Genomic DNA, 263,928 nt, shown 5'->3' on the forward strand with positions numbered 1-263,928 from the left:
AAGTGTCCGAATAAGTTCAGTAATGTATGCACGCATATCTCTTATAAAATAGCAACTACTGTGCGTACTTCTGAACACTACCCCAGAATGCCCCTAGCCTGCTCCTTTTTTCCACCGGCATAATGTACGCATGAAACCGAAAATATGCACATATTCTCACCGTTTATAAAATAGCATATCTGTGAGTCCATGCTATTTGTACGCATAAATGCTACGTTTGCACATGAAACCCCTTTGAAAATTTGCTCTACAGTGTGCATGCACTTAGTTTTACGCAAGTATCAATTGCTCTATTTTCTAATAGGTGATTTCTGTGGGTAAAGCATTACTTTGCTCACAGAAGACCCTTTGAAAATTACCCTCCCTATATCTGAAAAGGAAAAATGAGCCCCATACATGCTTTAATGGGGAAAATAAATGATTCCGCCCCATGGAGAAGAATCTAATTATACCATCATTATTAGCCTTTACTCCTCTACTCAGGTTCCTGAGGAACTGCTCTTCAAACTCTGGATAGCAAATAAGACAGTCACCTTGATGGCCTCGAAATGAGGGAATAAATCCCTGAAAGCCCAATTCAAATCTCTCAGGCTGGTTCATGTCCCTCACACACACTAGAGACTTGTACGCTAGAAAAGGTCAAATCGGTCAGTCGGAAGAAAGGTTATAATCAGGCTGTCAAAGGTTAAAAACCTGAGGAAGTGATTAATAAGTGGGTCAAGTATTCTTTATTTTTCATGCTTGTCATATTGGGAGCACTAATTTAATCTAATTCAATAAAGAACCATGAGATGAGTGCTGGTCTGATACCCACAGGAGTTGGTTCACTTTAGGAAAATTGATTCATGGAATCCCTGCAGGTTGCTTAACCTTTTTCACAGTAATAAACAGGACTTGCAAGAACCGTGTGCCATGGCGTTGTAAAATGGAACAGTATTTACTTTCTGAAACCGATCAGCACTAAATCTCACATCGATCTAAGTTCGGTAAGAATTCATTAAAGCTGCACTGTACGTATAGGGTTCTTTTGCTAAGTAGGCTATGGATATGTTTAAATCAGAGTACAACCAGCAGAACTCCATTTATAAATGCATTCACATTTTTAGAAAAACAAAAGGGAAAAGTGAGCAATAGGATAGACCTCAGAGAATTCATACTTTTGAAGGAAACCCTATGTGTATATATCAAATCCTTGTTTAGCAATGATGAAAGACAGAAAATACCCGTGAGCTGAATAGTATCCTGTGTTGGTCCTCCTAGTGGCCTTCCTTGCCCACTGTGCTCCTGTCTCCCCGTGGTTTTCCTTGCCCGCGTATTCCCAGCTGTGCCTTGTCCTGTCCTGGCCAGCCAGTGCTCCCCTTGTCTGAGTGTTTCCCTTGTGCCATCTGTTGTTGTTTCTGCATTGTCTAGTTCTTGTTTGTCTGTTGTCCTGTGTTGCCCTGCGCTTACTTGTTTGCCCCTGTCTTGTCAGTGCACACCCTGTTTGTGTTCAATGTGGCCAGGGCACCGTTTTGTCACTTGATTCATCAAATCAGCCAGTGCCGCCATGACAGTTGCTCGGGTAACTTTAGCAAAGACAGTCCTCATGAATAGGAGGCTGATATTCAGCAGGCTGGTAAGCGAGAAACTTAACCAGATGATTTAACTTGGTAACGTTTCATGGATATTCATTGGAATTTAGCCAGATAAATGATCTGCTGAAAATATTTGGTTAAAGTTCAGTTGAATTTTCAGCTGAAAACTTAGGTCTCTAAATTTAGAAGCTCAGCTTTTTTGAAAATTGGCATCATAGACATCAATATTTAGTGGCTTTGTCCAGCTAAGTTCCAGACTTAGCCAAAGAAACCCAAGGTTTTGAATTTCCCGTCTCTGATAGCAGGTAAGTTTTTAGCAAGGGTAAGCCATTACCCAGCTCAGACCTGCCAGGATAAAAAAACAGAGGCAGCACTGAGGCAATAGGAGGCAATAGCCGAGTAAGTCTTGTCGTGCTGGAGAGCAGGTCCAAAGTTATCCAGGCATATTCAGGGGAACCAGCTGTTCACCAAGCCACTGAATATGGACCTCAGTTTTCAGCTGAGAATTCACCTAAATTTAGGGACCTAAAACTTAAATCCCTTTTTGAGGTCTGCTATGCATTTGCCTAGATTTGAGATCCTAAGTTAGGTGCCTGATGCTCAAAATCAGTGCTAAGCACCAAACTTATTTTACCCTCCCTAACTGCCCCTGCTCTCACTCACTTTTTCGGGCACTATATTTAAGAGCCCAGTGAAACTAGGAGCCTAAATGTAGGCCCTTGGCCCTAGTACATTTTCAAAAGGAGCCTAACTCCCAAAGTTAGGAGTCTAAACCCTTTGCCCATTGATTTCTATGTCAGAGCCCGTCATTTCCTGTGGCAGATTTTTCAAGATTCTGCAGCAGGAGTTAGAAACTTCTGTGGCAATTATATGGCAAATTTGCATAATTTTGCAAGAAGATTCACACCTCTTTGCAAAAAAAGTCTATGTTATTGAAAACTATTCATATTGTTTATTTTTAAGCAATATTTATTCCATATACGAATAAAAAAATGTACCAAGTACAAAAATCAACAATTTATCAAGTTAAGTGAAATGTCACTTTTGTTTTAAATTGAAATAGTGTAACCAACCTTTTTAGATTTTCTTAAAGTCCTTGTCGCCTTTCCAAGTATATGAGTGTATGTATGTTAAAAATGCCCTCAGCATCAGCAGTTTGTCAGGCTGTTAATTACACAGAAAGAAATTTGCACATATATTGTACACATGGTAACAGATACAAAAAGGGATTGAATTAGCACAAGTTGAAACTTGCCAGCAGTAATGTCAGTCATTAAGACTTCTATGAATTGAAATCAATGCATTCTCTGCAGACTTCTAAAACACATTCAGATCTTTGTAAATGGTGTATGATTGGCCACATGTATGCAGGTGCAAGAACCTTTGTATAAAGATGAAATTCTTCTATAGGGACATCACTCCATCCTGGAATTATATCAAAATCAGCTTTGGTTTGATAAGGATTAAAGAGATCTTTGAGGGATCAAACACTCTGTCTGCTTGCTCTGTCCACTTCAACTTCATCTCACCACCACACCCTTTTCACTTCAGGACAGGAGGAATAGGGGCGAGGAGGGGGAACGATAGAAGAAGGTTCCCTGCAGGCTATTTGTGAGGGAGGGGGCTGAAGCAGGAGCAGAGACGGTATTGAGACTGAAGGCTGGCAAGTACCCTGCAGCTTTTTTCGGAATATTGAAGTAAGAGGGATGAAAGCTTTCAGGGTTGTTGATTCTGTGCCAGATTAGAAAATATGCAGCGACAAGCTAATTATGTGGTTTCTCCAGCAGCAGCAGCAGCAGCAGCACACACAATCTGTGGAGGACTGGGGCACTGCTGCATGTTACTAATTGAAAAGCCTTGCCTTGTCCCATAATACCTATTCCCTTGCATGGGAATGTAAATCTACTGTCCTAAATTCTCTTCTGGATCCCTTTGATCTGATCAGGGATAGCTCAAGGCAATTTGCTGCCTGAGGCAAGGGATGAGATGGCACCTGCCCCTCCCCCCCCCCAGGCATAGCACAGGTCAAATCATCAAGCTGGGCGGGGGGAGGGTCTCTTTTTAGTCTGGCCCATTCAGCGATTTCAAATACTGTGGACAGGGGAAAACAGGAGTCATAGATCCCAAAAGAGTGGCAGATACTGTACATAATAATAGTACATGCTACTGAGTCTAAGTGTTCTTGTGTCCCTGGCCCTAAGCATGTACTATTATTATGTACAATACAGCATCAGCAATAATGTTTATAGGAAGCTGGCAGCCCTATTCACACTTCCAGGAACCCCAAGACCTTTACCTCAGCATTTTCCCCGTGGGGAGATTTGTGAGGCACACTCTCTCTCGGCCAGTACAAGGGCATTAGGCAGCCTAGGCAAACTTTACAGCTGTGCTCACGCCCCCTGCCCTCACCACACACAATTAAAACGTCTGCATTTATAATAATCAATTTACATGAAAAGTGACTTTGAAAGTACAGTCTTCTGAAGTAAAAAAAAAAATCACAAATTATCACAGCCCTGCAAAAAAGCCTCACTTGGAATTACATGGTATCAGGCATCTCGTAATGCATGTTGGGTGTGGGGTTTGCCCTCAAAAAGCCCAGAGTAAACTAAATTACAAGTATAATATAGTAAATCTCCCATATTAAAAGAGCACTAACTGTCAGCACTCAAACAGTAAAAACCCTAATTATGAAAAAGCAACACTGCAAATATCACACCAGGCCTAAACTCCCATACATCTCCTGTTAGGAAAACAGACCAAGCCCGCCTGCTATAGATCCCTACACAGAAACTACACACTAGCAGAATACCTCACCTCGGTCACACATGCAGAGCACAGCAAATAATAAAGAGACCGCAAAGTATAAACAGAAACATGTAGACACAAACTGAACTAGAAACTGCAACAAGCCAGACTATATGCAGTGCAGCAAAGGAAAAACAGAATTCTCATTCCCCAAAATAATAAAATCAAGGAATATAAAAAATCACTCACAACAATAAAAACATACTAATAAAAAAGAATAAATATTTCAAGACAGCTGATGAATAGAATAACAGCCAATAATTAAAAACTCATAAAACCTATTTAAAAAATTCCCAAACATCAATAAAGAATTTCAAAACAGCAGGCATATCAAACACCCAATAATTAAAACTAAAAAAGACTTTTAAAATCCCCAATTTTCATATCTGGGAGCTTTTGATTTCCTGTCACACTGAGATTGCCATAGGGTTAGTGTAGGGGGAAGGAAGGGGAAACTTTCTCCTCTCATACACACACATGCTCATTCTCTCACACATACACGGATGCTCTCACACATATATTCACATATGCCCCTTTCACACAAAGATGCTCACACATGCTCTCATACATGCTTTCACGCACACAGATGTACTCATACATGCTCTCATACACATGTTCTCACATGTGCTCTTGTACATACATTCATATATGCTCTTAACACACACTCTCTCATACATGCACATGCTCTTTCATCCATACACTCATGCACATGCTCTCTGATAAACAAACATATCTCACTCACACTTGCTGTCAATCAGGCTGTCTCTCCCTTTTTATTTTGGCTGTGAGCAGGATGAGCTCAGCAGGCAGCCTGCGCCTCTCACTTTCTTTTGCAACCTCGTGTCCTCTCTTTTCTTTGGTCACCAGTGGGATCCCCCCTCTCTTCTTTGGCCGCTGGCGGGTTAGATTCTGCCAGCAGCAGCTGGGCTTCTTCTTGTCTTGAGCCCACACGTGCATCATTTCACTGTGCTGCTGCAGGGCAGAAGAGGGGTGAAACCCCCTCACGGGCGTGTTGGTAAAAATGCCTTTGGCAGCAAGGGGAGGTGACTGCCGGAGGAGAATTTTGGGATCACTTTTTAACGCTCCAAAATTTTGCTGCCTGAAGCAAATGTCTCACCCTGCCTTATTACAGAACCGCCCCGGATCTGATATTGAAGTCAGCATGCAGTGTTTTCTTCCTGTCTGTACTTACAGAACTCCAGAGCCCATTAAAGGGACTTGCAATATAGACAGGGACAGCTGCTGTGTTCTGTTAATTACTGCTGGAAACGCCTCAGGAGATCAGCTCAGGCTTCCCGCAAGACGGGTTCATGTGGGCAGCCGTTGAATAGGCCCAACATCCAAGTGAAAAAAAAAGGGCAAGGCAAGAAAAAATGCAGCTTTAATCAAAACCAAAAAAGGTCTCGTACAAAGCAGTGTGGCGGGAAACTTTAGCTGGGATATTCAGCGGGACTTGACTTACCTGGGTGAGTCTGCCACCAAACACACCTGCCTAAAAGTTACTCAAAGTTACCTGGGTAACTTTAAACCAGTGATTTTCCCAACCAGACTAAATTTATCTGGATACTGCTGAGTATTGGCGTTCCCTGGATATAATGTGGGACACGCCTCTATAATGCCTCCTGCCCACCCCTTTTATCCAGCTAAATTTTATCCAGGTAAAAAAGTTACCCAGGTAAAATTTCAGCAGAGTGGGAAATTCCAATCTGGTGGGGATTTATCCGCGTAAACTTAAAAGTTACCTGGACAAACCATTTTGAGTATCAGCCTCAAAGTTCTTAGCATACAGAATTGTTGCTTCACTTTTAAGGCTGCCCTATGCATCTAGCCGGGCCGCAGTTCCCGCTAGCAGGCCAAAAAGGATCACAAATACGCAGCAAACTCTTCTGGGAAGCATTTTCTTCTTTCCTACCATTGAAATGATTTAGATATGTAATGCGGCCTTGTCTTTTTTTTTTTTTCAACTCAAAAAATATTTTCCTGCCAACATGCAGGAGAGGCACACCTGCAAGCTATTCTACTGAGGCTTAGAAGTTTAGATCTTAGATTTAATAACTCACTTTTTCCAAATTTGAGCTCAAGACAAGTTGCATTTAGGTACTGTAGTTATTTTCCTACCCTACCTAAGAGGGCTTATAGTCTACGTAGTTGTATTTGAGGCAGTAAAGTGACTTGCAGAATTTGAACCCTGGCTTGCCTGGCTCTTAGCCTGCTGCTCTAACATCTAGGCTACTCCTCTACTCGTTCAGGCCAGTACAGTATGGACGCGCCGCTCTTGCAATGCCTGCACAGCCCCCTCTCCTGGGCACGCGATACAGCATGCAAACGAGGGGGCACGCTAGAAGGAGGCCTCCTTCGCCCAGGAGAGGTGGCTGTCAGCGGGTTAGGAAAACGGACGCTCAATTTTACGAGCATCCATTTTCCTAATCCGTGCCTGTGCACAGGTTAGGATAACGGACGCTGGTAAAATTGAGCATCCATTTTTCTAACCTGACCCGCCAGCACACTTTTTTTTTTTTTAACCTTTGGATTCTCCAACTTAATATTGCCACAGTATTAAGTTGGAGGATGTACAAAAAAGCAGAATTTTCTGCTTTTCTGTACGTTTTTCCAGACTGCTCAGGCATTAATTTCTGAGCGTAAAATGAGTGGATTGGGCACACTTTTTTTTTTCAGTATCTAGGGTGAATGCATTTGCATGTGATGAGCGCTATTAGTTTCGGGGGGGGGGGGGGGAACGCACAATATGGACCCACTAAACCCCTTATTGTACAAGGGGTCATGGACATGTGTGCAAAACATTCATCCAATCCGGGTTAAACAGTGCACTCAGCTGCGCGCACTTACAGTACCGGCCTGATTATTTGTACCTTACTGTTAAAGCCAATTATAATCAGCAAAGTATAAACTCAACTTATGTAGAGAAAAAAGCAACACATTCCAGCTATAGGAATTATTTGCGATCTGACTTTTTCTAGGAAACCAGTTAATTCATTAAAATAATTTCATTTAAATGCCAGCAAACTCTTTCCATTTCCCCTATTGTATTCAGAGATGAGCAGAAGATTTCTATTTGATATCCAGCGTAGCTCCTTTTGAACTACAAAAAGCCTTTATCACCTTTTTGCATTTCATGGCACACACAGGTCTGGCGATACCAATACTAATATATTTTGCATTAGCTCCCCACCTTGAGAAGTGCTGATTTCCGATGTCAAAGAGTTAAATACTTCACAGCATAAATTGCCAATAAAAGCCAATAATGGGATTGTGCCACTAAAGACCCCACAAACAAAATTAAACATAAAAATCCCATTGGTGGTGCCCTCAACAATACAAGGTGACATTCCAGAAAGGAGGAAAATGTAGATGTTGAGGTAGCAGGTCAGCTCAGCGTACATTCTGAGCAGCCAGTGACAAGCTAGTTTTGAACTTGATCTGTGAAATAAAATCTCTATGGCAACCATGTTCTGAAAAGTCTGCAATTTTCTGATACTAGCACAGGTGAAGAGAATTCACAAAGAAGGGCTCGATTTAACCAGTGCATTATAAGCACCAGTTTCAGAGGATGCAAACGTGTGCTTCAAAACTCACACACACAATTTAGAATCTTTTTTTAGGCTTGGATTAAACAGAGCTGTGCAAGTTCCTCCTGTGCTGTTAGGAATAAGACCAGGCAAAAAGGCAGCCTAGCCCGAGTCCAAGCCACAGTTGCAAAACAATATTAAGACAAGGCAAAGTCAAATCCTTAGAAGCAAAAAAAAAAGAAAAAGCAGGTCTGGGCAAAGGTTGGAAAGAAGATGCAGCATAAGGCAAGCACTAGGACCAAGCAAGAGGAAGGGAAGAAGGAAGCAGAAACAGGAGCTACCAGAGCAAAATGTTGTACAGTAGAGAATCAATGCTGACTTAAATGTCCCTTCAATCAGGACTAGCGACCAGAGGACCAGTGGCATGGCAGCACGTGGCAGACCTAAGACAGGTTCATGCATGTTACTGAATGTGCTGGAAACCTCCAGCACCAGGTGGTCTGGGTAGCTCAAAAAAACAGGCCCTATGTTCCTTTCAGTGACTGTAGATATTTGCAGAAAGACGCTATTTGTCAGATGGGTGCCCAAATCTTGGTGGGTGGATTAACCCCATGTCAGCAGATATTACAGCTTTAGCAAAGTAGAACATGTTCTCTGTAGACCAAGTTCATGCTAAAGATGCCGGTGACTCAGAGCTGAAATTTATGCAGTTGTCATAGGAACCGTAAAGAAAAGTGTCAAAAGTTCCCTGTGCTTCAATTTCAAAAGGTTTACTTACATGATTTCTAAATAATCCTCCCAAAGATTCTTAAAAATGCATTACTTTCCAGAAGCCCTATCTGCCTGCATTGCTGGGAATGTGATATTTAAAATGCTTGAGTGATTTCTGCTCCTCGAGGCTGTATGATATGGTCTGTCTGTGGCATTCACGTTAATCCCAGAAAGAGACAGCACCGTGCACATTTTATAATCTCAGCACTATCGTTTCAGGTGTCATGTATACATATGCTGAATGATTTCTTCATTTAAAGAATGTATAAAATAAATTCTTCTTTCATGAAACGCAGGCCTTTATTGCTGTGATAAGCTTCCACTAAACATTTTTCTCAAGAGTAGTCAGGGTTAGTTTTATTGCATTGCAACCCTTCCAGCTGCACTACTGCTGCTACTTAATCACTTCTGTAGTGCTACTCAATGTGGGCAGCGCTATGAGAGACAGTCCCTGCTCAGTAGAGCTTACAGTCTAATCAAGGCAAACACACAGGGTAAGAGACGTGGGGAATTTCTTTCATTAAGAGAATCGTTAAATATTAAAGAGGCTGTAAGGGGGATAATCAGGGTTTAAAATGAAAAATTAAAAAGCAGCCTCTAAAGATGGGTTTTTAGACGGGATTTAAATAAGGCACGAGCGGGAGCAGGACGCTCCAGCCCAAGAAGTCTATTGCAAGCATATGGTTCAGTGAGATGCAAAGCACGGAATTAGGATTTGGCAGTAGATGTGAAGGATAGGGATTAAGTAGAGGCCTTTGGTTTTAGCCATAAACAGGTCATTTGAGCTGTGGCAAGCAAGGGCTGTTTCTGTGAAACGCAGAGGGCGAAAACCAGACTGGAGTGGATAGAGAATGGCTTGAGATGAATGTCAAAACAGTGGCGGCGAGCAGCACGTTGAAGTAGTTTGGAAGCAAAAGGGAGGGGGGAGATGGGGGCAATAGTTAGCAGGGCAGGAAGGGTCTAGTGAGGAATGATGATCACAGCATGTTTGAAGGCAGCAGGAACAGCAGCAATGGAACACGATACACAGAGAATGTGACGCACGGAAGAGGTGACTGCAGGGGGAAAGAAGCTTGTGGAAGGAGGGTCAGAGGAACACATACTGAGTCTGGAGGAGGGGAAGTGGGGCAGATCCTCCACTGCGATTTCAGAAAAGGAAGAAAAAGGTAGTGGGGACCAGGGGAAGGGTAGAGGAAAGAGGTGGGAAAGAGCAGGTTAGGGATTACCTGGTTGATGAACTCAAGACAAATTTTGATAACCTTGCTATGGAAGTAGTCAGCCATAGTCTGGGCAGATAGTGAAGGGGGGGGGGGGATGGAAGGCAAAGAAAGCTTGAGGCAGGAACTGAGCGTGGCAAAGAGAGTTGGATGCAAGCGAGTTTGTCAGATGGACGTAGTCGTCTTGCTTGGCAAGTGCAATAGCAGACTGGAAGGAGGTCAGCTTAAATCTGAAATGCATGACGTCGGCATGAACATGGGATATTTAGCCAGAGACATTATGAAGAGAAGGCATAGGAATGTAGGAAGCAAATTCTAGAAGTGAGCCAAGTCCTAGCCATTGGTGCACCTTAGAGGATGGATAAGAGGAGGGGGCAAGAGTGTGTAACGCGGAGGACAATACAGTGTTGTAAGAGGAAACTGCCTCATTGACTGAGACTGGCAGAGTAGTGGAGGAGAAGAGAGATGAGACGGTAGTAGAGAGGAGACAGGGATCGAAAGCCTGGAGATTCCTGAAGGTGTTAGCGGTGACGGCTGAGGCTGTGGGGGAGGGTGGTTTAGTGTGACAGTTATGTACCCAAAAAGGCCCCCAAATTGTATATAAAACCCAAGGACTATTATGTTAGCCAATATTTATTTTTTAGATATTAATTGAGGCTCAATATGATCAGCTGGATAGTGTTATACAATAATACATTTGTGGCAATGAGAATTTCATATACGGTTAATCCTTTCACAACACAACTGTGATGAGTGCCCCAGAATAATCATGAGTATCATTGCATTGCCTCTGCAATAAATTGTTTTTCATAATTTGTTATATGCAATTTAAAATATTTATCCAAGAAACGCTATGCTCTTCTTTTGATGGTGCACCATGGTCACAGTCACAACTAAAAGTTCGTATCGACCCCCTGTGTTTTAAAACCACTGTTCCGGCCTCAGAGGTGCATCGCCATCTTGGAGTCATTATTTTTCAGTGAACGTGGTGCATCATCAAAAGAACATTTCTTGGATACGTTTTTTAAATTGCATACAAAACATTTTGAAAAAATATTTATTAGACAGATAATGCAGTGAGACTCGTGATTACGTTGGGGCACTCGTCCCAGTTGTGCTGTGAAACTATTATCCATATATGATATTCAGACTGCCAAAAAAGTATTATTGGTTTTGCATTTATTTCACAGAGTGATTTTTTTTTTTGTTCTTATTATATGCTTCACTTTGCTTGATTTCCAGTTTGTTAGTATTACAGTGAAACATGGATTGCCGCGTAGGCATCGATCTTAAACATTGTTTTCTGTTGGCCTGAGCGTCCTTGATAAAGCCATATAGACAAAACATGGCTCGTTGAAGATGGCTGTACATCTTTGGGCACACATCTGTCTAAACTTTAACTGGATATGTAGCTGAATAACGTAGGGGCATTCCAGGGGCATTGCTGGGAGGAGTTAGGTTAGCCACATGAATTATCCAGCTAACTGTTATTCAGAGATACCCGGCTAGAATTTGGTTAGGAACATAAGAACATGCCATATTGTCTCAGACCAAGGGTTCATCAAGCCCAGCCTCCTGTTTCCAATAGTGGCCAATCCAGGTCATAAGAACCTGGCAAGTACCCAAAAACTAAGTCTATTCCATGCTACTGTTGCTAGTAATAGCAGTGGCTATTTTCTAAGTCAACTTAATTAATAGCAGGTAATGGACTTCTCCTTCAAGAACTTATCCAATCCTTTTTTAAATACAGCTACACTAACTGCACTGGTTGGATAAGGGCTAACTATAGCTGGATAAGTCATGTAGACGGAAAACTATTTATTTCATTATCTGTCTAAATGGCTTGAATATGGCCCTCATTATGTACTGCCTTTCCCATTATTTGAGATGGGGGCTATTTACTAATAATGCACATTAATGAGTGTCACAATTTGTAAAACAGACCCCCTTAGCAAGATCACGTGACTGCAACCGTATTGTTTTGCTTCTTTTTCTCCATGCACAGACTTTTATTACCCCAGCTATCTTCTGCATTCCATGGGCTGATTCGTTATGTTTTGATTTCTGAAAACCTGTGCACGTAATTTACGGTAGCTTTGGTTATCTCTAATAGCAAACGGAGATGGCAAGTGAGGCTCACTCACTCAGGCACATGGCCCTCCTGTGAGGCTGTTTCCCTAGAATCCTCCTCACTAGCCATGGGTGCTGGAAAGAGAGAATTAATGAGTACAACATCTGCATACAACCATAAACTATCAGAGAGCTTTATGATTTATGTTTTTATATTGCTAACATTTGGTAGTGTAACTATGGCATTTTAGCTAGGAACAGCCGAGGATGAAACATGAGCTCCAGGCCACAGGAAAAAAAAAAAGAGAGAAGATATTACAAAGTAAATAGAATCTTTCTAAAACTGAATCAACAAAAAGACCACAAGTTGAAAATATGAAAACAATAATTTAATTCCTTTATTATAAAATAAGTAATTGCAATGTGATATTAGCACCTCTGACTTTTGTGATTTTCTCTAACTTGTTTCCATGACAAGTGTGCATTTTGGAAGCTTTAAAAGGCATTTACCATGGGGAAATAAGAATTTACCCAGGTAAAAGGCCTCTCTGAAGACTGCCCTCCTCAAATACCCCTGGGGGTATGTCAAGCACAAACAGAGACTGTAAGGATCCATTGATGAGTGCTCTCTAGCCTGCAAGTGGCGCAGTTAGCCATTCAGATTGTCTGTGTAGTCTTCCCAATTCTGTGCTCCTCACTTTCCCCTGGCAGCCATCTTGTTTCCTGTATAGGCCTGTACTTATACTGAGACAGTCTTGGCAGTCAGGCGCCAGAGCTTGGACCTACCTTCTAGTTCTCACACTCTAGATCCACTTCTGTTTCCAGAAGACTGCAATTTTGACAGCTTCCACATTCAGCTTCTTATTCTGGTGCTCCTTCCTGGCCTCCTGGATTTCTGGTTAGCTCCTGCTCTTTACCCTATGTCAGGCCTTGTTCGTGTTGGGGACGCCCCCCCTTTCTCATGCCTCACTGGCTACCTGCACCGGAGGCCTCAAGCTGAAGGGAAGATAACTGGCTTAGGCGGACTCCCCTGGGACTAGGCCACTCACTTCTGATGCAACCCGCCGACTACAACTGTCACAGTGGATACACAGGAGCCATGATCGCCGGATCAATTTTCCCTCTAAGTGTATGGGGAAGGGAGGGAAGAGGCAAAGGATTGGATGCTGGAGACTGGGGTGGTGGGGAGAAAAGCCAGGGCAGAACATACTGGAGAATGGAGATGAGGTGGCAGCAGGGCAGATCAGGGGAGTAGCCACAAATGAATCTGGGGGGGGGAGGCAAAGTTAACAAGGGCGGGCACTGTACTAGCCCCATCACACACACACACAGCCCCATCCCTTAACCCACCCTATGTGAGTCTTCATAGCAGTGATTACAAAAAAAAATGTCGTTTCTGGCAACTCTTTCCTTGTCCTAGCTGTCTCAATTGTTTTTCACTCTCCTTCTGTAGTTAATGTAGCTACTACTGTGTTAATCACTCAGGTTGCTGTGGAGCAATTATGTAAATTGGCTTTCAGTCAGGACAGGCATACCTGAACATTTAAGGTTCTAATAAGAGAGGGATAATTACCTTCGTACAGTAAACAGAAATACTTTCATGGTCTCAAATCTTTATAGGATGAGCCCAGGAGTGGTGCTGCTTCCCTGTTCAAGTTAGCTTTTTTACACTGTCATGGACTGGCAGTGATTCCATTACCTCCAGGCCCTCTAACTGCTGCATCTTTAAGGGTTAACTCAGATGTGATATGATCCTGCTTTTAGAGGAGGGGGCCTGAGCCAAATATGAGGGGGCACAGGCCCCAGAGGAAGCAGGGAAGAGCTTGCTAGGGAAGGGGGAAGGAGGCAAAAGAGCAGTTGCTGGGGATAGAAAGAGGCAGATGCTAACGAAGGGGAATAATAGGCAGAGGAGAAGCAGGGAATAGGGAGAAGCAATAGGGGAGAGAAAGTTGGAGAAAGGAATTAAAGAGACAGGAGCCAGATACTGAGGATGGACTGAGAGGCAGCAGGGGCGGATTGGCCTATCGGCGGATCGGGCATCCCCCGGTGGGCCGGTCGCGCCAGTCACATGGTCTGCCGTGCGCGGCCGTGACAGAGCTGCGCTCGGCAGACCACGTGATGTGTCCTGGGCCGGCCTGGGGGCGAATACCCAGACCGGTCGTCCTTGGGAATCCGCCGCTGAGAGGCAGGGAAGAAAACGGTGGGATAGGTGGGGAGCAAGAAAGAAGGGGGCAGATGCCGTGGAAGGAAGAAGCAAGGAGGCAGGAGACAGGTGGGCAAGAATGGGAAAGGCAGCAATATATGGATGAGGGATGATGTAGGGATGAAGGAAATAGGGAAGGAGATGGAAGAGTTGAGAAAAGGATTGGAAGGCTTAGGAGAGTGAGGGAAATGAAGAAACAGATGAAAGAGCTGAAAGATGTGACGAATGCTGGAGAGGAGTGAAAAGAAATGGTAATGAAGAGAAATGAGATGGGAGCTGAGAGAAGGATGGTAGGGATGTGCAGAGCAAAATTTTATGTTCATATTTTTTATGTCCGAAAGGGGGTCCCACTTGCGGCCAATATGGACATAAAAAAAATCCAATGAGTTGGGTATATGTACATATGTGCAAAAAAAAATTTAAACCCCCTCACCCTCCTTAATCCCCCCCCCAGACTTACCACAACTCCCTGGTGATCGAGCGAGGAGTGAGGACGTCATTTCTGCAATCCTTGGCGAGAAGCATGTGACGTCGGTGGCACGTCGAGTGACGCGGCGTCACGTGATTCCCGGCGAGTTCGCGCCGGACGGCTCGTTCGGCCCAAAAAGAACTTTTGGCCAGCTTGGGGGGGCCTCCTGACCCCCTCAAGCTGGCCAAAAGTTCTTTTTGGGCCGAACGAGCCGTCCGGCGCGAACTTGCCGGGAATCACGTGATGTCGCGTCTGAGTGACGCGGCGCCACGTGATTCCCGGCTCGTTCGCGCCGGACGGCTCGTTCGGCCCAAAAAGAACTTTTGGCCAGCTTGAGGGGGTCAGGAGGCCCCCCCAAGCTGGCCAAAAGTTCTTTTTGGGCCGAACGAGCCGTCCGGCGCGAACGAGCCGGGAATCACGTGACGCCGGCGTCACTCGTCGTGCCGCCGACGTCACATGCTTCTCGCCAAGGATTGCAGAAATGACGTCCTCACTCCTCGCTCGATCACCAGGGAGTTGTGGTAAGTCGGGGGGGGATTAAGGAGGGTGAGGGGGTTTATATTTTTATTTTGGCTCAACAATCGCGATTTCCCACATATCGAACATATCTATGTTCGATATGTGGGAAATCCGATCGTTTATGTCGAATCAATTTTTTAAGTAAAAAAAAAATATGAGTTGCGTTTTACTAATGCGGTCAATCCGAATGCACACCCCTAAAGGATGGTGAGAGGCATAGCAATGGTACATGACAGCAGGGGACAGGAAGGGAGAAGGCATAATTATTAACTTTTTCAGAAGTTAGGGTGTACTTGCTGCTTGAAAGGTTGAGAAACATTGCCATGACACACATACTTTGAACCGTGGGATAAAGAGACACTCCCGTGGGTGGGTTTAGGTCAGGGGAGGAAAGAGAGTACGTACACATTCAGTTTTCAAATGTACGTGTGATATTTTGCAGCCCACCTACCCCACTCCCCTTACCATTCACACAAATAGCAAGTGCACAGTAGGCAGATGCTAATAGGGCACACACTGTCCATGTGCTAATTTTGAAAGAGATACAATGCAGACAGCTTTTCTTTGAAAATGTCCATTAAATACATAAGTTAAAAGGGACCTCATATTTTTCTATGACATAGGCTTTTTGGAAATTACCCTTATTTGTAGATCCTATAAAAAAAAAAAAAGTCAGTTATTCCTATAGATTTGTTAACACAGTGTGAGCAGTCTTTGGCTCCGACTATTGTTCTACAGAGTTTTATTTACAAGCAAGTTTATTTATTTATTTTTATTTTGTTAAGTTTTTATATTCTGAAGTATTGGTGTTGGCCTTCACTCCAGTTTAAATTTATAACAATGATATACATTAAAAATCAGAGGAGCAGCTATAACAGTGATTAACATTAGAACTTCGGGATAACAATAGAGAAACTGTTAATATAGAAGTTAACAAAACAGAAGCTGCTTACCTCAGCAGTGCAGCAGGTCCCAGATAAGCAGTTTTAGATAACTCTTGCTTTCTTCTACTTTCATCTGGGACCCATTCTCCTCTCTGCCTTCTTATCCCTCTGCCCAGGTGCAATACCCTGCAACCAGGATTCCCTTGTCAGCTGACTTAAGGAGGACCAAGCTAAATGCCTGGTCCTGGACTTTTAAGGATGGTCTAACATACAATTCTTTATAAGACTGTGTAACTGGATCACTAACTAGATAATGGCCTCTGTATTAAGAACACCTGTATCTCTAAAATGTTGATTTCTTGAACTGTTTGAGCAAAACTTGACCATTTCCCCAATCTGAACATTATTTAAACTATTCCCGTATTGTCCAGAATGCACAAGGTACACCATGCATAGAAGAAACGTGAAATAAATGATAGAATAATGCACTGAACTGAAGCTATAAAAATGTGAATGAATATACGTTCCAATTAATAGTAAAGAATAGCATTAAGATATACAATTTCATTTTTTGTTTTGACTGGCAACCTTTCTTATCTGTAGCTCTTGAAGGAACACCTTTCCCATTACTCTTCACCTGCGCATCCAGATAAGTTTCAGGTATTCCCAAGTCACAGTGAAGTCCATATTCAGCTGCCTGTTAGCCAGATACATTTTATATATAGATTAAGATATAAGATTATCCAGCTAACTTTAGGGCAGATCTATGGGATGGCCAAAATTAGCTGGAAAACTTATCTGGCTACCTCAGCTCTTCTCAGTTACGCCCCTGACTTATCCAACCAAATTTTAGTTGGATAAAAAGCTCTCTGACTAGAATCTAGCCAGAGAAGTGCCCAAATATTCATTTAGTCAGATAACTTCTGAGTTATACGGCTAAACACTTCTGAATATGGACTTCAGCAAGTAAAAAACGTTGCCAAATTCTTTTTCATAGATAACAAGTCCCAAATGCAGACAAATGTTTTATTGATCCTTATAGCTAGGACATGTTTTATGAAAAAGGTTTGGTCTTCTATTAGTGCCCTGGTTAAATAATGTAAATTAAACCAAAAGGCCAATATTCAGGCAAGTTATCCAGCTACACCTATCAGCAGCAGTGCTGGAGCTGCCTGAGTGGGTGATGTATTGTGGCACCGGGCAGGGATGCATTGTGGCAGTCGGGGGGGGGGGGGGGGGGGATAGGCAGGCTGGGGGTCAGCCCTTTTTCTTGTGTCCCAGCAGGGGCTAGGGGACTTTTAATATTGAAACCAGGGAAAGGTTTCCGGGGTGGGGGGGGAGAGATGGAGCATATGTGCTGGGCTTGACAGGAAAGTTTATAAGGCGGGGAAGGCTCGCATTTGGACTGTAGGCACTTTATGTTTTGTTTTGGGGGTTTTTTTTGCTTACACTGACAGCACTACTTAACCAGATATCTCTGACAATAACCATTTAAGTAGAAAGTTATCCGGCCACACAAGGCCGGGTAACTTTAGGACAGCCCTTCAGCGTGCTCAGAGTTAGCGGCACAGAGTTATCTGATTTAACTTGTGCAATTAACTCCGTTCCTCCCCAGAATGCCTCCTGCCCTCCCTGACTTATCCCGCTAAATTCTAGCTGGATAATTAGTTACCCCGTTAGAATTTAGACAGATAAGTGGTGAATTTGGCCAGATATGCCATTTAGATGGATAACTATTATGTTATCCATCTAACTATCGATTTCCCAATGATCTAATTGTTAGCATGGGGTGAGTATATGATGCGTGTGACAGGAAGGATGGATCTGCACTGAAAGAGGAGTTGTTTCTGAGTGAAGTGAGAGAGAGGAGCCTCAGGTGGATGCATCAGGGATGCTGAATTTAGAAACCTCTCCTGGGCCAGAAGCAAGGGGAAGTAATAAGCAGAGCCTGCGCCTGCTTCCACAAACCTGCGGGAAGGTTAATTTTAACTCCAAAAGAACAGCAGCGATTCTAATAATACCTTGCCAAAAGTGCAAAGTTTGATTCCTATGTGAGTCTTGTTTATTTATAATCCCTTCCTGTGGCTGGACGGGAGATAGCGGTGGCTGGAGGCAGCCAGTTCAATTCTCCCGTTCTTTGCTGAGCAGGAACACAGCCCGGCGTGGAAGAAAGCCCCGTTACCAAGGCTTGTTATATTGGTTTAGGCTCTTAAAACTCCCTAAAGAAAGGGAGCACAGGTTTGTTACAGCTTTGCACTGCAACTCATACCCCAGTAAGGAAGGCAGAGTAATTTTCAAACTGCCTGTATTGGGACAAAGCCCGTGGATACTTTTTACCTGCAGACTGCTTTTGCTTTGAAACTTGCTGCAAGAAACCTACTGACATTATTGCTTCTGCTTTCTCTGCTGGCTCATCTTTCTTAGAAAATAGCCCTCTATATTCATTATTTTCCTCCCCCGATCAGCAAGCCCTTTTCTAAGGGAGACTAAAAAGCATGGATGCTGGGGAACAAGGCGCAGACTTTTATCCACGCAGAGGGAGGGCAGTTTTACGACAGCCAATCACTATTTAGATACAAACAAACAAGCGTTGAAAATTGCCCTTCGGGGGGAGTGTTATAATTTTCAGACAGCCCATGCAACTGTAAAGTACGTGGCAGTAAAAGTGGAAACTTTTACTGCCACGTACTTTGCGACTCATTTTCATAGTGAAGCCACCCAATTGGTTTCCTCTTGGGAAATGAGGTAGCACAGAGTGTGGGTAGTCTTTCTCCTGTGTGAGCGGCAAAGAACAGGGGAGGGGTAAAAATAGCACATGTGCATTTGAAAATCCCAGGTACATGCATCGTTTTCTTCCCTGACCTAAACACACTTCTTATGCTGGCTAAAAGCACACATGCTCTGGAAGCTCTCATTCCCTCTTCTTTTTTTTTTTTTTTTTTTGAAGGGGAAGGACCATTTTTTCATGTTACAGACAACCTGATGGGGGAGGGATTCCCCTCTGATGAAATGCCGGGTCAGCCGGTCCTCTTTCACACCGGAGCAGCTTCTCTCACCACTGTAGTGAAAGTGGAGGTGATGGTGTGGCACCCCCTCCCCCCCCCCCCTCACAATATGTGCCCCAGTCAAGCACCCATCTTGCCTACCCCTTTTGATGGCACCGTCTTCCCGATGGGCACCATACTACAGAGGTCACACCACCATTCATGCTTCCTTCAGGATCTATGGTCACATCTGAAGAAAAGACCAATGTCTCAAAAGTTTATGTGCTACATGTTTCTTCTTGGACCTAATAAAGGTATAACACCCTACAAAGATTCCAGTCACGGGGGGGGGGGGAGGGTGATCAGATTACTTTTCTACTTTCGTCTATTATTATTCCATATTTCTTTCTTTTAAAAAGTGATCCCCACTGCAATGTATTACTAGCATTCAGGCTGAATGTCAATTGTCATTACAGTGGCTTGCTTTAAAAGCAAATCATGCACTTTGTGTACTGTGCACTATTTCAAAACTACACTTAGCAATGAAAGTTAAACTTTTACCATTATTTTGAAAGATTGTAAGCTGTTCCACTGTAGCTCCTTGGGAGCAGCGAGGTGTAGAATATTCCCCAGTTAGAGTGCATCGCACACATAGCCACATCCCGGCACTTCATTGATTCGGATAAAGCTATGCAATCGTAGCTGTGACGTTACACTCAGTACGAACGGACTGGAACCCAGACTGACTTACTTTGTGCCTCTGTCAGTAACGTGACTCTTTCCAGGGTTGCAAGGGGGATCACCGGAGAGCAGTTAAAAGGATTTCAATAGTCTTGCTTTCATTTACACTGGGTGAATCCTGTTGCGTATCTTGTGCACTCTAGAAATACAGCACGGGAAACAAAGGGCATGTTTAGCTTGCTGACTGAATCTGGTGCTGATTCAGCGTGACGCTCCAGGAGCCCTAATGGTGCTGGCGAAAGGTCTTAGTGTCCACGGAGGCTCACTTTCAATCTCCCCCATTTAGATGCCTATGGGTATCTTTCACCCCATGAACCTTGTGCCTAATATTGAAAGGGAACGCGCGCACTGATTTTCCCTCTAAAAGTTGTCCGTGGTACAAAGTGCCCACCCGTGGATTTTATACATGTTTAATGTGCAAGTGAGATTTCAATTTAAAAAAAAAAAAAATGAACATGCGTAGATTGCATTTTCAGACTCAAGGCTGCATGTTATTTTCTTACCCCCAGCCTCTGGGGATGCTCCCGCTTCATCTGCCTAAAAGCGAGCACAAGATGGAAGAGCGCACGGACCTTCAGCCGGATCGAGTGAGGGCCGTTTCAGAAAATCAGTTTCCCTGGTAAATCGCTATTTACCAGGCTACATGGCTTTGAAAATTGCCCTCTGTAGGACCTAGAAAAAAAAAAAAGAGGCTGTACAAGCTCAGGTACTCACAACATCTTTTTAGCTGGTGCTTTAAAAGGTATATCAAAAGAAACCCTGAAAACTGACTCAGCAAGAAAGTTACACTAATTCAAAAAAAATAAAATAAATCGCCCACTGCCAAATTCTCAAAAATGTATTTATAGTGACAGGAAGGGAAAAAAAAAACCTCTGAGCTCCATGGACATAGTATTGACAAAGTTTGGTCATTTTCTATCATAGGTTAGAAAAGACCCTGTTTCACATTGTATGTGCCCTGTCCGGGTGGATACAAGTAGCTTCCGTATTTTGATACCGTAAGAACTTAACATTTATTTTTGAAGACTCTAACACTGTTTTTCAATACCGTTGAGTTTAGAGAGTATAAACTGAGAATCTGTTTAATATGCAACACTGTAAAAAAAAAAAATAAAAAAATTTTTGGAAGGGTTTTTTAATTCATGACAGAAAGTGACCAGGCTTTACCAGTACCAAGTCTGTGGGAGCTGGTGATGTAGGTGTCAGCACTTCAGGCTCTTATTCTCACTCACTCCCCTGCAGTTGCTAGAAAGAGAGAGTTTTAAAAAGCTCCCATAAGTCAGACCTGTCTCTTCTGTGTTAACCAAGCTAATTTATTTTTCCTAAGGGTAATCAATATCCCACTCTTTGAGGAGAATAAACCTCTGCCAGCATGACTAGGATCAAGAAAATCACTGCAAGCCTGTGACTTGAAAGCCTTAACAGGGTCTTGATGTACTCACAGCTGCAAGTCTTGGACATGTGCACTTAGTGGTTACTGCGGTGTATCCAGCTACTTGCTATCACAAATCGGAATTGTAAAGTTATTTTTCTCACTGCAGTTAATACTAAATCCCTGTAGAAACTAAGGTAAGCAAGGAAATAGGCTGCCGGGGAAAGCTGAGGAGCCGGCTGCTTCTGCTGGGAGCAAAAAACCATCATCGGAGGCCAGCACCGGGGCCAGCGTGGGATGCAGCCTCTCCCCCCCCCCCCCCCCACCCCCCTCCCGGAAGGAGGAGGTGAGCCAGCAGTGCCGGCTCGACCGCCCTGCCCCCCCTTAGCCCCCCCTCTGCCCGCCCACCAACACCTCCATAACCCTGGCAGCAACGCTGAAGGTGCTTGCGCCGTCAGGCGCGCCCTTGGCGCACGCACAAAGGATCACAACAAAGAAGCATGCCCCTTTGTGTGCCCCTTCGTGCGCGCTGAAGTAAAGCCTGAAGAGCCTATTCTACCTTCCTCTGACAACAGGAGAAGAAATGGAGCAGACTCACCACATCGTACCCTCAATAGGACAAGGCCTACAGGGAAACCTGAGAAGATCCATAAAGACCAAACAATGAATGACCACTAACCTGGTCTATCCCATGAGAAACCTCAACTCCCCCATTGCCCACTCCCCCCTATTGCTCATACTGCTTCTACTAAATGTGCAGTCTTTATCAAAAAAATTCCACTAATAAATGATTTACTAAAAGAATTAAATCCTCCCATCTTCTGCATCTCTAAAACCTGGCTAAACAACAATGTGTTACGATTCTGCTTGTGGGAACAAGCCCACAAGCAGCCTCTCACCTCTCTTCCATTGCCGCCGCCATCTTGCCTCACGGCCTGGAAGCCGCCCATGCCTTCCTCTTTGCACAGCGGGCCGTGCCGTCGTTGTTCTGTAGCAGCTCAGCCGCCGCTGCTGCCTCCTTCCTTGCGGCCAGGAGGCCGCCAATGTTCCCTCTCCTTCGCGGCTGGAGCCGCCGATGTCAGCGCCATCCCCCGCATCCTGGAGACCGCATTCACCGCCATCTTCAAGGCCCGGAACCACTGCTACCGCTTGTGTGGCCTGGAGGCCACCATCTCTGGATCCTCTTCATGGCCTGATGCCGCCTCTGCTTCTTCGCGGCTAGGCCGCAGCCACTGCCATCTCTTCATGGCCAGGAGGCCGCCTTGAAGCTTCTCACCATACGACCAGGAGGCCACCATCACCGGGCCCTCTTCACGGCCTGGAGGCCGCTGCCAACACCCTCTTCCGCTGCCCGGAAGCTGCCCTGAAGTTCCTCTTCATGCAGCCTGGAGGCCACCATCATCTTCCTGCTTCGCGGCAGGGAGCCAACGTCGTCAAGGCCTTGCGGCTCCTTTACTGCAAGAAGCCACTCTCTAAGGTCCTGCCTCCTTAGGTGCGGGGCCCTGCCTCTTCAGTCTATTTAAAGGGACAGTCCTTCTGGCTCCTCCTTGTAATGACATCGAGACGTTTCCTATTCAGCCCTACAAAAGGGCTCAGCCTTCAGTCAGCCTTCGCCTTTGCAAGGAGTTGGTCATGAAGTCGGACTTCTCCTGGATCTTCAGTTCCAGCTCGTCATTCCAGGAGTCCTCTGTGATCCTTCTTCACTTCTTCAAGGCACTCTGTTCCTCGTTGGTCCCCCTTGTCTTCGTCCATGGTGCTTGAACCTCCATTCTTGTCTTCATTCCATGTTCTGGTCTCTCGTCGGATCCCATCCTCTTGTCTTCAGATGTCCTGAAGTCTCCGTTTCTTCAGATGTCGCAATGTCTCCGTGTCTCCGTGTCTCCGTGTCCAGACGTCTCCCTATCTCCTGATGTCCTGACGTCCCCTTGTCTTCGGATGTCCAGACGTCTCAGCCTCCTGATGTCTTCGTCCGTCCTGTTCCAGTCGTCCTTGTGGTCCTACTCCCTAGAGATCTCTGATGTCCAGATGCCATAGACGTTCTGACGCCTAGATCTCCTGATGTCCTGCGGTACCAGTGTCCTTCGTATCCGATGTCCTACATTCCAACCCTGATGTTCCAAGTCTTGCTCCTGATGTCCTTGTCCGGTCCTGATCCTGAAGTACTGTCAGTCCTCAAGTTCTGGGTTCAGCTCATTCACTCCAGACCTCGCTTTCAGCTGACCTTCCTGGGAGTAAATCTGTTTCTATCCAGTGTCTGAGTTTGGTGGCTGGAGCTCTCTTCCGGCAGGATCTCTCTTCAAGCACTGCCTGGATTCCTCCTAGTTCCTAAGCCTCTGTCTTCGTCTGAATATCCTGAGTCCTTATTCTCGTATGAGTTTTCCCCAGTTCTAAATCCTCATCGGAGTATCCGTAATCCTCGCCTGACTCTCTAGAATCCACTTCTGGTCTCCACCTACGTCTGAGCATCTTGCGTCTGAGTTCCAAGCTACCTCACATTCTCGTCTCGTCTGAGTCTTCAAGTGTCATCATCTCGTCTGAGTCCCAACCTCCATGTGTCCTCATTTCATCTGAGCCTCCGAGCTTCCTCACCTTCTTCAAGCTGTCAACCTAGTCTAAGGCCGAGGTCTCGTCTTGTTCCAGGTTCCAGTACCATCGCCTTTCCTTGACCTCTGTCCATCCTGCCGCACCTGCCGCTACCCAGTGGCAGGTCCAAAAGGGCTATCGAGTGGTCAGAGAGTCTCTACCAGTGCATGCAGGTTCGGCAAAGGTTAGGGCAGTGCTCAGCCTACTCCTCCCATGCTAGGACACATCTTGCCTGCCACGGTGCTTCCACGGAGCTCCTAACTGCTGTCACGTCATGGTCCATGGGCACACATACCCCTGGAATCGGAAGCGCTCCCTAGCTCTCCCTCCCGGAGATTCCAACACAATGATAATGTACTCATAAATCACATTGAAAATTCCAAATAAAGGTCTGTGGAAGTGAAAGCCATCAAATGTAAAGATGGAGGATTACTAATAATTAGTAAAAAAGATCTAAAACTTATTTCATACAAGTTAGAAATTAATCCTCCCTTCGACGTGGCAATACTTAAATCACCTCAAATAAACATTGGTATGGTATATTGCCCCCCAGGAACACTTCAAAAAGATTGCTCCCCAGCTGCAAAGGTTAAAAGTGTTCAACAGGCATGGACATTGTTTAAAAATACAATCCTAGAGGTGCAGTCCAGATGTATTCCATGCATTAAGAAAGGTGGAAGGAAAGCAAAACGATTACTGTCATGGTTAAAAGGTGAGTTGAAAGAGGCTATTTTAGCCAAAAAAAACTTCCTTCAAAAATTGGAAGAAGGATCCATCTGAAGAAAATAGGATAAAACATAAGCATTGTCAATTTAAGTGTAAAACATTGATAAGACAGGTGAAGAGAGAATTTGAAAGAAGTTGGCCATAGAGGCAAAAACTCATGATAAAAACCTTTTTAAATATATCCGAAGCAAGAAACCTGTGAGGGAATTGGTTGGACCATTAGATCACCAAGGTGTTAAAGGGGCTCTTAGGGAAGATATGGCCATTGCAGAAAGACTAAATGAATTCTTTGCTTCTGTGTTTACTAATGAGGATGTTGGGGAGATACCAGATCCGGAGATGGTTTTCAAGGGTGATGAGTCAGACGAACTGAACCATATCACTGTGTACCTGGAAGATGTAGTAGGCCAGATTGACAAACTAAAGAGTAGCAAATCACCTGGACTAGATGGTATGCATCCTAGGGTACTGAAGGAAATAAAAAATGAAATTTCTGATCTATTAATTAAAATTTGTAACCTATCATTAAAATCATCCATTGTACCTGAAGACTGGAGAGTAGCCAATGTAATCCCAATATTTAAAAAGGGCTCCAGGGGCGATCAGGTTAACTATAGATCAGTAAGCCTGACTTCAGTGCCGGGAAAAATAGTGGAAACTATTCTAAAGATCAAAATCGTAGAGCATATAGAAAGACATGGTTTAATGGAACACAATCGACTTGGATTTACCTAAGGGAAGTCTTGCCTAACAAATCTGCTTCATTTTTTTTGAAGGGGTTAATAAACATGTAGATAAAGGTGAACCGGTAGATGTGGTGTATTTGGATTTTCAGAAGGCATTTGACAAAGACCCTCATGAGAGGCTTCTAAGAAAACTAAAAAGTCATGGTATAAGAGGCGATGTCCTTTTGTGGAATACAAACTGGTTAAAAGACAGGAAACAGAGAGTAGGATTAAATGGTCAATTTTCTCAGTGGAAAAGAGTAAACAGTGGAGTGCCTCAGGGATCTGTACTTGGACCGGTGCTTTTCAATATATATATAAATGATCTGGAAAGGAATTTGACGAGTGATGTTTTCAAATTTGCAGATGATACAAAATTATTCAAAGTAGTTAAATCACAAGCGGATTGTGATACATTACAGGAGGACCTTGCAAGACTGGAAGATTGGGCATCCAAATGGCAGATGAAATTTAATGTGGACAAGTGCAAGGTCTTGCATATAGGGAATAATAAACCCTTGCTGTAATTACATGATGTTAGGTTCCATATTAGGAGCTACTGCCCAGGAAAAAGATCTAGGCATCATAGTGGATAATACTTTGAAATCGTCGGCTCAGTGAGCTGCAGCAGTCAAAAAAGCAAACAGAATGTTAGGAATTATTAGGAAGGGAATGGTTAATAAAACGGAAATGTCATAATGCCTCTGTATCGCTCCATGGTGAGACCGCACCTTGAATACTGTGTACAATTCTGGTCACCGCATTTCAAAAAAGATATAATTGCGATGGAGAAGGTACAGAGAAGGGCAACCAAAATGATAAAGGGGATGGAACAGCTCCCCTATGAGGAAAGGCTGAAGAGGTTAGGGCTGTTCAGCTTGGAGAAGAGATGGCTGAGGGGGGGATATGATAGAGGTCTTTAAGATCATGAGAGGTCTTGAACGAGTAGATGTGAATCGGTTATTTACACTTTTGGATAATAGAAGGACTAGGGGGCATTCCAAGAAGTTATAAAATCAGGCGTACATGTGTGCGCACCGGGTAGTGCACAGTGTACCAGCTTGGTTATGTTAAATTATTAAAGCCTGAAATTCTTTGTAATTTGAATGTAAGTACCTTACACAAGTATCAACCACTAGATCACTACTGGCAGTATCAGCCCTTAGACCACTATTGGCAGCCCCCAGTCCAGTTGGTACATGGTGGCATGTGAAGCTCTCTCAGCTGGCAAGCCATTTGCTAAAACATGCCAGTACCAGAAACATTTTCAAACCTCATGGGCCGGCTCTGCTGATCTCATGATGCACAAGACTAGTAGAGATGTCCCCCGATTTTTAAAAGTGCTTGCAATGTCAGCATTTTGCAGTGAACAGTGCAGGGCTGGGATGTGGCAGAAGCAGAATAATTGTATTGAGAGCAACCCTCTCCCGCCTCAAAGCAGGATTTTAGAAAGAAGGTAACCCACCTCTGAAAATGGCAGAATTTTGGAGGGCCTTCCCCAATAGGATTTTATTGAGGACCCCCCTTCCCCTGTACCTAGAGTGGCACAGCGACAGTGCTAATGCTGATTTTTTTCACAGCAGACTCAAAAGGTTTGCCGACCCCTGCACTAGTCTACTATCTTTGTAAGACAGAGCAGCACCATATTGGCATGCTAAAATAAAACGTGTTAAAAGAAAAACAGCAAAGTGGTGGGGTAGTGATGATACTTAATTTGGCTGACATAAGATGTACATTTTTTTTTTTTTTTTAGATTACTTGGATCCCTTACCTCTTAAAATACAAGACAGCCTTGTTAGATTTCTTTAAACAAATTTAACAATATTTGGAAGCGCTGGTGTGTATTTAGAAAGAACTGGCTTAAATAAGAATTGAAAAGACCACCATGGATTAGTAAATACTAGTTGGCCCTGTTGCTTGGCTGCAGCACTATTATGCGAGAGACCAGTGCTTCTCTTGTTCAGCAGATTGCAGGTGCATCACTGAGGCAATGCTTGCGGGCCGCAGTTACTGCTGCAAAAGGTTATATTCTCTTAGCAATAAAGTGATGCGAACTGAGCAAGGGTCATCAGAAACTTCCCTTCCAGCAAGGAGAACTAAGACTGCTTGGGATAAGTATCCTGGGAAATAAAATGGGAGGAAACACGTTCCCCCCCCCCCCCCCCCAAATAAAAGGTAATGCCTATTAACTCATATCCAGGGGGCTCTCAGAATCAAATCCACAAAACCAGAGAGCTGTAGGTAGAAGAATCTGGTGCTGAAATCAAAGAAGCCCGATGAAAGAGCAGAACCGTGACCAGCAGTCTAAGAACTAAGCAATAAAACAGCCAAAGAAGCGGTGATGGTGTTGGCATAGCCAAAATAATTCTCTGCAGAGTTGCTACAACAGGTTGGTTACATTGCTCAAGATGCTGGTGAAACAGCACAATGAGTTCTGCACACTGCCTTGTTCTGTGCCGTGTTTTCAGTTGGTTTTCAAAACTGAAACCACCACCACGCCGCCAGAAGCCTACCCGCGTGAAATGACATTCAGGGGACTACCTTACACAGCGCCGTCACTAGAGCAGCAGAGGTCTTAGCATAATACGGGTTGGGAAGAATATTGTGAATTTCAGATAAGTTCTCAATAAATCCTTTGGGCCCAGTATTCAGCACCACTTAAGCTAGATTTGAAGCTTGGTTTATGCTGATTCTCAGCCTGCTGCTCTAACCACCAGGCTACTCCTCCTCTCCAGAACTGTAAAACTGTAACCTGGCATTTAAAAACTCGAGATATAGGCACAACTTCCTTGGAATTCAGAGGACTAAATCTGGCTTAGGTAAATGTAATAATTTAGTTGTTTCTAATTCAGTAATCTGAGGACACCTGTTTAATAAATGTTTTCTATGTTGCAGTGAAGGGAGCAATATTAAAATGGATGAAGGTCCCTGGGGCAGCTGTATGCTACAAGTGACGTTTTCACCATCTCATCTCTTCTAGCATGTCATTATTACACAAAGGGGCGGATTTTAAAAAGCATTTACATGCGTAAATCTGGGTTTTACGCATGTAAATGCACTTTACTCGAGTAAGTGGGCTTTTGAAAATTGCTACAATATATGCCATTGAATCGTCCATAGGATTTATTCGCATAAGTGCACTTTACGTGAGTAAATGGCTTTTGAAAATTGCTACAATAGTAGTTACATTTATGCGCGTAACTCCTTTGAAAATTACCCCCAAAGTGAGTCAATGCTACAATGAGAGCAGTCATACGACGATAACTGTAATATATAGGAGTATTCAGAAAAATAAGATATGAAAGGCATAAGGGAAACAAATATCAATAAACAAATATCAATAAACAAAACAATAGGTCATCTCCTGTCAAAATGACCATACTCTTATCATCATTATCAAGTTACTATGCACTCATTCCATCTGTGCTGAAGCAGGTGTGTTAACATTTTTTTGTGATTTACCACACCGAACACCAATAATTAGTGTTATAGTTGCATGAATCTACTGGATATTTCTAATCATGCCACACCTGTGAAATCTTGAGACTTTGACTCAAAAGTCAAGTGCGACAGGAACAGCCCCGCCAGCAGGTGCAGCTGAGCGCCTGCGGCCTGTTCATTTTGTGCATAACTAAAGGAAGCAGAGTCAATCCCTAAAGCAGAATGAGTGAGCATAGTAAGAGGCATTCTGGAGAGAACCCGTTACCTTGATACCGACTTAGCCGGGAAGAGCCTTGAGAGTCCAGATGAAAGGGGAATAGCAAAGCAGCTGCTTCACTAGTGTTATAAATGAAGCATAGCGTTATCAGGTTTATCAGGCCTACAGCAGTCATGGAACAGAAAGCAGCTGGACTACCAGTGCTCACAGAGCGGAACGCTGGGAGGCAGCTGCCTCGCTTCTGTTAGAATGTTTGTCTAGTCCCAAACAATTCGCAGGATTATACACAGCAGGGTGATATGGAAGGACACTAAGTCAGTCCAAATAGTTCAGAGATGAAGGAGAACATTAAACAAGGAAGTAGAAGTGTTCGTTATTTATTTTAGATTTTTATATTCTGCTTTTCGGCACTTCAAAGCGGATTACATTCAGGCACTGTAAGTATTTCCCTATCCCCATTAAGGTGGTTGGGGATATATCCACAGACTCTTTGGGTCTATATAAGGCAAACAGGATTAATTTGTCAGAAGTAGACTTGGATATTTATTTTAACGATGCCAGCAGCCACTAAAATGACCTCTTTATCGCTACATGGCGTGACTGCACCTACAGTACAATGTGCATTTCTAGTTACTAGATCTGAAAAAAGATATAGCAGAACTAGAAAAGGTAAAGAGAAGGGCAACCAAAATGATAAAGGGAATGGAATGGTTCCCCTATGATAAGGATGGCCAACTCCGGTCCTCAAGAGCCACAAACTGACGGTTGTCATCCATGAGTTGCCCCAGAAACGAGCAGCCTTGCATCAGGTGAATCAAATTCTGACCACAAGTGATAGAGGGTCTTCTGCCTAGGCCAGCCACCTACCCTTTGGGTTGAGTTCTCCGGTGCTAGTGGCCAGCAAGGCATAAGAAGCAGGGTTGGTCCCTGGCACGAATAGGGGGTGAGAGGCTTGGAACAGGGCAAAGAATGGGAATAAACCAGAAATCCAGGAACCAAGGAGGGAGAGCAAGCAGGAGTGCTGAATTTAGAATTTGAAAGTGAAGTAGTCTACCAGATGCGGGAACCAAGCCAGAGTACAAGGACCAGAAAGTAGGACCAAGCTCTGGCAACTGACAGATTAACCTCTCAGTAAAAACAAGAAACAAGATGGCCACTAGGGGGAAGCTAGGGGTGCTGGGTTGGAAGTACTGGCTAGATAGTCTGCAACAGCTCACAGAGAATCCAGCAACAGATCCTTACACAAACAGGCCTGGTTTTCAGGATATCCACAATGAATACGCATTAAATAGATTTGCATGCACTGCTTCCATTGTATGCAAATCTAAAGCTCAGGCTTTCTCGAGTTTTTTTTTTTATAGCTTGAGTTTCCCAATCCTTAGAATTTTTACTAAATTCCTTTAGAATTTTTACTAAAATGATGATGTTTTACATCTAATTCTTTTAATTCACCTTGTTTGTAGTTTTAGTTTATTTATTATATAGTACTGTTTTAATCTGTTTTGTGTTATTTTTTAATATTTAGATTTTTCTTTCTTCTTTGCTAGTGCTGTTTGTTATGTTACTTTGTTGAGAAATATTTTTATCATATTATTTATTATACATGGTTTTGATTTTTATTTTAAGAAAGGTGAATAAGAAAGTAATAAACTAAACTAAAATAAATCTGTCTCATGCATATTCAATTTGGATATCCTGAAAACTTGGACTTTTTGTGGTTCTAGAGGATCAGAGTTAGCCACCCCTGTCCTATGAAGAAAGACTAAAAAGGTTAGGTCTCTTCAACTTGGAGAAGAAACGGCTGAGGGGAGATATTATAAAGGTCTATAACAATACAAATGGAGTAGATCAGATAAATGTGAATCGGTGGTTTACTCTTTCAAAAAATAAAAAAGACTAAGGGGATACTCCATGAAGTTACTAAGCAGCACATTTAAAACAAATCATAGAAAATATTTTTTCACTCAATGCACAATTAAGCTCTGGAATTCATTGCCAGAGGATGTGGTAAAGGCAGTTAACATAGCTGAGATTAAAAAAGGTTTTGACAAGTTCCTGGAAGAAAAGTCCATAAACAGTTATTAAGCAGGTAGACTTTGGCAAAGCCACCACTTATCCCTGGGCATAAGCCTCATGCAGTCTATCTACTATCTGGGATTCTGCCAGGTACTTGTGACCTGGATAGGCCACTGTTGGAAACAGGATATTGGGCTTGAAGAACCTTGGACTGACCCGGCATGGCAATTTTTATGTTCTCATGTTACTAGTGTTTATGATGATATTCGTGAATGTTGGAATAAGCAGAAAACAAATACAAATCTTTTAGAAAGGAGATATGTCTCACATGGTTTGGTCTTACATATTTCCAGTAAAAAAAAAAAAGATTTCAGCAGGAGAACAAGTTGCAATATTCTGAGATCAATTTTCAAAATGTATGTATTTATTTAATCTACCCACTTAAAGTATTTTTGTTCTGGGTAAATTACAATAAACTGACACAAGATAAAAACAACGATGTCAATAAAGCCATTTACCCACTAAACTGGCTATCAGAAAATTGCCCACCCTGCAGGGTGGGATCGGAAATGGGGTTAGGGCAGGGGAGGCTTTGCCTTTTCAAAGCCAGTGCATCGTTATTCAAGGGGAAAGTATCCACAGATAAAGCAAGAGCAGATCTCTGTGGGTATTCCCCCCCCCCCCCCCCCCCCAGGGAAACCACAAGTAACCTTTCCCTCTGAGAACTGGGACAAAGACCATGGGTAGGAGATCCTGCATCATTTGCAATCATCTGCATCAGTCTGAAAACTGAGCCCTCGCTACAGAAAGTCATTCTGTTGTAAGAAGAGAAATACCCGAATAAATAAACGCATCTTCTATAAAAGAAAGATAGCTGTAGCTAGCCCTATTCCTTTTTACCTTCAGTCTTCTCTTACACTTATTATATGAAGGCCAAAATGATAAAGGGGATGGAACAGATCCCCTATAAGGAAAGACTAAAGAGGTTAGGACTTTTCAGCTTGGAGAAGAGACGGCTGAGGGGGGATATGATAGAGGTGTTTAAAATCATGAGAAGTCTAGAACGGGTAGATGTGAATTGGTTATTTACTCTTTCGGATGATAGAAAGACTAGGGGGCACTCCATGAAGTTAGCATGAGGCACATTTAAGACTAATCGGAGAAAGTTCTTTTTCACTCAACGCACAATTAAACTCTGTAATTTGTTGCCAGAGGATGTGGTTAGTGCAGTTAGTGTAGCTGTGTTTAAAAAAGGATTGGATAAGTTCTTGGAGGAGAAGTCCATTACCTGCTATTAATCAAGTTGACTTAGAAAATAGCCACTGCTATTACTAGCAACGGTAACATAAGAACATAAGAAATTACCATGCTGTGTCAGACCAAGGGTCCATCAAGCCCAGCATCCTGTTTCCAACAGAGGCCAAACCAGGCCACAAGAACCTGACAATTATCCAAACACTAAGAAGATCCCATGCTATTGATGCAATTAATAGCAGAGGCTATTCCCTAAGTAAACTTGATTAATAGCTGTTAATGGACTTCTCCTCCAAGAACTTATCCAAACCTTTTTTGAACCCAGCTACACTAACTGCACTAACCACATCCTCTGGCAACAAATTCCAGAGCTTTATTGTGCGCTGAGTGAAAAAGAATTTTCTCCGATTAGTCTTAAATGTGCTACTTGCTAACTTCATGGAATGCCCCCTAGTCCTTCTATTATTCGAAAGTGTAAATAACCGAGTCACATCTACTCGTTCAAGACCTCTCATGATCTTAAAGACCTCTATCATATCCCCCCTCAGCCATCTCTTCTCCAAGCTGAACAGCCCTGACCTCTTCAGCCTTTCCTCATAGGGGAGCTGTTCCATCCCCTTTATCATTTTGGTTGCCCTTCTCTGTACCTTCTCCATTGCAACTATATCTTTTTTGAGATGCGGCAACCAGCATTGTACACAGTATTCAAGGTGGGATAGACTTAGTCAAGGTGGGATAGACTAAGTCAAGGTGGGATAGACTTAGTTTTTGGGTACTTGCCAGGTTCTTATGGCCTGGATTGGCCACTGTTAGAAACAGGATGCTGGGCTTGATGGACCCTTGGTCTGACCCAGCATGGCATGTTCTTATGTACTTAAGGCTATAGAGAAGCAATGACATGACCCAGGAATGCACTGTCTGCCCCAATTGTTGCAGCTTTATCAGTGGTGTAACCAGACCTTCATTGTATCTAAGTGGTGAGAAAACAAATAATTAAATATGCCTCACTATCAGCATTTGTCACACCTGAATAAAGTAAGCTAAAGAGGACCCCAAAGTTTAAACAGACTTTATAAAGCATGAAAGTCCAAAAATGGAAGGAAAATGTTCACTTTTTTCCTTAATTAAATTTCCCATCTTGCCCTGGCTCTCACTTAGGTATCCATAGTAACAATGAATCTGGGCTGCATGTCTCAGCTAATTGATTTTCAGAAGCAACTGCTTTAATAAAGTAAATCAGAGAAGATCTCTTTATAGCCCCATGGCATAGTGTAACCTTTTCCATCTCGTTTTCTTTTGTAAAGTACATTCATCTTTTCTCTGTACAGCAGATCTGAAAGGTGGCATGACATACAATTAGGATGATTGTTCTTACTGAATTAAGGAGAATGGAGTGCCTAAAAGACCATGGAGCAATTGCAGAATTTTATGCAGTTTCCGATTCATAAAACATTTTTAATAACGCCCGGATCTTTGGCACCCTCTTCAGTAATGACGCTTCCAGACACCTTCCTGGGTGAATTTAGTGCTGGCACTACTGCGCGCCAAAACCTGATCCATTCCACAGCCTTACAAACCTGACAATCAGTATTTCTTTCAGACTGCATCATTTAAAAAAATTTATTAGAGGTCAGCATTATATTTAATGTGTCAAAAGCAACATGTCTGTTTTTAAAAGCCACTGAATCAGGTCTCATGTATGCGATTGCAGGAAACAGCCCATGCTGACTTATTGCCAAAAGATAATATTCTGATGATGGCCTGAAAGAGCCAAACTACCGATAAATCATATTCCTTGTGCTTAACTTGGTTAAACGTTGGGTGAAGTGTTCGTCTAGGGGATTTTGAAATGTCTTAAGGCCTTGTTACTGAAAGTAAATAGGCAGACAGGAAATTCTACAGCCAGTGGGACGGGGAGGCTACTGGATCCAAAGCCCAACCAACCTTTTGCCTCACGCGGCATCAGCATCTGTCATGACCGTCGGTCGCAGACGGCTGCGACCGCTATTACTCACTTCGTGCCTCGCTGCCCTCTCTCCTCTGGGAAGACTCGAGGCTGTGGCCAGCCGCTTCCGACCCTCATGACTCCGTCCCAGGACTCCCCAGGGCGGCGAGGACGCCGCCGGCCGCCATGTCTCTCCTGGGCTTTCCTAGGCGCACGCTCCATGGCCCTCCTTTAAGGACGCCAGGGCAGGAACCTCAGGGGCGTCTCCCCTTGATGACATCGCTAGCCCTGGACTCTTAAGCCCCATCGGGGCCTGGCTCTGATCGACTTGGCAACAAGTTCCCTCCTTGCTGAATCCTGCTGATCTCTCTACGGATGCTGGTTCCTGCTCCTCCTGGCGTGAGACACTCTCGGGTACCCGCTCCTCGGGGGCCCTGCTCCTGTCTCTGGCTATCCGCTCCTCGGAGGGCCCTGCGCCTCGGACGCTGTCTGCCATCTCCCCCGCTCCTCAGGGTTGCTTCAGGAACTACTCTACCCATGAGACTCTACATCGATGTACCCCGCTCTGTGGACCATTGCCGTTCTACTCTGCTTCGTGGAGACTCAGCATGGTGTGCCCCGCTCTGCGGACCATTGCCTCACTACTTTTGTTTGTGGAGACCAACGTAGGTGTACACTACCCTGCGGGCCATTGCCTTCGCTTGTGACTGCCGCGCCCCCGCTCCTCGGGGCAGCGCCTTGTATTTTACTGTTACTACATTCTGCTCCCCACTCCTGGGGGTAGCATTCTGCCTATCTCTGAGACTGTCCCGCACTTCCCCGCTCGGGGAGTGTCCTCTTGCACAGCCTGAGACCCCTGGGCTTCCCTGCTTCTCGGGTAAGCCTACGTCATACCTCCCGTGCTGACTCTCTCTGTGGCTCCACCCCCTGGGTTCACCCTCGCAAGCCCTCCTCCTTACCCTGCCTGCAATCCCCGCTCCTCGCGGTCTGCTCAGCACTCCACCACTAGGGGGACCTATTTTGGCTACCACACCCACACCCACACCCCAGTCTCCTGCTCTCCCTATACTCGCTGGGTTATGTCACCTATTGTTTAGACCTCGCCTCCCGACGGTGAGGCTCAGTGGCGCTCCTCCCCATGGGCGGTACCATCTCTCACCTCGAGCCAAGGGCCCACTAACCAACAAATCCTATCAGCATCTAGGGACCTTAAGGACCAGGGGCAAAGGTTGGTTAGTTTGTGCCCTACTAACACCACCACCACCATCAGCAGCAAAACATTATTCCACTGCCCCTGGGAAGTTCAGTGCTTACAATGACATTCTGACTGATACAGCAGTGAGGAACCTCTGGACTTCAAGGGCTGAAAACCAGACTGGTTTTCAGGATCTCTCTAATGAAGATGCATGAGATCGGTTTGTACTGAGGCAGTGTGCATGCAAATTTCTCATGCATCATTAGGGATGTCCTGAAATCCCAACTGGTTTGTGGTTATCAAGGACCACAGGCTCCCTACCACTGGTCTAATATATAGGTACTCTCTGTACTATTCTGCATGTATTTTTTTATGTATAACTGATTTTAGGACACCTATAATGGTACAAGGCATTGCCACAGATTTTTTTTTTGTTTTTGTTAGACCTTTCAACAAGGTTTTACATGTATGGTTCATTGTGGGGTGATGTTTTCTCAAAAGCAATAATCATTTTATAACACAATCTAATCTTTTTTTCTCCAAGATTCATTTCCCTAGGATTCTCTAAGATTAATCACCTTTAAAAATACTGCATTGTTTTTGCTAAAAATAATTCATGGTGGGCAGCTGCTGAGTTGTACGCCTTGTAGTTGCATTTTATCTAGAGCTCTGTGTTGCTCTGAATCTGTTCTTTCCCCTGCAGATTACCAGCTGAGTTGGGTAGGATTAGGGTGAATGCTAGAATGCCAGAGAGTGGTGAGCACCTGCGATTATCTGAGGGCATGGAAACATGGTGTCTATATTTAAACTGCATTGAACAAATTTTGTCATGGAAACAAAAAGATATGGTTGCATAGTCCCCACAGTATTTCTTAGTAGAACAAGAAAAAAAAAAATCCTCTTGAAATACAACCTCCTAGCTAGAACAAATTCTGTCTAATGAATTCAGGGTGTAAACACTGCCACCATTTCCCCTGAGCTCTGATATCACGTGCATGATTAAAGGGAATACCAAGCACTTGAAGAGCATTATCAAAGTTGTTGTATCATGATGGAAACCCCCAGTGTAATCCGATAACGCTAAGTCCCAGAACAGACATGCAATCTTTTGCTGTACTTGTGGAGAGCGGTTTTCACAGGGACATTTTTTTTGAGGAAAGTAGTAATTTACCGACCGAAATGGCCCTTTAGAAAATCAAAATTCTGCGCCTGATAAGCACGTAAAATTACACACATGCAAACTGCGTGCACATACTTTGACACACATAGGGCAGGCGTTCCAGGAGATGGAGGCTGGGTGGCGTGGGGACTTACATGCATACTTTCTGATATTAAAAAGTATGCACATTAATTCCCTTGGTAAAACTACACGCACCAAACAGCAGGCTGTTGGGTGTCCATGTGTCCATGAAGTTTTCCCGGAATAATTTTCAAAGCAAAAGAGTGTGCATACTTTTGCTCTGAAAATTAGAGTAAAGTCTGCTTTACACCAGTTGAAAATTACTCACTGGTTTCCCCTTCTTTACACTTCGTGAGCTTTGCAGATTGATGATCCATGTGAAATCTATTCCCTGTTATTTCTTCAGTTACTGTGTAAGTTATAGCAAGTGTTCCCTAGATACTGAGATTACTGCTAGTTTTCTGACGGTTAAATGGAAAATGAGTTTGGATCCACAAGCAGCATCACAATATGTCAGGTGTCTTAGCAGTTTCTTGTAAATCACATTTTTTTTTTAAATTTTCATTTTTCCTATAAGCAGCAAGAGCAAAAACTTCTGTTTATGGGAAGAGTTTTCAAAGGGATGTCAATGGGAAAATGAGTGATTACTTACGGAAAAACCCTTTTGAATATTGCTCAGTCTATGCAAGGAAAAAGAGCGGTAGGTTATGGCAGACCCCCTTAAGTACATACAGGGATTTCCTTCCTGTTTTGTACCTGCAAAGTGTCCCTATGGCACCAAACTGCTATAGGATTTTCAAAAGGAAACTCTGCAGGAAGTTTCCCATTAAAAATTGGCTTGCAAACCCACTGGGAGTAGGAAAATTGCCCTCTAAATGTATTATTGTCAACTCAGAAATAATGAGGTCCATATTCAAAACCATTTAGCCTGCTAACTCAGAAGTTAGCCAGCTAAATGAATGTTTGGGCACATATCCTGCTAAATTCTAGCTGTTTGTTAAGTTAGGTGGATAAAATGTAGCTGGCTAAATTAGGGGTGTTCTGTAGCGATGTGAATCGTTTTTTGACGATTTAAAATATCGTCCGATATATTATAAATCGTCAAAAATCGTTAGAGGCGATATATAATAGGAATTCCCCCGATTTATCGTCAAAAATCGTAAATCGGGGGAAGGGGGAGGGCGGAAAAACCGGCACACTAAAACAACCCTAAAACCCACCCCGACCCTTTAAAATAAATCCCCCACCCTCCCGAACCCCCCCAAAATGCTTTAAATTACCTGGGGTCCAGTGGGGAGATCCCGGTGTGATCTTCCACTCTCGGGCCACGTCTGCGTTAATGGCGCCGGCGCTATTTCGGTTCCTGTCCCCCGACGTCAAGAGCGCAGAAGATCACTCCCGGACCCCCGCTGGACCCCCAGGGACTTTTGGCCAGCTTGGGGGGGGCCTCCTGACCCCCACAAGACTTGCCAAAAGTCCAGCGGGGGTCCGGAATGACCTCCTGCAGTCGAATCATGTTGCCGTACGGCCGGCGCTATTTTGCCGTACGGCCGGCGCCATTTTGCACAAAATGGCGCCGGCCGTACGGCAACACGATTCGACTGCAGGAGGTCCCGGACCCCTGCTGGACTTTTGGCAAGTCTTGTGGGGGTCAGGAGGCCCCCCAAGCTGGCCAAAAGTCCCTGGGGGTCCAGCGGGGGTCCGGGAACGACCTCCTGCAGTCGAATCGTGTTTCCGTACGGCCGGCGCCATTTTGTGCAAAATGGCGCCGGCCGTACGGCAACACGATTCGACTGCAAGAGGTCGTTCCGGACCCCCGCTGGACTTTTGGCAAGTCTTGTGGGGTCAGGAGGCCCCCCCAAGCTGGCCAAAAGTCCCTGGGGGTCCAGCGGGGGTCCGGAACGACCTCCTGCAGTCGAATCGTGTTGCCGTACGGCCGGCGCAATTTTGTGCCAAATGGCGCCGGCCGTACGGCAACACGATTCGACTGCAGGAGGTCGTTCCGGACCCCCGCTGGACTTTTGGCAAGTCTTGTGGGGGTCAGGAGGCCCCCCCAAGCTGGCCAAAAGTCCCTGGGGGTCCAGCGGGGGTCCGGAACGACCTCCTGCAGTCGAATCGTGTTGCCGTACGGCCGGCGCAATTTTGTGCCAAATGGCGCCGGCCGTACGGCAACACGATTCGACTGCAGAAGGTCGTTCCGGACCCCCGCTGGACTTTTGGCAAGTCTTGTGGGGGTCAGGAGGCCCCCCCCAAGCTGGCCAAAAGTCCCTGGGGGTCCAGCGGGGGTCCGGGAGCGATCTCCTACGCTCCTGACGTCGGGGGACAAAAAACAAAATGGCGCCGGCGCTACTTCTACAACGCACCGGAGGCCCGAGAGTAAAAGATCACACTGGGCCCCCCCCCCCCTCTGGACCCCAGGTAATTTAAGGCATTTTGGGGGGGTTCGGGAGGGTGGGGGATTTATTTTAAAGGGTCGGGGTGGGTTTTAGGGTTGTTTTAGTGTGCCGGTTTTCCCGGCACACTAAAACACGATTTAAACGATATTTACAAACCTAAAACCGCAACAATCCGATTCCCTCCCCCCCCCCAGCCAAAATCGATCGTTAAGACGATCGATGACACGATTCACATCTCTAGTGTTCTGAGGGCATAACTGGGCAGAGTTCAGTTAGCTGGCTAGGTTAACCAGCTAACTCCAATATTTAGAGATAGCCGGATGTTTTAGCCAGCTAAGGGGGTCATTTTCAAAAGCAATCACACGCGAAAAGGGACTTTTCGCATGCGATCACTAAATGGGGGCGGAGTCGGCCCAGGAAGAGGAGGAGTCGGGGCGGCACCGGGGCAACGCTGCGGATACATCGCTGGCAGTGAAATGTAAGGACCCTTATCGCTACTAGTTTTGTGCAGAATACAATGCAAAAGCCTTTTTTTTTCAGTCCCCATGCTCACCTGCTGTTGATACTATCAGCAGAGGATTTAGATGAAATTCCTTTGCCTACAGCTTGCACGGCGTTTTTGAAATCCATATCAGCTCTTGGATGGGCACAACTAGTGCAGCACCCACTCATAAAAAAACAATACATAACTCGGATTTCATTTTTTCTAACCCAGTTTATTGTGATCATAGCATAATACAGCTGAACGTTTCCCTGGTCTGACCATTATTCACTAACATCTAACTGGGTCATTCATCAAAATGCGTTATGGCGTTAACGCATGCGATAACTTGAACGCATACATTAACATATCAAACAAAGGAATCTCATGTATTATATATGTTAAAACCTCATTTTTAATAATCTAATCAAACATTAAAAAATGTATTAAATAACCATACATTTTTACAATTGCAGGCGATACTATACGTTACAAAATATGTTTGAAAACTGTCCCTATAAGATACAATATGAAACGCATTTGCTGTAAATTTCAGAAAGATGTTATAATCGTACAATTGTTATATAAAGTTTGTTTAGCGCAAATGGCCACCTAATCACATCAACCTATACATTATGCTGTCACATTATGAAGTCTTCCAAGTCTCCCGACAAAGAAGAATCTTCTCCATTTCACCTACAAGAGGCTTCTTCAGGGGATATATCACAACCCATTTTTCTGAATAGATAACTGATGTAACGATTATTATCACAAACGATCCAACTGGGAAAATACCCTTCTCAGATCAAAAGCAAATGCAGTCTAAATAAATATAGAAATATGTGTGAGTAACTATCAGTAAATGTATATCATATTCCAAATCGTCAAAAAGAATGTAAAGATTACCAAATAATAAGTAGCAGGCTGTCTCTTACAAGATGTTTAGTGCAAACAATTCAATGCTTTCTGAAATATATAAACAATAATATTAATGTCACCTTATGTTGTGTAAATTAATAAACTTGTAATCAAAAAATATAAATGTATTTAAATGCATTTACCTGCCATTTCTATTGAAAAAGAACAATGTCTATTCAGCAACAATTAATTAGATCCGTCAACATCCCAAAGCGTGAGGGGTATTCCTACTGCCGTCTCGAATACACATATCACACCGCTAAGTATCCTCCAAAGACCGCACAACATTTCTTTCAATACCTGGCTCTACAACAGATATAATACATTGTTATAAATAAGCTGTAAATAAACTTCAAACTTATCAATATAGTTCCATCGTTAATGTTGCACTTGCCGAACCACCATCCTGATGCTGCTACTGCCATTTCAGGATGGTGGTTGCCCCACGTTATTTTGCCACAAGACAAGACAACGCTGCAATCTTTTTTTGGGGGGGGGAGGGGCCCATTATTGTGGCAACATTCCCCCACGCTAGTGGGACCCCCTCCTGCAAAAAAAAAACACATTGTGGCTTAGTGCCTCAGTTTGTACCTGAATGAGGGGGGAAGTGACTTGCCAGTTTTAGCACTGCTATCGCAACCCTGGAATCCACACTGCCTTGCAAAGATAGTGTCCCATCAGATGCACGTAGTCATCCAAGGCAGAGTGAGAGTAGTGCCGCACCTCCAGATAAGGAACAACCAAGACGCCAGGCTGTGCTTGCTAAGGGAATGGTAATCTTTCTCTGCTATGCACCTTGTGTATTCTCTTTCATAAATCGCCAAGCTAGGGAAATGCACAGAAATGATCAACTAGCTTCAAAGTCAGTTTCTTTCCTATACTCTTTCTTGTAGTTCGTCAACAATTAATTTCCTAGGGAAGAGGAGGTCTAAGAAGATAGTCTATTCTGAGATTGATACGTCCACATTAGCAAGCATACGGGAAGGACATTTACATAAGAACATAAGAACATAAGAAATTGCCATGCTGGGTCAGACCAAGGGCCCATCAAGCCCAGCATCCTGTTTCCAACAGAGGCCAAAACCAGGCCACAAGAACCTGGCAATTACCCAAACACTAAGAAGAACCCATGCTACTGATGCAATTAATAGCAGTGGCTATTCCCTAAGTTTAATTGATTAATAGCCATTAATGGACTTCTCCTCCAAGAACTTATCCAAACCTTTTTTGAACCCAGCTACACTAACTGCACTAACCACCTCCTCTGGCAACAAATTCCAGAGCTTTATTGTGCGTTGAGTGAAAAAGAATTTTCTCCGATTAGTCTTAAATGTGTTACTTGCTAACTTCATGGAATGCCCCCTAGTCCTTCTATTATTCGAAAGTGTAAATAACCGAGTCACATCTACTCGTTCAAGACCTCTCATGATCTTAAAGACCTCTATCATATCCCCCCTCAGCCGTCTCTTCTCCAAGCTGAACAGCCCTAACCTCTTCAGCCTTTCCTCATAGGGGAGTTGTTCCATCCCCTTTATCATTTTGGTTGCCCTTCTCTGTACCTTCTCCATCGCAACTATATCTTTTTTGAGATGCGGCAACCAGAATTGTTCACAGTATTCAAGGTGCGGTCTCACCATGGAGCGATACAGAGGCATTATGACATTTTCCGTTCTATTAACCATTCCCTTCCTAATAATTCCTAACATTCTATTTGCTTTTTTGACTGCTGCAGCACACTGAGCCGACGATTTTAAAGTATTATCAACTATGATGCCTAGATCTTTTCCTGGGTGGTAGCTCCTAATATGGAACCTAACATTGTGTAACTACAGCAAGGGTTATTTTTCCCTATATGCAACACCTTGCACTTGTCCACATTAAATTTAATCTGCCATTTACACAAAAGCTTGCTGTCTTATTTCATTTATGGCATTGTCTGTAGAAAAGTTAATTATGTACCGGTAATTTGGAAGCTACGGTATTACTATTTTTAAAGACCTTTATAATTTGGCATTTTCTAATATTTCTATCTTTTAAAAGCTATTACCCACGACCGTTCTTTATCTTGTATCTGTCTAAAAATGGGCACATTCATATATAGGAAGTTGAGACAAGTCATCTATAAAGAGGACCTGCTTTTTATTGCTGAACTGAACATTCAGAATTACATTTAGTTAAGAGCAGCCCAATGCTCAAGACATGACCTTTTCCATAGTCTACGGCTTATACAGCCTCTTTCAGTACTAACTTGGGGATGCTAACATATATTATTGTCTGATCTGCAAAAATGGAAGCAGGGAAAAGTCCTCTGAAGTGTAATAAAAGATCAGAGAAGTCTTTTTGCAAAGGAGACAATTTTCTTGTGTTACAGCTTTGAGGATTGCTAGATAGAATTCTGAGTTAACAACAAGGAGCAACACTATAAAGCAATTTTGCATAGTAAGTTAAGTCCTTTTTTAATCTGCACATAAAAATTTCACCGTGTTGCACACATTTTAATGCATATTCCCCACAGAGGTCCCTGTGCTTATAAATGTTGCCTAGCTAAAGTCGAAGTTCTGAAAGTCCTCTCTGAAGATTTTTTATATGGAACAGAATGGTAGAAAATCATTAGGCTGGCATCTGAAATAAAGACTAATTAATAGCAAATTCTTAACATAAAACAAGAACCGGGGCTAATTAGGAAGATGAAAGAAACACACAGCAAATGTAAGGTTGGTTACGTAAAAGAAACAATTGTTATGAAGAAAATTAGAAAGCAAGATATGATTTACTGCCTCATATATATATATCCTATGTAATATTATACAGTAAAACACAGAGCACACATTTTCAGTTAGATAGGGCCCTGTGGGAGGATGAAGGAAACAACACAAGCTGCTATCTTGAGAGACAACTCTGTCTACAAAAAATAAAAATGGATTGTGAACATAAGGACATAAGAAATGCCATACTGGGTCAGACCAATGGTCCTTCAAGCCCAGTATCCTGTTTCCAACAGTGGCCAACCCAAGTCACAAGTACCTGGCAAGTTCTCAAATATTAGATAAATCACAAGCTACTATTGCTTATTAGTTACCGTAATAGCAGTTTATGGAATTTTCCTCTAGGACTTATCCAAACCTTTTTTAAACCTAGTTACTATTGCAACCGCGGCCTCAAGGCCTTCGGATCCTGTTGTGACTGAGGGCTTCAGATCCTAATGCAGGCGAGGCCTACAGCTGCTGGTGAGGACACGGAGGCGCAGTCGCTAGCTCATGGGAGAGAATGAGCCCCTGAACCACAGTACGACTCAAGGAGGAGCCCCAAGGCACACCATGGGAGGCGAGAGCATGCAAGCTTGGGAGGAGCAGGAACAAGCAGGACTGAAACTGAGGCAAGGAAATCGGAACAGGAACCAAGTAGGATCAGCCCTCCACTGGACCTACACGCACCAGTGAGACCCAGCAATGCAATGCTGGTCTCAGATGTAGCCCTCCGGCCACTCGAAAGCCCTTTTGGACCCACCACTTGGGAATGATGAGTGCATGTGGCCAGACAGAGGCAGGAACAGAGGCCAGACAGAAGCCAGACAGAGGCAGGAACAAGACGAAGTCTTGGAACTTGGAAGGACTCAGACGAGGACTTGGAACTTGAAAGGTACAGGTGGGCACTGTCCCTCAGGGCACCCTTCATAGCCTGCTGTGGGCTGGTCAGGACCACCCTGTCCGCTTGCGTGCCCTACACAACCTAGGAAGGCTGGTCACAGACCACGTGGGAGAGAGACAAGCGCCAGAAGGGGATCCAACCAAATGAGGCTCCAATGACCGGAAACAGGAACCGGATCCATAGGATTTACCCTCAGCATGGCCATCTGGAGGACTCAAAGAGCTGGCAGACTCAGAACTTGGAACACTCAGAACTTGGAAGACTCTGAACACGGAACACTCGGAACTTGGAACACTCAGAAGACACGGAACTTGGAACACTTGGAACACTCGGAACTTGGAACACTTGAAACACAGGATCATCAGGACTTTAGAACGACAGGACATCTGGAGCATCAGGACAAGGCAACGAAGGACATCTGGAATGAGACCAGGAACATGAAGACATGGAGCAAAGAACCATCTCGAACACTTGAAGACCACGGAGGTCCTGGACCGGCAAGGAAGAACATGGACAACATGATGTCCGATCCAAAGGCCATGAGGAACTAGAAGTGAGCCCTTAAATAGGGCTGAAGCAGGATGTAGACTGAAGAGGACTTCCGGTGGGGCCATGTGCTTTTCCCGCCTTTGGCCCTTTAAATACAAAGAAGAGGTGCACGCCGGCACCTAGAGGAGGGCCCAGGGAGGAGCAGGACCACAGACAGTGGCGTCCCTGCTGCTCAGATGGAAGAGCAGGCCCGATGGCGGCACTAGGCCACGAAGAGAGGTGGACCCAGAGGTGGCTTCCTGCCGCATGATGAAAAAGTCCTGGCAGCGGCTCAGGGCCGCAATGAATGAGGTAGCACCGGCGGGGGTTTTCGGCCACTAGGGGAATCCCAGTGGCGATTTCCCCACTGCAGAGGCAGGGCTCCGGCAGCAGCACAGGGCCGCGAAAAGAAAGGTCAGCGGCAGCTCCATGCCACAAAGGAGCAGCGACTCGGTGGCAGCACTAGGCCGCAAAGACAGACAGCAGAGGCAGCCTGTGGTAAGTGAAGGCCTGCTCTTGGGATGGGCTCTGCAAGCAGGATCGTAACAGTTACACTAACTGCTGTAACCAAATCCTCTGGTAATGAATTCTAGAGCATAACTATGCGCTGAGTGAAAAAGAATTTTCTTTGATTTGTTTTAAATGAGCTACTTACTAACTTCATGGAGTGCCCCTTGGTCCTTCTATTATCTGAGAGAGTAAATAACCAATTTACATTAACTTGTTCATGTCCTTTCATGATTTTGTAGACTTCTATCAAATCTCCCCTCAGTCATCTCTTCTCCAAAGTGAACAGCCCTAACTTCTTTAGCCTTTCCTCATAAGGCAGCCATTCCATGCCACTTAACATTTTGGTCGCCCTTCTCTGCACTTTCTTCTGTGCAGCTATATTTTTTTTGAGATGTGGTGACCAGAATTGCACACAATATTCAAGGTGCGGTCTCACCATGGAGCGATACAGAGGAATTATGACAACCTCCGTTTTATTTTCCATTCCCTTCATAATAATTCCCGTTTGCTTTTTTGATCACCACAGCACACTGGGCCGACGATTCTAATGTTTTATTCACTATGACACCTAGATCTCTTTCCTGGGTGGTAACTCCTAAGATAGAACCTAACATTGTGTAACTACAGCAAGGATTATTTTTCCCTGTACGCATCACTTTGCACTTATCCTCGTTAAACTTCATCTGCCATTCGGAAGTTCGATCTTCCAGTCTTGCAAGGTCCTCCTGCAATTCATCACAATCCGCTTGAGATTTAACTACTCTGCATAATTTTGTGTCATCCACAAATGTAATCGCCTCACTTCTCGTACCCCTTTCCAGATCATTTATAAATATATTAAAAAGCACCAGTCCAAGTACAGATTCCTGAGGCACTCCACTGTTTACCTTTTTCTACTATGAAAACAGACCACTTAATCCTACTCTCTTTCCTGTCTTTTAACCAACTTGCAATCCACAAAAGGATATCGCCTCCTATCCCATGATTTTTTAGTTTTCTTAGAAGCCTCTCATGTGAGACTTTGTCAAATGCCTTCTGAAAATCCAAATACACCACATACTACCGGTTCATATTTGTCCACATGTTTATTCACCCCTTCAAAAAAATGTAGGAGATTTCTGAGGCAAGACTTCCCTTGGGTAAATCCATGTTGGCTGTGTCCCATCAAACCATGTCTATCTAAATGTTTTGTGATTTTATTCTTTATAACAGTTTCCACGATTTTTCCCAGCACTGAAGTCAGGCTCACCGGTCTTTAGTTTCTTGGATCACCCTGGATCCTTTTATAAATATCTTCCAATCTTCAGGTACATAGGATGATTTTAATGATAGGTTAGAAATTTTTACTAATAGTTCTAAAATTTGATTTTTTTAGTTCTTTCAGAACTCTAGGATATATACCATCCAGTCCAGGTGATTACTACTCTTCAGTTTGTCAATCATGCCTACCACATCTTCCAGGTTCACCATGATTTGGTTCAGTTGATCTGAATCATCACCCATGTAAACCTTCTTTGGAATGGGTATCTCTCCAACATCCTCTTCAGTAAACACTGAAGCAAAGAAATTGTTTAATCTTTCCGCGATGGCCTTATCTTTAATCCCTTGATCATCCAATAGTCCAACCAACTCCTTTCTGGCAAAACTTGTGAAAAAAATGAAAAAGCAGAGTTGCTTACCTGTAACAGGTATTCTCCGAGGACAGCCGGATGTTAGTCCTCACACATGAGTGACATCATCAGATGGAGCCCCAGGTCTATCACCGAAAACCGGACATGGGCATGCCGGATGAAACAAAAGGGGCAAAACCCGAAAATGATGGCGGTGGGGCATTGATGGCTGGTGGACACTAGAGATGTGAATCGTTTTCCATATCGTCTTAACGATAGAAATCGTGTGGCAGGGCAAGAAAATCGTGTTAGGCACGATTTTTTAGTTAAAAAATCGTTAAAAATCGTTTTTTCCGATTAGTGCGCACTAACTCAAGATAGTGCGCACTAACGGGAGTTAGTGCGCACTAACTGGGAGTTAGTGCGCACTAACTGAAAATGATACAATTTGACACTTTTCAGGTCAGTTAAGGTCAGTTTAGGAATGAATATGTATTCCTATTGGCTGCCCTCTTATTTATTCATGTTACCAAGCTTCCCACTGACAGTATATGGGGGATGGGAAATGGAAACAGTTGGTAGCTTGACAAAACAAGTAATGTGATCAGTCAATGTGACTAGAACTTGTGCCCTAACCCTGATACCAGGGGTATTGTGATCTTCCTGCACACAGTGCCCTATCCCTATTAATACCAGGAGTGTTGTGATCTTCCTGCACACAGTGCCCTAACCCTGGCACCAGGGGTGTTGTGATCTTCCTGCACACAGTGCCCTATCCCTATTAATACCAGGAGTGTTGTGATCTTCCTGCACACAGTGCCCTATCCCTATTAATACCAGGAGTGTTGTGATCTTCCTGCACACAGTGCCCTAACCCTGGCACCAGGGGTGTTGTGATCTTCCTGCACACAGTGCCCTATCCCTATTAATACCAGGAGTGTTGTGATCTTCCTGCACACAGTGCCCTAACCCTGGCACCAGGGGTGTTGTGATCTTCCTGCACACAGTGCCCTATCCCTATTAATACCAGGAGTGTTGTGATCTTCCTGCACACAGTGCCCTATCCCTATTAATACTAGGAGTGTTGTGATCTTCCTGCACACAGTGCCCTAACCCTATTAATACCAGGAGTGTTGTGATCTTCCTGCACACAGTGCCCTAACCCTGGCACCAGGGGTGTTGTGATCTTCCTGCACACAGTGCCCTATCCCTATTAATACCAGGAGTGTTGTGATCTTCCTGCACACAGTGCCCTAACCCTGGCACCAGGGGTGTTGTGATCTTCCTGCACACAGTGCCCTATCCCTATTAATACCAGGAGTGTTGTGATCTTCCTGCACACAGTGCCCTATCCCTATTAATACCAGGAGTGTTGTGATCTTCCTGCACACAGTGCCCTATCCCTAATACCAGGGGTGTTGTGATCTTCCTGCACACAGTGCCCTATTCCTGATACCGGGGGTGTTGGGATCTTCTTGCACACATCCCGGTATCAGGGATAGGGCACTGCATGCAGGAAGATCACAACACTCCTGGTATCAGGAATAGGGCACTTGTGCAGGAAGATCACAACACCCCTGGTATTAGGGATAGGGCACTGCGTGCAGGAAGATCACAACACTCCTGGTATTAATAGGGATAGGGCACTGCATGCAGGAAGATCACAACACCCCTGGTATCAGGGATAGGGCACTGTGTGCAGGAAGATCACAATACCCCGGAGGAGTGAGGGTCAGGCAGCTCCCCCCTGTCTGTGAAGCCAGCCTCTCACTAGTAATGCAGGGAGGGAGCTGTCTCAGACTTCACCATCCTCCCCCCCCCCCCCCTCACCCACACACCATTAGAGATGTGAATCGTGTCCTCGATCGTCTTAACGATCGATTTCGGCTGGGAGGGGGAGGGAATCGTATTGTTGCCGTTTGGGGGGGTAAAATATCGTGAAAAATCGTGAAAAATCGTAAAAAATCGAAAAAACGTAAAATCGCAAAACCGGCACATTAAAACCCCCTAAAACCCACCCCCGACCCTTTAAATTAAATCCCCCACCCTCCCGAACCCCCCCCCCCAAGTGACTTAAATAACCTGCGGGTCCAGCGGTGGTCCGGAACGGCAGCGGTCCGGAACGGGCTCCTGCTACTGAATCTTGTTGTCTTCGGCCGGCGCCATTTTCCAAAATGGCGCCGAAAAATGGCGGCGGCCATAGACGAACATGATTGGACGGCAGGAGGTCCTTCCGGACCCCCGCTGGACTTTTGGCAAGTCTTGTGGGGGTCAGGAGGCCCCCCCCAAGCTGGCCAAAAGTTCCTGGAGGTCCAGCGGGGGTCAGGGAGCGATTTCCCGCCGCGAATCGTTTTCGTACGGAAAATGGCGCCGGCAGGAGATCGACTGCAGGAGGTCGTTCAGCGAGGCGCCGGAACCCTCGCTGAACGACCTCCTGCAGTCGATCTCCTGCCGGTGCCATTTTCCGTACGAAAACGATTCGCGGCGGGAAATCGCTCCCTGACCCCCGCTGGACCTCCAGGAACTTTTGGCCAGCTTGGGGGGGGCCTCCTGACCCCCACAAGACTTGCCAAAAGTCCAGTGGGGGTCCGGAAGGACCTCCTGCCGTCCAATCGTGTTCGTCTATGGCCGCCGCCATTTTTCGGCGCCATTTTGGAAAATGGCGCCGGCCGAAGACAACAAGATTCAGTAGCAGGAGCCCGTTCCGGACCGCTGCCGATCCGGACCGCCGCTGGACCCGCAGGTTATTTAAGTCATTTGCGGGGGGGTTCGGGAGGGTGGGGGATTTAATTTAAAGGGTCGGGGGTGGGTTTTAGGGGGTTTTAGTGTGCCAGCTCACGATTCTAACGATTTATAACGATAAATCGTTAGAATCTCTATTGTATTGTGTTCCATAACGGTTTAAGACGATATTAAAATTATCGGACGATAATTTTAATCGTCCTAAAATGATTCACATCCCTACACACCATTCACTAGCTGGGACATGGGGGAAGTCAGGAGTGAGGGTCAGGCAGCTCCCCCCTGTCTGTGAAGCCAGCCTCTCACTAGTAATGCAGGGAGGGAGCTGTCTCAGACTTCACCATCCTCCCCCCCCCCCCCACCCACACACCATTCACTAGCTGGGACATGGGGAAGTCAGGAGTGAGGGTCAGGCAGCTCCCCCCTGTCTGTGAAGCCAGCCTCTCACTAGTAATGCAGGGAGGGAGCTGTCTCAGACTTCACCATCCTCCCCCCCCCCTCGCCCACACACCATTCACTAGCTGGGACATGGGGGAAGTCAGGAGTGAGGGTCAGGCAGCCCCCCCCTGTCTGTGAAGCCAGCCTCTCACTAGTAATGCAGGGAGGGAGCTGTCTCAGACTTCACCATCCTCCCCCCCCCCCTCACCCACACACCATTCACTAGCTGGGACATGGGGGAAGTCAGGAGTGAGGGTCAGGCAGCTCCCCCCTGTCTGTGAAGCCAGCCTCTCACTAGTAATGCAGGGAGGGAGCTGTCTCAGACTTCACCATCCTCCCCCCCCCCCTCACCCACACACCATTCACTAGCTGGGACATGGGGGAAGTCAGGAGTGAGGGTCAGGCAGCTCCCCCCTGTCTGTGAAGCCAGCCTCTCACTAGTAATGCAGGGAGGGAGCTGTCTCAGACTTCACCATCCTCCCCCCCCCTCACCCACACACCATTCACTAGCTGGGACATGGGGGAAGTCAGGAGTGAGGGTCAGGCAGCTCCCCCCTGTCTGTGAAGCCAGCCTCTCACTAGTAATGCAGGGAGGGAGCTGTCTCAGACTTCACCATCCTCCCCCCCCCCCTCACCCACACACCATTCACTAGCTGGGACATGGGGGAAGTCAGGAGTGAGGGTCAGGCAGCTCCCCCCTGTCTGTGAAGCCAGCCTCTCACTAGTAATGCAGGGAGGGAGCTGTCTCAGACTTCACCATCCTCCCCCCCCCCCCCCCCCCATCACCCACACACCATTCACTAGCTGGGACATGGGGGAAGTCAGGAGTGAGGGTCAGGCAGCTCCCCCCCTGTCTGTGAAGCCAGCCTCTCACTAGTAATGCAGGGTGGGAGCTGTCTCAGACTTCACCATCCTCCCCCCCCCCCCCCTCACCCACACACCATTCACTAGCTGGGACATGGGGGAAGTCAGGAGTGAGGGTCAGGCAGCTCCCCCCTGTCTGTGAAGCCAGCCTCTCACTAGTAATGCAGGGAGGGAGCTGTCTCAGACTGGTATCAGGGATAGGGCACTGAGTGCAGGAAGATCACAACACCCCTGGTATCAGGAATAGGGCACAGGTTCTAGTCATATTGACTGATCACATTACTTTTTTTGTCAACTACCAACAGTTTTCATTTCCCATCCCCCCAACCATCACCTCAGTTGGAACCTTGGTAACATCAATATAAGAGGGCAGCCAGCCAATAGGAATACATATTCATTCCTAACTGACCTTTACTGACCTGGATAGTGTCAATAATTTGTATCATTTTCTGTTAGTGTTCCTGAGTTTCCATTTGCATTTCCCATCCCCCCAACCATCACCTCAGTGGGAACCTGGTTAACATCAATAGATAAGAGGGTAGCCAGCCAATTGGAACACATATTCATTCCTAACTGACCTTTACTGACCTGGAAAGTGTCAATTTGTATCATTTTCAGTTAGTGCGCACTAACTCGGAGTTAGTGCGCACTAACTCCCGTTAGTGCGCACTAACACGATTTAACGATTTTTAACGATAAATCGTTAGAATTTCTATAGTATCGTGTTCTATAACGATTTAAGACGATATTAAAATTATCCCTAGTGGACACCAATACACTGCTGGCATGGGGAATCAACTACAAAATTAATAATTTAAGTTACTATGGGTAATGATGCTTACATCTGGGCTGAAAACCTGACAGTATACCTCAGATGTAAGAAAATGTAAAATGGTAGGTAGGAGGGCACTGCTGTTCAGTTCTGGATTTCATGACTTGTCTTTCCAAACTTGTACTCAAGGCAAGTTACAATTTAAAGGGTTTACAATCTAAGCTGCTACCTAAAGCAATGAAAGATAACGTGTCTTGTCCAAGGTCACATGGAGCATCAGTGGGGGACGTGAGGTTTCAAATCCAGCTTCCCTAGTTCGAAGAACCACTTCTGTAATCACAAGGGCCTCTCCTCTATTCCTAGGCAAAAACGATGAAGTAAGAGCAAAATAGGGAAACTATCTTTTTTTTTTTTTTTTAAACAAATGTTTTATCATAGATGCAGAATGGGGAAAAAAGCCATTAAAAAATACAGAGCCTTAGGAGTTACTCGTTCAACAATTTTTTTGCATGATTTTCAACATTGATGTTGCTGACATCTTTCACACACGTAGAGAAATATTTTTTATTTTAATTAGATTTTTTCCACCAGGCAAAGGACACTAGGGAACAATTTTGGATTTTATTCTAAAACATGAAGAAATAAAACCCATAGATCCACAATAATATGATTTGAATAATTTAAATGGAATGGGTTACAACACAAAACTGTTATCTGTGCACATTTTTGGAAACCTATATTGAATAAATACTTGAATAAATGAGCCACTAGACATAGCTAATGTTATTAACTTTGCAACGCAATGAAGGCCTGAACTTAAAAGTGCACCATCCAGATTTGTACAAGGGGAAAGGGAGTTTTATTTTTTAAGAAAAAATCTTGAAATTTGCAATCTTTTTATATCATTGTAATAATACAATGCATTTATTTCTTTACTGTTTAAATCACTGATTTTGATACAAATTTGAAGGTTTTAAAGCCACAGCATGCCATACTGCTAAGGATGCCTTTTTTCTTTAGTTTTAAGGCCACATTTAAGGGTGGGCAAAAAAAAAAAAGAGGTGCAAACAGCTGTAAGTCAGTTTGCTTGCACAAATTTGAAATCAATTGTCCTTTGCCTAGAAGGGCTACATATAAGCACTGGGCAGAACTTCCAGAATGCTTTATAGACAATGGTTGTTTTTTTTGTTTGCATAAATTGTTCATTGTTTCAATACAATGTTTTCCCTTCCAAAACCTACAGAAACCTAACGCCCGAATTTTCAAATGTGCAAGTAAAATCCGGCAGATACACGGGTGGCCAGGCTGAGCGTGCACCGAGGAGAAGAGAGGGGAAAAGGTAGGAAGGGTAGTTAGGGGGATAGGGAACTGGCGTAGGCCTATTCACAACGCCACGCGTTGGTTTTTAAAATTCCCCCCCTCCCCCACGCGCGGATTGACTCTACCTGCAGGGAGGAGCCATGCAGGTTACTAGCATCGGCAGGCAGCCCCAGGCAAAGCAGAGGCCAGTCAGGAAATTCACCTATACCAGCTTACATTCCTCAGGTTGAGCCTTTGTGTGCTGGGACTTAGGTGTGGTCTCTGCTGATGGCAGATGAGGTGGTCTGTGGTAGCTAGGGTCGTAGGTAGGCGGTAGTCAGGCATATCTGAGGTCCAGGCAATGGTCAGAGGCAGGCCGTGGTCAGGCATATCTGAGGTCCAGGCAATGGTCACAGGCAGGCAGTGGTCAGGCATATCCAAAGTGGTATCCGAGATCCAGGGTGATGTCAAACCAGGTATCTGTCCGAGGGAGGAGAAGAGGGACAAAAAGAAGGCAAGGACAAGAACAAGCGGGTAATGTGAATGGAGTGAAGACAGAAGACAAACTAAAGACAGCTAAATGAGGACTGAAGACAAGGCTGGAAGCAACACACTCTACTCAGAGGTAGCTGAACCTGTTGTTGAGGCAGTGAGGGAGAGACAGCAAGGACCCTTTGAAGGCCTGAGTGTGTGATGTCATAAGGAGGCACCACAGAGCTTTTCCCGCATTGGGTCCTTTAAATGTAGAGACATAAGACACACGTGCACCTATAGAGGAGCATGGTTCATGGCGGTGTCCTGCCACAGGGAGCACTTGCCGCATCAGAGCAAGGTATCCTGCCACGAAGAAGCCTGGAGGCGTTTGGCTGCATCAGCAACCTGCGGGGGCGGCCCGGCCGGGAAGGTGAGTGCACGGTTTGCGGGGGCAGCCCGCGGACCACCAAGCATAACAATTTGATATTCCGCCTTTTCCTAAAGCTAGGCCCAAGGCGGATTACATGAAGTTACAAGGCATTGGGGTAGATTTTAAGAGGTATGCGTGGGCGAACATGGGCGTGCGCTACCAGGTGTGCACACATGTATGCCCGATTTAATAACATGCGCGCGCGCGCACAAGGGGGTGCAGAATTGTGCACCTTGCGCGTGCCAAGCCGCACTGCCTTCCCCCGTTCCCTTTTTTTCTTGTTGTAAAACTTACTTCAGCCCTGGGGCTGAAGTTGCCCGGCGCCTGATCCCCCGGCACAGTGATAAATGGCCGCTGTGCCGGGACCCTCTGACCCCGCCCCACCCCCGGACCGCTCGCCCCGTCCCCTCCCCACCCCTTTTTGCAAGCCCCGGGACTTACATGCGTCTCGGGGCTTTACGCGCATCGCTGGGCCTTTTGAAAATAGGCCCAGCGTGCATAACCTTTTGAAAATCCAGCCCATTGAGTACCTAAGTAATGGATACATACAAATTATTCTGCAAGTAAATAGATAAGAAGTAGGATATTTTAGGTAGGATTAAGGAAGTGAGTACAATGGGGATAAACTACATATATAAAGTTAAGAAGTAAGTTAAAAGCAAGTTTCCTTAGATAACAGGATGAATTAACTGTGCTTTCTGGGTGACATCCTTCAAGCGGCACAGGGCGGAGCTTCTCTCAAAGAATACCGAGCTTTGCTCTGAGCACCTGTGTGGCTGTTCACACGCCATTGAACGTTCATCTCAGGTGATGAGATAGTTAGCAAAGTGCAGCCAAGATCCAGACTGTCCAGGGAGGAGGGCGGGATCACATGGCTAATTCATCCTGCTATCTACGGATTGATAAGAGGTCTGAGAGAGATTGGTAGGGATAGGATGAGATTGAGAGAGAGACTGATGATGACTCTGGGAAAGGGTGGGAGGACTGAGGCAGAGAGAAAAGCTTGGGGGATAGGGTAGAGGATTAAGAGAAACTGGTGGGAGCGGGGGAAGGATTGAGAGAGAGGAGAGACGTAGGGACAGGGTGAATAGTGGGAAAATTGAAACTGGTGGATACAAGGCGGGAAGATTGAGAGACATTGGTTGATAAAGGCTGAGGGAAGTGAGAGACTGGTGGGCACTGGGTGTGGGGACAGAGAGAGCAAGCGTGGAGAGAGATTGCTGGGGAAAGGGTGGGAGGATTGCAGGAGAGATAGGTGGGAACAGGATGGGGGAATCAAGAAACCGGTGGGCAGGGTGTAAGATTGTGAGATACTGCTAGGCAAAGGGTGGGGGAATTGAGAGAAAGAAAGGGAGTCCAGTGGGAGAACAGTAGGGATGTGCAGAGCAAAATTTTATGTTCATATTTTTTATGTCCGAAAGGGGGTCCCACTTGCGGCCAATATGGACATAAAAAAAATCCAATGAGTTGGGTATATGTACATATGTGCAAAAAAAAGATTTAAACCCCCTCACCCTCCTTAATCCCCCCCCCAGACTTACCACAACTCCCTGGTGATCGAGCGAGGAGTGAGGACGTCATTTCTGCAATCCTTGGCGAGAAGCATGTGACGTCGGTGGCACGTCGAGTGACGCGGCGTCACGTGATTCCCGGCTCGTTCGCGCCGGATGGCTCGTTCGGCCCAAAAAGAACTTTTGGCCAGCTTGGGGGGGCCTCCTGACCCCCCCAAGCTGGCCAAAAGTTCTTTTTGGGCCGAACGAGCCGTCCGGCGCGAACGAGCCGGGAATCACGTGACGCCGACGTCACGTGATTCCCGGCAAGTTCGCGCCGGACGGCTCGTTCGGCCCAAAAAGAACTTTTGGCCAGCTTGGGGGGGCCTCCTGACCCCCTCAAGCTGGCCAAAAGTTCTTTTTGGGCCGAACGAGCCGTCCGGCGCGAACGAGCCGGGAATCACGTGACGCCGGCGTCACTCGACGTGCCGCCGATGTCACATGCTTCTCGCCAAGGATTGCAGAAATGGCGTCCTCACTCCTCGCTCCATCACCAGGGAGTTGTGGTAAGTCGGGGGGGGGGGGGGGATTAAGGAGGGTGAGGGGGTTTATATTTTTATTTTGGCTCAACAATCGCGATTTCCAACATATCGAACATATCTATGTTCGATATGTGGGAAATCCGATCGTTTATGTCGAATCAATTTTTTAAGTAAAAAAAAAATATGAGTTGCGTTTTACTAATGCGGTCAATCCGAATGCACACCCCTAGAGAACAGAGAGACTGGTTGATACAGGTGGAGGGATTGAGAGAGAGTTAGAGACTGCTGGAGCCAGGGCGGGGGACTGAGCAAGAGAGACTGCTGAGAACAGGGTGGGGGAATTGAGAGAAAGACTGGTGGGGACAGAGTGGGGGGGACTGAGAGAATCTGATCAGAACAGGTGAGGGAACTGGGAGATATTGGTGGGGACAGGGTAGGAGCACTGGTAAAGATGAGGGAGGGAAAGGGTCCTTGCTGGAACCATCTCACCCCTCTGCTCTCTTGAAAACGGGAGGCTCTTTGGTACTGTGAATTCTAGTTTCATGGCTCTTGGGTCATGAAAGGTTGGCCATCCCCTGACTAAGACTTTTCTCCCATTCTGTGTTTATGAGAGGAAAAAAAAAAAAGGTTAGCGAATTGGGCTCTGTATATCATTATCCTTTGGGAAATTCAGTCAGGTTATTAAAAAGCTTGTCATTCATATTTTTTCCAGCATCACGGCTTTTTTGTGTTTATATTTATGAATGTTTACATTGTAATCTGCTCTGAACAGTGCTAGGGAAGATGCAGAATATAAGATTGAATAAATAAATAAAAACAAATGGTTTTTGTTGTTCAAAAACAGGATGTGCAATAAATAAACATTTGAAAGGCAAATCAATATAACATAACCTTGTTACTGAAGACTTGCTGTGATAGCTCAAGACATGAACCTTCCTAGTGCGTACCAATGCAAAATGGGGCATGAGCAATGTCGTGTTTCAAGAAAAAAAATCACAGACTAAGAAATGATGACATTCAGCGCATAAGAAAGATTCCTCCTTTTTATTTGGTGCTTCTAATATGAACAGACACACAGTTTTAAAAAAATGTTTTATGATTCCATCATCTAATTGAGACAATTCTTGTTATTTATTTTTATTAAATTTAAATTTCTACAGCTAAGCCAAGATGAGGAAAAATGGAAACCTAACTACAGCAAAGAAAAATAACTGAGAAAAAAATTATCTTTATTTGATAATTGTGCCCAGTGCTCTGAAAACAGTCTTTGCATCTCTCAAACACTAATCAATAACAACATTGCAAAGAGACAATCAATAGCTTGCAGTATCCATGTGAACAACTTCTATTTAGGCTGTATTTTGAAATCAAAGGTATATTATCCAAGCACTGATACCTTTGTTGACTTACTGCAATGCTGACTACATATATAAAAGCTACCTGTTCATACCCCACACACCTTGATCTACTGTAGAAAAAAGGCAAGTGGACACATTATCCAGCTAAAGTTAGCCAGATAGCTGCTGAATATACTCACCTAAAGTTATATGGGTATATGAACCCGGATATCTTAAACCTAACCAGCTATACTAAAACACAGCCAGTTAAAATAGAGGAAACCCAAAAATATAACAAAATCCTTGTGGGCCTGCAGGCCCAATCCTCCACCTTGTACCCTGAAACTTATGTCGGGCATAGCACCCAACCCCCCAGCCCATCTCCCCCAAACCTCACAAACAAAAAATTGCAGGCCTATCAGCCCAAGAATCCTTCCCACCCTACCCCCAAATTCTGAAATTATATCTGGCCTACAAGCACTCTCCTAATCCCCACACACATACAAAGGGTGATAGCCTAAAACTTCTTTTCCTTCAGAAAGAAGGCTACAGATGATATAAAATATATATTTTAGTGAAATACATATTTTTTATGACCTTGCTATACAAAAAGAGAGGCTATAAGATAATACAATAATATGCAATTTAAAATACATTTATTTAATATAGACGCATGTGAAATGCAACGACTTAAATGGCATTTTGAGCTTGAATTTCAAAGCAACTTTCATGCATAAATCCTTCATTTATGTGTGTAAGCGGCATTTTGAAAATCAATCAGGGGCTAGAGGCTTTAAAATTTGCGCATAACCTGGTTTCACATGTCCCAATTTCAGAACCTCGTTTCGACTATACGATGTTACCATTCGAACAAAGAATTGCCTTCAAGTCTCTCTGCACACAGGGGTAGATTTTAAAAATTTGCGCGATCGCGTACTTAGCTGCGCATATCTTATAAAATCCGGGATCGGTGCACGCAAGGGGGTGCACATTTGTGCAACCTGCGCGCGCCGAGCCCAGCACGCGCTGCCTGTTCCCTCCGAGGCCGCTCCGATTTCGGAGCGGCCTCGGAGGGCACTTTCCTTCGCCCTCCCCCCACTTTCCCCTCCCTTCCCCTATCTAACCCTTTTACAGGACCATAAGCACTTTTTTCCCCTACAGCCAGCAAGAGTTCCTCACCATCGCATTCCCCAGGTTCTATACTACTACTCAACTCTGTATCCAATCTCTTGCTGCAGGACTCATGTGACATTTACTGTTTTGCTTTTATGTTTTTTGTTTTTGTTTTTACTATTCAATTGAGATTTGTTAGCCAATATGTTTACATTACAATGTTAATTTTGATCTAGTTTACCCTGTTCCAAGTTCCATAACCTTGTTCTATGTAATGCCTCTAGGTAAAAATTTATGTTCTGTTTCAATGTAAACCGATGTGATCTGTATTTCATACAGGAACACCGGTATAAAAAAAAAATCTAAAAATAAATAAATAAATAAAGCAGATGTAAATCTGCGAGCGCCAGCAGGCTGCTGGCGCACCATCACCCGACCCAGGGGCTGGTCCGGAGGCCTCGACCATGCCCCCGGGCTGGCGCCATGCCCCTGGGCCCGTCCCCGAAACGCCGTGACACGCCCACGAAACGCCACGTCATTTCGGGAACGCCCCCGACATGCCTCCTCCCCACCCCTTTTACGAAGCCCCGGGACTTACACGCGTCCCGGGGCTCTGCGCGCGCCGGTGGCCTATGCAAAATAGGCGCGCCGGCGCACGAGGGCCCTGCGCGCGTAAATCCAGCCGGATTTACACGCGCAGGGCATTTAAAATCCACCCCATAATTTTTAAAGTATATCAGGTATATCTTAAGTATTTAGCCAGTCTTCTTGTAGATTGTTCCATCAAGGCAACTTCGTTCTTCACAGCAGTCTTTACTAATTGTGCCAAGGTTAACTCAAGCTAAGCTATCACTCAGCAAAGGGCATTCAGTTATTATGGAATTCTATGCCAATGGATCTGCAAGTGGAAATGAATTATTTGTCCTTTTGATAAAACTGAAAGCATGGCTTTTTTGTGGAATATTTTGGCATCGTTAGGGAGTAATGCTGCAAGGGTATAATTTGGAGTATTCAGTTTTAAAATTAGATGTGAGATGATAGATAATTTAGTGTAGGCAGTAGGAGTGGGGTTTGAGGTTTGACCAGGGGTGAGTTGGAGATAGGATGGATGCTGGGCCGGTGGAAGGGGATTGGGCGCCCTAAGCACCTTCAGCTTTGTGCCGCCCCCCTGTCGTGCCATCCCCAGCCCCGCCCCCAGTCGCAGCCCTGATTCCTTCCCCCCAAAAGAAAACTTACAAAATACCTGGTGGTCCAATTGGTCCAGGTGGGGGCCTGGGAGTGATCTGCTGCTCCTGGGGCCTCGGCTGCCACTAACCAAAATGGCGCCGGTGGCCTTCAGCCCCTACCATGTGACAGGGGCTACCAGTGGCATTGGTTGGCCCCTGTCACATGGTAGGGGCTAAAGGCCCCCGGCGCCATTTTGCTTATTGGCAGCCGAAGCCCCGGGAGTGGCAGATAGCTCCCGGGCCCTCCGCTGGACCACAAGTGGGGCGTCGGGAGGGTGGCACGGTGAGGCAGAGGCTGGCAGAATTTTGAAAGGGCACTTTTTGCCCTTTCAAATTCTGCCGCCTGCTGCGGCACCCCCTAAATCGTGGTGCCCTAGGCACAGGCCTAGCTCGCCCAGTGGTACCTCTGGCCCTGGATGGATGGAGAAGCTGGGTTAATTGGAAGAGATCTGGGTGAACTGGTAGATAGAGAAAGTATGCATATTCCTGCATTGTAAATATGCATTTATACTGAAAAATGCACATACTTTTGGGGCAGAAATAAATGCTATTTCAACGCACAATTAAACTCTGGAATTTGTTGCCAGAGGATGTGGTTAGTGCAGTTAGTATAGCTGTGTTTAAAAAAGGATTGGATACGTTCTTGGAGGAGAAGTCCATTACCTGCTATTAATTAAGTTAACTTAGAAAACAGCCACTGCTATCACTAGCAACGATATCATGAAATAGACTTAGTTTTTGGGTACTTGCCAGGTTCTTATGGCCTGGATTGGCCACTGTTGGAAACAGGATGCTGGGCTTGATGGACCCTTGGTCTGACCCAGTATGGCATGTTCTTATGTTCTTATAAGGGGGCACTTAGAGATGATAAGGCCATCACGGAAAGATTAAACGATTTCTTTGCTTCGCTGTCCACTGAAGAGGATGTTGGAGAGATACCCATTAGAGAAAAGGTTTTTATGGGTGATGATTCAGATCAACTGAACCAAATCATGGTGAACCTAAAGATGTATACACCCCAGGGTTCTGAAAGAGCTAAAAAATTAAATTTCTGACCTATTTCAATTAATTTGTAACCTATCATTAAAATCATCCAATGTACCTGAAGATTGGAAGATGGCCAATGTAACCCCTATATTTAAAAGGGATCCAGGGATGATCCAGGAAACTATAGACCTGTGAGCCTAACTTCAGTGCCGGGAAAAATCGTGGAAACTGTTATAAAGAATAAAATCACAAAACATTTAGATAGACATGGTTGATGGGACTCAGCCAACATGGATTTACCCAAGGGAAGTCTTGCCTCACAAATCTCCTACATTTTTTTGAAGGGGTGAATAAATATATGGACATAGGTGAACCGGTAGATGTGGTGTATTTGGATTTTCAGAAAGCATTCGACAAAGTCCCGCATGAGAGGCTTCTAAGAAAACTAAAAAGTCATGGGATAGGAGATGATGTTCTTTTGTGGATTGCAAACTAGTTAAAAGACAGGAAACAGATTAAGCCTAATCGGAGAAAATTCTTTTTCACTCAACGCACAATAAAGCTCTGGAATTTGTTGCCAGAGGAGGTGGTTAGTGCAGTTAGTGTAGCTGGGTTCAAAAAAGGTTTGGATAAGTTCTTGGAGGAGAAGTCCATTAATGGCTATTAATCAATTATACTTAGGGAATAGCCACTGCTATTAATTGCATCAGTAGCATGGGATCTTCTTAGTGTTTGGGTAATTGCCAGGTTCTTGTGGCCTGGTTTTGGCCTCTGTTGGAAACAGGATGCTGGGCTTGATGGACCCTTGGTCTGACCCAGCATGGCAATTTCTTATGTTCTTAGAGAGTAGGATGAAATGGTCAATTTTCACAGTAGAAAAAGGTAAAGAGTGGAGTGCCTCAGGGATCTGTACTTGGATCAGTGCTTTTTAATATATTTATAAATGATCTAGAAAGGGGTATGCTGATGAGGTGATTTGGAGATGACACAAAATTATGTAGAGTAGTTAAATCTCAAGCAGATTGTGATGAATTGCAGGAGGACCTTGCGAGACTGGAAGATTGGGCTTCCAAATGGCAGATGAAATTTAACTTGGACAAATGCAAAGTGATGCATATAGGGAAAAATAACCCTTGCTTTAGTTCCTCAATGTTAGGTTCTAAGGAGTTACCACCCAGGAAAGAGATCTAGATTTTCTGTTAATTGTGAACCGATGTGAGGTTACTAAACAAATGTAGGTATATAAAAACTGCAAATAAATAAATAATAAATAAAATAAATAAATAAATAGACATCATAGTGGATAATACATTGAAATTGTCAGCCCAGTGTAATGTGGCAGTCAAAAAAGTAAACAGAATGTTAGAAATTATTAGGAAGGCAATGGCAAATAAAATGGAGGATATCATAATGCCTCTGTATCACTGTTGCGTTCATGCCTCTTCACGCCCCTCGCCCCTTGCTCCACCCTCTGTACCTGGGATGCGACTCCCTTTGGTTCTGACGGACAGTGCAGCTGCGTCTTCTCTCCTCCTCTTGGCCCCGGTTCCCCCGGGCTGGCCTGACGCTACGGATCCGCCATGTTCCCGATGATGTAAGGGTGCGCGCGCGCACTCCAGACTTTGTACCAGCAAGGGCGCGAACCTCGGGGGCATCCCCCCATAGTGATGTCATCCATCTGCACTTTAAAAGGTCTTTGTTTGCTAACCTCTAACGAGTTAGCAAGGAACTCCAACGGGACTTGCTTCGGCAGTCCACGATACTTGCAACAACGATCCGCGTCACACTGGGAACCAGTCCCCACTGCTCGGCCTTTTCAAACTTACCAGGAGTACCCGCTCCATGGGGACTCCACTCTCTCTTCTTGATTTCAGATTGCCAGAACACTCAGAAGACTCCTCATTTCCTGGAAGCAATCGCAGACGTGAGCACAGTGAGTTCTATTACATAGGAATTGGTACTCACTCCACGAGGGCCTTCATTCCTATTTCTCTGAAGACTCTCTTCCATCCAAGATGTTATCGCAGGTACAGAGATCAAGAGTTACATTGGCAAGATTATAGATAGGAACTGGTACTCGCTCCATGAGGGCCCATGTTCCTAGAATCTTATACAGACTCTCTTCTACTCTAGAAGCCATTTCATATACAGCAATTGTGAGTTCTTATTACAGACTGTTTGTGGAAACCAGTGCTTGCCTTCTGCTCCTGTTCTTGAATGTACTGAAGACTCTCTGTGGCATAGAGACCATTGCAGACATCTACTATTGTGAGTGTACCATCTTGTATCCAGTATACCCTGTCTACTCACTACTTCTAGTCTCTCTCTACAGCTCAGCGACCCAGAGATTATATTCCAGTATCAGAAGGACTTCAGCCTTGCCGGATACAGCGACTCATTACTGCCACCCCTGGTGGTCCAGCTTCCAGTCTAATAAAGAACTATTGTGTTTATCTCATATTCTAGCCTAGCCGGTGGTTCCTCTCAGGATCTCCTCCTGGGGGCACTGTTATCTGCCATCGGCCCAGGGATTCACCATTTCCTCCAAGTGATCATTCCTTTCACTATTATCACCTTCTGGCTTCTGGCAGGGCCGCAAGCACTTCCTGTCGCTGGCCCTTTAAATAGGTAGAAGAGACGCGCGCTGGCGCCTAAGGGAGGGCCTGGAGAAGAAACAGCACTGTGGACAGTGGCAACCTGCCGCACAGGAAGAAAACAAAGAAGCAGGCCTCTGCACAGGCCCCGACGGGAGGAGGTGGCTTCCCTGCCGCACGAAGAGGATCCGGGGCAGCTCCATGCCGCGAGGGACAGATCGGCGGTGGCACTAGGCCGAGAAGAGGAGTGAGGTGTGCGGCCTCCCCGCCATGAGGCAGGGGATCCCGGTGGCTGCTCCGGCTGCGAAGGACGACTCCCGGTGGGTTCAGCCCTGCCGAGCAGGGCAGGAAACTGCCACAGCTTCTGAGCCACAGGAGACGGCGGCAGCAGCAGACTGCCGCGAAGAAAAGCAAGTGAGTAGAGGGGCTGCCTGCGACTCACCGCGGGTAGAACCGTAACATCAACAGGAGATGGATTCCAAGGTGCTCAGTCCTCAGCCAGTGGTACAGGAATTGACTCGGCTGGACAAGTGGGCCTGGACCCCAAGGCTACCCCCGCTGCCAGGGGAGCTTCTTCCTCTGAGGAATTGGGGATGACCACCAGACTGGTCAGCGGCAGTCTCAATGCCCTGACAGACGTCAATGCTCTCCTGGGCTCTGACATCGGTGAAGGTGTCGGTAGTACTCTAATAAGCGCGTGCAGAGATTCAAACAGTGGCTCAAAGACAGACGATGCGGCTTTAGTGCAAATGGTGTCCCAATGCTGAGATCTCGTAGCGCTTTTTCCAGGGCCAGCTGGACTCACTTCTCAAGCTCCGCCTCAAAGATTGTTGATGCCAGGATAGACTGGGCTACAATAGGCATAGCCAGATCCTCTTCAGAACCGAGAGGAGGACTGGTGGCGGACATCAGGACCAGTGGAGGCCATGACAAATCCTTGATAACTGTAAAGGACAGGTGCTCCACACCATGGGGTTACTTCGGGGGCATTGCATCTGAGGCTGATGCGTACTCATACCGGGGATGGGGACCAATTAGCTTTCCTGGATGCTTGGATCGGTCCATTCCCAGTGCCAAGGCTGAAGACGATGAACCCAATGTCTTTGGCCTGGGGGAGCTGAGCGATTGCGCATCTCCAGAGCCCCTGCATGACATTGACGCCAACGAAGCACACTGCCCCACCGAAACTGATGGCTTGATGACCATTGGTGCGGCTCCAAGGACCCTCTATGTTGATGCTTCTGATGCTAATGATCAGTCTTCCGGTGCCTGAACAGCTGGTCTATTTTCGCCACCAGGCCAGGCATCTTTTTGGGGTCATCTGTGCGCACTTACTGCTACATGAGGGTCCATGATATACATAGTCCTCATGTAACGATGGCATTGCTTAAACCCCATTGATGACATGTCATCGCAAAAGAAAAGGGACACTGTCAAAATTGATGGCGGTGGCTGTCGATGGCCATCAGGCACCAAGAGCACTACTGTCCCAGGGGATTAACTATGAAAGAAAATGTACCATAAATTCCAAAAAACCTGTCTAAGATTCTAGAGTGGATAACCAGGGGGACCTCACGTCAACCGCGCAATCCTGACACTGAAAAAATGAGCCAAAAACATCTGAAAAACTCCAGGAGAACAGAGACAGAAAGACAAACTTCATTGCGAGACTACGGGCTATGCGGAAAAGAAGAGCCTGTGGGGATCCCGCATGGATGCATGGAATAATGCATGCTGAAGCATGCTCAGAGAGGCTTGGTCAAAATACTAGCAACTTTGCCATAGGTTTTCCATGCCGGGATCCATCGACAGTTCTTAAGGATCATGTGAAAGTACAGTTCATTAGACACCTTTGAATTGTTTTTTGAAATTTGTATTAGGTCTTTTCTGTTCCAACTAATTATCATAATTATGTGTTGTCAATCCTGAGCAGTTTGTGGTTCATTTTAAAATATTGTCTAATGCATATGCTAGTAAATTCTAATCAGTTAGTCTCAAGCATGATTTTTTTTTATAAAACTTTGTCAGATCATACTTAATTATAATTTTTAATTTATTGTATGAAAAAAGAACACTGCCCTGCAAGGAGAAAGGGGCGGTCTTTTCAGAATGTGTTTTATGCTTCACTGCGAATGACCTACTGCTGAAGTAAATAAGACAAAGAAATGATGTCATGTTTCATTTAGCATTGACCTGGATTTTCTTTCAGTGTAGCATCTCTTTGGAAAACGGCTTCATGAAAATAAATCTCTAAAATTACTGTGCCTCGTAGAACAGCTAAAGAACCTACATTTTTATCTAATGCAACTTCCCCCTTCCGTCCCCAATCTATATGAAGTTGTAATGGCATGTTAATCATTTACTTTTTTTCAGAGTATTATAAATTATCTGTGTGTTCTGAAACAAGACAGCACTTAAACACCCAGCGACATTTGAAGTTGTAACCAAATGGTGTTAATTGGTGATTTTATGTAGAAACCTTTTCTTTCTAAATGAAAACCAGCAAGTGATGTGCCATCGCCTGTGCCATGTCATTGCGTCATTTATTTATTTTATTTCAGGCTTTTCTTTACCGACATTCGTCAGGGAACATCATGCCGGTTTACATGGAACAAGGGAGAGCAACATAAAGAAATCAGTTGGGTCAGACGTGCAATTTATAGTTTCACAAACAAATCGTGCTTTTAACAGACTAGAAGCATGAATCCAGAAATCAAACTGTTAGGTGCAATTGTCAGCATTGTGCCATCACTGAACTACTCCTACTTATCATTTCCAAAGTGCTACTTTACAGATACATGTTAACAGACAGTTCCTGCTCCATAGAACGTATAGTCTAATCCACTCAGGGTATGCAGACAAGACAAAATTAACAAGGTTATGATCAGGGAGAGCTAAGATATAGTATTTTAAAAGCCTTGGAAGAAAGTAGAAGAAAGGCAGTAAAAAGTAATGAAAGATTAAATGAATTTTCTTTGACATACTGGGGTCTTTAGATGATTTCATTTGATGGAGTGGTTTGGTTTTTTTTTTAATCAGATAAGATGCTTCTTTATGATCATATCAAGTGCTGAAAGGAATAAAGATAATTTTGCTAAACTAGACTGGTTGACAGTTTTTAAGTGGGAAAGATACTCATCAATTTTAATGATTTCTTATCCTCTCATTAGCAAAATACATCTGTATTTTTGGCTAAACTCTAGTGCTTAGTAAGAGATTTGAATCCATGCACCCAACTTTTGCCCATGCTTAGGCAGAATATTCTACTTCACGTGTTCCATCTATTTGCACGTGAGCTGGAGCTCAGACTAAATGAGAACGTATTCTTGAAGGAAGAGACTATTACAAATTCTGCCTAGTGAATCTGGATCTATGGGCAGCACATCGGGCAGTTCTGGGTTTCCTTAGAGAGGCGCGGCAGCGTGAACTTCATGTGGATTCTGGCCTAGACGTTCATGTGCTCTTTCTGCTTTTAAAAATAATGAGAGGAAAGCTTTTTATCTCTAGATCACTGGTCCAAATCTAGCGCCGGATGATAGGGACTTAAAACAGTGACCTATGTTAAATGAGCTGATGGTCTTGGACCAGTTCCCAGTGGACTGGGTCCATAATCGCCAACTTCACCTTTACAAATGGGTACTAACTGGCGTCTTTGTTGCCAGTCTTAATGGACAGGCTAAAGGCTGAACAGGCATTGGAAACTGAATCTATAGAAGTTAAACAGGGTTCAGGCAGTGTGGGGAAACTTGTATCGCTGCTGCCCACACAGTACCCATTCTGTGGTTAAATGGAAGAACTGGGTTTCTGGTGGTGTGAAACTGGTACCTTTCATAAGCACAAAATGTAATCATTTAATTGATTAATGGCATTAAAGATAAAGCAAATATGAGCAGTTATGGTCAAGCCCAGTTTTTAGACCAGCTTCTACACTTGCTCGAACTGTTCCTGCAAGGTGCTCTTCTCTTACTTGTATTCTTATGTACTCTTGCTGTACTGAGAGTATAATAGCACTGGGGCTTATCAAAGAAAGTTTCAAGGTATCCTATAAAATTTGTTGTGTTGCAAATAGAAAATAGCATTACTTGGTAGGATTAGGCATGTCCAGAGTTTCTATCAAGCTTTCAAGGTTTTTGCTAGATGCCAGCTATATAAAAGGCCAAAACTAATCTTTTCTATGATAAATGTGGATAAATTCAGCACAAACATTCAGGGGCGGATTTTAAAAGAGTTACGCGCCTAAGTTATGCGCGTAACCCTTAAAAACCCCCTGTGCGCGCCGTGCCTATTTTGCATAGGCGCGGCGGCGCGTGCAAGCCCCGGGACGTGCGTATGTCCCAGGCCTTGCAAAAATGGCCGGGGCATGGGCGGGGCCGGGGGCAGGGCCACGGTCTGGGGGCATGGCGGCAGTCTGGGGGCATGGCCGAGTGCCCCGACACAGCGGCCTTTGTCGTGGCCTGCCGCGCCGGCAGACAGCCAGCGTGCGTAACTCAACAAAATAAGGTAGGGGGGATTACGTAGGGCTGGGGGGTGGGTTAGATAGGGGAAGGGAGGGAAAGTGGGGGGGGGGGGAAACGGGGAAAGCCATCGGGCCTCCCCTAGGCTCGACGCGTGCAAGGTGCACATGTGTGGACCCACTTGCGCATGCCGACCCCGGGTCGGGTGTACATTTGTGCGCATCGGGTAGCGCGCACAAATGTACCCCCCGCGCGTAATTTTGAAAATCTGCCCCTAAGAGTATTATCTCACCACTTAAGACATTGCCCATCATAGAACATTTTCTGTAATGCATTGGGATCTGCTCTGTCTCAGTAAATCCTCGTTATTTAAGCAGGGGGAAATGCAAAGAGTTTTTTGCAAATAAATGTGGGCCTCTCTCATCTTTACCTACCTTCCTGAACTGTACAGCAGTGAGCTCCTCAAATAATTTTGGTAGAAGATTAACAGGCATGGGTCTCAATTCGTTTTCATGTTCTGTAACTACAGAGAAACACGATGCTGTTATAAGAAAGCAATGACATTCAAAAAAAATACATTCAAATCATATATGAACAGGGCAGGGTATAAGGTAAATTTATGGGGCTCCTGTGAATCACATTGCTGGAGTTAAAGAGGCTATTTGATAAGTGCGATATTGTGCTGGCTGATCCAGTGCATGTGTCACCGAGTCAAATCCCTCAAATGATGAAATATCATAAATATTATAAATACGCATTAGGGATGCTGGCTAGCACCATGTGATCCAGTCCTGGTTTTATCCCATTGTATGCAAGGACTTATAGTTCTGGTTTCTTTAAAGTAAGTAGGACTACAAATCCATGTACACATAGGGATGTCAAATGGCTCCAGATTTTCAGGAAGGCTGTTCCAGTCCTGGTTTTACCCAACTGCACGCAGGGCCTCATAGTCTTGCTTTTCTAAGGGAATGCAATAGGGAAGTCAGAACTACAAGTCCCTGCATGCAGTGGGGTAAACAAATGAGGACCACATCTACCTGTCCTGAAAGTCCAGAGCCAGCTGGGGACCCTGTGTCTACAGCGAAGTAAAACCATTTAAAAAAAAAAAGGAACTCTTTTTAACAACCCCAACCTGTATCCTAACATTTCCCACTGAATTGCTTCAGCTTCACTTGGAAAGCTAAACCACAAATTTGTAGGAATAGGACACATCCTTCCATATCCTCATTCCCTCACTCTTCTCTCTTTGTATCTGGAAATAAAGAAATAAAAATAAATCAGCCATATTAGAACTCGCAACTGCGGTGCTGCTGTGCTACTCTCTCAGTTCTAGAGCCCTGAAGCACAAATAGTTACCTTAAATCTTACTTTACTTTATAAACAGTTACTAAAAATAAAACTTTAGATTACATTCTTACTACATGACAAAGGTGTGGGGGTTTTTCTGGCATATTTATGTTATCTTGCTTTCTCCTTCTAACGAAATCTTGCGGTGAGTTTGTGTAATATGCACAGTACTGCACAGAGTCGCTCTCAAATTACTGTTGAACCTCAGTAATATTTCCGTAGGGCAATGGAGCCCAAATATTACCATCGCCTTCAATCTACAGAGCTGTAATATTCAATGATAGTGCTGCTGTCTCTCTGTATCGTGAGGGGCAAATTGCTCCTTTTCAGAACAGTTCATCCAGCTCCCAGGGTTCAGTGAGGTACACTAAGACACACTAAAACTATACCGAAAGCAATTTCTTACCGAAAAATATGCTATTTGGTCAAAATTGTTTCCTCAGCAGGAGACCAGCGCACAGACTCAGCTTAGAATACAGGTGGGCATTTTTTTTTTTTTTTTTTGAAAAGCTGGATTTATGTGGATACGAAGCATTGTACCTATGAAAATTGCCTTCCTCATGAAAAAAAAAAGTTCACATTGGGTGATGATTTCTTTCCTCTGCTCAGGCTCAGATGGGTCCTAATTAAGGACCAACAATCAGCCATTTTTTTGAAAGTTACTAAGCAGCGCAATGTTTGGTTAGCATTCACATCGAATCCCGATGCAAGGCGTGGGTACAGTGCCAAAACATTGCCCGTCTTGAGTGGCTAATGGAGCAGGAGCATTATGGCAGATTCTCCACAACATTGATTTGTGCTGGAAAACAGTTAGTAGTGAAGTATATATTTTTTGCTGGAATTCTGAAAGTTTTTAACATTAAGAACTTTTGTAAGTGAAGAATGTTTTTTGAATGGTAATTAAATAAAAACAAATTATGTAGTAATAGATTGGTAGCTTGGAACTGGTAGATGATGTAATTAAGAGTGCTTCCACATGAGACAGTTTGTAGCCAATAGCGGATAGGAGACTGCGGATTAAGTTAACGAACAATTTCATTACCTGATACCAAGTGCTATGACATACTAAATTATATAACACCTTTGTGGCATGTGCCATATTTTTCCCTTTAATAGTTATAAGGTATTTTTGCTCCAATTGTTTTATTCAAGTCTAATTAAGGTCCCACATCCTGCTGTCCCCAAGCAGCAACAGTAGCACAGTTCTGAGGCATATTGAAAATGGGCAACAGAGCGCAATACCATACATGCATTATTTGAACGTGTTTTGCTTTTCTCTGTCATTGTTAAAATGTTATGGAATCTGCCCAGTACTTGCAACCTGGATTAGCCACTGTCGAAGACAGGATCTGGGCTCGATGGACCTTCCTCCGACCCAGCATGGCATTCCTTATGTTCCACAAACATATAAGCTATGAAAACAAAAAGTAACACGGGTGCTATCTTTTTGTGAAATGTAGCCTAGTACATAGTAATGTCGAAGACCCCAAGATCCCAAATGAAGGTCATTATCCAGGTGGCCTGTCCAGTTATGGCTTGTCACCATATAAAAGTTTCACTAGCTCACATACTTCCCAAATATACTGAGAAACATGCAGCACTAGCTCTCCACTCTAGCAAGAAATACAAATGACACATTCTCATTTATTGCATTGGCAGCCCTGATGTGTTCCATTATCTCAGTAACACAGAATGAATCAATTCCTTTTAACCACATAAAGGTCAAACCCACACACACACGCTCCATAGAGGCTAGGGGAGGGGGGGTGGTTTCTCAGTAAAGGGTAACAGTTTAAAAAAAAAAAAAAAACCTTCACCCTCACCTCTTTGACTTACAATCTTCACCTGAAATATAGCTTTGATTACCAAGCTGACCCGAGATTCCAAAGATCAAATATTTACTCATTAGTGACTGCACTCTCTTCCAGACTCAATGGTAGGACATGACATTGCATTTCTACACTTGGAAGAATTCAACATAATCAGGGAATGCCATTCAGCTCTTATTTTATTGTTACTTAGCATTCACCTGATCTCCATGATAAACAAAAATGATTTATTAGGCAGATATTCTTGCAGACCCTAACCCCTATGGGTGGAACTTAAAAATATTCAGGATATAAGTATTAATTGGCAGTTTCTATTTAACTAAACACTTTGTTAGAACCAAGATATTATAACCTATAATAAGTGTTGAGCTCCACAAACGTATGCTTGTAGGGAATTAATATTTTATAGCTTTGAGGTCCTGTGTGGGCTGGCTGTTCTACTGGAATGCTTGAGCACCATGGAAACACTGGTAGATATTTTCTGTTAATTGCATGAATGCTTGACAGATAACAGTACAGTACCATGGAATTAAACTCCTATTGCTGATGAATTCTGATGAGCCTGTACACTTTTCTTCTTATTGGTATTTTTATTTTAAAATACTTCAACTTTCTTATCCATCATGATCATCAAGGGCTCTGGAATGTGAATAGCAGGACATGTTCAGATTTTGTAAAAGGACGCATTCAGTACAATAAAATATGTTCTGTCATGGTTTGAAAAAAAACCAAAAACCACACACACATTCAGAATGTACAGAAGGAATTGTCTCGTAAATGTTCCATTTATGCCCACCATTCACCCCATCGATCTGCCCAGAAAAATATTCACCTTTAATTTACCTCCCACTCCCCTAAGAAAAAAAAACACAAGCTTCCATTATTTTAAGCACTGATTACATTTTGAAAACTTAGCAATAAACTTCAAAGTGCGTAGAAGGGGTAGGAGCTTAACTAAGCACTTCAGCAATTCATTTTTATTATCTGAGACTGTTCCAGGACCTCATGCAATTGGGCTTGCCTAATTTTGCCCTTAAATGTCAGTGCCATCCCCAGGTACCCATAGCTCCACCTCCCTGATGTTATCAGCTTGGGCTTCATTTTATCTTGTTTGATTTGTAATATTTTATTTTTTAGTTTAGTTTAGTTGATTTTAATTTTATTGCTCTTATTGCATTTGCTTTAGAAATGTTTGAAATGTTACATTACTTTTTTAATCTTTTATTTTTATTGTATTTACTTATTCTTTGAAATGTATTGTTTATGTTTTCTTTTTATTCTTAACCATTATGATAGTTTATAAACTGAATGTCGGTCAATCAAATCAAATAAATAATAAATAATAATCATTACTATATGCTGCTGCTGTTCAGTAGCTTGCCCAAGGTAATTTATTTATTTGTTTATTTATTTATTTATTTATTTATTTAAAATCTTATATCCCGCAACTTCCAGGCAAACTGTTTTCAGTGAGGGGTACAGGCAACACATCCATAAAATCAATACATTATAAAAATAACATAAGATACAAACATGAAATTAAAGCACAAAATAATTGACAAATTAGTTGACCATCATCCAAATACCCCTTGGCAAGCCCCTTTGCGAATACCCTTGGAAATATCTTAATAGTATTAGGAGGAATACGATTTGGAGTTACCATAAAAGGTACTAATAATAACTTCTTTATTTAAGAGCAAGTTGGTTTACGGTTTTTTGTTCACAATGTGTTGGAGAAAGTAGCCATGGGCTCATGGTCAGTATGGAGAAGGATCATCACAATCTGGTATGAAGCCATCAAGGTCTCAGGTTCTTGTGAATCTTGTTAGGTTACTGTGAAACTCATGTACTGAGACTGTGAAGAGGGACAATATTATTTATTTATTTATTTATTTATTTAAAAACTTTTATATACCGGTATTAGTATGCATACATCATACCGGTTTACAATGTAACTTTAAAGGTAGAAATTACAATGAACAGGGAGGGCGAACAGGAGGAGTATACAAAGAGCAGGAGGTGGAGGAATTAAAGCAATAAATAAAAACTGCAACGGACTATTTACAGGAATATACAAGGCGTAGGCAAGATACTTCCAGAAGTCGGTGTACTTAATCAGGGTAGGCTTGTCGGAAGAGCCATGTTTTAAGTTTTTTTCTGAACTTGGCGTAACATGGCTCTAGCCTGAGAGTGGTAGGGAGGGCGTTCCATTGTTTAGGGCCTGCAATGGATAGTGCACGGTCCCTAGTAGAGGAGAGGTGGGCTTTTTTCAAAGGGGGAATGGAGAGGGTGCCTTTGTTGACAGTGCGAGTGGGTCGTTCAGTGCGTATAGGACGAAAGGGTTCATCCAACCAATTGGAATTGTGCGAGTGGATGGACTTGTGCACTATGGTTAGAATTTTGAAGAGAATTCGGGATGCGATGGGGAGCCAGTGGAGTTCTTTGAGTATTGGGGTAATGTGATCAGCTTTCCTTGAGTTGGTGATGACCCTGGCGATGGCATTCTGGAGCATTTGTAAGGGCTTGGTGGTGGAGGAGGGTAGGCCAAGGAAGAGGGCATTACAGTAGTCCAGCTTTGAGGAAAGGGTGGCTTGGATGACGGTGCGGAAGTCATGATAGTGGAGGAGGGGTCTGAGTTTCTTCAGGATGTGAAGCTTGAAGAAACCTTCTTTGAGGATGGAGTTGATCTGTTTTTTGAGATTGAGTTGTTGATCTATGATAACCCCAAGGTCTCTTACTGTGGGTTGGGGTGTTATGACGTTGAAAGCTGGATCGTTGGAGATCGGTGGTTTGGGAGGGAGGTGAGGAGAGATAAGGAGCAGCTCTGTTTTGGAGGAGTTTAGAGCGAGGTGGATGTTGGTGAGGAAGTCATTGATGTTGGCAAGACATGTGTTCCAGAAGGCAAGGGCATCTTTATGATGGGACTGACTGATTAATGCTCAATCAATTAAAAACAAAATACCTATTTTTTTTAGCTGTTAGCTTAATGGAATTTAGACTTACTTTGTGTGAGTGAATTATGGTTACAGTATTCTGATGTGGTCCTTATCAATGCTTTTAAATTAGATTGTGAAGAAAGTTGACAGTAGCTCAGAAGTACATGATTCAGAGTAGAGTCTTTAACAAAGGATACAGACTGTAAGGGTAATTCTGAGTGTCCTGACAGTGAAAATGTAGAAAATGCTGATTCCAAATTACCTGATTCAACTGATAGTAGCCAAGTTATGAAAAAGAATAAAAAAGAAGTGTCTGTATGCAAATGGAAGAAGTCTGAAAACCAAGATGGAAGAGTTAGAAACAAGGAACAAGATGAAGATATTTATATAACACATATCTCAGAGACCTGGTGAAAAAAAGAGCACCCAATGGAACACTGATATAGGGTATAATAAAATATATCAAAATGACACAGCAGATAGAATAGGTGGTGGCATGGCACTTTATGTTAAGGATCCCATAGAGTTGAGTAGCATACAGATTCTACAAGAAATAAATTGTTTCTTGGAATCTCTTTAGAATCTCTTTAGATAGAATATGTGCTCTGAAGGAGCATGCCTTTTGCAGATTCCTTCAGTTAGCAATTATAGGCTTATGCAAACACGGTCAAGAGCACTTTCATTTGCAGCAGTGTCGATATGGAAGAATTTGCCTGTGGTGTTGAGGGAGCAGCAGGAATTAAAGCCTTTTAGAAAGCATATTAAAGCATTCCATTTAAAGAGATGTTGTGAGGTAATGATTAGTACAGCTCAGTTTTAAGAAGAATGTTTTAATTTTTATTATAATATATTTTATGTAATGTCAGTATAATTTAATGATTGTTATTCTGTAATCCATACTGGACAATTATCTGGAAGAAGTGGACTATAAAAGATTTTAAATAAATACAAATATATGACAGGGAGGAGTATAACAGTGGGGGATTTACTACCATCCACTTGTCCAGGATGGTAAAACAGATTGTGAAGTGCTGACAGACTTTAGACAGGCTACAAATGTTGAAACATAATAATAATGAGAGATTTAAATTACTTTAATATGAATTGGATGAATGCCTCACAACAGGGCATGTCAGGAATTGTAAGTTCCTAGTTGACATAAATGTCTGTTTCATGGAGCAATTGGTCCTAGACCAAATGAAAGGGGGCACAACTTTAAATCTAGTTGTCAGTGGAATTCAAGATTTGATGCAAAAGCTAACTCTTTAAATGTGTGAACAGCATGCAGACAAAGATGAGCCAATTGACAGAAGGGATGTGCATTCGTTGGGCCATTCATTTCATGGGTACACATGTACCTCACGAATGTATGGTACATGCATATTTCCACATACCATCCATTCTTACGCATGTACCATACATTTGTGAGGTACCTGCATACCCATGAAATGTATGACTCAACAAATGCACATGCCTAGTTGATAGTGTATTTTAATTTTCAGAAGACATTTGATAACATCCCTCATAAGAGATTCCTCAGGAAACTAAAATGTCATGGAATAGGAAGCAAAGTATTATTGTAAATAGAAATAAGAAACAAAGAGTAGTTTTAAGCAGTTTCCCAGTGGAAAGAGGTAAATAACGGAGTTCCTCAGGGATCTATACTGGGACTGGTGTTGTTTAACTTAATTCATTAATGATGGGAAAAGAAGCAATGTCTGAGGTGATTAGTTACTACCCTTAACCTAACGCACTAGTGTAACCTGCAAGAAGTGGCAGTTACTGTTCTTAATGGAAGGTATGGGAATAACTTGCACAGAGTATCAATTACAGCCCATAACAGATAATCTGGGGGTAACCTGCACAGAGAGACAGTTACTACGATGAGCAACTTGTTGGGTAGTAAGGATGAACCACTTGGTTTTTATCTGCCCAGCAAATATCCTTTTTTATGTTACTATGTAAATCTGCACATGACACAAAAAGATGAGAAGTAGTTAAAACACAAGCAGACTGTGAAGAACTACGGAATGACTTTACTAGACTCAGCATCTAAATGGCAGATGACATTTAATGTGGACAAATGCAAAATGATGCAATAGGGAAAAATAATCCTAACCATAGATACACAATGGAATATTCTATATTAGGATTCATCACCCAGGAAAAGGATCTTAAGGGCCAATATTCAGCGACTATCCAGCTGCAGAAGTTAGCCAGATAAACTTATCTGGCTAACTTGGCTGAGATATTCAGGAGCGTGGCTGCATGACTGAATATACTCTGCTATCTTATAGTTAGCCAGCTTCGGCAAAAACTTATAGAAATCTACTTTGCATGATAGGCCTCTCATACAACTTCCCCTTCCATGCGAGAACTGGGTCTTCCATGTGTTGCTGATTAAAGTGAGTATATTCCTTCCACTTGTCTCTGATATAAATTTTAAAGCCCTCATCATAATAGAGTTTGGCGGGGAACCGCAAAAGTCGGTGGCCGCCTGAGTCAGTCAGGCCCGAGATGTAATGGCCTGATTTCAGAACCGGTAACTTTGGAAAAATAATTGTGACTTACCAAAAGATAGTCTAACCAGGATTGGGACCCATGGGCTTGAGATATATGAGTGTAATTGTAGGACCCTCCAGGTTTCAATCAAATCCAAGTGTTTGCATAGAAAAGGTAGGCCTCTTGAGGATTCCAATCGAGAGGTTGGTTTAGGTGGTTGCCTATCTTGTGTTGGGTCTAGCACCGCATTAAAGTCCCCCCCAACTCCAATGTCTGACATACCCTCAAAGAGGCACATGCAGGAAGTGAGTATTTATACTGGGGAAAAATAACACACGCCGCAATGATGCAATGCGCAGCACGATGACACAACGTGGCGCGCGATAAAATTGCTCTGCAATGTGGCAATTTATTGCACTGCGTGGTATCATCCAAATTACCCTAGCACCACCCCTTTTTCTATTGTGGGTGTTATTTTTGCTTTATTTATAGCAATCTGAATAATCTAGGCCTTAGCGGGATAACGCTGAATATCGGCACTTATCCAAGTAATTTAAGGCCTGATTGTCTAAACTGTTTTTCACATAGTTATAGAATGGTAAAAATGTCTTAATGAATCAGGCCCTTAGTCAGATAAGGTCCCCTCCCTGTCCCATTCCTCACTTTGGGCCTGATTTTAATATCCAACTGTCTCTAATTTCTCCATAGTCTTATAGTAAAATGTTTTATGCTTCATTTTTTTTTTATTTCAGTTTATTAACTATATTTTATGATTAAGAGACTCTTAGTATGTATCACCTTTTATATCTTTTAATAACTTTATTTTAGACTACGATTTCTTATTTTTATGTATACTTTTATTTTATTTATGGATGTCTTTTATAAAATATTGTAAATCATTTTGATGGCATGTCTAAACGATGGTACAGAAAACGTGACAAATAAATAAAATGTTAAAAGCATTTGCACACTTAAAATTGGGTTTTACATGTGTAAATCCACTTTACCCGTGTAAGTGAGTTTTTGAAAATTTCTATAATATATGTCATTGAATTGTCCATAGGATATTCACATGTAAGTGCACTTACGCGTATAAATGGCTTTTAAAAATTTCTACAATAGTATCTTACATTTACATGTGTAACTCCTTTTAAAATGACCTCCTTAGCCTGCAAACATTTTACCTGGATAAAAAATTACCCAGGTAAGTAGCAGCCGCTGTGTCTGGATATTCAAACAGCACCACTTAGCCAGCCAAGTCCAAACTTAACCAGCTAAGTGGTTCTGAATATTGGGCTCTTAATGTCATTGTAAACAATGCATTCAACTGCTCATTTCAGTGTGTGGTGGTGGTGGTTAAAAAAGCAAATAGAATGCTAGGAATTACATGACAATAAATGGAGAATAAAACAGCAAAAATTATAATGCCCCTGTATAGATATATGATGAGATCGCAGTTTGAGTATTGTATTCAGTTCTGGTCGCCCCATCTCATAAAAGTCACAGTGTGCTGCAGAATTAGAAAAGGTACACAGAGGAGTCGCTGGAGAGGTCTCAAGAAGAAGCTGTACTCAACTCTCTCCCTGGCTCATTATCTTAGACCCCAGAAGATCGGATTGTACCCTCGAATCCTACCCAGTCATTGATGCTGGATGAGCAATGACACCCAGCGCTGGCTCATGACACGGCAATCGCCGAGTCGAGTCCTGGGACCGCAAGCCTAGCTGAAGCTGCTCTGGAGCCACCCTACACTTGCGGCATCAACGGGCGATTGACTGGGAGAGAAACAACGCGGCATAGAGGAGAGAAGATCAATGATTTAGAGAAGAAAATAACTTTACAACCCTTACCTTTGGTAAAGCCTGCTACATTTTCTCTTGAAATGATTTGGGAGGCCATTAAGACTCTGAATAATAACATATCTGTTCAAATAAATCCTGTTGTTCATCGTTAAAATGAACTGGATACCCGAGTATGGATTTTGGAATCAGACAGTAAATCTTTAAAAGAAATAAATGCTTTCCTTAAACTTGAAGTGGCTAGTCATACTGCTCTGCAGCAAAATATACTTAAAGAAAACCAATATCTTTCATCTCGACTGGAACAGCTTGAAAACCAAGTTAGAGGGAAAAACCTTTGGTTTATTAATTTTCCTAAGGACCCTGGACTATCTCCTAAAGATAGGATGAGAAAATACTTTTCAGAGGTTTTAAAAATACCTGAACAAACTTTGCCTATTACTTCGAGGGTTTATTATTTACCTCCCTATAAAAAAAAAAACAGTTTGCCAATTGACAAGAATATGCAGGCCCTGCTCCGATTAGACCACTGGACGTGAACTTGACTACAGTCCTTGAATCTTCTGCGTCCGATACGGTTATACCAGCTTCTTTAATTGCTGTTTTTCATTTAGAATCAGATCGAGACTGGGTTCTAAAACGTTTCTTTCGCCACCATACGGAATTGTTTTTAAATCTTAAAGTTCGAGTTTGCTCTGACATTTCCAGACAAACTCAGAAGAAGAGGAGGAAATTTTTGTTGCTAAGACCTCAAGTCTTGGAATTAGGCGCTTTTTTTTGTTCTCAAGTTCCCTTGTAAATGCCTCATAAAATACCAGAGTATTTCACATGGTTTTTTTTTTTCATTCTTCACAGTTAGTTTCTTTTTTGAGTGATAAATTTCCTCAATCAGTGGATACTCCCCCTTTGCTAGCTGAGAATGCCTCAGAATACCAGTCATGATCCATATTAGCTATTTAATTTTCCCCTGTTGCTAGTCTTTCTTTATATATTAGGATTGGAAAATGTATTCCTTTCTTTCCTACAGTTACGTTAGGATCCTCCTTATTAAGGATGTAGAAGGTAATGAGCCACGAGAAATGTTTTTCTTATATTTTCTTTATATTGATGTTACTTTCACTGTGTTTTTTCACAGTCTCGTTGTTTACTGATTCAAGTTTAACCTTGATGTATATTTGAAAATGAATAAATAAGGAATTAAAAAAAAAAAAGAAAAGAAAAGGTACACAGAAAGATGACAAGATTAAACAGGTTAGGAATCTACAGTTTAAAGAAGAGACAACTGAGAGGGGATATGATAAAGGTTTATAAAATCATGAGTGGGATAGAACAGATAAATAGAGAATGGTAATTTACTCTTTCAGATAGTACAAGAATTAGGGGACCCTCCATGAAACAAATTGGAGAAAGTATTTTTTAAATCAGTGCACAATTACACTATGGAATATGTTGCTGGAGGATTTCGTCAAGATGTCTAGCATAGCTGAGTTGAAAAGGGGTTTGGACACAATCCTGGAAATAAAATCCTTAAACAATTATTAGCCAGATAGACTTTGGGAAAGCTGTAGCTTACCCCTAGGAGTAAGCAACAAGAAATGGATCTGCTCTTTTGGATCTGCCGGGTACTTCACTGATATCCAGATTAGCCCCTGTCAGATGTATTTGAAGCAATGGAGGGAGCTGTAGTCTACAGATGATTGAGTTAGGCTGTTTCTGGATCATGAAAGGTCCCATGAGCCTCTGATCCAGTTTGGCTGATGACCTCTGAGTCTTCATCTGTCAAGTGGACACCCAAACTCTATTCACTGTTTTAAATTGTGTGGCTCTCCTCTTCCAGTTGTCTGCCTGGATCATTCGAGAGTATTTTGCTTTGTCTAAGACCCCTCTTATCTCTTCTTGCATTTCTTGCATATTTTTCACCCACTCCTGGGTAGCTGTAACTCTAGAAAGAGGCAACTGTCCATCATGTGTCCAGGGATTAAGCCTATAATTTGCCCAGAAAATGGTCTTCTGCATCAAAGCATGCTTTGTGTTATTTTGGGAAAACTCTATTGATAGCGACGTCAGCCACGGTCATCTTGGAAATTTCAATAGCATCTCAGATATTGTTCAAGGTCTGGTTGACTCATTCAGTCTGATCATTTGACTGTGGGTGCTAGGGATGTGCATTCGTTTTTAACAAATGCAAAGATGCAACGAATTAACCCATTTTAGGTTTATTCTGAATGGCATGAACTAAAAATAGCCTCCAATGAAAGTACTTGAAAAGTTTCGGATATTTTCATATTTGGTGCATTTAAAAAAAATGTCTCTGTCAGGATGTGACCTTGGCTCCAGGCATGGAATTGAGGCCTAGGCCCAGGCCAGGGCTAGTGTTGAGGCTTGGTTCTGGTGCCAAGGCCTAGATTCTGCACCAAGGCTCAGTTATAAAGCATGGTCCTTTCACCAAGTTCTAGGACCAGTGCCAAGGCTTAGCCCTGATACATAAGAACATGCCATACTGGGTCAGACCAAGGGTCCATCAAGCCCAGCATCCTGTTTCCAACAGTGGCCAATACAGGCCATAAGAACCTGGCAAGTACCCAAAAACTAAGTCTATCCCATGCTACTGATGCTTATAATAGCGTACTTTCTAAGTCAACTTAATTAATAGCAGGTAATGGACATCTCCTCCAAGAACTTATCTAATCCTTTTTTAAACCCAGCTATACTAACTGCACTAACCACATCCCCTGGCAACAAATTCCAAAGTTTAATTGTACGTTGAGTGAAAAAGAACTTTCTCTGATTAGTTTTAAATGTGCCACATACTAACTTCATGGCATGCCCCCTAATCTTTCTATTATCCGAAAGAGTAAATAACCAATTCAAATTTATCCATTCTAGACCTCTTATGATTTTAAACACCTCTATCATATCCCCCCTCAGCCTTCTCTTCTCCAAGCTGAAAAGTCCTAACCTCTTTAGTCTTTCCTCATAGGGGAGCCGTTCCATTCCCCTTATCATTTTGGTAGCCCTTCTCTGTATCTTCTCCATTGCAACTACCGGTATATCTTTTTTGAGATGCGGCAACCAGAATTGTACACAGTATCCAAGGTGTGGTCTCACCATGGAGCGATACAGAGGCATTATGACATTTTCCGTTTTATTCACCATTCCTTTTCTAATAATTCCCAACATTCTGTTTGCTTTTTTGATTGCCGCAGCACACTTAGCCGACGATTTCAATGTGTTATCCACTATGACACCTAGATCTCTTTCTTGGGTGGTAGCTCCTAATTTGGAACCTAACATTGTGTAACTATAGCATGGGTTATTTTTCCCTATATGCATCACCTTGCACTTATCCACATTAAATTTCATCTGCCATTTGGTTGCCTAATTTTCCAGTCTCACAAGGTCTTCCTGCAATTTATCACAATCTGCTTGTGATTTAATTACTCTGAATAATTTTGTATCATCTGCAAATTTGATTACCTCACTTGTCATATTCCTTTCCAGATCATTTATAAATAGATTGAAAAGCACGGGTCCCAGTACAGATCCCTGAAGCACTCCACTGCCCACTCTCCTCCCCTCTCTGTTTCCTGTCTTTTAGCCAGTTTATAATCCACGAAAGGACATCACCACCTATCCCATGATTTTTTACTTTTCCTAGAAGCCTCTCATGAGTTTTATCGATTATTATGATGAAATTTGTCACATGCCTTCTGAAAATCCAAATACACTACATTTACCGGTTCACCTTTATCCACATGTTTATTAACTCCTTCAAAAAAGTGAAGCAGATTTGTGTGGCAAGACTTGCCTTGGGTAAAGCCATGCTGACTTTGTTCCATTAAACCATGTCTTTCTATATGTTCTGTGATTTTGATACTTAGAACACTTTCCACTATTTTTCCTGGCACTGAAGTCAGGCTAACTGGTCTGTAGTTTCCCGGATCACCCCTGGAGCCCTTTTTAAATATTTGGGTTATATTAGCTATCCTCCAGTCTTCAGCTTCTGGCGTGATGCATAGGCCTGGTCCTGGCACCTAGGCTTAGTCCCGTTGCTGCAGCCTGAAAGCTGGGTCCTGGCACCAAGGCCTAGTCCTGGTGTCAGAGCCCAGCCCTGAGGCTTGGTCTCAATGCCACAGCCTAGGCCCAGCAGTGGGGCATGGCCTTGAAGCTTGGTCCCATTACAAAGGCCTAGGCCTGGTTCTGGCATAGGCTTCAAGGCCAGGCCTCGGTGTCGGGAACAGACCTCTGTGCTGAGCCCCTGCGCCTGGACCGGGCCTCCATACTGGGCCTTGGTACCGGCACTAGGCCCAGGTCATTTTTTAGCCCAAATTCTTTTTTTCTCTTAGCAGTTTGGTGTTTTTGTTTTTGTTTCAGGGATTTTTATATTTTCACTTTTTTTTTTTTGGTTTGACTAATGAACTAAACCAAAGAAAATTTTAAATGAATTGAATTAAAAAAAACCAACAACCCTGAAATGAAAAAATGAACCGAACTGAAAAACTGGGGGCTGCATATCCCTAGTCAGTGGTATGCTGATGATCCTGAGCAATCTTGTCAATTCTTGCCAGAAGCTGGAATTGGGTTCCCCAATCTGAGACTATATGCGCCGGTAAGCTATGTAGTCTTACCATGTCCTTTACAAAGAGCTGAGTTGTTTTCACAAGTGAAGGGAGACTCTGAACTGAAATAAAGTATATCATCTTTGTTAAGTAATCCACTGCTGCCAGTATAGTTCAACCGAGCCAGTCAAACCTCAGGGATTTAAATTTCCTGCTAGCCTGAATGTCCCCAAGTTATCTAGCTAAATGATTAGTCAGATAAAATGTATTCAAATAACTTAGGGGCACTCCAGGAGCATTAAAGGGTGGGACAAACTTTATCAGAATAACCTAGCTGGATAACACCTATATTTGGTGTAATCCAAATAAATTTAGGACTGTCTCAGAGCAGGGGAAACGTACTCACATCGACTGTTGGGAGGTGGAGGTTTACTCCACCACTCTTGGCATATGAACCACCTGTGGGCTGGTGGAAGTATTGGGAATAAAAACCCTGAAGCTGCTGATGTCCAGGCACAATTTGAATTGCCCACTGGACTTCCTGTTGGAGAAGGATTGTCTTTCTTCTTTCCCTTCAAAGGTAGAGTAAGGTTGGGTAATGTCAGAACCGTTCGAAAGTTCAGGGGGTAACCATTTTGCACATTTTTTATCGAGGTGAAGCGAGATAGTCAGAGATGAGAGTTAAAAATCGATGCGGTGAGGGAGAGAAAAACCCTCGCCCGGTAGCTGTGCAGGAAAAGCGAAAACTGAGGCGATGCAGGCAGTCGCGCGGGAAGGAACCGCGCAGGAGCACAGCTCTGAATGTTCTAAGAGAAGTTCCCACCTCGGGCCGCCAGGGAGGGCGCTCCCAGACAGCATGGCTAATTCAGCCTGCTTATCTGCAGGAACACAGCAGAGATCCTTCCAGAACACTGCTGGAATACCAAGAATTCTCGGATTGAGCACAAACAATGGACTCAGCAACAGTGCTATGTGCTGCTGTGTGGCAGTCGGGATTCGTTTCCTAAACCTGGCTGGGGATTCTGCAGAGGGAGCATTCACAGCTCCTGAGATGTAGGGAATCGCATTCATTTCTCAAAAGCAACACCTGCAGGTTGGCTGAAAAGCACATTTGTGTCAGGTTCCTGAGGACAGCTAGAGGACTGTTGCTGTTTTGGCGGGGTAGATGGTAGGGGGTTGAAAATGGGTACAAAGCCCCAAGTAGCTGAGTGTGAAAGCTCATAGTATTGGGGCCTTTGAAAGGGACAGTTCCTATTGAGCTGGAAGTTCATAGGAGCAAGAAGTAAATGCCTACACAAAAGTTTTAAAAAAATCTTTGACTATGCTTGAGAGACAACTAAAGAAGTATTAAAATGCACAAGAGACGTTTAAGAATACAATATCACCTAATACAACATCTTGGCATGTACCCTTCCCCTGGCTCTTTTCCTGACCTCCCCGTTCAACTCTGCTGAAGTCCTCTCACTTCTAGACAGTAGAGTCCCAATGTTAATCAGTCTATAATGAAACATTAACTATGTGTAGTCATCAAAAGAACATTTTATCTTTTTTTGACATTTCTCTAAAGGTAATTTCATTTGCTTTCAAGTAGAGGCAGGGAAACAAAGAAAATTACTGTAAAGAGGCAGCAGGTTACAATAATAATTATTATTATCAAATATAAATTCTTTCCATCTTTATTTGTACTAACATTAATCATGATGAACTCATTTGCTGTTTCTGTGGATGAAATAAAAAGTACAGCACAATGCACTGGTGCTATAATCAACGAAACAATGTAGATCTTTTGTTATAATCTTTATGCTCTCAACCTCTGTATAAATATCACTATATCATGCTGTCAAGAAAGCTTTTTGACACAACAGAGAGGCTCTATTATAAAAAAAAAAAAGTTTTAAAAAGTGAAAGAAATTTTAATTTTGAACCATAGTATTCTCCTCATACTGGAGAAAAGAACTACAGAGAGGTAAGAATAGGAAAGTGACATTTTTGTTCTACTGGGTGGTAAGAGATTGTTCTACTATGCGGTAGGTGGATCAACAAATCAGACATCCAGTGTTTAAAGGCTGGCAACCACAGTGCCTACACGCACGCTCACAGAGTTGTATTTTCCATTTCTATTAAAGCAGCCTTTCAACATAACCAGCTAAAGAAATCACCAGCCTACCATTTTCTCCACTTAATCCAAGCCCATGAATATATACGTACCAACTCAAGACACTTTGGCATCATTTCTGGCCTCTGTCATATTACCTTTTTCATGGAAAGATGGTAGACCTGGGCTCGCAATCTGGCCAGAGCTGTAAGCAGGATCTAGAGGACTCACTAGAGAAGGGGGGGGGGGGTCAATTCTTGAGTGCTGCAGTTTTATTTTCATGTGGCTATGAATACCTTCAAAATCAATCTCTATAAAAAGTTCAGGAATCTTACTGCCGTTATAGCAGCATGTCTCTTACTGCAGAAGAGCACAAAAGCAGCTCAAAATTTAAAATTCTATGACAGTTCTGTTACATTTGCAGTGTAAAATAAGTCTACCTATTGTTATTAATTAATGAAAATTGTATATGGAAAGGAATTGTTTCTTTACTAATTAAATATTGAAAACTATATTATTACAGCTTCTTAATTATTTATACATAATTCATTGGATCTTGTTTAAATAAAGCCTTCCCGGACCCCTCAGACACACATTAGACGACGAACCGGCTCATGAGCAATGGAACCCAGATCCTCTCTAAATACTACACAAGCATCAGCACTTTCATAATAGCTCAACTAGCACTAGCATGGACTTTTAGGTCTTAGTTTCTTAACTTACTACCCTTTTAAGCCTTCTTTCCAGCTGTTTAAGCTTCCAAGTTTTGCAGTCCTTGTTAAATGTAACTTTGTTTCTCCTGATTATAATAAGTTGTTTATGTTTACTGTTTATGTCCCTGTTCGATGTAAACTGACCTGATAAGGTATTTAACTTTGAAGGTCGGTATAGAAAAATGCTAAATAAATAAATAAATAAATATCCCTGATATGATGATGGTAAGGCAAGTTTGTTTAACATCTATTGAAATACAAATCCCCAAGAAGAGCAAATTGTTTTGATCCATATACATTTGTTCATTGTTAAATGTTTAGGATTTGTATGCACATAGGGGCGGATTTTCAGACTCCGCGAATAGGCCTACTTTTGTTTGCGCTCCAGGCGCAAACAAAAGTACGCTGGATTTTAGTAGATACGCGCGGAGCCGCGCGTATCTGCTAAAAACCTGGATTGGCGCGCGCAAGGCTATCGATTTTGTATAGCCGGTGCACGCCGAGCCACGCAGCCTACCCCCGTTCCCTCCAAGGCCGCTCCGAAATCGGAGCGGCCTTGGAGGGAATCCTCTAACGCCCTCCCCTCACCTTCCCCTCCCTTCCTCTACCTAACCCACCCGCCCGGCCCTGTCTACACCCCCCCTTACCTTTCTCCGGGGATTTACGCCTCCCGGAGGGAGAAGTAAATCCCCGCGCGTGAGCGGGCCTCCTGCGCGCCGGGCCGCGACCTGGGGGCGGGTACGGAGGGCGCGGCCACGCCCCCGGACCGCCCCGGGCCGTAGCCACGCCCCCGTACCCGCCCCCAAAACACTGCCGACACGCCCCCGAAACGCCGCGACGACCGGGCCCGCCCCCCGACACGCCCCTCTCGGAGAACCCCGGGACTTACGCGAGTCCCGGGGCTCTGCGCGTGCCGGTAGGCCTATGTAAAATAGGCTCACCGGCGCGCAGGGCCCTGCTCGCCTAAATCCGCCCGGTTTTGGGCGGATTTAGGCGAGCAGGGCTCTTAAAATCCGCCCCATAATAAACAATGCTTAATTTTAGTCATATACTTCCTTCATCTACTTTCTTCCAGGTACTTAGGTACACTAAAGCTCTCATCATGTAGTTCTTTTAGAAGACAAAAAGTTTTCCTACCTTGTTAAGTTGATCATTATATAAGCTTTTCCCTGCCTGGCTAGGTTAAATTAAATTGCAAAGAAGATCGCCCCTGGCCACTTTCTTTTGAACTCAGGAAATGCTCAATGGTAGGACAACAAATGTTTCTTTTGAAAGCTAATAGAAAGGCCATTAACATTTCCTTGTGATGGTTATTACCTTCTTTTTGATGTACCAGTAAAAATCCTATGTCATAGCAGGGGGCTCCTTTGGCTGTGAGCTAGTGCTGCATTATTTTCTAGACTACTCTGACACCAATTGAACATTACTAAAAACGGGGGTGGGGGTTGGAGGGATACTAGAATTTATAATAATTAACTTTTCTTGATCCGCGGTAGAAGGAGGATTTGCCACTGTTGGAAACAGGACACTGGGCTTGATGGACCCTTGGTCTGACCCAGTATGGCATGTTCTTATGTTCTTATGTTCTTATGTTCTTATGTCTAGTACTTTTCAAGTACTACAAGTTTCTTTGCTTGTACTATTTTTGAAAATTGAATAGATAATTAAAAAAAAAAAAAAGAAACATCACACAAGCTGAAGTGCTAATTGTAAGATAAATATCACAACACATATGTCAGCAAAAAAAATTATTTTTGTTTCTCTTTTCTTCTTTCGTGTATTTTATTGAAGAAACATTCCACATGATCCATTTTTAGGACTTTTGTGTATCAGACAATACTATAAAGCCATACATTTTTCACACTGTACATTACAATATTATGAGCAAGTCATATTGGGAGTCAAAGGAAACAAGCTTTTCATAAGCTCTTTGTTCATGTAATGAGGCTTTTCCAGTCACCAAAAATGCTCCAATGTAATGTTTTCCATCATAGGGTAGTAGGAAGGGTTTTTAAGGTTTTTGAGTCCTCCCATGACCAGAACCCCATGCCTTTGGGGGAAAGGCTTCTAGGGGTATAAAATCCCTTGGAGCATGCTTATTGTTCAGAAGCTTAAGAACATAAGAATATGCCATACTGGGTCAGACCAAGGGTCCATCAAGCCCAGCATCCTATTTCCAACAGTGGCCAATCCAGGCCATAAGAACCTGGCAAGTACCCAAAAACTAAGTCTAGTCCATGTTACCAGAAGGTGTGAGTAGATTGCAGATACTAGGGATTCCTCCAGGATCTCAAGAAGGTGTCTGTGGAGAAAGGAGTTTTTTTGAGCTGCCTGTAGGATCCTTTTCCCTCACTCCTAGAGGTTTGGATCTACAGTTGGGGCTTTTGGATTTTTGGAAGAGTAAATAAGATTGTTACTGCAGACTGGTTCAGCCTGGATGGAAGGGCACCCCCCCAGGATTTTCAAGGACTGAACTCAGAAAGATCTTTTCTGCCTGAGCCAAAGAAGAAGAAGCAAGGGTGAAAAGAAGTGTTTTTGGCCTCTTGTACTAGAGACATATGAGAAGAAAGGTTGGACTCTTATATTAGAGACAGCTGTAGATTTTTTCATTTGGATTACAGTTTAAGAGTTTTGACCAAAGGGAGAAATTACTATTTACCCAAATGTCACTAAACCTCAACCATAACAAAACCGAAATATACACATTAACAACAAGACAATAAGACATTATCACCTCTTAAAGACAACATCTCAACACCTACAACCGACTATTACAATGCCCTACTCCTGGGCCTCCCAGCCAACACTCTCAGACCACTTCAACTACTCCAAAATGCTGCCGCAAGATCACTTTCAAACACCAAAAAATCCGAACACATCACACCAATCCTCAAAATCCTACACTGGCTACCCATCCCTCAAAGAATCCAATACAAAGTCCTAACACTCATACACAAAGCATTATACACTGAAAAATTCGACTGGCAGAATACTGCCATTCATTTCCAAATTTCACAGAGAACTCTCCGATCCACCAACACTGGACTCATTCCTATCCCAACACCAAAAATCGCCCACTTGACCTCAACAAGGGAACGAGCCCTTTCAGTAGCAGGCCCAACTCTATGGAACAGCCTACCACCCCAACTCAGACTCAACCCCACAACCCAATCGTTCAAAAAGAACCTAAAAACATGGCTCTTCCAAAAAGCATACCCGACAACCACCCAACCTAAGAACACAAGCACTCCCCCACACACCCCACACACCCCACCCTCCTCATTCAACACCCACATCAAATCCACATAATCCGCAAAATCCCAACACAATTTGATGTAAAGCCCCACTACAGAATGTCATAAAGCCACTACATAATGTCATAAAGCCCAATACAACATCTCATAATACAACAGGTCACAATATTAAATCTAAAATGTACAATGTTCAATTTAAAATGTGCCATGCATAATGTTCCATGTAAAATGTTCCAGGCAAAATGTTCCATGTAAAATATTCAATGTAAAAATACAATGCAAAATGTTCAATGTAAAATGGCTCAAAATTCAATGTAAAAATGTTAAAAAATGTAAAATGTTAAAAATGTTTAATCATATATGACGCAACGCTCCACTGAAAACAAGAAGTCCACTATAACAGACTCCTCTGTTTCCAATGTAAACCAGTGTGATATGTCCGATGAACATCGGCATAGAAAAAACAAACAAATAAATATATAAATAAATTTTCTTTTGTACAGACAAGTGAATCCAAAACCAGTGGGTTATGCACTTCTACCAGCAGATGGAGACAAAGCAAAGCTGAGATCACGGTATATATACCCCTGTAGTGACATCAGCCCATCAGTATTCTCTGAAAAAGTCAACTGTGGACAAACTAACAAAACTTGATTATTAACAAATAATCAATCCAGCACTCACCCAACAGGAAAACACTGAGCTCAGACAAAGAATGTAATAACACTAGTCTAAGGACTGGATTGACACTTACCAGTACTTGCTGGAATACACAGCCATGCAGGAGGACCATAACACAACCACTCGGCAGCCAAGGGTGGGAAGTTAGATTCACCTGTCTATAGTAAAGAAAAAGAAATTATCAGGTAAGTAGTAATTTCTCCTTTCTTAGCGTTCAGATAGGTGAAACCAAAACCAGTGGGATATACCAAAGCTACTCCCGAACAGGGCAGAAGGCTGCCCACGGTCCGGTCAAAATCCAACATGCGAAGGCTGCATTCTCCCGGGCCTGCACATCCAGGCGATAATGCCTGAAAAGGTGTGAAAATAGGACCATGTTGCAGCTCTACAAATGTCAATGGGAGACAACAATCTAACCTCCACCCATGACACTGCCTGAGCCCTAGTGGAATGAGCCCTAAGCTGACTAGACAACAGCTGCTCAGCATCCACATTACCTCCTTAATCCAACGGGCTATTGTAGCCCATGATGCCAGTTCACCCTGTTTACTCCCACCATGGAGTATAAATAGTCAGTCCATCTTCCTGAGAGGTTCAGAAACCTCTAAATACCTCAAGATATTCCTTTTCACATCCAAAGGCTGTAACAGGCAATATTCCTCCTCATCTCTTGCCCTGTCCAGAGAAGGCAGAAAAATAAACTGATTCAAGTGGAAATCTGAGACCACTTTTGGCAAAAAGGAAAGGACAGTATACAGCTGAATCACCCCTGGAGTCACTCATAGAAACAGCTCCCGGCAAGACAAGGCCTATAGTTGAACAAATTGCGCAGAACAAATTGCCACAAGAAACACTCAGGCCTATCCTGTAAAGTGCGACCTCCTTTACCCTGCTCCTAAGCCACTTTTTACTCACGTTCCGGCCGCGTTAGCCCTTCCTGCGATCCCGAATCCCCTTTAACCTACTCCTACCGCGTCCTAAATTCCCCGGGCAACCCCTTCCGCCCGCGGCATGTATATTGCATGCAAACGAGCAAATTAGCTATTCCCTAGCATCCCGTAACCTGCGCCCCGACTATCGCTAGTTTTCCCTGCCGTTTTGTCACGCGTTTAACCTGCAAACTTACCGCCTACCCTGACCCCTGCGGTAGAGGCAGGGGTAAGGGTAGATGGCAAGCTTTCCCCCAGCCCCCGCTCACCTGCCCCGGCCGCGATCATGGGTGCCGGTCTCCGGGGCAGCCCCAGTCCTCTCCCCTGCTCCCGAAGCCAAAAAAAAAAGCGAAAAAAACGTTGCAGCCCCCCTCCGATGTCCGGACTGGGGCTGCCACGGAGACTGCAACGGCAAAGCGACTTTTCGGTTTTTTTTTTGCTTCGCCGCTGTCAGTGTGCCCCCTCCTCTCGGAGCAGGGCGCGAAAAGCAGCCTTGCTCCGGGAGGAGGGGGCACACTGACAGCGGCGAAGCAACAGCGAAGACAGCGGCGAAGCAAAAAAAAACCAAAAGCAATTTTGTTTTTTTTTTCAAAAGCGACAATTTTTTTTTTTTTTCCAAAAGCGACTTACTTTTGGGATCTGTCAAGATCCCAAAGTAAGTCGCTTTTGGACGCCTGCCAACTTACTTTTCTGAAGCCATCATCAGGAACACATGCGATCGTAGCTCCTCCCGACGAAGACAAAGATGGCCGCCTGCACAGGGAAAGCGTGCAATTGGCCGCTCAAGACGTGGTTTATTATATAAGTTGATTGTTATACTCTTACCACTGTTTAGTTCCAGTTATTTATAAATTTAGTACCCACAGGACCAGGCATGTGGGATTTCACCACCTGCAAACCTAACTTGTTAAGATTGGCCGGGGCCGGGGATTGCACCTGAAGCAAAGACTGAAGTCCTTGAAAAACTTCTACCCAACAAAAGGCAAAGGGATCCATGCCAAAACCAGGGGAAGCCAGCCCTGTGCCCACTGAACTATCTTCCGCCACTGATGAACCAGTTAGGGGAGCTCCAAAGTCAGGAGACCCTTCTGGGAGCTCTTTCTCCATACCCGCACCAGGCTGGGAAGATTCAGACTTAGTAAAATCAGCTGGAGGCAATTCTTCTTGAGCCTGCAAACAGCAGTTACACAAGTTAGAGGGAATGCCAGGCTGAGATGTCCGAATATGATAATCAACACTTAGGGCAAGGCACTTAGGCGTCTTTGCTATGGGTGCCATTACCTGTTAATACGCCCTAACAGGCGTCTGACAATAGTGCACCCAAAATTTTAGGCTATTAAAAATGAGGCGCTTAACACTGTGCCTTGATAGGTGCACAACTGAGCTCCCCCAGGATGCTCAGAGAGTGCACGCAAAAAAGCGCATGCATGTAGTTGCGCACACATTTGGGTGCCCTGGTAGGCGCTCCTATGCGCCTAACTAGGCACCCAACCAGACGCCCAACTAGGCACACAACTAAGTGCACAAAGGGCTGCACAGCCGGCCACACAAGCAGGGCCCAATGGAAACTGAAGAGGGCAGTCTTTGGGCTGTCCTGGCTGAGTACAAGGTCGGTCTCCAGCTGTGGGGGGAGAGGGCATATACCTTCACCGTCATACTTGGCTTCCTACAGCCGCTTGCATTTCAGCTGATTTTTTTTGTTTGTTTTGGGTTTTGGGTTTTTTTTACAGCTAAGCCCACGCCAGTTGAAAAACCAGCTACAGCACTAAGGCACTCATCTGAAGGACCATGGAAATCACCTCAGGAATTCTCAACTGAGGAAAGGACCATAAGGTATCACCACAGGAGAGCAGGGTGAATAATCCTTCTCTTCTCCTTTTTTTTTTTTAAGCAATCCCCAGTAGGGAGATGCACATCCACCATCTGCAGGAGACGGAGAGTACTGGCGGGCTGATGTCACTGCAGGGGTATATATACCGTGATGTCAGCTTTGCTCCATCTCCATCTGCTGGTAGAGGTACATAACCCACTGGTTTTGGATTCACCTGTCTGAAAGCTAAGAAATTTGGGATTTTGGTATTTTATCTATAGTTGGGCTTGAGGATACTTTTTTCCAATCTGACCAGCCTTTGATGGAGCTACAATCTAGTTATCCTACCCTACGTGGGGCGGGTATTTTGGCTATGGATGAAGGTGCAAGGGAAAGGAGGGTATTGAGAAACTCTAAGATGGGCAAGGAAACCATTGTTTTCAATGTAGTAATATTTTTATGCTATTTTTGATTTTTACAATCTTGGTTTGTATACTGTTATTTAAGTTACAGTAAACTGATTATTTTGAACATCACATTGGACTCAGGTTTGTTTGTTTTTTTCAATTACCAGTGCACTGACTAAATGGTCACTGGTGTGAATATTCCCTTAGGGGTCGATTTTCAAAATAGCGTGCATGTGTCCACGTGCGCACAGTTCCCGGCATGCGCACATGGAAGCAGCGGCGCATGCATGTTTTAAAATACGATTCCCGCGCGCACATGCGTGCCAGATTGTAATATCCACGCGCACATGTGCGGGCAGGTGTCATCTCCTTGTACGCAAGGAGAGTATTTTACAAAAATATGAGTGGCATCGCAAGTAGGCTTTTCCCAGTTCCCTTCCAATCTGCCCCAATTAAGGAGCAGATTGGGAGGGAACTTTCCTATCCCCCTAACTACCCTTCCTACCTTTTCTCCTCTCCAACCCCTACCCCCTACCCAGCTAGTTAATTTTTTTTTCTTTTAATAATTACTGGTCCTTCGGAACAGAAGTAACTTCTGTGCACTGGCCTAATGGCCGCTGTCCCGGTTGGCCCCCGCCCAGACCCCATCCCCAGCAGCCCCTTTTGCATGGCCCGGCACTTTTGTGCGTACCGGGAGGTATGCGCGTTGCCGGGCCCTTTCTAAAATGCGCTCGGCGTGCACAGGGCCCAGCCATGCAAGTATCCCCCGGAATCTGCATGCGCCAGGCTTCGAAAAAGTGGGCTTTATTCTTTTGGCTTCCTGGCTTTTCTAGTGGACACTCTTGCATCTGGTGGAGATTGTCTGGGGTGGGAGCCTCTTATAGAAATCATGACTGACATGGCCAAGAGCCCCGAAAGAATATCTTTATCCCCATCTGGACTTGGACCTGGACCCGGACCCATAGCTGCCCTGGATGAGCCTAAACCACCCAAACGGAGGTCCAGCTACGTTCACCGATAGCATCCATTCTTCACACGATAGATATATGCTAAACACCACTGCAGATCTCACTTCACAATCATTCCTATAACACATTCAGTTAAGCCTTCATTATCCCTTTTTATCATCTATGGTTTGTAGGCAGTGTAGAATTCCTTATCATTAATTATACCTGCTACCCTTCCATCTCTTCCATGGACTCCATATCCTGAATTGCATATGACCCACATTACAGATCTATTATCTATGAGATGGCTATTACCAAAATACTTCAGCTCACTGCAGTGTATCCATGTACATATATGAACGTATTTATAACCCAATCATTATAACTATGGTGGAACTTGAACTTCGGCCTCTGCCTGGCAACTGTCAGTAAACAAACACTGACCAATTGATTTATCTTAAACATGAACATTTTCTACTGGTTCTCCTGGAATCTAGTAGCGTTTCCCCCTTAAGAAGAAAAGCAACATTGCCATCAAGTGGTAGACAGCTAAAATAAGATAGAATTCTTCAGATAATTTCACAGCAAATTCTGTCAAGAGACAGGAAAAAAAAACCAGATTCTACTAAAACATGCTTTTAGAAAGAAATTCCATAACTGAATTGAATGCTATTATATAGTACATAAAAATCTTGTTTCTAAATTTTTTTTTCAAAAAGACGATAAATTAGACAAGAAACTATTGCTGCTTTCTACTGCTCATCAGCGCTTTGGCCTCGTTTCACCCACTATCTTCTGAAGGGCAAGCAGCAAGAATCATTTGAATTTTGCCAAAAAGCAACTGTGGTGAAAAAAAAAAAAGATTTTCACAAGATATCATTATTAGTTTCGGGATGGGGACTGTCACGAATCTGGCTGCTAGACAGCCCCCCTCCAGCAGGGGTCCTCACTGAGCCACACTCGGACCCGTTCTAGCTGCTACCTTAAAGGCTGCATGACACAGCAAGTCCAGCACTATAAGAACCTCCCTCACGGTCTACTCCCCGCCTCAGAATGGAGTCTCCTCTCTCCCTCTGGCCACTTGTTCTTGTGCTCTTGGACCTTTTACTGTTTAACCTTGCCCTTGTTCTGTGTATAGCTCCTGCCCTATTTAGGTCTTCTTGCCTGTTTGCCCTGCCTTGTCTTCTCTTGTCTGCACTCCTTGCCTTGTCCTTGTCTTGTCTGGGGTATCCTATCTGCCTGTATTCTGTGTTATGTCCTGTGTGTCTAAGCCAGGGCTTCCCAAATCTGTCCTGGGGACCCCACAGCCAGTCGGGTTTTCAGGATATCCACAATGAATATGCATGAGATACATTTGCATATATGCATATATGTGGGCTTTCTAGTGGTCTAAGCCATCCAGTACCCTCCCTTGTCTGTGGGTTTCCTAGTGGCCCTTTTGCTTCTTATGGGCCTCCCGATGGCCCTTATGCTCCCAGTGGGCTTTCTAGTGACCCTTCTGCACCCTGTGGGTCTTCCAGTGGCTCTTCTGTTTCCTGTAGGCCTCCCTGTGCCCTTGCCTTGTGTCTTGTCCAGGCCTTTCAGTGGCCTAGTTCTTCTGTATGTTTTTTGCCCTGCACTCAGTTTCGGTCTTGCTCTGTCTTGTGTCTACTTGCCTTCCCTGTCTTGCCAGTGCACTCCCTCTTCCATTGGGTACCTTGTTCCTGACCCAGTGCACCGCCTTCAGAAGACCTGTCCAAGAAGTCCTACCAGCCACCAGAATCTGCGGGCTCAACCCATGATCAGGCAGAACATTCACACCGGTCCTGCCTGCTCCTGAATCCTGCAGAAGACTGCACGCTTGACCTGCCTGCTCCTGACCCCTATTCCCTCCTGCTTGGGGGCATCCCAAAATCGGTCAGCCTGGCTATGACAGAGACTGTTTCAGGCTGATGAATGGTTCTGTTACATGAAGCAAATGAACATCCCTTGTCCCATCCCCTGCCATTCCTGTGCTAGACTGCTTTATGTAGTGTTGTACTGGTCTATTAGGGTATGCTGTGCTAGGAGTTGAGTGAAGAATAAAACATTCAAATAGGAAAAAACAGATGTGTGCTGTTTGGGAAGGGATTTTTCCTCCTTGATACTGCATGCAGTGTTGCTGTTATGGCAATGAAGGCAAGACAGATTTTGCAAAGAGTATGGGACATTTTATTTTTGTATTTATACATATCTGAGCCTTCCTTAACTTCCGTGTAACATTGTCTGTAGTCCCTTCTAATTATGGCAGTATTTCTTTTACCAAAACATCAGTTTAAAACCCATCTAATGTCTACCAAACTATCTCAATATTTCCGCAGGAAAAATACAGTCAACCTACACATCTCACTATTTGTATATTTATAATAAGTGCAAAATCCAGTTCATATATCATTCTACCCCATGGAGAATAAGCAAGTCTCAGGTCCCTACACGGAGGGACACCCCCACAGAGGCATAGAGACCTTAAATCTGTACTCCCAGACAACAGTAAACCCAGGATGTAACTGGACATCATTTTCTTTATGCATTTTAATTATTTAGCAATATATCACAGTAAACTTTTATTTGAACCCTCATCCAGTAAGTCCAGCCTGTTTCGTCAGTGCACCTTCCCTGTAACACACATGGAAGGGATTTCATCTATGCCCTGGGCCTTAAAGGATATCACTCCCCACCAAAAAATGAAGAACCCACACTCCAGGGCAAAAGGAACAGTAATTTAACTATTAGGACTTAAGCCCTTGGATTTTTATGGCCCCATGGAGATTCAGCCCATCCACCACTTTAAGAAATGTGTAGTAAAATAGACAAATAGCTGCATATTATATTAGCCAAATATGCCAAATCCTGGCTGAGAGTTTTGAATTAGAAAAACTGATTTGTTGTACTTCAGTAATTCAGTTTTGTAGACGCATAATTTAATATGACAACAACAAGATTACTTTAAAAAAAATTTGTAATGGACTAGCCCTGTGGTTCAGGCTGCAGCACTGTACACTGCAGTCTGGGGGGGATCCCGACTTTGATTGTGGATGTGCAGTCAATATTTTTGTTTTTAGTGCGCACCAACTCGATTTAATGAGCACTAAAATAAAAACAAACTGAATAATAAAAATAACACAAATAAAACTTAATATTGTATGGCTTCAGATCCCTAGTTTTGATTCCCAGTATTTCAGAGTTCATCAGGCATGCTAGAATTCATAAAGTCACGGTGGCATGCCACCCAGGGAGGAAGGTAAGGGGAGGGAGCTGGAAGCCAAGAAAAATAGGACAAGAAAAATAAACACCATTTTATCTGTGAGACAGGAACTGGAGAGTGATTATAGCCTAGCTCTCCCTTTAATGCTGTGTTGTAGGACTTAAAGTTTTTTATTTGAATATTAATTATAAATTAGAATGGAGGTCAACCAACCATTATTGGGTCTCTTCATGTGAATTCCACTCCTTCCCTCGAGAGTAAAAGTGAAAAAAGATGCCTTGCCTGTATATAAGGAACAAGTTTCCATGGGAACTAGAAAAGGAACAGCTTGTCCTCATCGAAACAAAACTCAAATTAAAGGAGCTTTTTTATTTTCCAGCTAAATTCTTAAGTATGTTAAATACATGCAATTAATTTAAACGACTTTGGCTTGATTTTGCCCATTATAATTACTTAGGGCAGATCACTGGCTGCTTAATTCAGATGTCGTTGGCTTATCCTGATGACTGGATATAGATGACATCTAACTACTAACACATTTTCTATGTCTGGAACATTGTCTGCTTCTCCTAAAAGTAATCCATATCAAGGATCTGCTTAGAAACAAATAGAGATTTCCCAGGTCTGAGTTGCACATGGAATTATAGATAGGGAATCTCGAGTACACATACTGGGCTCCATTAATATTTTCTAGAGAAAAACATAGAGGCTATAGGCAGGGCTGGTGCTTGCTTTTCTGCTGTCCTATGTGTACAAATACTGTGCTGCCTCTTCCTCATTTTGTTTTGCTTTTAATTCTTAATTTGCAAAGTTTTTCCAATCAGGGCCAGTGCAAGGGTTATTAGGTGTCCTAAGTGAACCTTACAGTTTTGGGCCCAAGGACTTCTCCACACATAATTAAAAATTATGCATTTATAAAAAAGATATTACATGAAAACGGACATTCAAAGTACAGGTTTTTGAGGTAAAAATATTACAACAGCATGTATATTATATTTACATGCACTGCTGTGGTGCCAACCAGAAAACCCTACAAATCACTTGAAACCCATATGATATTAGGCCTATTGTAAACATGTTAATTGGCCCTCAGAAAGCCACGTGTAAACTGACTTATAATTACAATATAGTAAGCCTCCCATACTAAAACAACACTAACTGCCAGCATTTATGAAAAATCAATGCTGCAAATATTACACCAGGCCCTAAAACACCAAAACACCTCCTGCAAAACAGAACAAGCCCAGGGTGTTATAGATTCCTTCACAGAAACTACTTGCTAACAGAATACCTCTTTTCGGTCACAAATGTAGAACACACACAGACTTTCACTAAATATAGAATAAAGAGAACATAAAGTATAAATAGAAATGTGCAGACAAAAACTGAACTGGAAACAGCAAGAAGCCAGGCTCTGTATGCAGTGCAACAATAGAAAAACAGAAATATTATTATTTGTCCTAAAACATACAAAATAAAACCAAGAAATATAAAACATCAATCATAATAGTAAAATCATACTAATAAAAATATTTCAAAACACCTGACGAATAGCACATCTAATCATTAAAAACTCACATAAAAATTTTTAAAAAATTCCCAAACACCAATAAAATATTTCAAAACAGCAAACACATCAAATAATACCAAAAATGGAAAAGAATAAGAAGTTTTATAATTCCCCTGTTCTCCATATCTGAGATTGTCATAGATTATTGAAGCGCACATAAACATTCTCCTCTCTCTCAGATACACACACTCTCTAATACACACTTCATTAATCTCTCATACATACTCTTTCACGCACACCACCCCTCTCTTTCTCATATGCACAACATGCTCTCTCTCTCACACACACACACTCCCTCTCTCACACATAGAATCTCTCACTCACTCACACATACTCTTACACAGACACACACACAAACATAAAAAGCAAATAAATGCCGATCAGCTGATAGCAGGCTGCTCTGAGATCTGACAAAAGCGATAAATATTTGTATATCAAACCCTTGTGAACAAAATGATTACCTAATCAGTCTAGTTCCTGTGAAAAAATACCTCCCTGGTAACAATCTTCTGGTTCAGTTTTAGACACTTGAGGGCCCATGTCCTAAACTGTATTAATGGTAATGCAAGTCTGTTAACTAGCATTAAATACCTACATCATCTATCACAAGCTGTTAATGCACCATTAACAGCAATGGTAATGCATTTAAACTTTGCTTGTGTTAGCGTTAATCAGGGCTGGTGCTTTCATTAGACAAACTAGGCGGTTGCCTAGAGCACCAAAATTTGGGGGTGGGGGAAAGAAGCAAAATCCCACCCAGTACAAGGCACAGAGGGGTGCTGTGCCAGAGCCAATACTGCCAAAAAAAGTGTGCTGTGCGGTAACCACTGTTGCCAGTAGAAGGGAGCACTGTGCTAGAACTGCCATCAATAGGTAAGTTGGGGGGTTGCATCACCGAACATTTGCCCCGCGCATCAAATGCTCTTGAACTGGCTCTGGCATCAATGCAGAATCTATTCTAGGGCTGTCAAACTCATTTTAATAATGGGTTAGATTTGATGTAAATGTGCTTGAAGCAGGCCTAAATGGGCAGGCCACTCTATCATACAGTGTCCCCCTCAGAGCTGCGATGGAGGAGTGGGTGAGATGAGGTCCCCTCAGTCAAGGAGCGGGGGTGGGGGGGAGATATCTCCCTTGGTACAATGCAGCTCTTGTCCTTGTAGCAGCTGCGGCAGTGTGGAAGGGCACTGCCTGTTGGTGCTTTGGGTGGGAAGCAGTAGCGGCAGAGTGAGGCTCAGCAGACGGAATGAACTTGGCAGGCAGGAAATGTTCCACGAGCCGTATGTATGACACCCTAGCTCTATGCTGAAATAATGAGATATAAAAGTGTGCAAAACAGCTCCTTCTAAAACCTAAATCTATTTTCTGGAGACCAATGCGCAAATAACAGGGAATAGCTGAAAACAAGAACACGTTGACAATCGTCCAAAAGGAAGATGGAATAGTATTTGTAGCTCCCACAGTCTCACTGCAACTTTTCTCCGTTTCTCCCAGCAAAGCTCTATCCCGAGGGGCCAGTTCCATGGATCTTGTGGGTGTACGGCCACCCACCAATATCAGACAGCTCTCTGATCTGTATCCCTTAGCACCTCTTCAATCTTTCTTCGCCTCTTAGCTGCTGAAAGGTCCGGGAGACTGAAGAGATGATGGCCGAGGCGGATCAATTCAGCTGTACTTATTTATTTACAATTATTTATTACCCACACTATCTACAAATTTCTAGGCAAGGTAGCATAAAAACACCCTTAAAAAGATGATATTGGGGTGCTCAGGCACCCACAGATCTGTTGCCTATATCTACTGTGTTTTCCCCTCACTTTTATCTAACAAATGTGCTTTCAAGCTTCTTCCAAGCATACTTTTGTAACCGAGAGCCAGTTTGGTTACAGTAAGCCCTGGGACATGCCACGAGTGCAGTTAGTGAGAGATAATTAGGGGAGGGTCCGTGCAATACAGCCCCTCCCATTGAGGGTGCAGGAATGGAAATTCCACCCCCCACCCCCCCTTGTGAGGTTATATAGCAGCTTTCTACAGAGCTTGGGGGGGGGGGGGGGGCAGAATAGTTTTCTGTTTTGGAGGATGGTTGGAGAGTCTTTCCCTCTGTTGATTTTTGGACTACCTGGAAGCCTGGGAACCACCCTGCCTGGGTCCCTTTGCGGCAGGGCGAGGTCTCCACTGCCGTAACCCTCTCCAAGGTGGAGAGTGGCTGCCCTGAGACTAATTTGGGGAATTTTGGACTTTTACTTGGTAGGAGCCTTGTGTTTGGGATGCCCAGGGATAAGAAACAGCTGCCCCACTGCAAGGAACAGCTCCCATGATAGTATTTTTCAGGGGTCAAGAAAAGCTTTGTTAGCTGTCCAGGAGGAAGAGTTTTGCCCTCCTTCCTGCCTGAAATGAGAAACAGCCCAAGCTGCTGTTTGGACAGCGGATTCCATCCATCCTGATCCCCATAGGAAAAAGAACAAGGGAAAGATCAAGAGTAAAGATTCTTAAGATCTGCTAACTCTGAGGAAGAACCTATTTACATCACTGAGGAAACTCATCCGGCGTCTTTACCTTGGGGTGAGAGAGGTTTGGATTCCCTAGGTAAAGACAGGATTTTAACTTAGCCCCCTGTCCATGGGGACCTCCATTCCGACTAAACCAGGAGGGTGGAAGTATCCTATGCCTGAAAGCAAGACTCCTGCAAGATAAAGGTAGAGACTGTAGACCAAGAGAGAAATACTATGATGATGGGATTTATTTAATTGTGCCGTATCATTCGACTATTCAATTTAGTAAAGTTTTAATTTTGGACACTGTCCAAGTGGCTCCAGTGTGGTTTTTGGTCACACAGCACACACGGGCCGATACAGTAAAATTTGCGGGAGAGCCGGTGCTCCGAGGCGAGCACCCGCTCTCCCAACGCACGCCCAGGCCACTCTCCTGGGCGCGCGATCCAGTATGTAAATGAGGGCCCACGGTAAAAGGAGGCGCTAGGGATGTGCTAGTTCTTGTTTTCAGCTATTCCTTTTTGACAGGAGCGGTGGCTGTCAGCGGGTTTGACAGCCGATGCTCAATTTTATCGGCGCCGGTTCTCGAACCCGCTGACAGAAAACGAACGCCGGCTAAATTGAGCATCCGTCTTTCAACCCACGCGGGCCGCTGGCCGATTTAAAAAAAAAATTTTTTTTAATTTTGGGGCCTCCGACTTAATATTGCTATGATATTAAGTCGGATGGTGTACAGAAAAGCAGTTTTTTCTGCTTTTCTGTACACTTGCCCGATGTCGGCCAAAATTAACTCTTGCCTTTGGGCAGGCATTAATTTCTGAAAGTAAAATGTGCGGCTTGGCTGCAAATTTTACTTTCTGTATCGTGCAGGAATAACTAATAGGGCCATCAACATGCATTTCCATGTTGCGGGCGCTATTAGTTTTGGGGGGGGTTGGCCGCTCGTTACTGTATAAGGGGTAAAAATAGCGCGTCGAAAACGCGCGGCCACAGTGAGGAAAAATGCCCCTCTCCCAGGGGAACACAAAGGGAAGAAGTCACCACTAGCACTTGGGCCCTGAAAGTTAATTCCTTCCCCTCTTAAAAGGATCCACATCCTGGGGAAGGAGTCAGTGAGAAGAGCTAGTCAGGAGTCCCCGCCCCGAAGAACTATAACTAAGTTTAAGGCCCCATCAAAATGCAGTCCGCCTCCCGGGGTGGGGTTACATTCTGAGTCAGACCAAAGGTCCAGCGAGTCCAGCATCCTGTCTCTGACAATGGCCACTCCCAGTCACAAGTACTGGCAGATTCTAAAAAGAGTAGATCCAAGTGATGCCTTTCCCCAAATCTCCCTGGCTAATAACGGTTTATGGAATTTTTCCTCCAGGATCTTATCCAAACCCTTTTTAAACCCCACCATATTAGATGCTTTGGCTGCATCCTCCAGCAACAAATTCCACGGCTTGATTTGTGCATTAAATGAAAAAAAAAATAATAATTTCACTGATTTGTTTTAAATTTACCATATGTTTGTTTCATGGAGTGTTCCCTAGTCTTAGTATTATTTGAAAGGGTAAATAATTGTCCCCTATTTACCTGTTTCACTGCACTCGTGATTTTATAAACCTCTCTCCTGTCCCCTCAGTCGCCTCTTTTCCAAACTGAAGAGCCCTAACCTGGTTAACCTTTCCTCATAAGGGAGGTGATTCATCCCCTGGGCCTGCCACGGTGGAAGCGACTCCTATCCTGGGCCTGCTGAAAGATGCGTGTCTACACCGTGGCACGATTACGATGTCGTTACTATGCTCCTTCCATCCTAAGCTTGAAGTGCTTTTTTTCTTCCTTCAGCAATTTTTTTCTTCCTTCAGCAGCCATCTGGTGCGCCCCCTTCAGGATCATTCAAGCCCTTCCAACTGCACACTTCTAATCTAAGGGCATCACAAGCCTGGTATTGCTTGATCTCATGTGGCTAAATGCCAGCCGCTGGAGGTCAGGCTAGCAAGGAGGAGATGGGTTTGTTATTGGAATTAACTACATAAATCATTCTGCTAACTAGGAACGGCCACCCAAATATGTTTACCCTGTAAATGAAATGTGGTGATCCACGAGCAGCTCCCTCCCTGGCCTGTGTCCCTTATACACACACGCTCCCTTGAAATGGTGGCAGGACGTCACGATTCCGTGACAACGGAGTCATATGGCAGAAGGCAGATCTGTTTTGATGAATTTTAATGCTCATGACTAATCCTGGTCTGAACCAAGCACAGCACGGACAGATGCCACACAAATCTCTCCACACAATTCTGTCAATGCATTTCATTCCTGTTCTGCACTAACTGAAACTATTCCAGGTCTGGGACTCTCCAAAGTAAAGTCTGACATTTGCACTAGTTATGTCTCTCTCACAATGCTGGCTGCAGCAGCACCAGATGAAAAATCTTCCAGATGGACAGATGTCAAGTCACAGTGCAGAAATCATGCAATTAACACAAGTACAGAAAAAAGCCTCCTTTACTTCAGGTTTATGTACCATAGCAGGTACTGTGGGTTCACAGCTTCATCACATTCAGTATGCATGTTGATTCCAGTAACCAAATAACATGCGCAGGTTTACCTGAAATGCAAGACACACAAGCAGCAGCATGCGTCATCATGCAGTGAAAACTCCCAGCTGCTGGCTTCAGAAAGACTTACCAGTAGATGTCCCACTAATTTCAGCTTGTACAGTGTAGAAAGCAGAGTTTACTGTGCCTCCTTAAAAGAGGTACACACCTGGAAATAAAGCACATTAATTACATGACTCTCTCTCAAAGGCCTCATGGTACGCCTGCTGAGCCAAGCTTCGTAACCTATAACGAGTAATACTAATAACATTAATTTAAGTTTGGAAAACAGCTGTCATCTAATATGGTTTACATTTTAGTACTTTAGGAATGTGTGCATCCACCTTTGACGCAGATGGCTAAACAATAGTGCCCATGCCCTAATTGCATGGAAGTTTCCAAATGGATGAGGGGAGAAGGTACTATAGTATTATTAATGTTACCCAACTAATGCACAGGGAGAGAAAATGACAACCGGGGTCAGATAATCTGTGCTTTTCCGCCTTGAATTAATTAATATTTACATTTGTTGCACTTCTGAAAATACTTTTCCAAAGCTTTTTTTCATGTAAACAGACAGCGTTCTTTCACCAGTTGTCCGACCTCCTCTGCGAGCTGGACCCCAACGAGGAGGTGGCGCTCGGTGGGGACTTCAATGTCACCCTCGGCCCCACTCGATCACAAGGGCCAGGAGCAGAAAGCAGCGCAGGCCAAGTTCCTGAAGGAAGTTGTCCTGAGGTTTGCGTTGGTGGACTTCTGGCGTGAGCAATACCCCGACGCCCGCTCTGGCTTCACCTTCATAAGATTGGAGGGGGAGCAAGTGCGCCGGTCCCGCATCGACTGGTGGTATCTTTCCCGTTGGTTGATGCATTGGGCCACGGAGTGCACAGTGGATCCAGCTGCCCTCTCAAACCACAATCTCATGGTCCTGAGGGTCGTGCTCAGCCCCACGCAGCCCAGGTGGATCCACTGGCACTTCAACAACTCGCTTCTCATGGACGAGGGCGTCGGTGGCGGTAGTGTGGGAGTTTTGAGTGAACTGGCGCCGCTAAGAGGCGGACTTTCCTTCCCTCGCTCAGACGTGGGACATGAGAAAGTCCACCTCCGGGTTCTCTGTCAAAAGCACACCAGGGGCCTTAACACCGAGCAGCGCCTGATATTCCAGTGTCTCTCGGGGGAGATGCTGGAGTTGGAGGAGTGCCTCGGCGATGTGCAGGACCGGGGAGGAGACTCCACTGTGCTCCTAGAATATGAGGAGAAGAAGCAGGCCCTGCGACTCAACGAAGAGCAGCGAGAGCGCAGGGCCTACATGCGGTCACGGATCCAGTTCCTGGAGGAGATGACTCACCCTTCTTCTAGGGGCTGGAGAAGTGGAGGGGGAACAAGAAGCAAATACAATGCCTGTTGTCTGCCGACTGAACTGGGGAGGATCTGGGCAGAGGTCTGAGATTTCTAAGCGGCTCTGTTCTCGGCAGACCTGGTGGACCCAAATGCCTGCAAAGCCCTGTGGAAGGAGCTTCCAGTGGCGAGCGAGGCCAGGCGGGCTTGGCTGGACCTACCCCCTTGGCCTGTGAGACCTTATCAAGGCTCTCGGGTGAATGCCAAGAGGGAAGTCTCTGGGCATTGACCGGCTCACCAACGAGTTTGTCTCTTTCTTTTTTGACATTCTAGGACCCGACCTTCTGCGGGTCCTAAATGAAACCCTCAAGACCAGGCACCTTCCCCTCTCCTGCAGGTACGAGGTGCTCACCTTCCTGCCTAAGGGGGATGAACCGCGCAGCCTCAGGAACTGGCGCCTGGTCTCCCTGCTGTGCATGGACTATAAGATCCTGGCCAAGGCTCTCTCCCTGCGGCTGGCATCCATGCTGCAAAGGTGATCCACCTGGACCAGACCTACATGATCCCCGAACGCACCATTTTTGATAACATCTTTTTGGTCCAGGATCTGATACACCTGGCTAGTGGGTCTGGCCTGTCGGCAGCCTTTTTGTCCCTCGATCAGGAGAAGGCCTTCAACAGGGTGGATCATGGATATCTCATGTGCACCATGCAAGTGTTTGGCTTTGGACCTGGGTTCGTGAGGCACCTCTGCCTCTTTACTCGAGTTTAGAGTGCCACGTCAAAGTCAACCTGTCCCTAGTGGTGCCTCTGGCATTTAGGCATGGAGTGCATCAGGGGTGTCCCCTGACGGGCCAGCTGTATGCGCTAACCGTTGAGCCATTCCTGTGTCTTCTGCACAGGTGTTGCATCCGTCGCTGTCCGACATCTCTGCTCCGCCCACCTTACCTCGTTGGCGACTCCCTTCGGGGTCGATGGAAGGCTAGCTGCTGCGGCGTCTCCTGGCCGTCCTTCTCCGGTGTTCCCGGACCGGCTCGACGCTGAAAGCCGTCATGTTCACCAGATGCCTAAGGGTGCGTGCGCGCGGCCTGACTGATGTACCAGTGTTGGCACGAAGCTCAGGGGCGTCCCCCTGAGATGACGTCACCAGCTCCAGATATTTAAGGTCTCAATTTTTGCTAACAAGACGACTTAGAAAGGGATTGGTTTACCTAGCTTTCTCCTGGTCGCTGCGGATGGGATTCGCTCTCCGCAACCCTAGCTACTCTGCCTCCTTGGACTTCACTAGAGGTACCCGCTCCTTGGGGGCCTCGCTCTCTCTTTTTCTTTTCAGGTCGCAGTCCGGAACTGGTACTCACTCCTTGAGGGCCCATGTCCCGGACTTGCTCCTGGATACCACTTCTGCTAAGAAGTCAACGCTGCTTACAACATCAGTGAGTTTCCATCTATCTCTCAGAGCTTTCCCTGGGATCAGGTACTTGCTCATCGAGGGCCTAATGCATACCATCTCCTGGGCTGCCTCAAGAGACTATTGTGTGAGTGTTACCCTCAAAGACTTGTTCCAGAACTCTGCATATACTGCCTAATCACTTTCTTAGTTTCTCTACAGCTCAGCCACCTGAGTATCGCTGTTCCAGTACCTGAAGGACTGCAGCCCAGTCGGGTGCTTCCAGCTCACTACTGCCACCTCTGATGGTTTACTATATTGTATAATATAATAACTAGTTTGTGTCTGTCTCCTACACTAAGCCTGACCAGTGGTCCCTCTCTGGATTTCCCCCAAGGGCGTGGTCGCCTGCCACTGGTCCATGGATCCACCTACAACTATTCTAAATAACTACAGATTGTTAAATACCAGCTTTAACAACAGAGCTTTCTGACAGATTGCTAACTCCCAGCTTTCACTACAGAACTTTGTTAACAGGTTGACAATAGATTGCTAACTCCTCACGGAGAACACATCAACAGGCGGCTCACTGGGCTAGTACTACGAGAGCACGACGTGCAGGTCACCCTCTCAGCCTATGCTGACAACGTGCTCCTCATGGTTCAGAACCCAGTTGACTTGGAGAGGGTGCTATATTGCCAGCAGATGTATTCAGCGGCATCCTCGGACAAGATCAACTGGGCCAAGAGTTCTGGCCTTCTAGTAGGTCCGCAGAGGGTGGACGCTCTCCCTGAATGTCATGGGGCAAGGAGACCCTTAGGTACCTGGAAGTCTACTTTTCCGTTGTGGAAACCACGGCCCCCGTCAACTGGGGCAAGCTTGGAGAGAAGGTGGAAGCTCATCTTGGGGTGTGGAGGGGTTTGCTGCGACCTGTGTCATTTCGCGGTCACGTCTTGGTGGTGAATCAGCTGGAAAGCAGCATGCTGAGGCACCCCCTCACCCCCTCACCGCCTTGAGCCTGACCCAGGAGTTCCTCGCCCGTACCCAGAAGAAGCTGCTGGATTTCTTGGCAGGCAGGGAACACTAGATCTCCACGGGTGTCCTGTCTCTCCCTCTGGGAGAGGGTGGACAGGGGATTGTGTGCCTGAGAAGTTAGGTGCACACTTTATTTTTCAGGCCCTGCAGAAATCCCTGTATGCAAATCCCGCTCCGCGATGGCACCTGTTGGTGACGCATTTTTTCTCCTAGGACAAGCAGGATGGCAGTCCTCACACATGGGTGACATCATCAGATGGAGCCTGGCATGGAAAACTTTTGACAAAGTTTCAGTCTCTCTTTTTCTGCGAAACTTTCGTATCATAATTGTGGAGCTTGTGCTCTTTTTGTGGAAAACTTATTTTGTTCTTTTTTTTTGGTCACACTGGGTCCCTCTTCTGCCTGGAGTTAGTTACTAGGTGTGGCGGTAAGTTTTTCTTTGTTGTTCGTGTTCAATTTCCAATGGTGCCACTTCCCAGTGGCCGCCGGTCTTTGACCACACGCCGTGTCCTTTTTCCCATGGCATCGTCTGGTTTTCGTCAATGCCCCCAGTGCCCCAGGACTATATCCATCACAGACCCACATGAGGTCTGTATTATGTGCCTAGAGGCATCACATGATGTTCGGGGGTGCGCACTGTGTGCCCAGATGACCCCCAAGGGCCACTGCATGTGTCTCGACAAAATGTGTAAGCTGTTTGGTGCCAAAATTTGGACCCCTGACTTCGGCGTCGGAAGAGTCGATGCCCCGGGGACGTGAGGTCTCAGCGACTCCGGCTCCAGTCTTAACTTTCCCTCCACCAGATTCTCAGGTGGAATTGGGCATGGGGGATCGTCTGATTTCAGTATCCTCTCGTTCCAGTTACAGATCTTCGCCATCTCCCTCGGTTCCGGGGAAGGACCAGGCTGAGCATAGGGAAAAGTCAAGAAAGCACTGCCATTGTTCATCATCTTCTCATGGCTCTAAACTTGGGAAGATGCAGGCATTGATCAAGCTGCCCTCAAAGCGGTCCCGGGCCAAGGGGGTATCGCCCTCCATCGAGGCTGAGGGCCTGTGGAGATTCCCACTGGTTTCGGTGATGGGCATCGATCCCCCTCTGGATTCTGCCAGGGATCTGGTTTTGCCTCTTCCTCCTCAAGCTGTCCTCTCTTTGTCTGCATTCGAAGAGAAGTTGGAGCACTGTGTGCGGTTGGCAGTCAGCCAAGCCCTACAAGGCATCAAGCCACCAGTCCCATCAGAGCTGCCACCAGAGCCTGCTCCATCGGTGCTTGCACCTTTGCTGGTGTGACTAGATTTACTCCTCAGCGTACTGTCAACTCAGCCTCTTCTGGTGCCCCGAATGCTCTCGATGCCACAGGGGGCACCGGAGTGGCCTCCTCCGAAAACTATTCCAGTGGCCGATTCCTCCAATGAGGAAAGGCTTTTGGGGTCGATAGCCCCGCTTCTGCGGAAGACCCCCTCGATCAGCGGTGACCCCCTTGGGTCCTTTGGGCTCGGTGCCTTTGGGCCCCCCGATTTCCTCACTGCTTCCGGTACCTGCAGTGCCTTCAGTGCCAATGCACCCTTTGATGTCCGCAGACCCAGTGGTGCTGGTACCCATGCACTTGCAGCTCCCGGTGCCTTCAGGGTCTAAGCCTTGGGGAGCCATACGGGCTAGTATCCCCAGATGTTCTGAGTGAGGAAGAGGGCCCCTATGACCCTTGGGAGGACAAGACCTCACCATCTTCTTTGGAGGACTCCGAGGATTTGTTCTCCGAGCTGTTGCCTCCGGAAGAATGGTGTAAATCTCCACTGGAGGACTTGACATTCGCCAGTTTTGTACTATGGCAGAGTCGGTGCCATGCCAACTCTTGACGGAGCAGGGCTTCAGACATAAAATGCTGGAGGTCCTCCAATTTGTGGATGCCCCCAAGGAGATGGTAGCCTTGCCAGTGCATGATATATTTAAGGATCTGTTTGTCCGGTTGTGGGAGCACACCATTTTGGGTCCCCCATTTAACCGAAAGACCGATGCAGTTTATTTGGTGCAACCCACCACGGGGTTTGAGTGCTATCAACTTCCACATCAGTCGGTAGTGGTGGAATCCGCCCTGAAGAAGGCAAAAAACACACGGACCCATGATTCCGCTCCACCAGGCCATGATCACAGGGCCCTGGATGCCCTAGGATGGAAAGTCTTCCAGGGATCCATGTTGGCAGCCCGGATTGCATATTACCAGCTATATATGAGCCAAAACTCCAGAAACCTCTGGAAACAGGTTCAGGATCTGGTGGAACGCCTAACACAACAGCTTCAGGAGGACTTCCTGAAGGTGATCCAGCAGGGTTCTGAGTATGACAAGCATGAGATCCGGTCCACTTATGATAACTTTGAAATGGTGGTGAGGGTGGCCGTTGCAGGCATAGGAGCTCGGCGCATGGCCCGGCTTCAAGCCTCGGACTTCCGGCCTGAAATGCAGGAGCATTCCCTGCACTTGTGATAATCTCTTTAGAGATAAAATCAAGGAGGTAGTGGCACAGCTGAAGGATTATCAAGAACCCCTCCAGCACCTGTCCACCAGTACCTCAGACCCTGTCTTCTGGCAAGAAGTCATCCAGGCAGGGCGAGACATCCCTTTTACCACCTGAGGAAATATAACCCTCTGATGGGTAAGGCAAGATATCAGCATGCTGCACCCAGGGCACACATGCGGCAACCACGTGCTCCTCAACAGCAACCAGCCCCGCAGCAAAGTCCTGCCATAGGATTTTGACTGGTTAAGAGGGGGTTTAAGTCAGCGACCTGTGCCTGCGATGAATGACTCCTCAGTCCGAGGCCGCCTGCAGTTTTTTGCAAACCATTGCCTGACTGTTACCTCAGACCAATGGGTCCTATCTGTTGTTCATTGGGGGGTACAGACTGAATTTCTGAAGGGTCCCCCTGAAATCCCCTCCGTGCCTGTCAGGGGGTTTTCGGTGAATCAGCAAATGCTTCAAGTGGAGCTCTCCGCCCTTATAACGGCTCAAGCCCTCGAACCCGTTCCATCAGACCAATGGGCTGGTGGGTTTTACTCCAGGTATTTCCTAATCTCCAAGAAAACAGGAGGCCTCCATCCTATCCTGGACCTGAGTGCTTTCAACAGGTTCCTTATAAGGGAAAAATTCTAAATGTTTTTGCTGGGGGTCCTATTCCCTCTTCTAAAGAGAGGGGACTGGCTTTGCTCCCTCGATCTGAAGGATGCCTAAGCCCACATTGCAATCTGTCACAGCCATCGGAAGTACCTCCGATTTGTGATGGGAGACGGCCATTTTCAGTATCACGTGCTACCCTTCAGCCTAGCATCCGCATGCTGCTTTTTCACAAAGTGCCTAGCTGTAGTGGCTGCTTCTCTTCAGAAGCAGCGGGTGCAGGTATTCCCATATCTGGACGATTGGCTAATCAAAAGCGCCACTGGTACAGTTGCTTCAGTCCTCCATCAGGATCTTGGAGGGCCTGGGTTTTCTAATCAATTACACAAAATCCCACCTGGTCCCATCTCTACAGCTGGACTTCATCAGAGCCTGTTTTGACACAGGTCAAGCCAGAGCATTTTTGGCCCAGGACAGAGAACTGACCCTGATGTCCCTGGTGGGGGCGATCTCTCAGAAGCACCAGGCTTCTACCCATGAGATGCTTTGGCTGCTGGGCCACATGGCAGCAGCAGTCCATGTTGTTCGGCTACACATGCACACAGCACAGTGGACTCTGCGATCCCAGTGGTGTCAGGCAACCCAGGACCTTTGGGCGCACATCACGGTCATCCCGCCACTACGAGAGTCCCTATCGTGGTGACAGACCCTGTCCAACTTGGATGTTGGAGTACTGTTTCAGGTTTCTCCACCACAAGTCATCCTCACTACGGATTCCTCTCACCTGGGATGGAGAGCCAATATTGCAGATCTCGCACCTGGGGTCGGTGGTGCTTGCAGGAGGAGTGATGTCAGATAAATGTCTTGGAGCTCTGTGCGATCTGGTACATGTTATGGGTGTTCCGGGACTATCTAACCAACAAGGTGGTCTTGGTTCGGATTGACAACAAGGTGGTGATGTGGTACCTGAACAAACAGGGAAGCATGGGGTCATTTCTCTTCTGTCAGGAAGTGAGCCAGATTTGGTCCTGGGCTCTGTCCCAGGGCATCCTCCTTCGCGCCATGTACCTGCCAAGAACCAAGAAATGATGGCGGATGTTCTGAGACGCTTGTTCCACCTCCACGAGTGGTCCCTAAAGCAGGAGGTAGTGGATCGGCTCTTCCATCTCTGAGGGATCATGGATCTCGATCTCTTTGCTTCCCCTTGCAACCGGAAGGTGGAGCAATTTTGCTTACTGGTCAGGGAGGACGGCAGGCCGACCTCGGATGCCTTTGCTTGACATTGGGGCTCTGGCCTCCTATATGCATACCCTCCACTTCCACTGGTGACAAAGGCTCTCCTGAAACTCCAATAGGACCAGGGAACCATGATCCTAATTGTGCCCTATTGGCCGAGACAGATCTGGTTCCCATTTCTACAAGACCTTTCCTTCCAGGCGCCGACCAGTCTGGGGTCCTCTCTGGCCCTGATCACTCAGGATCAGGGCAGGTTGCATTATCCCAATCTCCGAGCCTTATCTCTCACGGCATGGATGTTGAAAGGATGATCGTGCAGGCCCTGGGCCTTTCAGATGAGGTGTCTTGGGTCTTGCTGGAGTCCAGGAAGCCTTCCACTAGGAGTTCTTACAATCTCAAGTGGAAGAGGTCCTCGACCTGGTGTGAAGGGCATGGGTTGTACCTGCTCTCCTGCTCCACCTCAAAGCTTCTGGACTACCTGCTGCACCTCTCTGAGGCTGAAGACCATCTCCATGAGGGTCCACCTCAGTGCTATTGGAACTTACCACCAAGGAGTGGATTGTTCGCCCATTTCTGTACAACCTCTCGTGGGCTGCTTCATGCGAGGCTTACTTCAACTCAAGCCTCCGATTCAGCCCCCGGCGGTATCCTGGGACCTCATGAGAGCCCCTTTTGAGCCCCTGCAGTTGTGTGACCTGAGGTATCTGTCTTGGAAAGTCATCTTCCTGGTTGCAGTCACCTCAGCGCACACAGTCAGTGAACTTTAGGCTTTGGTGTCATACCCACCTTATACAAAGTTTTTTCATAAGGTGTTTTTTCAACGCACCCTAAGTTCCTGCCGAAGGTGGTGGTGGAATTTCATCTCAATCAATTGATCGTCCTGCCTATCTTTTTTCCAGAACCGCATTTGCACCAGGGTGAGTGTCTCTGCACACCTTGGATTGGAAAAGAGCCCTAGCCTTTTACCTAGAGTGTATGGCAGGCCATAGACAGTCCACACAACTCTTTGTCTCTTTTGACAAAAACAGATTGGAGGTGGCAGTATCTAAGCAAACCTTATCTAACTGGCTAGCAGATTGTATTTCCTTCTGTTACACATAGGCGGGATTGTGGCTTGCTGGCCACGTAAAGGCTCAGACTGTAAAAGCCATGATGGCTTCGGTAGCCCACTACGTGCGGTGCCAGTGGCTGAGATCTGCAGGGCTGCAACCTGGAGATCCTTCCACACTTTTGCTTCATATTACTGTCTGGACAAGGACGGCCGACGTGACAGCAATTTTGGCCAATCAGTCCTCCCCAATCTCTTTCGGCTCTGAAACACAACCCTCCCTGCCTCGGGTCCTTTTTTCTGGTTCAGGCTGTCTCCCGTGTTATAGCAGGTTGTTGTGTATGTTGGCACCTGTTAAGTGCTGGCTATCTTATGGTTGGGAGCAGCCTGGAGTTACATATTCACTCATGTGTGAGGACTACCATCCTGCTTGTCCTAGAAGAAATCAGAGTTGCTTACCTGTTACAGGTGTTCTCCTAGGACAGCAGGATGTTAGTCCTCATGAAATCCACCCACCACCCCGCAGAGCTGGGTTTCACCTATGTTTGTTATTTTATTTTTCGTGTATTCTATGTTATAAGACTGAAGGGGGACCCCGGGCGGATGCATGAATAGCGGCATGCTGGGCATATTCAGTGTGCCAGCCAAAGTTTTTAAAAAACTTTGATAAAGGTTTTCTGTGCTGGGCTCCATCTGATCAAGTCATCCATGTGTGAGGACTAACATCCTGCTGTCCTAGGAGAACACCTGTTACAGGTAAGCAACTCTGCTTTCCACCAAATGGGCAATCTGTGGTACGACTGGCAGCTGTTTGCCCCTCAGCCCCTCTCGCAGCTACCAGAATTCTACAAAGAAGTTCTGAAGGCCTGGAAACTTCTGGGCATGGCCAGAGGAATGGCTACCAGAAGCCGGGACTTCCTAGGCGAATCCCTTCTGCATAACCCCGTTCTGGGTTTGAAGAGGATGGAGGACCCAGGCCTGAGACGCCATCTGGTCGAGGCTCAGGTGACCACAGTTGGGGACCTGCTAGAAGCCCCAATTGCCACCGTCGAGCAGCTCTACAAGAAGGTGCCTGGATTAGCATTTAAATTAAGTATCAAAAAGATTTCATTAATGGTCTGTACATCTTTTGTAGTTGCTTTGCATCACTGATACACAGTTATTTGTTTCTTGATGATTCCACACCATTGTATTTCATTCGAGACTCTTGATTGTCTAAGGTAAAGAAAATTTTACATATTGGTCTTTATATAGTGATTGAAGATATATTTTTTGCTGTATAATGAACGGAACGAGAGTTGTCTTTATGTTGATTTTTATTTTGTTTGATTAAATTTAGATGTCACCATTTTATAACATTTCAATTTTAATTGTCTCACTAAGTTATTTGTATGTTATTATAAGCATTAGGTTTATTAATTGTATTTATTATGTGGTTTATTTGTAGCCCCTGAGGCAGCGGCTGTTGAGCTGCGAAACTCGGCCTGAGTCGGGCAATTTTATAAAGTCTTCTCTACTTTAATAAAAATTTGAAAAAGATCAAGGCATCTATCTCTCTTTGTTTACTTATCGGAAGGACCCGAGCCTGCAGGTGACCCAAGCAGTGCACCACCTCGTCCTCATCTCCCATCCCGACATCCCCCTGGCGGGATGTGTTTGGACCTGGCCAGGGAGACGGGGGGGGAGGGGTCCCCGCTGGGAATCATTCTACTTTGGGATGACTCCCAGCCAAGAAGGGGACCGGCAGGTTCAGGAAGGACGTGTTCCGGGTAGACCCCCTCCTCTTCTTTCTGCGGATGGCAGGAGGATTTATTCCACCTGGGACACGTGTCCCAGGTTAACCCCGTTCCTGTCCTTCCTTAGGGTATTATTTTTGGGTTTTTGGTTAAATTTCACCCCGCACCTCCTGATCTACAGGCGTGCGAGCAGGAGGGGGCCTCTGCGCCAGAGGGACGTCCTGGTCAACTTCGTCTTGTCCGCCACCAATTAGTCTGGCGGCCGAGGCAGAGGAGGTTGGCCGGAGGCAGTTCCCTTGACTGCGAGGACCCCTTCCGAAGCATAGTGCGAGCTCAGATCAAAGCGGAGCACTTCTGTGCCGCGTCTGCCAGCCGGGTGGAGGAATTCGCCCGCCGTTGGGCAGTGGACAGGGTGCTCTGCTTCCCTCCCTCCCTCCCCAGTTTGAGTTAATCCTGAATATTTAAGTTCTTTTCTTTTCATATTAAATTTACTTTGCGCACTTTTGAGCGCCCCTTATCCCCTCCCACCACTACCCTCCACTTAATAGTGGAGTGGTAGGGGTCCCTTTCCCTCCTTCTTCCCTCCCTAATTTCTCCTTCTAATATATGGTCGGCAATCACCCTTGCCCGCCCCCCCCCCCCCCCCCCGCCATAAGGCAGATTTGGGCCTCCCCAGTTGTCGCCCCCGCCCCCCAACTCCCCTTTGTTGACAGGAATACGCAGTGGCTGGGGAACAGAGGGCAGGCAGCTGAACAGGATGACAGCAGAGGCGAGGTGAGCTTGGGACTGGGCTGCAGGGCTGTTGGAGATCTGCTCCCCAGAGGGGAGGAGTTAGCAATCTGATGTAGATCTGCTCCTCCAGAGGGGAGGAGTTGGCAATCTGATGTAGATCTGCTCCTCCAGAGGGGAGGAGTTGGCAATCTGATGTAGATCTGCTCCTCCAGAGGGGAGGAGTTGGCAATCTGATGTAGATCTGCTCCTCCAGAGGGGAGGAGTTGGCAATCTGATGTAGATCTGCTCCTCCAGAGGGGAGGAGTTGGCAATCTGATGTAGATCTGCTCCTCCAGAGGGGAGGAGTTGGCAATCTGTTATAATTCTGCTGCTCGGAGTTAGCAGTCTGTTATGGATCTCCTCCTGGAGAGGGAGGAGTCAACAATCTGTTATCAATCCCTGCTACTAAGAGTGGCAATCTGCTATAAATCCGCCAGAGGGTTAGAAATCTGTTATGGATCACCCTGCCAAGGGGAAGAGCTAACAATTGTAATACTCCGCAGGCGGAGTTAATGATCTGTGGTGGATTGGCTTCCCACAGAGTGGCAGTTGTATAATACCGCTCTAGTAGTGTAAGGGATGACACTGAGGTGAATTGTGAATCCTCCTGAGAGGGACCACCGGCTAGGCTGGAGTATGGCAACAAACACAGATAGTTCTTTATTAGACAGGAAGTAGAACCACCAGAGGTGGCAGTAGTGAGCTGATATGCCCAGCAGGGCTGCAGTCCCTTCGATACTGGAATTGCGGTCTCTGGGTTGCTGAGCTGTAGAGAGAGACTATGAGTAGTGAGTAGACAGTCTAGGGTATGCTGGATATATAACCAGTAGTAGATGATACACTCACAATTGTAGATATCTGTAATGGCTTCTATGCAACAGAGTCTTCAGTATATTCAGGAACAGGAGCCGTAGACGAGTGCTGGTTCCTATATGTGTCTGAAATGAGAACTCACATTATCTGTGTAGGAGATGGCTTGTAGAATAGAAGAGAGTCTTTGGAGAGTTTTAGGAACATAGGCCCTCGTGGAGCGAGTACCAGTTCCTATCTGCAATCTATAATAGTAATGCACCAGATAAAGGTATATAATAGCTTCTAATATAGAAGTGAGTTTGAGAAGGGATTTAGGAACTTGGGCCCTCGTGGAGCAAGTACCGGTTCCTATCTGCAATTTACAATAATGACTCACAATTTCCGTACCTGCAATAACGTCTTAGACAGAAGGGAGTCTTCGGAGATTAGGTACATAGGCCCTCGTGGAGCGAGTACCGGTTCCTATCTGTAATAGAACTCACTGTGTTCACGTCTGCGATCGCTTCCAGGTAGTAAGGAGTCTTCTGAGCATTCAGGGACATAGGCCCTTGTGGAGCGGGTACCGGATCCCGTCTTAGCAGTCTGAAATCAAGAAGAGAGAGCGGGGCCCCCGAGGAGCGGGTACTCCTGGATAAGGTGGTGGAGAAAGAGCAGCGGAGAAAGAATTCCCCTTGCTAACTCGATTCGAAGTAGCAAGCAAAGACCTTTTAAGGTGGAAGCAGATGATGTCACTATGGGGGGGACGCCCCCAAGGTTTGCACCCTTGCCAGTACAAACTCTGGAGCGCGCGCGCCCTTATGTCATCAGGAACATGGCGGATCCACAGCGTCAGGCCAGCCCAGGGATTCCAGGAAGTACGGCGAGGAGAAGCTGCGGCAGCATCTGTCCGTCAGACCTGAAGGGAGTCGCCACTTAAGGTAGAGAGGGTGGAGCGAGAGCGAGAACAGGCATGAACGCAACAAGGGCAAACTGCAGCTTTTTAGTTATGGGCTCCCCCCTTTCCTTTTCCTTTAATTATTAGTCTCTGTGTCCCCACTAGGGGGCACCGGAGAACAGAATGTTCCTTTACCTTTAAGGGGCAGGGCAGCATTTGGCTGCCCCATCCCAGTCTATACCCAGAAATAGATCCAGGCTATCTTCTCTCAGCTCTGCCAACTGTCATTCTCTCTTTTGGGAAGAAGATAGTTACAGTTTGGTTTGGATCCTTCCACTCATGCTGACATTAGCTCAAGTAGTCCTCTAAGGACTTTTGGAATCCTTTTTATGAACACCCCACCCCCCACCCCTTTTGTATTAATTTTTAGGCAAGAAAATTTAGAAATTTTAGAGCTATTTTTTTTACATTGAAAAAGTAAACAGATTTCTCTACCAGTGAAACTTGTGTGTGTGAGTCCGCCAATCCCTTCGCCGCATCACTTTCCAGCACAGGCTCGCAAAATGGTGTCATTAGCTCATTTACATAGCCACAGAAACCCTGTCTCAGAATTCCAGTCATGAAATGGAGTCTATTGAAGGCCAAATCAGAACCAGGTTAGTTAAGAGGTGCCCCTGATATAGCCACAATGTTTATTTTGTCACAATGTTAACTTTAATTAGAGTTCTGGAACCCCTTAAACTGAGTCAGGTGAAAATTAATCGGGACTTTGAAACTTATGGGGAGGCTCAGCCAGAGTCCCCTTTCCCAGAATCGCTAATTTTTAATTTAATTCACTGCTTAAATTTCATAAAAATAAAAAAATAAACTCTATTTTTAACTTAAAAGTCATCCCCAAGCCAACGTGAACCCGGAAGCGCCTTCCCGGGTTACTTCCAATTCATGGCGCACATACTTTCCGCTTAGGAGACCTTCCCAGGGGTCCTCATCAAATTCTGCCTTATTAGAGTAGCAGCAGATTCCTCCAGGCTGTCACTGCTAAATAAAAACTAACACCGTCCTGCACCCGAGGATCTCCCTCACAGCTTTCCTCCGATTGCAGCCCCGCCCTCTTGTCAATCAATTCTTTGCCTGACCGACTCCAGCGATCTCATCATCTCGGGCAGTTCAATTCTCCTCACTCTCCGGTCAACTTTTTACCGCCTCTGACTCAGTGATGCCCTGCATGTCTGCCCTCACTCCAGAGACCTCAAACAGCTGACTGCCACAATGATCACAGCTCTGCATAAGAAATCACAGCATTTTATCACCTCCTCTCTTCTGCTGCACCCTGCTGTCAGACTATGCCCCCCCCCTCCCCCCCAGGCAGATAAACAAAAAACAATGCTACTGTATTTTTTTTATTTTTTTTTTTGTACTTGAGCCATGACAGCTTCAGTCGCACAGCACAGCAATCTTCCTTTCAGGAAGATCATGTCAGTTTTTTAAGTTCTTTAAATTTTGTTGCCAGCTCCCTCTGTGTTCTTTCATTTAAAAAAAAAATAAAAATAAAACATACTCCCCTACTTTAATTTTTTCCCCAGGGGTTACAGGAGGTAGATCTTTTTCACTAGATCAAGGGGACCTCTCCTGGCTCATCTTAACTATTCTGATTTGGCCTTCAATGGACTCCATTTCATGATTGGAATTCTGAGACAGGGTTTCTGTGTCTATGTAAATGAGCTCATGACACCATTTTCACCTGGGACTCAAGAGTCCCAGGCTAACCCCCTTCCTAGCCTTCCTTAGGACATTATTTTCGAGCTTTTGGTTAAATTTCACCCCACACCTCCTGATTTATGGGCAAGCGAGGAGGAGGAGGTTTCTGTACCAGAGGGATGCCCTGGTCAACTTTCTCCTGTCCGCTGCCAGGCAATCAGTCTGGCGGTTGAGGCAGAGGAGGTTGGCTGGGGACAGTCCCCTGGGACTGCGAGGCTCTCTTCTGAAGCATGATAGCGCCGGGATCAAAGCGGAGCACTTTTGCGCTGTCTGCTTGCCAGGTGGAGGAATTCGCCTGCCAGTGGACAGGGTGCTCTACTCCCCTCCCCTGTCTCCCCAGTTTCAGTTAATCCTGAATGTTTGAGTTCTTTTACTTTTGTATTAATTTATTTTGTGCACTTTTGGGTGCCCCCTACCCTCCACTAAATAGTGGAGTGGTGGTCGTCCCTTCCCTAACCCCTCCATCCAACTCCCTGAAGAAGGACCCCCCTTCCCCAATTTCTCCCCTGTAAGAAATGGTCCGCACCCACCAAAATGTGGATAAGGGCCACCCCCCAGGTTGTGGGTGAGGGGAACAAGCGGTGGCTGGGGAAATCAAGAGGCAGGCGGGAGGCAGAGAACAGAGAGGCATGGCCGTGCTGCTCCTGAGCCGCAGGGCAACCTGCAGCTTTTGGTTTCAAGGCTCCCCCTCCCTTCTTTCCACCTCTATATTAGTCCCCAGGAAGGGGGGCACCAGAGCATAACTCTTCTCCTTTAAAGGGCGCCCCACCCCCGCCCAGCCTTGAAAATAGGCTCCTCTGGGGGAAGGGAACGCCTGCTTTCCAATCACGTGCAGGCTCTCTCTGCCAATCAATTCCTCCTCAGCCCTCGAGCTCTCCTTTCAAACCAGGCAGGAAGCCGGCGGAGCCCAGACGGTTAGGAGCACGGTTTCTGCCTGTGCACTGGCGTATGGCTCCTGCGGTGGTGGTGGTTCCCTCTGCCCCAGGGTTCTCTCTCTTCGACGAGGATGGAAAGTCGCTCGATTACCCCGGGGCCCTACCGAGCTACAAGGCTGGTAAGAGACGGTTTTTGTCCCGCGCCCCTCGTCCCGGCTGCGGTTTTAGACGAGCCGCGGTGGACAGGAGGAGACCCAAGCTGTCAGGTCAGTCCGCGAGAATGGCGTTGGCTGGTCCCGGGGTGGGAGGGCTCCGCCGGCCCAACTCCCTCTTTCTGTCAGGACTTTGAAAATTCTTGTCTTAATTAAAAATAATACAAATATGAAAAGAGGAGGAGGGTTTTTAATGGCTTTCATAAAATTTGAGGGCTCCCAAGGCAAATTGTAAATGGAGCCTTGTTCTGGCTCTTGCACAGAGCTCCAGATGCAAAAAGCAGTTGTGTGGCTGGTTATCTGACCTCTGGCAGGTCAGTTTAGTGAGGCAGTGTGGGATTTCCGGTGGGTAGCTGGAGTCAGAATAGAAAAAAAGGATCGTAGGAGTGTTGCAAAATAAATATTTGCTGTGACTACAACAGGCTGGTGTGTTGGTACTTAAGCGTGTTTTCCTTAGGTGATATGACTAAAGAGGCTGAATTTCTGTTTGGGGACTCGTTTCTCTTTAGAAATTTAGGAGGAGGTGGGGGCATGGCATACATTTTGAAGGTGTAGGTGGGTATAGCTTGACAAACATTCTATAGCTGGCATAGCAAGTTTGTTTGCTGGTAGGCAGCAGGATGAATCGGCCATAATGTGTGGGGTAATGACATCTGATGGTGTCATAGCCGTTCAGCCATTCTTCCTGTGCATGCTATGCAGGCACTAACAAGATCTCGACTTGTGGGAGGGCCTATGCCGATGTATTGTGGCTCAGGACCTGGCTGACTTGAGCAGGATGCGGGACTGCCAATACTTGAATGTAATCCACTTTGAAGCATTTGAAAGGTAGAATATAAATAAAATATTTAACAATAAGTCTACTCCTCAGCATCCTCTACTGAGATTCTCAGGTTGGTGGAATATAAATTGGTTTAAATAAATAACCGGGCCAAATGCTCACGCCTTTTGGTTGGACTGCAGTGGGTGGATGCTCTCCCTCTCCGCTTGAGAATTTCTTGTGATACAGGGATACCCTGAAATACATAGGTGGATTCACTATCTGTCACAGAAGCCCACAGCCTATATCAACTGGCTTGAGCTTGAGAGATGGTCGAAGCTCACCTGAGGTCACAGGGGTTTGCTGCAACTGGTATCTTACTATGGAAGGGTCTTAGTGGTGAATCAGCTGGTGAGCAGCATGGTGTGGCACAGTCTCTCCACTTTGAGCCTGATGATGGAATTTCTCACCTGTATCCAGAAAAAGCTGCTAGTGTTTTTTCTGAGCAAACCAGAAACACCAGGTATCTGCTGGAGTTCAGAATCTCTCAAGAGAAGGTGGCTAAAGGTTAATGTGTCTGCAGAGACAGGTACACATCTTCTGGTTCCAAGACCTGCAGAGTTTTCTGCATGCAGACTCCACTCTACAATGGCACCTGCTGGCCACCCACTTTTCCCACGATCTGGGTGATCTGGTATTATTTGTCATTAAAGCGAGAGGATACGCCCACTGCCTCTCCCCCTTCTGCACTCTCAGCTGTGCACTCCAATCATGATATTTTGAAATCGTTCAAAGACTTTTATGCACATCTTGTATACTTCTGATGGATATAATAGTGTTAAATGTCAGGAATTTCTAAAAAAAAACCCAAAACAAACAAACAAACTTGGGGCTGAAAACCTTTTGAGGAGAAACATCTTCAAAGGTTGAATAGGTCTATCAGCACTGGAGAAATTTTAATGGGAATCCAGAAGGCTAAATTCTTGAAGATCCCTGGGCCTGATGGGTTTAATGCAGAGTTCTATAAAATATTAGCAGACCAACTTGTTCCCTTGCTAAGAATGTTTGCTATTGTAGTACTGAGCATCTTCACGTAGATAAGCAGCTGAATTAGCCATGCTGTCTGGGTATGTCTTCCATGCCACTAGGTGGCGGAGCTCTCTACAGCAAAGTCTTTCAGCCGGGTGCTCCCTCTTATATTCTCTCTGATTCACCTCGAGCTAGGCAGTTGGCACGCGGAGCTCTGCTCTCCTGTGAGAAACTTTCTTCAGTAAAAAAAAAAAAAGAAAAACAAAAGAAACCAGTGGGAAAAAACAGCAGCACTTCTTGAATTCAATAACAGAATGCCACGTCCTGGTTTCAAATTTTGTTCTTGTGGCAAAATTGTGGGCCACAAATTCTGTTACTTGTGTCTGGGTCCTTCCCATGACCAAGTAAATTGAGGACTGCAGACGTATGTCCCCGCGAGCCCACAGTCAGCAGGCAGCCAGGATACAGGATCTTCAAGTCAGGACTTTGGGTTCCTTTATAGGAGAGTGAGATGAAGGGATCATGGAAAAGAAATTGGAGAGTTCTGGGGGGGGGCGGGGGGGAATGTAATCATTATGCTCCAAAGGATTAATAAGGGGGTGATCCCAAAGATTTTCCTTTAAAGGCTGGGAGTTGGTCCCATTATGCCTCATACATAATATACATTTGAGGAAAAGGTGCTAGACTGACTTAGTCCCATAAATTCTGATGTATTTAGTATTTTACAATTTATTGTAACCTTTGGTGTACATAAAATGATGGAAATAACCTTAACAGGGAAATCTTTATCTTCCCCAAATTTATTTAGTGGGTTCTTAGATTAGGTCATGTAGCTGGGGAAGTGGACCTTTATAAAGACAGCAGGTATGGAAAATAACTACTCTTTTCTCTCTGATTGGAAAGAGGCATCCATTATACCTCCATGAACTCCGGCTCTAAGTTGCCTCCTAGTGCTGGGTAAAATAAAGCATAGCAGATATCACTTAATTTCAACTCTTTAACTTTCTATCTGGGTTCTCCAGTCAGCAATTATGTACATAGATCTGCATAGGGTAAAATTATGTAAATGTAGGTGTGTATTTTCCAGCTAATTAGCAGTTCTGTGGGAGTACCAAAAAGCAGGGTTTTTCGGTACCTTTTTCAGTTGAATGATTATAGATGCATTTGTGTAGTTTGAGTCATTCGTGTGGAAAAGGCTTTCGTCCATTCCACAGGATTCTGCTACCCATTCATCTCGTCGGCCTCCAAGAAAGGAATCTAGACGACCCTTCTATCGACAGAGGCGTTATTACCCTCCAGTATCAAGGGGCAGATCTTCTAGGCCGCAGCAAAGAGCTCAGCCCAGACAGCCTAGGGCAGCTAGGCCTCAACCCCCGCCGCAGACGGGACCGGCTGCAGGCTTTTGAGGCCTTTCCCAGGGACCAAAGCCAACTCTTCAATCCTCATCCAGGGCTTCCGGTAGGAGGTAGAGTATCCTCCTTTTACCACCATTGGAAACAAATAACAGACCAATGGGTACTTACAATAATATCTCGAGGATACTGTGTCAATTCCAACAGATTCTCCTCCAAAATATTTTCCATTAAGTGAAAATCACATAATTCACCTACAAGTAGAATTATCCACCCTTCTGAGAACCAGAGCGGTAGAGCCGGTGCCTCGGACTCAGCAGGGCAGAGGATTCTATTCCCGTTATTTCCTCATTCCAAAGAAAACCGGAGGCCTACGTCCCATCCTAGACCTCAGAAATCTCAACAAATTTCTGAAAGAGAAGTTCAGGATGGCTTCTCTAGGCACCATGCTTCCACTTCTTCAAACAGGAGATTGGCTTTGTTCTCTGGATTTGCAAGATGCTTATGCTCACATTCCAATATTCCCTCCTCATCACAAGTATCTGTGCTTCATGGTAGGTCATCAACATTTCCAGTACAGAGTACTACCATTCGAACTTGCCTCTGCTCCCAGAGTATTCACAAAATGTCTGGCAGTAATAGCACACTTACACAAGGAAAGTGTCCAAGTCTTCCCCTATCTAGACGACTGGCTCATCAGTAGTCAATCTCAAGGAGCTCTAGCTTCTCTGTCTAACAATTACTCTACTTCACTCCATGGGCTTTCTCATCAATTATCAAGTCCTATCTCATTCCATCTCATCTACTTCAATTCATCAGAGCAGAATTGAACACCATCTTCTCAAAAGCTTTTCTACCAGAGGATCGGGCAGACACACTTTCCCTATTGGCAAACTTGCTACACTCAAACAGCTCATCAGTTTCTAACCTTACAAAGTCACATGGCCTCCACAGTTCATGTCACTCCTATGGCACGGCTCGCCATGAGAGTAACCCAATGGACATTAAGATCACAATGGATCCAAGCCATTCAACCACTGTATTCTCCAATTCAAGTAACCCACCAACTACGTTCATCTCTACTTTGGTGGGCGAACAAGGACAATTTCCGCAAGGGCCTACCCTTCCAACAACAGGTCCCATAGATAACGTTAACTACAGATGCATCCACCTGGGGCTGGGGAGCTCACATAGACAATCTCCAGACCCAAGGTACTTGGACAAAATTCGATGCAACATTTCAAATCAATTTCCTGGAACTTCGAGCTATACGTTATGCTCTGCATGTGTTCAAGGACTGCCTTTCACACAAGACTATTCTGATTGAAACGGACAATACAGTAGCCAGTGGTCCTGAACAAACAGGGAGGTACGGGCTCATATCTCCTTTGTCAAGAAGCCGCTCAGATTTGGGACTGGGCTCTAACACATTCCATGTTTCTCCGGGCCACTTATTTAGCGGGCATCCACAACATAGTTGCAGACCGCCTCAGTCGTCGGTTCTAACCACACGAGTGGTCCCTGGATCACTCAGTAGCAACTAGGATATTCCAACGTTGGGGACAACCAACAATGGACCTCTTTGCATCACACCTGAATCACAAAGTGGACAGATTCTGTGTTCTACACAAAGAGAAAAACCAGCCAGCCAAGGATACTTTTGCTCGCCCTTGGAACTCAGGCCTTCTATACGCGTATCCTCGGATACCTCTCATAACCAAAACTCTAGTGGAGCTACAGCAGGACAAGGGGTCCATGATACTCATAGCCCCATATTGGCCTCGACAAGTATGGTTTCCCATACTTCTAGACCTCTCGATCAGGGATCCAATTCACCTGGGTGTAGCTCCCACTCTCATAACTCAGGCTGTCGGTTGCACCATCCCAACCTTCAATCCCTATCCCTGACAGCATGGATGTTGAAAGCTTGATTTTTACAACCACTTAATCTTTCAACCAATGTATCTCAAGTGCTTAAAGCTTCACATAAACCTTCCACACGAAAGAACTATTCTTTGAAATGGAAAAGATTTACTTTGTGGTGCAGGGAAAAGAGTATCTATCCTTTCTCCTGCCCCACAACTTCTCTACTAGACTACTTATGTCATCTTTCAGACTCTGGTCTACAGACTTCATCTGTTTAGAGCACATTTAAGTACAATCTCAGCTTACCATAACAAGATGGGAGATGCACCAATATCCACACATCCTCTTGTCAGTAGATTTATGAGAGGTTTAATTCACCTTAAACCACCAATTCGGCCACCAGTCACAGAATGGGACCCGAATCTGGTCTTAAGGCTCATGCATTCTCCCTTTGAACTCATGAATCCTGTGATGTTAAATTTCTCACATGGAAGACTATCTTCCTCATAGCCATTACATTGGCTAGAAGGGTTAGCGAGTTACAAGCACTTGTCATGTATTCACCTTATACAAAATTCCTACATGACTGAGTGGTTCTCCATACACATCCAAAATTCCTCCCCAAGGTAGTTACGGAATTCCACTTGAACCAATCCATAGTTTTACCCACATTCTTTCCAAGGCCTCATTCTCACCAAGGAAAACAGACTTTACATACCTTGGACTGTAAGCGTGTGCTAGCATTTTACTTAGACCGCACTGTAGTCCATAAGAAATCCACTCAGCTCTTTGTATCTTATGATCCAAACAAACCGGGTAAAGCAGTGGGTAAACATACTCTATCCAACTGGCTAGCAGATTGCATACAGTTTTGCTATGAAAAAGCAGGCCTTCCTCTCCAAGGGTGAGTAAAAGCACATTCAGTGAGAGCGACGTTAACCTCAGTAGCACACTATTGTTCAGTGCCAATCCTTGACATATGTAAAGCAGCAACATGGAGTTCTCTTCACACCTTTGCAGCTCATTACTGTTTAGATATAGGATTCAGCATATGGACAATCTGTCTTAAAGAACTTGTTTCCAGTTTAATCCCAATTCCTTCTACATCCAACCTGCTGTGATCTTCGGCTGCCTCATTTTCACCAACAATACTTCAGTGTTGCTTCACTACAAAATGACCCGGCCTCTAGCTTGCTTATCACCCACATGTGAGGACTAGCATCCTGCTTGTCCTGGGATAAAGCAAAATTGCTTACCTTGTAATAAGTGTTATCCCAGGACATCAGGATGTAGTCCTCAACGAAACCCACCCGCCACACCGCGGAGTTGGGTCAGATACGGTTTATTTTATTTTTGCTAAAGCTTATTTGCTAAAGCTTATTGCTACATACGAGACTGAAGAGAGACCCCTGTGGCAGAGAATATCATGGCATGCTGGGCAGGGCCAGTCAAAGTTTCTAGAAACTTTGACAGAGTTTTCCACAATAGGGCAAAAAAGTCTTGTTCATTAGAAATATCAGTTTTGTAATTGGTTGCAGCCATATTATAATAACCAAACTAATATTGTAAAAACTTTCTTAAGAATAGTTTCAAAAGTGAACTTTCTATTTGATTTAAAGTGTGCACAATTCAATAAAAATCTGCATAAATGTAAATTTTTTAAATGTGAATTCAGCTGCATTGATCTTGAACTGAGGACTGATCTAACCTGTGTTTTTCTTTTTTCCATTTAAAGTTTTTTTTATTTATTACCATCAGTATATGGAACAGGCAAAAAAGCTCACATAATAAAAAATTAAACAGAATAGTATGATAGTATTATACAGATTACTGTACCCAACCCCCCTCACAAATATCCAGTCTGGCGGTAAGCCTTGATATCATATCCTGAAACCTTTTTTTTTTTTATAGTGGAATGAAATAACAAAATACTTTCGAGCAGGAATGCCACTAAGGAAACACAGACAACATTTAAAAAGCTATGGAAACTGTTTTACTGCCTGTGAAGCTATTGACTGGCTTCATCAGCTCCTGAGAAACAACAGCAATTTTGGCCCAGAAGTTACCAGACAGCAAACTATCCAATTGCTAAGAAAGCTTCTGAAGAACCATGTCATTGAAGATGTAAAAGGTAGATGGGGATCAGAAAATCTTGATGACAATGGACAACTATTCAGGTACTGTACAAATGTTGAACAATATTTTAGCAATATTTACTGGTGCCAATTAATGACATGGCACACAATACATTTTGGTGGTGGTCACCTGGTCATTAATGAAAGCAAAGTGCCTGACTCAAAGTTCCCATGTTACTGAATAAGCTGTTTAAGATTTATTTTTTTTTTAATCCTTCCTTGTAGACTTATTTTGTCAGCAGACTAGTTAGCATGGATAATTGGCATTTTGTGCTCATGAGTGCCTGCTACTCCCATCAGTTAATATTGTTTACGTTGAATGTTAACTACATTCCCACCATGACACTAAATACTATTTACTGACTGTTGTTCCTGCCTAATACAAATTAAACTATTTTTCTGTCTATTATTCTCACCAGGAATCAGAACATATTGATTCTGGTGGTCAGAGTGTAATAGACCAGCAGTACACACAAAGCAGTGTCACTTCTGTTATTCAGGAAGACTGTGCTTACAAAGGTCCAGGAGCAAGAGTTCTTGAATGGATCTAGATACATTCCTTCTGCTGCTGCTCTGCAGTCGCATCTCCAATAGCTCAGTTAGGATCTGTGATCATAAATGCTGGTTTTGCATTTATTTTTTTTTTTGGCAGGGCTGGGGCCTAAAGTAATACTAGTAGTTTGGGTCTGTGGACATTTTCTCAGCAGACTTGTAAATCTGAGTAGGAGCTGAGTGCCTACCTGCATTCTTTTTGCCTTTAAAGAAATAGTTTAACTTGCAAGAGACCAACAAGAACCAAACTAGGTGCTTTCAATACAAAATGCAATATCTCCTATGCCTATTGTAAAGTCTAAGTTGATTGTTTATAAACTCAATAGCTTAACCTTTAACCAAATGTTAGCCAGCCAGAGAAGGCTTATGAAACCAATCTTTCTGAAAATCTACTAAAGTACTTACTTTTCCCCACAACTTTAATTCCTCAGCAGTTTGCTTATATCTTTCAAAAGTAAGGTAAACCAGTTTTCCCCCACCATATCCTACTGTGCATATGAATTGCCTGGAGCTTTACCTGCCAACCTAGTTAACCCTGCAGCTCCCAGTGTCCTTACAAGTGCTGAAATTGCCATAACAATTGTAATGCATTATACTACAGCAGAAATCAGACATAAATAAAAACCAGATTGCAAGCTACACTTTCTCATGTATATGTTCCTCTAATAATCCTTCAGCCTCACCAGCAGGGCAAGGGCTTTAAACCATAGGCTAACTGGCACTGTTAAATTTCCTTGTATAGCTTAAATTCACAATCACTTTTAATAAGTTCTCCTTAAGTAAAAATAGTCTACAATGGGCATCACCAAAGTAGATAGTGCATTTGACCAAAAAGAAATCTTATGCACAAGAGGAAGTCAGCTCATAAGCCTAAGAGCCTGACTTAATTTGTGATTGAATTGGTCATTCTTAAATACAGTTTTGCCCAGTAATTAAAACACTCCTTTGATTTAGAGTCACATGATTAAAGGAAACATTTGCTTTCTTCTATCATTCCACAGAGCCCTGGGAAACTAACCTTGATTTTATAACTCTTCATTGTTTTGCCTAAAACTACAAAGAGATGTTTTTCTGTTATCTAAGTGTGAGACAGCAGTGCCCTTAATTTACAAGCAAGCAGTGCCCCTTGGACCCCTTTTGGTGAATTTCCACTAAACAGATGGCCCTAATAAATTGTATTATCACAGTAGACTGTACAATGCATCCATTATCCTCTCTGTAAGAAATATTTCCTTAAATTACTCTTTTGTATGACCCCTTGTTCTAGAGCTTCCTTTCCTTTGAAAGAGGCCCACCACCTATGCATGGAAACCTTGAAGGTATTTAAATGTCTGTCATATTTCCCTTGTCCTGCCTTTCCTGTAGGGTACACATGCTTAGATCTTTGCCCCATATGCTCTAGAATAAAGACCACCGATCATTTTGGTAGCTACCCTCTGGACTAACTCATCCAGTTTATATCCTTTTTTTGAAGATGCAGTCTCCAGAATTGTATACAGTGCTCCAAATGAGGTCTCAGCGGGGATCTTTATATGGGCAATATCACTTTTTTTTTTTTTCCTGTTGACCATTCCTCTCCCTATGCAGCCAAGCATTTTTCTGGCTTTTGCTATCACCTTATCTACCTGTTTGGTACCTTAAAATCATCAGATTATGATCATCCCTAGATCCTGCTATTCTTTAATGCTTAGAATTTTGCCCCCGCTATTGTACTTCTCCCTTGACTTTTGCTTCCTAAATGCATAGTTCTCCATATTTTTTTTTTTAGCTTTTAAATCTTAGCTGCTAGATCCTAGACTACTCAAACTTCACTATATCCCTCCATGTTTTCCGTAACTTCCTGGCTATCCTGTTCTTATGTTTGTCTCTTTGCAATGATACCATTCTCAATAATACTTCCATGATGTCTTATGAAAATGTTGAAAAGAATCTGTCTAAGGACTGATACTTGCAGCACACGGCTAGGTATGCCTCTCTCTCCTCAGTGAACTCCATTTACAACTTCCCTTTGCCTCTACTGAGTCTGTTTCTAACCCAGTCTGTCACTTTAGGGCCTATATCAAGGGAACTCATTTTCTTTGTCATCAATGGAGGAGCCATGCCAAAAGCCTTACTGAAATAAAATTATTTATTAAAATATCTGCCTAAACATAAATGTGCTAGGCAAAGAGTACACTATATCTAGCACACTCCTCTGATCCAACTCTCTGGTCACACAGTCAGAAATTGATAATATTTGTCTGACAAGACCTACAGTACCTCTGAGCTATGCTGCCTTGGATCCTGTAATTCATTGGATTCTAGAGACTGCACTATCCTATGTTTAGCAGCAATTCCATTAATTTGTTCACCACAGAGGTAAGACTAACCAGCCTGTAGTTCCTTCTCCTTACTTCCATTTCTTGTGATTTTGATCCTGAAAAGACTGAGTAATTCTGGGTCTGACACTCTAAAAATGGGAGTCCTTGCTATCCCTTATTTTGGCAATCTGATCAGATTTTTCTGGACCAATATTAGTATCATGAAGAGTATCCTTGGCCTGCTCTGGTAAGTTTCCCTGTCTTCTACACTGTACTGTGAAAAGTGCTATATTTTACTTCTTGCACATTGGACCCATCAATGTTTTGTTGCCAATGAGAGTGGCACCTGCAATAGTGCCTCTTTAATTTGCTCTTCCTTAACAGAAGGTGAGTGTGGTTTTGGGGTGTCATTTTTTTTATTTTAGATTGATCCAAACCCAGTGCTAGTTTGGCGGGCTGAAGAGAGTATACCCACTTCTGACTTATAAGATGGCCAGCTTGTAAAGGGCCTTAAGGGATGTAAGTGGCTAATAGAGGACAACTACCCTTTGAGTGCATCCTTTTTACATTTCTCAAGACAGTGTCTCCAAATGGGTTTGTCTTGCACATATCTAGATAGAAATGAACCTAATTTGTAAGCCAGAGTATATTAATCACTCATATTTACTGGTAATGTCCTTAATACTTACTTTGGGCAAAAGAGAGCTGCCTCTAAAAGTTATAGGACGTAATATGTATGGACAACATATGGTGTGCTTGGAAATTCTTTTTAATCAGGCCACTTGTGCCCAATATGATTGGGACTGTTTCTGTATCTTCCATATTTTCTTGGTCTTAGATTGCATCCCTTGGTACTTAAGGATCTTCACTTTCTAAATGCAATCCACAGAATGGTGACAAACACCTCTATCATAAATGTCATTCTTGCAATTTTTATTCTTTACCACATTGTCCTGTTTTTTTCTACCATTAATCTTATTAATGGGAATGTCCCAGGTAATCACAAATGCTTCGTTCAATTCTGTCAGGGTTATGATAGCACTGTTTTTCTAGTACAACGTATTAACGTTTCTACCACTTTCCAATGAATGAGCCCTGCTACCTTGTGCCTTTCTATATTCCAAACCTTCTAATATCAGTGTATTGCATCCCATGATGAGATGTAACTGTTTTTCCACTTCTGTTTTAGATAATTTGCATTTGTCTGTTTTTCTATGCTGGCTGTGAACCAACTTGTCCATAGTCCACTATTCTCCGCTGCCACTCTAATTCTTAGACTTGCATTCACCTCTTAGCCACTGCTGTGTCAATCTTCATCTGTGGGTTTTTTAATTAACTCTTTGTACTTCCCATTGTATTTGTGCTTCTACTAGTTTATTTCTTGTTGGGTGGTATCTGTCTGGACTAGAATAACAAATTCTATGGTGCATGAAAATCAGAGCCAAGATGGAATATATCAGATCTGGAGTCTCCAGACAAAATCCTTGCTCCAGAAGTCTAGACAGAGGTATGGCTCTCAAGATGGCAGGAAGTAAACATAATGAATCTCCTTTGGAATTTTGCAGCTCTATCCCATCTGGAATGTTGCTGGGGCTCGATGCTACAGTTGTGTCAACTTCAGTTGAATTGCAGCTCAATGCCCCAACTTGTGCATCAACAGCACTGGGTCCTGGTGTGTCAGTAGCACTGAACTTGATCTGTACTTCAATACTGCCTATTTGCTGCCAGTTCTTATGTATGGCACTTTTTATGTGCTGATCAGACCTGCAGGGCCTTTAAGGGGCTTATAAACCCTTGCACCTAGGGCTTCTGTACATTACTCAACCCCAGTGAGGCAGTGAATCCAGAGATCTGCCATAGGAGGGGTGGGGGGGCTTTGCTCGGAGCTCCTGCTCAATTCTGCACAAAGGAAACCTGAAGAGGTCCCACTCTGAGAGGAGGAAGAACTCTGGATTTTCATCAAAATGCCCAGCTCCATTCTCCAGGCCCTAGGCCTCTGGGTCCTCAGACATCTGGACACAATGGTAGCAATTAGGTACATGGTGGTATGGTCCCAGACACTGGTAACTGATGTGGCTATCCGTAATAGACATCTTCCTACCATACACGCAATCTTTGAAGCCTCTAGGTACGGTCATCATAGTCTTCCTTCTTTTTAGCTCTAAAAAGTGCTTTTGAGGGCCTGTTGAGGCATCTCAACTGTTTTAAAGAAAAGCTAAAGGTACTAAAACGTGGACGAAAGAGAGAGGTACAAGTCTGTATAGGAGCTTGGATGAAAAGACTAAGGGGCTCATGAGGCAGTACCCGCACAGGAACTCCTACACATGCTCATATAGCAAAAGCTTTGAGCTAGGAGAAAAGGGTCCATTTGACACTAATGGATGATATCACCAGCAAATCATGATTAATTCAACTCTTCGTGTTGATGGAGAATCCAGGGGAGATCTGCATAAGGTCATGATTTTGATATTGTCAGCTATTTAAAGTGCTTTTAAAATGCAGTTCTTGTTAATTACTGCTTAAGTTCCTTGTGTGGCTTTTTTTTTTTTTTTTATCATCTGCAGGAATTATCATGGGTAACCTGAAAATTGATTTGGTCTCTAATTTTCATCAAGTGGCCAGGTGAACACCAGACTTGGGGATTTCTCTTTCTGATTACCTGTTATTGCAGTCCATAACAGTTAAATGTTTATCTGAAAATTGTCAGGTTTACTAGTTGGAGATTTACAATTTTTTTTTTTTTAGTTTAATTTTTAGGTTAAAGGAGTTGGATGGGGTTTTTTGGGGTATTTAATGTATTACTCCGTAGTTCGTGTCAGGGTGATGCAGAGGCCACTCACCTTGACTTATGCTGGTTATGTTCATGTTTCATACAGATTTAAATATAAATTTAATTTTTATTGAAGTTTAAAACATTCCCAATGATAGATTTACAAGAATTTTTTTTTTTTTTATAATGGCTACACAAATATTTTAATTTTTGGTACTACAGCTTCCTGCTGGGAAAGCATAAAGACTAAAAATATGCTTTATGTAGAAATTCAAAAGGGTAGTTTGTTTCTGCTGGAATAGCATGCACTTTTAATTCTTGTTATGCAACTCTTTTTTGTTTTTATACTTAGATTTCCTATAAATTCACCACTCAAAACTGTGCAAAGGCGGCATCCACTGTGGGGAAGAAGCAGCAACAGTGAAAATATTTCTAAAGAGCGAGAGAACACTGTAAAACTGGCATCCTTTTCTAAAAAGACTCCAAAAAAGCATGACCTTTCTGTATCAAAGGTAATTATCTGGTGGTAGCTTTTCTTACATTTGGGTGGATTATTTAACACCTTCAGTATTTTGTCTCCCATTCTAGTACTAATTTTTGCTATTTTGTCTATTAAGTGCTTAGAACCTTTGACCCTACTTGTGAAATTTGACTTAGTGATAGAATGCCTCTGTGGCTACTGCACGGAGCGGCAGTAGCCACAGAGGCATTCACGGAGCAGGATGCCAGTGGTCAGTGTTCACCTTCACAGAGCGGAAGGATGGAGGGCTGCCATCTCCCAAATAATTAAAACAAAAAAAAACCAGGGGTGGGTAAGAGTATGTAAAATTACCAGTGAGGTCATAGGCTATAGGTATTGCCAATTACTAGGCTTGTTCAATATTTGTTAATGTGGCTCATGGAAATGGGGGCTACTACCTGGAGATAATATCCTTGTTCAGTGTACATACACACGGTTGTGACTCCATCATTGCTCTGGGCTTCAACGGCAAGAGGTAACGTGGAAGAAAAATTACTATTTTTTTTTTTAATTCACAGGGAAGCGAGGTGTAGCTGGGCAGATACTTTACTTTCAATGCATGTCCAGCATAGCTCTCTGCTTCAACTGCAGGGGGAATGAGGAAGAGAGGATCTCTGTGGATTGCATAGTCTGGGTGGGCGGGGGTGTGGCCTGCTTATTGCAGCGGTTACTACTCCTAATTGAGCCGGATATTCACTTGATGCAGTTCCAGCCCTGCTCTCTACATTGATAGTGGGGTGGAGGGGAAATAGAACTAGAGTACTAGAAGCCAAGCATAACAAGTATGAGAGAGAGGAAAGGGGGAAAAAAAATGCATAGCTTGCTGGGCAGACTGAATGGGCCGTTTTGGTCGTCTTCTGCCGTCATTTCTATGTTTCTATTTGGTTTTCATTTAAAAAAAAGTCAGATTTAATCAGTAGGTTGTAATTTTTTCTCATAATTAACCATGCCTTTTTTATGTGGTTTTTTTCTCTATCCCATTTTATTTGTAAACCATACCAGAATGAACTAGGATACATACCCTTGTTCTGGGACATCCCTTTCATTCTACTTTAATATTTTGCTTTTGCCAAATTTAATTAATGTACCATGAATACAAAGTTTGTCTGTTTGATTTAAGATGCATTTTCTATCTAGAAACAGACTGAATTAGCCATTATATGTGGGGGGGTTGTCATCCAGTGGCACCAGACTCGTTTCTCCTAGCTAGTAAAGCTTTGAGCTCTATTGAGCATGTTTGGGAGTTGCCTCGTGAGCCTGTCTTTTTTTTTTTTTTTTTTTTTGTCTGAGCCCAGCATAGACAGGTACTCTCTCTAGTTGTTTTCATTATTTTCTTCAGTTTTCTGCTTTGTTGCACTACATAATAGCACTTTTCAGTGCTACAAAAAGGATCAGAGGAATTCAAATGTATTAAATAAAAATAGACTTTTGCCTCCTCAAAATGGCCAGCAAGAAGAAATCCAGTGAGAAGTTCAAGAACTGCATCCATGGTAAGGTGATGTCCCTCAAATGTTATCTTTGCTTTGCTCCAGATCATACCCAGTCAAACTTATTGCTGTGGACAGATGCCCCACATTCTTAGTGCTCCAGGGTACATAGCATTCAGTAACTGCATAAGTCTCTCAGAAGCTGCAATAGATCAATCTTCCATACTGCATTGTCATCTGTGGGAGGAGGATCTACTAAGTTGAGTAGGAGCTCCCCAGGGACTCCCCACCATCACAAATAAAAGCCATGGGATCAAGTGGTGGTGCCAGTTCTGACATTTCTTTGTTGCAGAGTGACTATCTATGCATGTATCAGATGCACCATGCATTGATGTCCAGGAAGCATCGACCTACCATCTCGGGCCCATCAATGAACAATGCGAAAACAAGCATGATTGTCCATCCAAAGCCAATCACTTTGCAACTGATGCATGCATTAACAAAAACATCCTCGCTCTACACTCCATCGAAGCATGTCATGCACAGGGTTGGAGTGGAGGAGTAGCCTAGTGGTTAGAGCAGTGGGCTATAAACTAGGAAATCAGGGTGAGTGCCGCTGTCACTCCTTGTGACTTTGGGCAAGTCAATTTACCCTCCACTGTGGTACAAGCTTAGATTGTAAGCCCTCTGGGGATAGGGAAGTACCTACAGTACCTGGATGTAATCTACTTTGAAGTGCTGTGAAAAGTGGAATATAAATCTAAATTACCTACACTGTTGTATGCAAGTCACTCTAGGCCAGCTGCTGAAGGAATCATCTTACTTTTGCCCTCCAATTACTACAGCCCTAATTCCTTCTAGATTGACAGCGGAGAGTTTATAATTAGTCTTCAGTTCTAATATGCTTCATGCTGTTGCTTTCCTCCAAAAAAAAAAAAATCTCCTATTGAGATGTCCTTGTCCCCAAAGAGGATGTTCCACTGCCTATACTAGGCCAGAGGACACACCAATTGCTCACCCAGATTGTAGGACTAGTGAGAACTTTCTTTACTACTTTATCTAAAGAGATGGAAGGAATAATCCAGCCATTCCTCTCCATTTTCACAGCAATAGCTCAGAATAGTGTCCCAATATCGCCCATCAGGGTAAACACATCATCATCAGAACCCTTGATAAGGGGTTCTTAATCTTCTCACTCAATGGCAGTGTAGTCAAGTTGCTCAGAGGTAGTTCAACAGGGCATTACCCCTCCAAGGCAATCTGAAGGCCCCACCCGTATTCACCTTCATTGGGGTCTTTTGTTAGTAAACCCTCACATTCAGAAGAGGGGTCTACAGGTATATTTTCTAATCCATTTCTGGATACACCTGACCATACATTGCCCTAGGATGCCTGTCAGATTCAAGTTTGTGGAAGAGGTGGGGACAATGCTTAGCATCAAAGAAGTCTTCAGGCCTCTCAGGTATTGGATGCCTCATCAGATCAAACAGCTCTCCCAGTCCACAATATTCTAAACTGATTACAGATGAGATTGTGGGAAACTCCTATCTCTGGAATTCCTACGGCTAGGAAGCTGGATCTCAAATGCAAAGTCTAAAAATCTCTAGGGTACAGAAACCAGCTGCTGCATCCAATCATTGAATCCACCCTGAAAGACTGCTAGACAATGTGGACAAGTCTTCCAAAGCCCTATGCTCACGGCCTATATCTCAACATACCAATTCTATATGGTGCAATATTCTCACCATTGTATTCAAAATCTGAAGGCTTTTCTTCAACCTGGGGAAGATGGGACTTATTATCCACAACTACTTTTTAAGGCGAAAGAGTGCATTCATTACATTCTCCATTCTGTGAGTTTCTCAACTCCATTTCACATACCTCCTCAGCTTCATATGGAGCTCAGGGTGAGCATCATCCAAGATGTACCTGGGAAGTTATGACCTACCTCATCTTGGTGACAAACTAAGAAACAATGTCGTGGTCCAACTTTATCAAGAGTCCTCGAGCACCTTCTACACTTACAAATGGTCATGCTTTCATGGGGCGTCAATTCCAGTCTTTTCAGCAGTACTACCTCTTCTGGCCCAACATAAGCAACTGCTTCTGGTCAAACTCCCAGCACCTGAGCACCATTAGGCTAAGATTACACAACAGGCCCAGCACACACCCGGGCCCAGTTTTTAATCCCTCCGAATTCCGTTGCAGTGGGGAACAAGATCCAAATTTTCTTGGAGGCCTGGCACCATATAACTGAAGATCTCTAGGTCCTCCAAATCATGGAGTCTGGATACTGTTTGCATTTCTCTTGGCTACCATCCCCTCCACACTGCTCAAATCTTGATCTACATCTGTCTCACATGACACTGCTTCACCAACAAACGATAGAATCAGTCCCTGCATCTCAGCATGGACAGAGTTATAATATTTCCTCATCCCCAAGAAATCGGGAGGATTGAGGCTCATTTTGGATCTGAGACCCTTGAGCAAACATCTACATTGAGAGGAATTCAAAATGAATTCCTTCAGCATGATTCTCCTTTACATCTAAAAGCAGGTTGGATATGTGTTCTTGATCTAAAAGATACATATGCTCATATACCAATCCATCATTCCCATTGGCACCACCTTCACTTCAAGGTGGATTCTTCCCACTATCAGTACAAGATACTCCCATGTTTTGCCTTATTGGAAGTTCCAAGATTCTTTACCAAATGCCTTGCAAATAGTAATTTCTGGCACTGCACACCTGCAGCGCCAGAAAATTTTGTTTTTCCTGCATCTGGTCAACTGGCTAATCAAAGCAATCACTTGAATAATTGTTGCTTTCCCCACACAAGACGAGCTAGGAAAGATGAGTCCATTCGGTTCCAGAAGATGGCATAACCCATGTAATGGCTATTCCCTGTACTTACCCAGATCAGTCCAGACCATAGGGTTGAGCTCCCTGTCCAGCAGATGGAGACAAACCAAAACTGAAAGGGTATCCTATATCAGGACAGAGCCTACCCTGCAGCCCTTCAGTATTTGTTGGTCTCCAGCAGATGCGGCAGCTCACCCTGCAGTTCCCGTGCCTTATTAATTTACCTTTGCCCTGTGGGGTTTTTCTCTGTCAGGATCAAGCAAGTAGTATTCTCTGATTTAAAAAAAATAAAAAAAAATCAGTTTGAAAAGTCTGTTATTTTCAGGAGACATCACTGTCTCCTCGCTCTTGGGGGGGGCCTAGGGGGACTTGCCCCTTGAGTTACTCAGCCTAGGCTCCCTTCCCGGTGAACCTTGTTTGGGGCGATACTGATGGTCCAGTTACTCCCCCTATATAGCTGCCTCTGCCTCAGGACGCTTAATTCCCTGGCTGTGCTAGCAGGGAAGTCCATTCCCCTGCATTTAAAAAAAAATAAAACTTTAAAGAGGCTATTTATTACTCTGCAGCTTATAACTTTTGTTTCTGTCAGAAGGAGCGAGCAGGGTTTGTTCTCCTGCACCCGGTCCTCAGGGCAGCACAGCTCAGCTGTTTTCCCTGCCTTGTGGTGATGCTTACTGTTAGTCAGGCCGCGTCCACATCTGTTTAGCCTGCGGGAAGCCGGGGGCGGTCTTCTCACCGCATGGCCAGGCCATTCCCAATTTGGCAAACCGTGGGAACGGCAGCCATTTTGGGAATCACTGCAGCTCCCGATTCAGGGCTGCAGGAGGGAGAGGAGCCTGGATCTCATATTTCTCCTCCCGATTTAAATCCTGTGTGTACTCAGAATGAGGGCCCTGAACCCCCCCCCCCCCTCCAGAAAATCCAAGCCACGTTTTTCATCAGAATTTGTGCAATTATTGCACAAATCTTATCTGGCTAGCTAAAGAGGAGGAGGAACCTCCTCCCGCTAAAATCCCACAGATGTGCTCGCTCCTGAGGCACTGGATGTGCAGGGTTCGGGTAGTGCCGGGGCCCTCCCTCCACCTGAGCCGCCTGCGGCTCTGGACCAGGATGCAGATTTGTCGTTGCCAGCTCCTCCTCTAGAGGGGGATGACCCCCCGAGTGCTCTGCTTGTTTCAAAGAGAAGAGCTGGAGCAGCTCATTCCCTTCATCTTTCAGGAGCTGGGGATTAAAATTTCTCCGGAAGATACGATCACAGCCGTGATGCCAGCTCACATGGACCCGGTCCTGGCGGGACTCAGGGTGCCTCCATGCACATTCCCGTTCCATCCCATGCCCAAGCTGCTGCTCCTTCGGGAATGGGAAGCTCCTGAGTCAGGGCTTCGAGTGTGTAGAGCTATGGACAAGCTCTGTCCTCTTCCCGAGGATTGCCTGGAAATGCTTAAAATTCCCAAGGTTGATTCTTCCATGTCTGCGGTCACCAAGCACACCACTTTCCGGTGGTGGGAGCCACGGCTTTGAAAGATATCCAGGACCGCAAGCTCGAATTCTCTCAAGCGTATCTTCGAAGTCTTGGCCTTAGGAGTCCGGGCGACGATCTGCAGCACTCTCATGCAGCGGGCAAGTCTTAGGTGGGTTCAACAATTGCTCAGCACCCAGGACCTCCCGTCTGCAGAGGCGGAGCAGGCTGAACGGTTGGAGGGTGCTGTGGCGTATGGAGTGGATGCTCTCTACAACTTGCTCCGTGTATAGGCCAAAGCGATGGTCTCAGCGGTGTCAGCCAGACGACTCCTCTGGCTGCGCAATTGGTCGGCAGATTCTTCTTCCAAGTCTCAGTTGGGCACACTTCCTTGCAAGGGTAAGTTGCTTTTTGGCAAGGATCTAGAACATCTTATTAAATCCTTGGGTGAGAACAAGGTCCATAATCTGCCTGAGGGCTGCCCTAAACAGTCTGTCTTTGAAGGAGAAATTAAGACTTAGCTTGATGATTTCCTTTACTACTTCAGTCAAGAAGCCTACCCTGGGATGTGTAAATTGGGCTACATCTATAAGAGTGAAAACTGAATGACAAAACTTTATAAATTTGTGTGAAAAAAAAAAATTAAAAGGGGGAAATGGCTTGATTTTTAAGGCTAGATTTCTTAAAGTGCTTCTTATAGTGTGTTTTATCTATTACATTTTGGGGGGTTTTAGATTAGATCAAAATTTTAATTTCAGTTATTAGTTTTGTATTTGCTAGTTATAATTTAAATTTGGTTTTGACAGTATACTGGCTGTATCTGGTTCCATGCATGACATACACACAGGTGATGTCATAAAAAAAGAAACAACTCTGCCTCAAACTACTGAATGAGGGGACTAAACTTACATTTTCTTGACTGGTAGAGCAGAAGGAAAGGAAATTATCTGGTAAGTTTAATTTCTCAGTAACTTCATTGAACTGCTTTATATTTGAGAGGAAAATGTTCTTTGAGATAAGATTGGTTTTGATTGTTTTGTGTGCAAGAACTTGCTGGTTGCATTATTTTACTTACTACATAATTATTTGTAGGAGAACATAGAATACATGAAAAGTGAAAGATCAGACGAGGGAGAACAGAATATACACTGTAGGGATGTGAGCCAAGAAGATGTGGAAGAAATCTGGAGAAACCTTATTTTGATCCAGTAAGTGTTACTGTGAGTCTGGCTTCATATTGGATTCAGTCCTAATAAAAAAAAAAATAAATAAAAATTAAAAAAAAGTTAATATAGTGTGCAGTTGTTTGAACAGTCCATGTCAGTGTTTTAAAAAGAGATTACAGACCAGAGAAGAAAAGTGTAAGGTGGATAAACTGCTTTTTAATGCAGAAGCTCATTCAAATATTGCATCACGCGCCCAGGAGAGGTGGATGTACGCCCGTTGAAAAAAACGGATGTCCAATTTGGACACACTTTTACGGGGATGATATAGCATTGGCCCCTCAATGCTCACGTTGGCATGATATTACCTCTGGAGTGCCACAAGGTTCAGCATTGTTGGCTGTGGTGTTCAATATATAACTAGCACCCATTTGCAAATTACATTCTGATGTTTGTGATGGGTATAGACTGTATGCCAACGGCATCCAGTTTTCCATTAAAATGTGATTGTCTTGGGCCAATACTAATTGTATTAATACCATAAAAGCCTGGATGTCTCACAGACTTGCACTCAGTTTGTCTAAAGCTAAGTTGATTTTGTTAACTAGAAGATCAATCATTGCCTACCCTCTTTCTATGCCTGTGGCTGACACTTCCCATCGCCCAATGTGTGAAAAATCTGGGGGTGCTCATAGACTCTAAACTTTCTTTTCAACTTCAAATTAAGGCCATTTTGCGCTGTGGGTTTTTCAAATTGAGTACTATGAGGAATTAAACCACTTTTAGAGCCATCACATTTTTGCACAGAGGTTCAAGCTTCATATTGCCTTTTTTGGATTACTGTAATTCTTTGCCTGATTTCATGTTAAAATCTTTACAAACTTTACATAATGTGGCTGCCCGATTAATTAGTTGAAGTAACATTTAAGAATAGATCCCTCCTGTCTTGGCTGGCCTTCGTTGACTGCCTGTTGCATTTTGTGTTAAATATAGGATTGCTATTTTCGTTCACAAGCTTATCTCTTTTGATTTTTTACCTTGGGTGAATGCCATGCTTCACCTGTATAATCCTACGATCTCATCAGCGAGGGTTAGTAGATGTTCCCTGTGTATGCTGTTCATATCTCAGAAATGTAAGAGAACTTTAAGAACATGCCATACTGGGTCAGACCAAGGGTCCATCAAGCCCAGCATCCTGTTTCCAGCAGTGGCAAAACCTGGCAAGTACCAAAAAACTAAGTATTTCATGTTACCGTTGCTAGTAATAGTGGCTATTTTCTAAGTCAACTTAATAGCAAGTAATGGACTTCTCCTCCCAAGAACTTATCCAATCCTCTTTTTAAACACAGCTATACTAACTGAACTAGCCACATCCTCTGGCAACAAATTCCAGGGTTTAATTTTGTGTGAGTGAAAAAGAACCTTCTCCCATTAGTTTTAAATGTGCCACATGCTAACTTCATGGAGGGCCCCCTAGTCTTTCTATTATCTGAAAGACTAAACAACTGATCCACATCTACCCGTTCTAGACATCTCATGATTTTAAACACCTCTATCATATCCCCCCTCAGCTGTCTCTTCCATTCCCCTTATTTTGGTCACCCTTCTCTGAACCTTCTCCATTGCAATTACCTTTTTTGAGATGCGGCGACCAGAATTGTACACAGTGTTCAAGGAGCGGTCTCACCATGGAGCGATAGAGGCATTATGACATTTTCCGTTTTATTCACCATTCCCTTTTTAATAATTCCCAACATTGTTTGCTTTTTTGACTGCTACAGCACACTGAACCGACAATTTCAATGTGTTATCCACTATGATGTCTAGATCTTTCTTGGGTGATAGCACCTAATATGGAACCTAACCCATGTTATAGTTACACAATGTTATTTTTCCCTATATGCATTAACTTGCACTTATGCACATTAAATTTCATCTGCCATTTGGATGCCCAATTTTCCAGCCTCACAAATTCTTCCTGCAATTTATCACAATCTGTTTGCAATTTAACTACTCTGACAATTTTGTATCATCTGCAAATTTGATTACCTCACTTGTTGTATTTCTTTCCAGATCATTTATAAATATATTGAAACATAAGGGTCCCAATACAGATCCCTGAGGCACTCTACTGCCCACTCCCTGCCACTGAGAAAACTCCATTTAATCCTACTGTTTCCTGTCTTTTAGCCAGTTTGTAATCCACGAAAGGACATCGCCACCTATACCATGACTTTTTACTTTTCCTAGAAGCCTCTCATGAGGAACTTTGTCAAACGCCTTCTGAAAATCCAAGTACACTACATCTACCGGTTCACCTTTATCCACATGTTGATTAACTCCTTCAAAAAAGTGAAGCAGATTTGTGAGGCAAGACTTGCCTTGGGTAAAGCCATGCTGACTTTGTTCCATTAAACCATGTCTTTCTATACATTCTGTGACTTTGATGCTTAGAACACTTTCCACTATTGCTGCTCCAGTCTTTTGGAATGAACTACCTGAACTGTCTTACCACCTGCACTAAAACATTTAAGTCTCAGCTGAAAATGCATCTATTCTGACTAGCTTTTTTGCTTGATTTTTATGTACATGCTCTTTTTTTTTTTTATTTGTATATTTTAGCGTGTTTTGTTTTTTCTGATTGAAGTTTTTAACTTTTGTTTTTAGTTTTAAGCTTATGCATTTACTTTAAATGTATGATTATTTGACTTGTTTTATGGACTGTGTATACTTCTGTAAGTTGCTTAGAGTTCGTCACCAGGTGAATAATAAAATAAAATCATAATTTATCAAGAACCAATAACCTTCCATATACAAAGCCTTATGTATTATAGTATTACGATTTAAACTCTGTTCTTTTTATCATGGATAACAAAGGCAATCTTTTTTTTTTAAGTGTTTATACTAACTCCCCATTGAAGACCAAACTCCACCCAAAGTGACATGTTTTGTACTAACTGATGGAGGGAGAAAAGGTTGGCTATGTGAGGGGGTAACAGAACCAGAGCCATCTCTTCCTCTTCTAACCACATTCTCCATTCCCCCTCCCCCTCCCCATCTAAAGCGCCTCTGTTCCAATACCCAAGATCTTTTCCTCCACACACAAAAGAAAAATTAATAGTACAGACACATGTAAGATTGGAAAACTCCTTTTATTTCTGTAATGTAAAAGTTTACAATCACATTTTTATGAAAATTTGGTGCAGAATCTACTCCTGAACTGCTACAGGAAACTGGGGACTGAGATTATAACCTTTTGTTTTGTTGGGGGGGGGGTGTTTTTTTTTTCTAGTCTACAGAAGATTTTAGGGCTACCATCACTGGAAGAAGTTTTGAATCCTGCACAAATAAATCCTGGCTATATAATGTATAGCATGTTGCACACAAGTAAACATGGTGTTGTCGTTCTACAGAACAACTCAGGTTCGTTTTACAGTGTTGGGTAGACATACTAGTGTATAACAGATTCAAACATTTAAGTGTAAAACATTCTTTATTTGGAGAGACAAATAAGAACAATTTATTTAAAATGCAGATTTTATTATACTTCTAGGTCCGATTTCAAAATGTTTTCCATTCTTATTGAAGGGCTTTACAACTGATCCATGATGAAATATGGGTGGGAGTGATGCTAAATAGATAGCATTAGAAACTTGGGGCCCTAGATCAGCTTTGGTGCTAAGGTTCCAAATACCGCTCTAATGCACATCTTTTCTGCTTTTGCTTTAATTAAAAGAATTCAGCCTTCTTCATATACTTTAACCCGGATTTTAAAAGCTCTACGGGTTACGTGCGCTGGGCCTATTTTATAAAGCCTCGCGATGCATCTAAGTCCCATGGCTTTAAAAAATAAAATAAAAAATGGGTGGGGCCAGAGGCCTCTGGCACAGTGTGCCGGCAGGCGCAGAAGGTAACATTTTTTTTGGGGGGGGGTTTATGATAGGTTAGGGGAAGGGGTGGGAAGGTTAGATTAGGGGGGAGGGAATGGGTGAAGGCCGTGGGCATTGGTGCGTGCAGGCTGCACAATTGTGCACCCGCTTGCATGCGCTGACCCCCGATTTTAACATGCACACCATGTTATAAAATTGGGTGTCCATGTGTGCGCGCACGTACCTTTGAAAATCTACCCCACTGCGTGCATTTTAAAAGGGGCCGGCGCAAGCATGGATACGCACGCACAACTTTTATAATCTACCCCTTTGTGCTTAACTCGATACAGTATTATCATATGTATTGGAACATAAACATTTTGGGGTAGATTTTAAAAGAAGCGCGCGCGGGGTACACTTGTGTGCGCTACCTGGCACCGCGCGCGCCGAGCCCTAGGGGAGCCCCGGTGGCTTTCCCTCTTCCCTCTGCTACCCAGCCCTATCTAAATCCCCCCCCCCCCCCACCTTGTTTTCAATAGTTACGCATAACTTGCACTGGCCAGCTGCCGGCGCGCCATCCCCTGGCACAGCCGCTGTGCTGGAGGCCTCTGTCCTGCCCCGGGACATACACGTGTCGCCGAGCCTATGCAAAATAGGCTCGACGCACGCAGGAGCAGGTTTTTGGGGGTTACACACGTAACCCTTTGAAAATCTACCTCTTTATGTGCACTAGTGATTAGAGGGACTAATGAAAGATGGAAGCCTGGGATAGCCAGCAGAACCCATCCCATCAGTTGCCAAATGTTAGCAGCTGTTCTGATAGGGTCTACTAGATTACAGATGCACTCAAATATTTTTCTAATTTCATTAATGGAAAAAGTTTGGGGCCAATTTTTTTAAATTTTGTGCGCGCTACCCAGCACACAACTGTACACCCGATTTTATAACATGCGCGTGTTGCCGCGTGCATGTTATAAAATCCAGGGTCAGCGCGCCAAGCCCAAGGGGAGCCCTGATGGCTCCCCCCCCCCCACCTTTGTTGCAGAAGTTACACCTGCCCGAGCCAGCTGGCTGCTGGCGCGCCATCCCCCAGCACAGGCCGCTGTGCCGGAGGATTCGGGCCCGCCCCCGGACGGCCCATTTTTCAAAGCCCCGGGACATCAGCGCGTCCCGGGGCTTGCGCGCGCCACCGAGCCTATGCAAAATAGGCTTGGCGCGCACAGGGGTAGGTTTTCGGGGGTTGCGTGTGTATCCCTTTGAAAATCTACTCCTTTGTGTTTTATAGTCCATTGCTGCTAATAGTCTGATAAATATGGTGTGTGCTAAATGTGATAGTTGCAGTGAGGTCCCTAACTTGATCTGTATATGCTGAAGAAAGTGTAGATAGGCAATATCTTCTACTTAATAGTTCATAGGTTTTGTTTAATGTATGAAAATAAAAATACAGTCCTTTTTTATACCATTGGACATATGAAATACACACTGTAAACCTTTATTTTATTTGAATGGTTAGCAATAAAAATTCCAGTAAAAATGTTATGTATGGTTAGACATTTACCTGCTTAGCTCTAAATATTTTTCTATCCCTGGATAATAATCTTACATGTTATGAAAATCACACTGCTAAATTATTTAACATTTAACTGTGCCATATTTAAAATTTGGGTAATGCTTGAATTCACTTTTTAAAAAACTTTATATATTGCACTATGGACAAAACCATTACTTTATTCTGTAATATATACAATTTACTGATATGCACAGTCAGGGTTTTTTCTCTCCCGTTCCTCAGATATTTTCCATTACATTTTGTCCTAGTCTTCAGTAGCAATTTCATGGATACCTTCCTCCAAAGAATTCAAGCAGACACAAAACTTACTAAAACAGGACAACAGTTCCATATGTCAGCAGCTTTTGTATGCTGTGGATTCACCACCTTGAGCAGTTTTATTTTACAAGAGTAAACTTGGGAGATATGATGCCACATATGTAACTATTTGGTTCCAAGTAGAGTTGCTAAAAATTATAAAGGGTTTTGTTTTTTTAATTTTATTTGTTTCTTTGCTATTTTATTCCTTATTTTGATTTTTATATTATATTTTAGAGGGGTAGGGTTGCTTTATATTCCTTTCTTTACTTCCTCTTCTAGGCTCTCCTTTCTTCTTTGACTGCTTGACTCTCTCTCCTTCCCTCCAACTACTGTCTTTCCCCAAATCCTCCTCTTTAACTCAAGTAGCCTGTTAGGGTTTGCATCAGGCCACAGTTGGTCCTTTGGCAAGATGCTGACATCTTTCCTTACCTTTGTGAAGACCATATTGACATGCCTTTGTCCTGATGGTCCCACAGGGTCCGTTTCAGCATATTCTTCTCTCCCAATAGGGGTATACCAGACCATATCGTTATGCTCACCTCCAGGCAGCCCCTATCTAACACATCCTCCTCAAAACAGCCCAAAAGGGACCACAAAACAGACTCTAGAGATTAAACTTTAATTGCTAAGGTGCCTGGGATTTTCCACACCTATTAGTATCACGTGTTCAAAACTTTTTTTCAATCTTTGATTTACAAATATAAGAAATGTTGCAATATTAACTCTGAATATTTTTTTTCCTGTAGATGATCTTCCTCATTGGGTGTTATCTGCTATGAAGTGCCTAGCAAATTGTAAGTTCCATTATAAAATTAAATTCAGTGTTGAGGTGGTGTAAAATTTACAACTATAATTTTGAATTTTTACATTCTAGGCCCCCATGAAAAATAAAGCCCCACAGCATTGATCTGCATAATTTGTTATTCTTAGCATTGACTATTTATTCCTAAATACAAGAGAATAACTTATTTAATGTTCAGAATATTGGTTTTTGAATCCCATTCCTCTGACTAGTGTGTGAATAATCGAATCATGAAGAATAAATAAAATGAGAGCATGAAAGATTCTCATAACACCCCACTAAGATGTGAAGACTATCAATTTAAAGTACCCATACACTTTGCCTTATGTACAAGATCAATTGCTAATATGTACTAGAAAACTTTACTTGATACTAATGACTCATTTTATATATATATATATATATATATATATATATATATATTTATATTCTGATAAGTCATTACTGTGCTATGGCTGTTGCTAATGGCTTTATTTTATAGGTGGAAGCATTTATTGGCAATAAAGTGAAACAGAATGTACTTAGTATATTCCTAAATATAACTTATACTGGAATTCATTTCAGGATTGATGTACATAATTATGCAGTCATATTATTGATACTGTTCAGTTTTTGTCTGCAAAATAAATTGGATTGCTGTATCGGAAAGACTAGCCAAAGTTGTACCTATTTTATTCACAATGCCCTTAATCTTGTAATGGTTATTCTAGTCTATGAAATGATTTCAGAAAAGGCTCATATTAAATATTTTATTCCTCACAATTTTAGGGCCTAGAAGTAATGACATGAGCCAGCCAACATATGCTGGTTTTGAACGGGATGTTTTCAGGACAGTTGCAGATTATTTTCTCAGTCTTCCTGAGCCACTGCTTACCTTTGAGTATTATGAACTGTTTGTGAATATCTTGGGTATGTACATAATTACTTTTTGAATCTGTAAAAACTTACTTCAAGATTGTAAGTACAAAAAGAATTACAATCTAAATTGAGTGCAGTTTTTTTTAAAATTGCCACTATTATATATAGATTTATAGAAAGCATGTTTAGACCTTTTCCAAAGGGAAGAAGGCTTATAAGATCTATGTGTGTGTGTGTGTGTATATATATATATATATATGTGTGTGTCTAACCAACATTGGATCTACCCCTTCACTGTCCAACTCCTGGACCACCTTAATGCCCAGTTCCTTCTGAACATAGGAAATAAGGGGCCTCAATTCCTCCTTCCAGAACAGAAGAACCACCCACAGGTCATCCCCTCAGTTATTGGGACCTTGTAAAGTTTACTCTGTGCTTATGGCCAGGGACACAAGAACACTTAGACTCAGTAAAAAGTATAAAGTATTTTTATTAGTCAATGTAAGTGTTCTCGGGAGATACTGGGTGCCCTTAGTCTTTCAAACTGACCAGCATCTCCCTGTATACAGAAAGTGATCCTTGTTTTATAGATAACATTCAAATACAGGGTAGAAGGTTCTAGAGACTTGCATGACTGCCCAAAGAATCATTTACATAAGTTGTGATGTCAACTGCATGATTAAATCATCGCTAACTATCCTGAGTGGCTTCCCAGGATGTGTAGCCCATTTCCCATGACTTTCTTTGTTCTGGTAAACTCTTACTGGTCAAGACAATCAACACGTCTGTAAGTGTGTGGATTACAAACTCCTGAGAATAGTGCCTGAAGCTCCCCTGTGGTGACTCTATGAATAGACATCACCTGTCTGGTGCCAGTTTGCCTCCACAGATATCCAGGGAAATTCTGTAAGTCACTCAGAGTCCATTCAGCCCAGGCAGGCCAAAGACACGCAGAGGGTTCTGGGATTTCCTTCTCCAATGTTGGTTGTGTTCAGGCATACTTCTCAACCTCTTCTGTATCAGCCATGTCCTTATCCTGTCCTAATTGACATCTGCTGGGTCATCCTGATCTAACCCTGGACCAACTTCAAGACCATCTTTCCTGGTCATCCAGGATGGTCCAGGCCCAGCTGGTGAAGGAGGTCCACTGATTTCCCCCTCCCCCGGCCAAGGAGCCCTTCGGCCTCTTTGCAGAAGGTCAAGATGGCTGACAGAAATGCCCTTTTATAGCCAGTGCTTTTCCTGGTTTAAAGCTTTTTGCATAAGCAAGACAAATTCTGAGGAAAACTCCACGTCATCCTCTCCTTGTCTGGCCCAGAGCACGTACCTCCCGCCCCCCCCCCCCCCCAAAGGAATCTCCAGTGACAATGGGGGAGGGGAGTCCACCTTCCGAGCTGTAGCCCCTCTCCTGCCTGACATGTTTAGGCTCCCAGTATTGATCCTGACAGGGCCTGGGGAACCTGTGGCTCTCCTACCACCCTTGCTCCTCCCGGAGGGCCCCTCCAGAAATGAATCAAGGCATAGTGCTGCTGCATGCAGCTGTCTCTGAGCCAGGCTGCTGTCCTGACCAGCTTTCCTGCACTGAGAAACTGCTGTTGGTGCTATTTTGTCTCCACGCGGCCGGGCCTGCTGCAGAGGAACAGAAGCCACGTGATCGCAGCGTGCGGGCAGTCCCAACACAGCCTATGTCTAGTTATACAAGTTACAGTACATATTCAAACACAAGCATTTTTGAAACACAGGTGTGAGGAAATAGACATACCATATCTGTTTTGCTAATCTAACAAAATAAGTTTATTGCAACCAAGTTACTTGGACCTTTAAGAGGGATTTTTAAGACTAATCAAATATTTAGCACAAATAGCAACCTAGTGTAAAAATGAGCAATACTAAATTTGGTCTAGATTGTACTAAGTATTTTTCCAATAGACACAAAATTTTCAAGACCCACTTTGCACCCTGCATGGCTGAAGACTTCTGTTCAATTTTAATCCTCATTTTGAGGATTTTATTTACATGGACCTCCCAGTTAATATTTCTTCGAGTTTTGCTGTATGTTACTAATACACATTTCAGATCTTAAACCACAAAATGTATTTAAGATCATTGTTTTGTTGGAATGAATGCATGCTAGCATTAAACTTATCTGAATGTTGCACATTGCTTCTCTGAGCTAATGCTTTTGTATACTGCTAACCAATTTAGCTACAGTAATGCCTGACTGTTTGCGTTATTTCTTTTGTATTCCTTCTTGTGCACTTTTACACCCCTTCCAACTCAATTTGTCTTTCGTTTTCTGATAGTTTTGTGTGGCTACATAACAGTTCCAAATAGATACAGAGGGAAACGTAAAATTCAAGATGAGACCTATGATCCACAGCCTACAAAAGCACTACACTTGAGCAATATAAACTTTTTCAAGTCAACAGAATGTCTTCTACTTAGTTTAGTTCACAAAGAGGAGAGAGAAGAAAATGAACAGGAAGATGATGTTTTTCCCGAAAATCATCTAAAAAATTATCCACCTCAAAAAGGATGCATGAAGCAAATACAGCATTGTAACTATGGATGTAAAACGGCCAGTGCTAATGACATTATGGGAGGAAGTTGTGAAAACCTTTCAGTCACAAGTGACAATTGTATATCGCGACTCAAATGTAAACCAAGGTACTACTCTTTGGAAGGAATTGCAGAAAATACATTACATTTTTGTAATAAAGATAGTCCAAATATATTCTCTCAATCTAACCTTAAGATATCAGACCAAGATAAAGAAGACCAATCTGGATATAAGTCAGGGTTGGTGCCTGACCTTTGTTCTGAAAACAGTGATCGTAAACCGTCCAGTGCTTGTTCCAGTAGAGTCTTTACAAGGACCATATGTGATCCAGAAGAACAGACATCCAATCGACTCTGCAGGTCGCAAAGTGTAGGAGATTGTCAGAGAATAAATATACCAGTTGCAGAAATCACCATAAAACCAAATGATATAGTTCATCTTGAACAAAGAAAACTAAGTGGGACCAGTGCAACTTCCACAGTGGAAAGAGAGCCTGCTGATTTAGATATTGCACTTCTCAAAAGATTCTGCCCAAGCACAGTGGAACTTTCAGAAAATGCTTTATCCCCAGCTTCTGTTTTGCCGACTACCACACAAAGCTGCCATGGCACACAAAGTAAGGTTGATGCTTGTCTGCATGGAGTTGCTGGCTTGCTGTGTTGACTAATTATGTTCTTGGCTTCCTTAGTTATATTTGTCTATTTCTAAACAGAGTTTTTAAAACAGCTTTAAGTGGAGGAATTGAGATTACTGATGCTGTCTGATAGGTCAAATCACTTGACATGGGCAACTTTTTCTGCCCCATAAATTTAATATAATAGAAATCTTCTGTAAACAGTTTCCATAGATTTACCCAAAACACAGTTCTTATCTTATTTAATTTAGATGTTTATATTCCTCTCTTTGGCACTTCAAAGCAGATTACATTCAGGTACTGTAGATACCTGAGTGATTATAAGCAAGTGCCCTTTTTAAGAAGAAATGTCCATCGTTCATGAGGCAGTATCACTAGTGTTCTGTTCGTGAACATGACACTCAGGAAATCAACTTCAGTAGGAATGTTGGCCTGGGAATCCTAGAAGGCCAATCTTTAAGGCAACTCTTTGAACAAAGTTATTAGCAAGCGCCATTGTTGCTATAGAAATGACTGTCCATTAACTGGAAACATTGGACCAGATTTAAAACTTTGTGCATGTGCACTGCATGGCATGATTTTATGCGTATTTCAACCACTGAGAAAACATAGAAACTTAATTTAGGAAATGTATTTTATTTGCAGCTTTTTTATATCTAAATTCGTTTAGTAACATCACATCAGTTTCCATTTAACATAATGGATAGCAATGGTGCTTTACAATTGAACAATTGAGATAATTAGAATAATAAACATCTAAAGAACAGTTGAAATGCCTTGTTTTTCAAACAATTTTTTCTGAAATAGCTTTTCTTGGCACTGCCAGATGCCATGTGTAGTTCTGTGTGCTGATATGGGAACAGTATTTTTCTTGTCTGTATAGGACAAATTTCAAATCTAAAATTTCTTAAATGCTAACACTTTCAGTAACTGGGGTTGATCTCTAACAGCAAGCACAAAAATACTTTAGGTTTTTGAGTTGGCAGATTTTCTTTTACCTTTTATTAAAACTCATCCATCTCAAACTGCTGCACTGATATTTTTGAAATGTGTGAAATCTGAGTATACAACCCTTTCTTCCAAGTTAAAATATAAGCATTTTGGCAAAATGCTGAATATCAAGCCACAACAATGTTGATACATGGTTTTTATAGGTGTTTGTTTATTTTAACTAAATAGCTTTAACACCTTTTTATACTAAGTCTGTACTGAGAATCTTCTAACTTCTAGGTCTGCTGCAGCCTCATTTAGAGAGTGTTGCCATAGAAGCATTGCAGCTTTGCTGTTTGCTGCTTCCACCACCAAATCGTAGAAAGCTTCAGCTTCTAATGCGTATGATTGCTCGAATCAGTCAAAATGTTGATATGCCACGACTGCATGATGCAATGGGAACTAGATCTTTGGTAAGGAATTCCTTTACTAAAAAAAAAACTTTCACTGGCTGTTAATATCAAACAATTTTGTTTTTTTTAAATACTGTTTGGCAATAGAACTATATTAAATAAACCTACATTTATAAGACCCAGCAGCAGCATTATATACTTCAGGAAACGGGATTTGATTCCATGACCTGACTCCTGATCCTCTAACCAGAAGGGTCTATGGACATTGCAGAGGAAACATTTATAGCACCTGAAAACCCAGTGCTCCAGTGTAACACCTTCTGATGGGCGCAGATATACTTGTACTGAACTCCAAAATAAATTGCAGTCTGTCTCTGAACAAGAAAACTGTTATAATGGAAAAGGGAAAAAAAAAGTGGGGGAAAATCATGTAGCCGTGACTAAAAGCTTTTTACAATGCCTTTTGGGGGCAGGTTCCATTTTAAGCTGTAAACCCAGAGGAGTATAAAGCTGCTCAGAACATGAGAAAATTGTAAGATGTACTTTTTCTAATTGGACTAGATATGAAAACTTAATTAGGATTAGATATTAAACTTTAGTTATGGTATGAGTTTTTAGATCTGTTTTATACAGCATTTACTATCATATTCATAGTTAACATTTTTCCATTTTACACTTTTTTTTTTTAAAGTGTATTTCACCAATCATTTAGGTTATTCTCCTAGGACAAGCAAGATGGTAGTCCTCACATGTGGATGACATCAGAGGCAGCCTGGCATGGAAAACTTCTGTCAAAGTTTCTAGAACTTTGACTAGGCACACTGAGCATGCCCAGCATTCCATTATCCATGTGGGGCCCCTCTTCAGTCTCTTCTTTTCCACGGAGCTAGTGCCTCACAGTTGTGGAGCTCATGCTCTTTAAGTAAATCACATTCTTCATGGTCTGTTACAGACTGTGCCGTTCCCTGGTGGCTACCGACCGCTCGGCGGTTATTTTTCTCTATGGCGTCCTTCAGGTTCCACCGCTGTCCCCAGTGCCCTCGGACCATGTCCGTCACAGACCCCCACGAGGTCTGCGTCTTGTGCCTAGGACATTGCATGATGTGCATGGCTGTTCTTTTTGTGCTCAGATGATTCCCATGGGTCATTGAGCAGGCCTGGATAAAATGGACAAGTTGTTTGGCACCAGGAAATCTGTTCCCTTGGTATCGAGGGCATCAACACTGCATTGCAAGGAAGACTCCGGAGATATCCGGTCAGTCTTGTCCTCTCCCTCGCAAATTCACCAGCTAGGTGCTGGGGATCATACTGTATTGATTTCTTCTCTTTCTAGGTCTGGATCATTGCCATTGTCCTCGGCACCAAGGAAAGACTGGGCCGAGCACCAGGGAAAATCCAGGAAGCACCAGCATCAGTCACTTTTCTCTCATGGCTCCAAGCTCAGAAAGGCGCCAGCTTTGTTCGCTAAGCCCCTGAAGCAGCCCTATACCAACGAGACATTGACACCAAGGGCTCGAGGCAAACTCCACAGATATCTATCTGTGCCGGGTACAGCCAGCGGGTGACCCTCCAGTCAGAGGTCGATTCACATCCTTCGCAAACCATTGGAGTCATTACCTCGGACCAGTGGGTCCTCTCCATCCGCTGGGGGTACAGGTTGTGCTCCCAGGAGACATCGCTGGACTCTCCACCTTGCCCATTTTGGAGTTCTTCCAGAGATTGGGAAATACTTCTCAAAGAGCTCTCTGCCCTTCCAATAGCCAGAGCAGTCTAACACATTCCTCCCGGTCAACAGGGAAGCGGCTTCTACTCGTATTTCCTCATCCCAAAGAACAGAAGACCTTCACCCAATTTTGGACTTGAGGACTTTGAACAAATTCCTCATGCGAGAAAAGTTCAAGATGGTCTCGCTGGGTGCCTATTCTCCCTCCTACACTGAGGAGACTGGCTTTCCTCCCTCGAGCTACAGGATGCCTATGCTCACATACATAGGGATTGCCCATGCCCACCAGCGGTACCTCTGGTTTTTAGTAGGCGAGTGTCATTTTCAGTACCAAGTACTGCCCTTCAGGCTAGCATTCCATGCCCCACATTTTCACAAAATGCCTTGTGGTGGTAGCTGTGCATCTGAAGGCAGTGAGGTGAATGTTTCCCTCTATGGATGACTGACTCATCAAGAGTCCTTCCAGGCAGGGAGCGCTTCAGTCCTTGCAAACCCCATGGAATTGGGTTTCTAATAGAATTAACAAAAAAATAAAACAATGTTACGAGACTGAAGAGGGACCCCACTGGATAGTGGCATGCTCAATGTACCTAATCAAAGTTCTAGAAACTGACAGTTTTCCATGCCAGGCTCCATCTGATGTCACCCGCATGTGAGGACTAACATCCTACTGTTCTAGGAGAGTACCTGTTACAAGTAAGCAACTCTATCTAAATGCCATTTGTAATTGCCCTGTTATTGATGTAGTATATAGAATCTGAAATGTGTTTTTTCTCTTTGAATTTGGTTTCATTCTATCCATTTGTTAAAACATTTTCAGATGATTCAAACTTTTTCTCGATGTGTGTTATGCTGTGCAGAAGAAGTAGATCTTGATGAGCTGCTTGCTACAAGATTAGTTTCTTTCCTAATGGATCATCATCAGGAAATTCTGCAGGTGCCAGTTTATTTGGCTAATGCAGTGCAGGATCATATAGAATATCTGAAAAAAGTTCAGGTAAGAGGTGGTATTGTAGAAAAGAAATTATCAGTGTATCTTTAACAGCTTGTTTGCATCTTACTCAACTAATCCTAAAAAATCCAAATAATTGTTTAAAATTGTCCTTTACCCCATTCCCTGTCCCACAAGCTATGAAAAAAATTTTTTTTCTATACAGAACTGCCACCTCTTTGTACTGTTTGGACATATCTGGGATCTATCCCAACAGAACTAGGGGAATGATTGGTGATTGACATCAGGCCATGATTTTTCTAAAACTACTCATCCCAGCCCTATCTTTCCATTTTTCTGGGCCATAAACTGATGGAATTCTTAGCTTGTGATCCCTTTACTCTGTTCCCCATATTTTTCCAACAAAGCAATATAAGTAAAGGTTATGCAGCACCACTACATACCCAATCTCTCTAAAGAATAAACAGGAACTCAAACTTTCCTCTTGAAAATGCATGGCGATAGTGCTAATTCCTTGTGCCAACCTCCTAGCTCTTAAGAGTGTCTGTCAGAAGAACTTTCCTATTGTCTCTTTCAATAACATTTGGATAACATAGGCTTTCTTAATGACTTCGTTTCCTGCTGTAAATAAGCTTTGGGGACATAAACATTTGTTCCTATAAGTTCCTTCTACATTAAGTTAAAAAAAAAAAAGTTCTACACACAACTAAAAGATCCTACTTTCTGAAACAGTTGCCCATCTGTGCATGTGTGTGGATTCAAACAAAGTACCCAATAACAATCATCTTAGCCCCCCCCCCCCCCCCCCCCCCCCCCGACATCCTAAAAATGTCATGTGGATAGGACACGCAGCTAGGTATGAGGGAGAAATGTGCACATACAGACATGGCGATGTCAAGCCACCTTCTTTTCAGAAAGGCTAAAAAGAGAAAAGTGAAATTTTGTAAATATTTCAAACTATAGACAACTTTTTAAATCTGACTTAACAGATTCTCTGTTGACTAACAGCTGAATTAGCCATGACACAAGGGTGACATCAGACAACATAGGATTGACACATCTCCTTAGCTCAGAGCTTTTGCTGCTGAACATGTACAGGCATTCCTGTGGGCGCATTGCCTTGCAAGCCTCTCAGTCTTTGTCTGTGCTGCAGCACAGATGTGTACTTTCTCTATCCGATGAAATATGTTGTATATCGGATATAGGTTCTCTGGTTTGTTCACCTATTTTTGCACCCAAGGGAATGTCCTTATCCGCCACACCCTCAGGTATAACACACCAGAGCTGCAGTCCTTCCTCTAGCCCCCCAAACCTCACCTCATAGGAGCTTCTCTCGTCTTTAGTGCCTTCCTGCAGTTTTCACCCCTTGCCACTGCCTTCTGTGTCCATGGCTTCCAGAATAAGGCAGTCAAAGCTATTTGAGGCCCCCTCCCCAACAGTAGAGGATATCCCAGGAAAAATTGCATGTGCTTTGCACATATATCGCCTTTTACATGTTAATAAATGCAGTCTGTGCTGTCTTCTCCCATTCCTCTTTCTCTTGAGCACTGTGCCCTTCTGGAAGAGGCAGTCTTCTGGTTTTGGCCAGGTTTATGGAGCATGCAGCAGGCTAAAAATGTCATAAGCCATCCCCCAATCTCTGCAGGCAGTGGAAACATGTTGTGAGTAGGCCAAAAGTTCTCTCAATGACTATCTTGGTCTGCCTGTGAGCTCTGTTGTAGCATTCATCTGCTGCAGTCTGTGGGTGTTCTAGGGGGCTTATGAGCTGGGTTTTACATAAATAACTTCTGTCACCTGTTGGGATGAAAGCTAAAGAGAGATTCCAAGCAGGTCTGCTGTGAGGCTGAACCATGGTAGAGTTTAGAGCAAGCCTCCTGCTGGGGGAAAGCAATAAGACTACCTAGAGATGGAGGGAGAGAGGACAACGGAGGTTAGATGCAGAGTTATACTGAGAACAGCATACATACTATAAGCTAAACTCTGTGGCCAGCTTAGAAGTGGTCATGCATTCCTGACTGAGAGAATGTAGGCATTGTGACAGGACAGTGGAAACCTGGGCAGTACGTCCATGATGATCCCCTTGGCATTACAGACCACCTGCCTATTGAGGACATGGAAGCTCTTACAATTGCAGATGGTTCCTTTGACTTATAGGCACATGCCTCTAAGTAATAGCCCCCAAAACTAAGGGGAAATGTGCAATTTGCTAGAAGTGGTCATGCTTTGGTATAGTTGCTGTCTGCTATGTGGGAAAGATACTGATGTGTCTTGAGACGTGTGTGTGTGTGTATAGATGGCAGGGAGGTGCTGGTGGCAATTAAAAAAAAAAAAAAAAAACCAAGCTGGGAGAACTGGGGACTCAGTCCTGTTTAATTATGTCTCTCTTTCAATAAGTATTTTCTTTTGGGGGCAAAAAGGCCAGGCTATAGTCCGGGCCATATTTTGGACAAATGGCACCCTGGGTTAAAAGCTCCCCACCACCCCTACCACCATCCCCCAACTGATGATCAATAGGCCTGTCTTTGGCCACAACAGGATTGTATCCTCCATGGTAGTATGGAGACAACCAAACCTCTCTTTGGCTGCAGCAGGATGGGATCTGCTGTGGGATGGGTGGTGGTACCTAGGATGTCCCCCAGCTTGCGGTTCTCAACCGGTGTGTCGCGACACTCCAGGGTGTCGCGTGTTCCCGGACTCTCCCGCTGCTCTTTCTTCCCTGCTGCCGTTGCCGCCGGGCTAACAGCACGTTCAAGCCCAGCGGAACAGCAGCGGTGCAAAAAAAAAAAAAGCTGTGGCATCCGTGACCCGGAACAGGAAGTGATACGCGGTGCGCGGGAAGAAGAGCCGTGCCGCATGGGAAAATAGCGGCGACAGCAGCATCGGCCCCCGAGCAATCAAAGCAGCCGGTAATCGGGAAAAGAGACAGCCTCCCGCGGTCGATGGGATTCTTCTTTCTTGGCCTGCGGGGGCTGGAGGAGGCTGCGGCAGCTACCATTTGTGCTCGGGGAGGGGCGGGGAAGAGGAAGTGAGTGAGAGAAGCAGCCAGCCTGCGTGTGATTGAGAGCCTCTGTGTAAGTGAGAGAATGTATTTGATCGAGAGCATGTGTGTGTGAGTGAGAGAAACTGGTCAGAGCTGATGTGTGTGTGTGTGTATATGTGAGAGACAATGAAAGTGACTGCTCAAGGAGATGACTGATGTGTATGTGTGAGAGAGAGAAAAAGCATTGAAGTGAGAAATCTGGGTATGTGAGAGCATGGGCGTAAGAAGCCTGGGGGGGGGGGGGGGGTGTGAAAGAAAGCATGGGAGTGAGAAGCCTGTGTGTGTGTGTGTGTGTGTGCATGCATGAGAGAGAGACTGGTGTGTGTGAATATGAGAGAGAGAATGTGATTCAGGGAATGAGAAGCCTGTGCAGTGGAGAGCGAGCATGGAAATGAGACTGGTGTGTGTATGTATGTGTGTGTAACAGAGAAAGTGATTATGGGAATGAGAAACCTGTGCATGTGAAGTGAGCATGGGAGTGAGAAGCCTGTGTGTGTATGCATGAGAGATCAGGTGACTGGTGTGTGTGAGAGCGATTATGGGAATGAGAAGCCTGTGCATGTGAAGAGTGAGCATGGGAGTGAGAAACCTGGGTGTGTGTGACACAGCATGGGAGTGAGAAGCCTGTATGACACAGCATGGGAGTGAGAAGCCTGTATATCTGAAAGAACATGGGAGTGGGAAGCCTGTGTGTGTATGCATGAGAGAGATCAGGTGATTGTGTGTGTGTGAGAGAGTGATTATGGGAGTGAGAAACCTGTGCATGTGAAGAGTGAGCATGGGAGTGAGAAACCTGGGTGTGTGTGATACAGCATGGGAGTGAGAAGCCTGTATGACACAGCATGGGAGTGGGAAGCCTGTGTGTGTATGCATGAGAGAGATCAGGTGATTGTGTGTGTGTGAGAGTGATTATGGGAATGAGAAACCTGTGCATGTGAAGAGTGAGCATGGGAGTGAGAAACCTGGGTGTGTGTGATACAGCATGGGAGTGAGAAGCCTGTATGACACAGCATGGGAGTGGGAAGCCTGTGTGTGTATGCATGAGAGAGATCAGGTGATTGGTGGGTGGGTGTGTGTGTGTGAGTGAGACAAAGTGATTATGGGAATGAGAAGCCTGTGCATGTGGAGAGAACAAGCAAGGGAGTGAGAGACTGGTGAGTGTGTGTGAGACAGAGAAAGTGATGTATATGTAAGTAGAACACGGGAGCGGGAAGCCTGTGTGTGTGTATGGCATGAGAGAAACTGTTCAGGAAGGTGACTGGTGGGTGTTTCAAAGACTGGGAGATGATTGGTGTGTGAGAGACAGAAACTGGTCATGGGGGCATGACTGGTATGGTGTGTGTGTGTGAGACATGGGCACCAAGGAAGAGGTCCATGAGTATAGAGCTTAGCCTCTACTGCTGCTTCTGCTGTGTGCTACGGCCTGCATGGAAGAGGAGTAGGAGAGCTGCTGGAGGGGGTAAGTAAAGGTGGCTTTTTAAGTTTATTTTTCTTGATTGACTGCCATTTTAATTATTTAATATTATGTTGTGTCTGCTTTTTTTTTTTTTTTTTTTTTGAAATATTTTATTAGTGTTTGGAGAATTTTTAATAGTTTTTATGAGTTTTTAATTGTTGGATGTTCTGTTCATAGCTGTTTAGAAACATTTATTCTGCTTATTAGTATAGTTTTACAATTATTTCTGTTTGGGGATCTATAGCTGCTTGTTAGTTCTGTTTTCCTAATAAGAGGTGTATTGGTGTTTAGGGTCTGATGTAATATTTGTAGTGTTGCCTTTTCATAGAAAGGGTTGCTCCTGTTTGGGTGTATTCCATAATACAGGTGTAACTGTGCGGATTAGTTTATGTGCATTACTACGGATCCTGGGAGTGTTAGGTCGGTTCTGTGTCTGTTACCGAGATGAGATATTTTACTAGCATGTAAGAGTTTTATCAGTCTTATTTGTAGTGTTTTCTCAAGAGGACATGCATTGGTGGTAAACTGCTGTCTTTTCATAAGTAGGGCTATTGAGCCTGGAAGTAGAAGGAGTTTGAGTTGCTGTTACTGAGATGACACCAGAACCAGAATATCTTTTTTGTAGGGTGAGTTGTATGGGGAATGTCATAATTCTGCTTTACATCCATTATTGTGGGTCAGGGGGGTTCCCGTGGATGCAAACTGTACTTTTACATCTAGCCCCGTGACGATCATGGGTCAGTGTGTCACGCATGTGAGAACCATCTGTCAGGTGTGTCCAGACAGAAAAAAGGTTGAGAACCACTGCTCTGGGCAATCACCCACCCCAAAATCTGTCCTTTGCTGTAGTGACCTTGAAGTGTACTGGCAAAGCATGGCTTCTCTGAGCAAAAGGGTGTAGATCCTGCTCTAATTGCTGGTATAGGTATATTATGGTTTCCTTGTTGTACCTGAACCAGTGCAAGACTTCTCAGACTGATCCAAAAACTGACCCAATTCTGTGTACTCTAAGTGGTTCCTTCTCCTCCACCATTCTCTCCCCCCTTTTGAAACATTGCGCCACGTATCCACAAGATTTATAGTACTCCATTTTATCTTTCACGTTGTCACTATTATCCAGCCCCCCACCCAGTCACATGCGCACACACTCAGAAATGCTGTGACATCCACTGAAAGGCTCCCCATCCCAAAGAATAGAAGCAAACCTTGGATCAGACAGGATGACAAATCCCAAAAAACATAAACATGCCAAACATGGATAAGGATGACAATTTCCCAATTAGCACCCCAGACACACTCCCTGTACTACTAGTAAACTGCCCTTTCCATTCACCATGAGAAGCCAGCACGCCAAACATCTTATCCACAATGACAATGGACGTTTGATTTTGGTGTGTTAAAAAGCATTTGGTATTCTTGTTGACATATTTGCATATATTATAAAATAGCAAAATACATGCGAACATCCAGACCATGCCCTTAACACACACCCACTTTGTATGCACTTTCTTTCCTTTGAGTTTGCATGTACTCTGTTTTTAAAATCACTTGTTTGAGTGTACATTAAACATATGCAGATACAAGGTAATTTTGTGCATGAAACACCTTTTTGAAAATTTTCTTGTAGATCTTTTTGTGGGGTTAATTATTGCTGTAATTTGGTACCCTTACATTTTAAGGCACAATATTAAAACCCCCTGAAAACAGACAAGACATAATCAGCCCAAAAAATAAAATACATAAGAGCAATAAAAAAAAATAAAAAAATTTTTTAAAAATCAACAAAAATGTAGCAATAGTTTCACAATTTAACATTCAATTTTCAAAGTTTTTAACCTTAATTCTAATTTTAATGCCAAAGTATTCCATGGGAACAGATTAGTGACCTGTTAATTCAATCAGAATTAAACAATCTCCTAGATCAAATTGATTTTAAAAACATACATAAACAAGCAAGTCTTCACCTGCTTTCATAAACTTAGATATTCATCTATCAATGGGTTTCTTGAGTAACTGCATTCCAGAGTTTGATACAACACATGCCAAGGTCTTATTTCAAGGCTCCTGCATTTTTGCATCACTAGGGCACAGAATCAGAAGTGGGCCTTCTGGGCAGATCTAATTGGACTAATTGGATACTTAAGACATTAGGAGGTCCATATCAGTCACTGCTGCATAGCAAAGTTAGCAAGATAAACTTATCCGGCTGACTTTGGAGGTATATTCAATAGTGCAGCTGCACTATTGAATATAACTGGCTAACTTTATCCTTTTAACTTTAGGACAGCTCTTTGGCCTGACCAGACTTTGCCGGCTATCTTTGAATGTCAGTTAGCTGGATAACTTAGTCGGCTGATTCAGCTTCCTCCTAGTTACACCCCAGAATGCTTCTAACTTAGCCGGATAAGTTTGAGTTATCTGTCTAAATGCTTTTGAATATGAACCTTCAAGTAAAATGGCCCAGATTTATTTACTGCTCTAACAACTAATGCTTGCAGAGAAGTTGGGCAGCCATTGAGGCAGCAGGAGACAATCTGTTTCTGTAGCTGCTTGTGTGGAGGAAATAGTCTGGCAGTGTTTCTGATCTTTCTGTGATTCCTTGACTTATCATAACATGGAAGCAGGTACAAAGTGTACATGGAGATTTCAAAATCTCCATTTTGCTTTCACCTGACTTACCGCTGCCCCTCTTTCATGTGGTTTAAAGTACTTTATGATGTGAAACAGCACTCATACTTCTACTTACAGATGAGCAATAATCAAACTGTTTTTATACAGTTGCCCTCTAAGTCTAAAGAATCTTTAATCTGCAAAAAACGCCTATGGTACTCATTGAAATGATCTTGGATAGTGCACCATCAAAACCACATGGATATTAGTTTCCAAGGACTAATAGCCTATGTTGTCTCAGCTAGCTGTTATCAAAACTTCTTGTCCCCTAAGTATCCAATTTACTAAGCATTTCTCATAGATATAAAATGGGGGAAAAACCTCTAGTAAATAGGCCCCTTATTTGTTCTGATTCATATTTTGGAGTGTGTGTTTTTTTTTTTTTGTTTTTTTTTAATGGTAGGAACACTTTTTTATAAAGCATATTTGACAATGAACTACTTGTCTTTGTTTCAGATTAAATATCCAGGGGCAGAATTGAGTGCCACATTGCCAGTTTACTCTTTCTGTAAACAAATAAGCCCTCAAGAGTTTGAAGAGCAAAAGGTTTCTACCTCACAAGCTGCAATTGTGGAACTTTTAGAAAGTATTATCAAGGACACAACTTTATCTGTTAAAGATAAAAAGAGAAAGCTTAAGCAGGTAAGAGGTCTAAAACTGCCTTGGTTAATTATCTGGCTTGTGTAAAGGAGACCACAGAACCATTGTGGTTATCAGAAACTCAGATTTAAAAGAAATGAGGACCTTCCTAATAAACCAGAAATAGAAAAAAAAACTTTTTAAAGAATCTGGAAACTGTCCACTTAATCAGAAACAAAGAACATTTTTTTCTTATCTGGCCCTAGCATTTTGCTAGAAAAATATTTCAAAGAAAATTCCTTTTTGGGTCTAAAAGAAAAATATCTACTTTTGAAAACTGTTTCTGGCTCTAATTTTCTGCTTCTGTAAGCTACTGTTTTTGAAATCTTGCTTTAAAAATCTTTGCTTGCTTAACCTTCTTGAATAAATTACCCAGCTTTTAGTTTTGTGTGCTTTTTTCTCCAAGAGCAAGCAGGATGGTAGTCCTCACATGGGTGACATCATCAGATGGAGCTAGAACTTTGACTTGCCCCATTAGGCATGCGTCCACATGGGGGTCTCTCGTCAGTCTCTCTTTTTCCACGGAGCTGCAGCATTGTGAATTGTGAGTTCACTTTGGCTTTTTAGCCTCATTTGTAAAACTTTCCACTTTTTTTCAAATTTCAAGTGACTTTCTTTGCTGCATTCACGGGTCCCTCAGTCCTCCCCGTAGTATTCCTAGTAAGGTTCTTTGACGTTTCTTGGTAACTTTTTTTTCTTTTGCGGTTGATTCCCTGTCGTGGCGGTGCTTCGGTGCCTGCCAGCCTTTGACGCCTGTCACCATCAATTTTTGTTCTTGCTTCCAGTTTGCTTCGTCCCATCATGACTGGTTTTAAGAAGTGCCCAAGGATTGCCGCAAATATGCCCAGATAACCCCAAAAAGACGACATCTCCGTCTTGATAAGATGGAGCACTTCGGGTCTTTGGACTGCCCAGAAAAGCTGTTACCAAATCAATTTCCTGGAGCTCCAGGCAATCAAGTATGCACTATGGACTTTGAGATCGGCTATCCAACAAAGTTGTCCTGGTTCAAACACAGCCAAGTGGTGATGTGGTATGCCAACAAGCAGGTAATTTATGGGGTCATACCTCCTGTGTCAAGAAGCAGTTCAGATCTGGTCATGGGCCCTGTACCATGGAATGGTGCTCAGGGCCATGTACCTTGCCAGAATGGAAAACATGTTAGTGGACAGACTGAGTCATACCTTCGGACCTCATGAGTGATTCCTGAACCAGAGGGTAGTGACTCGGATATTCTGCCTCTGAGGGAACCCGGACTTGGATCTCTTTGCATCTCCTTGCAACAGAAAGGTGCCTCAGTTCTGTTCCCTGTACAGGACAGACGGCAAACCAGCCTCAAAACACCCTTGTCTAACATTGGGGTGAAGGTCTTCTGTACACATCCTCCGATTTTTCCCTAGTAGTGAAGGCTCTCATTAAGCTTTGTGAGGCCAAGGGGACTATGATCCACAAAGCCCCCTATTGGCCAATATAGATCTGGTTTCCACTCCTGCCGGAATTGTCCATTCAGTCAGACTGGGGACTTCCCCAGATCTAATCACGCAAGATCGAGGCAGGTTGAAACATCCCAACTTCCAGGCTCTGTCGCTTACAGCCTGGAAGTTGAGAGGTTAGTTTTGCAACCACTTGATCTTACAGAAGATGTCTCGGGTCCTGTTGGTGTCTAGAAAGCCTTCCACTAGAAAGTCCTATGGACTGAAGTGGAGGAGGTTTTCCATGTGGTGTTAGCAGATGGCCCTAGATACATTCTCCTGCCCCACACAAAAACTGCTTGATTACCTTCTTCATCTATTGGAAGCTGGATTGAAAACTAACTCAATCAGGGTTCATCTGAGTGTAATTGGTGTATACCACAATGGTGTCCTCCCATCTCTGTACAGCCTATAGTTGTACATTTCGTGTGGGCCTTCTTCAATTGAAGGCTCCCCTAAGGCCTCCCGCTGTGACCTCAACATGGTATTAACTAAGCTGATGAAAGCTACTTTTGAGCTACTATGTACCTGTGACCTGAAGTACCTGACCTGGAAGGTCATTTTTGGTGGCAGTCACTTAAGCATGCAGGATCAGCGAGCTCCAGGCCTTAGTGGCTTACATGAAGTTTTATCATGACAGGGTGCATAAGCAGGAACTCCCTAAGTTCCCACTGCCAAGCAGTCACTATCAAATTGGCTAGCAGATTGCATCTCCTTCTGCTATGCCCTGACGGGACTACATCTTGGATGTCATGTTAAGGCTCGCTCTGTCCAAGCCATGGCAGCATTGGTGACCCACTTATGAGCAGTTGCCGTAGAGGAGATCTGCAAGGCTGTGACATGGAGTTCTCGCCATACATTAACATATCACTATTTCTTGGATAGGGATGGCCAATTCGACAGGTTTTTCCTTCAGAATCTGTTTGAGGTGTAGAACCCAACTTTCCCATCTAGGGCCCATTGTTTTATGATCAGGCTGCCTTCCCCTCTGATACCAACAGCACCATTGTTGTTGTACCTGTTGGACCTGGCTTTGGTGTCTGTTGGTCCCTTTTAAGTCGGGGGGCAGCCTGTAGCTAGAGATTCACCCATGTTTGAGGACTACCATCCTGCTTGTCCTCAGAGAAAACAGGTGTTCAAGGACAGCAGGATGTTAGTCCTCATGAAACCCACTTGCCACCCCAGAGTTGGGTTTCTCCTAATTTTGATTTATATCTAATTCTATATTATAAGACTGTAGAGGGACTCTGCGTGGGCACTTGGGTAGGGCATGCCCAGTGTGGCAAGTCAAAGCTCTAGAAACGTTGACATAAGTTTTCCGTGTCTGGGCTCCATCTGATGTCATCCATGTGTGAGGACTAACTTCCTGCTGTCCTCGGAGAACACCTGTTACAAGTAAGCAACTCTAATTCCCATAACTGTTCTGCTTTTCATGAATAATCTTCCAAGGGTATAGATCAGATATTGTCTGATCAAATTACCTGATAACATGAGGGATTTTTCCATATCTTTACAATAATATGGTTATTCCACATAGAAACCAGTTGACAACATGACTATTATTCAATGTAATAACTGTGGTGTTATGGTCCTAAAGCAGATCATTTGGAGGCTCAAAGCTTGCCCTATTTGTCTACTGCTATTCACATAAGGCTTTCGGGTCTGAATGCATCTGTGTTAGTATTGTGCTGAAGATCTATAGGCCTCCATATTAATTGCAGTCCTCAGGTAAGAACTTACTGGATGTCTCCTCTATAAGATGAGCTCACTTAGTTGAGACTCACAATAGAAGCTTGTCTATAGAAAGTACCCTTTTTGGAACACAGTACCTGAGGTGAGGACTGTCACAACATTTAGTAAACATTTTTTTTTTATTCATCCAGGCTTTTGGGCAGTAAGGTTGAGGTCATAGAGCTGGATCTCTGGCAGTATGCAATCTTCTTTCTCCATTGTCTTGCTGTATTTATGTACCCATCTGTCCAATGTTAGAATTTTATAGCAAGAAGCATTGATACCTCAGCTGTGGTTCATATTGTTTGTTTTTGATTTTGTTTGACTTTTTTTTAAAGAATATTCTTATTGTAATCCACTTAGAACCTTGGATATTAATGTTTTTATTAAATAAACAAACTTATAGTTGCTCTTCATCCAAGAAGACCAGACGACCAATGGGTTGTGCATACAGAACAGCAGATGGAGACATAGATCAATAGACTCACTGTTGCTGCATATATTCCTTCATGCTGTCACCAGCCTGCCAGTATTCTGTCTACAGCAGATAGTAGGCAAGCAAACCAATGCTATGGGTCAGGCCTTGTAGGCTGGGTATAGTCTGTTCTCCTGAGGTAAAAGGCTAGTCTTACTCCTTCAGTTGAGCAGGGGTTCCGAGGCAAGAGGACAAAAAAAGGTAGGAAGAGCCTTGAACAGATTTTTCCCAAAGGTGACTGCTCCTGTTTCTTCCTTCTGGGATTTTCACTGCCTTCCCTTAAACCAAGTTGTGTATATATACCGTATTTTCCGGCGTATAAGACAACCCCCAACTTTTCCAGTTAAAATATAGTTTGGGATATACTCACCGTATAAGACTACCCTTCTGTGTCACTACATAACCATACTGTATGTGGTACCCAGTATACAACAACCAGCCAATCACGGCAAGCGATGTACCTTACCGGTGATTGGCTAGTTGTTGTATACAAATCCTGCTTGGATTGGTAAGCTCTCCCTGTCTAAGACTATCAGAGCGGTAACACATCCTTCTGGCCCACCCTTGAATCCTATTACCGGTACCTCCTTCTCTGTCTCAGATCTCGCTCCTGAGGACTGCAGTGAAGCGGCGCAGACGTGCATGTGTGAGATCTGAGAGGCAGAGGAGGTACCAGTAATAGAGAAGTGAATTGGAACCGGAATCGATTCTGATTCCGGTTCCGCTTCACATCGTGGCTTTTTTTTTTCCGTCCGGCCCGATCGGGTTTTTTTTTATCTGCTGCGCCCGAGCCGATAAACAAAAAACCCACCCCCACCCTCCTGACCCCCCCCCCCAAGACCTGCCAAATTAAATACAACCCCCCACCCTCCTGACCCCTCCAAGACCTGCCAAAAGTCCCTGGTGGTCCGGGAGCGATCTTCTGGACTTGGGCCATCGACACCATTTTGATTGCTGGCAGCCGACGGCCCAAGTCCAGAATATCGCTCCTGGACCCCCCGCTGGACCACCAGGGACTTTTGGCAGGTCTTGGGGGGGGGGGGGGGGTGTTGTAGTAAATTAATTTGGCAGATCTGGGGGAGGGTCAGGAGGGTGAGGGGTTTTGTTTTTTTTTTTTTTTGTTTTTTTTTTATATTCGCTCCATAAGACGCAGACATCTTCCCCCCACTTTTGGGAGAAAAAAGTGCGTCTTATGGAGCGAAAAATACGGTAATTATTCGCCCTATAAGACGACCCCCGACTTTTGAGAAGATTTTCAGGGGTTAAAAACTAGTCTTATTTGCCGGAAAATACGGTACTTTGTTGTGAGAGGCATTCATTTTGGCAGCACATATGGAGCAAGAGAAACAGAGCAGCATAATATATGATGTCAGATACTTTCAAATGGTGCATCCAGACTGTCCAGTGAGACGTTCAGGGTAGTAACTGCCATTTCATGCAGGTTAGAGTGCCTACCTGAGTCCTCACCTAGCAAGAATGCAAATCAGATTCTTACCATTATCAAAGAAGAATTAATGGACTTCTTGGGGGTCAAATGGCCTGGCTAGCAATGGAGTCATTGTAGCGCAGAGGAAGTTTCAGAATTTAGGACATAATCTTAGACATCTGACAAGGTCCAATGCTTTCTCTCAAGACAAAGCAGGATGGTAGTCCTCACATATGGGTGACATCAGGATGGAGCCCAATCCCGGAACACTTTTGTCAAAGTTTCTAGAACTTTGACTGGCACCTACTGGGCGTGCCCAGCAATGTACTGGCCCTGCATCCAGCAGGGGTCCCCCTTCAGTCTTTTTTTTTCCACGCAGCAGTAGCCACGCGGGTTAAGGAGCTCTCAGATTCCTGACAGGAATTTTCCTCACGGAACTTCTTTCAAAATTTTTCAAAAACTTCTACTCCATGGGGTCCCCCTATCAATATCTATACTCCTCGGTCGAAAGATAAGCTTTTACCCTTATTGTAATTGATTCCCATCGAGTTATCCCTTTGGGGCCTACTGGCCATTGACCGCACCGCAGCTAAATTTTGTCAGAGCCATGGCGTTGGGTTTTCGTCTGTGCCCTGTTTGTACTCTAACAATGTCCATCACTGACCCACACGGGGTCTGTGTTATGTGCTTGGGGTCCAACCACGATGTCCTAACTTGCACCAAATGTGCCCAAATGACACCGAAGGGCCATAAGGCTCAATGGACTTTCTCTTTCAGTTAAAAACCCTGACTCCATCTACAGCTTCGTCGTCCGAGCCGGTGCTGTCGACCTCTCGCCAGCAACAGGACACCGCTGCTGCCCGACCAGTACAGACAATTCCAAAAGTGTTGATAGCCTCTTTGCCTCCTCAGGAAAAGGACTGAGGAGAACATCGTGAAAAGCGTCAGCACCAGCATCGGAAGGCTCAGTCCGTCAATCCAGGCAAGTCCTCGACATCGATAGAGCCATCGACAAAGGCCCCATCCTCTTCTGTGACAGGGTCGCCAAGGCATTCCCCACCTTCAGTGGTGATGGGATCCGGTATTCCACCTTCACCGGTGGACCCTCCGGCTACACCAATGCTGCCTCCTACTCCGGTGCTGGGGTTCCATGCCCCTGGCTTCCACAAGGAATTGGATTGGATGATTCAAGAGGCCATCTGTAAAGCACTCCAGGGCTTCCAACCTCCGCCGGTCCCGGTCCCCGAGCCGGTCACCGATTGATTCCTGTAGCGCTCGCACCGCTACTAGGTAGACTGAATGCATTGATAGGTGCCCTGCCTCCGATGGAACGGAGAGCACCGATGGGTCCAGTGCCTTCTACACAGATTCCATTATCATTGAATGATGAAACACAGATTCCCATCCCATCGTCTGGGATTTTACCACTTGCGTGTCCACTGTGGTCGACCAATGGCGGCGGTAGCCCCTGTGATATAGTAAGGGCAAAGGGCCGACGACACCATTTTGACTACTGGCAGCCGACAGCCCAAGTCCAGGAGATCGCTCCTGGACCCCCGCTGGACCACCAGGGACTTTTGGCAGGTCTTTGGGGGGGGGGGGTCAGGAGGGTAGGGGTTGTAGTAAATTAATTTTGGAGGTCTTGAGGGGGGTGTCAGGAGGGTGGGGGATTTTGTTAGATTTTTACTTTTTTATTAAAGATTTGTCTGCGAGCCAGATGCAGCCATCAAAAGAGCCATAGGTTCCTGACCCCTGGCTTAAAACCTCGGACCTCAGGCCTGAGGTCCAGGAACAATTGGTTGACCTCCCATGTCTTGGCAATAACCTTTTTGGTTCCAAGGTACAAGATGTGGTTGCTCAATTGAAAGAACACACAAACCCTGCGACAACTTTCATTGATTCCACAGGATCCGGCTACACAGTCAACTCATAGGCCTCAAAGGAAAGAACCTAGAAGACTCTTCTACCGACAGAGGCGGTATTACCTTTCAACATCTAGGAGCAGATCTAGGCTGCAACAAAGACCTCAGGCCAGACAACCTAGAGCAGCTAGGCCTCAACCTCCGCCACAGATGGAACCGGCTGGCTTTTGAGATTTTTCCCAGGGAACAAAGCCATCTCTCCAATCCTCATCCACAGCTTCCAGTAGGAGGAAGAATATCCTCCTTTTACAACCATTGGGTGCAAATAACAGACCAATGGGTACTTGCACTAATTTCTCGAGGTTATCAACTCAATTTCCTCTCAATTCCAAAAGATTCTTCTCAGATCTTTCTCTAACAAACAATCACATAACCCAATTGAAAGTAGAATTATCCATCCTTCTGAAATCCAGAGCAGTAGAGCTAGTGCCCCGGACTCAGCAGGGCAGAGGATTCTATTCCCATTATTTCCTCATTCCAAAGAAAACCAGAGGCCTATGTCCCATCCTAGACCTCAGAAATCTCAACAAATTTCTGAAGAAAGAAAAGTTCAGGATGTTATCTCTAGGCACCATGCTTCCACTTCTTCAAACAGGAGATTGGCTTTGTTCTCTGGATCTTCAAGATGCTTACGCTCACATTCCAATTTCCCCCCCCCCCCCCCCCCCCCCCCCTCATAGCAAGTACCTGCGCTTCATGGTGGGTCATCAGCATTTCCAGTACAGAGTACTACCATTCGGACTCTCCTCTGCTCCCAGAGTATTCACCAAATGTCTGGCAGTAATAGCAGCACACTTGCACAAAGAAAGTGTCCATGTTTTTCCCTATGTAGACGACTGGCTCATCAGAAGTCAATCTCAACAAGGAGCTCTGGCTTCTCTCAGTTGAACAATTACTCTACTTCACTCCATGGGCTTTCTCATCAATTATCAAAAGTTCCATTTCACCTGCTTCAATTCATAAGAGCGGAATTGAACACCATCCTCTCAAAAACATCTACCTGAGGATCGGGCAGAGACACTTTCCCTTCTGGCAAACTCCATTCATTCAAAGAAACAAGCAACAGCTCATCAGTTTCTAACATTACTAGGCCACATGGCCTCCACAGTGCATGTCACTCCGATGGCATGGTTAGCCATGCGGGTAACCCAATGGACTTTAAGATCACAATGGATCCAAGCCATTCAACCACTGTCCACTCCAATTCAAGTAACCCACCAGCTACGTTCTTCTCTACTTCGGTGGGTGAACAATGACAAGTTGCGCAAAGGCCTTCTCTTCCAGCAACCAGTCCCACAGATAACGTTAACTACAGATGCATCCATCTTAGGTTGGGGAGCTCACATAGACAATCTCCAAACCCAAAGTACTTGGACAAAACTCGAAGCAACATTTCAAATCAATTTCCTGGAACTTCGAGCTATACGTTATGCTCTGCATGCGTTCAAGGACTGCCTTTCACACAAGACTGTTCTGATCCAAACGGACAACACAGTAGCCATGTGGTACATCAACAAACAGGAAGGTACGGGTTCGTATTTCCTTTGTCAAGTTGCACAAATTTGGGACTGGGCCCTACGCACAATATGTTTCTCCTGGCCACTTATCTGGCAGGCATTCACAACGTAGTGGCAGATCGACTCAGTCGCCAGTTCCAACCACATGAATGGTCCCTGGATCCTGCAATAGCGACCAGGATATTTCAACGTTGGGGACAACTAACAATAGACCTCTTTGCGTCACACCTGAATCACAAAGTGGACAAATTCTGCGCTCTGCACAGACAGAATCACCAACTAGCCAAGGACGCCTTTGCTCGCCTTTTGGAACTCAGGCCTTCTATACACGTATCCTCTGATACCGCTCATAACCAAAACTCTAATGAAGCTACGACAGGACAAAGGGTCCATGATCCTCATAGCCCCGTATTGGCCTCGGCAAGTATGGTTTCCCACACTTCTAGACCTCTCGATCAGGGATCCAATTCGCCTGGGTGTAGCTCCCACTCTCATAACTCAGGATCATGGTTGGTTGCGCCATCCCAACCTTCAATCCCTATCCCTGACAGCATGGATGTTAAACTTGATTTTACAACCACTCAATCTTTCAATCAATGTATCTCAAGTGCTTATAGCTTCACGTAAACCTTCCACACAAGAACTATTCTTTGAAATGGAAAAGATTTACTTTGTGGTGCAGGCAAGAGTATCAATCCTTTCTCCTGCCCCACAACTTCTCTACTAGACTACTTATGTCATCTTTCAGACTCTGGTCTACAGACTTCATCTGTTAGAGCACATTTAAGTGCAATCTCAGCTTACCATAACAAGATGGGAGATGCACCAATATCCATACATCCCCTTGTCAGTAGATTTGAGAGGTTTAACCTACCTCAAACCACTAATTCGGCCACCTGTCACAGAATGGGACCTGAATCTTGTCTTAAGGCTCATGCATTCTCCTTTTGAACCCATGAATTCCTGTGATCTTAGATTTCTCAAATGAAAGACCATTTTCCTCATAGCCATTACATTGGCTAGAAGGGTTAGTGAGTTACAAGCACTTGTCACGTACTCAGCCTATACAAAATTCCTACATGACAGAGTGGTTCTCCGTACACATCCAAAATTCCTCCCCAAGGTAGTTACGGAATTCCACTTGAACCAATCCATAGTTTTAACCACATTCTTTCCAAGGCCTCATTCTCACCAAGGAGAAACGGGCCTTACACACCTTGGACTGTAAGAATGCGCTAGCCTTTTACTTAGACCGCACTGCAGTCCACAGGAAATCCACTCAACTCTTTGTATCTTATGATCCAAACAAACCGGGAAAAGCAGTGGGTAAACATACTCTATCCAACTGGGCTAGCAGATTGCATACAGTTTTGCTTCAAGAAAGCAGGCCTTCCTCTCCAAGGGCGAGTAAAGGCACATTCAGTAAGAGCAATGCCAACCTCAGTAGCACACTAACGTTCAGTGCCAGTTCTTGACATATGTAAAGCAGCAACATGGAGTTCTCTTCACACCTTTGCAGCTCATTACTGTTTAGATAAAGAAGGACGACAGGATTCAGCCTATGGACAATCTGTCTTAAAGAACTTGTTTCCAGTTTAATCCCAACTCCTTCTATATCCAACCTGCTGTGACCTTCTGCTGCCTCATTTTCACCAACAATACTTCATTGTTGCTTCACTACAAAATGACCCGGTCTCTAGCTTATTAATCACCCACATGTGAGGACTAGCATCCTGCTTGTCCTGGGATAAAGCAAAATTGCTTACCTTGTAATAGGTGTTATCCCAGGACAGCAGGATGTAGTCCTCACGAAACCCACCCGCCTCCCCGCGGAGTTGGGTCTGATACGTTTTATTTTATTTTTTTTCTAAAGCTTATTGCTATATACGAGACTGAAGAGAGACCCCTGTGGCAGAGAATATCATGGCATGCTCAGTGGCCTCACAGAGCCAGTCAAAAGTTTCTAGAAACTTTGACAGTTTTCCCGCATAGGGCTCCATCAATGTCACCTATATGTGAGGACTACATCCTGCTGTCCTGGGATAACACCTATTACAAGGTAAGCAAGTTTGCTTAATATTTACAATCATTGCTGAGGTTCCAAATAAAAAAATCCTGCAAAAAAAGCACAAAAGTCACTTGGCACCCATATAGTATTAGGCCTTCAAAGCCACAAGAAAACAGAATTACAATTACAGTAAATCTTCCATATCAAAATGGCACAGCAAACAAATAGCAACAAACTTAACAATGAAAAAGCAACACTGCAAATATACCAGTCCCTAAAACATGAATGCACCTCCTAATAGGAACACACAACAAGCCTCACCTTGATCACGCATGCAGAACAGACAGCTCAGATAAAATATAAAAACTGAACTGGAACTGCAACAAGCCAGACTTGTAGAGCAACAATGGAAAAACAAATATCACCATTCCTTATAAAATCAATAGTTCTAAAACCATATCGATAAAAATAATTCAAAACAGCTAATGAATAGAATATCCAATAATTTAAAAACTCATGTAAAACTTTTCCAAAGACCAATAAAATATTTCAGAACAGATGCATAAATACCCAATAATTAAAACTAATAGGGATAAAAGAATTCCCACTTTTCAACCTGGGAACTTTTGATTTCCGGATGCCCTGAGATTGTCATGGATTAGTAGGGGGAGAGAGGGGGGTTGTGCACGCACATACGTAAGTGTGTGTCTCATACATGTTTAGATTCATGCACACACGTATTCTCACACACTTGCTCTCCTGCACATACATATGTGCATGCTCACTTCCCTCTCTCTCTCGAAGCAGAAGTATAATGTTGTTAATCCATTCATATACACACACTTAATATGTAATACAGTGACAGGGACCTGATTTTATTGCATTTCTTTCTAGCAATTTCATGAAGAGGACATGTTAATTTACTTGTATGTACCAATAAATGCAAATTCCTTCCCAGCCCTGATCTACCGCCACCTCCCTCCTGGGCTCCAATCTGCCACTTCAGTCCTCCCTAGTCTGTCAATACAACCATCTCCTCTCTTCCTGGCCCTGATTTGCAATGGCAGTAATAAAATCAGGTTCCTATGAATTGGTTGATTCTGATTTTGTTTTACATATATCAGTGGTCTACATAGGGTTCAGATAAGTATCAGTAACATAGCATTGCAATTTACTTAGCCATATCCACTATTATGAATCAATGAGGAACTTTCAAAACCGTCCACTAACTTCTCCTTAAGAATTGATTATATATTAATAAAGGGGGATTTTAAAAAAACAGAATTAGTAAACTAAAAGTTTTTTTTCTATTAATTCTATTTTTATTTAAGATGTAAAAACCTTTGCTGCTTCTAATTTCAATTTTTTAGTTTCAGAAAGAGTATCCAGACATCTACCAGAGTCGATTCCCAACAACTGAAAGTGAAGCAAAATTATTTGGTGACAAACCCACAATTAAACAACCAATGTTGATATTGCGAAAACCAAAGTTTCGTAGCCTAAGATATTGACTCTTTGATTTTTGAATCTTGTTTTCTTGATATCTGTCATTCATAAAAAGAATTTATTTACGTCTGCTACATACTGAATTGCAGCATTTTAGAATGTTTTGCCCTGGATAAATTACTGCCAAAATGTTTTTATTTAGTTCTAGTTGGATATCACTCTTCATCCAATCAAGTGTTTGTTCACTGCAGTATTAAATTTATATATTAATACCTTACTTCTGTTTTTCTAGTAAATTTTAAATGAATTGTAAGAATAAGCAGTACTGAATATAATAGCCAAAGAAAAGCTATAGCTTTGCACACCAATATTGATGCTTTGAGAAAGTTACAAGCTATTTAACGTGCAAGCTGCTGCATATTTGAACTCACTTTTCTACTTTGAATTGCAAAACTGTTTAGTTTTGGGTGGCCAGTTACAATGGTATAGGAATTGTTTTGTCTCGGCTTAGTTGATATAAAACAGTTCAGAGTACCTAATTTGTAAAAAGTTATATTCTAAACTGACAAATTGATATGTTTGCTATATTTTGCACGCATGTAAATACGTTATTTATATTTTAAGATTTATATTTGTGACTTCTATTTTGTGCTTTAATAGTATTTAAAGCCTTATTTTCTGTAACCTATTGATTTTTTTTTTTTCAAATTTGAGTTGACTATCTTCTGGTGCAGGAGAAGCTTTTTGTGTTCCAAAACCACAATATCCTCATGTTAAAATGAAGCTTATATATATATATTAGAAAAACAATTGTCCTTTGTATACTTCTATGGTATTTAATGTATGTTTTACATTTGAGCACATTAAAATCTGAAAATCACAATTTCTATTTTCATGAAGTCAAAGAGTTAATTTTAAATGCACGATTGTCAACTGTTGCTATGCCTTATTGAAAAATGAAAGTTAAATTTCACTGTTTTAATTTTGAATAGCACACTCTTGAAAGGGGAATTGGCCCACAAAGATTTAAGTGCATACATAGTCTGAAGAAGTGATTGGTTGGAGTATCTGGCATTGCACCTAGAAGTAATGTCTTATAGCACCCTTATTTTTTAAATACTGAACGGTATATGGCTTGCAGGGCTGGCTCAAGGAAATCTGCCGCTTGATGCGAGGGAGTCAAGGACAACCCCTCAGGAGCATAGGGTGACTGCTGAAGTTGGTGGTGCACCAGAAAATTTGCTGTTGCCATGAGATTAAATAAACTATGCACACACAGTTAAACTTGCTATTTAGCACATTTCAACCCAACGTAAAAAAAAAATTCAAATCCTGGTGTACCTCAGCAAAAAGACTCCCTCCACTGATAAACATTTTATGAAGTAACACAAACTCCAGCAAAAAAAGATGCCTAGAATCTTGCCATCCCATACAGTCACAGCATGGGCTCTCAGGACTCAGCAGCAATGGAAATACTACACCAACCCCTAGAACCTTACTATACCACTAACTGGGGTAACAGAACAAGCCGGACTGCTACAAATCCAAACAGAAAAACTACAAGCTAGCAGAAATACTGCACCTCAGTCACACACAGACCGACCCTTACCTAATATACAGGTCTATCCAGTAAAGTGCGGCCGCGTTTACCCCGCTCCTAACCCGCATTCTACTCACTTTCCAGCCGCGTTAGCCCTTCCTGCGATCCCGAATCCCCTTTAACCTACTCCTACCGCGTCCTAAAATCCCCTGGCAACCCCTTCCGCACGCGGCATGTATATTGCATGCAAACGAGCGAATTGGCTATTCCCTAGCATCCCGTAACCCGCGCCCTGACTATCGGTATTTTTCCCTGCCGTTTTGTCGCGCGTTTAGAGGCAGGGGTAAGGGTAGGTGGCAAGCTTTCCCCCAGCCCCCGCTCACCTGCCCCGGCCTCGATCATGGGTGCCGGTCTCCGGGGCAGCCCCAGTCCTCTCCCCTCCTCCCGAAGCAAAAAAAAAAAAGCGAAAAAAATGTTGCAGCCCCCTCCGATGTCCGGAGGGGGCTGCAAAAAGTAAGTCGCTTCGTACTGCCAGCCCCTTCTTCCCTCCTCCCGGAGCAAGGCTGCTTTTCCCGCCCTGCTTCGGGAGGAGGGAAGAAGAGACACTGACAGTGTGAAGCGGCGAAGCAACTTACTTTTTGCAGCCCCCTCCGGACATCGGACCTCTCCTGCCTCCCGCTGCGCGACTTACTTTTTTTTGCAGCCCTCCGGCCATCAGCAGGAACGGATCGTGGCCCCCTGCCTCCCGGCGAAGATGGACGCCTGCACGGGGGAAGTGGCCCCTGTGCGTGCAATTGGCCGCTCAAGACGCGACGTCACGACGTTTGGCGTCACGGTATGTGACGTCGCGTCTTGAGCGGCCAATTGCACGCACAGGGGCCACTTCCCCCGTGCAGGCGTCCATCTTCGCCGGGAGGCAGGGGGCCACGATCCGTTCCTGCTGATGGCCGGAGGGCTGCAAAAAAAGTCGCGCAGCGGGAGGCAGGAGATGTCCGGAGGGGGCTGCAAAAAGTAAGTTGCTTCGCCGCTTCACACTGTCAGTGTCTCTTCTTCCCTCCTCCCGAAGCAGGGCGGGAAAAGCAGCCTTGCTCCGGGAGGAGGGAAGAAGAGACACTGACAGTGTGAAGCGGCGAAGCAACTTACTTTTTGCAGGCGTCCATCTTCGCGAGCAGCTGGAGGCAGGAGAGGTCGTCCGATGTCCGGAGGGGGCTGCAAAAAGTAAGTCGCTTCGTACTGCCAGTCCCTTCTCCCCTCCTCCCGGAGCAAGGCTGCTTTTCGCGACCTGCTTTGGGAGGAGGGGAGGGGGGACTGGCAGCCCGACTTCCTGGTATCTGTCATTTCAAATGACATTTGAAATGACAGATACCAGTGTGGCGTGAAGCGTTAGGCCCACGCACCCAGGATACTGTATAGGCGCTCTATCCAGTAAAATGGGTTGCGCGGGCCTAACGCTTCACGGACCCTTCTTAGACGCGTTTTACACTTGCATGAAATTATAGTTCAGGATCGAGCGGTAGGTGAGCTGCACTGTGTGTGCGGCAACCGCGTGTGCGCCGGGCACTAACGCAGCTCTTCCTACCGCTCGGTACTGGATAGACCTGATAGAAATAAGGGACTACAAATTAGAAATGGAACCATGCAGACAAAACCGAAATAGCCTGAGAAACCAAACTCTGATCAGTGGAACTCTAAATAGCAAAATATGAAATGCACATACTCAAAGATGGCATATTTCAATCACTAAATTCTCACCCTGCTTCATTATAGAACCGCTCCTGATGGCTTGTATGACATTATTTTAAAAGATAAGTTTATCTGCTGTCATGTTCTGTTTCTGTATAACTCTTTCAGCATTGCTAATGATTTAAGCATATTAAGTTCTGATCATGTTGCTGATCATGTTGAACTTCCCATTTTCTAGAAATGTTTTTTTTGTTTACTGACTTCCAACAGCTGCCACCTTTTTAGTTTTCTTTTATTTTAATTCCTTGCAGGATTTGAAATGTTAGTTTTTTAGTGTGGGCAGTCCCAGTCAATCCAAGAAAAATACTGTACATGGTCTTTTCACTTCCAACCTAAAATTTGTTTTGAAACCACAGGACCTCATACTAGTCTGGGAACTCACTGTCAGGAACTAATGGTACAAGGATGCTGGAATACAGAAGTGGCTCGGAGGCATCAATCGCCTGGAAGCCCAGGCGATCCAGTTGGCGTGCTTGCAGTTCAGTGATAGACTGCAGGGTCGAGTGGTCCGAGTAATATCAGACAACACCATGACAGTGGCTTACATCAATTGGCAGGGAGGAAACAAGAGCCAGCATGTGTCGCAGGAAATAGAGCAACTTATGGATTGGGCAGAAGGGCATCTCCAAGTGATCTTGGCCTCTCACATTGCAGGAAAAGACAATGTAAGAGCAGACTTTCTCAGCAGGGAGAGTCTGAATCCAGGAGAATGGGTATAGTCAGACGAGGCATTTCAGTTGATAGTGGATCGCTGGGGATTTCTCACAATACGAAGGTTCCTCGATTCTTCAGTCGAAGGAGAGATCTGAGGTCCTTGGGTATTGATGCCCTCGAGCAGGTATGGCCAGAAGACAAGCTACTGTATGCCTTTCCCCCAAGGCCCATGTTGGGCAGAATAGTTTGCAGTATCAAAGGCCACAAGGGGTATGGTGCTCCTGGTGGCACTGGCTTGGCCCAGAAGACTATTGTATGCAGATCTGTGAAGACTCCTGGTAGAGACCTCCCCGTCATCTTCCACCACACAAGAATCTGTTGCAGCAGGGGCCTGTCCATCACAAAGACTTTTTTACAAATTATGTACTTTTTAACTATTTTTAATCTACAGAAATCTATCATAGACCATATCTATCTTCAAATCCCAAAAATGTAGTCATGGTGCTGGCATTATAGAATAATCCACATGCCTTGGGTGTTGCATGCTTTTTTTTGCCACTCCGCTGCTATGGAAATTATCCATTTCTCAATGTATCTTTAATTGACTGCATTATTGTATATGGCCCAAATTATATTTAGTCATAAACATTATGTAACTAAGAATAACCTATTATACTTGCAATTATAATCCAACACATCAAATTTTGCTATTTACAATTTGAAAATTGTACAAACATTTTATATTACCAAGCATTTTAATTGGTATGATTATCAAGTACATCATAGAAAAGGTTTTGTATATATAGAGAGAGATTTTTTTTTAAACAGTGAAATGTTTTCATGACTTGGAATATATGCGAAAACAATTCTCCCATGCGATGCTGTCCAGTCGCTACCACAGTTCTAATTGTTGTATCACTGAATAAATGAACTGTCTCCTTTTCTCTTTTATCCCACCTATGAACTGTTCACATTTTCAAGCACATTATACATTACATAACTAAAATCTGTTTCCATTTTTTCTAATCCACTTTTCCTTGGAAAGGATTTAGCATGCTAAAGAATGCTCAAAGGCCTTTGTTGTTTGAAAGACCCTGGCAATAAAATGTGGTTAAAGTAGCAGGAGAATTCCGCTGCTGAAAGCAACTTCTGTTCCTCTTTTCCTGCCTGATTGGCTGATACACTCCATTAAGGCTTTTCAAAGGACTTAAAGTCCTTATAAATACTGAACAGAGATCCAGTTCCCACACATTGAAAATCAGTTTGCAAAGCTCAAATTCTTCACAAGGGAGGAAATGTCAAACCAGTAAGTATCTCATAAAGTAAAGGTATGTCGTTATGGAGGCTGAAAATGCAATTAAACATTTTCTTTCATTACTATCAAAAGAAGATTTACTTAACATTCTAAAACACTGACATTTCCAGGTTGTGCATAAAATTCACCTTCATTCCAAATCATTGCTTCTAAACTGAAAGGAATTTTATTGTAATCTTAAGGGTGTTGCTGCCTAATGCTGCTGCTGATAATCTTCCTTGCCTTAAAGGAAGCACTAGCATCTCGCTTCTTTGAAATGTTGATTCACCTGATTCTCAGCTCTGCTGAAAAGTATGGGGTGGATCAAAATGAAAATGGGAAGGGGTTTCCTTTCTACTTTTTTCATATTTAAAAAAAAAAGGAGAAAAGGTATTTTGCTTAAATGACCAACCTCCTGCTCTTTTAAAATTGTCCTTCACCAAGTCATCTCTTTAGCTATCAATGTGATGTCTGTGTGAGGTTCAGTTGAGGATCAGCATAGCAAGGCCCCAGATGGACTTGGCCTCATAGGGTGTTAGCAAATAATTATGAAGAATTTTCAGAAAATGAATAGCTCAGTTAAAATTGAAATAAAAATAAGAATAAACAATGAACATTTAAATGATCTTGAAAACAAATGAGGGGCCCTACAAACAGAATGTTTCAATATTTACTTTGCAAAGCATTTTTTCTGCAGATGCATACATTTCTTGTGCTGCCTTCCCCCATGCCTGCCACCTTTCAAACAATATTTGACTCTTTCCCTTTTCAATTTTTTTCAGTGTAGAGCATCCAGCCGGAGGTTACAAGAAGTTGTATGACACAGTAGAGGAACTTTCTTCACCTATAACTACTCATGTGACGGGTTTGTTCACTTTTCATACTTGTCGTATATTATTTACTTCACTGAATAAATATGCAGTATATATCACTTCATATCTATAGAAACAAGATCTAAAGTTATATTATACAAATTAAGTGAACCAAATTAGAAGTAATCTTTTGCTCTAATCATTGATCTACAATTAAAGAAAATTAGATTGCCGCATGATTTTAAAATAGGATTAAATTATTTTAGAAAACATTAATTTTGCTAGACTAACCAGGGCTGAACTGTGTTTACTGAGAATTTTTATTTTTTAGGGTATGTTAGCATGTCACAAAATATGATTTTCCAGCAACAAGTAATTATTAGACTTCCCTATACATCATAGAGTCCATATTAAATCACTGTTGGCTCAGTAAGTTAGCCAGGATATTCAGTGGCATGGCAGCGCTGCTGAATATACTCAGCTATCTTAAAATTAGCTGGATAACTTTAGGACAGCCCTGTATCCGAACCAGAGATGGCCAGAGAAGTATCCAGCTAACTCGAGGCCTCACCAATCCTCCCATTCCCTGTCCCTGAGTTATCCAGCTAAAATCTTGGCCTTAGCCTGAAAAAGTCACTTATCTGGTTAAGTGGTGCCTGCTGATTGTAGCTGGATATTCAGATAAGTCCAACTAAGTTTTGGGTTTTTTTTATATCAGGCTTCATATTGTTAAGGATCAGATGTCTATAGCAAAATTGCTTAGTACATCTGGCCCTTTATTTGCCATTCATGACCATTTTCAGAGAAGCTATATCTCCAAAAATGCAGACAGACTCAGTCCAGAGAAGGGTTACCAAAATGGTATAGTGCTGCACCCTAAGTCCCATGAAATGAGACTCTGAGATATTCAAACATCTCCATCATATTCTCCCCTCTTGCTTCTCTCCTTCAGGCTACATTTAGATCTCAAAGATGTAAACAATATACGAGAAGTAAGATTTCTCCAGTAGATAGGAAGTTCTAGCACAATAGCTCATGGGCTCAAAGGAATAACACGAAATATTTCTTCACATCATGGAATGGTTTCTTAGTGGAGACAGATAACAAAAGAGCTAACAGAATTCTAAAGGACATGGGATAAGCACAGGATACTGAAGGTGAGGAAGTGAGAGTAAAGCATGAGACTGGACAGGCTTTATAGCACTGCATCAGGAATAGGCAAACCGGATGAGCCTCGTAGTCCTTATCTGCAGTCGTTTTCTGTATTTCAGTCTTTTTATTGGTTGAATAGTCAGTAATTATCTGTTAAAGGATCCCACTAAATGTGTAAATACATTTATGTAGCCACATTGGACTTACGAACACCAGATTTGTTGCCATACTGGATCAAAAAGAATAATGTTTAAATAGATTTTTTTTTCTTCCATGATATTTGCTATGTGTTCAGAGCTCTGTAGGATGATTAAATGATTGCAGTAATTATTCTTAAAGCCCGCACACTTTATCTTTCATACTACTTTCATACAAAGATAATTATTCAGCACATTTTTCTTCCAACAGTGGTAGGAAAAATCCTAATTTAGAACATGAAATGTCTGTCAGCCAACCAACTGCAAGTTTCAAAAAAAAGGTTACTGGATGTTAAAAAGACGCTTTATAATCTTATTCATTGATTTTTACATGCCAGTGTTTTAAAGAACTAGCCCCACTGGGCGTCTGCACTTTTTCATTAGTAGAGCAAGGAGAATCTCTGCCTGTCACACGAGAGACAGGGATTCGTTTCCCTGATGGGGAGATGTACATTTTGGCTGAATTTAAGAAGCCATAGAAGGAGCAAGAAATGTTTAAGGAAAAAGAACTGATATGGTTTTGAAAGGAGATGGCTGAAAAAGCAAGGCCATAAAAATTAACATTCAAAACATACAAGAGATGTCGGAGGAAAAAAGAAGAATCTCTGGTAAAGCTGAAAGAGGAAGAGAAAGCAGTGGGGACAGCAAAAGCAAGAGTGGAAGAAAAGATAGCTAAAGAGGTAAAACAGGATGGATACGACTGTTTTCAAGAATGTACGTGAGAGGAGGAAGGCCAGAGGTGGGACTGTAAGATTTTTAAGAAAAGGAGAACTGGGTGGAGGGGGACAAGGAGGAAGCAGACATGATAAATACTTTTGTTCCATAAGCACTGAAGAAGGGATTGGTGAACTACTGATGACTGTTGGCAAGGGTAGATAGCATGCTGTTTCCAGAAATGTGTGTTCATGTGGCTCTAAAACTTGAAATCGGACAAGGCGTGAGGCCATAGAGGTTCTGGCACATCCACTGAAGGGACCTGTTCACCAGATCTTTGGGACTGGAGCAGGGCAACTGTAGCCTCTCTTTATAAAAGCGGTAATTTGGAGAAGGCTGAAAATTAAACTGGTTAATTTCTAGAGATGGAAAACCTAATGGACTCTTCTGAAGGATGGCATAGTGAAGCAACTTGATTCCAGTAATTGGCCAGATCCAAGGCAGCATGGTTTTATCACAGAGTGAGCGATTATTTATTTTTAGTTTTTTATATACCGATGATCATGTTGGGTGATCGGGGGCAGGCACTGGATGTAGCATACTTGAATTTTAGCAAACTTTTTTTATTTTGTCCCTATAAGGGACTGGCCCTACTCCTGACCCTCTCTGGGATACTTCTGTTGTGAGTACACTGCAAAGGTAGGCAGTCTGCTGTTATGTTTTGCTGATTGCATTAATAAAAGTTAAAGCTGCATGAAAGGCTGGAGTCAGCGTGGTTCCTGCTCCAGCCTGTAAAGATTTCACCCGGCTATCCTACAGTTCCAGATAGAAGGCTCAAAGAATTGAGCAGTTTAGGGATGGAACTTATGGTGGTGGACTAGGTTAGAAACTGGTAGAGAGATAAACAGCATGGTAGTAAATAGAGTTCACTACGAAGAAAAAAAGTGATGAGTGGAGTGCATCAGGCTTCAGTCTTGAGGCCAGTTTTGTTAAAATGTATTTATGAGCAATATTGCAGAGAAGTTATGAGGAAAAGGCAATCTTATTGATGGTGCTAAGATCTGCAATGCAATGAACATATTAAAGGAGCAGACAGGAAAACAAACATCTAAAACAGCTTAAAGAGTAGTTGGCTGCTTGGCAGCTCTGCTTAGATTCTAAAAAAATGCAGTTATAAATTAGTGGTGCAGAAATCCCAAAGAGCAGTACATAAGAAGTGATACTGATGGCCACCAAGTAGGAAAGAGATTTTGGGGTGATTGTATTCAATGATTTCATGGTAGTGAAAGAGTGCAACTATTTATGAACATTTGATATTCTGCCTTTTCTCAAAATTTGGTCTCAAGGTAGTTTACATTAAATTTAAATGAACAAAGGTATTAGAACAGCTTACAATCAAATCAGAATTTGCAATTAACATAGCATTGGGATCCAGCATAGAAAATTAATTTGTGAATAGTTTCAAGGTCAGTTGTGTCCTTGTGTATAATACAGTCCCTCCTGGGGAGTTCAGAAAGTTGGGCAAAAGATGTGGATCTTAGTGGAAGGCCTGGCTGAAAAGCCATGCCTTAAACTTTTTTCGTGACCTTAAGGTGGCATGGATCCAGGCGCAGTGCTAGCTAGTCATTATCCAGAGCCAGAAGAATGCTAGGAGGCATAAAAAGTAGAAAAAAAAATGAAATAATTATGCTGTTGCAAAGATTACTGGAGACCTCAACCGCACCAAAAACCATATGAATTAAGACTTAGATATCTTAATACGTATGTCTGAGAGGAGATATACAGAGCCATTCAGATACCTAACGGGTATTAATAAAGCACAGGAAATATCTTTCAATGGAAAAAAAGCTCTAGAATGAGGGGATAGACTCAGGAGCAATGTCAGGAAATATTTTCTCACAGAAAAAGTGGTGGATGTGTGTGTTAGGAAGGTGAAACAGTAATGCCTGAGATAAGCAAGGAAGATCTTCAGTTACAAAATGTGAAGAGGGATCAGAAGCACGACCTAGCCACTTGTGTTTTAACCCCTAAAGGTCCTAGTGGGAACCCAGGAAACCACATGTCTGGCAGGCTAAGCAAGGGGCCTGGAAGGCAATGGTTTTGAAGTTATTGCAAAGCTTTGTGTACATTCATTGGGAGGGAGGAGTACAAACTAAGCGTGAGATCTTGTATGCTCTTTATCAAATTGCGATGTGCCGTTATTGCGTGGGGTGGGGGGCTTATGGCCCGGCAACGCTGCAGGCGATGTTTTTCACATTATCGCCAGCAGCACCACAAGAAATAACTATACCTTTTCCCATGGCACTATGGGGGCGATAGCGTGCGGCGTTGCAGCATCGCGGCAGGCAAAACCACACCGCCACAATGCGGCCAGCTGCACGCTATCACCCCCACCCCTTTTTTTCCCGCGGTCCATCATTCCGCTATAATTCTATAATTATAGCGGAATGATGAACCTGGGATAAGATAGTAGAGAACAAATGAGGAAAGATGACAAAATCTGGATAAGGAGAGAGGGCTCACAAATGGTGATGCTCTGATTAGCAACTGGGGCAACCCCTTCATTTGAAGAATCCACTAGATGAGGCTGGAAGAGTGTGAATGATTTGAAACTGTGACTTAGCCCTGGTATTGAGTGTATGACTGGCCTTGATTCATAATAAGCCAAAGAATTATGATTACATTTATTTAAATTTACAGACCTTTCCACCTAATCTACTTGAAGCAATTTATAGAAACCATCACAATTAATTTACCGTCACCAGTAAACAAATAAGTGCACCTCTAACTCGACTGCTGAGTAGGTGGGAAGGTTGATGATTCCTGTCATTCAGTTGATTGGTTGCTGCTAGCAGCTCATCTCACAATAGCTACATTTTGGAAGTGCAACCCGTGCATTAATTAGCTAACTGGCAAACTTGGGTTTTCAAATCTTGAACAGTTATGTTATGCTTTGAAATATTAGCATTTTAAGTATAATTGGATATGGGATGTGTATCATAAACACTGCAAGAACACCACAGGATCTCAATAAGTCATTGTTGATTAATTGCACTGCTATTGATATATTTAGGAAGACTTATTAATTCTAGACCTTGTTAATGTTCAAAGCTGATCTGTTTCTGGATGTTATGTAAATGGAGACAGTTTGGCCCTTGCTTTTTCACTTTCTATGCCTTGAAAATTTAATCGTTTTAAAAAGTATCATTTTAAAAAGTCCTCTTTAAAGGAAAAAAAAAATGTTCTGATTTTTCTGAGGTTTTTATTTGAGTGCTAGAAAATCAATGCAATAAGTATTAATAAAATAGTCCAAGCTGTATTCAGTAAGGGGCAGATTTTAAAATGTACGTGCGCGGCCTACATTTGTGCGTGCGATTTTATAACATGTGCTCGCAGCCGTGCGCATGTATTAAAATCAGGGGTCAGCACGCGCAAGGAGGTACACACTAGTGCACCTTGTGCATGCCGAGCCCTCCGGGAGACCAGCTGGCTTTCCCCGTTCTCCTCCCCCCTGCCCCCGGACCGCCCATTTTTTTTCGGGACTTACACGCATCCCGGGGCTTTACGTGCGCCGCCATGCCTTTTGAAAATAGGCCTGGCGTGAGTAACCCCTCCTGGATTTACACGCATAGAGCTTTTAAAATTTGCCCCTAACTGCATAAGCAAATCAGAAAACTAATCTTTTCCCGGTGGACTTTGAATGCTTAGCCTTCACTCTAGCTCTAGCTTCTTCATTTTGTATGGGATTACACTTTACTATCCTCAGGTACTTTTGTTTTCTGATACTTTTTGGATTATTGCTGTGTGCCATTTTTCTGCCACTTTCACAGCAGCCCCAATGCCATCACATGAATCTGGATGGTCCCTGGTGCTGACAGATTAGCCACACCATATTGGATTTCTTCCTTCATATGAAATATAATCATATTCTAAGGACTACATTTTGTGTTCTCCTGCATGATATTTTTACTGTCTTCCCAAATCTGTCCTCCTCCTGTTAGGCAGGCTTCCCAGCTGGTTGGCTGGCAGTTTGCTGAGATGCGGACCTGGCTTGTTTGAAGTGGGCACCGAGACGTTTTACCACCTGTTTGATGGCCAAGCACTTCTACACAAGTTTGACTTTAAAGAGGGACAGGTCACATACCACAGAAGGTAAGTTTAAAACAAGACACTGAAAGATAATGTTCATTGTGGTGTTATTTCATAGGCGATAGAATACAGGAAGGCCCATTTGCTCCTTCCTGCTATCGTGTCCAGATTTCTCAAACTTGCATACAAACTGTGTCTGTAAATGGCAAAGTAGGCCAAGTTCACATAAATGGAGATCTGAAGGCTCATTTGAATTTTAATAACTTTTTACAATTCAATGAATTCACTGGAACATGTCATTTTTAGGTTCATTCGGACTGACGCGTACGTAAGAGCTATGACTGAAAAAAGGGTTGTGATTACAGAATTTGGAACTTTTGCTTATCCTGATCCCTGCAAGAATATATTTTCCAGGTCACAGAATCTTACTAATTTTCATATTAGCATGACATAGCGAATCAATGACAGGGAGGTTTACCTGGTAATAATTTAACATTTTGTATGTTTTTCACAGGTTTTTTTCCTATTTCAAAGGTATAGAAGTTACAGATAATGCATTGGTTAATGTTTACCCTGTGGGGGAGGATTTTTATGCTTGCACAGAAACCAATTACATCACAAAAATTAACCCAGAAACACTTGAGACAGTTAAGAAGGTAATTTTTTGTTTTCATTAGCAGTAATATTGTAACTTAGATCATCTGATTTTCCTAAATATTTATCTAAAATAGTTTAATAATCTTAGTTGCTAATATTGTCCAGCTCTCTCCAAAGTTGTCTAAAATTCTTAGCTGTCGTATAAAAATGTAACATAGTAAAACAAAACCAGAAATGATCTTCCTGTATTCCTGCTTAATATTTCCCATTGAGATGCCTGCATGGGGCTCTGAAACAGCAGCAAAGCTGATGGAGAATCAGAATGGTAGGAGTGGCTAAGGGGGAGCTGCTTTCGAAAACCTTTCATATCTTTTCAGGATATATATATATCAGTAGAAAAAGAATAGATCCTAATGGTTTCATCTGCCAACTGAATTAATTAAAAAAATATCTCTATCTGTATTTTGCTAGTATTGTTGTTGAATAATTCCTATATTCCATGACTACCTGCCCATATGAACATGTTCTGAGGGACCTTTAGCAATCTGTCTTAGATCAGTTCACCAATAAAATGGTAGCTCGTACAACTTTTTCACCAATGTTCTGTCCACTACAGCAGTTTCCATGAAGGATCCTTTCTCCCAGTCTCCCTTCCCAGTTGTTCTAGATTGTGTTGGTGTTTCATTTTATCACATGTGTTATGCACGTACATACTTGGTTTAATTAGTGCTTTTTAGCAATTACTTATTCTGTGCAAATACTTTTATGCATTTTGGTTGCGTGGGGGTGAAGAGGGAGGTAAGGAGCATCTGCATTTAAATTAATTCTTCTACAGGCTATGTTTTCATTGGCAGATATTTTCGGCCATTGCAGCTATTGTAAAAGTAGAGGAATGTTGCTTGATATATTCAGTGTTAGCAATCAGCACTATAACTAATTAAAAATAATGGAATAACAAATGAAGCTACAAAAAATACAATATGCTGCACCAATCATGTCCCCCTTAAGAGGTTTTATGTATAAATTACAAATAGTAAAATGCACATTGCATTGCTTCAGGCTCTATACACATGTCCTATGTAATACCTACATGAAAACGAGTGCTTTGAATTATAATTGTTTCATGGTATTTTGTATTCAACTCTTTGTGCAGGGGATACACATACAGATATGATAAATTTTGTAACTGGCAACAGAAATCCTTAAATGCAAGAGGAAACAGTTTAATACAGATGTGTGAGAGCAGCTTTACAAAAGACAACGTACTCCTTCCTTGTGAACCTGATTCTTAGTGAAGTCCCTCATCTGTTTCCTTCCGCAGGTGGATCTTTGCAACTACATTTCTATCAATGGAGTAACAGCCCATCCTCACATTGAAAATGATGGAACTGTTTACAACATTGGCAATTGTTTTGGAAAGGCTTTTTCCTTTGCCTACAATATTATAAAAATACCTCCATTACAAGCAGGTCTGTGCACGCGTGTGTTCGTTTTTCCCTCTCTCTCCAACCCCCTGCGTTCTCTTGCCCTCCACCAGGTCCCTTGGAGGCCATGTTAGGTAGGAATTTTTCGGCGGGGCACCAACTTGAAGGGAAACGTTCCTTCATGCCAGAGTTCTTCAGTGCCACCTGCTGCCAATGGGGGTTCATCCACACACCCTCATCTTTCCTGCCATCGGCACCCAGTACAGTTACCCACCCAGACTTCGTCGGCTCTTCTCCATAATAGTGTGCAGTGCTTCTGCCAAGTCTTGAGGCCAGCTCCGTTTGCATAATACAATATTTCATAATATCGTAGCATTGTTCTGCTGTGTGAAAACTACTGTGCTTGCAGTGACTCTCTAGAGGTAAGAGAGGAAACTCGACTAAAAGGTAAAAGAGCTTCTAAACTTTGCAATTAGATGGATCCCCTTTTTGATTGCTTAGAAGAGCTGTGTCCTGTAGATCAGAAAACTGTTACTTCTGGTCCTAACTGGGACTATGTCCTCCCACACTGTGGGCCCAGAAAACAGCAAGGTAGGCAATCAAACAATAGTGTGAGGAAACAAAGAATAGATGCCCGAGGGTCTTTTTTAACTAATTACATACGTCTCCACCAATTAAAGATTTGGAAAAGACCCTCTGGCATCTATTCTTTGTTTCCTCCCACACTGTGGGGCAGATTTTCAAACGGGTACGCACGTACCCCCCGAAAACCTGCCCCAAGCTCCCTCTGCGCGTACCGAGCCTAAGTCCCGGGGCTTTTCTGGGGGGGGGCGGCATGTCGGGGGGCATGTTGCAGCGGTGCGTCATCCGGGGGGGGGGGGGGGGGGCGCCTACGGGTGTGGTTCCGGCCCAAGAGCATTTCGGGGGCATGGCCGAGGCCTCTGAAACTGCTCCCAGGCTGGGGAATCGCGCGCCGGCGACCGGCCAGCGCGCGCGAGTTACGCCTCCTCGGACAAGCGTAACTTTTATAATAAAGGTAGGGGGTGTTAGGGCTGGAAGGTGGGGGGAGGCGGAAAGAAAGTTCCCTCCGAGGCCGCTCCAATTTTGGAGCGGCCTCTGAGGAAACAGGCAGCACGCGCAGGGCTCGGCGCGTGCAAGGTGCACAAATGTTCACCCCCTTGCGCATGCCGACCCCGGATTTTAAAAGATACGCGCGTAGTCGTGCATATCTATTAAAATCCAGCGAACTCTTGTTTGTGCCAGGTGCGCGAACAAAAGTACGTGCTCACGTATTGTTTTGAAATCTGCCCCTGTGTGTTTAGAGGTTAACTTTCAAAAGGTTTTACACATATAAATGTAAGTACTATTGTAGCAATTTTCAAAAGCCACTTATATGGGTAAAGTGCATTTACATGTGTAAAATCCATTTTTAACCCATGTAAATGCTTTTGAAAATCAGACCCTATATGTATTGAAGCCCTTTAAATTTTGATTGCAAATCCCTATGGGGCTAGTTCTTCTGGGTTATTCTACCACAGACTTTAAGATTTGCTATGGTGGGTACTTTTTATGTATTAGGTGGTTCTAATGCATTGGAACTTACTTTCTGCCATGACATCAATGTAACATTGTAGCTAAACTGATCGGTCCTTTAGTACAAATTGTTGATCCCTTACTAATTTCTTTTTTTTTTTTTTTTTTTTTGCATAGGAAAATAAACACATACACAAGCCAACTTCAAAGCCACTTATATGTATAAATAGGTGTTTACCTGACTAAAGATTGCAGTCCTCGAATGGGGATGGAAGTATGTGTGGCCGCCATAGTGCATGCACTTCTGGCCACAATAAAATGGAGAAAGTCATGTGGATGCATTTTAAGCTGAGGAAAGAAAACAGCACATGTACATGAGATTTCCAAAAATACATGCCATACTTTTCCCATGTTCACTCATCCGCATAAATAGCGGATTCCGAGTACCTGGGCATTTTTAATGCATACATGCTACACTAGTTTGTTTTCATAGAGAAACTGGTGCAATATTAGGTGGCCTAAAATAACCCATGTGCTTTGCACATAACATGGGCTGTTGAGAATTGCCCCCATAGTGGACCCATTGTAGCATGCATTAAAACAGTTGAATTAGCACCCATTTGAAACTTGTGAGCAATAGCAATTGTTCATCTTAGTTACTGTAACATTAGCTCATCTTGCATAAGCATTCATAATTCAGTCACCTTTAATAAACATTCATATATTTGTTCACTTCTCTCCACATCACCTCTTACAACAGTGGTTCACATTGTGAAAGAGACCAGTGAATCAATGATGTTTGCTGGTGTGGATCTGTGTTCTGGAAACTTTAATTTTTGCAGATGGCTCAGTATTCTTCATTGCCCTAAGGAAACTAGAAGCTTTCAGCACTTTTCTTAGCTGAACTTTAGAGGATGTTATCAAAAGTTGATTCACAAAGCGGCTTGTGAATTCTCCCAAAGTTTCCTTTCTTTCAGATAAAGAAGACCCAATTACCAAGGCAAAAATTGTTGTGCAGTTCCCTTGCAGTGACAGGTTCAAGCCTTCTTATGTTCACAGGTAACAGAAAGGCCTGCCATATTTATCACAGCAAGCTCTGCCTTTACATTTCGTTTGTAGGTATGTGGGGAAAAAAAAATCACTCTATTCAGAAAAACTTTGAAAACATTCTGAATTCAAAGCTAGGGTCAAAGAGGGCCATGCATCTCAGCTTTTCATGCAACTGGGATGTTCACACCGTCTAAGCCCTGCCCTCATTGTACTGGCTCCTCCATTACTTTCTGGATTTGCGCTGCCTTTCCATGTGAAGTCCTCATACATACCTGGAAAAGGAGCTGCTGCTGTTGATGTCACCTTGAGGAAGAAACATGAACTGCATGTCAATTCTTAAAAATGAAATTTTAGGGCCTTTATCTAATTTCTACCTGATAATCTATATCTATTGGTCCAGATATTTCTGCCTGCTTCCAATTGAATATAAGAAAAATCAAGCTGCTATCTTCACTGCATGAGAAAATATTCCTGGGTATTTGTTCATGTACACACCTAAATTTGGTAGAATTGAGTCCTTACTGAAGCTGAATGGATGAACAGGAAACACAATAAGGATCAGTAGAATTGATCCAAATGGAAAGCATTGTTTCTGTGGTTTCTGCATACATTTGTAATAAAGGCTTTTCATAAACAGCATAATTGGAGGTGTGAACTCTGACCTGAAAGTCAATCGCACTTTAGATCTTCTAATTTTATAACTTCATAGAATGATGGCATGTTAGATAAATATATATCCTTTTATACATTTACTGTATGTGTGTGTGTATATATATAACATTAACATTTGAAGTTACAAAAGTTTCTTTTGTCTTTCCTTACAGTTTTGGTTTGACTCCCAATTATATAGTATTCGTAGAACAGCCAGTGAAAATTAACTTGATCAAGTTCCTTTCTGCATGGAGTATTTGGGGAGCCAACTACATAGATTGCTTTGAATCTAATGAAGCAATGGGAGTAAGTGTAAAGGAAACATCTCTGCAAATTTATCTAATATGTAATCTTATTTAAAAACCCAGAAATGTAGCTTGTATTGAAAAAAAAAAATCCACCCAATTTCTTAACTACATCCCAAATCACCTTCTTTTTTTCAAGGTCTGGATTCATGTAGCAGGAAAACACACAGGAGAATACCTTAATCTCAAATACAGAACCTCAGCTTTTAACATTTTCCATCACATCAATACCTTTGAAGACAATGGATTTCTTGTTGCAGACCTCTGCTGCTGGAAAGGGTAAGAGCCAATAATATGGTACAAGAGCTTTGAACCAGAAATATACCAAACCATCTGTGAAGCATGTCCCAAAAAACGTCCACGCGTGCTGGAAATCTGAAAGTGAATTTACTTCTGCAGTCTGCAGGTGTCTTCTTTCCTGTCACTGTTTCAAAAAGGTGCCGTACATTTATGCAATAGGTGCAGAAACAAACCACTTGTGTGTAAGGTTCAAGAACCTGAAAACTGGAAATACTCCAAGATACACAAAATCAATGTAAAACCCGCAAAAGAGCAGCGATAGGTGAGGACTGCCTCTACAACTTCCCACCATAAACAGACAAAGTCTTAGGAAGCAGCAGCAAAGTTAGATTCTACCACTTCTTTCAGGCTTTTGTTAGTAAACTTTCCAGTTTTTCTTCCATCTTGCACATTTTTCTGAAGAAAATAGGTAAAAGCAGTAAACAAGTGTAGAGACTGAGCTCTCCACTAGATGGCCCTAGGTACCTGCCCTTTAGTTATCAGTTAGGGATGCAACCACCTAGGCAATCCTATACGGTAAGTAAGAGGCAATGCAGGTTTGCTTTGAGAGAGAAGAAAGCGTGTTCAATGTGCTCTTCAAATTTAGGCCTTCCAGTCTGGATAAATAAGGGAGAGACTGCCCTGCCAGGTCTTAGTGACAGACTGGAGGGAAGAGGGGAATAGACAGTTGTTAGCCATTTTCCTTGACTTTACAAGGATTTTGCTGTTTTAAACCTGTGCCTTCTGGAAGGCAGAAATCTCCTTTCTAGGAGTGCAGGAGGGATCTGTACACCACTTGGTCCTATCCAGAGGTGGTGGCCGAGATCAGGCAGTGAAGATCTAGTAGTATTTTTAAGTACTGCATTTTTTTCCATCTTATTGAAAAGGAAGTATTTTGTTGCCCCCTTCCTTGCCCAGAACCACAAGTTAAGAACTGTTCTAATAAAGGTCCTTCCTTCAGAAGGATCAGCAGTGTTATCTTTTGAAGAGGAGTCGACGGGAGAAGAGGAGAGAACATCTGGAGACTCCAAATGGAGTTTCCATCCCGGGATGCGGGACACAGGCAGGTTGGAGTTTAGGAGTGGCCCCCTGGATATCAGGTACTGTAGGGAAGGGGACATCCACCCTGGTTAAGGCACCCCAGCCACCTTGGGACACATTCATTCTACCCCATGGAGGATACACAAGTCTCAAGCTCCAGTTCAAAGGGTCACTTCCACAGAAGGAGACAGACATTAAACCTTTACTCCCACATGGATAAAGGATCTGGATAGTCTAAATTTTTGGGGGCTCATCCCGGACGAGCCCCCAAAATTTAGACTTTTCTTGTGAAATGACAGGATGTAACTGGACAATTTGAGGCAAATTTTAAGACCCACGCATGTCTGGTGTGCACACATGGATGCGGCGATTTTACAACATGTGCGTGATATACACATGTATAGCTGATTTTATATGTGCTCAAGACTACATTGATGCACGCAAATGCCACCTTGCGCACGTAAGTGGGGGAATTTTAGTAGCTACGTGCACTGATGCAATAGCCCTTTTTCCCAGTTTGCTCCCAATTTGCCCCATTAAAGAAGAGGATTTCCTAATAGGGATGTGAATCGTGTTTCTGACGATTGAAAATATCATATGATATTTTCAAAGTCATCAGAAATTGGGGGCTCCCCGAAACAGATAGGAAAACCCCACGAAATTGTTCGTGGGGTTCTCTTATCGTTTTGGGGGAGGGCGGGAAAAACGGCACACCAAAACAATCCCTAAACCCACCCTGACCCTTTAAAACTGATCCCTTAGCTTCCCCCACTGTCCCAAACCCCCCCAAAACTTTTTACAAGTAACTGGTGGTCCAGTGGGAGTCCCGGGAGCAATCTCCCGCTCTCGGGCCGTTGGCTGCCACTAATCAAAATGGCGCCGATGGCCCTTTGCCCTTACCATGTGACAGGGTATCCGTGCCATTGGCCGGCCCCTGTCACAAGGTAGGAGTAATGGACGGCCGGCGCCAACTTTAAAAATGGTACAAGCTGGCTTTGCTTGTGAGCAATTTAAATATGCCATCTTTGGGAATGTGCATTTCTTATATTTTGGTATTTTGCTCTTCCTTCCGTATTCCTCAGTTCAGAGACTTTAGTTTCTCAGGCTTTCTATTTCAGTTTCATCTGAATGTTTGTTTCTAATTTGTAGACATTTCTAAATTAGGCAAGGGTCAGTCTGTTTGCCTGTGTGACTAAAGTTCAATATTTCTGCTTGTATGTAGTTTCTCTGTAGTAGTAGTCCAGCTTGTTCTGTTATTCCAGTAAGTGATGTATTAATGTTCTAGAGCCTGGTGTAGTATTTGCATTGCTGCTTTTTCAAAAGGTTGCTGTTATTTGAATCCTGAGAGTCAGTGCTGTGACTGTATGGTATGGCAAGGTTCTAGACGTTTCTTTCTTTGCAGTAGTTTGTGTTACTTCACAAAATAGCAGTGGAGGGATATTTTTTTGCTGAGGTGGCACCAGAATTTGAATTTTGTTTTTCATGTTGGTTGTAATGTGAATTGTCCTAGCTCTGCTCTGCACCTGTTCTGATGATTAATTATATTTTATTGTAGTTATGATGATTTTTGGCTTTTTGAAAAGAGGATTCATGAAAGAATATATTTTTGTTTTATTACATGATTAGATCTAATTGTTTTCTTTGCTTTTTACACGATGTACTTGTGCATTTATAAACTGCAATAAATATAAAATTCAGATTAATAAGGAATTTTAATTCTGGTAAGTGCTTGAAATAATTGAGGTAAATTATTTTAAAGTTTCATGCATAATGGCTGTTGCAAATACTTAGCCATTGTAGGGTGCAATATATGGCATTATTTATCAATAAGAATACAACTAGTAGGTCTTGGACCTGCAAGCATACAGCCCACCCATGTTAAACTTGTGCCCGCCCAAAAAATCAATTCTGGCTATGCCACTGGGCTTGGGGGAGTGGTAACAGCTGGAGAGCAGAGCTTGGAGAGGGTGAGAGACAGCTATAGTATGCTGGGGGAAAGGAGACAGCTAAAGACGAGGGTTAGACGAGGAGAGGCAGAAAGAAGTGAGACTCTAGGGGTGAGAGCTAGCTAGATACCAGAACTTGGAGTAGGTAAGCGAGAGCTAGAGACAAACTGGGAGAAGAGAAACAGAGCACGAGAAACAGAGAGTAGGTCTGGTAGGCTAAGCGGTGGCAAGTGGCAGGCAGATGACAAAGGTAAAAAATACTTTCCTTTTTTGACTGAAGAATTTGACTTTTTAATGTTTTAGGTGCATTAACTGATACTAGATGTATCGCAGTTCTTATGTTTGCATAATGGTCTATAACATGTAGTGAATGCTATATATATAACATGTTATAGTATATATACATACTGTTTATAGTCCCGAGGGCGGCTGTCTCGGGGACTATTTTGTTATTACCTGCCTTACCAGCAGGGCAGGGACTTTACTAGTTGTTACCTTTCTTGCCTCACAAGAAGTTCCCAATTTACTAACTGAGGCTTATGGCACTCAGAGGTTTCGCTGCGCAGGCTGGCTTGTTATAGAAAACACTCAGTCTTTATATTTCTCAATAATACTATTTATTATAGAAAAGCAAAGTAAAAGGCAGAAAAAGAATTCAGGAAAGATACAGCGTTTCCTGGGAGTGACTTAGAGCGTCTTAACAGTGACACAACAAAGGCTACTCATTATTCAAGTTACACATTACATTCTTATATACAGATTTTGTTAACAGTGTCTGTTTTTTGTTTTGGGATGACTTCCTTATATGGACTAAACCTTTTACCTAAACTAATGATGTAAAAGTACAGTTATCTTGGTACGCTAGGCCTTGAGCTGGCTCCACACAAACTGCTTGCGTCTCTCATGCAAAGCCTGTTTTTTAAAACATACACATTCCTTCTCTTGTGCAAAACTGTTCTAATTTCATTATTTAGTTATTTAATCCAGGTTATCTTGACCTGAAGGAGACTAACTCTTGGACTCGCCTAGTGGTTAGAGCAGCAGGGAAGGCAAGGTTCCAATACTGATGCTCCTTGTGACTTTTGGCAAATCCTTTCACCCTCCGTTGCCTCTTGTACAAACTCTGAGAGTCACTTATTTAGCTGCACTAGGCACTTACCACAAAGTAGGTCATGTTTGCCACTCGATAAATGGCCTAACACAGTGATAACATGTGGTACTTCAAACACTGACTTTATCTTCCCCCTCTCATACCTCTAGTTATGAGTTGCTCTGCTTGCAAAGCAGCTCATTACTAGGCAAGAACATGGAAATCAAATAACACAGCTTGCCTTAAAAATCGCAAGCCGCATTATTTGATGCAGTGGTAGCTCAACTTTCCCAAGAGCATAGGGAAGCTAATGCATGCCCCAATGTTCCCAGAGCAATTTTCTTAAAGGGGCTGATTGACCCAAATAACCCCCTCTCTCCCCCCCCCCCCCCCCCAGCATTGCCAAAACCCCAGGGGTCTATTGCTCAATTTTAGACTCCTGAGTGTAAACCTCTTTTTGTTAAAAAAAAAAAAAAAAAATCTCCCCAGAGCTCACCACCTCCACCCCCACCCCCACCCAAGCTCAAAATGGCAGTGGCCAACCAGCAACAAATCTTTGCACCTCCCGGGAAAATGCCTCAGTTTAATAAGTTGCTTCCTTAGATTGTAAGCCCTTTGGGGAAGTGACCTACCTAATCTAACATGTAATCCACATCCGTCATGAAAATGGATGTTGTGGAATATAAATGAGATAAATAAATAAATGTAACTTGCCTAGAGCATGGGTTTAAGGCAAATAATTAAATCCAAATCCACCCCACCTCAGCCACCCACTGTTCCTGAAGTTCACAATCCAAAGCTGAGGTCTCTGCCACAAGCCAACCTGGACCCCTGCAACCTCTCCGGAGCCCGAGCTTCCTCCTCCTCCTTCCATCTAGCAGGAGGAGAAGTGCTGATCTCTTGCTGTCTTGCCCCTTACTCAGTACTTCACGCTTTGAGTCAGCAGGATTTTGATGTGTTGGGTGAGAGCGCAGGAGGTAAACACCTCTCCTGCCTGCAAGGGGTATTGGGGATGGGGAAGTTGAGGCTCAGTGGGGCTCTCGGCAGTCTTGCTGCTGAGTCAGGGGTCCACGCAGGCTTATTGTTCTGTCATGAAAGTGGGAGATCAGCATCTGGGCAGCCTTGTAGTGGGGCATTAGCAGGGTGGGGCTTGCTAAAGAGGAAACATACTGACTGAGGCTGAGATGCAAGGCCTGCACATTAATCTCTTACTGCCCCTTTCTACCTCCCCCCCCCCCCCCCCCCCCCATGTTCATTTTCTCTCAGCTGTGTGTCCTCAAGAAAAACTTAACCCCCTTTTGTATATAGGATATGAAGTTAGAAGCACATCATACCCCTCATTTAAATAATTAGCATGTGTTTTAGAGCCACATGGCCAGCAACATTTCTGGTGCACTGCCAAGTTAAGCAGTCATCCCGCACCCATGCGCTTCATTGCTTCAGACTTACTCTGTTGCATCTTCCAACAGAAGGATGTACTTGTGTGCCACTGATCGCTTTAAAAAGGGGGGTGGGTTGGTAGCTATAGGTATATGTGACGAGAGGAAAGAGGTGCAGGGGATGTAAGGACATGCTGTCCAAATTCTTTGTTCCGTTTTTGAAAGAGATGTGCTGTAAATAGAGGTTGGGACAATTGAGGGGTTCATCCACCAGACCATTGCTCCAATGAGTATTTCCCCCCGATACTCTGCACCATTCCTGAACAGAGACTGCCAGTGATTCCTTCCTTACTGATCTAAATGCTAAAACATTCTTGCCCCAGGTGGTGTTTCTCACTTTAATTACTGTAATGAATTTCCCTTCGAACGTCCTCTTTCAGATGCTTGCAGTCTGTTCAGAATATCGGAGAACCACGTACTGTGTGGGAGACACAAAGTTTGTCCATGTGATATTTTCATCATTTTAAAGGATCCTGACTTACTATACTTGCCCCAGCCTGCACTAACTATGATATGTTCTAGTGACTAATAAGGTACTTTAAAATAATCATGTCTGTGATTCTTCTGTCGTGCAGGTTCGAGTTTATTTATAATTACTTATATTTAGCCAATTTGCGTGAAAACTGGGAAGAAGTGAAGAAACATGCCGAAAAGGCTCCTCAGCCAGAAGTCCGGAGATACGTTCTTCCTCTGGATATTGATAAGGTAATACGCTCGCAGGGCAGGCCTGTGATTCCGGATTTCCTGGTTTGAGTCTTCGGTACTCTTCTCATGTATGACTTTGGGCACATCAGTGAATCTCCCTATTCTCAAACTCTCACTCTTAGTTCTTTGGCGATGTTGTACATCCAGGTTTCTTTGGGACCAGAACTTTCATAAAAATGTGAAATATCTTCTCTTGTGTTTGTAATTCTATCTTGGGCCTGTCCCAAGAGGGAGGGTTCATACTCAGTACCATAGCTAAGTCCTGGACTCACACTCACACATCCCTAAAGAGCATCCTCCGTTGGGGGTATAATAGGATAAAGCTCCAGGCATTATATATATTCTGGTCTTCTAAATACCAATAAAGCGCAGTGATGGTGTTCCTACATACATTTTACTGAATCAGTTGTTCAACATGAATAATGTGGCATTTAATACAGGTTTCTCAGGCAATATTCATAATACAACTGAAAGCAGAAAATCTATGGTCTTTAAGCTCTCCCTCAGGGTCCCTTCTTTCTCCTTGCATGGAATATGAAGCTGCCCTGAGCAACTGAAAAGGATTCTATCCATTTAGGGATTCCCCTTGGACCTACTGCTTGACCTTGATCTCTTGAATTCTCCCTCCTTTCTTGTGGGCACCTCTGCAACGTGTTTGCCCTAGGGGAGCACCAGCTGTATCCTCTGTTCCCAGGTTATTGTACCAGCTGGCTATCTACTCCTTCAACCAACTGCCAGATTGGCAGTAGAATCCCTTTGACTAAGGGACATCCAGATGACAAAAAACAAATCTCAACTCTTCTCTCCCTGGAGTATGAAGGGTGAATAAAACTTTCTACCAACAAAAATCACACAGTGATTGAACCACTCAAAGAGAGAGAAGTTACTAACCTCTAGAATGTGAATTGGATATAAACTTCTTAACTAAGACTCCTCAGCCAAGGCTTTAGGCCTGCCCTATGCAAATTTAAGGGAACTAAGAGGAAAAGCTCTAACCTTCTCATCTCCAAACTAAAAAAAATCCAGAGTCACTAAGGGTCACTTTTATTTAGTAGATTTGAGCCAGCTAATATGGAAGGTGGAATAAACCACTGCAGCAACCTCCAGTGGGCCTCCTGTGGCAGAGGTGGTACATTGCTCTGCTCTATACTGCAAGACCTTGCTACTAGGCCGCACTCCTCAGTAAGGAGCACATGGGGGCTCTACGTGCTGTTTACCTCAGTGGCACTGCAAAAATAATTTGTTATCAAAGCAGCGAAACTGGGCAGTCAAGAGCAGTTCAGTGAAGAGACAGCAGCATGCCCTGAGATCTGAATGTAGGAAGAAACTTCTCTCCATTTTGCTTCTTCAGTAAAAGTCATTCTCAAGCTAGTGATAAAACATCTCAGCAGTCAGCTTCATGACATGAAACTTGGTTTTAGGGATTGCATTTAAGAGCTGTTTAGTGAAATTTTGCTTTTTAATTTTCTTTTCTCAAACATGCCTAATTTTTATGAAGGCAATTTTCAATAGCAAAGTACATGAGCTCTCTCACTGCACATGCTTAATTTCATTCTGAAAACTGGAAATCACATGGTAGTTTGTTTATAAATTAGCTAATGTCAAGTATGTATGCTAAAAGTACCCATGTTCTTTGCACCTGCTATTCCTGTGGGTGGCCGAGTGGAGAAAATAGTGCAAGTGCATTTGAAAATGGTTTATAGGTGTGTTTTCCACCCCTTGACCTAAACATGCCCCAAAGCACTCCTCTTGTTAACCAAGCTAAAAGTATAGACAACCTGGAAGCCCAGGTATGCTTTGCATAGAGGAGGTCCATTTTCAGACAGGCCTGTTTACCTGGTTAAACAGCTTTGAACACTGACCTTATGATTTTCTGTAATGCAAATGACAATTAGTTTAAAAAAATCTACATTCCTGTGATTTTGTAAATCATATTTAATATGAAGGATATGGCTAGTTTTGGAATATATCTATTGAAAGATTTCTGAGGCATGAAATCTCTTTAAGTGTTGAATAATCAATCCAAACTGACCATACTGAAAAGTTCATACATACAGTGTTGGCCTCATTGCATTACAGTTACTTGTGAGGGTTATTTAAGTGATGAAACAGGCGTTTAACACAGGCAGAAGCAGCCTGAAGAGACAGGACAGTTAGGTTGTCCAGAAGACAGAGGGAGATCTAAAGGCGGGGGAACACTGCCTTAAGGCGGAAAGAAAAAGTGAACAAGAGTTGGCTAGGAGATTGTAAAGCCAGAAGGATTAGGAACCACAGAGCTGCTGGGAAATGCAGTGTGGATATCTTTGGCAGAGAATCAATTAGGATGAAGGTAACAGTCATAGAAAGATTTGCTGCTAATTGTGAGACATAGCTGAGGCTAATTTCAGAGCTACTGCAAGGAATCAGTTTTGTCTCTTAATGGAGAGAGCACTGCCTTTCAGACAGAGGTGGGGAGCCAGGGGAGACTCACCGAGACCCAGATACAAAGATGCCCACAGCCGTCCGGTAGAAGGAGCAGTTGGGGAAATAGATTCTATATATAGCCCTGGGGACTTGGACTGGCCTATAAACGACTATCAATATATGCTACTGGGGTGGTCCTGTTGTCTCAGGCCAGGAACACTGATACATAAAATAAAGTTGCTTTTTACTGCAAGTGGCTGGCTCTGAGCTGTGGGTTCCAGAGAACTGTCAGGTCATGGAGGGCCCAGGTGGTGACCTTTGACATTTGTATTGCCTCTAGTGCTGCATTGAAAGCACAGGAAGTATTTACAGTCCTGTGCAGCATACACAGACTACTGGGAAGGAAGCCTGCAGAAATGCAGGCAGGAACTTCCGAATGTCATCTCTGAAACTAGATCAACCCAAAAATTCTTTGCCCCAATTCCTTTCCCTTGTAGTTTAGGGCATGCACTGCTGTCCTTGTTTTGCTGCTTACAACCACATCTGCACATACTGATCATGCCACACAAGGTAGAAAAATGATTCTAGCTGACCATTTCCAAAATCAGAAAACAATAGATTGGGGACTTTGTTCATCAACCCATCATTTCTCCCAAGCCTTTGTTTTTGTGATCACCAAAATTCTGCTGATTAGTAAATCAGGTTTTGGATGGAATTTGGGACTTTGCTCTAGATCAGACATGCAAAAAAATTTAAAATCCAAAATCACTGCAAAGTTTGGTGACTTGCCTCTCGCCTTATGGGTTGCTTTCCTTCCCCACCACATCTCTGCGCCTTCCTCCCCTTTCCCTTTTTTTCCTCTCCTCCTCCCATCTCCCCCCGACAGGTTGCTCTCCTTTTCCCCGGTTGTCCTCCTCACATTTCCCCCTTCCAGGTTCTTCTCTCCCTCAGGCCACCGCAATGATAGCAGCAGCAACAAGCCATCACTGCAAGGACACAGCATAGACATGCTCCAGGTCCCTGTGGCTGTTCATCCTCCCTTCCATCTTGCACTTCCTTTCTAAACAGGAAGCCTGCAGGGATGATGAAAAAGCCGCAGCCGTGTGGACTGAGAAAACACTCCCTGCTCCTATGCAGTTAGCCTGCAACTACAGCTATTCCTGCAAGGTGGTAGGTAGAGGGGGGGGAGGTACGGAGGAAGAACTTCTCTTTGGCAGCTATTGGAATGGGTTGGGCCAGGCCACAATTGTGCATCTGCCACCACCTCTTCCTTCTCCACCCTTCCCCAAAGCGGAAGTGGGGGCTGAGAAAAGTGGCCTGCAGTCGTCATATGCAGGCCAAGCCTTAGTGGAAACACTTCCTAGGTAACCTGATTAGGAATACTCTAGTAGCAGAATTTTCCTGCCAGTCGCTAACAGTAATGTTGTCACAATTTTTAGTAACTCCTTTCAGCATAATTGCACAGTTGGTTTCCATGGTATTTTTTGTCTTCTTTTCTCCCTAGCAGGACGCAGGCAGGAATTTAGTCACTTTGCCTTACACAACAGCCACTGCAGTTCTGCGTAGTGATGAAACTATCTGGCTAGAACCAGAAGTGCTTTTCTCAGGGCCTCGCCTAGGTAAGACGTCTACTTTAAGCTTGACATGGAAGCAGCAAGGAAAGTCGAAACCCTAATGCTTTATCCATGCTTTATTTTACAGCCTTTGAGTTTCCACAGATCAACTATAAGAAATATCATGGGAAACCTTACACATATGCATACGGGCTTGGACTCAATCACTTTGTTCCAGACAGGGTAAAAAAAAAAAATGAAATTGAAATATTAGTTGGCCCATCTGTTGGCTGCTGAATTAATAAAGCCATTCTGTCATCTTTGCAGCTTTCTAAGCTGAACGTTAAAACAAAGGAAACATGGGTATGGCAGGAAACAGGAACTTACCCTTCAGAGCCCATCTTTGTTTCACAGCCAGATGCTCTGGATGAGGATGATGGTAAGACACAGGTTTCGTTGCACTCTTAAAACATTGATCCATTGCCATCAGAAAAAAAAAAACCAACCTCAAAATCAAAACTGGTATGGGAGCAGCTTGTCTACACTGCAGCCAAACTATTTCTTAATACGCTTGAACAGATGCTTCCAACAGAAATTGCAAATGTTTAAAAAAAAAAATGTATACGATTCATGGAGGGAAGGGTTATCGAATACCAAAATGATTGATTCTCACAAAGTTATTCTGGCCTCTGGGTGGGGGAGGGCGGGTGAACAGCAGCTTTCACTTTTGTTGGACTAGCTGCTACTGTAAAAGGAGATATTCATGAGATAGTGAGCAAAAAATGAGCCAGGCGAGGCATTATCTAATGTCGTTTTCATGCCATCAATAAAAAGACAAACTCGTCTTAATGCACATGGGAACTGTGATCAGTTGATGCAAGAACTGCAGGAAATCTCACCCGGAGCAATCTCAAATGAAGGAATGTGGAAAACACCAGTTCAGAGACCATTAATGGTTCTAGTTAGTGTATGGAGACATGTCTTCAGTTCAAATGACATCTGAATGCAAACCAAAAGAAAGAAAAGATGTAAAACCCCAGCTTCACAAGTTGCATCAAGGGACCATTCAGGAATAGACGTAAGGGAGTGCTAAATTCTGCGCCTTCCCAGTGTAGCCTCATCTGGTCTGAGTGCCCTCGGTGGGTTTCAGAAGTCTCAGCCAGCCCATGCCCTGTAGTAATGTTGGAGTAGTAGGAATGTACAGGGAGGTATGACACTGCCCATTGAGAGGGGTCATTTGAGTGTCACAGGGGAAGTCCGAATCAGCCTCAGCACAGGGCTGAGAAAGCAAGTTTCTGTCCTTGCAGAGGGCACTTGAGTTTTTGCCCTCCATAGCAAAAGGGCCTGGCGGAGCAGCTCATTCTCAACAGAGGGGTGCCTGAAAGGAGTGGTAAAGTCCTGAGATTCCCGTTTCTGCTGTGTGGAGGGTCTGAGTCTGAGAATGACTCCAGAAATAGGAACGTCCTGAGGAATTCCTGTCTGACCATGGAGTTCAGCCAGAAGCAAGAGAAGGAAGCAGTGGAAAGGAAAGGAGAGAACCTGCCCTAACACACAGGTACTGGGGAGAACCTAGGGAGACGGGGTCCTTGCCCCAAAGAAGATTGCATTGGATTTTTGGAGCGTTATATACTAATGTACTGTTTTTTGATGTTTTTATCTTCTTATCAGTTTCCAGTAAAGACTTTTTATTTCTGAGCAACAGAACTGGAGTCATTGTGGTGATTTAGAGGGTCTGGATTGATGACACCCCCCCCCCCCCCCCCCCCAATGTGAAGGAAACCCTAAGGGCTGTGAAAGACTGTTTTCTTTCCCCTCTGTGTGAGATCCCCAGGAGGTCACAAGCCTCCCTGGGTGCCTCCATGCCCAGGAGCTGACTGGTATGGGGGCTGCGTACACATCATACACAAAGTTTAATGTAGTCAACGGATATTGAATATTGTAAACTTAAGTATTACATTGCCATAAACAACTAGCTGTGAGGTCCCAATAAGCAATTCTTGCCTCCTGCCAGCAGGAGCCTCTGCGAGCTTGGTTCTCATTGTCCTGCCCTCACACTGGAGTCCTGCCTTCAGAGTGCCTCTTGCTTTGACTTCAGTGTATACCTTACTACTTTTGATCTACTGATTTGTTTCATCCAGTTAATCCTGTTTCCAGTTTTTGTTTCTGCTTAGTCCTGATTCCAGGCCTCCTACCTAGCCCCTGCCGGTTACCAACACCTGGGGGGGTTAACCCAAGAGGAAGGTGGCCATCACAAGCCAAAAAGAGACCCTGCCACTATTCCAGTGGCCTTGCCACTATACTGGCCCCTCGGCCTTAGGGTCACACCTCTAGTTGACTCTGCTGTCATAGTAGCTAACAATAACTCCTAGTTTCTAGTTATGATAAATTAGTTGATTTGGGTATCTGCAATTAGCTTGAAAAAAATGTTTCTACCACTCTGGTTTTATACCCTTTTTTAATCATTTAATGTTTTAATATTTTTAATATTTAATATTCATGAGTCCTGACCTTTCAAATCCTAAATGAATGTAAACTGATCAAGACAGTCTGCTCTTTAGGATTACTGTTTCACACTGCGATGTTAAACAATCTTCCCGCACTATTAGATCATGGGTAATATATAAAGAAAATGCAGTACAACTGGTCATTATTTAAAAAACTTAATTAGCTTTGCTAATATGCTGATCAATATTGATTTATTATAAATGAAAAATAATTTGTCCACATGTGACTTTTTCCTTACTATTTAAATGGCCTTAGATAATGTTTTATACTGCAAATTGCAGAATCATTATACCAGGCTGCACGATCTGCCCTCTGGTTACCACAGATAACCAGAGGCCTTGGTATAGGCAATTCATGTAATGGTTGGGGGGGGGGAGTTTGCCACTTTTTCCCCTCTTTAAATGACACCCACCCCTTTTTACAGTCCCTACCATAGAATGCCACTGTAAAGATCTCAGAGAACGCATTAAGGAAGGCACTGGCTGTGCAAGCTTAAGAAGGATTTGCATACAAACCAATAATAATCATAGGGATGGAAGGAAGTTAGAGGCCATCACGTCCAGACAGGATCTATAATAATGTGGAAAGGTCTAGTCAGCCTCTGCTACGCTATTAATATCAGAACATCATCACTAGCTCCAAAGTGCATCTATCTATTCATTGCTATACAGCATTTAAATTTAAATCTTTTCTTCTGTTATCCAGAGGCAGTAAGATTACATAGGTTTTCTATTATCTCATCATGAGAAGCAAAAGTTACATGGTCATATGCTTGAAAGCTAATGTCAGGGAGTGTAGACAGACTAAGAATTAATTTGATTAATTTTCAAGCCAGCAGCTACTGCTGCTAAATTCATACTTGGAGAGAGACATTATCATTGTACTGAGAGAATCGGGCATATTCTTCCAGAAAACCTGGGACATAATTTTGTTGCATATTTATTAGGGCTTTAATTAAAACTGAATTTAATTTTAAATTTAGTAGTTTTAGCTGATCTTCCTGAATAAAGAGTGGATTCTGAACACTTCTCTTTTTTAGTTCTGGTTTCCCCCTCTGCTTCCCCTGGCATATACCCAAATACTGATTTATTTTTTTTCCCTTATTAGTAATCAGTATGGATCTCTAATCAGTATTTTGTACTGCATTCAGACAGGCCAATCCCCCCCAGTGGGTTATGCACCTCTGCCAGCAGATGGTAATGGAGTAAGAAGCTGACATCATGAATATATAGTCCTGCCCCGACAGCCTACCATTAGTCTCCATCTCCAGCAGAAGGTGGACATGCATTTCCCTACTGGGGATTACCTGTTTAAAAAAAAAACCTAGAAGAGATGCTTATATAGCACCACTTGCCTCCTGAGATGATGCCGTTCAGTTGGTTCCTCCCTCAATAGAGAGCCTTCAGTCTGGTAGCCTTGGCTAGCATGGACTTAAGGTGGTCACTTTTTTTTTTTTAACAGCACTATTAGCGGTTGCAGGCCGAGAGAGGATTTGATTTTTCCCCTTTCAGATGAGTGCTGTTAAGGTGGTCACTTTTTTCAGTATTTTTTTTTTTTGTAACAGATTTTATTAGATGTTCAGCAATATAAATAATGCAAAACTGCAGGATGGAGATAATCCTCACCAGTCCTACAATCATGTACAATTCTGTCCAACTTTTAAAGCTATAACTGTGACATCTTAAACTATACTATTAAAAAAAAAAAGAGATTTCTTAAAATTTGGACAACAATAACAATTCTGAAAGTTATTGAGCATTGGAATGGTTTGTGCTTCCCAATAACCACTATCAATGACGTATTATCAATCTAGTCTACAGAAATCACTGAAAGATTTCTGCAAACAAATTTGAGAGTTTGAGAATGACCATCTGGAATGAAAAGGAAGTAGGGGGCCCAAAAATTCTGTGATAGTTATGGTACAATGCAAGAAGATTCCAGGGAAGTTTTATGAACTACTGAGAAGAAACTTGGCAAACTAACGGGCCGATACAGTACAGTGCGCTCTGGCGGAGCGCACTGTATGGATCTCTAATAATCAGTTGCGGGGTAACAGTGCTGAGCGCACTGTTACCCCGCAATTGGACGTGCATTTTGGACATGCTAGCTTTACCCCTTATCCAACCGCCCCGAACCTAATAGCGCCCGCAACATGCATGTTGATGGCCCTATTAGGTATTCCCGCGCGATACAGAAAGTAAAATGTGCAGCCAAGCCGCACATTTTACTTTCTCCGGGCACCGGGAAAGTGCACAGAAAAGCAGTAAAAACTGCTTTTCTGTGCACCCTCTGACTTAATATCATGGAGATAATAAGTCGGAGGTCCCGAAAGGTAGAATAAAAAAATTTGAAATAGGCCCGCGGGTCGAAAACCAGACACTCAGTTTTGCTGGCGTCCGGTTTCCGAACCTGTGGCTGTCAGCGGGCTCGAGAAACGACACCGGTAAAATTGAGCGTCTGCTGTCAAACCCGCTGACAGCCACCGCTCCTGTCAAAAGAGGCGCTAGGGACGTGTCCATAGCGCCTCTTTTTTTACCACAGGTCCTAATTAAAATAAATTAAAATACTGAATCGCGCACACAGGAGAGTGGCCTGTGCGCGCGTTTTTTACTGAATCGGCCCATAAGGTAGTGTTCTCTTCCCATCTGCACTCATGTACTCCAGGAAGGGAAACTAACATTTTTCATACTTCTGATACAGCATAGCAGTTAGTTTTCCCATGGATACTGTATGCTATACTTTATTCAGTTAATTCATTCAATGAATTATCCTTTGTAGGAACCAACTCTTGATTCTAGAGTCATGCCAAAACATTTCTGGCTGCCATCAATAACCTCAGAACGTTTTTTGTACTTCCCTTTCTGTAATCCTTCTGTCACCAGTTTAAAAGGAAAATTCTAAGAGCCACTAACAAGCAAACTTGCACTCTGGAGGGCAAGATGATTTTATGGATCTTTTTCCAGTATTTATAAGCAGTAAAATAAAAAGCTGATGGTCTGGGAGCATAGAGCTTGGTGACAGACAAAAACTTATAAAGAAGCTCACAGATTGTTTCCTTCATTGCAGCGGTCATTGAATGTATCTGCCAAGGAGTCTCTCAAATGTCTCCCATTTCCCTTGGGATATTTCAGTTTGACAATCTTGGGTCCACTTTTTCACATAAGAGGCAGTGCTGAGTGTACATCTTCAAGGTAGTCTCTTAAGACCTACACTAATGCCATGCTAGACCAGTCAACAGGAGGCATTAAAGAAAGAACTAACCTTCATTCTTTACTATCAAAGTCTGTGCTTATCTATCTCAAATATTACTCAGCTCTGGGCAGCAAATGACTTAGGCTTACTCCCAACTGAAGATCATAGAAAAACATGGCAAAGAATGACCATAAAGTTTCATTCCTGCCATAGATCTCATTTGATCCCTGGCTTTCCCTTCACTTTTTCGCAACTATGGATCCTCTGTGCTTAGCCCATGCTTTCTTCAATTCTGCTATGGATTCTCTCTACATCACCTTCCCTGGGAGGCCATTTCTTGCATCTTCTGCCCTTTCCATAAAGAAATATCTACTGATGTTACTCCTTTGTCTACCCTTCCTAGAGTATTATGTTTCTTTTGAGGTGTTTGAATGTCTCTCTCGTCTCCCCTCTCAGCTATACATTTTTAGGAACTTCTGTCTCATTTCAAAAGGTTTTTGGCACGTACCCTACAGCATTCTGGTAGCCATTCTCCGGATTGCTTACACACTGATATATTTTTGTGGGTGCAGCCTCCAGAATTTGGCACAGTGCTCCAGGTGAGGTGTCCCCATTGACCTGTGTGTCCCTTTTCCTCCTCATTATGCCTTTCCCTGTGCACTCTAGCATCCCTCTGGCTCTAGTCATTGCTTGTTAGACTATTTTGCAGCTCATCAGATGTAATCACCCTGAAATCTGTCTTGGTCAGAGCATATCAATATCTCACTTCTCATTGCATTTTGCTCCCTTGGACTTCTACACCCCAAATGCAGGATTCTCCCATTTTTTTGCAACGAACCTTAAACAGCCAAGCACTTGATTATTCCTTATTCTTGCCACTCCCTCAGGAGTGTCCACTCTGTTGCAGATCTTATAGTTCAAATGTGGTGGTGTTTTTTTATATAGCAGTACAATACCACAAACTTATAACATTGCAATTTTACATCTCAAAGAAACAAAAATAAAAAAAAAGGGTAATTTTATAACAGCTGACATAGGGATGAAGTCCGCGTGTACAAAGCACAGATGGATTTCGGCCTAATTTTCAAAGTGTACTTTTAAAAAAAAAAATAAAAATAGAAATTATACATAGAAATGATTTCCCCACCGCATCTCTACCCCAGAAGCGTTTCTTTGCAGTATGCATAAACATTCATGCAAACTCGCTTCCACGTGATTCCATTTTTATGTGTATCACCCCGCCCACACACACAAAACAAAAATGTACACCAGGTGCTCTGGGCATGGCAAGAAGAGATGGGGGGAGTCCTCGTTATTTTAAATTAAAATTTTAATTCTAGAAAAAACCCAGTATCTGCAGTGGGTCAACTCTTTTACAAGCATAATGATTATTCTTCTAGTCCTTGCGCATTTGTTGAGAAGCTTCCTCGAAGCTGCTTTTTAAGCATGGAAATAAAAACCCCAAAAGAACTCAACAAGGACTGGTGCATTTGTCCTGTGAGCTTTATCTACAATACAGAAGTTCTCTCTGAGATCCCAAGATTTAAAAAGTGCCTCTAAGGAAGATTGGGCTTGGGCTAGAAAACAAGAGAGGGGCTGTGTCCCATACTGCAGAAATGAAACTCTTCCATTTGTTGTGACCTTGAGCTCAATTGCTATAAATCACTTAAATGGATTATAGGTGGTGGATTTATTTCTCAGATGTGTATCTTAAATTAATCTCCTTTTTTTATTATAAAAATTCACTTTAGATGTAGTGAGCTGCTGTTTCTCAAATTATCAAATTTAGTTGTGTGATGGGCAACTCAGGGAGCTGTGCAGCCAATGAGAAATCTGCTTCCCCTCCCTTCGCTTTTTCCTTCCTTCCCTCCTGCTCCCAACCCCTACCTCAGTACTGCATGCACTGTTCCTCAGTTCATCTCTGTTTATCTGTGTCCCTTAGGAGTGGTGCTGAGCGTGATTGTCAGCCCGGGTCCTGGACGGAAGCCAGCTTTTCTTCTTGTACTGAACGCCAAGGATCTGAGTGAGATTGCCAGGGCGGAGGTTGACACAAACATCCCAGTTACATTTCATGGGATGTTCAGCAAGGCCTGACATACCCAACCTCCATATTGCCAGCCTGGGAACTTTTTTCTCATGATCATGGCTCCCTTTACGGCCTTTACTTCAGACATTATAGAGGAAGTGTCTCCCTCTTCCGCCGTTACAAGAGCGATGAGACTTTTTTTTTTGTACAGAAACCGTACAGCTGCTTTGGTTCTGTTCCTGGAAGATATTACACTGCTCTTATGAGGGAACTTCAGATGGCAACTTTTATATACTAGTTGTGAAAGTAAAAATGACAGACGTGGAACAAAATGTGGACTCTTCTTAAATTTCATTTTATCTGATGTTCTCTACTGGCATTGCATACATAAGAATAACATTTTCCCATCAAAATAAGTGTGGTACAAGATGAAGCCCTCCACATGGTTGATGCCTTTCTCCTTTGATCTATAATTGTATATGACAGCGCTAAAGAAAAAAAAAAAAACAAAGCTACATCTAACTTGCAAACCAGTCTCATAAAGATTAACCAAGAAAATATTATTTCTTGTGCGATGAGGAGAAATTTAAAATCTATATAATTAACTTGTGGCTCCACCACGTGTTGTGACAGAGAACTGCACACTAACAAACTGGAAAGGATGTATTTTCTATGCTTATTAAACTGATATTGTAACACCACCAAATGGGCAATTTTTTATATTGAGAAGTCTGTTTAAATATTATAATCCAAGTAGTTAATAGATGATATGTACTTATATATTTTAATTATTATTAGACCATATTTTTGCTTCATGGACACTTTTTTAAGTTCATATGGCTTTCAAATGCCTTTCTTTGGAGTTGATAAAATGTATTTGCATAGCTGACATTATTAAGGGGACCGTATAGCTCCACGTCAAAGCGGACAAGTTGAGCCAGTGCTACTTTCAAGAAACTGTAACTACAGGTCCTTGAATATTGATGGACGTCAAAGCAGAAGTGGCTCAGCTTCTCTCTTTGGATATGGAACTGTATGATCCCTCTAGGAACAGGGTCATTTAATTTAAATGGCCTTCCTACAGTCACAGTGGGAGTAGTTCTGAAAACTGCCTGCAGCGGTGCAAAGTCAGCGGGCATAGTTTTGAAAATGTGAAACTGCACAGGTGGTTGCCTTTCCTTCCCTCCCCCCCCCCCCCCCCCCCCCCCCCCCCAGGAACACCTCCACACAATGCAGGTAGAATGACGCGTTGTGGATGGATGGTAAGCAATTTTCAAACAGCCATTTTACCCAGCTTAAAAAGCTTTTGAAAATTGCTTGCATTAAGTACAAAGTACATTGGAATAATTTTCAATTACTTAAATACAAAAACAACCAATGGCGTAAGCAATATCAAAAGAAATGATCTTGGTAACCAGTTGGAGAAAATTCAGCACAGTCAAATGTAATACCACATGCTCTGTAACATATTCTAAAATTTGTCTCTGTGGTGAGAGAGAGTAAGTTGGTTTCCAATGTTTCATTTACACTATATAATTTTTCATGGTAATTTAGAAGGCTAATTTTAAATTTGCTCTAAAAATGAATTGATTGTCCAGTTGGAAAAAAGTGGCCTCTTTATGAGAGAGATTTATTTTGGAAACTGCCTCCAAGATGCAAATCTGTAAGCCTGAAGGGAGCAGAGTGCTGATGAGGAGTGATGGCAGGAGAGCTGTGTTAGTCCATACTGTGCATGCATTTCAGTCCAGGGAAGACTAATATCTCCCAAAGGCAGAGCCTAGCCATCCCTCCAAGCTCATACTAGTGCCTGGATGCAGAATGTCTCTATCATCCCAGAGTCTAGCAGCTGAGTAAAATGTGGCTCCAATGCATCACACATGTTAGAAGCCAAAAACATTGGTTTCTATAAAGTGAAAAACTTGTCAGTTTTGCAGCAACTAACAAACATACCAAACATACTTTTACATTTATTTTTAACAGACTTTTAAGACATTGAAAACACAGCTGTTAAACCACTGCTGAAGGGACATAATGCTCTGTGAGCTATATTATTTACCTTTTGTTGCTTGTTGAGCTTATTATTGACCCATTGTGGAAAAGATATTTTCCTGCAAACAGAAGATGGAAAAGACCCTTCCGTGCCTTTGGCTGTATGCTTTTTAAAGAAAATTCAGCTGCCTGTTATGTACCACAGAGATCCATCTGTACAAGTGTGATAATTATCAACCTAAAACTGTCCAAGAATGTGTTCTTATTGCGAGGGAATATAAGAGTTTACTTACTAATATTTAATGGTCTCATGCATTACCCACTATTTATTTATTTAGACATTTTATATACTGTCGTTCCAAGTGTAGATTACAACAGTTTACAAAGTGACTCTCATATGCAGGCTGCCATTCTTACATAAACACACAGGCCCCCACTCTCATGTGCTCTCTCTCACATACAGGACGGGCAGTTCATTTCTATGAAAAAACCGTAACATGGTCCGATACGGCTCCAAACCAGGAGGAATTTCCCCATCTTCCAAGTAATCAGGATCCATGCCACCTGGGTCTCTACCAGGAATACTCGTGGCGAACCAAGACGTGCTTGAGCACTTAGCCATAGGAGTGGAAGAGGGAATCGGCTGAGGGTCCGACCTGAGAGGAGTGGGCGAAGCAAAGGACTGTGCCTGAACCAAAGGCCTACAGACCCTGAAAAAACTCCACACAAGAAAAAGCAGCTGGATCCAGACCAAGCCCAGAAGATACTGCAGCAGGTGCAACTGAACTGCGGAGGAGCCAGTCAAGGGGGTACCAAGATCTGGCGTACTTCCAGCCAAAGCTGGATCTGTTACAGCAGGGGCCAGTTCTTCATGTTAGTATAAATGTGCATAGATTAACACAACTGTTTCCACAAAATCTATTAAAGAGCACTCTGCTAGCATTGGCTTGTTTAAATTTGCTCTTCTATAAAGTTGCTTGGTTCTGTAAGTGAATACCAGTTCAGTTTGGTTTTGTGTGTGTGCATAAATGTTGCAAATGTAATGCTCCCATCTCCAGCTGGAACAGCAGGAGTAATGGGACGTTACTCCTTTTGTGGCTTGCTTGCTTCTTAGCAATCTCCATGATACCTTTTTTTCTTCAAACAAGTAATACTAGGGTCCCTCCACATTCTTTTATTTAGAACTTAATTAGCACTGGGAATAGCTTCCATTGCAGTCCTCTGAGTACACTGGTCTACAGCCAAAATGCTTCCAAAATCACTTTACTAAATATTAAGCAATAAGAAAAAGCCACTGCTTGTTACCAGCAGTAGTACCTTGGGATCTATTTAATGTTTGTGACCTTGCCAGGTACATATGACTTGGATTGGCCACTGTTGGACATAAGATACTGGGCTTGATGGACCCTTGGTCTGACCCAGTGTGGTATATCTGACTCTGTTCTGTCTTATGGTTTGGCCCTTGAGAGGACTCGCCTGTTGAAGTGTGGATATTCTTCTGTGGTGATTGCTACCTTGCTCCACGATCGGAAGTTCTCCACTTCTCTGGCATATGTGCGGGTTTGCAGGGTATACATATTTAGATCTTGAAGTCAGTCTTCATCATAAAGCATATAGGCACAATTGCCCATTTTAGTAGCTGCCCTCTGAACTGACAGTATTTGGTTATCAAGTATCTGTTTCAAGGTGCTGACTCTAGAATTGTGCACAGTATCCCAAATGAAGTCTCACCAAAAATTTGTACAGAAGCAATGTAGCCTACCCTTTCCTATTCAATCCAATCCAGTTTTATTTACATTCCACCTTTCAAACACTTCAAAGTGGATTATATTCAGGTACATTCCTGTTGACCATTCCTCTCCCTGTGTACCCCAGCATCCTTCTGGCTTTTTACCATCGCCTTATTTACCTGTTTAGCCACCTTGAGATAATCAGATATGATCACTCCCAGATCCCACTCCTGTTTTGTACACAGAACTTCAGCCCCTAGGATTTATGAAACCCAAGTGCATGACCTTGCATTTTTTTTTTTTAGCAATCTTAGGGCCTCATTTTCCAATAACGCATTGGTAACGCATTAAGGGGCGTTTCCCATGCAAATGAGGCTTTTTTCGTGCAGCGGGGAAACTTCGTGTGCCGCGATGTATTCGCGATTTGCGCAAATGTATTCATGAATCGCGAAAACATCTTCGCGGTGCACGTATGAGTGTAGGGGGTTGGGGCCACTTTCACATTCAACATGAGACGTACGAACAGAACAGTGGTCTCTTGTGAAGATTTGATGGCCTTCGGAGTAAGGAAACTCACTCCAAGATGAGATTTGGGCAATGTTCTCTCAAACTAGCTTGTTGTTGCCCAGGTAGAGTGTCCATCAAGCTAGTTTGAGAGAACATTGCCCAAATCTCATCTTGGAGTGAGTTTCCTTACTCCGAAGGCCATCAAATCTTCACAAGAGACCACTGTTCTGTTCGTACGTCTCACGTTGAATGTGAAAGTGGCCCCCAACCCCCTACACTCATACCTAATCCCCACCTCGAGTTACTAGGTGGGCCTCCCATAGGGATACAAATACCTGTCTAGGGAGTAGACATAGCAAGGCTCTCAGGCTCTCTCTCATATACTGAAACAGGCTGTCGTGAACCATGATAAACCTTTACCGGCCTCTAGTGCACAACGTACCGCGAATGAAAGGGTTGTAGCTATTGGCCGCGTTAGGAGCCGCGCTAACACTGCGGCTCTTTTGCCGCACACGATAACTCTTTCCTACTTTACATATGCTCCGCCCCCTGAATACAAAATTGAAAATTTGCATTCGCAAATCGCGTTAACGGCTGTTAGCGCGATTTGCGGAATTATCTCCTGCGGTAACTCCTTGGAAAATGACCCCCTTAGTGGCCAGACTCTAGACATTCCTCAAGTTTCACTAGATCGCTTATGTTTTCCACATGGTCCCGTGTGTCTACGCTGTTGCAAATGTTGGTATCCACAAACAGACCAACCGTCCCTGATTGTCCTGCAATATCACTTATGAAAATGTTAAACTGGACTGAGGCCCAACACTCCACTGGTAACCCTTTTTTTGGAGTGCTTTATTTACCACTACCCTTTGTTGCCTCCCACTTAAGCAGTTTCCAAACCAGTAAGTCTATTTACGGCCCATACCTAGGGCACTCAGGTTGTTTATGCCACCTATATGGAACTGTGTCAAAGGCCTTGCTGAAATCCAAGTACACTACATCTAGTGCTCTCTTCTGTGGTCATCGAATCAAAGAAATTGATCAGATTTGTCTGACAAAACCTACCTCTAGTAATACCAAGCTGCCTCATATCCTGAAATCCACTGGATTCCAGAAACTGCACTATTCTCTGTTTTAGCAGCAATTACATTAAGCTGCTCACCATTGAGATCAAACCAAACCAAGCTGTAGTTTTCAGACTCCTCTATACTTCCTCTGTTGTGAAGAGGAGACGCCTCTGCCCTCTCCAATCCTTTGAAACCACGCCTGACTCTAAAGAAGCATTAAAAAGGTCAGAGAGGAGAGCTGTCAGAACTTCCCTAGGTGTCCTCAGATGTATCCTATCCTGCCTCATCACTTTATCTCCTTTTAGTTAAGCTTGCTCCTTGCAAATAGGCTTGTGAAAATTACTTCAATTCAGTTTTAGGGATATACATTCATTTTAGCCAAATGTGCTAACTGGGACAAATGAGACTATATTCAGTTTGATGGCAGTGGAACAAACATAATGCTGTGTGTGCATGTTATAAAATCAGGCGTAGATCTGTGTGCACCGTATTGCTCGCAGAAATCTACACCCCACACATAGGTACTAAACTCTGGCCCATTGTCTTTTCCCTGACTTAGGGTTGCAAATAAGGTGAGAGTGTCTTGTAGCAGACAGATTCCTGCACCCCTAAACCTGCCTACAAGCCACTTCTTTAGAAAACCAACGTGGTCTCTTATTTGACTCTTACCTTTATTTACTTCCCTCCTTAAAAGTTTTTTTGCCCTTACAATACAGTATCTCCTTATAGTTTTGCCCACTGCTCTTCCTCTTCCCCTAGCTTATCCATAGGAAAATACCTACAGTACCTGAATGCTCTGCAGTGCCGAAAGGCGGAATAGAAGTACATTAAATAACACCACCTTGAGGTACTCCCGCAGCTTAACATTCATTTTTCTGAAATAGCATTACTAAAGTTGCTCTGTATTTGGCTTTGAATTCCTGGGATCTGCTGCCATCTATCAGATGACTTAAGATCTAAAGAGATGGGCTACAGTACAGGATTGTTCTCTTTATCTGGTACCCAAACCTATTTATTAAGAGAAAGGTAACACAATTAAATTGCCATCCTTGGTGTTTGCCCTGGCTATACATTTGGGAAACCTGGATTAAATGAAGATTGAGGATTTTTAGTCAGTTATGATAGTTAAAAAAACAAAAAGGATGACAGCAGATTCTGTGCAAAAGTGGGTACTGTACTATTAAGTGTTACACAAATGATTCGATTTTGTGAAACTTAAGCTGGCTTGGTGGGTTTCTCTTTCAGACCATTAATGGGATAAAGCGTGCACTACAGGGTAGAGCTTTGAACGGTAAGTCAAGTCCGCTTAGGATGTGGTTCAAGTCTCTTCTGCAACTGACTGTGATCTTTGTTATCCTCAAGAAGTATAATTAAAAAAAAATGTCCCTGTTTCCCTCTCAGTTGGAAACTTTTATGGAGCCCAAGCCCCCAAAGTGCACTGCCTGGTCCCTACCTCTAGGTTTCTGAAATGTTAAATTGTGTTGAAATCCTGTTTGGAGAGAGGGTAAGATACAGAATTTTAAATGTGTATGTTCATAAAGAGAAATAAACTTGTATTGTATGCAGAACCCTTACAAATAGCTTTAAGTAGGTAACTGCACTTCAGACCCTGCCTTCCCCTGTATATAAAAGGCAGCTCTGGGCGGGGGATGTTTGTCTCTTGTGAGTGCCAGTGCATGTGAGGAGGACTCACAAAGCGTGCACTACCCTTGCCTCTGCACGTGCTGAAGGGAGTGTGCATGCTTGGCCTCATCTGTGTTGGCAGGGGCAAGGCTCTGAGAAAGTTGGCTGCTGCTCCTGGTGGGGCTTCTGCCTACGAAGACTGCCATGTGCCCTGAGCTAATGAAGGAGAACAGGCCACAGGCCTGCAGGAGTGGGCGGCCACATGGAGGCTGCAGGTGTCTGAGGGTTGGGGGAACAAGGGAGACACGGAGTCACAGGATGCAAGGTTCAGGATCATGCGAGAGGAAGGGGAAGCAAAGCAATGAAGGGAAAAGGCTTACCGTATGGGCCTGTACCTAGCCTTCAGCTAGCAATACAAATATGTGAACTAAATACACCACAAAATAACTAATTAAAGGAGGAGAGGGTGCAAGTGGGGAGGGGAGAGAGGTAGGGGACAGGGTGCAGGAATGAGATCATAGTGCCTGTAGTCAGAAGACTGGTTGTGCCCAGAAATCAAGTAGGAAGGGAGAGCCCCAGGTTTTGGGCACCTCAGGATGTGGCTTCCTAGCCTCTTTCCGATGTTGCCTAAGCCCAAATCCAGCCCATGTACCAGGGGAAAGGAGGAGAGTGATCCAGGGGAGAAAGTCGGCAATGCCAAGCTGGGTTTCCGAACATCCCTGCCCTTTAAAGCCTGTCCGTGGGCTCTGTAAACGTCTTTACGGCATCTGTAAATTTTCCATGCAATTGGCAGCCTTGCGTGGCTGGCATGCTTTCCACTTTTCTTTTCAGATTTGGGCCTTTCTTTAATTCCCTCTGGAGGTCGGGTTTCAACATCACTACAGCAATGTCAACATTAGCACTCTCTTCATGTCATCTGTCTTGTATTGGGTGGTTCCTGATCCCAATCTCTCAGCAAACAGATATGATGTAAGTTGGAGGGCTTGCGTTTATTGTTCCTCAAAGCCATGTTCTCTAAAGCAAAGACTAAAAAGCATTTTGAGTCTGTGCTGCAAAGGCTTGAGAAAACTGCATTATCGATACCAACCCAGCCATCCAACTTAAATGTTTGCTCTGCAATTAAAAAAAAAAAAAAAAGTTTGCAGCGGTATGGAACTGTTTGTTGTTAAAACTGCAACTGAGAAAACTATAAACCTGGCAATTTACATTTAATAGAAAGCTGGCATTGGCTTCGAGAATGCTAAAATTCAGAGGTGCAGGTGTGCTACAGCAGTGCCACCCACTAAATACAAAAATAGAAGCGGTAGTCGTGTTTTCCTGCTATTTTCAGTGTTTGAGCCTTGAGTGCTGCTGTTACCCTCACTCACATCTCAACTGGGGCTCTGCAGGTAAAGAGGGGTACAGGGAAGAGGGGAAATTTCCTCACTACTACCAAGGCTCTTCAAGATGGAATTTTGGCTGCAAACTTCTACACTTTTGAACAGAAGAATAAACCCAGGATCTATCATCTGTAAACCTGCCACTTCTGAGCATGCAATGATTAGGTCGGTAACCATAAAAATATGCCTCCCTGAATTGCCCATGAATAGATAATCTCCTCCTTTGCATGCCATTAGCATGCACTCGTGCAGAAAATCTGCAGGTCTGAAAGCGTGCTTGTATGTGGTTTTTTTCCGTGCACAAAACCCTTATTACATACCCGTATAGGGCTTTCTGCAGGAAAACGCATACAAACCCGCAGCAGCTTCAGCGCACCTTATTACATCTGCCTAAAAGAGAGAGAGAGAAACGCACCCACTCGCAGAGACACCCATACATACTAACAGTATTTAGCTATGGAGAGAAAAAAATAAAGAGGGTAACTTGAAGGGGGAATTTGGATAATGGTGAATACTCTCCACTGGATTTCACATGTTTGTTACAATCCTGTGGTGTTTGTTACACAACTCCACTCGTAACAAACACCACAGGATTGTTTGGATCCTTCAGTACACATATAAATACAATGTACATTTATATTTTATGGCAGACTAACCTCTCCCTTTCATTAATGCATCTCCTATTGTTTTATTGTTTTTCTGTGATAAATACCTATGGGTGATGTGGTTTCACTCCTCCCAAATCAGGAGGATCCCAATATGCTATGGTCCCTGGGGCCCCACTCCAATCAAAAACTCCATCTGAACTTCATTCCCAACAGACAAAATTATGCTGTCCCTGGTTCCAGCCTTAACAATTTTGGAAAACCCCAGCCAAAAATTACACTTTTCTATCCCTTGCAGTAGGAGGAATCAATTCATCAGGTATTTTCAAGATTTCAAGGAAATATTCTTTTCAACATCTCAACCGGAGCTATTGACAGTGATTTAGGGGAAATTAAAAAAAACCAACATAAATTTAACTTCCTCGTCTGTTTTTGCAGTGTTTCCAGTTTAAACTGAGTGGCAGCCAATTCTTTAACTGTAGATGCATTAATAAATAGAGTCAATCTGCTGTTTGAGGGGGCGTGCAAAGTCAACTGCTGGTCATCTGCTTTGTGCTGCAGATCCAAGGAACAAGTCACAAGGTCTTTAGTGCTATTAACCTCAGATCCTTCCAGGGAAGCTATCGCCATTCAAATCACCTGCAATGTAAAATCGCTTGGTCTCACTGACGTTGAATCACGATCACATAGAGCCTGCAACCTCGACAAAGGAGCTGTGTCTGGTGGCTCCATCTACAGTAACAAAAGCACCACATGCAGCTCTCTCCAAGGCCCCACAGCCACTCTTATTTTTTTTGCTGAATTCCAGGCATGCACTAATTATGTAACTTTTCTGAACACATCTTTGACCTTGTCACTTGATAGGTTTGTGGTATTCGTTGTCAGAAAGCTGCTCTAATAAACAAACTGGGCACATTGCATGAATCGCTGAAGAGTAACCTCCAGAGGGAAATGAATAAGCACTGGGTGGGAGGGAGGGAGGGGTTGAAGCCATCTCATCCATGCTGCAGCCCAAGCTATGTACAAATGGTCAAATGAGGTTGAGATGATGAGAAAGACCCTGCTTACAAATGGGAAGCTAAATAAACAAGACAGCCGCTTTACCGTCTAGGCCAGGGATGGCGAACTCCCGTCCTTGAGGGCCAGGTTTTCAGGATATCCACAATGAATATGCATGAGATATATCTGAATACAATGGAGGCAGTGCATGAAGATCTTTCTCATGCATATTCATTGTACAAATCCTGAAAACCTGGCCTGTTTGTGGCACTCGAGGACTGGAGTTTGCCATCACTGATCTAGGCAATCAATTGAAACTATTGATGTTGGTGATATGTGGCCACACATCTTGGCATCATTCACCTGGAAAGGTAGAGAGCTAGCAAATAGCTTTAAATAGCCCTGAAATGGTTTTGTCTTTTTTAATTGGGTTTTGCTATGAATAAAATGAACCGCATTTGTCATAATTGGACACTCACTCTGAAGCTATCTGGGGAATTTTACATCCAAGATTACAACTTTGTTATAGAATGGCCTTTCCTCTAGGATTGCCAACTGGCTCCAGATTTTCAGGATAGGTTGATCCAGTCCTGGGTTTACCTCCATTGCATGCAGGGATTTGTAGCTCCTATTTTCATATTGCAGTCCCTAAGAAAAGCAACACTACAACTCCCTGCTTGCAATGGGGTAAAACGAGGACTGGATCAGCCTATCCTGAAAATCTGGAGCCAGTTGTTAACTGCCCCTTCCTCCACTCAGGTATCTAGGAACAATTCTGCCTGGAAAGGGAGAGAAAATAAAAGTTCAAGTATCCAGATTTATGGACATTGCTGCTAAAAACAATGACTAATTAGTCCTCTCTGGTTTTGGTTACAGAATTTCAGTGTTGCGCTTTGATAAAGAACATTCATAGCTCTTGTTCAAAACCACCCAGCCAGTTCTACATTACAAAACCATCTTCAACATTTTAGCTGTAATCCAGATCAGGCAGACATGCATTAATTTCATTGTATCTTGCAGCACATCCAGCCAAATTGCAAGGTGACATGATGTGAACGGTCAAGAGTCATGGCCAGTGTTAGTCACACTGGGGCCCGGTGCCAGGCATCCTGAGGCTCTGCCTCAGTGACATTACTCAGCTGTGATAAAGGGGCCCCTTGTGGCTCCAGGACCCTGAGCAATTGCCTTTCTTGGCTTTCCCTTGAGTGTTGACCAACTACCACCAGCATTTAGCTTGATCATACAATGCCATACACCTCTTGGAGATAAATAGAGTTTTATTAACTAATACAATGGCTTCCAAATCTGCTCCTCAAGAATCCCCTTCAGAGAATGGTTTTCGGGGTAACCAAAATTTGGAAATTTAATCTGAACATTTCTTGGATATGTATTTTTGATATCCTGAAAATTAGTTCTGTTGGGGACTCTTGAGAACTGGGATTGGGAATCACTGAGTTATCGCACACCAAGAGCTTCTTTGCCAAATCCAACATCTCTTCCATTTCAGTCAGACAAGCTGATCTCTGAGAGAGTTCAATAGGGATCAAGAGACAGAATAGAACTCAGGTAGACACCCTGGCAAAATACAGAGGTGATAACTTATTTTAAAAATGATTTTTACGTCAAATGATTTAATGCTGCTGGTTTTAGAGCAATTATATTATGTAGATTAACATAGCACTTAGACCAGCTGCATGCAAATATATTTGATAAATATTCATTGCTGATATCCTTTAAACTAGACCCGAGCCTCCAGGAATGGAGATGAAAACCATTGTTCTAGTATAGTGCTTCCCAACCATTTCAAGCCCAAGGCAGGCCTATATTAATAAAAATACTGTGTGGCACCCCAGCCTCAGCGGAGCAAGCAGTGTGGGCACAAGGAGGACTCATGGCCAAAAGAAGAGCTAGGGCAGCACTTAAAGCCCCAGCCTACAGCTAAGAGAGGGAGGATACAGAGAAACGCATGAAGCTGTCATAACAGAGCAGCGTTTGGTGACTTTGATTTAACTGGTGTGGTTAGAACATTGAGCTATCCCTGCCCTCCATGTGGCTCATTATTTGCCACATTCATAGAGTCTATGCAAGCTAGGAAAAAGGGCATGCAAGATTACACAATCCCAGAAAAGAGCTCCGGCACTTTTAAGAGCCACCACTCTACTGACATTTAATATATTTTTCTGCAATCAAAACCAGTTTTTTTTTCTAATGAGATATTGAAGAATTTGTTTCATTGGCTCCTGTTGGTGCAATCATGCACCACTTGAAGAAATGAAAAACTAGAAAATCTATTCTTCTTCTTTGTCTTGTTCCCCTGGGATATGTGTTCCATAACAAATGTAATACAATAAGCTCTTTCTGAAAGTGGTGGAGTGGAAGCTTAATTTTAGCCTACTTCAAGAATCAGAACATAGGGAGGGTAACTTTCAAAGGACTTCTGTGCTTAAAACGGGTTTTTTTTACATATAGACATGGCCTTTTTCAACATGACCTATCCTATAGGCAGGTAAACTTGCACGCACATGTCTCATTCACACTATGGATGTGCAATCATTTTAGATGAAATGGACAATTGCAATGAAATTATTTATTTCATCTTGTTTTAGGAGCACTTTGAAACAAAATTTAAAATGCCAAAATTTCTGAAATTTTGGCAATTTCGTGTTAGTGCGCACTAATGGGACTTAGAGCATGGTAACATCCAGTTAGTGCGCACTAACTATAGTTAGTAACAGCCGGTTAGTGTGCATTAAGTCCCATTAGTGCGCACTAACTCCAAAATTAGGGAAACCTGAAATAAACACCCCCTCCCCCAAACCATTTTAAAAATGAAATCAGATAACATGAAATGAAAATGACTTAAAAAAAAAAAACCTCCCCTAGTTCACACATATAAGTTTGTCAGACTGAGAGGAGTCCTTAAATGGGGTAAGGCTATGGAGGGATTTGCACTTATGTGAGTACTTTTTGTATTTTCTAAAAACACATGGATACAGTTTCCCAAAAGGTTTCCTGGCAGAATTTTGCAAGTGCAATTGTGTGCAGGCAGATTTAATGGGATAAGTTTTAAAAGGAAAAGTGCCAAGTACGCACTTTCTCTTTGAGAATTGCTACCATCTATGGGGCAGATATGTGCATACCCCCCGAAAACCTGCCCCAAATTCCCCTGGGCGCCTATTCAACATAGGCTCGGCGGCGCACGCAAGCCCCGGACACGCGTAAGTCCCAGGGCTTTCCTGGGGGGCGTTTCGGGGGCGTGTCGCAGCGGCGCGTCATTCATGGATGGGGCCGCGGGCATGGTTCCGGCCCGGGGGCATTTCGGGAGCGTGGCCGAGGCCTCCAAAACAGCTCCCGGGCCGGGGGATCGTGCACCAGCCTCTGCCAGGCGTAACTTTTAAAACAAAGGTAGGGGGGGTTTAGATAGGGCTGGGGGGGTGGGTTAGATAAAGGAAGGGAGGGGAAGGTGCGGGGGAGGGTGGAAGCAAAGTTCCCTCCGAGGCCGCTCCGATTTCGGAGCGGCCTCGGAGGGAACGGAGGCAGGCTGCGCAGCTCGGCGCGCACAGGCTGCCGACTTTGGGCAGCCTTGCGCGCGCCGACCCCGGATTTTAAAGGATATGTGCGGCGTACTTTTATAAAATCTACCCCTATGCATGTATTTGACATCTCTTTTATGCAGGCTCTTAGAAAACAACTTCCCCCATGCTAGAGGAAAGAAGTGCAGCTCTTGAAAGCTAGTTGGAAATGTATTAAGTTAGCATCATAAAAAGATAGCGCCTACAGGTTAGTTGTTGACCCTTATTTCTGTGTTTTCAAGCAGACCAACAAGGCACCCAGCAAAAGAAAATGACAGGATTTGATACAATTGTGGCCCACTTGTGCTGCACAGTGCACACCGTAAAATGCTAGAGGTCAATGAAGACAGAAAGGAAGAGGGTCCAACTGCATGTAAAAGCAAAAATAGAGAGACTTATTTTTTACTTTATTTTTCAGTAACAAAACGAATGCACCCCATTTCTCCAGAATGTTTGCTATTTATAATAAGGTAGGTTAAATATTAGATGCAGGAATGCTGATAGTGTCCCTGGAATTAAATGGTACATAAACCATATAATATCAGTTCCTAACACACTGATGGCAGCTAATAATGTTAGACCAGTGCGATCTAGTTCAATTATATATTGGCTTTACAGTAGGTGTAAGCAGTCTATCGGCGAGACTTTGCATGTTTTATAGCATACCACAAGTTTTTGGCTAGGAGAGAAGGTGAGGTGAGGTGGAGTTGAAAGCATTTTGCAAAAGAAGGAATGGGACTCAGTATGAATGAGAAAGTGTTCTAGGAACCACGATGGTCCTGGAGAAAACTTGGATCTCTGTAGATTGCAGTATCTTTTACTGAAGCAATATACTGTAACAAATGTAATATTTTTCTTTTTTTAATTCCTTCTTTAGATGTTAATGATAAAGAGGCCGATGTACTAACTGCAATAACATGGACTGTGATTGTGTGGCAATAAATGCACAATAACGGCTCAGGTAACTTGCATAGTAAAAAGCACACGTTAAATTTCCCACATTATCGCAGCCTTGACTAATAAAAAATTAACTATATCTGCTTGAGGTGTAGTAATGTTTCTTAGATTGATGACGCTATGCTGACATTTGCATGTCTTAATGTGGGTTATTTTACTATGTGATCACAGATAATGAGCTGATTATGCAGCTCATGACCTAGGTTTGCAAAGATGTGTCGAAATTTGCAATAACTTAATGCATGCTAAAATGGCAAATGCCATGCACAAGCATTTGGCAGACAGAATAGCGCCAATTGTTTGAATTTTAGCCCACATTAGCATGTTTTCAAACTTTGGTGCTGGTTAGTACATCGTCCTCAAAGTGTGCAATATTTTGTATTCCTTTTAATTCATTGCAAGATATTTTATTTTTTTAATGGCAAGACAAAACCAACCAGGATTTAATGGGCCGGGAATCACAAAGCTGGTTCAATAATTTTGTGCTGACCTGGTACAGCATCAGGTACGTTTTCAGATCAGATGATATCGTGTGAAGAAACCAGACTGCCTGAGACAAATCCAATGCATGGCAAGGAGATATTATGCACAATGTTGCAATCATTTAAGAAAACTATTGGATTCAGCCGTTTGCCTTCCTTCCATTTATTCAGTCTGTAATCTAAGGGAATCCCACAACCTTCACTGCAGTGGAGTTAGATCTGTCCAGTTACATTCAGCAACCCTCAGGAAGACAATGCTGTAGGTGGAAGGCAATAAAACATTATAACCTGTTAGGTCTTATTGTTTATATAAAGATTTGTGAATTATTTGGCAAGCAACTACTCACTATAAAATGACATTGGTGAAAATGAAATGCATGGTGGAAAGAGCTCAGGAAAATTCAACTTGTTAACAGACTGTGACCACAGGAGGGCACAATATATTTATTTTCTTTCATTTGTTGGTCTCCTTCCTACTCAAGATTGCCTTGTTCTTTACGTGAAAGAGCATGCAGTGCATCAGTAAGTGGTCTGGATTACCGGAGACATTCTGTAACACTTTCAGCGTCACGCAGCCATCAGGAATTCTCACCATCTTCATCTCTTGGTAACACTTGTTCATGAAACCCTAAGAGCCCTCAACTAACATGAGTGTGTAACCATGCATTATTCTGGCATAGCTTTCTACTGAAACGTGCATATTTAATCCACATATGCTTAGTTTCCTAGCTGGAGAACAACACCATCAACTGGCATGAGAAAAAAAAAATAGAAAGAAGCAAAAGAGGAGGGGAAAAGAAAAGGAAAAATATCCCTTTCCCTTATCTTGTTAAAAAGATGCATAGGTGGGCAGGACCAATCAGAGGCCAGACCGTAAGGGGAGGGAGCTTAGGGCAGGTCAGACATGGCACCCATCCATGTCTCCTAGGCACCCCAGACGCTAAGGACACACATTTTTCCCTAGTGCAGGTCATTTGAATATAACATCGGGTCCCTGGAAGAGGTGGTTTGGCACGCATTTGGAAAGCGGGCGCTCAATGTTAAGCACCTGCTTTCTACGCGATGGTACTGCATCGGCCTGTTTCATTTTTAGAAAAGCAGCCCCCACCTTTTGGAGAGAAAAGCAGTACCTGCAGAGAGAGAGAGGTGGGGCCCAGCTCAGAGAAGGAGCTCAGAGCAGCTACTCTTTCATAGAGTCTGTTTTTACTGGGAAAATGATACTGAGGGAAGGTATAAGCACATTAAAGACTGAATGGGATGTGTGTGTATGTGTGTGTATGTGTATGTGAGTGTGTGTGTGTGAAACTTACAGTGGCTAAATGCAAATTTGAAGAAGTTTGCCCAGGTAAGAGACAGGACAGGATCAGAATGTCTTCATGTATTTGTTAGAAAAAGTATGAAAGACTAAAGAATTCTGGAAGTGTAAGAAGTTTCACTTTTGAAAAAATTAGTCTCTTACCTATGAGCTAATACCTTAGCCCATAATCATTATTTGGGGCTAAAATATCTTTTAACTTCCTAGAAGGAATATTGTTCTTATCGCCAGTAAAATCCCAGATAAAATAATAAGCTGTATGAGAAGGGTAGTGTACTAAAAATTGTAAAAAAGTAGACCTTATAGTTTAAATTCAGGAAATGAGGATTTATATGAAAGTGATTTTTTTTGTAATATCAAAATAGTGATCCCTGTCTTTTATAAAGCTTCAGTATAAGAGGATCAAAGGTGTTCTAGATTAAACACATGTATGTCTGGAGAAGGAAATAGTGCAGGATAATTTGCAGTGACAAGACATAAAGCTCCCATCAAAATCCAAAGCAGGACTTGATTTATCTTTATAGGTTACAACTTTAAGACTCTAGTGACAACTTTGAACTGAGACAGTTTACACATATAAAGTAAGAAGAAATCTTCTATGTGTTTGGGTCAGAAAATACATGCCAAAATCTCCCTCTTTGTCTTAATAAAAAATTAGGGATACTTAATTATCATTTATTTTTTGAAGCCATAGCTAATATTAAGTGACACCAAGCCAGTGAGACAACAGTTAGTATACACTTCATTTTCCCTGACCGGAAGAATTTAACGCATTAGAGAAGTCAGGAATCCTGTTTTTCAATTATTTAAAGATATTAAGACTGTTGCTGCCCGACGTCTCCACTCCGCCCTCCTTACCTCTCTGGCGACTCCTCCCGCGGTTGACTGACATTTGGCTGCCGCGGCGTCTGCCTGTCGTCCTCTCCGGCGGCCCCGATCCGGCTTGGGTGCTGCCTCCCTACATGATGTCCAGCTGCCTTAGGGCGCACGCGCCGTGCGGCCCTGATTCAAATACTTTCTTTGGCGCGAACCTCAGGGGCATCCCCCTGTGATGATGTCACGCATCCCGGAAACAAAAAGCCTATACTACTGATAGCTAATCGAGTTAGCAAGGTCAGGTATTCATACTGGAACTCCTTATGGATGGGATTCGCTCTCCATACCTAGCTACTCTGCCTCTCCATTATTGGACTTACTCTATTTGGGGTACCCGCTCCTCAGAGGCCTCTCTCTTCTCTTTCAGGTCGCTGTCTGGAACCGGTACTCGCTCCTCGAGGGCCCATGTTCCCGAACTCGCTGCCTGGACTTCACTTCTGCCTGGAAGATACCGCTGCCTACACCATCAGTGAGTTACCATCTACTTCTCTCAGAGCTGTTCCCTGGAACCAGGTACTCGTTTCTTGAGGGCCTGCCTCTACTCCAGCTCCTGTGTTCCCTACCGAGAGAGACCGCTGTGTGAGTACTCAACCAATGAGGCTCTATTCCAGAACCCTGCATATACTTCATTGTAATCACTATCTCAGTTTCTCTTCACTACAGCACAGTCATTGTGGGATTGTTGATCCAGAGCCTGAGGGACTACAAGTCCAGCCAGGCTTCATCTCTGCTCACTACTGCCACCTCTGGTGGCTCCTCAATACTGTAAATAAAAGATCTATCTGTGTTGTGTGTCCTAAGCTGAGCCTGACCTGTGGCCCCTCACGGGATTTCCCCCAGTGGGTGTGGTCAGCAGCCACAGTGTCCAAGGGTCCACCCAAAACCTTACAAACAATAACAAAAGAACAGCATAGGAGAAGATCAGCACATTTTGATAAAAAGAGTTCATGAGATAGCATCTACCAGTGCCTCTCAGCTAATCAAACACAAACAGCTTCCCCCTATCCTTGAACCCCAGACTTGGTGAGAGGACGAAGAACCAGCGCAACCTAACACCAGCTCGTTGCACTCCTTCTCTATCTCCAGTCGCCTTTCCACTACATCACTGAGCATGCTCCAGGGGCATTTATACCCAACTGAAAACTCCCCCAGAGGTGGGGTTTTCAAAAACCAAAAATCCCCACCTATTGCCCATGAAGGAACGTTTGAGGAAAATGTTAGTGACTGGGATAACCTAAACCATGTCCCAATACAAGGATTTTTCCCATAATGGGAGTTATGGGACAGCAAACATTTAAATTCTTGAAAGGAAGGGCAAGATGAGTCAGTCTAGTGGCTCAGGTGGCAAGAGCCATGTGCTGCCATGAGGAAGGTTTTTGGTTTGATTTGTCAAATTCGCCATACTGAGATGTCAAAGTGGAGAAGAAAAATTTCAATTCCGATCAGAATTTTGACAGTACTATGTGTTTCTGTAATTCAACATCGTTTTTTCTCTCCTAGCAAGGGTTTCAGCCAATGGAGAAAGCATATTTGAAGAAGGTCATTGGAAGAAGAACTGTAGCAAAACTTAAATTGACGCCTGTGGAAAAATTACCTTTTTTTTTTTTTTTGCATTAAATAGGGTGAAAGTATCATTCTTCAGTTTTACCTCTGGCATCAACTCACGTCATCTGCAGCTGCTGATTCACACATATGGAACCAGTCAGGGAATGGTGCCTCGGGGTGGCTCGCTGCCGATAGCTACATGTTCTTGTGGCTATGATGATCGTACCTTTAAATTCTCCCACAGTTAATTCAAGGCCCAACATGGAAACATTTAGAGCAGAAGATGCAAAGATAGACGATCAAAAGACTTATAAAATGAAGTCCACCTGTAATTTTTCAGTGTGGCATTATTTTCCAAGCTTCAGATAATAAACAATTGAAGTGAAGAGCGCCATGAAACAGCCTTTCTCCAGAAGCTTTTGAAACACAGAAGCATAGAACAGGATGACAGATTAGGACACTAAAGCCCATCAGGTCTGGCCAATTTGCTTCCTTATCACGTGGTAGAATGCTACGAGCCCCCGCTCATCTCTGGCTTTCATCTCTTCTCTTTTTCCACAACTAAATATCCTCAATGTTTACCTCATGCCTTCTTGTGTTGTTTCTTTCCCCACAATATCTTACAAAATTAATTAGTTCATGCACATTGAGAAATTCAGAAGAAGGAACTAAGTGCATCTGGGTTGAAGAAGGAGATTTGCACGGAGAGGATAATTTTGAAAGGCATTTCTGTGGGTATAGCAGTTCTTTAACCTTGGAAATGGCTTGTTATAAAACTGTCTTCCCGATAATGCAGGTAAACGTATGTGTGTATGTCCTATATGCGCGAAGGTTTACCCGTACTGAGTGGAGGTGTTCCCGGAGTGAAGTAAGCAAGTGTGTACATTTTTCCAAAAATTTCCTGTGCACAAATTAGCAGGCAGATGTGCGCATGGGTAGATTTGGTGAGCTAATTTTCAAAAAGAACCTAGGCTCGTAAGTCCGCTTTGAAAACTGGTATGGCTTCTCCATGCACAGGCCGACTTTCTGACATGGGCTGTTACAAAATTGCCCCTGTAAAGAAATAGATTTTCAGCAGTGCACCTAACTGCAGAGTCACACGCAGAATTTCAAGCACACGCAAAACAACCCAGTTTGCAAACCAAAATAACTTTGAAAATTGGGTTGTCAGGCAGCTTAAGTCTGTGTGTGGAACGTAAGAAAATGAGGCACAAAGTTATGCATGTACACAGCACTCCAGTTACAAGCAAAAAACTTTTGAAAAATGAAATGACTTGTTTAATTTCACCCACTTTCCATGTTTCTCAGGATTTGTATATTGTTTAATTTGGTAACATGTCCTGAATGCCACCCACCCTTTCCCCATCAAGATGCCCCGCTGCTGGAACACCTCTTTTCTGTAGCCAAATTTATGTGCATTATTAATGTAAGTCACATTTTTAGGCAGCTGAAAATCCACCTAAGTGCATATGGCCGACTTATGAATGGGATTCTTTATATTTTTATACACATAAGTCCCAACTAAGTTTTTGCACCCGAAAGTGTCCTGCTTAGTCCGGAGTGTGAAACACTAATACAGGCTGAGCTCAGCTGCGCCAAAGCATTTTCCACTAAGCTGAACTGCTGCTCCGTACAAAAGACATTACTTTTTGTTCCTTGCCACCTGTTCTCTGTGGGCACTTCTAGTAATCACAGCCCTTGGTTCATCTGCTTCATGTCACAACTGTTATTCCTGCTGAAACATGTGTGACACATCACACTGTTCATTTCCTAGTCCGACTTTTCATGACTTTCTGTCTCTCCTTAGTTTACACAGAGCATCCATATAGCAGGGCAGGTGTATGTGAATGGCTCACTGTTAATTATAAGAGAGGAAGCGGGGTATCATAAACAAGTCATTTCACTGTAGAGGTCTTATAAAATATATTTTTATTTCTTATATTTGGACCAGAGTTATCGTAGACAATTTGAATGAAGAAAGAATTCAGGGAGATTGCTAGGGCAAAAATCCTGACCCCCAACACGAGCCACAGGGCTGTCTCAAGGTGGGGATAAAGCATAAGATCCTGTATCTAATACATAAAAAATAGCAAAATATAACAGAGCACTTACTAGAACACCCAAATGAACAATAATAAATCACTAAAGAAACTGAAATATGAATCACATCATCTAAAATGCAAAAAGAAAGATAGATTAGCAAACATATCTAGCTGCTGAATATCTGCTCATATTCAGCTGCTGCTAGACATCCGGAGAAGTCACTTATCCAGGTATTTATTAGACAGACAACTTTGTGGGCAGGCAGTGGGCAGATCAGGGCAGTGTTACTTAGCAGGATAACTTATCCAGCTAAGTAGTGATATTGATACATAGCCAGATAAGTTGGATCTAAGATGGATTTAACTTATCTGGCTAAATTGCAATAGACAAACCTACGAGGCCTACGCTGGCGAAGACGCCCTGTAGTGGGACAGACTAGAGCTTCACCTATACCAGCCTCCTCCCCCGCAGGTTGAGTCCTTGGGTTCTGGTGGCTGGCAGGTGGGTCCCTAGGGTGGTGGCTAGAGCAAACGTCTAATGGCACGCCAAGGTCAGGGCAGGCGGCAGACTAAGCAAGTCGGAAACAGGACAAGGTCAGGGCAGGCGGCAAGATCAGGTCCAAGTAAGAGGTCAGATCCGGAAGTCAGGACAAAGGTAGATGACAAGACAGGCAATACGAGACAAGGCTGGACAAGGAAGGTTGGATGAGACAAGGCTAGAGGACGAAACCAGACTGGACGAGGTAAGGATGAAGAAGCAAAGCTGGAGAGGGAAGGCAGGACAAAGCATGAGGACTGCAGGACACAGAAACCAGGAACTCAAAGGCACCACGCACTGCTAGGGCAGGAGCCCATTGCTGAGATGAGGTAGCACTGCTAGGCCCTTGCTTAGTAGGCGGGTCAGCCTGACATCGAGGGTGCTGCTCAGCATTTTCCACTCTGGGACCTATATAATGTGTGCATATGCACGTACACGCACCTATAATACAGCAGTGGGAGCAGCGGCTAGCAGCATCTCAGGTTGTGCTGGGCAGCATTCAGAGCAGGAGGCTGTGTGCTGACCATAGGATGGGTCCGGCCACGTCGGGGGTGGATTGCAGGACCCTCCTGAGAGCCTCAGAATGCAAAAGTGCTGCTGAATACACGGTTAAGTTACAAGGATAAGTGTTATCAGGCTAAATTACTTAGCCAGCCAGGATTTGAATATTGACCCCCTTCGTATATCCCTAGAAACCGAACCTATACTTATTGAGCTGGTTCATAGAATAGGCCCGATGTGTGCAGTGGGAGCCAAGCCTAGGCTTGTTGTCACCCACATACTAAATTATGTGGAGAAGGTGAAGAAATGATGTCCTATGGAAAAAATGATGCTTCGCTATAGAATAATCAAAAGATTCTCCTGTTTACTGATTTCTCTGTGAAAGTGCAGGAAAGCAGACGAGCCCTGATGCTATTGTGTTCAGTCCTTCACCGTAAAGGTATCAAATTTTATTTACAATTCCCAGCAAAGCTTAAGATTTTTCATGAAGGAAAACAAGTTTTAATTCAATTGAAAGACCAGGCCGATACATTTTTGGAAACCTCGGAGTGAATATCTCTCCAGAATGTATATAATGCCGTATTCTACAGTATTCATCGAAATCTTGTGAAGGCACTGAAATTTAAGGAGATTATTGTTTTTCATTGTTATTTGTTCAATGGTTCTAAGAAAACTATAGTGGGAACGCAACCTAAATTGCAGAGGTGATAACTAATAGTATTTTATAACTCACAAGAAGTAAGGTTTTCTTAATAATATTGAATTGACTCTGTAAATTTAAATTTGAAAAGGACATTCCATGAAGGCATAAAATGGCGTAGTAGATGCCTTTTATTTTCTTTGCTTTCATTTTTGACTGACCTAAACTCAAATTATTTCACAGAAGTAAACTAAACAAGGAGCAACCCGATCCTAAGAGAGCAGGCATCCTTTTGTTTTATTTCATCAGCCTTTATTACAACTACATTTTTTACAGTCAGTTGCTCTATATTTGGGACCAATCAATGACAAGAAATAGATGACAACAGACGTTTCACAGCCTTATCCTACCTTTCTGATGCTTCCCCACCAGCAGAGGCCGTCAGTAAGCCTCTCCACTAGCCTTGTATCATTTTTGTTGCTCTTCTCTGCTCTTTATCTAGTTTCGTTATGAGATGGGCTGACCAGAATGGCACACAGTACTCAAGGTGTGCTTGCACCATTAATCATTATCAATAAGAAATAAGAATATAAGAAATGCCATGTTGAGTCAGACCAAGGTCCATTGAGGCCAGCATCCTGTCTCCAGGCCACTGGTACCTGGCAGCTCCCACAATCAGGATAAGCGATGGCTTTCCCAAGTCAGCCTGGCTAATAGCTATCTATGGGGCCGATGCAATATAAAGCACGGAACATGGGCGCTGAAATGTCAGCGCCCGCTTTCCTAACGCGCCCTGTGATACCCAAATTATTGCTTGCGCGACCTTAGCACCTCCTTGCTAACGCAACCCCGCCACGGCTGCCGGTTATGAAGACCGGCGCCGGTAAACTCGGCGTCGGTTTTCATAACCGGCCGTCTGCCAGTAATGAAAACGGACGCCGGCCGGTTATGAAAACTGATGCCGAGTTTACCGGCGTCGGTCTTCATAACTCACTGCCAAGTTATTTTTTTTTTATTTTTTACTTAAGAAGTACAGAAAAGCAGTTTTTTCTGCTTTTCTGTACTTCTTTGCCTGCGCTTGGCTATTAACGCCTGCTCCAGGCAGGTGTTAATAGCTGAATGATAAATGTGTGTCTGAGACGCACATTTTTTATTTTTTTTGCATGCGGAGTGAATGAGTAATAGCCTCATTCACATGCATTTGCTTTAGGGGGTGGATTAGCACCTATTTAACCTGCGTCGGAGTGCGGGTTATACAGTGCGCTCGGCCCCTATGGATTTTTCCTTCAGGAACTTGCCCAACCCTCTTTTGAACAGAGGCATTATGATATTCTCTGTTTTATTCTCTTTTCCAAATAATTCCTATTTGTTTTTCCAGCTGCCGCTACACACTGAACTGTGAATTTCTACATATTGCCGACAAGGACTTTGAGGTCTATTTCCTGGATGGTGACTCCTATTAAGGAACCCAGCATTGTGTACCTGGATTATTTTTCCCCATGTGCATCACTGTGCATTTGTTGATAATACATTTAATCTGCCATTTAGATGTCAAATTTCCTAGTCTTTCAAGGCCTACTGCAATTCCTTACAACCCGCTACATCTGCAAATTGAATCACTTCACTTACTGCTCTCTTTTGGAGATCATTTATGAATATAGGGGTAGATTATTAAACTTGCACGCACGCTACCCGGTGCGCACACATGGGCACGCTATTTTATAACATGCGCGCGTAACCTTTTGAAAGTCTGGCCCATATTAAACAGCAGGGATCCCAATACAGACTCAGGGGGTAATAACCATTTAGAATCCCCTCTGATTCCTGTCTTTTCACCAGTCACTAATCCACAATAGATCACTGTCTCCTACCCCATGACATTTTTAATTCCTGAGGAGTTTCTCATGGGAGACTTTGTGAAATGCCTTCTGAAAATCCAAAGTATGCTATGTCAATTGGCTTATCTTTATCCACATGTTTACACCTTGAAAACATTCTCCTAGATTGGTAAGGCACGACTTCCATGTTGGCTCTTCCCCATTAAGCCATGTCTACCTTTATGGATCGTAATTTTGCTTTTAAGAATAGCTTTTACCATTTTGCCTAGCACTGACTGGTCTGGATCTATAGTTTCCTGAATCACCCCTGAAAGACTTTTCAAAAATTGGCATTACATTTACATTTTAGTACTTTGATTTTTATTAGCTACTTACCTTACAGATCTGTCAATGATACACCACTAGTGAAAGCATTGCTCCAATGGGAATCCATATACAGATTGACATAAATTAATAGGGCAACAGTTTAAAAAAAAAAATCCATAAAACACTTTGCAAGAAATTGAACGCAGAAATCCATTCTGCATGGAAAACAGAAAAGAACACTCTACATTACTATTTATCTGAGAATAGTTCCCATAAACCAGTTTCTAAGAAAATGTGTGAAATTCTTCAGGGAGGCAACCTTTAAACCATCCGGATTAATCGTGGAAGCAGGACAGATGTTACCAGTTACAAAAGACGTCTTAAACTTTGCTCAGAACATTTTAGTACAGTTTGCATGAAAGGTTACTTCATGCATAATACATTTGGAGAGATTTTGACTATTGAAATTGAACGAGCCCTGAGCTGAGTACCTCACGGCCTCATCTGAATACAAGGCAAATCAAAAATATTTCACTTTGGTGCCCATAAATCTAGCAAAACGATTTAGTGGTCTTCAGAGGTTTGATTGCCTTGTAGGGCAAGCCAAAATTGGACTAAGGTATTGACATAAGCATTTCAATTTTCCCTATTAGATTACTAGGGACAATGTATGGGAAAATAGTTAAAATTAAAAATGCAGGGGTGGAATGAATATCTCTCCATTTCCACCTTCTACAATGAGTCTCATCTTCTATCCTCATTGCCCCAAAATATACTTGGTATTTGAGCTATCCATAATAAATATACATGAGAGACACTGGTGTCTCTATGACCTGAAAACCAGATTCATTTATATATTTTGGTTACCATGAAAGTGAGATCCGGTTGGGAGCCCAAGGCACCAGCACTAAGCGGTATTACCTTATACACAAAAAAAAAACCCTATGAAGCAGTCCAGCCACTTTCTGTTTAAATGGTCTTTAGTAAGTCCTATGGATTCGATTCACTCACATTTATTTCAGCTCTAGGGGCGAATCACAGGAAATACTTGGGTTTTGCTAAATAGTAACTTCCAGTGCTTGCTAGGAAGGCAAAGATCACCCTCAGTCCCGGAGCTTAGTTCAGGCATAGTCTCACCAAATCCTGGCGTAGATTTTCCGAATGTGGGGAAGGAAAAGATCTGCAGGGTTCCAGGTGTAGAGGGAAAGTCTTTCTGTGGGGGGGTAAGCTGAGGCCTTTGGTTTCTGTGATTCCCTGGGCCAATAAACAGGCCAGACCCTGGAGCAGGGCACTCCAAAATCAAAGCTTATTATTCTTAAACTCAAGGCCAAAATGTAATCTGTGTCGGTGGTCCCTTTAAGTGGAATATCAGGGTGCCTGGGTTATAATGGAAAGGACCTTCTGTCCCTTCTGGAGCTTCCTTTCCAAGTACCGGGCTTCCACCGACTGCCTCCGAAATTTCCAGACTCTCCTTACCTGTTTCTCCTTAGCAGAAATTCAGGTTTTCACCGCTCTCCTCCAGATGGTTTTCTCCTACCCCCCCCCCCCCTCCCCACTCCTCCTAGAAATCTCTGCCATCCTTTAGAGTGAAAATCTACAATTAATGCAAAAATGGGGGGGGGGGGGGGGTGTAAATCCTTCTCCCCCACTCCTCTCTCAGGGGCAGAAAGAGTGGACAGAAATTCTTCCTCCACATGAAACCAAAACACTCAAAACACTGGATCAGAAGATGTGGATTTCTCACTTCCTAACCTATTGGAGCCAACATTTCGTAAGGCCAGGGCAACTAGAAAATAAAAACAAAATCCGACCTTCTCTTTCGTACTCCAACACAAAAAGAGCCTCCAGCGGGAGGGCCGTGGTGAAACGCTGTGCTCGTGTGTGTGTGTGTGTGCGTCTTTCTAGTTTGTAATGGACCTGTCCTGCCTTGTGAGCTTCTGATCATGGATCATGGAAGGCCGAGCCTGATTCTGGTATGTAACCTTTTCCTTTCTCTCCTTGTGTCTGTGCCCGCCTTGCTCCTTGTCTTGCCTCCCCGTGGCCTTGCCCTGCCTTGCCCTGCTGGTTCCCACCTTGCCTTGGTCTCCTGTGCCTTGACTTGTGTCTGTCTGTCTCTGCCCGACTCCTGGATCTGCCCCCTGTTATGGACACTGATCTCTCCTTTGGACTTCTGCCTGCCCTTACCTTAAGCCTGGACCTGGATACTGATTGCTCGCTGCCTGCCCTGACCTTGGCCTGAACCCGGATACAGATGCCTGGGCCCTGCCGGTCCCTAGAACCCAAAGGCTCCACCTGCAGGGAATGGGCCTAGGGTAAGTGAAGCCCCGGCTCCAGTCCTAGCAGGAGTGAGTCCAGACCAGCAGCTGTCGGTGGGGGCCTGGTAGGTTCGCCTCCTAGGCTGCGTCAACCATGCCACGAAGCAAGGGCTCACATGTGTGACAGGATGAAGTGATGTTCAGAGCAGTAAAAAGCAGATGGGGTCAGCTTGGTGGCTCAAGTGGCACGAGGAGCAAGGGAGTATGGTGGAGGCTGATTGGTGGGAGAGGCAGATGGGGAGGGTTGGAAAAGTGTGTGGGGCAAGAGAGTGGGGGAGACAAACTTGGAAGAGTGAGAGGAGAGATGAGCTGGGGAAAAGGAAGGAGTAGGGGGGGGAGATGGACTGAGACTGTATGTGTGTGTGAGGGAATGTGTGTGTGGACTGTATGTGTGTGTCTGAGGGAATGTGTGTGTGAGGGTATGTGTGTGTGGACTGTATGTGTGTGTGAGGGAATGTGTGTGTGAGGGTATGTGTGTGTGGACTGTATGTGTGTGTGAGGGAATGTGTGTGGACTGTATGTGTGTGTGAGGGAATGTGTGTGTGAGGGTATGTGTGTGTGGACTGTATGTGTGTGTGTGTGAGGGAATGTGTGTGTGGACTGTATGTGTGTGTGTGTGAGGGAATGTGTGTGTGGACTGTATGTGTGTGTGAGGGAATGTGTGTGGACTGTATGTGTGTGTGAGGGTATGTGTGTGGACAGGCTTAGGGAGTGAAATGTAAAAGGACACAGCAACCAACAGGGACTTGATGTTCCTTGCAATTAAAAGTCTTTATTTCACAAGGAAGCCAGCTGCTGAGATTGCAGGACCTTTTGTTTGAAGATGAAAGGGTGAAGGCATCTGCATTTCTAACTATTCTGTGAAAGCTAATTTCCTTCAGAAAATCCTGAGGGAGATTACCTTTTTAATCACAAGGGGAAGCAATGAAACATTTGTCTGTCCTTATCTTGTAAGAAACAATTCACACTGTTTTCTTGGGCCTCATTTGCAACTTTAAATCATCAATATTGTCCACTTGCATTCACTATTGAAGGGATTCTTTTAATCAGTTTCAGCTTTAACTATTTCAGGAGACAGTGTGTGTGTGGGGGGGGGGACACACTTGGTTTTAGTTACATGAGTGGCCCCAGGACAGATGTGCCATTGGATAAAGACCCTGGCCTCCGTTCAGGGCACCAGGCGGTGATGGTCCTGGCTCTCACACTGACGTTTTTTTGTTAAAGTGGCCCCCATTTGAAAAATAGTGAAGATCAGTGGTCTTCAGGAAGCTGGTTTGAAAAGGGAAGTGGATTTTTTTTTTTCATGCTTCCGGCTGCACAGAAACCATCCTTTTTAGAGGTTGGGTATGTTGAGACGAGACCTAGCTGAAAACACAGAGCCATTGAGCATATGAGAAACGCAGAAGGTGCCGTAAAAACCAATAATCGAGGCATTGCCATAGCGAGGAACATAGGATGCTGATGATGCACCGCCTTGTACCAGCGCTCGTAATGGCAGTCGTGGTTATGTGGAAAGAGTTTCTGGAGCAAACGAAAAACCAGAAACATCAAACTTGGAAAAGAAACACCAATGCCCATCACTTTGGGTCTTCAGCTCTATACAGGAGACATTTTTAAACGGTCTGAGTAGTTTACAATGCACTGGGGACCAGGGCAGAAACTAGAAAGCAGGCCTGGCCAGTGCCCGGCACCGTGGGGTTCTTCATCGGTGGCATTGTTTGGCTTTGCTGAGGGGGTGGGGAGAAGGGTGAGCCCTGGGCAATTGCCCTGTTTGATTCCCCCCCTCCCCCTCTCTTAAAATCAGCCCTGTGGAATTTTCCATTGAAAGTTTGGACTGGCAAAAGAGCGCAGGCACTGAAGGATAAAATGCGTGTGGATATAGGATATAATAATGAGGTCACAGGCAGACCTAGCAGCCTGGTGGAAACTGCTGGCTTGGCTGCTGAATGAAGGGCAGGTTTCCACCCCAGAAATCCACCCAGGCAACTGCTTAGTGAACACGCACAAAATCCCAGGCAGCTTTTGGGCAATGCTGCTGTGAGCTCTCCTCCGTCCAAATTCCGCCTGAGAGCAAATTTCCAAAACAAAACCAGATCGGACCAAAATGAAGGTTTCATTATTTTGCCATTGCAAGTTCTTTAAAAGTTTTATTGAGTATTTTGTTTCTATTGTTGGTTTTGCTTGTTAATGCCATCATAAAGGGGTAGATTTTCAAAGGGTTACGCGCATGTTATAAAATCGGGTGTACATTTGTGCGCGCCGGGTAGCGCGCACAAATGTACCCCGCGCGCGCTCCTTTAAAAATCTGCCCCAATATTTGTAGCAATGTATTTTGTAAATTGCTGTTGAGCGCTGTATGCCTGCTTCAAGCAGATCTCATGAAGGAAGCGAGTTATAAATCTAAATAAATCGCCGTGCAGTAGATCCATGTTCCGTTCCTGGACCGGGCTTCTGCTCCCCGAGAAGATGACCGGATTTTGGGGGAGGGGGAGGGGAATACTGCAGAAGCAGTGCTTCCAGCCCCTGAGGGAGGAGGAAATTTCAGCCATCATTCAACGGCAACACCCTAGTGGCAGAGATAGGGGGTTACACTCGCTGGCTGCTGGAAAGCGCCATGGTTTGGGAGCAGCGACTGGGCTGAGCTGGCGGGGGAATAAAAATAGAGGCAAAGTTCCAGGAGTACTTCTGAATGAATGTCCAGCTGAGACCAGTCCAGCCTGAGCTAGGAACCCCAAGGAACAGAAGCAAACTGCCAGGCACACAGTACGCAACACGCTAGAATAGAATAAAAAGCAGATGTGTGGTTTCTGAAGGATTTGTTCCTCCTTGATGTGTAGAGTTGCTGCTAAGGTTACCAGAGCAAGGTGAATTATATCGAAAGCCCTGTGAATCTTTGCCTGGGAGTTCTACGTCTACGGATTAAGCAGAAGTCCCATGGTGCTTTTAGTACAAGTTCTTCCCTGCATAACTTTTACTGTGGAATTTTTTCCTATCCAGAACTGGCAGGAAATTAACGTGTTGGGCAAAATATCTGCTCTTTCAACTTTTTCCATACTGGCTTGCACACCCTTTGCACTATTTTTACCCTTACCTTGACCAGTCCTTAATGTTAACCCTTACAGGAACATTTTATGTTTCACTACCTTTGTTCAACAAAAGAGTAACTGTGACAAATGCATTGGGGTTTGTGGTCTGCATATCCTTGATCCTTAGGTTTAGCATGCGCCAGTTTTTACTGCGAAAAGTATTCATTTTATAAACTGTGCACTGAACCCCCATGTTTAACTTGTGTGTTTCTATGCACCTTTATTCCATACATTCAGAATAGGTAATGTACTCCAAACGCACACAGAAAATGCCGCCTATTCTGAACAAGTCAGACAGCAGATGGTCTGCTGGTTAGAATAACAGACTAGGAACCAGAAGACGAATGTTCATATCCTGCTTCTGCCTCTGACACTCATTGTGACCCTGAACGAGTCACTTTATCTCTCATTGATTCCCTGCTCCAGACAGCATATAATGCCTAATGACTGTTCCTTCAGGACAGGTTCGAGTCCTGGTTTTACCCTCCGGCCTGCATACACACACCTGCAATTCAAAGCGTGAGGCAGGAACATAAGAACATAAGAAAATGCCATACTGGGTCAGACCAAGGGTCCATCAAGCCCAGCATCCTGTTTCCAACAGTGGCCAATCCAGGCCACAAGAACCTGGCAAGTACCCAAAAACTAAGTCTATTCCATGTAACCATTGCTAATGGCAGTGGCTATTCTCTAAGTGAACTTAATAGCAGGTAATGGACTTCTCCTCCAAGAACTTATCCAATCCTTTTTTAAACACAGCTATACTAACTGCACTAACCACATCCTCTGGCAACAAATTCCAGAGTTTAATTATGCGTTGAGTAAAAAAGAACTTTCTCCGATTAGGAAGACCACCATTTGCCCACAAGCCACTGATTTGGCAGCCTGCTTTCCTCCTGACACCTCACCGGGATGTTGACAGGAGGCGTTTTCTGGTGGGAGGAGGAGTTGCTGGTGTGTATGGGGGTTCTGAGCTGGTTAGCACAGGACGGTAGCACCTCCTGGAGATATACAGAGTGCCGCCCTTCTACTGTGGCCACTGCAACACGGTAGTGCTCTGTGTATCATTACATATGTACAACCCAGGTTAAAAAGCCGATTTTACCATCCCTACATGGGACACAAGCCCCCAAGTGGAAACTGTGCCAAGGATATAGAAAAGACACTGAGATTATGTACCTCAATCCTAAAAGCTTCTGTTCTGCTCAAAGTTGCTACAATGAGATGGAAGGTCTGGATCACAGCCAACAAGCAAATAAGCAGCTGACATCTAGGACGAGAAAAAATATCTAGATAGCAGGTTAACAGGACAAACAGTTTTGGTGAACTATAGTCCTGATCAACATGGATCAACTCGGATGCTGCTCTTTAGAGGAGAAATAGAAATTAAATAATAAGCATTGCTCACTCTTAGGTTTAATTTAATGAGGTGCAAAGGTTAGAGATGGAATTAAAACGTACTCTGTTGTTCTAAATGGGAAATGCAATGTTGGTAGTACAGGGCCCCTTCCCCGGTCTTTGCTCACAGAAAACAGATGAGCTTGCTCTTGTGTGTGACTGTTTACTGGCAGATGCACATCCGTAAGCCATGTCGGGATGGCTGGAGACAATTAAACAATCTAATGCTATGTCATTTCCAGTGCATAATCAGTAACAGTGAATGTGGTGTGGGCTGATTGAACAAACATGTGGACTAGATGAATCACTGACTACCAGTAAGAGAACGGTTAATGGGCCAGACACTACCTTTAGCTGCATGAACACTGTACACATTTCCATTCCTCATAGTCCCATCGCCTCTGTATTTTTAACCTGCAAAAGTTACAATCTTGGTGACAGCTCAAAGTACCTTTTGGAGGAAGTGGTTTGGTTGGGTACTTTTCAAGTGTGTTAGCAGCTGCTTGAGTCATGTAAAAGTGGAATATATATATGGATTTACTGTCTAGCAACTTCAGTGCTGGCACAAATAGGCTAAAAATCAAAGTTGCCGGGATTCAAACTGAGACAAGAAAGGGCGTTTTCCCAGGGACAACTACGGGTTGCTATAGATGAAGTAAGGAGTGCTAGGTTCTAATAAATAACTCAAGCCATGTATTGGCTGATAAAGTAATAGAATATTTAGGTAAATATAATTGTATTATCACCAATGAGGAAACAAGGAGGTCAATATTCAAAGCGAGATAAGCATGTCCGGCTAACTAGCAGGGTTTATTCAACAGTGCGGTCGTGCCGCTGAATATACCTGGCTTTCTTAAAGTTAACCGTTTATGACTAACCGGCTAACTTTAGGACAGTCCTACAGCCTGACCAGAGTTAGCTGCATAAGTTACCGTATTTTTCGCTCCATAAGACGCACATTTTTTTCCCCAAAAGTGGGAGGGGGGGGGGAATGTCTGTGCGTCTTATGGAGTGAATGATGCGTCTCTCCCTCTCGCGCGCCATCCCCTTCCTCCTCCTCCCAACTCAGCCCAGTCAGCATGGTGGCGCAGGTCAAATGTCAGCTGTCTGAACTGGAGGAGCCTTCGTAGCCCACGCGCCGACCTTCACAGTAAGGACAGTATTCACGGCCCGAACAGAAAGGAAGAAATGCCTCAGGAGCAGCAGGCCGGCAGGGAGCTCAAGCTCTGCCGGCAGAAGACGATACATCTTGTAAGTAGAGAGCCAGCAGGATATCCAAGTCCTGTCGGGCAAATGTACGAGCATCTTCCTTCCTACCCACAGCAGAGGAGCCCTAGAGTTTGAGAGAGTCTGTTGAGCGGGGTGAGGGGAAAGAGCCTATGTATATGTATGTGAGGGAGAGAAAAACCAGTGAATGTGAGTACCTGTGTGGATGTTCTCTGCCTTACTTAAAAAAAACAAAAAACAAAAAAATATCCCACAGACGGCCACCAGGGGGAGCTCTGTACAGAGCCAGTCATGGGGACAGAATTTTTTTTTTCTTATTTTCCTCCTCTAAACCCTAGGTGCGTCTTATGGTCAGGTGCGTCTTATAGTGCGAAAAATACGGTAAGCAGATAAATCCAGAATTAACCACTTAACGTAGCTAACTCCGCTCCTCCTCGGACCGTCTCTTGCCCTCCCATAGAATTAGATACCCAGCTAGAATTTAGCCGAATAAAGGCTGAATATAGCCGGGTAAGTCATTTAGACGGATAACTATTACGTTATCCATCTAAATGACTTTTGAATATGGGCCTCCTAGAAGAATCTGAGTCAGCCGGTAGAACCACCCCCCCCCCCCCCCCCCCCTCGAAGTAAAACAGTTCCAGAGCAAAACTCCAGACAGTTCTTAAGGTATCAAAGTCACATCTGCAGATACATGCTGCAGCTTCATACTGGCTTCCCTTATTACTACTGAGCGAGGCCCTGGAATCCTCAGACCTCCCCTAGAATATAAAACAAATCCTCTTCTTGTACCAAAATCGCTTACAGATGGTGGATTTGGCCAGAAACAAATCCTCTCTTTTTTTGCTCGGGGTTGGATCTTCCTGGGGTTAGGCCTTTGTCCTGCGAATCAACTGAAAATCCAAGGCAGAGCACACAGCACCTATGCTGCCTCTCCCTGACTCTCTCCAAGATGTCATCTGCTCCCTCCCAGGGAACTCTCTCTTTTGACCACTCCCAGTGACTTTTGAAGTTCCTCTTTATCTTTTAGCACCTCTACCATGCCCCAGCCTTTGGGGGGATGGATCAGCGGCTGTCACTCTTAGGAAAAGGAACTTTCTAATATTAGCAAATTCCCCGTTCTGATAGATGGTGAAGCCAGGCAGGCATCACGCACACACAAGGGGCATAGAAGTAAGCAAATAAGTTAGAAACAAGGAAAAGGAGTTCTAAAAAATTTGAGCACTGACTAATCAGTAAAAGCTAACAATGGCAAGACACATGGTTTGCTCTGCATTAGGGTGAGTGAGCCCCCTGATCCCATTCTCACGACATAGGAGACCTGGGACTTCAGTCCTGCAGGTTCATGCAAGTCCCGGAGTGACTGATACCCTGGGGCACTGGGCTCTTCCCAGATCAGCCAAACAGACTGATCCAGTCCTAAATTTGCTCCGTTGCATGCATGGATTTGTAGTTCTTTCTCAAAAATTAGAACTACAAATCCACTCACACAATGAAAAAAAGCAGCCTCTGCGAAGACTTCACTTCTAGCTAATAGCCATCAGGGGCATCTGGATTGTCATGGCCATCATCCAAGGGAGACAGGAAAAAGGCAACAGTGGGAAAAAAATACCAAATAAAATAGACTTTGTACTACGGGGCTTGTAGCATCTGCTGCCTTTGTCTTCCTAGAATGTTTGAGAAAGAAAATCCTGTATTTCTTGCTCTCATGGCAGTAGATGCTGTAATTGGCATAACAGCAACCAGACTTAACAAAAAAGTCTAGGTTTGCACCATTAACAGTTGTTGCTGAGTGTATGTGTTCTCAGGAGGCAGTCCTAATTCACTACTGCACGTCGAACATTCAGAGAGTGCCCTTAGGATTCGGAACACACCCTCAGAAATTGATTTCTGCTTTTCCTTTCGTTTTAGCCTTCTTGCTCCCAGATCTTCCTTCTGCCGGTGCGGCCCAGAAGCTCAGCCATCGGCTGCTCAGGCCTTTACATGAGCTAAGCCTGGGCATCAGCCTCCTACACTGTAAGTCGCACATTGTAACAGACTCAAAGCAGCCCGGGATCAGTGAAAAAAAAAAAAAGCCTTCAGACAGGAAATGTTTTGTTTTTCTTAGCATTTGCCAAACTGCATCCTTGACTCTTGGTTGAGGATAAGTCATAAAATGTAGTGAGGACAAGCAGACTATGATATGGAGGAGCAGCCTAGTGGTTAGAGCCGTGGGATGCAAGCCAGGTTCAAATCCTGCTGCTGCTCCTGGGAAAGTCATTTCTTCCTCTGTTACCTCAGCACAAACTTGGGGCCTGGTTTGCTAAGCACAGAATGGGAGAAAAGCCTTAGTAAATGGGACCCTTAGCTTGTAAGCCCCCTGAAGATAGGAGCCCATCTACAGTGCCTGAATGGGATCGACTCTGAAGCGCCTGCAAGGCAGAATAGAAATCAATCATTCTGGAAGGAATTCAAGATTTTCCTCATTGCAATTTTGTGGCAAAATCAACCCAGACCACCAACATGAAGAAGGGGGAGATATATCTTAGGGGTGTGCGGCCAAAAAAAATTGTCATTGTTGTGTTTTGTTTTGGGTTTTTTTCTTTTGATTTTTTTCTTTCATTTCATTTTATGTCGATTCATTTTAATGCACACCAAATATTTTTTTTAGAGCACACTAAAACCCATTTAGTAAGCACTAATTTGATATAGTGCATGCTAACATTTTTAGGGCACACTAAAATATTAGTCATGCACTGCAAAACTGAGGGCTCACTGATTGAAACAAACAGCACATCCCTACTATATCTCAGAATCTATTCACAAATAGCTAATCCAACTACAAAGAATCACCTACCATTTATTCTTTGCAAGCCTTCCTTTTTTACCTCACCCCAACTAGAAAGTAGTCAGTAAGGCCTCAATATTACCAAATATCAAATTTGCTTAAAAGAAAGCCCACATGGTGGTTGGGTAGAGATGGTGCCTTTAGTGGGCCAAGGAATTATATTAAACTAAAAGTTTTCAGATCTACTTGTCTCCCGTCCTCACGCAGTATCAGCCAATAATACTGGCAGAAGAAGGGAACCTTTCTAGGAGGGGCCATCTTTAGGTTAGAGCGGGGCCTGATGTGGTACTGCAATGCAAGGCCTTTCATGGGCCCCTTTGCACACTGACAACCTGCCAGACTGTGCTTTCCTAGCAGCCAGGCCCACAGATGGACCTGCCTAGCAGCTTCCCCTGCCTTGGGAGAGAGAGAACCCAGGCCAAGAGGCGGTGCCTCGTGCACCTAAGCTCGCAGCCTGCCTCTGGCGCATGCATGCCGCAAGGCTGTCTACAGGCCTGTGAAGCGCCACTGCCTCAGGGCCTCTCCAGGAACGCTTGTTAGTCTCAGAAGGTTGCTGTGTCAAGGAGTCCCCCCCTGTAAGACCCCCTTTAATTTTTTTTTTTTAAGAATAACATGAAAGAAGGAATTGCATGTCATGGAGCAGATTATTCTCCTTTCTAACTGAAAATGCAGCACCTACATGCAAACAAAAAATACACGTTTCCTTGCTTTAAGGACTGCAGCCTATCCTCTATGAAACTTAATACCTTGTGAAGTAAAATTAGTACTGGCAGGAGAAAGCCCAGCTCTGTGTCTCCACTCCTTCTCTTGCTGGCTCCGATGGTGGCAGGTGAAAGGGGGGGAATCAGACACCTGAGAGGCACTAGCTCCTGTCCACATTGGGGGTGCTCAAGCACCCACAGCACCCACTGAGCCAGCCCCTGTGAGATCTATTGTAAGGTAGCATCTTTTCTTCATGCACTGTTGCAAAAGATATTTAAAGAATAGAATTTTAAAGCAGAAGGCTAGCATGGTTAACAATTTTCTGTTCAAATACAGTAATTTTACTTTGCTCCTTTCCACACATTCAGCGACCTTCATGGATGTCTGCACATTTGACAAAATTATGCACAGCTTAATGAAGCATGTCTAGAAGGAATCACGGAAATGACTAGAACAAGCCATAAATACATAGGTTTGATAATGTGTGTGCGGTTAGCGAATATTTATAATCACAGAAGAAATGCTTTTCCTGTTTTACAGACAACCAAATGGCTACATCTTAAGCACATTACTTCCAGCAGTAACCCACAACTGCCGACAGATTTCTGAATTACAAAAAGGTTTGTGAGTTTATTTCGGTACCTAGGATTTCGCAAAACTTCAAATGGAAGCAGAAAGTTACAGAATCGGTGAGGCCTCACGCAGCGGGAGAAAAAAAAACCTTCCCCTCTCATCCCCCAAATATGATGAGCATCAGCTTCAGGCTTTGGGTCAGTACTTTTCCCTGCAGTCCAAGCATAATCAGAATAGCCAACAACATCATCTTCATCTATGCGCGGAAACAAAGGTCAACCAGAAATGCGATACACCTTTTCTGTTGGGCTAACTTACGGGCCGATACAGTAAAGTCCGCAGGAGAGCGCACAGGCCACTCTCCTGTGCGCGCGATTCACTATTCAAATTAGGCTCAGCGGTAAAAACAGGCAAAAGGAGGCGCTAGGGACACTAGCGCGTCCCTAGTGCCTCCTTTTGGACTGGAGCGGCGGCTGTCAGCGGGTTTGACAGCCGACGCTCAATTTTGCCGGCGTCGGTTCTCGAGCCCGCTGACAGCCACGGGCTCGGAAACCGGACGCCGGCAAAATTGAGCGTCCGGTTTTTGACCTGACAGCCGCGGGCCGACTTCAAATTTTTTTTTTTTAAACTTTTGGAAATTTCGGGACCTCCGACTTAATATCGCCATGATATTAAGTCGGAGGGTGCACAGGATTTCACAAAACTTCAAATGGAAGCAGAAAGTTACAGAATCGGTAAGGCCTTTTTTTGGCCCCTTACTGAATAAGGGGTAACGCTAGCGCGTCAAAAACACGCATCCAATAGAGGGTTAACAGTGTGCTCCATCACACTGTACTGTATCGGCCCTTCAATGTATTTCTTTTTGAATAGCTTTCGGGAGCTGCATTCCCTATGTCGGATCGAAACAAAATCAGCAGGTTAAGGCAAACCTTCGGCCATACATCTCCTGCCCCCATCTTACCTATTGGTGGCAGCTCCAGCGGTGGTGGATCCAACACAGTATTCTCTTATTGGACAGTATTGGCTCTGACACAGCACCCTTATTTATTTTTAAAAAAAAATAAATTTGTTAACCGCCGAACTGTTTAAAAAACTTTCTAAGTGATGGGCCTCATGCTGGCAGGATTTTGCTGCCCCCCCAAACATTGGCGATCTAAGGCGACCGCTTAGTTTTCCTAATGGTAGCACACGGGCCCTGAGCATGATAAAGCCTGGATACACAAGTGAATCACAGAATACAGTATAATGGTGACGGCAGAATGGCGAGTGCCTGCCGATGTAATTCTGAGACTTCCCTATCGGGCTTCTCACCAGACTGCTAAGACCTCACTCATCCTCTTCCCCGTTTCCTCCCTTCCCCTTTCACGCCATCATTGTTCTGTATTCTGTTCGGGCAAGGTCATCCTTCGCCTCGACCTGCTTATTTTGTCTTGATCCGATAAAGGGAATGCAGCTCCCGAAAGCTAATCAAGAAATGATTTAAGCTAGTCCAAAACAAAAGGTATCACCAATTACTTTTTTTTTTCCTTGACCTGTACTTCCGCTCATTCACATGAACTACGTTTTTTCATCTTAAAAACTTGTCCAGTTTGCTTTTAAGTTTGTCTAACTGTGAGGCCATGATTGCATACACTGGCAAATGGTTCCATGGTTTCCCCTACTCTTTCAGGCCAGAGTTACCACCGATAATGAGGTTTGCTCTTTACTTCCAGCAATGAAATAATAAAAATAGCTTAATGCAAACATCTTTTTTTTTTTTTTAATTTTTGAATGGTATTTGCTTCTATTCAGTCTTGAATGTTTCATGCCCTTGTCATATACTCTGTTGTTTGAGCATGCACATGTTAGGTATTGTTACTCCTTGACGGGCTTCTTCTTTCCCACCTCTTGCAATGGTTATAGTGGCCCCCTGCTGGGGGAGATGTACCTGCAGTACATACAGAACTGTGCCAGAGTCCAATAATTAACTGGAAGTGGTAGGGTATCTCTGCTTACCAAACACTTCATTCTTCATTGAGGGGATACGCCATGTGCAGAGAGCAGAAAGCTCAGTCAGTTTAGTGTTTACTCAATCCCTTGTGGCACACCAAACTGAATTTTGCACAGTTCTCACCCTGCCATACCATCAGTAGACAGGATCGACTTTAGGGATCTACAGTGGGGATCAGGGGACAGAACTGAAGGAAAGAGTGCATGGGGGTAACCTGCGCGGTGCAACAGTTACCATCCTTGGCAGAAACACAGGGATTACCACCCTCCACCAACAAGCCTTCATGCTTTTGACTGCAACTGCAACATCACTCTCCGCTTTGACGGGGAGAGGGAGGGAGGGGAATGGGATTGAAACGGCCCCGACTTTTGCGGTCTGGGGGTACTGTTATGCAGACATAAGGGGCCAAGGCCAAAAGGAAAGGACGTTAGCATTGCCGGAATTTTCAGGAAGGCTTCTCACCCAGTAAAATTGTTGCTAGCCGTATTTGTTTTATGGGTTTGACAGTTGCTTGGTTTTTGATTGTAAATATGGCTCCCCTTATCATAAGGATTGGGGGTAAGTGTACCGACTACCCTTAAGAGAAACCTGGGGGTGACTTACACAGCATGGTAGATAATACCATAAGAAGCTTGCGGGACAGGCTGCACGGACCTTTTCTGCCGTCATTACTATGTTACTATGTTAATATATTTTTCTCCAACAGACCAAGATTCCAGCATGACAAGAAGAGGAGATCATTTTCCCTCTGGGCATTGTTCTGTTTATCCATTCTCATTAAGTACGGACACAGTAGCCCCGCCCACAAGTCGTTCTTTCAGACTTGACATCTCTTACATCATGTGACTCAGAGGATGTCATTTTATACAATATGGTGCCCCTGCCATCTATTTTAAATCAGGAAACTGAAACGCATCATAAGAGCTCAGCTTCTCGAGCATTTGAGCTGCACACACAAGAGTCGAATTAAGGCTCCCTTTCGTGGGGCATTGGAATCTATTACAACATTCTCTTGCTGATTTAATATTTGTGATTCTTGAAGAACCACAGACAACTATTCATGGTGGGATCATGATTTGATCTTGCTTCTAGGAGAACAAAAATTGACTTTTAAAATGAACACTGTGAACCCTGCTGGTTTGGATGAAAAAATCAAATGGGCTGTTTGTCACTAGAATAAGCCAATACTTTTTGTCTTTTGTATTTCCTGCCAATAAGTTATTCAAAGTTAATGTATTTTTCTTATTCCTGGAGATCCTCTGTAAGGGGGAGGGGGAGGGGGGAGGTGAGAGGGCGGGAGATGAGATCATTTACAAAATGAAGGCTAAAGTAGTGGTTTAATGTGTGCTTATATTTTGTTTCATATGTGTTGTACTGCTATCCTGCCTCAGTAAAGATAATTGGGAAAAAAAACCCAAAATCTGATTTACTCTTTTGGGACTCAAACGTTTTGTGCCAATGTAACAGCTGATTGGTCCTTCTTGGACTTTAAAATGGCTGTTCCCATGAAATCATCTTATTGCTGTCAGACTGCTGTCTGATTCTTACACTGTATGTTTTTTATTATGATTTAATTGACTTTGATCACTTTTTCTTTGTTTACAGTTTTTCTTTTACAACGTTAGGCCCCCCGGCCCCCGATGCAGGCTGACATTACCGAAACATTGCCATTGTCAGCCGTTCCTTCGGATGGTTCTTTACCCTGGAAGTTTTACATCAGAATATAGGATTGCCATGAGGTTTCCCGTGGCCCAGAATCTCCAGGGCCACGGGAAACCTCATCAACCCTAAGAACATAAGAACCTAAGAAATTGCCATGCTGGGTCAGACCAAGGGTCCATCAAGCCCAGCATCCTGTTTCCAACAGTGGCCAAACCAGGCCATAAGAACCTGGCAATTACCCAAACACTAAGAAGATCCCATGCTACTGATGCAATTAATAGCAGTGGCTATTCCCCAAGTAAACTTGATTAATAGCAGGTAATGGACTTCTCCTCCAAGAACTTATCCAAACCTTTTTTGAACCCAGCTACACTAACTGCACTAACCACATCCTCTGGCAACAAATTCCAGAGCTTTATTGTGCAATTCCAGAGCCAAACATAAAACAACATGGTGCCAGCCTCAGGGGCAGGAGGAACTGGGGACTGACTGCTCCTGCTCCTCTTTACTTCACAGACCCTAGGAAGGGAGTAAGAGACCTCAGGGGTGAGGGCCTAATTTTGCTGTTTTAGTGACTTTCTGAGCTTTTATTTTTTTTGTTTGGAAATAAAAATGTCAACCAAATAAAGTTAATTTTGGAGGGTTGTTTTTCTGTTTTTAAATTAAACAAAACATTGTTGTCATGTTTTTCATTTAGTTTAAAAACAAATGCTCATCCCTAGTATATATCTGCAAAGTCCATAGGTACTTTTTACTCCTGAACTTTGCACTAATTTTTAAACTGAAAATACCTGCAATCTTTCACATGAAAAATGGTCCAAGGGGAAAATGATCTATCCACAGACATTCTGCTGTTTTGTGAGAGTAATTTTTCTGGACTATAAAATACATGCATACTTTTGAAAGTTCAGATGTGCGCGCATAGTTCCAAACCCCACCCCCAAGGACACTCCCGCCTTACATGCGCCTAACTTTACCCGCACAGAGAGAGGGCAAATGTCAAAAAGCCCATTTCAAGAGTAAAAGCGCTGTTTTATCTGCAGAAAAAGCTTCAAAATATACTCTCCCCCTCCAACTGGAAACATTTCCCGAAGAACAGCCCCCCTTAGGGTTCATCTTTAACAGAAAAATCACTTTGATCTTATCTCCTGATATAATGCTGCTTTACAGCAGAAAGAACTATGGTTTGGTTTTTTTTTTTTTTCTAGGATGGAAACTCACCAGGAGAGAGTTTCATTTGAACTGGAACATGAGACGGTGCAGGGGAAAAAAAAAAAGCAGGCATTTGCTTGGGTATTATTCTTCACTAGAACTGTTTCACATCACAGCCAGCAGAAAATCATTGTCAGGAAGGCTCCTTTCAGAAGGGTCCCTTCCCCGTCCTCCCGCAGAGATCAGACGCGCAGCCGCTGTACCTGATTGATTTGGCCGAGAGCTTTCGCCGGCTGCAAGGAACAATTTCTGAAGGCACGAATTCTCCGCTCCACACGCGTCCAGCAAAGCAGCCGCAGCTCGTGTTCTCATCAGAAGCCCCCAGCATGAAGAGGGGAATTGTTCCAACCAGTAATAGTAAATGCACTTTTGCTTCCTATTAAAACAAAACAAAAACAAAAAAACCCCCTGCAAACCCCTTTTTCTTCATATGCAAAATGTTTATGTTTATTCTTTTCTTGCTCTATCCTATTTAACAGTTCCTTCAAATGAATCCATTGCTTAATGTTTACATATGTGTGGTAGGTGGTATAAAAGGGGAAGATGGCAAAACTAACTGGTATGGAGGGGCGGCTTTACTGATAGGCAGAGTAGGTTCAAGTCGCTTGTTTTACATCTTCAGCTGTGGGGTCCTGCTGGGTTGGTTTTTTTTTTGGGGGGGGGAGGGGAGAGGGGGCGAGGTGGGCAGCCAGCTATCCGCTTGCCTAAGGGAAGCTTTTATTTATTTATTTCATTTTATTTATTTTATTTATTTTATTTTATTTTATTAATTATCCACAGTTTTATATTTTGCTCTCGGTTTGTTATGGTTTGTTATGGTTCCATGTTTCCAAATGCTTTTTGAATGTTACAGTTCGCTAATGTTCATTGTTTAATGTATCGCCTCCCAGCGAAAGTTCTGTTCCATTGTAAACCAGTGTGATCTATATTCTTTATAGGAATATCAGTATATAAAAATTCAAAATAAATAAATAAATAAATACGCTGGGGTTACAAATCCTCTGCGACTGGTTCAGAGTGCCAGTATAACTGCAATGAACTTCCACAGAGGTTGACAGGTGGCGTTCCCCTTAAGATGTACAAGACCCTGGAAATGGTAAACCTGCCTAGCACGGGCAGCAGGGTGGCTTTGCTGTACTCCCTGCGCCATGGGCAAAGGGAAGGGGGCTACATCCTACAAGCGATGAGAGTTGTGTGGCTGGCAAGGCATCTGAGACATGGAAGGATGTTACCCTGAGGGCTCAGATCAATTTGGGCGGACTGGGGATTGCTTCTACCCCAGGAGGACCCACAGTGGATGGGGGTAAGAAGCAAGGTAAGCAGGCAGATAGCTGGCCACAAGCCCAGAGAAGGGGGCTTTTTATTTTGTAATTTAGAAAGCACTGTGGCTTCAGCAGTGGAGGGGGGGTGGTCCCGGGTCCGATCCACAAGTGGGATGTCACAGGCCCCCCCAGGCCCACTGTGGCTACATCACTGGGTGTGCCCAGGTTCGTTTTATCGCCTCAGCACTGCGGTGCTGGTTATTTGCTCTTTATGTATACTTTGCCTCGGGGAGGCTCTAAGAAACCAGAAAATCTTCCATATGAGAGCTATGAATACCTTGCAGGAATTCATTCACTCACAGCGGGAAGGCTGAGGGGGATTAATAAAGAGGAGTGTGGAATTCCAGAGAGCTCTTTCTTTCCCTCTCAAAGCCGGCGGGAAGGGATGAAAGCAGCCCTGTCAGGCTCCATCACCATAGGACTGGGCCTCCCTTAATAGCCCCTGCTGCTGGAGATTCTCCTCTCCACTGCTAGGCTGCCCTTCCTGAGTATCCTAATCTCGGCCTTTATCAGTGAGGTGATGCGTCTGTCCATGTGTTTCAGAAATATAGCACTCCAATGTTCTAGCATTTTCCGAATAGATTGCGAATGCACTTTCCCTGTCCCTGCGCGGGTTCTGCTTCTTCGTGCTACGTATCCTAGACAGGCTCATATCTGATGGCCAGCGTGTAAGCTCACAGGACTCCGCAGAAGTGGATTCAGACAGCAAGCAACCAGGGCCTGACTTTTACGATCTGGGGAACTGATAAGCATGGGAATAACCTGCACACAGTGCAGCGGTTACTACCCTGAACAGAAGGCATGGGATTATTACCCTTAACCAATAAGCTTTTGATGCCTAGACGGATTGACCCCTATCCCATTGTGCGGTATATAAAAGTATATAAAACTTTTAAATAAATAAATAAAACTGCAACATCCCTCTCTGCTTCGATGGAGGGGGTGGGAGGTAGAGGAAAAGAGGAATCTGGATTCAGAGACAACCAACACGAGCCATGACTTTGTTTACAGTCTGGGGTACTGATGCGCAGACATTAAGGAAAAAACACAGGACTGCTTCTACAGCCAGGTCCATAAGCAAAGCACGTCAAGCAGCACTGACTGATGCATGGGGGTAACCTGCACAGCACGGCAGATGCTACCATGGGAAGCTTGCTGGGCAGACTGGATGGAACATTGATCCTTTTCTGCCATCATTTCTATGATTCTATGTTTCAGTGGGTTTCCTCCCACTGAAACATAGAAGGTGGTAATCCAAGGACTGCCCCTTTCAGAGCATGCTAAATTCTAGAGAAACCCATTAGTGATTAAGCACAGTTCTAGTGGCTGGTATTGACAGGACTGAGGAGAAGCAGGAGTAGGGGATAGAGGTGGTGGAGGGCACTGGATGGCGGGGGGGAGTGGCCCCAAATTACTTTAGGCAATTCCACTGAAAAAAAGGTTCGCTTATTGTTCAAAGAAATCTCTTGGACCAAGAATTCACAGGGAAGGAAATTTTCAGTTTCCCTTTGAAAATCGTGCAGCCGCTGGCTGCTGCGGAGATATTTATATAGTTTGGCTGGCCCAGCTCTTTACCCAAGGGATTAAAAGTATGCGTCCTGCGCGGATAACACTGACACTTTTCCTCTTCAGAGGGGGGAGGATAATGGTCAAAGAGGATTTTTCCAGGGGTAAACACTCATTTACCCATGAAATTCCCTTTGAAAATTGCCTCCAGCAGGAAGCTCGATGGTGATAGACTCAGGAGCAACATTAGAAAGGGTGATAGATACATAGGAAAGCCTCACAGAGGAAGTAGTAAAGCAAATAATAGAATTCAAGAAGGCCTGGCATAAGTACAGAGGAACAGCAAATATGGTATGGGGTCACCAAGAGGTCTTCTACGAGCTGGTATCATAAGAGTGCTTATTTGCCATTAAATTAACGTTAGCCACATCTACCAGCCCCTCCACTACCATCGATTTGAACTATGGTAGTGTGATTATTCCTGCGACTGAAAATATGTTTGCTTGGGGTTTGTTTGGTTTTTTTTTGCAAATAAAGCCACTTAGAAAATATATCAATTCCCAAAGCACTTATCTTGTATTCTTCAAGGTGTTGAACTTACAAAGCACAGCATGTGGATGCCTCAAAACGTTCACTTAACAGATTTTCTTTAGCTGTCACTGGATCCAGTAGCTCTGAAAGTCCCACTACCTTCGGTGGACGCCCAGCATTGCAATGTTTCGGCAGGTCACAGTTGCCTGTGTCAGGGGCTAATTAAACAGTTCCAGTCGGATGAACATCTCACAACTTAAAACGGCGGGCTATGTTCATCCGACTGGAACAGCTGGAAAAGCCAGGCTTACCCTATCACCGCTGACTCCACTGCAAGACCTGCTCGAGGCTCGACATTAGTCATTTTTTTCCCAATGATTTTTCTCCAGTTTCTGTTTGTTATGGTAAACACTGATAAATTCCCAGGCAAAATAAAATAAAAACTGAAAACAAAGGTCCTTGTGCATCCTCCATTGTCATAGACATTTGTTTTAGTTGCTCAGATTCTCAGAATTAAAGAATGTTTCAGGCGTGGGTCTATTCCCATGTTTTTAGCAAATTATTCACAGCTGAAAGCCTTATACCCCTACTAATAGTCATTATTGGCCTGATTCTAAAGTTCTGACAGTCCCGTCTCACCCCTCTCTGTAAACCTTAGGATTTGTGAGTTAAATGCATTTCATTTTTGTGGTATCTTATCTATTTTTATTTATTTAAAACTTTTTTTATACCGACATTCATAGGAATATCACATCGGTTTACACTGAACAGGGGAAACAGTCAACTTTTGGGGAAGGAATTAGAAATTACAAGGGAGAATAGAACGTGAGTGAAAAGGTATAGCAAAGAAGTATCGAGGAGCAGTAACGAGTATTTACAAGTAATGAGTAACAGTAACAAGTATCGTGTACCAATAACAAGTATTTACATTTACGGTATATGCTTATAGGGAAATACGCTGGGGATTAGGGAAAGGGGGAAGAAGGGGAAATTGGGAGGCAGGGAGAGGAGGAAGAGGGAGAGCAAAGGGAGGACCTAATAGTAGGGGGAGGGAGTATGAGATCTAATAAAGTGTGAGGAAGCCAAGACATAGCTGTGGGGAGGGGGTTATGAGAAGGCTTGTGAGAATAGCCAGGTTTTTAGTTTTAAATTAGAACACTAAGATTAAGGTTACAGAGAATCGACCACAATTATGTCTGATTTCATTGTAGTGACACGGAGACACAGAGGAGATTTTAATTAGTTTGCTTTTATTCCCCCTCCCCCCCTTAAGATACAGTACAGCGCTGGTATATCAGCCAGGATACTGGTTCTAAGCAATACTTGGTTCCAGACATTTAAAGAAATATCAGTGTCTGAATATATTCCTCATTGCTTGGAGAACGAGGTTCGGGGGCAGGGGGCGGGGAGAATTCTATTATGTATGCATAAATATGTCATGCTTATTTCTTGTCAAATGTATCAATCTGTGATTAATTATTGACAAACAGGAATTAATGAAAACTTCAATCTAAACAACTGATATTGTATCATGGCAGCACGGAGGCTGCTTGCCTCAGTCCTTGTGCCTGTGCAATCTCCTGACATCATGCCCTGGACACCTGCCATCTTGTTTCAGCTTCTCTGACTCATCAATGCATAATTAAAAGCACGTACTGTTATTTCCACAGAGTTTCTTCTTTTCAGGATTACTTCAAACTCCATCACAAATTCAGCAAATGTAATACGCGCAGCAATGTCGAACTTCATTATCTGTTAGGTCTATGCAAGGAACAGACAGCTGTATTAGTGAATTATTTAAGTATATCACTAGCTGACCTTACTTTGGCGAGAGAGAGCAGACAACTTCACCTCTAGACAGTGTCAGGATTAAATACAAAGTCAGTTCTGCATCTGTGACACCAGAATGAGCTCAAGAGATTGATGGCCAGAGAAAGCACATCTATTCACTCTACATCCTGGCTTGGATTTAGACATATTTCACAGTTTGGATTATTAAAAAAAATTCTATCCACCTATATTTAAAAGAAAAAAAAACATTTTTTGGAAACCTGTCACTCCCAAACATATTTTGAAAGTTTATATGTTTCTAGAAGTAAAATAATTCTGAATGCAGGGTAAGTGGGATCTTGCACCCTGGTACTCAGACTAATTCCTGACATTAGTAACTCCCAAACCTGCCATGGGGGACCCCAGCCAGTTGGGTTTTCAGGATATCTGCAATGAATATGCATAAAAATAAATGTGCATGCAAATCTATCTCATGCATATTTGTTAGAGGTATCCTGAAAACATGGACTGGCTAGGGGGCCCCCAGGACAGGTGTAGGCTCCACTGCCCTACATCATCTGAAATGGATGCGGTTTCTCTTACAGTTTGATTTTACTGCTACCAAGTGGAAGATAGACGCTTTTAGGAACAATTCCAGGTTAGCTGTCTTTGCTAGATGAAATCATAGCAGCAAGGAACAAAAGAGAAAATCTTCAAGTAAGTAAATTCAGATCCAGGCCTGCAGAAACCAAGAGCAAAAAACAGCAGGGAAGACTTGTTATAATGTGATATTCTCAAATTGTCCTCAAGCCCACCTAGCCAGTCTGGTTTCCAGAATACCCCTAAGGAATATTCATGAGATATTTGCACATATCAGGTCTCTAATTTATGCAGACTTTTCATGAATATTTTCATAGCAGACTGACTGTTGGGGATGAGCGTCGGGATCAAGGACCAGGTTGAGCGCCCTGTTCTAATGGAGGTTTTGTTCATTTAGACTCCTAAATCCCCCAGCAAAATTGGCCTGGTGATCTTAGCCTGAGGTTACTAAAAGGTATTTTAAAAGTCTATGCACCCAGAAAATCTACTAAATTCTCCTTTGGTTTCTAATAGAATTACTCTATCTATTTTTAGCAAAACATTCTTGGAAATATCCTGTGCAACTTCACATGGATCAGTGCTTTCAGTATCTGTGTTATTTTATCTAATGACAAAACTATGTAATGAAGGAGCGGCTCGTGCTGTCATGTTTTCCGAGGCTGCCTGTGTGAGCACTTAGCAGCTTTGTATGTGCTAAAAATAGCACTGAATTGAAATTACTCTTTTGAACGGTGGTCCTGGATGTGACAGCCAGCGACTGAGAGACCAGACCACTGAAAATCCCTCCTCAAAGGAGCAGAACCCAACATCTTTCAAGATCAGCTTGAAGCCCTAGCAATGAGAACTCCTTTCAGTCTTCTTTCATTCTTTTCTTGTTAACATGCTGGCTGTTTCTCCGTTTTGTAAGATTCTGCCCCTTAATTCATCCCAAACAAGGCCCATCAGAGATCTATCAAGCCTAACCCTGGTACTTTTCCTGTTTTCTCTCTTGTCCCCTCCCATAAACCGAGCAAGAGCTGCATCAACCACTTGTGGCTAGTAGAGCAGATTACAGCACCTGTAAGCGCCTCTTCCTGTGCTTCTCTTTCACAGGCCACTAGGTGCCACTGTAGGAGCACTGTTGGCTTTTCTCTCGGGCTAATGAGCTCTAGTCCCAGCTTCTCCAAGTCCGTAGAGAAGAAGTGTAGCCACTAGTCTACAGATGAGTAATGATGACCTGCAGTTTTCCCATTCATCTCTGTTTTATATATTATGTAGGTTATTAACTGGCATATCTGTTTAATAATGGAGCTAAATAAATAAAATCAAGGAATTTGGCAATGGCTTGTTAAAGCTGTTATTGCTTTTCTCACTTTATCTCTTAAGAATTAGGGATTTTTTTTCTTTAACCCTAAAAGCAACACCTTGAGTTCACTTATCTTTTAAAAGATGGAAGCAGAAGAGCCCGGTGTTATGGGCAGTTTGTCACAGCTTGTCTCCTTTCACTATGTCTATCTAGTTTCTGGCGTACATAAAAATCACTGCTTTAGCCAAAATCCCACACCTGGAGAACGGCTACTTGCTTTAAGCAAAGGTGGCAACAGCTCACGGAACCGTGTCACCACACCCTGGAAATGTGCATGCGGTCTGATCGGTTTTAAACTGGTAGGCTAATCGGAAAGGAAGCTGGCAAGACCCGGAATGGCCTACCAGTTGAGGTGGTGGAGGCCAGCACTGTGACAGATATTTCAAACATGCTTGGGACAGATACAGAGAGCTGTGAGAGGAACAGGGTGAGAAGCTGGGGAAAAGATGTGGTGGGAGAGGGCATTGGTTTAAGGATGGGCATTTATATGCTCTCTTTTACCAAAAGAGGTACAAAACTAATAAGGAGGACAACTGGGCTGACTGGATGGGTTACTTGGTCCTTATCTGCTGTCATTCATCCTGTCACTATATAATGTATTCTGATTGCATGATTTCAGCAATGAAAATCAATGTTCAAACTTGTCTTTGTTGACCTTGTCTTTTGTTACCTAATTCTCCAATGCTATTAACCTTGGAGTTATAGATGAAGTCCTTGTTGGCAAGAGGCCCTGATCCTGAACAAATGCCATGGGACTCTTCTGAAATTAGATTAAAATGTCATCTGATGCAATCATTCTTAGGCAAGTTGCATCATTGAACGTGCTCACCGTGAGTGCTATTTTGTTAACTGCCAGCAAGATCTTTCTAGCCTGCTTACATTTTAATGAAACTTTATAAAATCCACATTGAGTGGCAGATGAGGAACCTGGAATTTTTTGTTATATTTTTCAGGTTTGGGCTGGCCCAGCAGCTCAGTGGCAGTGTTGCACATTGGCTCAGATCTTTCATGGCCTGGATCAATGGGGCTTGGGGATGCTGCAGAGGCCTTGAGAAAAGGAAGTTAGCCATTGCCCAATGGCCACATCAGGTGGCCAGAATTAGGGCCCGTGTACTTTTTGGATCCTTAAGACCTAGCCCTGAAAGATTACTACATTTCTCTCTCGCCTTTCATCTTACTAACTTCTAGCCATGTTGGTGCAGATAATTATCCAAACTAACTGGACAACATCTAGCGCACCTCTGCCTTTCAAATCCGAGATGCGCAGCTTAGATATTGTCCTAAACCAGGTGTCTATATCCTTTTAAAACAGAAGAGTCATTTCACGTTTTGTTTTGCTTTGTCCAAAATATGCAATCCTGTCATAAATCAGGACACTCATATAAACTGCTTCCTCTCTCTCAATCCTCCTCATCCCAAGCAGTTCTAGCTAACTTAGGCCTAGATTTCCTAAGACACCGCGGCGGCGTGAATCGTGCAGTACAGGGGGGACGAAGCAGGGGACGGGCCTGCGAAAGCTGGCAGCGATCGCACCTCTGCGGTGCGATCGCTGCCGGCTTTCGCACCCAATAACGCCATCATAAAAGGTGGTTCTATTGGGCGCGAAATGGGCAGCGAAAAGGGTTCTTACCTTTTCGCTGTTCGCGATGTCCTCGTGGCGTCTGCCCCGGTGCCGACCCGACTCCTCCTGTTCCTGTCTTGATGCTGCCCCTTTTCGCGTGCGATCGCTTTGAAAAATGACCCCCTTAGAATCAAATAATGCGGCTTGCGATTTTTCAGACAAGCCACGTTATTTGATTTGCATGTTTTAGGTTAGTAATGAGCTTATTAGCGTGCATTTGTATGCTAATCAGCTCATTAGCTTACGCACAGTGCCAGGGGCAGAATAATTCACTTCTTCTCTCTGTTTCCTCTCTTCTAGCCAGTTAACCAATCCCATGACTTTTTAATTTCCTGATGAGGGACTTTGTCAAATGCCTTCTGAAAAATCCAGATGCATCATATCAACCAACTGAAATTTGTCAACGTTTGTTAACCTCTTCAAAAAAATCTAACAGATTTGTAAAGCAAGACTTCCCTTTGCTTAATCCATGTTAGCTCTGCCCCATTAGACTGTGTCTATCCAGGGTGCAAGGGCGTTAGGCGCCCTAGGCAAATGTTCGGTCTTGCACCCCTCTCCCTCCCCCAAGGAGACACCTGCTGGTGGCAACTCCAGCACAGTACTTCCTTCCTTGGAGACATTGGTCATGGAATAGCACCCCACCAATCTCTCCCTAGCTACAGTACCCAGCATGCTCACTCTCTCCCTGCCCAGTATCTCTTCTTCTCCCCCGCCCCACAGTATTCTCCCCCCTCCTCACCACTCCATAACATTCCAGCATCACCCAAATCTTTTGCCCTTTTTCCACAATGCCAGCATCCTCTCTCCATCCCTGCTCTCACCTGCCCAGCAGCCTCTCTCTCCAGCCCCAGTCACTCGGCACCCTTTCACTTTCTCTAGCCTGCCACCTGCTCTGTCTCCAGCCCTCCACACTTATGCAGCATTCATTTCCTGCTCTGTCTCCACTCTTAATGCTAGGCCTCCTTCTGTACTCTTTGGCCACCAGCAGCCTTAGACCTACCTCTTCCTCTGCTTCGGCTGGTGGCAGCCCAGGGCCTCCTCCTCCTTATTGGCTGTTAGCAGGATGGGCTCTGCTGGCAGCCTGGGGCTGGTAGGGGTAGGATTTTGCCACCCCCTTTCCCCACCCCTCAAAGTTTGGCACTCCAGGTGATCATCTAGTTTGCCTAATGGAAGCACTGGCCCTGATGGCCAGTAATTTTGTCCTTCAGAATAGCTTCTACTATTTTGCCTCAAACCAATGTCACTGATCTGTAGTTTCCTGGATACCCCTTGGAGCCCTTTTTATAAATGGACATTATATTGGCCATCCTCCAATCTTCAGGTACTGTAGCTGATTTGAATGATAAATTAATGATTACTAGTAATAAGATTTCAATTTAATTTTTTAGTTCTTTTAGAACTCTATGGTGTATAACCATCTGGTTCTGGAGATTTTTTACTCATTAGTTTGTCGATTTTTTCTAGTACATCTTCCAGGTTCACTGTTATATAATTCAGTTCCTCTGAATCTTCACCCTCAATTCATTTTTCTGGCATAGGTATCTCCCCAACACTATCCTCAGTAAAGACCAAAGCAAAGAATTAATTTAGGTTTTCTGCTATGGCCTTGTCTTTCCTGAGCACCTTTTTTACCCCTCAGTCATCTGGTGATCTAACTAACTCCCTTACAGGCTTCTTGCTGCCAATATACTTGAAATGGTTTTTATTTTGAATTTTTGCCTCTCCAGCAAAAATTTTCTTTTGGTATGCCTTATTAATGCTTCATATCTAACTTGCCAGTTCTTATGCTTTTTCCATGTTTTTCATTTGGATCCACCTTCTAGTATTTGAAAGATATCCTTTTAGGTTTAATAACAACTTTCACTTCACCATGCTGCCAGTCATTTGCTCGTCTTTCTAGCTTTTTTGCATAGCTTTCTGGTTGGTATTACTGCAGTGCATGTACAGTAAATATAATATATGTGTGGTTCTAAGTGATATTTTTACCCCAGAAGACTGTTCCTTGAATGTAATATTTCATGTAAAATTTGTTATTATAAATGTATAATTTTTAACTGAGTGGGGAGGGTCAGAGGGAGGACCGGTGGGGGAGGGAGGAACGCAAAGCTGTTAGGTTTGCCTAGAGCATTTAATATTCTTGCAGCAGCCCTGGGAGAGCTCCCATTGTGAGTACATCTGCTTCAATCCAGGAGCCTGAGTTCTCCTGGGTAAATGCTGGCACCAATGAAACCATGAGTGGTGCTAGTGATGTCTTTGTAGCCTCTCAAATTTCATGGAATACCACTAGTTATGTGCTTGTAAGCAGGGTCAGATTTGGGATTTCGGCACCTATAGGCACTTTCGATGGTGGAGGGTCCTGGGCACTGGAGAGTGGGGAGAGTTCCATTGGTGTGCCTCTGCCCAGGTCCTCCCCTTATGCCCACAACCCCTTCTGTTCCTTGGTTCTCTTACACCCCCCCCCCCCCTCCTCTGCTTCACCTGACCCACTGCAGCAATGGAAAAAAATTAGCTCGGGACCTGCTAGCACATGCATTCTCCCAGGCTCCGTGGCAGTGCCAACCCCCTCCTCCACAAGGCTTCCTATTACTAAGGAAACCCGTGGTGGGGGGCACTGCAGGGACTGGGAGCACCCATGCTAACGTCCTTTCATTGCTGACACAGGCTGGGCCAGAGAAGAAGAGAGGAGGGTAACATCACCGTTTGGGTCCCTGATGATATGCTGAAAATATTCCAGAGAACTTTTCAGTTGTAATTACCCTGCAATTACAGTTGATTAATGTGGGAGGTGGAGTTCATATCAACTGGTTCTCTTCCATTCCCCCATAACCCCTCCTCCCTGCCATAGATGCTAGTCCTGTGGTTGCAGTGGACACCTGAACATCCCAATATTGAGCAAACTCCTTCACTTTGTCCTGAGAAGGGTCATTTGTGTAGAATGTAGTACCTTGAGTCATTTTGAAAAGTTGGCTCCTGTGGCCCCCCTCTCCCCCAGCTAATCCACACTCTCTGGAACACACACTCTTTCTCTCTCTCTCCCTCTTCCACCCTTCAGAAATGACCCCCCAGCATTCTCTCCAGTAGTGGACGTATGCCCCTAGCTGCTCTTAGGCATGCGTACAGTCAGCTGCATCTTCTCTCCACAAGATGGTGGAGCGCTGCAGCTGATGATGTAAAACAAGTGATTCACAGCAGGGCAGGTGTCCCACTGGTGCAGCTGCCCATAGGCACTCACCTACTCTGCCTATTGGTAAATTAACCCCTGAAGTTAGCAAGAGGCACATTTAAAACAAATCAGAGACATTTCTTTTTCACTCAATGCACAATTAATCTCTGGAATTCATTGCCAGAGGATGTGGTTAAGGCAGTTAGCTTAGCTGGGTTTAAAAAAGGGTTGGACAAGTAACTGGAGGAGTCCATAAATTGCTATTAGTAAAGTTGTCTTAGGGAATAGTTACTACTTATTACCGGCATTAGTAGCATGGGATCTATTTAATGTTTGGGTACTTGCCAGGTACTTGTGTCTGGATTGACTATTGTTGGAAACAGGATGCTGGGCTTGAGGGACCCTCAGTCTGAATCAGTATGGCAACTTCTTATATTCTTATGATTCTCTGTCTGCCCCCAGTTCTGACTGCAGCACCCTGATCTCAGCACTCTTTCCCTTCATTCCTCCTTGACCTCAGCATTTTCACGCCTTCCCCTCCATAAATCATTCACATCTCTCAGAATTGTGTCCTGAGGTGTCTTCTTCCTTCTCCTCCCTCCTGGTCTCGGCTGAGTCCGGGGTTCAGAATCGCAGACTGAAATGTAACTGCTCCAGCCCATCCCCTCCTGCTTCTCCATTCATGCTGCCTCTTGACACAGGAGGGGAGGAAGTGAAGCTGGAGGGGGACGCACCAAAGCATAAAATTATTGATCTTTTCAGCTCCTCTCCTGTTTCTTCTCTAGTGCTGACTGCAGTGTCTGCTCCAGCTTCACCTATCCAGGGGCCGATGCAATAAGATGATGTCGAGGATGGGCGCTCGTATTGAGCGCCCGTTTTCCTAATGCACACGCAGCCACATGCCCTGGGCACCCGATGCAGTATTTAAATGAGGGGCTGTGTAA

The 263,928-nt window shown here is 43.7% G+C and overlaps 2 protein-coding genes and 2 long non-coding RNA genes across 5 annotated transcripts; 3 read left to right on the forward strand and 1 right to left on the reverse strand.

The window, feature by feature from the left end:
• Window positions 1-39,534: 39,534 nt before the first annotated feature.
• On the reverse strand, window positions 39,535-68,610 carry LOC115100249. Its single transcript, XR_003859009.1, has 5 exons — window positions 68,407-68,610; window positions 67,709-67,797; window positions 40,360-40,522; window positions 40,205-40,264; window positions 39,535-40,120 (listed from the first exon to the last, which is right to left on the reverse strand). It is a non-coding gene; the product is annotated as an uncharacterized LOC115100249 (long non-coding RNA).
• A 50,244-nt stretch (window positions 68,611-118,854) lies between these two features.
• Window positions 118,855-174,655, forward strand: DEPDC1 (DEP domain containing 1). 2 transcript variants are annotated; one of them, XM_029618599.1, is made up of 12 exons: window positions 118,855-119,194; window positions 126,059-126,324; window positions 132,257-132,416; window positions 139,266-139,381; window positions 142,629-142,759; window positions 145,822-145,869; window positions 146,646-146,786; window positions 149,039-149,911; window positions 151,160-151,332; window positions 153,816-153,992; window positions 161,570-161,755; window positions 173,674-174,655. In XM_029618599.1, exons 1-12 carry the CDS (start codon window positions 119,060-119,062, stop codon window positions 173,812-173,814), a joined length of 2,547 nt encoding a protein of 848 aa, XP_029474459.1. In that variant the 5' UTR covers window positions 118,855-119,059; the 3' UTR covers window positions 173,815-174,655. The 2 variants fall into 2 exon arrangements, with proteins under 2 accessions (XP_029474459.1, XP_029474460.1); XM_029618600.1 differs by having other exon boundaries at window positions 118,855-119,107.
• Window positions 174,656-178,981: 4,326 nt separating this feature from the next.
• Window positions 178,982-210,181, forward strand: RPE65 (retinoid isomerohydrolase RPE65). Its single transcript, XM_029618843.1, has 14 exons — window positions 178,982-178,992; window positions 179,763-179,845; window positions 185,797-185,947; window positions 186,191-186,298; window positions 186,399-186,540; window positions 187,803-187,950; window positions 190,416-190,497; window positions 191,313-191,445; window positions 191,584-191,723; window positions 197,815-197,944; window positions 201,852-201,966; window positions 202,049-202,143; window positions 202,228-202,339; window positions 209,540-210,181. The coding sequence occupies exons 1-14, from the start codon at window positions 178,982-178,984 to the stop codon at window positions 209,689-209,691; spliced, it is 1,602 nt and encodes a 533-aa protein (XP_029474703.1). The 3' UTR covers window positions 209,692-210,181.
• Window positions 210,182-244,086: 33,905 nt separating this feature from the next.
• On the forward strand, window positions 244,087-249,505 carry LOC115100400. The gene is made up of 3 exons (XR_003859051.1): window positions 244,087-244,176; window positions 246,230-246,309; window positions 248,959-249,505. It is a non-coding gene; the product is annotated as an uncharacterized LOC115100400 (long non-coding RNA).
• Window positions 249,506-263,928: the final 14,423 nt, after the last annotated feature.

This window comes from Rhinatrema bivittatum, chromosome 10, assembly GCF_901001135.1.
Source record: "Rhinatrema bivittatum chromosome 10, aRhiBiv1.1, whole genome shotgun sequence".
Classification (NCBI taxonomy): domain Eukaryota; kingdom Metazoa; phylum Chordata; class Amphibia; order Gymnophiona; family Rhinatrematidae; genus Rhinatrema; species Rhinatrema bivittatum.

Excerpts from the sequence above, each read along its gene's own strand:
- RPE65 (XM_029618843.1), top strand. Across the intron at positions 190,498-191,312 it reads AAGCCTTCTTATGTTCACAG|TTTTGGTTTGACTCCCAATT; the intron begins GTAACAGAAAGG and ends CTTTCCTTACAG. Across the intron at positions 201,967-202,048 it reads TTTCTCAGGGCCTCGCCTAG|CCTTTGAGTTTCCACAGATC; the intron begins GTAAGACGTCTA and ends TTTATTTTACAG.
- DEPDC1 (XM_029618599.1), top strand. The coding sequence starts at position 119,060 with ATGGAAAGTCGCTCGATTACCCCGGGGCCCTACCGAGCTACAAGGCTG. Across the intron at positions 132,417-139,265 it reads ATGACCTTTCTGTATCAAAG|GAGAACATAGAATACATGAA; the intron begins GTAATTATCTGG and ends AATTATTTGTAG. Across the intron at positions 145,870-146,645 it reads TATGAAGTGCCTAGCAAATT|GGCCTAGAAGTAATGACATG; the intron begins GTAAGTTCCATT and ends TCACAATTTTAG.